Source organism: Kogia breviceps, chromosome 1 (genome assembly GCF_026419965.1).
Source record: "Kogia breviceps isolate mKogBre1 chromosome 1, mKogBre1 haplotype 1, whole genome shotgun sequence".
Lineage (NCBI taxonomy): Eukaryota > Metazoa > Chordata > Mammalia > Artiodactyla > Physeteridae > Kogia > Kogia breviceps.
The window spans coordinates 187,398,323-187,640,467 of record NC_081310.1 but is presented as its reverse complement, the minus strand read 5'-3'; the positions used below and the strand labels follow the sequence as shown (position 1 = coordinate 187,640,467).

Genomic DNA, 242,145 nt, shown 5'->3' with positions numbered 1-242,145 from the left:
TAGAGCCCGTGCTCCACAGCAAGAGAAGCCACCGCAATAAGAAGCCTGTGCACCGCAACGAAGAGCAGCCCCTGCTCGCCGCAGCTAGAGAAAGCCTGCGCACAGCAACGAAGACCCAATGCAGCCAAATATAAATAAATAAAATAAATAAATTTATGTAAAAAATAGAGTGATATAAAAAACAAAACCAGAAAATGGGGTGTTATGTATTCTAAAAAACTCATGGTATATTCATATAGTAACTGTGAAGCCATCTAAAAATAAGATTTTCAAGAACATTTAATGAGATTATAATATAAAAAAGTAGAATAAATCTATTATTATATCCATGAAAAGAAAACAGACTAGAATGTATTACAAAAACATACTAGTGTGTGGTGGAATCACAGGAGACTTTTCATTCATTCTTTACACTCTTCTGTATTTTTCAAACGTTCTACAATAAGCATGTATTATTTTTATTTTAAATCAGAAAAGACTATGTTTTCAAGGTTTGTAATAATATGAGGAAATGTAATTTGTTATAATGTTAAATTTGAAGAGCAAAAATACAAATTTTAGAGAGCTCAACTGTGTTAAAATTTTGTTTTGAAAAGGTGGAGGGAAATATACGCAAATGTTAGCAGAGGTTGTCTTGGAATATTTTCTTTAATATGCAAGTATTATTTTAATTTTGTAGGAGAAAACATTTTATTCAAAAATGTATCATGGCAGTGTATTATATCATTCAGGTTTCTCCACAGAAACAGTACCAACAGGATGGATTTATTTGTTTGTTTGTTTATAAGGAATTGAGCCTCACGGTTATGGAGGATGGTGAGTCCCAAATCTTCAGTGTGGGCATTTTCATTTATGGCAGGCATTGTGCTGAGCATTTGACATGTATTACTTCATGTCATCCTCATTATCACTGTTAGTAATATAGTCTGCCATTTATTCCCATATTCCAGGGAGGGAAAGTGAGGCACAGAGAGGTCAAGTAACTCTGCCAAGGCCACAGGGTCAGTGAGCAAGGGAATCAGGAGAGCAGACTGGGCCGACTTCTCCATTAGACATAAGGGCACATTGCATGAGGTCCATGATATTTTTAGGGGCCCACACATTGTTTTAATTTTCGTTTATTTTATTTTTAAAATTTATTTATTTGGCCATGCCGGCAGCTTGCAGGATTGAACCCAGGTCCTTGGCTGTGAAAGCATGGAGTCCTAACCACTGGACTGCCAGGGAATTCCCAATTTTTTATTTTTAAATCGAGAGAGGGGCTTCCCCGGTGGCGCAGTGCTTGAGAGTCTGCCTGCCGATGCAGGGGACGCGGGTTCGTGCCCCGGTCCGGGAAGATCCCACATGCCGCGGAGCGGCTGGGCCCGTGAGCCATGGCCGCTGAGCCTGCGCGTCCAGAGCCTGCGCTCCGCGATGGGAGAGGCCACAACAGTGAGAGGCCCGCATACCGCAAAAAAAAAAAAAAATCGAGAGAAAAAAATGAACATAATGATAGTAAATATATAATGAATTTAGTCTGGATTTGATTCATTCTTATTCCAACATAGTCCTAAAATATGATTTTAAATATTTTTTATGGAAGGAAAGGCCCACAAAGGCAGGAGTGCCTCCAGACCCCCTAACTCTAGGCCCCTGCGCTTAAACTATTTATGGCTCACCTCCTCTCTGAACCCTAGTTAACCCACTTTAAGCCTGGATGTCTGTGTGGACTCAGACAAGTCACCCTTTCTGTGCCGCCGCTTCCTCCTCTGTAAAATGGGAATCATAGCTAGTGCAGACTCGTCTACAGCTGTGAGGATGCCCTGAGTGTACGTGCACAACACACAACACCTTCGCTACGTGCCTGACGCTCAGTGAGGGCTCCGTAATGATTAGCCACACCTGACATCATTTCTCGTTGCAGCTCAGGGTCTGGAGTGTCCACACCCCGCGGGGGCTTCTCTGAGAGGCCAGCTGGCTGACAGCCTTGGCAGAGCAACACCTCCTCAGGCCCACCAGGAATTCCACGGCATCTCCACAGCAGCCTTGGGAGAGATGCTGATGAGTTCTTCCACCAACCAGGGGAAGGCCACGCTTATAAAAGCTTCCAGGCCTCGGCGATAATTTCTCCCCTTCCCACACCTGTCCCTGCTCCCCTGGGCCCTTTCCCATCTTAGCTCTGTTTCTGCAGGAAGCAGGACAGAAAGGACTTGGTTTGATGCAAGTGGAGAGAGAGCACAGACTCGGAACTCTCAGGAACTGGCTTTGCAGCCCAGCTCTGCCAAAACAAGTTTGGACAAGTCACTCAACCTCTCAGCCTCAGCCAGATAACAGGAACAGACAATTAAAGTAGGAATAATACTTGTGACCATTATTAGTAGTAGAAGTGTAAGGGCTTTGGGGTCAGAGTCCTTTGGGTCAAATCATGGTTTCTACCTCTTGACGGTACCTGACTTCACTCCAAGTCTAAGTTTCTCATTTGTGAAATGGAGAACAATAATAGTACTCACCTCGGGCTTCCCTGGTGGCGCAGTGGTTGAGAGTCCGCCTGCCGATGCAGGGGACACGGGTTCGTGCCCCGGTCCGGGAAGATCCCACATGCTGCGGAGCAGCTGGGCCCGTGAGCCATGGCCGCTGAGCCTGCGCGTCCGGAGCCTGTGCTCCGCAACGGGAGGGGCCACAACAGTGAGAGGCCCGCATACCGCAAAAACAAACAAAAAAAACACACACAAAAAAATAATAGTACTCACCTCAAAGGGTTATTGGGAGGATTAAACGAGATAATTAGATCTAAAGCTCTCTGCAGCAAGGGCACACAGTAAGTGCTCTATAAAGGTCAGCAACTGTCACTTTAATTATGATTGTGCCTCTTCATGAGCCCTATAACATATAGTCCAGATTCCCAACTGCACACAGTAGGTGTTAATGGGTAGCTGTGGAATGAATAGATGAATAAATGGATGGATGAATGAACAGACTCGCCATCACTTTTGCTCTGGGACTGTTCTTCTTGCCTAATCCCCTCTGACCTAAATGCAATAGAAATTTTAGCAGCTTCAAGACTTTCAATCTTCTTGTTTTTTCTTGACTGGATGAGGCAGTTTAAAATAAGTCTGCAGGGCTTCCCTGGTGACGCGGTGGTTGACAGTCCGCCTGCCGATGCAGGGGACGTGTGTTCGTGCCCCGGTCCGGGAGGATCCCGCATGCCGCGGAGCGGCTGGCCTGTGAGCCATGGCCGCTGAGCCTGCATGTCCGGAGCCTGTGCTCCGCAACGGGAGAGGCCACAGCAGTGAGAGGCCCGCGTATTGCAAAAAAAATAAATAAAAATATAAATAAATAAATAAATAAAATATGTCTGCAACTCTGATACTCCCTTCAGAAGGTGGATCTTAATTCCTCTCCTTGATTATGAACTGAACTTAGTGGCTTGCTGCTAACAAATAGAATAAAGTAGAAGTGACAGTGTGCAACTTTTTAGACCAGATCATAAAAATCATGGAGGCTTCATCTTGGTCTCCCTCTTGGATCACTTGCTCTGGGGGAAGACAGCTGTCATGTCATAAGCGTGCTCAAGCAGCTCTGTGGAGGGGTACATGTGATAAGGAACTGAGGCCTCTTGCCAACAGCCATGTGAGTGAGTCATCACAGAAGCAGATACCCTGGCCCCAGTCGGGCCTTCAGATGATGCAGCCCCAGTCAAAGATTTGACTGCAAGGACCACCCATCTGAACCTCTTCCAATTTCCTGACCCAGAAAAACCATGAGATAATAAGTCCTGGGTTTTTAAAATATATATATATTTATTTATTTATTTGGCTGCATCGGGACTTAGTTGCAGCACACGGGATCTTCATTGTGGCGTGCTGGTTCTTTAGTCATGGTGTGTGAACTCTTAGTTGCGGCATGAGGGATCTAGTTCCCTGACCAGGGATCAAACCTGGGCCCCCTGCATTGGGAGCACAGAGTCTTAGCCACTGGACCACCAGGGAAGTCCCAATAAATGTCATTTTAAGTGGCTATGTTTGAGGATAATTTGTTACAAAGCAACAGATGATAATATACTTTGGATGAATATTCTTGATAAAAGTTTGAAACAAAGGCTTTTCTAATAATACTTGGCTCATGGAGACTTCTGACTGTTCATTCTACTTAGTGTTTTAACACTATTCAGAAAGCCCGAACCCACACTTTTCTCGTGACATTACTATTACTAGATGGTGCCTGTTAACTAATTAAGGACCCTTCCCTGCCTGGGATCTCAAGTGGGCTGCATCCTGACATCTGCTGTACACCAGCCCTCAGTGGGATTGGCACCACTGGATCCCTGGCTGGGAAGGAAGAGTCAGACTCAGTGATAAACAGGCTTCTGTCCTGTCAGTAGCTCATATTTGGAAGCATCATGTTATCAGTTTCAGGAGGGTCCATTGCAGAGAGACTATTTCCTTACTGACAGCTCCCATGCTGCTTTAACAGCAGCTAATCCTTTCACCTTATTTGGAGACAACTTCAGAATCCCTTCCCTGGCTAGCCAAGTCTCAGCACTTGCTGGAGAGAACTGTCAGAGGCCTTTGCATCTGGGAAGTCTCTGCCTAATGTGGAAAAGATCCTGGGAAGAGTGTCTGTGACTGATCAGGTTGAGAGCTCAGGGCTGATAAAGACAAGCCAGCTCTTCTTATCTCACAATGAGGATGTTAGCAGTAGAGCTGTCCTGAGGGCATGGTCAGTGTGGCTGTGGCAGTCAAGTTCAACAGTCTTTTACTGAACAACTGCTATGTGCCACTCACTGTAGACAAGACCAGGATGCAAAGGTGAGTAGACGAGGTCCTTGCCCTCAAAGAATTCATGGTCTAGTTGGGAAGACAGGCAAACCAGTGAATAATTTCAACTCAGAGCAGTAAGCAGAGGTTGATCTACATACCAGGTGACCTGGGAGCAGGAGAGAACAAGGAAGGGTTCACTCCTTGGAAATGGAGAGGTCAGGACAGATTCAAGGAATACCAAGGAAGTATGATCAGCCATGAGCCAAGTAGAGGGGAGAAAATCTTATGTTAAGGACTTTAAAGGCTAGGGCAAGGATTCCTCTGACTTCTTGGTCTTAACTTCTGAGGGCTGGCAGGATTTAATTTATCCCCTTCCAATCTCTCTTAGAGTCTAACTGGATCATTAACCATGAAACCAAACTTGAAATTTAAAGGAAGATCTCCTAAAAAGAGGTAAAAGTAAACTTACACCTGGATTTTAGCAAGGATCCTGAGACAAGGGTTGAGTGCAGAATTCTTATCAAATCTGGAGTCTGTTTACTTTGACCATCTGCATTGCCCTCATGCTTGGACTGTTACAGTAGCCACCTAACTCATCTCCCCATTTCTACTCCCTATCCTAAGTCCAGGCCCTCATGGCAGCTACAGTGATCCTTGAAAATTTTCAGGGAATTTTTCAGGGGGCACGGGTTCAATCCCTGGTCAGGGAACTAAGACCCCACAATCCCACAAGCCTCATGGCGAAGCAAAAAAAAAAAAAAAAAACTGTAAAAAGAATAAATAAAAAATTTAAAAAATTTTCAGGTTGGATAATGTCTCTTCTCTGTTTAAAACCCTTGGAAGCCCTTCTATTATGCTCTGGATAAAATCTACCCGCCTTTCTTTGCTCCACCAGGCCCATGTGTCTGCCTCCTGCCCACCTCTCCAATCTCCTCTCCTGCCCTCCCCTATCTGCTCACCCTGCCGCATGCACTGGCCTTCTGTTGCCCAAATATACCAAGCTCTTTCACACTCAGAGCCATCCACTCGCTCGAAACATGTTTATCAAGCACCTTCTATGTGCCAGACATTGTCTTTGGCACTGAAGATACAGCAGGGAACAAAATGCTCACAAATCCTTGCCCTGGGGAAACTTACGTTTTAATGAGCGGACACAGATTGTAAGCAAGACACATCAATAAACACAGTATGTTGGATGAGAATCAGGACTAAGGGAAAAGAAAGAAAGCTGAGGGAGGGTATCAGAGGTGCTGAGGAGTGGATTTGCAATTTTCAACAGGGTAGCCAGGGATGGTCTCAACGAGAAGGTGACATGTGAGACTTGAAGGTGGTGAGGGAACAGGCCAGGCGGACACGTGGGGGCAGAGTATTCTCAGAAGAGGCAGTATTCGGTGCAAAGGCCCTGAGATTGGGGCGTGTCCGGTATGTTCAAGGAACAATGAGGTGGCCAGAGGGGCTGGAAGAGAGTTAGAGATGAGATTCAAGAAGTAACAGGAATCTTAATGAGGTGAGTCTGACAGGCTGGCACAAGAACTTTGGTGTCTGTAGAAACCTCTACCTGGAACATTCCATCCTGGCTCTTCACGTGCTGCCTCTTTCCCATCTTTCAGAACTCAGACTTTCCTTGATCACCCTCATCCCTCACTGTCACAACACTGTCTTTTCTTCATAGAAAGTACCAAAATATGCAATTGTTTGATCTAATTACCCATACTTCTCTGTTTACTATAGCACAAACTCCACTGAGGGCAAAAGTCCTATCTGCCCTATTGACCATTGCAAACCCAGGGCTTAGCAGACTGTCCAGCACTCAGTAAGTGTTCAATAAATCATTTGTTGAATGAAAGAAATAGGGAGATTCTGTCATTATTATTCCTAGTTTGAACCCTATGGAGTATGAAGAAATACATTTTGACATTGGAGGAACGTCCCCAGGAAACTTGTGGGCATTGGCCTGGAGGTCGAAAAGCTTTCAGAGAGAGAGAGAGAGAGAGAGAGAGAGACTGAGAAAAGAAAAACCAAAAACATGCCACATGTATGGACTTGGAAATTAGAATGGCCTTGAACTTCTGAATAATAAATTACATAGAAGCTAGAAAGCAAAGGAACAAAGCCTTCAAAACACTAAGTGAAAAATGTTAAGATAGAATTCTATGCCTAGCCAATCTATCAATCAGATGTGAGGTAGAATAAACATAATTGCAGATACACAAACTCAAAAATTTTACCTCTCATGCACTTTTTCTCAGAAAGTGATTGATGATGTACTCCACCCATATGAGAGGAAAACACAAGACAAAGACGAGTATCCAGGAGACAGTGGCTCCAACCCAGGCCAAGAGCGAGGGAAACTCCCAAGTTGATGGCAAAAGGCAGACAGCATGACAGCTGTGCAGACAGCTCAAGCTAGATGGGTATAGGAAGGCAGAGGGCTCCCAAGTTGAGGTCTCCTGAAAAATAGGGAAACTCACACATCATCCACTCCATGCAACCAAGATTGCCTGCGTCATTTACAGGACCCAGTGCAAAATGAAACTAAAGAGGCAAGGCCTCTGGCTTGAAACTTATTAAGAATTTCAAGATGGTAAAAGCAGGGCATTAAAAAAACTGGGTGGGGGACTTCTCTGATGGTTCAGTGGGTAAGAGTCTACGCTCCCAGTGCAGGGGGCCCAATTTCCCTCTCTGGTTGAGGAATTAGATCCTGCATGCTGCAACTAAGACCCGGCACAGACAAAGTAAATAAATAAATAAAAATTTAAAACAGAAACAAAAACTGCGTGGGCTCTTCTGAAAATGGGGCCCTGTGGAACTGCATGGGTCATACGCCCAGGAAGTCGGCCTTGCATGTGACCATGTGGAAAACTATAGCAGGGGACTTCCCTGGTGGGCGCAGTGGTTAAGACTCTGTGCTTTCAATGCAAAGGGCCCGGGTTTGATCCCTGGCCAGGGAAGTAGATCCTACATGCATGCTGCAACCAAGTGTTCACATACTGCAACTAAGGAGCCAGTGCGCCGCAACTAAGGAGCCAGTGCGCCGCAAGTAAGGAGCCTGCCTGACACAACTAAGACCCAGCGCAACCAAATAAATATTTAAAAAAGAAAGAAAGAAAACTATAGCAATAGCCATCCCCATCTGCAAGCTAAGAGAAACAAACTCTAGTTGACTTATGGAGAAAGGGAATTTATTCAAAGAATATCAGGTGGTCCATAAAATCCCAATAGGGTTAGAGAACACTCATCATAGCTACCCTACTAGAGGAAACTCCTTAAAGCAGGCTGTAAACTGGGACAATGAAGGTGATGCCACCACTGTCCCCAAGTACTAGGCACTGCAGGTTGCAGATCTGATACTGCTGGGTCCCTGGGGATGGTTCAATGTCATTGTCTCGCACTGCTGCCCTGCTGCAACTTCTTCTACCCAAAAAAAGGTTTCTTGTATTTTCTGCTTCTCCAGTCATTAGTATCTATTCAAAGTCAGAAATGCGTGCATTATGGGACTTCCCTGGTGGTCCAGTGGTCAAGATGCAGCTCTTCCTCTTTAGGGGGCATGGGTTCCGTCCCTGGTCAGGGAAGCTCCGCATGCTGTGTGGTGTGGCCAAAAAAGAAAAGAAAAGAAAAAAACAAGAAAAAGAAAAATGTGCATCTGATGGGTGGAGCCCAAGCCAAGCGGCCATTCCCTAAGCTGCAAGAGGCTGTGAAAGTAAGCATCTAGAATCTTGCACTTCTATGAAGGAAGTTCTACTTCCCACAAGCCTCCTAAGGGGGGAATTCCCCAAATACAGGAAGGGTTTAAATCTGGGCAGCCAGGAAGAATGACAAATATCTGCTATCGAAGTATAGGAAGAATTCCTACTACATAGACTAAAACAAAACAAAACAACACAAAAACTAAGCAAATGAAACCAAATATAAGACAAGTAGAAATACAGATTAAAAATAAAATAAGAAATGTTCAGAAGGGAAACTTGATAGTACACTATCTGGCTCATCAGGGTTCTACATTTGCATATTCTGAATAACGTCAAAACTGAACATGGATTTAACCCCCCACATTTCATATGTATCACCTGGTGAAGATGCAAAGCAGAGAGTCAGGGTACTTGATGATTTAAGGATGCTGAAAAAATCATCTGCCGTAATGGGAAGTTAAGAGATAATGTCTAAAATAGATACATAAAAAATTAGAAGTAAAATCATATGTAGAAATATGGACATCAATGCCCAAAGAAGCTGCTAAAACAGCAGCTGGGGAATAAGACTAGAAAGTGAGGAGAGGTCAGGTAGGGGAACTGCATTTTTCTTGTTGTTTGTTTTTGTTATAAGCCTGTTTGTACTTGTTTTGGTCAGGCTATATCATGTTACGCTGCAGTAACAGATAAATCCGGAAACTCTCAGTGGCTTAACCAAATAACAGTTTTTTGTGGGTTTTTTTCCGCCTCATTCATACAGAATCCAGTGTGGGTTGGGCAGCCTTCTTTAGTCTTGTTTTCCCATCATCTGATCATTGCAAAAGGAAGAAAAAACTGGACTGTGAGGTGGCACATTTTCCTGGAGATGTGGCTTATATGGCTTGCACCCACATTCCACTGCACAGACCTCAGTCACTTGGGCCCAGCATAAATAACTCTAAGAGAGTTGGGAAATGTGATCTTCTCAGGAAGATACATAGCATTGTCTTAACCACAATACCATTTACATTTAAAAAAAATAAATTTATTTATTTATTTTTGGCGGAGTTGGGTCTTTGCTGCTGTGCGTGGGCTTCCTCTAGTTGTGGCAAGTGGGGGCTTCTCATTGCAGAGCATGGGCTCTAGGCACATGGGATTCAGCAGTTGTGGCATGCGGGCTCTAGAGCGCAGGCTCAGTAGTCGTGGCTCGCGGGCTCAGTAGTTGTAGTTTGCGGGCTCTGGAGTGCAGGCTCAGTAGTTGTGGCACACGGGCTTAGTTGCTCCGCGGCATGTGGGATCTTCCCAGACCAGGGCTTGAACCCGTGTCCCCTGCATTGGCAGACGGATTCTTAACCACTGTGCCATGAGGGAATTCCCCCCATTTACATTTTTAAAAATTCATAGACTTTATTATTTAGAGCAGTTTTAGGTTGACAGAAAAATTGGACAGAAAGTATGGAGAGTTTTCACATATCCCATTTCACCTTACCACACATAACAATTTCCTCTATTTTTAACATCTTGCATTGGTGTGGAACATTTATTACAATTGATGACCCAATATTGATACATTACTATTAACTAAAGTCCATAGTTTACATAGGGTTCACTCTTTGTTAAACAATTCTTTGGATTTTAAGAAATGCATAATATCATGTATCCACGATTATAGTATCATATAGAAGAGTATTACTGCCTTAAGTATCCCCTGTGCTCTGCCTATTCATCCCCTCCAACACCCATGCCCCCTGAACCCCTGATCTTTTTACTGTCTCTATAGTTTTGCTTTTTCCAGAATGTTATAGAGTTGGAATCATACAGTAATCAGCCTTTTCAGAATGGCGTCTTTCAGTTAGCAATATGTGTTTTAAGTGTCCTCCATGTCTTTTCATGGCTTGAGAGCTCATTTCCTTTTAGCACTGAATAATATTCCATTGTCTGGATGTATCACTGTATGTTTATCCATCCAGTCTACTGAAGAACACCTTGGCTGCTTCTAATTTTTGGCAATTATAAATAAAGCTGCTATAAATATTCATGTGCTGGGTTTTGCACGGACATAAATTTTTCAACTCCTTTGGGCGAATACAAATATATTTGTGGGGATGCAATTGCTGAATCTTACAGTAAGACTATGTTTAGCTTTGTTAAAAAAAAAAAAAAAAAAAACTACCAAACTGTCTTCCAAAGTGGCTGTACCATTTTGAATTCCCGCCAGTAATGAATGGGACTTCCTGTTGTCCCACATCCTTGCTAGAATTTGGTGTTATCAGTGTTTTGGATTTTAGCCATTTTAATAGATGAACAGTATGGTTGTATCACATTGTGGTTTGTTTTAAAAATAAATTTATTTATTTATTTTTGGCTGTGTTGGTCTTTGTTGCTGTTCATGGACTTTCTCTAGTTGAGGTGAGTAGGGGCTACTCTTCGTTGTGGTGTGCAGGCTTCTCATTTCTCATTGCGATGGCTTCTCTTGTTGCAGAGCACAGGCTCTAGACATGCGGGTTTCAGTAGTTGTGGCACGCGGGCTCAGTAGTTGTGGCGCACAGGCTTAGTTGCTCCACAGCATGTGGGATCTTCCCCAACCAGTGTTCGAAGCCGTGCCCCCTTCACTGGCAGGCCAATTCTTAACCACCGTGCCACTGGGGAAATCCCAACAAGGGTGAATCTTGAGGACATTACGCTGAATAAAATAAGCCAGTCAAAGAAAGATAAATACTGTATGATTCTTATATGAGGTACCCAGAGTAGTCAAATTCATAGAAACAGAAAGTAGAGTAGTAGTTGCCAGGGACTGGGGGGTGGGGGAAATGGGAAGTGTTGTTTAATGAGTATAGAGTTTTGGTTTTGCAAGATTAAAAAGTTCTAGAGCTCTGTTGCCCAACAATGTGAATATACTAGACACTACTGAACTATACACTTAAAAATGATTAAGAGGGGGCTTCGCTGGTGGCACAGTGGTTGAGAGTCCACCTGCCCATGCAGGGGATGTGGGTTCGTGACCCGGTCCGGGAACATCCTACATGCTGCGGAGCAGCTGGGCCCGTAAGCCATGGACGCTGGGCCTGCGCGTCCGGAGCCTGTGCTCCGCAACGCGGGAGAGGCCACGACAGTGAGAGGCCCGTGTACTGCAAAAAAAAAAAGAAAAAAAAAGAAAAATAATTAAGAGGATACAACACGCGGGGTCTTCATTACGGCATGTGGGTTCTTTTTATTCTTTTTTTTTTTTTAGTTGTGGCATCTGGGATTTAATTCCCTGACCAGGGATGGAACCCAGGCCCCCTGCATTGGGAGTGCGGGGTCTTAACCACTGGACCACCAGGGAAGTCCTAAGAAGATACATTTTATGTTACGTGTTTTTCACTACAATTTTTAAAAAGTTAATGATCTTTCCTTATTAGACTGGAGGGATGAACAAGAAGGCTTTACAGGTCCACGAGACCCTGCTAGAAGTCTAGCTGTAAGCGTATACTTAAACATGCAATAGTATTACTATTTAAATTTTAAATCTTTTAAGTGTTTTAAAGAGGCTCTTTGTAAAAGAAATGATTATTTTGCAGTGAGAGTGGGCAAATCTAATTTATCAGACTTGAAAATTCAAGATTTTTTTCTTGACTTCTCTTAAGGGCATCAAAAGTATATAGCACTGGGGGCTTCCCTGGTGGCGCAGTGATTCAGAATCTGCCTGCCAATGCAGGGGACACGGTTAGAGCCCTGGTTCGGGAAGATGCCACATGCCACGGAGCAGCTAAGCTTGTGCACCACAACTACTGAGAATGCACTCTAGAGCTGGTGAGCCACAACTACTGAACCTGCAGTGCTGCAACTACTGAAGCCCACGCACCTAGAGCCCATGCTCTGCAACAAGAGAAGTCACTGAAGCCTGCACACCACAACGAAGTGTAGCCCTCACTCGCCACAGCTAGAGAACGCCCGTGTGCAGTAACGAAGACCCAATGCAGCCAAAAATAAATAAAATAAAATAAAATTTTTTTAAAAGTATGAATTTCCAATTGTTTCTTTAAAAAAAAAGTATATAGTATTGGACTTCCCTGGTGGTGCAGTGGTTAAGACTCTGAGCTTCCAATGCAGGGGGCCTGGTCAGGGAACTAGATCCCACATGCATGCCGCAACTAAGGAGCTGGTGAGCTGCAACTAAGGAGCTGGTGAGCCACAACTAAGGAGCCCGCCTGCCGCAACTAAGGAGTACACATGCCACAACTAAGGACCGAAACTAAGACCCTGTGTGACCAAATAAATAAATAAATAAAATATATATTTTAAAGTATATAGCATTTCCTGGGATTAAAAAAGTCTGGTTTTCTGAGCCCAAACAAAATGTACCTATTCAACTACCAATTACTGTGTAAGTAAAAAATTAGAACCAGCCATATTATCTGAACAATTTAGTTTGTTTTCGATCTTAAAGGCATTATCAATTATACACCAAAGTGTTTCCCTATTTGCTTTGCCAGCCAGGAAGCTCAGAACAAGATTTGTAGTACATCTCTAAGATCTGCATGGAACAATAGACATTATGTGTTAAGGCAACTTTGTGTTCTCATTTGCCTCTTAATTCATCTGATATATTCCCTCCCCTAATTTTTGCTTAGTCCCAGCTTCATCGCTTACTTTATTTATTTATTTATTTATTTTATTATTTTGGGCTGCACTGGGTCTTTGTTGCTGCGTGTGAGTTTTCTCTAGTTGCAGTGAGCAAGGGCTGCTCTTCATTGCAGTGCGCGGGCTTCGCATTGCCGTGGCTTCTCTTGCTGTGGAGCACCGGCTCTAGAGTGTGGGGGCTTCAGTAGACGCAGTGCGTGGTCTCAGTAGTTGTGGCTCGTGGGCTCTAGAGCACAGGCTCAGTAGTTGTGACGCACGGGCTTAGTTGCTCCGTGGCATGTGGGATCTTCCCGGACCAGGGCTTGAACCCGTGCCCCCTGCATTGGCAGGTGGATTCTTAACCACTGCACCACCATGGAAGCCCTATTTTTCTTTTTAATCTTTTACACAGCTTGCATTTAGTCAATCCTCTTGGGAACAGGGTGGATTATTTAAATAAATAAAACACAAATGAATAACATGAATGAGCACCTTACAGATATGGTCTTCTATTGTCATGAATTTCTAAACATCATCAAATCCATTACTTCCAAAGTCAAATAAAATTCCAGGGCCAAGTGAAATTCATCTTGTGAGGCAGAAGGAAGCAGCGAAACACTAGAGGTGGACTCTTCAACTAATATATTTCATATCTCTTTGTAAACAGGAAACACACAGCTCTAACAGCCAAGCAGCTGATGAGGGGAGGATGTGGGGAGGAAGGCTGCGACCATGAATGAACTAGCTCCAGGGGCAGTTATTGTTCACTGCAGTCCTGATTGAACCTTCTAAGAAAGAGGTAGGAAGTTAAAACTATGCAGTGAGGAAACTCTTAAACACACAGATGTATCATAAATCAAGATGACACTAATGACTTCTGTTAGTTGTAATCTGCTTTAGGCTGTTTCTCCAGCAGTGGGAATGAGGGACTTTGAGCTACCCTCACTCTCTCTTCTTGTTTTCTTTCCTAAGAGCCACACAGAATTGAATGAAATTAAGTGCTGCATCACTTAAGCTTCCTGGTTGCAAGCCACAGAAACTGACTCTACCTTAAGCAAAACCAAAATTCATTAGAAGGCTGTTATGGACTGTGTGTTTATGTTCCTCCCAAATTCACATGTTGAAGCCCTATCCCCTGATGTGGTAGTATTTGGAGATGGGCCTTTGGGAGGTAATTAGGATAGGATGAGTCATGAGGGTGGGCCCCTCACAATGACATTAGTGCCCTTGTAAGAGGAGGCACCAGAGGGCTAGCTCTCTCTCCCCTCACCCTTAGCACACACAAAACAGAGGTCATGGGAGCACACAGTGAGATGGAGCCTACCTACAAACCAAGAGGAGAGGTGTCAGAATGAACCTGTCTTGATAGCACCTTGATGTTGGATTTTCCAGCCTCCAGAACGGTGAGAAAATAAATCTTAGTATTTAAGCCATCCAATCTATGATATTTTGTAATGGCAGCCTGAGTTGACTAAGACAAAGAATATGGGGATTCACAGAATCAAGAGGAAGCTTAGAAAACCAGCAGGAATAAAGGGACCTCCAAGGCCTGGCAGTCATGTTTGTACAATTCCTGTAGCAGAAGACACTCTTCCCATAGACCAGGAATTAGCAAACTGTGACCTACCAGCCAATTCTAGCCTACCACATGTTTTTACAAATAAAGTTTTATTGGAACTACCTCTTTCTTACAACAGTGCTGGTTTCTTCCATCAGGGCTGCAGAGAACAACTGCCCCCAGAATGCATATCACTTTACGTGTTGTCTATGGCCCTCTTTGCCCTGTAACAGCAGAGTTAAGTAGCTGTGACAGAGATCATATGGCTCACAAAGACTAAAATACTTACAGAAAAAGCTTGCTGACCCCTTCCCTACACTAAGATAGAATAGCATGAAATGGTGCCCCGCTGGAGTTGTGCAGTGCGCTGGTAGCCTTGTCTGAGGAAGGCTGGGCAGCAGAAACCATAGCTAAGGCTATGCTACTCATGTTCAAGTGCTGTCTCTGTGATGAATCTCGGGTTCCCAACCCCTTTTCCATTCTCTTTGTCTTTGGAGAGTCCACTGGCTGAGCTTATGTAACAGGCCCATCCCTAAGGGACAGAGGGTGGAAGGATCTGGCCCTCTCAGCTCCATTTATAAGTGAGAGTAAGGGTGTCAGGAATAGCCCGTCCTGTAAGACTCCAAGTAAGTCCCAACAGAGGGGGCTTGGTGTATTAATAGGAGGAAGGTGGGAGTTGGATGTCCTTTGGCCAAAAGTCTGCGGATGTCCTTATGAATAATTACAAATATCCCCATCATTGTCATATGACCCTCAAGGTACACCTGGTTCGTTCATTCATTGTCTTGTCCCATATCCAGACCCGGGCCACTTTTTTTTTTTTTTTCACTATTATCTCGTGGCCCCCTTAGTCCAGGCCAACACTATCTCTTACTTGCATTATTGCAACAGATGCCTGACTTACCTGTCTGCTTCCAGCCTTGCTTACTGCAATCTGTTCTCCACACAGCTGTCAGAGTATTCTTCCTGCTGTTGGTCAGTTGGTTGGTGGGTGGGATGATTCTTTAAAACTCAGGGACTTCCCTGGAGGTCCAGTGGTTAAGCCTCCGTGCTTCCATTGCTGGGGGCACGAGTTCGATCCCTGGTCGGGGAAGTAAGATCCCATATGCTGTACAGCGTGGCCAAAACAACAACAACGACAACAACAAAAACATCCCAAAACCCCAAAGTCAGATCATGCTACACCTCTGCTCACTCTGTCCAAATGGGTCCAAGGTGGCAGACAAGTCGACTTCCGCTAGACCTTGAGCCTCAGTATACGCTCACTGTAACACATCAGCAAGCTGAATGACAGTTCCAAGACCGACAATAGGATCAAAATGTGGGCGTGGCCCAATTCCTGGGAATCCCCGTGCCTACCTGAAATAGCTGGAATACTCCTCCCACTCATTCGCCTACGAAATTACCCACCTGTATGAAAACTGACAACCCCCATACCCTGGTGCCTTTCTCACCTTCTGAGATGGCCCACATTCTGTCTGTGGAGTATGTTTCTCTCTAAATAAATCCACTTCTTACCGTCACTTTTTCTCTCACTGAATTCTTCCTGCGATGAGACATCGAGAACCTGAGCTTCATTAAGTCCTGAGACCAGGTGTGTGATCTCAGCTGGAAGACTATGGGTTTTGGCTGGGTTCGAGTCCTGGCCACATGGGTTCAAATCCCAATCAGGGTTTTGGCTGGGTTCGAGTCCTGGCCGCATGGGTTCAAGTCCCAACCTAAGGTACAAGGTTTCAGCTCCATCCCTCGAGTCCTTCAGTCTCTGCTCAAATGTCTTCTCAACAGAGAGTACTTCCTTGACCACCCTGTGACTCTCTCTCTCCCTCAAGCTGCTTTATCTTTTGTCATAGCGTTTCTCACCGCCAAACACGTTCTATATGTCTATTGACTTGTTCCTTATCTGTACCTCATCGTGTCGAGTCAACTCTGTGAGGGCTGCAGTATCACCGTGAGCTCTGCCTGAAGCTGGATAGGCACTGGATGGATAACGTGAAATGAAAGAATCCTGACCCAGGTCACTGCTTCACTGAAGTTCCTGGGAAGCTCAGGACCCTGGAGCCCCCTATCGTGTGAAAATGAACCTCTTTCCCCACCCCTGGAATGTTGATCCTGAATTCCCTCACTTCACACCCAAGGAATCTCCAGAGTACAAATCTAAAAGCTGATGGCATTGACTTATTAAACCCCAAAATGCCTCAAGAGCAGGGAAAGGGTATTAGTTGCACAGCAAGGAGGCAAGATTTTCTTTTTCTTGTCCCCATTACCCTACTCTGTGTTTCTTCATAGCACTTGCCACTATTTGAAATGGAGCCGAAGCCCCATCTAGCCACTTGACTATTCCTGTATTTTATATCTGTTCTTTCTGAAACCTTCTCCTTCTTCTGATTTTCCTTTGAGGACGCCACCCTTCCCCTATTCCCAGTCCATATGACTTGATTGGCATAACTCTCACCCCAGCTCCGGGAATGGGCACGTTGACCAGGCCTACACTTGTCAGTCTACTTTACCCCTCTGGTCACAGTGACAGCTTTGAACATGACCCCATTCAGACAAAAGAGAATTGGGACCAATTCAAGTCAATGGGACTGCCAAGGAAATGGAACATCATCCTCCGGCTGGTTTTAAGAGAGAATAGGATGTAATACTGGAGCTGCTGGTGAAATTGCCACAACGTAGGAGGACCATTCCTATATAAAGTTCCACAATAAAGAGATATAGCGAGACTAATCTTGATACTTTTGAACTGCTGGATCCAGCCATACCTGAAGCTAGTAGACTTGTCAGATACAAGTGGCCTAAGCCAGTTTGAGTAGGATTTTCTGTTACTTGCCACCAAGGGGTCTTTACTTTTTTATTCACTCTTCCCTCCCAACTAACTGTTCATTCATTTCCTCTAACTCCTCTTCTGTTAGTAGGAGCTGTATCGCTAGGTCAGACATTAAACCCTGAAATAGGATGCAAAAGTACTTCCTGCTCAAAGCCAAAACAATTGCATCAAGAGGAGGAAAGGTCAGTCCATTTTCCCCATGTTTCTAAACATTTGGATGTTGTCAACATGAAGACAGAACTTCTAGCTTTTGATCTGCTAATATTGGAGCTCTGTTAAGGCCAAGGAGACTAATTCTCATGCTCTCCTTAGAACTGTAAACTTCTCCTCTGACTGAAGCCTTACAAATGTGCAGAATTGGGAGAGAAGGACCCTGAAGACATTTGCTGAGATATTTGCACAACTTGCCCTTTATCTATTAAAATGATGTCATTGTTTTTAGAACATTTTGAGCTATTTTTCATTCATAATGTTAAAAGAATGCAGTTAGACACATATATAGACTGTAACTTCATTACTTTAAAAAATATTTAACCGTAATCAGTTTTTAAATTCAAGTAATAAATGTCTTAGGAAAATAAAACATTACAGGAATATATAAAGGAGGATATGTAAATTTCCCCATGAGCTGACTGTCTAGAGATGACCACGATTGACAGTTTGGTGGATATTCTAGTATGTACTAAAACATAAAGTTCTTAGACACAAATGGATTATACCATACATATTGTTTGTGACGTTTTTTTCTTTCATATATCATCGACAAGTCACCACGTCTTTATACAGAGCTATCACAATCTCTTAAAAGGTTGTGTCATATTTCATTGCGTGTGGGGTTATATATGTTATTTGAGTTGCCATCGTATAGAATAGCTTTGACTGTATAGAAAGTCCATAATTTATTTTTCCATTTTCTTTTTAATGGACATTTGGATTCTTTCTAAAGTGTGGCTTATAAACAACAGAAATTTATTTCTTCAAGTTTTGAAGGCTGGGAAGTCCAAGAGCAAGATGCTGGTAGATTTGGTATCTGGTGAGAGCATGCTTCCTAGTTTATATACTCCCATCTTTGTGCTGTCCTCACATGTTGGAAGGGACAAGGAAGCTCTCTGGGGTCTCTTTTATAAGGGCACTAATCCCATTCTTGAAGGCTCTACACCCATGACTTAATTATTTCCCAAAGGCCCCACCTCCAAATCCCGTCACATTGGGGATTAGATTTCAACATACGAATTTAGGGGGGACACAAACATTCCGTCTGTGGAAGTAGGATTGCACTTTTTTTTTTTTTTCTTGATTAGTCAGTATTAGGGAATGAACGGCAATGAGCCATTTGCTTTCACTTACTTTCATTGTATCAGCCAGAAACCAAACTCAAATTGGCTTGGCAAAAAATGGAGTAAACAGTGAGGGAAATGGCTTCAGGCATGGCTGGATTCAGGGCTCAAATGATGACATTGGAGCTCATTTTCTGTTTCTCACTGGGTTGGCCTTATTCTATTCTAGGCCATGGCCCCCTGTAGCTCCAGGCTCTCTCCTTTTAGTGGCAAGGTGGTTGCAGCAGCTCCAGAGCTCATATCCTCTCAGATTCAAGTTCTGCACTCAAAAAACAAGTTTGTTTCCCAATAGTCTGAGTCAAAGTCCTGATAGACACTCTTATTGGACCTCTCATTGACCCAATCACAGTGGCCCAAGGAATGGGCTCGGGTGATTCACTTGGGCCTGGGGTGGTCAAGTTCTCCACGCCTGGGGGAGATAGAACCACTCCCCACCCCACCCCACCCCACCCCCGAAGGGACTGAGAATGGGGGAAAGGCAGAGGCCCTAATGAAAATCTGGGAGTGCTGAATGGTTGCTGGGGAGATCAAACCTTCCTCCACTTCTGCTGGTCACTGCTGACTCCACTGTCACTCTGGGGTAAATTCATTCTCCATACTGCCGCCAGAAAGACGTTCTCTAAAAAGAACAAATCTGAGCCTGTTTAAAACTCTTCAGTGGTCCTTCCTTGCCCCCAGGGTAAACTCCATCCTCCTTAACAAGGCCTCCAAGAATGTGGCTGGCCTCTCCTACCACACCAGCTAGATTTCTCCCTAGTATCCCCTCACACCCCTACATCCTAGCATTCCTCAGTAAAGTCATGCTGAATTGCTTAGTTGTCTGAATACACCCTGTCCTCTCTCCCACTTCTTGGCCTTTGAATAATAGTTCTGGTGATTTATAGAGAATTTACGAAGTGCCAGGCAATGTGTACTTTACACCCCATTTGAGTACTCACAATAACCCTATGAAAGGCAGTAGAATGTGCAAGGTAGAAACACACTCCAGAGACAGTCAGCTGAAGTTCAGTTTCAGGTTCATGTATTAATCATGTTTTTATTTTCTGTATTTATGATGCTTTGACATTTTAGGGCCTTGCTAATCCTGGAGAGACTGCCCCTCCCAGGGCTAGCTAATTCCTAGAGATAGTAAACAACTTGCCTAAAAACCCCGCCTTTGGGCTTCCCTGGTGGCGCAGTGGTTGAGAATCCGCCTGCCGATGCAGGAGACACGGGTTCGTGCCCTGGTCCGGGAAGATCCCACATGCCGCGGAGCACCTAAGCCCGTGAGCCATGGCCGCTAGGCCTGCGCGTCCGGAGCCTGTGCTCCGCAACGTGAGAGGCCACAACAGTGAGAGGCCCGCATACCAAAAAAAAAAAAAAAAAAAAAAAAAAAAAAAAAAAAAAAAAAACCCCGCCTTTCACATGCAAACCAATCAATCCAAAACCAAACACCTGACTACATCCTTTATCAACTCTCACAGCCGAGTCAATATTGTCCCAGCTGTCAATCACCCCAGGGCTGGATACCAGGTAACTAGGGATCACCCCATAGCCTGGAGCCTGCTGAAATTATTCAAACTAGCCAATCCTGATTTACCTTGCCTCTCTCCTTCCTTCCCATGAAAACCACAATAAAAACTTCTGCCCATGCTTTTATTTCCGTCTTACTGACCCTGTTGCTTTCCCACACAGCCCTGTGTAGCTGTCATGCCCCACTCCCCTTGAGAATTGTAATACATTCTTCTTTCAAAGGCAGTTCTCTCCATGTCTGTCATCTTACCATACCTGATTAAAATAAAATCTTAGGTACATTTCACAACAGCTCAGCCTCTTACCAGGTGTGTGACCTTGGGCTCAATCTCTCTCTGCCTTGAATTCTCTTTATCTAAAATAGGGATAATAATGTCTACTTAGGGACTTCCCTGGGGGCACAGTGATTAAGGATCTGCCTGCCAATGCAGGGGACAGAGGTTCGAGCCCTGGTCCAGGAAGATCCCACACACCGCGGAGCAGCTAAGCCCATGAGCCACAACTACTGAGCCTGCATGCCCCAACTACTGAAGCCTGAGCGCCTAGAGCCTGTGCTCCACAAGAGAAGCCACCACAATGAGAAGCTCCCGCACCACAATGAAGGGTAGCCACCGCTCGCTGCAGACCCAGCGCAGGCAAAAATAAATAAATTGTTTTAAATGCCTACTTAAAAGATGTAGGGAAAAATTGTGAAAGACTTTGAAATGGGGGGAAAAAGAGAGAGAAAGAAAGTAGAAAAAACATTAGAGGGATTAACTCACACATCAAGGTTCTTGGCACGTTCCATTATCTTTTTAAAAAAATTTATTATTTATTTTTGGCTGCACTGGGTCTTCGTTGCTGCGCGTGGGCTTCCTCTAGTTGCAGCGAGTGGGGGCTACTCTTCGTTGCTGTGAGCAGGCTTCTCATTGTGGTGGCTTCTCTTGTTGCAGAGCATGGGCTCTAGGCCTGCGGTCTTCAGTAGTTGTGGCACATGGGCTCAGCAGTTGTGGTTCACGGGCTCTAGAGCGCAGGCTCAGTAGTTGTGGTGCACAGACTTAGTTGCTCTGCGGCATGTGGGATCTTCCCGGACCAGGTCTCGAACCCGTGTCCCCTGCATTGGCAGGCGGATTCTTAAGCACTGTGCCACCAGGGGAGGCCACATTCCATTGTCTTTGAGTTATTTTACAACTCTGTAATTGTAGCAAACTGATAGTAATGCAATAATTATTGCTAGTAGAAATGCAAATTGTGTCTGGTGAAGTGAAATTTTGTCCAGAGGATATTGACCAGTTTTGTCAGTTTGTATCTGTTTGTAAAGTCATTTCAGCATTCCTTTTCTGACTATAAATGTAATACTTTGAATTTTGCTTTTAATCATTTGTAACCTCTTAGTGGTTCCCTCATTGTGTAATGAGTTCAATAAAGTCTCAGTCAGAGACTTCCCTGGTGGTCCAGTGGTTAAGAATCCGCCTTCCAATGCTGCGGACACGGGTTTGATCCCTGGTCAGGGAACTAAGATCCCACCTGCCGTGGGGCAACTACTGAGCCCACCCTCTCTGGAGCCCACGCCACAAGAGAGAAGCCCATGTGCTGCAACAAAAGATCCCACGTGCTGCAACTAAGACCCATGGCAGGCAAATAAAGAAATACATAAACATTAGAAATAAACTCTTGGTCAATGTTCATTTGTGTCTGTATAAGAGTCATGATTTTATCTTTTTTTTTTTGCGGTACGCGGGCCTCTCACTGTTGCGGCCTCTCCCGTTGCGGAGCACAGGCTCCGGACGCGCCGGCTCAGCGGCTCAGCGCCCAGCTGCTCCGCGGCACGTGGGATCCTCCCGGACCGGGGCACGAACCCGCGTATCCTACATCGGCAGGCGGACTCGCAACCACTGCGCCACCAGGGAAGCCCGATTTTAGCTATTTTGACAATGAGCCTTGAAGGTTCCACTGAGATATCCAAAAGATCCACCTGACAGAGCCAGGTAAACTGCCTTTACCAAAGTACCTCGCGAGTGGTTTAAGTACAGCCACGTCTTTTCTTGGCTCTCAGAGGTAGATCCCAACTAGCAATAGAACTTTAACTTTGCTAAGTCTCTGTTTCTATATATTCTTTCTACTAAGTTTGTTTTGTTTTTCATTTTGGTTTGTTCACAGTCAATAAATTATTCCCCTTTAGTGGCAGCAACAATTGGGATTTTGATTTTTATGGTCAGCACGTTTACTGATCTCTGTGAAAGGGTTAATGAATTATAGAAATCTATTCTCTGGAGAAAGAGGCAGAGAATCTGGCTTGTTAGTCTTTTTGTTTGTTTATTTGAGCTCAAATCAATTAAGATTTTGACCAGTCAGTTTCATGTATTTTTGAGTTTATTCTTGATCCTTGGCAAAATTGTAGATCTAAAGCTCTGTAAGTTTGTATATGTGTAATACTGAAAGGCCCTTATCTCTTGTTGTGTAAGTGTGTAAAGTTTTCATATCTGTAGAGGATCTTAATAAGTTAGATTATGAAGACTCAAAGAAAAGGAGCTCTTCTGAATCTCTTACAGAGATTAAAAAAAAAGATTATAAATATTCTTAAAATTTGAATAAAATGAGGAAATTGAATTTCTAATACTTAAATTGTGTGATAAGTAAAAAAAATTATCTTATGGAAACTCAGAAGTGTTTTAAAAACTCAAATGTACTTAATTAAGATAAATCTTTGGCAAATAAGGCTAGCTTAATAATTTTTCTTTGGGAATTCCCTGGTGGAGCACTGGTTGGGAGTCCACCTGCCAATGCAGGGGACACGGGTTCGAGCCCTGGTCTGGGAGGATCCCACATGCCGCGGAGCCGCAACTAGGCCTGTGTGCCACAACTACTGAGCCTGTGCTCTGGAGCCCGCAAGCCACAACTACTAAGCTCACGTGCTGCATCTACTGAAGCCCACACGCCTAGAGCCCATGCTCCACAATAAGAGAAGCCACCACAGTGAGAAGCCCACGCACCACAGCAAAGAGTGGCCCTCACTCGCCGTACCTAGAGAAAGCCCATGTACAGCAATGAAGACCCAACGCAGACAAAAATAAATAAATTTATTTTAAAAATAAATAAATAATTTTGCTTAATAAAAACAGCTATGTCTGATTTATCAGGGTGACTATAATACGAGTATACATTTTATTCTACTTGGGTTTATTTACCCTGAACTTATTCAGGTTAATTGATCAAGCTAGCTAAAGTTACTCCTGTGTAACATTTACAAAATGAAGAAAGGTAAATTTGTATTCAACTGGATTGAATCATTATTCTGACAAATCTTATTTTAACAGCGATCATGTCTTATAGTATGTTAGCTAATCCAAGATCTTCAGATGACTGAAAACCTTGCACTGATATTAAATTGAGTTATTTAATGAATAATCATTGACACCTAAATAATTTCTAAGATAGAACACTGAAACATTGTTAACTAAGCATGATTTTAAGTATATATATTCTGCATATATGCTATATAAAGGCTATCTTCTGGGTTACGTTCCTGAGCATTTTTAAAACGTGTAAAAGAGATACCTGTGACTGTAGAAAGTTGCACTGTAAGCTCTGCTTGTCCGCTGCAATACTTGCGTAAGGCGGACAGGTTTTCCTTAACTTACCCCACACCCTATTGTTATCTGTGACATAGAAGTTAGTTACTTTGGTGAAAAGTAAAACTTTGGTTAAAAGTTAAAATTCTATGAGTGGTTGAGATGACACTAAGAGCAGCGGTAACAGAGAACTATAACATGTATGTGAGCAGGTGTTCTCAGGCTTTTTGGGGGGAGCCTCTTGATCTCTTACATTCTTCAGATTTATTGAGGACTCCAAACAGCTTTTGTTTATGCAAATTTAAAAAATATATAGATTTTATTTTTTATATATAAATTTTAAAATTTTGTTTATGCAAATTTTAACTTAATATTTACCATATTGGAATTTGAGGCTGAGAAAAATTTTTAACAAATCTTAAAATGTTATATATTGATTCATTTGAAGGTAAAAATGATGTACTCGGGACTTCCCTGGTGGCGCAGTGGTTAAGAATCCACTTGCCAATGCAGGGGACACGGGTTTGATCCCTGGTCCCGGAAGATAGCATGTGCGGTGGAGCAGCTAAGCCCGTGTGCCACAACTACTGAGCCTGCGCTCCAGAGCCCAGGATCTGCAACTACTCGGTGTGCTGCAGCTGCTGAAGCCCACGCGCCTAGAGCCTGTGCTCTGCAACAAGAAAAGCCACTGCAATGAGAAGCCCCCACTTGCAACTAGAGAAAGCCCGCACGTAGCAACGAAGACCCAACGCAGCCAAAAAAAAGAAAAGAAAAAAGGTATACTCATTGCTTGTTAACATAAATATCATTTTAGCATTAATATGAAAATTGTTCTGGCCTTGTGGGTCCACCGACACTTTGCTAAGGTAAAGTGTTTGATTCAGAATATAAAAGAGCATTTTTATATATATAAATAAATTTTACTTGCTTTGGTTTGTGACACCTGAGTCTGAAAAGAAACTATGAAATATGTTAAAATTATAGCAGTTTGCTCAATCTTGACAGGCTTGCTTCCTTGGTTTACTGATAAGTGCTTTCACCTGCTTATGAAAGGTTATTCATTTCTTTCCGTATAATTGCCTAGATAGCAAACTTTCCATGTCTTAATAAGTTTCTGTGATTTATTCTGATTTTATTGTATCGACTTTTTAAGGGGGAAAAAAGAACCACAATTCCTCACTTACGAAAAAGCGAATCTTCTTTACCATTCTTGTTACTATGTTTTGGTTTTTGTTTGTTTGTTTTTTTGTGGTACGCGGGTCTCTCACTGTTGCGGCCTCTCCCATTGCGGAGCACAGGCTCCGGACGCGCAGGCTCAGCGGCCATGGCTCACGGGCCCAGCCGCTCCGCGGCATGTGGGATCTTTCCGGACCGGGGCACGAACCCGTATGCCCTGCATCGGCAGGCGGACTCTCAACCACTGCGCCACCAGGGAAGCCCTATGTTTATTTTTAAATGCTTTATTAGCACAATGATAGGCACTCATGATCCTCTCTTAATTGAATGTCCAAATTGTCACTGATAACTTTTTTGAATTTTTGCCTTCCCAGACTGGATCCTAAGTATTGAAAAAAAGTAAAATAAAATTTCAAGATATTAGCTACGTCTAAAACGATCTTTGAGCTTTCCCATAGGATCTTTGGAAAATCACAAAGATTTGTTCTTTCACTTTATTTTTTATTTATTCTGAGACAAATATTTATTTATTTATTTAGGTTGTGTTGAGTCTTAGTTGGGGCTCGAGGGCTCCTTAGTTGCGACTTGCTGACTCCTTAGTTGTGGCATGCATGTGGGATCTAGTTCCTTGACCAGGGATTGAACCCAGGCCCCCAGCATTGGGAGCTCAGAGTCCTAACTGCGGCACCACCAGGGAGGTTCCGTTCTTTCACTTTATAAAACAAGATGCTAGAAATAATTAGATTTGCTTGAAGAGTTGCATGGAAAGAGCCGTCAAATCAGAAGAAATGCTCAGCTTTCTCTAGGTTAAATATATCTAGGCAAAATGTTATTTATACAAATATTTAAAATTGTATCCTTTATGAGAAGTCCCTGGAACAATCAATGTGTTTGCTCTCCATAGTATGTTTTTTTTTTTTTTTTTCCATAGTATGTTTTTTGTTTTTACCCTCATGGAAAGTACTGTTATGAACCAGTTCTCTTAAGAACGAGAACAATTATGAAATAGCTTTGTTGAGTTTTCCTACTTTCATCAGAGTCCTTTGCCTGATATTGGCAATAATAGTATAGTGTATCAGTCATGAGCTCAGATATTATTTAAAATGTTTACTCTCTGCTACAATACTTGGGTAAGGCTTCCTTCTTTTCTCTTTTCTTTTTTTTTTGGTGGCATCGTGTGGCATGAGAGACCAGGGATCGAACCAGACCCCTGGCAGTGAGAGCGCCAAGTCCTAACCACTGGACCGCCAGTGAATTCCCAAGGCTTCTTTCTTTAATTTGAATCTAGCATGGTCTAGGCCAGTGGAATGCACATCAGACTTACAGAATAGAGATCTGTAGACATCTACAGATATTCCCGGTACAAAAAAATGTCTCAGGATTATTATATGTTATCTCTCAAGGTTTTTACCTCTCTACAAATTATGTTTATCCATTTTTATGAATCAGATGTAACATTGACTGACTTCTTTGAAAATAGGCTTAATCATTATCTTTAGAGATAGTTTGCCTAAAGTTTACTCTTTTCCGAATGTTTGATTATCTTTGTTTTACATGCCAGAAACAACGAAATTTCCTTGTCAGTTTTATGATTCTTATTATGCACTCTCATCAGACCTTTCACATTGGAAAATTATCAGTAATCAATTAACCATATCCATTTTGGTCACTGCCATCTATGATATCTCTGAGGCTTGCCTGAAGACCCTGCTATAAGCCACAGACCAGAGTTTGTGTTCTCAACAAAAAAGGACAGTTTCAGAGCTTCACAGAAAAGGACTGTACCAGATACTTCAAGCTATTGACACTCAAAGCTGAGCTGACCCGGCTCAGACAACTTTTAGGCTCTGCCAGTGGATTGAGTCAGGATTTCCAGGATGCTGTAGTCAAGCAGAAGGCTTCCTAAGACACTACCTCAAGAGTCAGCAGAACTAGAATTAATTACATAGGACTGAATCAACTGACAAGGGAAAGTTTATTGCAGTTATTTGTTTGGAATATTGTTGATGCTGTTTTAATGTTCTATTTTGCAGATTTACAAGGAAGCTCTTTGTCTTTCCTCTTAAGCCATCTGTAACCCATAACAATTTAGTAGATTCTGCTTTTGTAAGTGGAACTAAACATTCACTGACCTTGCAGAATTTCGAAACTCTTAATGTACCCCTACATTTCATGGCAAGAATTATTTGCATACTTTTAATAAGAATATTCCCTCCTTCTTGCCGGGATAAATCGATTGTGCACCAATGCCTGGAGTGTCATATTTGAGAATGATGCTCCGCAAATCAGGTATAACAAGACATTTTAGGGAATAAAATTTGACACTGAACTGAACTTGGGTCTGCTTGCCCATGGGCAGCAAAGCCAATCTAGTGACTGTGTTGTGGTGAAAGAACATACAGCATTTATTGATGGGACAGGCAAGGAGAATGGGCAGCTCATGCCCAAAAGACCAAACTGCCCAAAGACTTTCAGGGAAGGAATTTTAAAGGCAAAATTAGGGGTGAGGGTTGCAGGGTGTGTGATCAGCTCATGGACTTTTTTCTGATTGGTTGGTGGTGAGGTAGCAGGGTGATGTTTCAGGAATCTGAATCATCAACCTTCTGGTTCCAATCAGTCTGAGGTCTACATGCTTGTGGTCAGCATTTAGTCACCATCCTCCACCTCCGTGGGGGTCTTAGTTTCTGCAGAACAACTCAAAGGTATGTGTCAGATTGTTATGTATCTCCCTTGAGGAGGAACTGGGACTCTGTTTTATCACTGAACTATTGTTTAAGGGATTATTACTTTTCTTGCTGGACTGCTTTTCTTTTGTTTCTGCCTCCCATCACTTCTCTAATTAGTAACTGCTTGAGTCTGCTCTTTGGAAGGCCTAGGAGACTACAGTCTTTTTTCTACAAACAAGAAACAGTGGACATGGAGGGCCTTCTGTACCTGGGAGGGCCCTGCAGAGTCCTGCTTCTTTTCAATCCCCCCTTTTCTTTGATACTCCTCAATCCTGAGGAGAACAAGGGCTGGACAAGAAAGGGAATAAAGTTTTGGGTAGAGAGGTTAATCATAAACTCTGCTGGGTAACTTGGTTTTAGGGGACTTGCTTTCAAATTTGGCTGTATTTACAGAATTAATCGCTACAAAGCTCTCCAAGACAACTGGTCTGGCACCTGGTTTACAGATACTAAGGAATGATATTTGGGATATTTGGGAGACCTCAAACAGAGGAATTCACCCAGATTTATAGGTACAACAGATAAGAGAAATATGGTGGAAAAAGTTTCTTGGGCTGGGTTTCTTAACCTGTGAATAACAAATAATAGAGCCTTTAAAAATTCCAAGTGGAGATCCCTTATAAAAATTTCCAGACAAAAGTTAATTTGTAATTGTTTAAAACTGTATGGCTGAAATTAAGGAAACACTCCCATTTACTATTGCAACAAAAAGAAAAAAATATCTAGGAATAAACCTACATAAGGAGGCAAAAACCTGTATACAGAAAACTATAAGACACTGATGAAAGAAATTAATGATGATACAAACAGATGGAGAGATATACCATGTTCTTGGATTGGAAGAATCAACATTGTGAAAATGACTATACTACCCAAAGCAATTTACAGATTCAACGCAATCCCTATCAAACTACCAGTGGCATTTTTCAGAGAACTAGAATAAAAAAATTCACAATTTGTATGGAAACACAAAAGACCCCAAATAGCCAAAGCAATCTTGAGAAAGAAAAACAGAACTGGAGGAATCAGGCTCCTGGACTTCAGACTATACTACAAAGCTACAGTAATCAAGTCAGTATGGTACTGGCACAAAAACAGAAATATAGATCAATGGAACAGGATAGAAAGCCCAGAGATAAACCCATGCACATATAGTCACCCACACACATATGGTCACCTTATCTTTGATAAAGGAGGCAAGAATATACAATGGAGAAAAGACAGCCTCTCCAATAAGTGGTGCTGGGAAAACTGGACAGCTACGTGTAAAAGAATGAAATTAGAACCCTCCCTAACACCATACACAAAAATAAACTCAAAATGGATTAAAGACCTAAATGTAAGGCCAGACACTATAAAACTCTTAGAGGAAAACATAGGCAGAACTCTCTATGACATAAATCTCAGCAAGATCCTTTTTGACCCACCTCCTAGAGAAATGGAAATAAAAACAAAAATAAACAAATGGGACCTAATGAGACTTAAAAGCTTTTGCACAGCAAAGGAAAACATAAACAAGACAAAAAGACAGCCCTCAGAATGGGAGAAAATATTTGCAAATGAAGCTACTGACAAAGTATTAATCTCCAAAATATACAAGCAGCTCATACAGCTCAATATCAAAAAAACAAATAACTCAATCCAAAAATGGGCAGAAGACCTAAATAGACATTTCTCCAAAGAAGATATACAGATTGCCAACAAACACATGAAAGGATGCTCAACATCACTTACCATTAGGGAAATGCAAATCAAAACTACAATCAGGTATCACTTCACACAGGTCAGAATGGCCATCATCAAAAAATCTACAAACAATAAATGATGGAGAGGATGTGGAGAAAAGGGGACCCTCTTGCACTGTTGGTGGGAATGTAAATTGATACAACCACTATGGAGGTTCCTTAAAAAACTAAAAATAGAACTACCATACAACCCAGCAATCCCACTACTGGGCATATACCCTGAGAGAACCATAATTCAAAAAGAGTCATGGGGGTTCCCTGGTGGCGCAGTGGTTGAGAATCCGCCTGCCGATGCAGGAGACACGGGTTCGTGCCCCGGTCCAGGAAGATCCCACATGCCGCGGAGCAGCTGGGCCCGTGGGCCATGGCCGCTGAGCCTGTGCGTCCGGAGCCTGTGCTCCGCAATGGGAGAGGCCACAGCAGTGAGAGGCCCGCGTACGGCAAAAAAAAAAAAAAGAGTCATGTACCACAATGTTCATTGCAGCTCTATTTACAACAGCCAAGACACGGAAGCAATCTAAGTGTCCATCATCAGATGAATGGCTAAAGAACATATGGCACATATATATAATGGAATATTATGCAGCCATAAAAAGAAACGAAATTGAGTTATTTGTAGTGAGGTGGATGGACTTAGAGTCTGTCATACAGAGTGAAGTAAGTCAGAAAGAGAAAAACAAATACCGTATGCTAACACATATATATGGAATCTAAAAAAAAAAAAAAAAAGGTTCTGAAGAACCTAGGGGCAGGATAGGTATAAAGACGCAAACGTAGAGAATGGACTTGAGGACACGGGGAGGGGGAAGGGTAAGCTGGAACGAAGTGAGAGAGTGGCATGGACATATATACAGTACCAAATGTAAAGTAGATAGCTAGTGGGAAGCAGCCGCATAGCACAGGGAGATCAGCTTGGTGCTTTGTGTCCACCTAGAGGGATGGGATAGGGAGGGTGGGAGGGAGACGCAAGAGGGAGGAGATATGGGGACATATGTATAGGTATAGCTGATTCACTTCGTGATACAGCAGAAAATAACCCATCATTGTAAAGCAATTATACTCCAATAAAGATGTTAAAAAATAAAATAAAATAAAGAACTGCTAATAATTTAAAAAAAAACTGTATGGCTTTAAATTTTGCAAAGCAAATTTACCAGACTTGTATGACAAATTAATACTTTCACTGCACTTGTGTAAACAATTAGTACAAATCTAATGAGACCAGCTTTATTTTGTGATCAAGAATAATTTTTCTTTGAGATTATTATGACCATAAGGGGTTTGGGGAGACCACACAGATGAATTGGAAAGACGCTGAAATTTATTGGGTGTCCTGACTGGCTGTCAGTGAAAGGTTATCTCTCCCTCTCATTATCTTTGAACTACTTTATAGCTCTGTAAGTTATAGAAAACTGACAGTAATGTGAATGATTCTTGTCTATAGAAATGCAGTTGTCTCCAGTGGAATGCAATTTATTATTTATTCTCTAGTGGATATTGACCAACTTTGCCAGTTTTGTAACTATTTATAAATTAATTTCATTGTTCCTTATCTCACTATAATTGTGGGGTACTTTGATTTCTCCTTTGAACTAGTCATAACGTCTTTCTGGTTCCCTCATTACTTAACAGATTCCATAAAATCTTTGCTACGGGTTTATTTCATATCCATATGAGTCAAATTTTTATTTTTTTTCAAAATTATCATGAGTTAGTATATGTAAGATGCTTCGAACAGTGCCTGGCACCCAGTACAGGCTTAGTAAATGTCAGCTTTTGTAAGTAAAGGATTCAGATTATCCCCAGTTTTACAGATGAGGAGAATGAGGTACAGAGAAGGCAGGCACATTTGCTTAAATGGCACAGCTTGTCAGAGGACGAAGAGAACTAGAAGTCCAATCTGTCTGTCTTCAAAGCCTCTGTCTTCTTGTCCACACCCCACCACACCCTTCTCTTACCCATAGTCCTCTCTGGCTGGGCTTTGCTAACTCCCACTCATTCTTCAGGTTTCATAGTTGGAGTCTCTCTGGATCCTTCTGGGCTAGATTTAGCAGCACCACCTCGAACCTTGTATCTCCCCCCATCAAGCTCCTATCGTAAATATGTTGCAACCATCAATCTCTTCATCTAAAAGATGAGCCCCCATAATGACCAGGGACCAAGACTTTCCATCACCATCCAGCACAGGGCCTGGCATGCAGCAAGGGCCAGAAGTGAGGTGTCATGTAGGTGTGGCATTTTCGTCACCTAGGATGGAGAGCAGGGATGCTTTCTGGAACTGCCTGGAACCCCTCTGCATCTCTGTTCTCTGCCAGCCCCACACTCCTTGGGCTCCTGGCCGCTCTAGGGAGTAGCAGGCCCACCCAAAGAGGATGCCCAGAGCCACTGGCTCTCATGACTTGAGTTTCCGGTTTTCGTTTTTGTGTTTTTCCTAATCAAATTCTAGAAATCCCGGTTTAAAAATAACCAAGAAACGCAATCTTCTCCACCAAGCCGTCTGGCAAAAACAAATCCTCAGCAAAGACCAATGTGCAGTCTCTCTTCACACTTACTCATTTTCAGACGCCAACTCAGCGATTTGGGTGGGGAGGAAAAGGGGAGGCAGGACTCCTTGGGGCCGAAGGACAAGGGCCCAGGAGCAGGGCACAAGCTGGGCTGGATGCGTTGCAGGCACACGCCCTTGTGGGCAGACAGCTGCTTGAAACTGCTGTGAAGTCCGGTTTTCCTTGGAGTCTCAGCCTGCTGGTCCCCAGCCCTGGTTCGGGCAGGAGATCAAAGCAGCGCTGGAAAACGGTCTCTGTTAGTGATCCAGAATTCATTCTCCTTCCCTAGGGAGACATCAGCTTCTGCTGGAGCCTGCCTTTCCCCATCATGACTTAGGGAACAGGCTGGTGATAAGAGGGAGTTGCGTTTATACTCACACTGACCACCGACTTCCAGCTCCCTCCTCTTTTCTCCATGGTCTACTTATTGACCTGTCATCTTTCTTAATGCCTGTTTTTGTGGGAGAGAAAAAAAAAAGTGTGATGGAAGAGAGGAAATTTAGGACCAGGGAAGGCCTGGAAAACTGTCAAATTTCATATTTCCTCCTTATTTGAATCAGCATTTACGTCCCTCAATGGGGTTTTCCTGCACATGCTTGTATAACTCCCTTTTAAAACAATTTTTGCTGTTTTTTCCTTTCCCTGCCCCTGGGTGAGTTATTCCAACGACTACTTTCCACCTCAAAAGAAAAGTCGTGGACAGGAAAAAAGTGGTCGTGTGGTCTGTTGGCTACAACAAAAGTGGAGCCAGGAGACTTTGGTTCTATTCTGAGCCTTTTTGGGAACACAGCGAAGGAGAGGGACAAGAGCCCTGCCCTCTTACGGGAGTTCCCGGGACCCAGTGCCAACAGGAGGAAGTTGCTGCCTCCAGATCCAAAGGGGACCAGGAACTAGCATTTATGAAACACCTGCCCAATGCCAGCCTTCTACTGACTGGCTCAATGGATCCTCAACACTTGTGAGACAGGGTTTTTGACTCCTGTGTTACAGTTGGGGAAACCGAGGCTGAGAGAGATTGAGTGGATTGCCCCAGGTAGCCCAGCTTGGCAGCGGCAGCCGACATCAGAGCCCGGTTCCGGTTCTCAGGTCTGAGCTGCTTCACTGTAAGGCGCGACCCTCAACCCGCAACCATGCTTCATTCGTTGATGTACTCAATTTATTGAGCGCCTGTTACGCGCCATCCTCTGTTCCTGTAGTGTAGTGAGCAAAACAGAGATCCCTTTCCTTTTTTTTTTTTTTTTGGCTGTGCCGCTTGGCTTGCCGGATCTTAATTATCGGACACCAGGGATGGAACCCTGGACTCTGACAGTGAGAGCACAAAGTCCTAACCCGTGACCCGGGACAGTCAGGAAACTCTCTCAAAGAACCCTTTCTTGGGACTTCCCTGGCGGTCTAGTGGTTAAGACTGGATGCTTCTACTGCACGGGGCACGGGTTCTATCCCTGGTCACAGTAATAAGATCCTGCATGCCACGCCAGGCCGAAAACAAAACAAAAGAAAAATCCCTTTCTTTACGGAGCTTATATTCTAGTCGGGGGTGGGTGGAGGAGAGAGGAAGAGAAAATAAAATAAAGAAGTAAATTATGAAACATGATAGGTGGTATATGCTAAGGACAAAAGAAAAATTAGAGCAGGCTAAGGGTTTTGGGAGGGCTGGAGACACCTAGGTAGGGTAATCAAGATAGGCCTCACAGAGGAGGGGACGTTTGAAGACTTAGGTGTGAGAGGGAATTCCCTGGCAGTCCAGTGGTTAGGACTCCGAGCTTGCACTGTGGAGGGGTGGAGGGGTGGGAGGGTGGGGGGACTGGGGTTGGATCCCTGGTTGCGGAATTCAGATCCCGGCAAGGCGCATAGCCCGGCCCCCCCCAAAAAAAAAAAAAAAAGAGAGAGAGAGAGAGATGTGAGAGTCAGAGAGAGGAGGCTGATGTTTCAGGGAAGATTATTACTGTCAGAGGGTACAGTCAGGTCAGTGCAAAGGCCCTCTAAGGCCACATTTGCCTAGCACATTCCAGGAGCAGCAAGGAAGACACAGTGAGTTTGAGATGTGTGACTTCTCTCCATACAGGGCCAAATAAATAACATCCAAAAGCATGACCGAAGAGGCCCATTTATAAGGAGCTTCCAAACAAACCGGCCAATTCCTGACTTTCCCCACTACCGCCTTCCTTTAGACCAGCTGTTTTGAACCCAAGGGCCTGTGAACTTGGATGGGAAAAAAAAGTACAACTTTTTTTTTTTTCCCCACTAACCTCTTACTTGAGTTTAACGCTTCCTTCAATTATGAGCCAGGCAACAAACCCCAGTAGACTTAGCAGGACCAGCAACTGACATCAATAGGAATCACAGATATTTTCATTTCACATAACAGGTGCTGTAAATTATCCCCAAATGTCTTTTACCCACTTCACTTTGAACTAGTAGTAGTTATAGAGCCTGCCACTCCGTCTCATGATTCATTGCATTAACAAGCACATATGTTACTATATCACAAATTCAAATTTAAAACATTTTTGATAATGGTATTTCATTATATTTAGTTTCCTTTGTAATCCTATGAATTTTATTGTTTGTATCTAAAAATCATTCTGAGCTTCCCTGGTGGCGCAGTGGTTGGGAGTCCGCCTGCCGATGCAGGGAACGCGGGTTTGTGCCCCGATCCGGGAAGATCCCACATGCCGCGGAGCGGCTGGGCCCGTGGGCCATGGCCGCTGAGCCTGCGCGTCCGGAGCCTGTGCTCCGCAACGGGAGAGGCCGCAGCGGTGAGAGAGCCGCGTACCGCAAATAAAATAAAATAAAATAAAATAAAATAAAATAAAATAAAAATCATTCTGAGAAAGGCTGCATCAGCTTCCCTAGACTGCTAAAGAGGTCCATGGCATAAAGGAGTTAAAACCTGTGATCTAAATTCAATATCCTTGACAAGACAGGAAGCAAAAAAATAAATAAGGCACTAAAATTTCTTGATCCATGACAGGAACCATGCCAGGAACTTGTTAGACATTACCTCGTTTAATCCTTAAAGTTGCAAGGTGGATATGACTATTATTCCCATTTTACAGATGAGGAACTTAAGGCTCAGAGAGGTTAAAGTCACCTAGCCAGTCAGTGGGAAATCAGATGTTCAAACTCAGAGCTATTTCTTTCTTTCTTTAAAAAATATTTATTTATTTATTTGGCTGCACCATGTCTTAGCTGCAGCACAAGGGATCTTCCCTGTGGCGTGCAGGATCTAGTTCCCTGACCAGGGATCAAACCCGGGCCCCCTGCATTGGGAGCGCAGAGTCTTAACCACTGGACCACCAGGGAAGTCCCCTCAGGGTTAGTTCTAAAGTCTTAATTTCATCAAAACAAACTGTATCATAAGTTGCAGCCTAAATGCCCATCTGAATCAGGACAGTGTCATAGCCAAGTGGCAGGGTGGTATTAGAGTCTGGATACTGGAACTAGTTGCCTGGGCTCACATTCAGCCTGTGCTGTTTGTTTACATGTGACTTTAGGTAAACTACTTCACCTCTCTGTGCCTTCATTTCTGTGTCTTTAACATAAGGCATAATGGTGATAACAATGCCACCAGCATGGACGTGTTGTGGTGTAGAAAGTGTATGATGCCTAGAACAGCACCCGGAATGTAAAAGGTGCTTGCTTTATTTTTCTTAAGGACTTATTTCTATTAAGAGCTTTGGCTCTAGAGAGAAACAGATTTGGTTTGAGTAGCAGCATAACTAGCTGTGTGGTCTTGGGCAACTCACTTAACCTCTCTGAGCTTCAGTTTCCTCATTGTGTAAGTGGGGATCACAATACTTGCCTAATAGGGTGGATATAAGGGTTAAATTATATAATGAATATAGGATATTTAGATATTTAGTGACTAGTACAAGCAACCTCTAATAGATATGTGCTCAGTATGTGCTAACATTAATTAATTAATTATTACTATTATCTATTTCTATTTCTTTTTAACCCCATCAATTTCCCTACTCCTTGCCCTTGTCTTTATTAAGCTTTCCCAGCCCTACTCCTTTACTCAAGGATTTCGTGGAATGTCTAATACAATTAATCGAACTATTAAAGTTAAATTCAGACTTTTATTACCCAAATGTTTATTGAGCTCTTACCATGTGCCAGACACTGTTCTGGGCACATGGATACATCACTGAACAAGAGTCAAACATCTCTGCCCACAGCAGCTAATGTTCTAGACTTTAGATACTCTGCCTCACACAAAGTTCCCTTTACTGATCTAGAGAGAATCAAATTAATATTTGACAATAATAACTTCATATCAATGTATTGGACAGAGGTCTATACTGCCTTTCTCTAGACAGATCCTGCCTAAGGTGAGCTCAGTAGCTCTCCAGCCCCATCCCTTACCACTGAGAACTGTTTTCTTCTCTAGACATGCAATGCCCATTCACAGTTCCGTGCTTTTTCACAAGCCTGTCTCTTTGCCTGGAATATCGTTTCCACCTGACAAACTCCTACTTGTTCCTTGGGGTCTGAGTCAAATGACCACTTCCAATAAATACTGTATGATATCACTTATATGTGGAATCTAAAAAATACAACAAGCCAGTGAATATAACAAAACAGAAGCAGACTCAGATATAGAGAACAAACTAGTGGTTACCAGTGGGGAGAGGGAAGGGGGGAGGGGCAATATAGGGGTAGGGGATTAAGAGGTACAAACTATTAGGTATAAAATAAGCTACTATAAAATAGTTAATATGTTATCATCACAATAAATGGAGTATAACCTTTAAAAATTGTGACTCACTATATTGTTTACCTGTAACTTATAAAAATTGTGACTCACTATATTGTTTACCTGTAACTTATATAATATTGTACATCAACTGTACTTCAATTAAAAAAAAAAAAATCTACCTTCTCCATGAAGCCTCTCTTGACTCCCAGGGCAGATGGCTACTCTACTTGAGCCCTCCAAGGGACATCTGCTTCTTTTACCTGATCAGCCTTAATTCCTTGGTTGCCCTTTTTTTTTTTTTTTTTTTTTTTTTTTTTTGTGGTATTTGGGCCTCTCACTGTTGTGGCCTCTCCCGTTGCGGAGCACAGGCTCCGGACGCGCAGGCTCAGCGGCCATGGCTCACGGGCCCAGCTGCTCCGTGGCATGTGGGATCCTCCCGGACTGGGGCGCGAACCCGTGTCCCCTGCATCGGCAGGCGGACTCTCAACCACTGCGCCACCCAGGGAAGCCCCCCTTAGTTGTCCTTTAGGGAACCATCCCCTCCTTGCTTTCAGCCCAGTGGGCTGATCTTAACCCCACCTCGCCTCGCATTCCAGGACTGAGCACGTGAATAGGCCTAGCCAATCAGAGTATTCCATTCTCGAGCCATAGTGATTGGGTCAGGGATGGACATGACCCAAGCCAGACCAATGAGATTCAAGCCTGGGACTGTTTAAGCCAGTTAGTTCAAGTTGGGTTTCTGTCCCTTGCAATCAAGAGTCCTGACTGGTACAAGCACCCCCTGAGTAGATTGTTTTCTGATCTCTCTGTTACCTTCTGTCTTTCTCCCTAGACTATGAAATAACCCAGGGCAAGGATAGGTTTTTATTCATGAGGTGATCCGGGGTCCAAGTCCCTTCAGACAAATGGCAGTTGACATAGTCCTGGGACAAGACTGTAAACAGATACTCTTGGTTGTTCCATGTGAACGTGAACGGCTTCTGGTCCTTCTTTCTGAGAGAGGTGGAAAAGAATGCATTTGCCAGATCAGTGACCCCATACCATGTATACGAGGCTGTGTTTATCAGCTCTAGCCAAGATACCACATCTGGCATAGCAGCTGCAATTGGTGCTACTCCTTGATGGAGTTGACAGTAGTCCACAGCATCTTCCAGGATCTGTCTGGGTTTGGTAGGGAACACATTGGTGATGTCACCCTTTATTGGTGATTAATCACCCTCCCCCTTTCATTGTCTTTCTCCAGTGCATTGGTAGCTTCCAGCAATAGCCATCCAATTCCAAAGTCTTTAAAACTCCCAAACACCTGATGGATTGCACCCATCAGTTCATTCTCTTTCTCTCATATCCCATTCCAGTTCACCACCAGTGAAAAGCCTTAAAACTGCCCCGTAATTGCATGCCAGAGGCTCCTGGCACTCTACAAACCACCGTTGACGGGGTCTTAACTGCCAAGCAACTGGCAGGTGATGCAGCTCTAAAGTCCCATTTTAGTTTGCTTCCAGTATCAACTGACGTAGGTTGAGTTCTCTGTGAAACAGATTCTGAATCTGAAATTTGCATGTAAGAACTTTAGAGGTGGGCTGCTCTCAGGAACTAAACCTTTGAGTAAGAGAATCAGAATTGGGGCAATCAGCGTCAGAATGCAGAGGGAGAAGCTGCATTCTGATGAAGTTGCTCTGAAGGTTTCAGACAGAACCATGAGGAGCTCTGGAGTTGAAATGGGTTTTCAGAGTTGTCCCGCTTTGAGGCAAGGAGGCTAAGGCATTTATATTCCTTCCTGGACCAGTCACTGGATGCAAGATGCCTTTAGGAAGAGGGCTTGATCTTGGGCAAGGCACCACTCTGTCTGAGAGTGCCTCAGTCCTGAAGTAGGGGATCTGGGCAAACACCACTGCATCCTCTACAAAGAGTTTGTCTTTTCCACGTTGATGTGCTGGCATTCCACGTACATTTTATTTTATTTTTTTGTTTGACTGTTAATAGACTTATTTTATTATTAATTTTTATTATTGTAGTAAGAACACTTAACATGAGATTTGCCTTCTTAATTTTTTTTTGTGTGTGTGTGGTACACGGGCCACTGCTGTGGCCTCTCCCGTTGCGGAGAACAGGCTCCGGACGTGCAGGCTCAGTGGCCACGGCTCACGGGCCCAGCCGCTCCGCGACATGTGGGATCTTCCCCGACCGGGGCACGAACCCGTGTCCCCTGCCTCGGCAGGCGGACTCTCAACCACTGTGTCACCAGGGAAGCCTGCCTTCTTAAATTTTAAATGCACAATGCAATGTCATTAACTGTAGGTGCAACGTTGTATAGCAGATCTCTAGAACTTATTCCTCTTTTATAACTGAAACTTTATACCTGTCAAGCAGCAACTCTCCATTTCTCCCTCCCCCCTTATTTTTATTTTTTTATTTGTTATTTATTTTTATTGAAGTATAGTTAATTTACAAGGTTGTGTTAGTTTCAAGTGTACAGCAAAGTGATTCAATTATATGTCTATATCTATACCTATTCTTTTTCAGATTCTCTTCCATTATAGGTTATTACAAGATATTGAGTATAGTTCCCTGTGCTATAGAGTAGGTCCTTGTTGTTTACCTATTTCAAATATAGTAGTGTATATATGTTAATCCCAAACTCCTAATTTGTCTCTCTCCACCATGTACATTTAAAATATTAGACTCTTATTAGTTTTAGATATTGCAAATATCTCCTTTCAGCCTGTCACCTGCCTGTTAACTGTCTCTCAGTGTCATTTGTTGAGCAGAATTCCTTAGTTACAATGTAACCCAATTAACAGATTTCTCTCCTTAAGGATTTGTCTCCATTGCCTAGGTCACAAAGATATCCTCCTATGTTCTGTTCATTTGTCGAATACATTTTTACCTTTCCTATTTAGGCATTTAATCCTTTCAGAGCCCATTTTGGGTTTTTGTTTTGTTTTGTTTTTTGTTTGTTTGTTTTTAGCCACACCGTGTGGCTTGCGGGATCTTAGTTCCCCAACCAGGGATTGAACCCAGGCCCACAGCAGTGAAAGTGCTGAGTCCTAACTACTGGACCTCCAGGGAATTCCCTCAGAGTCCACTTTGAATGTTGAGTATTATGTACGCATCTGATTTTCTTCCCTTTTCCTCTGTACAATGAACCAGCTTTCTCGATGTGTCTCGGACTCTCTGCTCTCTGGTTTCTGCTCTCACCACTGGCTCAAGATGTGACATTTGCAGAAAATCATTGACCTCTTGATATTTGTACTCTGTGGTTTAAAAAAAATTCCCATTCATCTTGCCCTCTATGAAGCCCTGGGCACCTCCCTCTCTTGCAGCTCTGTGTGTGCTCTTTCTAAACTTATTATTTATTCTTATTTATCTTCTCTTTCTTTGTCTCTTCTTCCTCTTTCATCCCTAGGGCTTCATTGCCTTAACTTCCTCTTGCAGCTCCCCAAAATTGATATAATTTAAGGCTCTATCCTGGTCTTTATTTTTAGCCCTTGTAATTCCATCTTCTTTGAGAACCTCATCCATTTTCAAGATTTTAATACCTCCAGGTGAGTGAGTCCCCTACTGGGAAATCCCGTCCTGACCTCTCTTGTGAAATGCCAGTGACAAATTTCAAACCGCAAGTTGGATAATTTTTAGTATGTCTGAATTCAAATTAATCTTAACTGTGAAAGTGATTTTATAGGATTTGCCTATATTTTATATGTTTCCAAATCCTCCAACATTCTGTCGCAGCATCTTCTATAAACTAGGTGTTCAACATATATTTATTCACTGGATGAGAGGATCTCATGTTTAACCATATTAAAAGTAAAACTTATTTTATTCATGGTTCAAAAGATCAGAGTCATAAAATTTCAGAGAAAACTTCAGCCTCGAGTCAGCTTATCTTCTTCCTTTGAAACAAGGGAGGTTGGTCACCTCCTGTCTTACAGTGTCCCTCTCACTGAGGGTGGGGAGGGAGGAACAAGGGCTGGCAGTGGCAGAGCCACAGTCACTGTGATGTCCTGGGAAGATCACAGTTTTGGAGTCAGAGAGACCTGCATTGAAATTCCATGTCCTCCATGGACATGGTTTCCTTATCTGTAAGAGTGGGTAAGAAGGCTCAGTCCAGATGGCCATTAGGAGAATAAAAGAAACAACACATGGAAAGGTCCTTGCACTCAACAGGTGCTAAACAGAATTGTGAGTTTCCTTTCCTCCTTCCTCCTTGCCTCCTTCTCCTGCATTTGGTTTCAAGCAGAAGACAGAAGTGTCTGAGCTCTCAGGATAAATGGTCCCTGTTAAGAGCGACCTGTTCCCAAAGGGGAAAGTCAGACTGAAAGTCTCACTGGTCCATAGAGCATCCCCATGCGTTTGTAAAGTGGGCTGAGGGAACTACATTTGTCTCCTCTTTACAAATTAAGAATTTGAAGTGTCAAGTACCATCCTGAGAGCATCAAATGAGCACTTTCAAGTTGACAACAGCTCAGAACTCAGACTCTCATGAAGGAGCTTACTGTTCACTTTTCAGATGGGCAATGAGTGAGAAAACATCAAATGGCCCATCCACCTGACGCTTTTATATGACCTGGGCAGCATATTCAAGATGGTGCAGGGATGAGATATGAAGTCTCCACAAGCATCCCCAGCTGGTCTCTGGACTCCTTCCAGACCACCTCCTTGTCTTTCCACCCTGCTGCTCCTTGTTCATAAACTTTCTTTGTTTTGGTTTCATGCTATGGTTCCTAACCTCCACCCACCTTTTTGCTAGATGGTTCTCTAGGCTTGACTCACTCTCCGGGCTCTCAGCAACCTCACCCATCCAAGCCATTGTTTTTGGTCTTTGTCCTTCCATCTCCCACCCTGCTTCTATGGGTAAGAAGCAGCCCATCTGTGGGGTCCACTGGAAGCACCCCACTCCTCACCAGGACCATACGGGTCATGATGGCCAGCCAGATTGAAGATGGCAAAGTCGTTTCTCCCCACCCCCATCTTTAAAAATCACTCAACAAGAAATGAAACAAAAATATTGTTTACAAAACCAGGAGATAACAGCTGCCCTTAATCACACTAGGTAAAGTAGAGAGAGGAAAGGCAAAACATCCCAGCTGGTTCTGACAATGGTGGACATCAGGACGCCCTCTGAGAAGCACCACGCTATATCTTTTTGCGGGCCTCTCACTGTTGTGGCCTCTCCCGTTGCGGAGCACAGGCTCCGGACGCACAGGCTCAGCGGCCATGGCTCACGGGCTTAGTTGCTCCGCGGCATGTGGGATCTTCCCGGACCAGGGCACGAACCCGTGTCTCCTGCATTGGCAGGCGGATTCTCAACCACTGCGCCACCAGGGAAGCCCCCCACGCTATATCTTAACGACAGAGGGTTAGTCTTATGCATCTGTTTATTCCCAGAGCTTAGCACAGGATTGGCCAAATCAAATCTCATGAAACACTTGTTGAATGAATTACATCATTTTATATATATCATATAAAGTGAAAGCACATGAAAGCATATTTTGCTCTAAAAAGAACTGTTAGAAGTGTTTACTACATGGCTCAGTGGAACTGCCATTACTTCTATTAGCCGGAGGGCCCTTCTAAACCCACACGCTGGGGCTTCCCTGGCAGTCCAGTGGTTAAGACTTTGCACTCCCAATGCAGGGAGCACAGGTTCGATCTCTGGTCAGGAAAGTAAGATCCTGCATACTGCACGGCGCAGTCAAAAAAAAATATGGTAAAAAAGAAAAAAAAATCCGGTAGAAACCCACACATTGAGGAAGAGAACTCTAAGAGATTCCCTTTTCCTGATGCTCAGCATTTCATTGCTTCAAATATTTTTTTCAAACTTTCTGCTCTTTCATCAGCTCAGTTTTAGTCTTTCATTATTTTAACATGAACTTGGTTCCTATGGAGGTCAGGACTTGATCATTACATTCAGCCCTTTGCAATGATTAGGAACCAGGTAACAGCCCTGACATTTAATATTTAATTGTTTTTGATCAGAATTAATTAGTCACAGATGCACACCAGATTCCCATTTAATTAAATACTCTTGGGAACGCGTTGTGGGTTCAGGGATTCTAACCACATCAAAAAGGAAATGTTCAAATTTAAAAGCTGGGCCCTGGAGACCCAGGCATCCATGGAAAGGAAATTCCAGATGTCTAGCAACCTCCTTCTTTCCTCAGAATCAAACCTCCTGCTTCCAGCCCCCTGGAATCTAAAAATCTTAGCATTTCTGCTGAGAACTTCAGGCTGCAGCCGTCTCCTCTCTTGTCTCTCTTGGATCATCGGTTTTACCCGCTATCCTGAATCATCCCCCTCCACACACAAACATGAGTAATTTCTCCCATACGAAAAACACGCTAGCAACTCCACCCCTTCTCAAGCTATTGCTCTTTTCCTTTGTCCCTCCTTGGAGAAAACTCCTTGAAAAGACAGGGTACACTTGCTGTCTCCAGTCCTCCTCCTCATCTCTCTCAAATCCACTGTCTTAAACTTTTGGTTCTGACCCCTCCAAGGAAACTGTCCTTGTCAATGTAACCAAAATAACCTCCTTGATGCTAAATCCAAAGGCCAGTTCTTCATCTTCATTTGACCCAGTTAATCATGTTCTTTTTCTTGAAACATTTTCTTCATTTGGTTTCCAGAAAACCATTCTTTTTGGTTTCCCTCCCAGCCATCGTTATTCCTTCTCATTCTTCTTTACTGATTCATCCTCAACTCCCCAGCCTCTAAATCTTACAGCGCCACAAAGCTCAGTCCTTGGTCTTCCTTTCTCTCTGTCAATACTCCTTCCTTAGGTGATCTTAGAGAAGTGTAAATATATGCATTGAACTCTCCATTTTTATCTCCAGCACAGACCTCTCCCCAGTTCACTCTGTATTTCCACCTGGACTTAGCCAGGTGCCTTAGAAATGCTCTATTGAAGAAGTGAAATCCCAGGGCAGAGAGTGAGAGAAAGGGAAAATGAGGCCAGGAGTTAAGGTAAGCAAACACAAGGGAGTGCATTATCAAGCTAGTCATATATTCATAAGAAAACACAACTAGTGGTGTCATCACATGGAAACAGCTCCAGAGAGGCCAGGGTGGGAGTCGGGGTGGAGGTGGGGAGACACCACAGCACATGGAGCTGCCTCTTAAGAAGGTAACGTTTATTTCTGGCTTGCAGAAGGAAGTCGAATTCATCTGTTGACTCCTTCTCATCTCTCATCTCTCATCTCTCAATGATAATAGTTTACCCCTGCACCTCAGGTTGTAGTCCCTGGCCTTTTGGGGCTTCTTGAGGATGCCTGCTCCCCCAGCCGTGGTTTAGAACTTAATCCCGGACTCAGAAGTGTTGGGAGGAACCATATCCACCATGGTTTTGTCGTTTGGGTCTGATGCCTGGAGCTTTTTCAGCTTCTGTTGCAGCAGGCATGGTGAAGGTGAACTGGAGCCTGGCCCTCACCCTGGGAGAGACTGAGACAGCCAGTGGTCTTAGCAGGAGACCATTAGTTGTGGTGACCAAGGCTCTTCTTTGAGTAAGCAGTCAAGGGGCCACGGGGAGGAGAAAGAGATGAGGAAATATGGGGCAGCACATAAACTGGGTCTACTAGGCAGCTCCAGACTTCATCTAGCCAAAATGGAATTTCTGATTCTGTTTCCCCATGCAAGCTTCTTTCTCTCAGTTTTTCCCATCTCAGTGTCAATTCCTGCCTTTCCGCTTGCTCACTCTGAAAATCTTAGAACCATCCTTAATGCCTCTTTCTTTTTCCCTCAAACCCTACACCCCATCTATCAGCAAATCCCATCAGCTCTAACTTCACAAAACATCCAGATGTCAACCTCTTCTCACTGCCTCCTTTTTCATCATTTTTGGATGATTGCAATATTCTTCTATCTGATTCTCTGCTTCTGCCTTGCCCCCAACATTCTATTCTCAACACAATGGTCAGAGTGGCCTTGTTAAACACAAGTGAGATGGTGTCACTCCTCTCCTCAAAACCCTCTAATGTCTTCCCACCTCACTCACAGTAAAACCAAAGTCTTTGCTGTGGCCTATAGAGTTCTATATCATCTGCTTCCACCACCCCTCTGACTTCACCTCCTGTTTGCACAGTCTGTTCCAGGCACACTGTGCCTCTAAAGGGTCAAGCAAGCTCTCACCCCAGGGCCTTTGCACTTACTACTCTCTGTGCCTACAAGACTCTCCCCTCGATTATCTTTGTGGTTTGCTTCCTCAGTCTTTCAGAGCCCTTAATGATGCCAAATCTTGACCTCTGTGCACTGGTACCAAATTGAACCTTGGAGACAGAGTTTTGGATGAAGTAGAAAATAGCTTTATTGTTTTGCCAGGGAAGGGGGGGCACAGCGGGCTCCTGACCAAAAAAACTGGGTCCCAGCCCGGCAGGGTTTTGAGAAGTTTTATAGCAATAGTTCAAGGCTGGGGTTGCTGACAAGATTAGGGTGTGTGCAGGGCCTGCACTCCTCTAATCTGGTCTCAGGTAGTCTTGATGTTTTTCCTTTAATCTTGCCTCAGGTGTTTTCTTGGCTGCTCCTCCCTTGATTAGCAACTGTTCAAATCTGCCCTTTGGAACTCAGGGAAGGTTGTGGAGGCTGAACAGAAAGTCTCCCATGCCCACAGTGTCCTGCTCGGTTTCATTAACACCTCTGTGATCCACTGCTTCTCAGCCAGAGAAGGCTCCATGGAGGAAGAAGAGGTTGAAGAATGGGAGAGATTAAGAAAACAGGAAGGAAGGCGTGACCTATTCAAGAGCTTGTTGGAAGGTCCAAAGTGATTGCAGGAATAATTTGGCCAAGAAGGAGACCTTACATGGAGACCTTATTACTGAACTCAGGTTCAGCTGCTTGCCACTCAAAAGCCAATACTCAAGAGATGAGTGTTGGTTGGAAAGGAAAAGTTGCTTTATTCAGGAGGCTGGCAACCTGGGGAGAAGGCAGACTTGTGTCGAAAACCCAACTCTGAAGATTCTGCTCAACCATGATAGTTTTTAAAGGGAGAATCATTCAGGGGAGGGTGTCAGAGTCTTCCTTATCTTCCACTGTGTGCAGACTTTCTTCTGATTGGTTGGTGGTAAGGTAACAGAGCAGTGTTCCAGGAATCTTATGCTCAGCCTGAAGTTACCATCTTCCACCTGGGTGGGGGCTTTAATTCTTGCAGCAGAATTCAAAGGTGTTGTTTATGTATATTCCTTCAGGAAGAACTAGGACCCTGCCCCATGGCTGCACTGTTGTTTCTTGACTGCTCCTCCTTTGTTTCTGCATTCCTTCCCTACCTTGATAATCAACTGAATCTGCCTTTTGGAACTCAAGGAAGGTCAAGGTGGCTGAATGAAACCTATTTCCTACAAATGAGAAATGGGGGACACTGAAAGGATTTGTACCCAGGAGGGCCCCACAGGGTCCTGCTCCATTTCAACCTCATGTGGGAGAGTAGTGAAAGAGTTGAAGGGGGAGTGGAACTGTTCTCAAGAGGCTTTGAATGCAAAGTTAAGGAGCTAGGTGTTTATCCTATAGGCAAGTGAGAATCAAGGTCAGTTCATTTAAGTTTCCACTGAAAAATTTATTCCAACCAGAACCTCTGAATCAGAATTTGTGCAGGTGGTCTAAACATGTCCATAAAGGAAGCAAGAGAAACCAGCATTGACAAAGGAGCAAAAAAGGCTTAGAAAAACATGTGTCCTTGAGAAGAATCTTCCAGGCCTGTTCAGGAAGTTGATGGGAGAAGGTAGTCTTCCCCAAAGCCACTGCTTGAGAGTTTATGTATCCCATGATGTGGTAACTGGGGGTTGGAAATGGGATTTCAAAACCAACCCAACAGGAAGAACAGGGAAAGGTTGGTGTTCTTTTTTGGTGCCCTCAGGTCAGCCCTACCTGGCTCACCCTCTTCTATCTCTCTTTTTTTTTTTTTTTTTTTAGCACTAATGAGCATGTTTCCTTTCTTTTTTTCTTTATATTTATTTATTTTTGGCTGCGTTGGGTCTTCATGGGCTTTCTCTAGTTGCAGAGAGTGGCAGCTACTCTTGGTTGTGGGTTTCTCGTTGCAGTGGCTTCTCTTGTTGCAGAGCACGAGCTCTAGGTACGCAGGCTTCAGTAGTTGTGGCGCACGGGCTTAGTTGCTCCACAGTATGTGGGATCTTCCCGGACCAGGGCTCAAACCCATGTGCCCTGCATTGACAGGCGGATTCTTAACCACTGCGCCACCAGGGAAGTCCCCTCTTCCATCTCTTGACAACCAGTGTTGTAAGGTCAAGGAGGTCAGTGAATGTGGGAGCCACCGCCCTCTGCTGGAGGGACTGGCCTCATCCCCAGACCTGTATTTGACTCCGGGTCAACAGTTTTCAACCTTATTTGAGAATCAGAAGAAAGCTATAGACACAAAGAAAAAAAGATATGCACTCCTACATAAAGATTTGCATAGTTTCAGGGATTCATGGAAAGACCCTCTGAAACACATCCATCAACCTCCCAGGTAAAGTTGTGACTTTAGATGCAGACAGACCGAAGTACAAATTCAGGGTGGAGAAACCCACCTCTCTGGCTATGAGACAGAAGAGAAATTAAGAGGCTACCCAGTCTATTTTCTGCCAAAAATGCCGTTTTTTCTCCTTGGATCCCATGTTTAGAAATATTTTCTCTACCAAAGAGATTGCATTGGCTAAGAAATCATTTTTGCATTCCCTAACTTTTTATTAACCCACAGAATAGACAAGTGATATCCAGTTACCCCATAATGGCTGTGTTCATATAATCCAGGTCAAAATCAAAGGTCACTTGACATTAAATTAGCCAGGGGAGCTCTGTAGTGGAAAAATGTCTGATTGATTTTGGTTGGCCCTTGAAATATTAATACTCAAGCTATGATGATTACATTTATACCAACTGTCACCCACTTAGTTCACATGCTTAAATCCAAACCAATTCAGTGATGCTATTTGCCTCAAATTCAGGCTTTCTCACACATCCATGTCAAATGCAGGTAATGGCAGAAAATGCACCTTCAGTTGCACCTTTTCAAGTGTTCCCTTTAAGGTCAATTCAAACATACGGTTAAAAAAAATATTGGCCACAAAGCTACAATTAAATCCACTCTGGTTGTTACTCTTAACTTGTGCTTCACACTGGGACCCTCTGGCACTAAAGACAGGACCATGTGAGAACATGGAACATCAGCTGAGTACAACTGAGTACCCGGCATGGATAGTGTTGGAGAGGTAAACATGAAAAAGACATCGTTCCTGCTCGTCCTTGCTTCCTTCATTCAAGAAATATTAAATGTTTCCAATGTACCAGACACTGCCAGGCACTAGGGATATAGTGATAATGAGACAAGTCAAGTTCTTGCTTCCATGGAACTTACTGTCTGGTGGGAGAAGCACGGTTGGGTGATGGAGGGGGAGAAGGAAGGAGTAAATAAATAGAGAAGATAATTGCAAATTGTGATATGCTCTAGGAAGGAAACAAAGGGGGTAGGTGGAGTTAGGTAGGGAATGGAGGCGGAGCAAGGACCTCTCATAGGTTTAGAGTCAGGGTCCAGGCAGGAAACACGTGGTCCACTCAAACTAGGAAATGGAGGAGAGTTTGTAAAGTTACTATTTACAAAGTGAGAGGAATGATGTAATACCCCAGAGTTAGTAACAGTGGGAGCCATTGCCAGCATTAGGCCCATTTTTTTTTTTTTTAGTATTTCTTCATTTAAAAAATAAATAAATAAATAAATAAATTTATTTATTTATTTATTTAGGGCTGTGTTGGGTCTTCATTGCTGCGCACGGGCTTTCTCTAGTTGCAGTGAGCGGGGGCTACTCTTCACTGCGGTGCGCGGGCTTCTCATTGCAGTGGTTTCTCTTGTTGTGGAGCACGGGCTCTAGGCGCGGGGGCTTCAGTAGTTGTGGCGCACGGGCTTAGTTGCTCCGCGGCATGTGGGATCTTCCTGGACCAGGGATCGAACCCATGTCCCCTGTCCTCATGCCTCTCCGGGGCCAACAGCGCGGTCACAGTCTCTGTCCTGCTGCAATGTGGCCTCATCTTTCAGCCTGGCCTGGCCTGCCTCTGATGCCCATTAAGCTGGATCTGAGCTACAAGGGGAAGAAGCAAATCCAAGAATCTGAAGAGAGCTGATGGGGAGGCCCATCTGAGGGGAGCTGCTGTGGGTATATCACTACCAGTTAGCGGCAGAGTAGCCTGGGATCCAGCTCTCACGATTTCCAATCTAGTGTGGCCTCTGCTAGTTTAGTTTCCTAGGGCTGCTGTAACAAAGAACCACAGACTGGGTAGCTCAGAACAGCAGGAATTTATTCTTCCTCAGTTCTGGGGGCTAGAAGCCCAAACTCAAAGTGTCGCAGGGTTGGTCTCTTCCTGGTGGCTCAGAGGGAGACTCTGTCCATGCCTCTCTCCTGGTTTCTGGGATTGCTGGCACCCCCTGGCACCCCTTGGTTTTCAAGCCACAGAACTCTGATCTCTGCCTCCATCATCTCATAGCCGTCTTCCTTCCGTATCTGCCTGTCTCTCTACATCTCTTCCTCTTCTTGTGAGGACACCAGTCATTTTGGATTTGGGGTTCCCCTCATTCCATTATGATCGGATCTGAACTAACAACATCTGCAATGATCCTGTTTGCAAATAAGGTCACATTCTGAGGTTCCGGGAAGGACATGAACGTGGTGGCGGACACTCTTCAACCCAGTATACCTGCTTCAAGGTAGCAAAGCATTAAGTTTGCAAAGTGTCTCTGTCATCTTCTCCTCTTTCAGGGACCCTTTCATTCCGTTCGAATCCCCCATTCCTGCTATTAAATATTCAGAACACATGATCTAGTGGCTTAATCACTTGAAAGAGCAAGGATTACCCCAATAAAATGCCACTACACACCTATCAGTTTGGCAACAATTTTAGAGTGTAATTTAAAAAAATCAACTCTTGGCAAGGATGTGGGGCAACAGGAGTGATTATACGCTGCTGGTGAGGACTTAAATTGGTACAGTCATTTTGGGCTGAAGTTGGCAGTATCTAATGACGCTGAAGATAAACAAACCCTATTGCCCTCCTTAGTTACATATCATATAGAAAAGTATGCCGATATGCACCAGGATATATGTACAAGGATGAGAAGCCTTGTTGGTAATAATACCCAGCTGGAAACACCCAAATACCCATGGAGAGTAGAAAAAATAAAGAAATTATGAGCCAAGACATGCAAGCAACCTAAATGTCCATCGACAGATTAATGGATAAAGAAAATGTGTTTTATACACACACACACACACACACACACACACACACACACACACACACACACACACACACAAAATGGAATATTACTCAGCCATAAAAAAGAATGAAATAATGCCATTTGCAGCAACATGTATGGACCTAGAGATTATCATACTAAATCAGACAGAGACGAATACCATATGATATTACTTATTTGTGGAATCTTAAAAAATGATACAAATAAAACTTATTTACAAAACAGAAAGAGACTCACAGACATGGAAGATGAACGTATGGTTACCAAAGGGGAAGGGGGGAGGGATAAATTGGGAAGTTGGGATTAACAGATACATACTTTTATATGTAAAATAGATAAACAACAAGACCTACTGTAGAGTAGAAGGAACTATATTCAGTGTCTTGTAATACCCTATATTGGAAAAGAATCTGAAAAAGAATATATATAAACATATATAGATATAGATATAAAACTGAATCACTTTGCTGTACACCTAAATCATTGTAAATCAACTATACTTCAATAAAAAAGAAACCAAAAACAAATCATGGATAGAATATAACAGAATACTATATAGCAATGAATCGAGAATGGACTATACATGCAAAAACATGGATGAATCGTAAGGCATAATAATGAGCAAAAGAAGTCAAATACCATAGAATACAGACTGTATGATTCTATTTATATAAAGTTCAAAACCACGTAAAATTAAACCATATTGTTGAAGGATGCATAATCAGATAACAACACTTAAAGAAAAGCAAGGAAATGAACAACATAGAAGTCAGAATAGTGGTTATGCTGGCAGGGAGGGAGGGGATATGATCTGGCAAAGGACACACCAGGGAGTGGGCTTCTGAAGCGCTAGTAGTGTTTATTTTACAATAATTTATGTGTCACGCTGTATTTATGTTTTTAGCACTTTTCTGTATGCTTGTTGTATTTCACACATATGCATGTTTTTAAAAACAACAGCAACAACAGCAAAGGACAGCCACCTGGGCTTTGGAAACAAACAAGGAAGCTACTTAGTAGCTGTTTGACTTTGGACACATTACTGAAGGGGCAAGATGATGAATCCAAAAATGTGAATCTCCCTTTAGGAAAGGAATTAAGTTTTTAATTGAAGGGAAGCTGAAAAAATAATACTGGAATCTAAAAGATCTTTATATATGCAGGTGCTGTGCTCTAAAATATTCTAATCTGTGTTGTTAATGAAGCTGGATTTACAACCTAGTAAACTAAACAAAGAGTTTATGTTTAGTTGGTTAACCAATCGAGGCTAAAATCTATTCTACTTAAGTGATAGTTTTTTTCACTTTTCTTCTCTCCAATGTAAAAAGATACTGGCTCTCTTACTGTGAAATTGCTTTATCACAAGACTCTGTGTTTACCCATTTGAAACGCAAACTTCTATCTTTGTGAAATTTGCTCCATACAATTGGGAGAAGTCCTAATGATGGTAATAATAGCTTACACAAAGGGTTCAAATTAGGAACAAAGCAATTCTTTAGGCAGTTAGTAGTTACTAAAGCATTTTGACATGACACTATCGTCCTTTGAAGACTTCCTTACTTTGTGATACAAGAAGATATTCCAGGGTCATCTTGAATTTTCCCTGCTTGAGCCCTGGAGTCTTAGCCAATTTTCCAGGGAGCCCTGGGTCCTTTAAGTAGAGAATGGTATTTAGAAGCCAAGATCTAGGTTTGCTTATTGCTGCTGGTGTGTCATTGCTTTTAGGCCCTCTCCACAGACAGGATTGGGAAACACACACACACACACACACACACACACACACACACACACATACTTTTATATGTATGTCTATTACATTAAATACCATGAGTTCATACTGATACCTTCAATTCCAATCCAACAGCAAAGAATTCTTTCAAGCTTTTTCCCTTTCCATGTTTGTAACTCCCTTCTCCTGCATTGAGAAATCTATTTTTAATCATTTTGAATGTAACTAAGTTTACAGTGAGTGTCTTGCTGGCTTTTTTTTTTTTAATTGCTGTTTAAAAAAATATTTTTCCCACTTGTATTGGTCTTTGTTCTCTAAGAACGATAAAAACTCCAGAGTTTTTATTTATTTATTCATTCAATCAACATATTTATCAAGCAAACACTATGTGTCAGATAATGTTCTAGGGGTGGGGCTACAGCAGTGAATAAAGCATCGTATTGGGAAAGGAACCATGGAAAGAGAGAATAATAGATACAAACTAGGAAAAAGCTGGGATCTGAACGCAGACAGCCTGGCTCCAGAATTCATGCTATACCATCTGCCTCTGATTGCTCTTGTAATTTGCTCTCTGCCTTCTACAAAAATTCACAACTCTCTTGAATCCAATAAAAATGCCTCTGTCAGTTCCTAAATCTACACAATGCGGAGCCCTGTGCATCTTCCACATTACTGAACATCTCTGAGACTCAGTTTCCAAATCTGCGAAAGTGAAGATCCTAATCTCAACTTGTTGTGAAGATAAATTAAAGTACATGAGATGCCTGGTGGTATCTGTGCCACATCATTGGTATTTAGTGAAGTTAATTTTCCTTCTCTTTTTCAATATAAATGTTACACTATAAAGTTCCCCCAGAACACAGACTTTTTTTTTTTTCCTCTCTCTAACTCAATTGATCAGTCAGTCATTTATGTATTCATTCTTACCTCCATTCGAAAAGCAGTTATTGAAAATCCAATATATACCAGGCTCTCTCCTGGTCATCAGGATATAGAAATGGCACAGCCCCCATTCTCAAGGAGCTCACAGTCACATCCAAGAGACACACAAACAATTACAATATAGTCTGATATGTAGTTCAGATGCGAGCTGGATGAAGGATGGTCATGTCATGGAAGAAGGCTTCCTGAAGGAAGGGGCTCTGTCATAGCAAGGACTAGAACAGTGGTTCTGCTGTTAAAGATGTCAAGAATAAATAAGTAGGGCTTCCCTGGTGGCGCAGCGGTTGAGAATCCGCCTGCCGACCTGCCGATGCAGGGGACACGGGTTCGTGCCCCGGTCCGGGAAGATCCCACAGGCCGCCGAGTGGCTGGGCCCGTGAGCCATGGCCGCTGAGCCTGCACGTCCGGAGCCTGTGCTCCGCAATGGGAGAGGCCACAGCAGTGAGAGGCCCGCGTACGGCAGAAAAAAAAAAAAAAAAAAAAGAATAAATAAGTATATGGGTGAATGAATTCAATTCAGTTCACATATTTCATAGAAGATCCTACTGTCCAAGGCCTTGTGATCTGAACTGGGAGTGTGCAGATGAAAAAGGGGCAGCTCAGGCCTTTAATGAGCTTCTAGTTTTACTGGCAGATACAAACATCTGTAAAGAGATGTTTCAATACGATGTAGAGAATCCTGTGGGGTAGGTGAGCTCCTGCTACAGTAAGAAGATGGAGGGAGGCTCCATGCTCTGTTAGTGGATGGATGAAGGGGGGCTCTAAGTTCTATTATTGTAGGTTTCCTAGAATGAATTGTTGCAGCTTGAATATAACCAGTAGATGAATAGGAGTCACTGACAGCTTCTAATCAGAGGAATAATAGAGTCAAATCTGTATTTGTTGGTAGGATGGAGGATGGAAACGGGAAGGGAAAACTAAAGGACACCAGCAAAGAGGCTGAATTATGAATAGGAAGCTTGATCTGGAGATACAATTTGGCACTGTTTGCAATTACTCAGGGAGAGTATGTAAAGAGGATCGATGGAACCCAGGGAACCAACACTCTTTAACTAGCTGCAGAGAAAAACAGCCCTGGATGGACCCCCCTAAGGAGAAGAGTCAGAAGAGGATAATTAGGAAAGACTGGTGTCCTGGGAGTCAAATGAATAAAGAGAAGGCGGAGACAAGGAGGATCAGGAAAGAGACAGCAGTTGTGTCCAATGCTGTACAGAGATCAAAACCCGTCCACTTTATTTGGCAATAGGTGACTTAAAAAAAAAAATTACTTATTTAGGCTGCGCCGGGTCTTAGTTGCGGCACGCGGGATCTTCCTTGCTGCATGAGGGATCTTTCCTTTTTAGTTGTTGCAGGAGAACTGTTAGTTGCGGCATGCATGTAGGATCTAGTTCCCCGGCCAGGGATCGAACCCCGCCCCCTGCAATGGAAGAGCGTCCTCTTACTCACTGGACCACCAGGGAAGTCCCCGCAATAGGTGACGTTTGCCAGAGCAATTTCTGTGTTAGTGGTGAAGGCGGGAGTTCCACTGCAATAAATGAGTGAATGAGGGAGGAGAAAAAGCCGAGATGAGTAAATGAATGAATAAATCCAGCGCTGTGCCCTCACTTGCCCTGGGAATTTCCAAGGCCAACGTCGGGAGTTGGTGTTGTGGAAGGACCTTCCAGACAGGGCTCTGGATGCCGCTTAGGAAACCTGTCTGCTTCGCAACCCTTAGGTAGGCGCGACTCCAAGGTCAGGGTCACCTCTGGCCTCCAGGCAACCCGTCACCTTGACGACCAACTGAAAAAAACCGGAAAGTACGGAAGCTGTCAGGTCATCTCGCGATATCTGGTGGGCCGTCGTTGGCCTTCCGGGCCTGGGAACTGAGGCGGCCTCGCGAGACTTGCCTGGTTGAGCGCGGAGCCCGATGGTCCGAAAAGCTGGAACTGCGGGAGGGGAACATGTCGGATTCTGAGCTCGGCAGGAAGTGGGACCGGTGCTTGGCGGATGCCGTCGTGAAGATAGGTAAGGGGTTCCTAGTCTCCGGCAGGCCCCACCCGGAGCCGATAAGTTGGCTCAAGGCTCCGCTGACCCGGAGGGCAGAGGAGAAGCCCCGTGAGAGGTCAGGCCGTTCGGCCTGTTCCAGCCCCTCAGGCCCGGGAGAGCTGCCCGGGCCCGGGCGGGAGGTCACTGCGGCAGCTGGGAACTCGGACTCCAGGAGCCTGGGCGGCTGCCCGAGGTGGGGGTCGGGTTGGCACGTGGCAGGAGAGTTGGGGAACTCTGCGGGTTGAAGCAGTATGCAGGGCGCAACCTTGGGCTGGAGGCTGGAAATTTTCCTCCCTCGTGTCACATCTCTCGCACGGGGCGTGCAGCTTGTCCTGGAGGCCACATTCCTCTTCTGCTGAATCAAAAGTGCCCTCTAAGAAGGTCATCGGGAGCATTTTATAGATAGTGTCAGGCTCTAACGTGAGTTGCTGTCATTCCCGACTTGTAACCTGGTTTATAGGCATCAGAGTAGTCTGGGGCCTGAAATCCGAGACATAGTGATGGTCATCTGGAATTAGAATTGCCTTGGAAAGTAAGATAGTGATTGGTAACTTTTCAGCCCTTAGTGTAACTCTGTGTAGCCCTTTAACATGTGCTCAGGGACGACACAAAAATTATGAAGTCACTGCATGGAGGGGAGAGGGAAAGAGGGAAACTCACTAAGTGCCAGACTCTGTGCTTGGTGTGCAATTTAATACATTATTTAATACAAGTCATGAAATTGAGAGTCAAGTGAAGGGATTTGCCCAGGGCCTAATCAATGGCAAAGTTGGGAATTTAACCCAGGTTTTCTGAAGCTTCAAGTACCATACTTTTCTTCGATACTAATTTTTATTATCTAATTTTGATATTTTTGTATGGAAATCTTAAAAAAGTATTTAAGAGGATTTAGGATTGTGCCCTTGAATGAAAATATTGGAAAAGAAATAAAATTGTAAGGTCCATGAGAGCAGAGATATTTTCTGGTTCATTCACTGCTGTATCCTCAGCTCCCAGAAGAGTGCTTAATAAAAAATGTTGAGAATGAGTCAGTAAATGAAGTAATTTATCACGGCTACCCCTTCATCCTCGAATTCACCACTTACTGGCTGTGTGATTTCGGGCAAGTTATCTAACCTCTCTGTGCCTGCTTACTCATTTGTAAATTGGCAATAATATTGCTATCTCACAGAGTTGTTCTGAGGTTTAAATGAGTGAGTTTATGTAGAGGTTTCCTTAACTGTGAAATGGGGATAAAGAGATAGATTTACCTAAAAGGATTATGAAGACTGAAGGACAGAAAAGTACACAAGATAGTTGCACAATGCCTGGCACTTACTATATATTCAGTAAATGGTGGTAGTAATAATTGTTGATATTGATACTGTGCCACCGATGATCACCTGAGGCAGTAAGTAGTGTGTGTCATTCATGAGTGGGACATTGGTGGGGCATACACAGGTGGAATAATTAAATGAAGCATGGTGATATATGATTACAGATAAAAACTAAAATAAGTTATTCAGACTTCTTGCTGTAGAAGTATTATTATAAAGTAAATGGAGTGGTGGGTTGGGGGAAATGGGCCTTTAGTAGAGCTTTGGATAATGGCTTGGACTTGGATAGTCAGGGAGAGTGGAAGAACTTGAGCAGAGGCTGGTTGAACTTTTTTTTTTTTTTTTTTTTTTTTTTTTTTTTTTTGCGGTACGCGGGCCTCTCACTGTTGTGGCCTCTCCCGTTGCGGAGCACAGGCTCCGGACGTGCAGGCCCAGCGGCCATGGCTCACGGGCCCAGCCTTTCCGCGGCCTGTGGATCCTCCCGGACCGGGGCACGAACCCGTGTCCTCTGCATCAGCAGGCGGACTCTCAACCACTGCGCCACCAGGGAAGCCCTGGTTGAACTTTTATGGAGGAGGAATTGAAGCACGGAGAGGTTAAGTGGCTAGGAGTGGAGGAGCTAGGGTTAGAACCCAGGCATTCTAATTTCAGCACCCCCCTACTCCCTAGACAAGGCTGGTTTGGGTGGAGTCAGAATTGTGAATTACCTTAGAGAGATTCTATTTTATCTTGAAGGCTTTTGAGTTGGCTTTGGCTTTTTCACATGCATTCTGCATATTCAACACCTCTGTCTTAAAAATCTGTTACTTTCTGCTCCCAGGGCTCAGTAAGTCGAGGCTAGTAGGGAATCATGAGATGGTTTTAAGTAACAAATATGTACTGAGCTATGGGCCAGTTAGTGGGCAGACAGGGAAACAGAAGGCATTTCAGTGCCCTCAACAGGGAACTTATGTGATGTAAATGGAATTTTGGTATGATTGTCCTGGCAGTGTTTTATATAGAACAAATCAGGAGTAGAGGAGGCTAACAGTACTGTGAAGGTGAAGTGATAAAAGTCTGAACTGTTAGACCAGAAAGGAATGGGTCTGTTTGAGAAACTTCAAATTTTTTCCTCCATTTATAAAAAGGAGGTAGTAATACCCACCTCCTGGGCCAGCGCAGTGCCAAGTACATAGTAGGAACTCAATAAATGCTATTTTCTTTATCTTCTCTCCAACTGGGTTAACTTTGCCTCGTTTCATTTCTTATAAAGATGACTCCAAGGTTAGAACTTGGTTAAGTGGTGATGTCATTGATCAGAATTTGGAGGTAAAGCAGGAGGGGTGCATGTGCACCTCATTATACTAAGTTACATTTAAGACTTAGTAACTGATCATGTGAGGTGGCAGGAGAGAGACTGTAGTGAGAAAAAAGCTCATAATTTTGATTGTTTATCTGCTTCCATGGTTAAATTTGTTTGAGAATGATAATGAGGTTGAGAAGAAGTTTTTAATTTTGAGGGAGAAGCTGAGTTCAGATTTTGAGGGGGTTGTCCCTAAAGTAATGGACATAAGAAAAAGGGCATATGAGAAATGAAGCATGGAAGTGTAATTTTGGGGGACTTTCATCTAAGAGGTATTTGAGACTATGGAATGAACACTTTTTTTTTTTTTGGGGGCTGCCTTAGGTCTTAGTTGCGGCATGCAGGATCTTTCGTTGTAGCACGTGGGCTTCTCTCTAGTTGTGTCGCGTGGGCTCTAGATTCTGCGGGCTTAGTTGCCCCGTGGCATGTGGGATCTTAGTTACCCGATCAGGGATTGAACCTGCATCCCTTGCATTGGAAGGCAGATTCTAAACCACTGGATCACCAGGGAAGTCCCTGGAATGAACAGTCTTCTGTAGTGAGTGTGTTAGTTCCTATTCTATAGGCAGTGAGGTTATAGAACTCTTTAAACATATTTGGCTGCTTGCTTTTCTAGTACTTCAAAATGGAGATGGAGACTCAGGAACGGCAGCCTGCCATAATAAGATAGAGGTTTTTTGTAGAAGATGTAGTCAGGGAAGAAGGGCCAAGGCAGGCTTTCAGCTGCATATTGATAATTTCATATTCTCTGGCTTCAGAGAGACTGAAGGGAGGTCAAGGTGAATGGACAGCTCCCTTGGTGAGCACTTCTCTGTTTGGCACCTTATAACTAAGTGTTTTCATTCTTTTCCCACCGATTTGCTGAAAAATGACTATTTTAATCGCTTGTGTTTAGCTTAGATATTGTACAGCTGAGTTAAAGAGCCCTCATAAGCATGTACTTTAGGCACAGGTTGTTTTAAAATTGTTCTTCAAGGATTTACTCTGAAGCTTGAGTAATGTTCTCATATGATTTTGTCCTATAGGAAGAGCTACATTTATTTATCAATACCACACCTCCTTTCCTATCATAGGGAAAGCAGTTTTATTTCCCCCATATTCTGGTTTTAAAATATCTATTTATTTGTGTATAATAGGAGTATGTGGGATAGAAGATTTCTAATATGGTTTGACCTGGTGTATTGAGCTCATTGACTCAAAGAAACAAAACAAAGCACACGCCTCCCTGTAATAGGCACAATAGGCCATTGTTTGTTAAACATGTTTCTCTCTTCTTTCACTTCTTGTTCCTTTCTTCCCCTCACATTTTTCCTTTCTCCCTAGTTCATCCATAAGGTTTGAGACTAATGTCTTTAAAAAAAAATAATAACATTGTTAGCATTTAAGAAGTTCCTAGGTGTCTTATTTATTCTCCATCACATCACTAATTTTTTTTAAATTTTTTTTTTTTTTCTTTTTTGCGGTACGCGGGCCTCTCACTGTTGTGGCCTCTCCCGTTGTGGAGCACAGGCTCTAGGCGTGTGGGCTTCAGTAGTTGTGGCTCACGGCCTCTAGAGCGCAGGCTCAGTAGTTGTGGCGTATGGGCTTAGTTGCTCTGTGGCATGTGGGATCTTCCTGGACCAGGGCTCGAACCTGTGTCCCCTGCACTGGCAGGCATTTTTTTGTTTTTTTTTTTAAACATCTTTATTGGAGTATAATTGCTTTACAATGGCGTGTTAGTTCCTGCTGTATCACAAAGTGAATCAGCTATACATATACATACATCCTCATATCTCCTCCGTCTTGCGTCTCCCTCCAGCCCTCCCTGTCCCACCCCTCTAGGTGGTGACAGAGCACCAAGCTGATCTCCCTGTGTTATGTGGCTGCTTCCCACTAGCTATCTATTTTACATTTGGTAGTGTATGTATGTCCATGCCACTCTCTCACTTCATTCCAGCTTACCCTTCCCCCTCCCTGTGTCCTCAAGTCCATTCTCTACATCTGCGTCTTTTTTTTTTTTTTTTTTTTTTTTCTCGGTACGCAGGCCTCTCGCTGCTGTGGCCTCTCACGTTGCGGAGCACAGGCTCCGGGCGCACAGGCTCAGCGGCCACGGCTCACGGGCCCAGCCGCTCCGTGGCATGTGGGATCCTCCCGCACCGGGGCACGAACCCATGTCCCCTGCATTGGCAGGCGGACTCTCAACCACTGCGCCACCAGGGACGCCCTACATCTGTGTCTTTATTCCTATCCTGCCCCGCGGTTCTTCAGAACCATTTTTTAAAAAAAATTCCATATATATGTGTTAGCATACGGTATTTGTTTTTCTCTTTCTGACTTACTTCACTCTGTGTGACAGTGTCTAGGTCCATTCACCTCACTACAAATAACTCAATTTTGTTTCTTTTTATGGCTGAGTAATATTCCATTGTATATATGTGCCACATCTTCTTTATCACTTAGGTTGCTTCCATGTCCTGGCTATTGTAAATAGTGCTGCAATGAACATTGTGGTACATGACTCTTTTTTTTTTTTTTTTTTTTTTTTTTGCGGTATGCGGGCCTCTCACTGTTGTGGCCTCTCCCGTTGCGGAGCACAGGCTCCGGACACGCAGGCCCAGCGGCCATGGCTCACGGGCTCAGTCGCTCCGCGGCATGTGGGATCTTCCCGGACCAGGGCACGAACCCGTGTCTCCCGCATCGGCAGGCGGATTCTCAACCACTGCGCCACCAGGGAAGCCCATGACTCTTTTTAAATTATGGTTTTCTCAGGGTAGATGGCAGGCAGATTTTGAACCACTCTGCCACTAGGGAAGCCCCACTAATTTTTCTTAATAGCTCCTATCACCATCTGGAATTTGCAATTTGTTTCTTTACTTGATTGTCCCTCCTCCCTAGAATGTAAACTTTGTGAGAACCAGAGACTGTTTTGTTCACTGTTGACCCCCAGCCCCTGGGATAGAGGAGGCATACAGTAACTATTGTTAAATGAATGATATGTGTTGCTGAGAATTTTGTAGACTCTTTTCTCAGCCCGTATCTGCTACTCAGTGTCTTTATTAACTGAATGGATTAGCATTTAAATTTTAAAAGTCCAAGTAGGGTACATTTCATGTGAATTTCTGCCAGTTCACACTTTGCTTATGTGTCCTTGTACTCTTGGAACTTTTACCAACTTTTAATTTCATCTGGGCATGTAAATTATTGTCGGTAATCTTAATAATAAAGTAGTATTAGAAATATTTGGGAGTAGTCAACCAAGAAACATAAACCAGAGCGCACTTTATTTAAACAAGTAGAGCATGATGTTGGTTTAAGTGGTACTGCCAAAGCCTTATTGCAGGAAATTAAAAAGGAGTGAAGAATATTACGTTTTATGAATAGCATGTTCCATTAGTTTATGTGACTGCGTCATTAATGGTTTTTGCTAATTTTTTGAGTTTATTTTTGTTTTATCAGATTTATTGAATGCTCTGGTTTTCTTTCCCACTCTGCCCAAGGGATGTGCCATTTATTGATATTTTCCTTGTACATACTGAGTAGTTAGTCTTGTGTGTACCCACATGAATAAGACACACATTCTTGCTAATGAGAATAGGAGGCATAGTATTGTGCTAACACAGGAGTCTTAATAGTTCTGGGACAGAGCTGATGCGCTCACCTTTGCTTGTCACTCGGACTGGATGGGAGGTTTTATCTATTTCCTGTTTCCCAGGGGAAATAAGATCCTAAAAGATGAGCAAATCAGAGTTTATGAGACTTATTGAGGTCCTTCTCTGCAATTTGAGAATATCTAAGCCCTGCGAGTGTAGGTCATAGAAGCATTGTCATTGCCCTTAGAGTGCTGTTACAACTCACTCTCGAATGCAGAAGGCCTGTGCTGGCAGGCTGTGACCTCATGACCAAGTTGATGTCTGTGTGCCAGAGGCTATGGCCCCAGATTTGCTGGAGGAAGCTTTGAGGAGAATCTCGTTCCAGTACTTTGTGGATTCATTTGGAGGCCTTGGGAATCCTTAATGTGAAAAAACTGTGAAATTGGCTATGTCCTTTCTCCCCCACATTTCACTCCCACTTTGAGACCAGAGTAAGGAATATCTAGTCTTTCTAAATTTTATTTTAATTAATTAATTTATTTTTGTCTGTGTTGGGTCTTAGTTGATGTGTGCGGGCTTTAGTTGCGGCGAGTGGGGGCTACTCTTCTTTGTGGTGCACAGGATTCTCATTGCAGTGGCTTCTCTTGTTGCAGAGCATGGGCTCTAGGTACATGGGCTTCAGTAGTTGCAGCAGGCGGGCTCAGTAGTTCTGGCTCGCAGGCTTTAGAGTGCAGGCTTAGTAGTTATGGCACACGGGCTTAGTTGTTTCGTGGTATGTGGAGTCTTCCTGGACCAGGGCTCGAACCTGTGTTCCCTGCATTGGCAGGCGGATTCTTAACCACTGTGCCACCAGGGAAGTCTCAGGAATATCTAGTCTTAATAATCCATGTATTGGCCAGAAAATCTAAAAGAGGGGAAAGAGATGTCATGGTTGGCAGAGGGGTTGACCAATGCCATGATACTTTCCTGAAAAAGGCTGTCCTTGCAAGCCAGGTGTATTAAGCATAAGGAAAAATGCAAGCCATGGACATTTATAAGCAGCCCCTAGAATGTATTCCATTTAATGGACTGTGGTAACATTCACATGCCTTTCCTTTTCTTTTGCCTGATTTTTTGCATTAGAAATAAGTGTACCAATAATTACCTCTCTGTGCCTCAGTTTCCTCAACTATAAAATGGTAATTGTTTACAAGTGATGATAAAATGAGATAATACCTGTACAGTGGTTAGTACATTACCTGTACTTGGTAAATACTAGCTGCAGGCATGTGAATGAAGGATAGCAATCATAAGTTAAAATAACACGTTTGCTCCTATCACGGCTATTGTGGGTGGTATGGAAGTCCGACAATTGGTATTCCAGTTTTATATACATAGTAGTAATAATTAATGTATACTTCTCTAAACAATTTAATACCAGGCATTGTGGAAATCTCGGGGGAGGGGTGCACAGCTGAATAGGCACTGGGCCTACCCTTGAGGGGATTACCTTCTTGAGGAATGTGAAAAGGAGGTGGAGACTTTGGAATTCCATCTTAGAGAATTCCATCTTAGGTGTTTAGTAGGTGGACCGGGTGGAGGTCTGCATTTCAGGTCTCAGAAACTGTCCAGGCATCATCCCAGAGGAAAGAGAGACTTTGGCTCCTTCAGGGAGTGATGATAATGGCTACCATTTATTGAGCACTTACTATGTGCCAGACATTGTGCTAAGCATGTTACATTATCTCATTTAATCCTCATATTCTTTTTTTTTTTTTTTTTTTTTTTTTTTTAATTTTTTTTTAAATTTTGTGCGGTACGCGGGCCTCTCACTGCTGTGGCCTCTCCTCAGGCTCCGGACGCGCAGGCTCAGCGGCCATGGCTCACGGGCCCAGCCGCTCTGCGGCACGCGGGATCCTCCCAGACCGGGGCACGAACCCGTGTCCCCTGCATCGGCAGGCAGACTCCCAACCACTGCGCCACCAGGGAAGCCCAATCCTCATATTCTTGAGGGGTATTTTCCCTCAATGATTTTTTTTAAAATTGTGATAAAATACAGATAACAAAATTTACCGTTTTATGGGGGGGATAAATTAGGAGTTTGAGATTAACATATACCCACTACTATATATAAAATAGATGAACAACAAGGACCTACTGTATAGCACAGGGAACTATATTCAATATCTTGTAATAACCTATAATAGAAAAGAACCTGAAAAAGTTATATATATATATATATATATATATACATATATATACATATATATATACACACACATACATATATATATATATACATACATATATATATAACTGAATTATCTTGCTGTATACCCAAAACTAACACAACATTGTAAATCAACTATATTTCAATAAAATTTTTTAAATTTTAATTTAAATTAAAACATTTTAAAATTGACCATCTTAACCATCTTTAGGTGTACCACTAAGTGGTATTAAATATGTTCACAGGGCTTCCCTGTGGTGCAGTGGTTGAGAGTCCACCTGCTGATGCAGGGCATACGGGTTCGTGCCCCAGTCCGGGAAGATCCCACATGCTGCGGAGCGGCTGGGCCCGTGAGCCGTGGCCGCTGAGGCTGTGCATCCGGAGCCTGTGCTCCACAACGGGAGAAGCCACAACAGTGAGAGGCCCGCGTACTGCAAAAAAAAAAAAAGTTCACAGTGCTGTACACTCATTACCATCGTCTATCTCCATAACTCTTCATCTTGTAAAACTGAAACTCTGTACCCAGTTAACAATAACTCCCTACTCCTGCCCATACCTCCCAGCCCCTGACAACCACCACTCTACTTTCTGTCTCTGTGATTTTGACTACTCTTAAGTACCTCATGTAAGTAGAATCATACAGTATTTGTCTTTTTGAGATTGGCTTATTTCACTTTGTATAATGTCTTCAAGGTTTACTCTATTTTTTTATTTATTTAGACTGTGTTGGGTCTTCCTTGCTGAGCACGGGCTTTCTCTAGTTGCAGCTGGTGGAGGCTACTCTTTGTTGCGGTGCACGGGCTTCTCATTGCAGTGGCTTCTCTTGTTGTGGAGCACGGGCTCTAGGCCTGTGGGCTTTAGTAGTTGTGGCTCGCAGGCTCTAGAGCGCAGGCTCAGTAGTTGTGGCACACGGGCTTAGTTGCTCTGCTCTGCTTAGATCATGTGGGATCTTCCCGGACCAGGGCTGTAACCCATGTCCCCTGCATTGGCAGGCAGATTCTTAACCCCTGTGCTACCAGGGAAGCCTGTTGTGGCTATACCATTTTACACAAGAGTCCCAGTTTCTTCACATCCTCACCAACATTTGTTCTTTTCTTTTAAAAAAATTTTTTTAATAGTAGCCATCCTAATCAATGTAAGGTAGTATCTCATTGTAGCTTTGATTTACATTTCTCTAATAATTAGTGATGTTCAGTGCATCTTTTCCTATACTTATTGGCCATTTGTATATCTTCTTTGGAGAAATGTCAGTTCAAGTCCTTTGTCCTTTTTTTTAATCATTTACTTTTGGCTGCATTGGGTGTTTGTTGCTGTACACAGGCTTCCTCTAGTTGTGGTGAGCGGGGGCTACTCGTCATTGGGGTGCACGTGCTTCTCATTGTGGTGGCTTCTCTTGTTGTGGAGCATGGGCTCTAGGCGTGTGGGCTTCAGTAGTTGTGGCATGCGGGCTCAGTAGTTGTGGCTCACAGGCTCTAGGGTATAGGCTCAGTAGTTGTGGCGTGTGGGCTTAGTTGCTCCGCGGCATGTGAGATCTTCCTGGACCAGCGTTCGAACCCGTGTCCCCTGCATTGGCAGGCAGATTCTTAACCACTGTGCCACCAGGGAAGCCCCCTTTGTCCATCTTTGAATTATTTTTGTTGTTGTTGCATTTAGCATTTCTCTATATATTCTTTTAAAAAATATTTATTTATTTATTTATTTATTTATTTATTTATTTATTTATTTTTGGTTGCGTTGGGTCTTTGTTGCTGTGCTGTGCATGGGTTTTCTCTAGTTGTGGCGAGTGGGGGCTACTCTTTGTTGGCATGCGCGGGCTTCTCATTGCAGTGGCTTCTCTTGTTGCGGTCACAGGCTTCTAGGTGCGCAGGCTTTGGTAGTTGCAGCACGCGGGCTCAGTAGTTGTGGCTCTCTGGCTCTAGAGCGCAGGCTTAGTAGTTGTGGCACATGGGCTTAGTTGCTCTGCAGCATGTGGGATCTTCCCAGACCAGGGCTTGAACCCGTGTCCCCTGCACTGGCAAGTGAACTCTTAACCACTGTGCCACAAGGGAAGTCCCATCTCTATATATTCTTGATATTAATCCTTTATCGGATCTGTGATTTGCAAAGAATTTCTCCCATGTATGTGGGATACCTTTTTGCTCTGCTGATATTATCTTTTGGTGCACAAAATTAAAAAATTTTTATGAAGTCCAGTTTGTCAATTTTTTCTTTTGTTGACTGTGCTTTTGGTGTGTGAGCAGCAAAAATCTTGTTTCTCATCTACTTTCATACTGACAGTACTTCTGAGGGCAGATGTGTGGGTTTTCCACACCAAGGTATTCTCTGACACCAGCTGGGTACTCCATTACACAATTCAATTCTGACAGTAACAGGATAGCACAGACCCTATGAGTTAAGGGCTTAGTCCCCTAAGACTCTCACTTCAGATGCCAATCAGAAGTCCAGATTGTTACCTACCCTTCTGACTGACTGGCTGTGAATCAGAGGTTCCCATGATTCCCTCTTAGGGTTCAATAATTTGTTAGAATGGCTCACAGAGCTCAGGAAAACAGTCTATTTAGTAGATTACCAGTTTATTACCAAGGATACTGAAGAATATGAATGAACAGCCAGATGAAGAGATACATTTGGTGAAGTCCTGAAGGGTTCCAAGCGCAGGAGCTTCTGTTTCTGCGGAGGTGGGATGCACCTCCCTCCTGGCATGTAGCCCTCCTGGCATGTAGATGTGTTCACCATCCTGGAAGCTCTCAGAACCCCATACTTTGGGGATTTTTCGGAAGCTTCATCATGAAGGCATGATTAATCATTAACTCAATCTCCAGCCCTTCTCCCCTTCTTGGAGGATGGGGGATGAGGCTGAAAATTCCAAGTATGACTTGGTCTTTCTGGTGATCAGTCCTTATCCTGAAGCTATGCAGGAGCCCATCAAGAGTCGCCTCATTAGAGTAAAAGACACGCCTATCACCCAAGAAGTTCTAAGGGATTTAAGAGTTCTCTGCCAGGAACTGGAGGCAGAGACTGATATATGTAGTTGTATGATTTCATATCCAAGAAATCATTGCCAAATCCAATGTGGTGATGTTTTTGCCCTGTTTTTCCTCTTAGAGTCTTACAGTCTTACAGGTTTTTGAGCTGTATTCAGTTAATTTTTGTATATGGTGCTAGATGAGGAGAGTCTGATTTCATGTTTTTTGCATGTGGATATCCAGTTTTCCCAGAACCATTTGTTGAAAAGACAGGCCTTTCCCCACTGAATGGTCTTGGCACCCTTGTCAAAAACCATTTGACCATATATGCAAGGGTTTGTTTCTGGGCTGTCTATTCCATTGGTCTATCTGTCTGTCTTTATGCCAGTACTACACTGTTGTGTTTTTTTTTGACCATGCCGTGTGGTTTGAGAGATCTTAGTTCCCTGACCAGGGCTTGAACCTGGACCCACGGCAGTGAAAGCTCTGAGTCCTAACCACTGGACCACCAGGGAATTCCCAGTACTACATTGTTTTGAAAACTGTAGCTTTGTAGTAAGTTTTGAAATCAGGAAGTGTGTCTCTTGGTTTGTTCTTTTTCAAGATTATTTTGGCTATTCAGGGTCCCTTGAGATTCCATATGAATTTTAGGATGGGTTTTCTATTTCTGCAGAAAATATCATGGGATTTTGATAGGGATTGAATCGAAGCTGTAGATCACTTTGGATAGTATTGACATCTGGTAGTAAATAATATTCTATGGTATGGATATACCACATTTTGTTTATCCATTTATCAGTTGATGGACATTTAGGTTGTTTACACTTTTTCGCTATTATGAATAATGCTTCTGTGACCAAGTATACCAGTTTTTATATGGACATATGTTTTCATTTCTCTTGGGTATGTTCCTAGGAGTGAGATTACTGGATTGTACGGCTCTTTGTGTAGCATTGAGAAAAACCATTAAATGTTAAGCTGAAGAGTGACGTGGTTGAATGTCTGATTTCAGAAAGATCCCTGAAGTATTATGAGAATGAATTGGAAAGGGCCAGAATGAGGGCAAGGGATGTATTAGTATATTATTGCAAAATCATGTCATAAGTGAAATGATCAGGTTAGAGGAACCCAGAACTAAGATGGGGCAGAAGGAGTGGAGTGGAGACAGATGTCATGGTGACAGTGCAGCAGTCATGTTTACAGAACTTGAAATGCAGGCTCACGAGAGCAGGAGTTGTCAGGGCGATGTCAAACCTACATAAATGGAGAGTGGAATTGCGGTTGACAAGTAGGAGAGGCAGGAGGGGAGCCCAAGTAACATTTTGCAGTTTATTAATTTCTCTTATGTCTTGAGATTTGTCACTGGTTATATGCAGCTCTGTCAACAGAGATGAAAGTTAATGCTTTGCCATACATTCATCTTCATGAAAAGAAAGGGTTTAGCCTTGTTCCTTCCTTGCTAAGAAAGTAGGACAGTAGATGATTTAGCAGCTGACCTACCTTAGAATTAACCAGCAGGTTTTGTGCATTCATCTGCTAATCAATTGTGTGTAGTTAAATTGATTGTTTAAGACCATTTTAATGTTAAAAAAATACTGTACTGGTTAACTCATCTATAACAAAGGAGGGAAGGATATACAATGGAGAAAAGACAGTCTTTTCAGTATGTGGTGCTGGGAAAACTGGACAGCTACATGTTAAAGAATGAAATTAGAACACTGTCTAACACTCAAAATGGATTAGAGACCTAAATGTAAGACAGGACACTATAAAACTCCTAGAGAAAAACATAGGAAGAACACTCTTTGACATAAATCACAGCAAGATCTTTTTTGATCCACCTCCTATAGTAATGGAAATAAAAATAAACACAAATTGGACCTAATGAAAATTAAAAGCTTTTGCAAAGCAAAGGAAACTACAAACAAGACGAAAAGGCAACCCTCAGAATGGGAGAAAATATTTGCAAACGAATCAATGGACAAAGGATTAATCTCCAAAATATATAAACAGCTCAGGCGGCTCAATATTAAAAAAACAAACAACCCAATCAAAAAATGGGCAGAAGACCTAAATAGACATTTCTCAAAGAAGACATATAGATGGCCAAGAAGCACATGAAAAGCTGCTCAACTGCTCAACATCACTAATTATTAGAGAAATGCAAATAAAAACTACGGTGAGGTATCACCTCATACCAGTTAGAATGGCCATCATCAGAAAATCTACAAACAACAAATGCTGGAGAGGGTGTGGAGAAAAGGGAATCCTCTTGTACTGTTGGTGGGAATGTAAATTGATACAGCCACTCTGGAGAACAGTATGGAGGTTCCTTAAAAAACTAAAAATAGGACTACCATATGACCCAGCAATCCCATTACTGGGCATATACCCAGAGAAAACCATAATTCAAAAGGACACATGCGAGACCTTCCGTGGTGGCGCAGTGTTTAAGAATCTGCCTGCCAATGCAGGGACATAGGTTCGATCCCTGGTCTGGGAAGATCCCACATGCCATGGAGCAACTAAGCCCATGCACCACAACTACTGAGCCTGCGCTCTAGAGCCTGTGAGCCACAACTACTGAGCCCACGTGCCACAACTACTGAAGCCCGCGTGCCTAGAGCCCGTGCTCTGCAACAAGAGAAACCACTGCAATGAGAAGCCCGCGCACCGCAACTAAGAGTAGCCCCTGCTCACTGCAACCAGAGAAAGCCCGTGTGCAGCAAGGAAGACCCAATGCAGCCAAAAATAAACAAATAAAACAAAGAAAAACACACATGCACCCCAGTGTTCATTGCAGCACTATTTACAATAGCCAGGTCATGGAAGCAACCTAAATGCCCATCGACAGACGAATGGATAAAGAAGATGTGGTACATATATACAGTGGAATATTACTCAGCCATAAAAAGGAATGAAATTGGGTCATTTGTAGAGACGTGGATGAGCCTAGAGACTGTCATACAGAGTGAAGTAAGTCAGAAAGAGAAAAACAAATATCGTATATTAACGCATATATGTGGAACCTAGAAAAATGGTACAGATGAAACGGTTTGCAGGGCAGAAATAGAGACACAGACGTAGAGAACAAACGTATGGACACGACGTGGGGAAAGTGGCGGGGGTGTGGTGGTGGTGGTGGTGGCATGAACTGGCAGGTTGGGATTGATATGTATACACTAATATGTATAAAATAGATAACTAGTAAGAACCTGCTGTATAAAAAATAAAGTAAAATTCAAAAAAAAATACTATACTGAAAGAGGCCATTGAATAGTCATGGAAAAAGAAAGCAAATTACTGTTTTTCTTTAAGTATCAGTTCATCTGATAAATGTGGGTTACCACAAAGTGTTGGTGGCTCACCAAAAAGTGCCTTTTGGTAGCCTGTGTTTGCAAACTGATACCTCTCCATTTCATGGAGTGATATCAATTAGGCTAAACTAAAATACTTCAAAGGTTTTTGGTTGTTTATAGGTTTGGGTTTCAAATTAGTACATGTTAATTGTTGAATTAGTAGCCGTATTTTGTTTGTTATATGTATTTATAAACAATGTTTGGGAGCAGAAATCCTTTTTGCATTTGCGGCAGCAATATGAATAATGGAACATTGTGATCTTCCTAGAGGAGAGTTTTCTGTTAGTATTGTAGAATAATGTAATTAGGCACTATATGGAACTTGAAAACATATTTAAATTTTTGTTTTGGCTGTGGTTTTATGCTTTCCTAAAATGTGGCCTGAAAGTTTATTAGTAAATATGCTGAATTACTTTTTCTGGCAAGTGCATTTCAGTGTTGAATCCAAAGGAAAATACAAATATTTACTTATAAAAGTCATTTGGTGTGGTAATATTGACCGACCCATTAGTGAAATGTTAGGGCATTGCTAGCTTGGATCCTGTTTATTTAAAGGCCAAGAGAGGGAAAGAGAGAGGAAGTTAACATTAATTGAATACCTGTTATGTGCCAAGGTATTTGGCACACTAATATATTATCCCTTTTTTACTCTCCTAGCAATTCAGTGAGGAAGTTTATATTTTCTCTTTTTCAGCAAGAAAAATAATGCTCAAAGATACTTGTAGAAACTGAGAAGTTCATGTGGATTTTTAAAATCCACATGAAAATGTAAACAATCCAGAACAAAGTGATTTTTTTTTTTTTTGCTGTGCCCTGAGGCATGTGGAATCTTAGTTCCCCAACCAGGGATGGAACCCTTGCCCCCTGCAGTGGAAGTGCAGAGTCTTAACCACTGAACTGCCAGGAAAGTCCCCAAAGCGATTTTTAAAAAGAAAAACAAAGTTGGAAGACTAACATTACCTGACTTCAAGACTTACTGTAAAGCTTCAGTAAACAAGACAGTGTGGTGTTGGAGAAGGGGTACACGTATAAATCGGTGAGATTGGCTAGTGTCTAGAAATAGACCCATAAATATATTGTCAATTCATTTTTGACAAAGATGCCAAAGCAGTTTAATGGGGAAAGGAAAATCTTTTCAAGAAATTGTGCTAGAATAACTGGGTATCCATAGAGAGAAAAAAATGAACCTCATTATCATACATAAAAATTAACTTGAAGAATCACAGACATGTAAAAGCTAAAACTAAATATTTCTAAAAGAAAGCATTGGAGAAAAATCTTTGTGACCTTGAGTTCAAAAAGATTCCTTAAAAAAAATATTTCTTAGATCACAGCAAAATCACAAAAAAACTGATATGCTGGATTTGATCAGAATTTAAAACTTGCTCTTTGAAAGACACCATTAAGAGAACAAAAAAAGGCAAGCCACAGAATGGGAGAGAATATTTGCAATACATATATCTGATAAAGGACTTGTTTCCAGAATAAAGAATTTTAAAATTTCATCATAAGAAGACAATCCATCTAAGAAAATTGGTAAAATGTTTGAAAAGATTCTTTGCAAAAGAAGTTATACTAATGGCAAATAAGAACATGAAAAGATGTTAACATAAATAGGCGTTGGGGAAATGCAAATTAAAATCATAATGAGATACCCCTATACACCCATTAAAATAGTTTAAAAGACTGACAACATTAAAGGTTTTCTAGGATGTGGAGCAACTGGAATTCTTGTACACTGTTGTTGGGAAAGTATAATGGCACAATCATTTTGTAAAACTGGTAGTTTGTTATAAAGTTAAACATACCATCTATTCATTCTACTCCTGGGTATTTATTTACTCAGGAGAAATGAAAACATGTTCACAAAAAGTCGTATATATGTGTCCTTGAAAGGAGTCCTTGATAACCATAAAGTGAGAAAAGCAAATTTTAGAACATCATGTGTGATAAATGATCCTACTTACATAAGTGGAATGATAAACAATAAACTTAATCCAAATTACTTCTTGGAATGATAATGATGCTTGGTGTGGAGGATCATTAACTTTGCTCTTTTTATGATGTAAGGAAATAAATTTGAGAACAATTTCTGTTCAAAAAATTATTTACTGAGTTCACTTGGTTCCTACAGTTGAGGACTATGAATAATCTTTAAATAAATATGTTAAGTCTGGTTTTGTGATTTAATAGGTTAGTTTAAATAAGCTTTTCACTAACTTTGAAATTACACTGGTACCTATAAATGAAGTTTCTCATTGATTGACAGGTTAATGGGATTTGCTCTTGGTGTGGACATGATGTCCCATTGTTGCTTTCCTTGTTTGGCCCCAGTTGAATAACTTCCATGAATACGTAGACTTACAGAACGATAGATTATTAGAGCTGGAAGGAACCTTAGGGATTCATTTGGTCTAGTGGTTTTTAAATATCTTCCAAAGTACCCTAGTGGTTGCCACTGGGGGAGGGGGGCTAGGTACAGAGCAGAAAGGGAAGGCCAAGCAAGTGGATTTCTAGTCAGGCTTCAGCCCAGTCCCCTCCCCCTGCCCGAACAGAGCAACTCCACTTTGATCTGTTGTATTTATATATTTTCTGCTTAAGATTTTATTTGGAAAAATAATTTGAATGTTTTAGGGGGGGAGAAAAGGCTGATAACAGTGCAGTGATTTCAACCCTTTCATTTAACAGATTGGAAAAATGATGTCTGGAGAATTTGAGATGTGTTTCCCAGGGTCTGTTCATATAGAGTGATTTGTTTGGAGCCTGTTTCTTTCTGTTCTGGATATTGGACAGATTTGTCCACGAGACTGCAGCTTTACAACTCCTCCTGGATTTACCCAGTCTCTGGGGTCCCACACACTTGGGGCACACATACACACACTCTCTGCATTCTCCTACCACTGACCAGTCAGTAACGTAGTTTGCATCTCAGTTTAAGATAACATTTCTATTGAATGTGTTTGCTTCCTGTTTCAGCTGGAGACCGTTTCTAACTGAGAAATGGCTATCTAGAGTCATATAACTTATATGTTACAACAAACAGGGGAGTTTATTTATCATGTTTTCAAAATGTGGTCTATAGAGCCTTAGAGTGTGTGGGGCCCACCTGGGGACAAGTACAGGGTTCAGGAGGGTAGGGCCTGGATGCTACTTTGACTCCTCAAATAGCAGCTTAGTTTTACCTTTTGAATGTACTGGGCTTTCACAGAAGATTTCTCTGGAAGAAAGGCTTTCTGCTTTGAAAGAAAGAAGAGGAAGAAAGAAGGGAATTGCGTCCAGCCTCTCACTGTGAGGGTGAGCGACCTGAGGGCCTGCAGTGTTAACCTCCTTCAGCTGGAAACGCAGCGTGTGGGACATTGAACGAAGAGTCGGCCTTGGAATTCCCTGGTGGTCTAGTGGTTGGGACTCTGCGCTTTGACTGCTGTGGCCCGGGTTCAGTCCCTGGTTGTGTACCATTTGGCATGGCGCAGCCAGAAAATAAAGCGTGGGCCTTGAGCCGAGTGAGCTTGGGACAGTCTTTGGCTTCTTTGAGCCTCAGTTTCCTCTTCTGTAAATTTGGGATGCTAATCCCTCCGTGGTTTTGATGAAGCCCAGGATTAGATAATAACCTAATGGTTGTGAAAGTATTTTATAAATTGTAAACCCCTAGACCAGGGGTGAAGTACCACCTCACCCCCAGGGACATTTGGCAATGTTTGGTGCCATGTATGGTTGCCATACTGGGGGAGTGGGGGTACTGACATCTGATGGGTCGTGGACAGGGGTGCCACTAAAACGACAGCACCCACGACAAAGGAGTACCAGCCCCAAGTGTCAGCAGTCAAGGTTGAGAAATCCTGCCCATGACAAATGTAACTAACTTCTCTAGACTTCTCATTCTTTATGACTCCCCTGCCACAGCCCTGCCAGACTACACTCACCCAACACAGGGTCGAATATTCTTACATATAGTACATCTGTACACACAGACTCTTTCGGCAACAAACATAATGGGAAATGAAGTGGAAAAAAAAAGAAAAAGGAACAAACAATAATTAGAATGACTTTAAAAAAAAAAATTTGGCCACACTGCACGGCTTCTGGGATCCTAGTTCCTTGACCAGAGATTGAACCCGCGCGCTCAGCATTGAAATCGCTGAGTCCTAACCACTGGACCGCCAGGGAATTCCCTAGAATGACTTTAAAGAAAGCATAGCTTATAATTTTTAGGTCTTTTCTTTTTTGACTAAATACATACTTGTAAAAAAAAAGAATTGTATTACTTAAAGTGAAAGTCCATTGGAATCTAGATAATGATTATTAACAATTTAACTTGTCTCTTTAAAAGAAGTGGAGAAAGTGAATTTGAAATGCTTTTTATTTATTTATTTTAAAAATTATTTATTTATTTTTGGCTGCATCGGGTCTTAGTTGGGGCCCTTGGGATCTTTCATTGCGGCACGAGGGCTTCTCTCTAGTTTTGTGGCACAGGCTCCGGAGCATGTGGGCTCTGTAGTTGCGGCACGTGGGCTCTCTAGTTGTGGCACGTAGGCTCTCTAGTTGTGGTGTGGGATTGCCCTGCGGCATGTGGGATCTTAGTTCCCTGACCAGGGATTGAACCCGCGTCTCCTGCAGTGGCAGACGTATTCTTAACCACTGGACCACCAGGGAAGTCCCTGAAATGCTTTTTAGAAAGCATGATAGGAACAAGAAATAAAGGATAAAGAGGTGTGCTCACTTCTACAGCACATATACTAAAAAAAACTGGAATGATACAGAGAAGGTTAGCATGGCCCCCGAGCAAGGATGACACACAAATTCATGAAGCATTCCATATTTTAAAAAGGGGGGGGTACCACTTAGAATAACATTTTAGAAGAATATGGGATATGAAAATATGGTCAATATTAATGGAAGATGGGGAGCCGTTTAGAAAAATGGTACAAGTGAGATGTGTCTGGGAGAGAGGGCAGATGGGGGAGCAGATGGCAGTTGGCCCAGGTGCTTGTTTAAAATAATAGAGACCCACGACCAAGTTGCTTCAATTGTGTATTTCTTCAGGTAGAATTTGATGAATAGTTAACGGTGTATACGGGAGGAATTGAAATCCATTGCTTTTACTTCCGTTTTCTTTATCCAACCTAAACCTGCATTAGAATGCTTAGGATAATTTGTAATTATTATAACACTCTGACATAATTGTTGACGGATTTGTAGACCTACTTTATTTTGACAAATGTTAGAAACAAATGTTTCGATTGTCAGAACCTGCACATATAAACTACTCAGAATTCCTTTTTGATAGATTTTAAATGATTAACTGAAGCAAATGATTTGAGCAACATAATTCACGTTTTCCCAGGGAGGTGGTCCTAGGAAAGCTGCTAGTTTCTTGGCATCATTTCAGGTGACTACATTGAAGTCCATGAGTTGTAGGAATTTTTTTTTTTAACCATTTCAGCATAAACCTGTATGTGAGCTTATAATATCCCCCTCTGATTAGAAGCAAAAATACAGCATATTACTGCTCTAATCTTATGTTGTCTTGACATTAGTATAAATGCTACTAATCTTACGTTTTCCCAGAAGAGGTTGGCTGTGACCATTGAAAAAATAACTTTTTTCCCCTTGTTCCAACTGCAACTTGAAGTTCATTTTTTTCAGCGCATAGTTTATCTTTTGGAAGACTTTTTTCTTCACTCAGTGTATGAAAACTAAATTTTTGGTTTCTTAATGTATGCAAGTCCAGTGATTTGGAGAGGTTTATTTATGGGGCTTTGTAGAGTACTTATGCCTTTAAGAGAGACTGTAGGCTTCCCTGGTGGCACAGTGATTAAGAATCCGCCTGCCAATGCAGGGGACACCGGTTCGAGCCCTGGTCCAGGAAGATCCCACATGCCGCGGAGCAACTAAGTCCGTGCGCCACGACTACTGAGCCTGCGCTCTAGAGCCCGCAGGCCACAATTATTGAAGCCCATGCACTTAGAGCCTGTGCTCCACAACAAGAGAAGCCACCGCAATGAGAAGCCTGCTCACCGCATCGAAGAGTAACCTCTGCTTGCTGCAACTAGAGAAAGCCTGCACACAGCAATGAAGACCCAATGCAGCCAAAAATAAAATAAATAAATAAATTTTTAAAAACAGAAAAAGAAAGAATGACTGTAGAATACTTCTGTAATAGAAAGTCAGCTGGGTGCTGTTTCCTAAATGTCATAGTCTTGGGCTCCAGATTTTTAAGAAGACATTTAAATTAAATTAATTATTTAATTAAAATTTTTTATTTTATTTATTTTTGGCTGTGCTGGGTCTTCGTTGCTGCGTGTGGACTTTCTCTAGTTGCGGCGAGCAGGGGCTACTCTTCATTGCGGTGCGTGGACTTCTCATTGGCGGTGGCTTCTCTAGTTGCGGGGCACAGGCTCCAGGTGCGTGGGCTTCAGTAGTTGTGGCTCGCAGGCTCAGTAGTTGTAGCGCACGGGCTCTAGAGCGCAGGCTCAGTAGTTGTGGCACACAGGCTTAGTCGTTCCGCGGCGTGTGGGATCTTCCCGGTCCAGGGCTTGAACCTGTGTCTCCTCCATTGGCAGGCGGACTCAACCATGGTGCCACCAGGGAAGCCTGAGAGCCAGATTTGAACAGAAAAGAAAAAGTTGCTTGCTCATGGAGGTCCCCGAAATTCAGGCAAGCCATTCCCACACTTTTGTGAATGCTGGTCTGGGATGTCACTATTTGCACCAACACTACCTTAATTGAAAAACTATTGGTGTATTTTTAAAATGTTTGACCCCCTTTTGCATCTCTGTATCTCTGTCTATGACTATATCTTTACCTAAGGATCCCTTATCTAAGAATCATCATAAAGTGTGGTCACTCCCACTCCTCAGAAATTCCTAATCCCTGGGTCAGAGTCGTGCTTTAACCTGTACTGCTTACCTTTAGTACCATCTCTCATTTCTGCTAGGCATGGAGCACACAAAGGCAGGGGGTCGGGGGAGTGTGGTGTTGAGGAGAGACCAAAGTATGTAGGGTCACATTTTTCAGTCAGACAGCAGAGAAGGGAGAATCAGAAGTCCGGACCTAGCTCCCACCTGGCCTACTGCAGGCGCTCTCTCCTAACTGGTGTCTGCATCTTGGACGGAGCCTTCTTCAAATCTGTCCTCATTGCTGTGAGTGGGCTGTGGTAAAGTACACATCTGATGTGTTGTTTCCCTGCTTAGTTTCTGCCACTGCTGCCCTACTGCTCGTAATAGAGGCCAAGATCCTTAGTTTGCCGTAAAAGACTGTCTTGCTTTATCTCCCACCGCACACTTGGTAATTTGGTGACCAGGAGCTCCTCGTTGTAGTCTATTTCTCTTGTCACCTTCTCTCCTGCTCCCTTCTCTAACCCTCCAGGATGATGTGGGTACCCTTCTCAGTGCCTCTATCCTCTAGCACATCCTGTTTCTGTCATTGTTCCTTGTATTTTGAGTTTCTAATTGTCAGTAGGCTCTAACACTAAATAATGAACTTACTGAGTATAGGACCTTCTTTCCTGGGGCCTAGCGTAGTGCTTGGCACACAGTGTGTGCTCAGCTTGTGTAATGAAGAAAATGCCCGCACATAGTGTTGGCTAGGATGCGTTTTGGAAGGTATTTCGTTTCCTTTGGTAAGTCAGGTTGATTATAATAACTTTGTACATCTGTGAGGAGGCCACACTGGTGGCAGGGTTAACATGGTGACCAAAGAGGAGGCCTCTGGGGTCAGACTGCCTGGGTTCAAGTCCCAGACATGTGACCTGAGGCAAGTTACTTAACCTTTCTGTGTCTCAGTTTCTTGGTCTATAAAATGGGGCTAATAAGAGAAGTTTATTGTGAAGATGTAATGAGGTAATTTAATCCTGAAGCATTAGTGCTTAGCAAATGCTCTTCACTTTATGTGATGTTATTTGGTGTTCATGGAAATATTGTAGATGTTGCATTTTTATAAATCAAGTTATATTTTAGGTTTGTTAAGGGAATTTGGTATTAAAAGGTTATTTGATGACTTTTAAATAGCACAAATGTTGTATTTATTTATTTATTTATTTATGGCTGCGTCGGGTCTCTGTTGCTGTGTGCGGGCTTTCTCTAGTTGCGGCGAGCGGGGGCTACTCTTCGTTGTGGTGCGCAGGCTTCTCATTGCGGTGGCCTCTCTTGTTGTGGAGCACGGGCTCTAGGTGTACAGGCTCAGTAGTTGTGGCTTGCAGGCTCTAGAGCGCAGGCTCAGTAGTTGTGCATGGGCTTAGTTGCTCTGCGGTATTGGGCTCTTCCTAGACCAGGGCTCGAACCTGTGTCCCCTGCATTGGGAGGCGGATTCTTAACCACTGTGCCACCAGGGAAGCCCCAGCACCAATGTTTTTATAATCATCCAGGTAGAAGTTCTCAGCATTTTCTTCCCCACTGCACCCCCCGCAAAACCCCAGATACACATACACACACTTAATCAGTTCTTAAGTCCTGTAAATTCTGCCAGCAAAATGTCTCTTCTTTTCCAAGTAATCCTACACACCTTACTTAGTCCGGTGAATCTTCCTAAAAAGCACAGCTTCAGTCATGTTATGCCTTTCTAAAAACTCTTCAGGGAAGCCCCTACCTCCTGAATTAAGTGCTGTGCAGACTGCTTGGTCCAGCTTCTGGTGCCTTCAGAGGCCCCCGTCCGTTTCTAGCCTTGTCTCCTGCTCTCAGGGACACACCTAGACTGCCCCCGCGCCCATTTCCCCGCACAAGCCCTGTTTCTCTGCGGCCACTGGGTGGGGCGTGCCACCCCCCTCCCCAACTCTGGCTGTTAAAAGTTTACCATTTGGGCTTCCCTGGTGGCGCAGTGGTTGAGAGTCCGCCTGCCGATGCAGGGGACGCGGGTTCGTGCCCCGGTCCGGGAAGATCCCACGTGCCGCGGAGCGGCTGGGCCCGTGAGCCATGGCCGCTGAGCCTGTGCGTCTGGAGTCTGCTCCGCAACGGGAGAGGCCACAACAGTGAGAAAAAAAAAAAAAGTTTACCATTTAAGACAACTCAAATGCCACTTGTTTCTTGAAGATTAAAAAAAAACAAAAACAAAAACTCTGCTAAATGTGTTCCCACCTTCCTGTCGACCAGCAGAACACTGTCCCTCTTCCGGCACCAAGGATCTGCTTTTGTTCAGTTTTCTGGATACCTGACTTGTTATTCCTTCTTGATCCCAAGCTCCCCAGGGAAGAGACTGTCCTATTTATTTCTGACCCTTGTTGAGCCCAGTACTCTTGCCCTTCAGTGCTCAGTAAATATTTGTTCTTGAAATGCTTTTTGTGGCAAAAGAAGGCAATTACAATTACTGTGTGTAATGCACTGTTTTTCCAAGCTTTTTACACATTTTATATTGATTCATCCTTGCCATTCCCCAGTCAGGGATAGGCAATATTAGTATTCCTATTTTTCTATACGAAGAAACTGACGCCTAGAGAAGGTATATAATTTGTCCAGGGACTGAGACATACCACTAGTAAGTAACCTAATCACTATTCTCAATCATGTTTAATCTATGTTACCCCCAAGTCCACATAACCCTATAACTGAAGTGTAACCACTGGGTAACATTTCCCACTTTTTGAAGAATAAACACTACATACCTTAGTGATGTGCTCCAAGAGGAAAGAAATTTATCCCCAGTGCCTTCTACTTAATAAATGCTAATAGCAAAGGATACCATAAACAAGACCAAAAGACAACCCTCAGAATGGGAGAAAATATTTGCAAATGAAGCAACTGACAAAGGATTAATATCCAAAATTTATAAGCAACTCTTGCAGCTCAATAACAAAAAAAAAACCCAATCCAAAAATGGGCGGAAGAACTAAATAGACATTTCTCCAAAGAAGATATACAGATTGCCAACAAACACAGGAAAGAATGCTCCACATCATTAATCATTAGAGAAGTGCAATTCAAAACTACAATGAGATATCATCTCACACCGGTCAGATTGGCCATCATCAAAAACTCTAGAAACAATAAATGCTGGAGAGGGTGTGGAGAAAAGGGAAGCCTCTTGCACTGCTGGTGGGAATGTAAATTGATACAGCCGCTATAGAGAACAGTATGGAGGTTCCTTAAAAAACTACAAATAGAACTACCATACGACCCCGCAATCCCACTACTGGGCATATACCCTGAGAAAACCATAATTCAAAAAGAGTCATGTACCAAAATGTTTATTGCAGCTCTATTTATGATAGCCAGGACATGGAAGCAACCTAAGTGTCCATCAACAGATGAATGGATAAAGAAGATGTGGCACATATATACAATGGAATATTACTCAGCCATAAAAAGAAATAAAACTGAGTTATTTGTAATGAGGTGGATAGACCTGGAGTCTGTCATACAGAGTGAAGTAAGTCAGAAGGAGAAAAACAAATACTGTATGCTAACACATATATATGGAATCTAAGAAAAAAATGTCATGAAGAGATTAGTGGTAGGACGGGAATAAAACACAGACCTACTAGAACATGGACTTGAGGATATGGGGAGGGGGAAGGGTAAGCTGTGACGATGTGAGAGAGTGGCAGGGACATATACACACTACCAAAAGTAAATTAGATAGCTAGTGGGAAGCTGCCACATAGCACAGGGAGATCAGCTCGGTGCTTTGTGACCACCTAGAGGGGTGGGATAGGGAGGGTGGGAGGGAGGGTGACGCAAGAGGGAAGAGATATGGGAACATATGTATATGTATAACTCATTCACTTTGTTGTAAAGGAGAAACTAACACACTATTGTAAAACAGTTATACCCAAATAAAGATGTTAAAAAAATGCTAATAAATATAGATCAAGTAAATGTATAAGGAAAAGAAACCATTGGTTCTTATTTCTCCATTGATTTTTCGTTTGAATCAGGAATAGGCAACAATGTAATAGCCATAATAATGTATACATAGGGTATAATGAATCCCTGATTCTTATATTTACTTTCACAAAGATGAGAATCCAGTTACTGATATTGATGAGGAGGGGCTGGAGGTATTGAGAGGAAAGGACTTGCTGGAAAATACCAGTTGAATACTGTTCAACTGTCCCTTTTGAACAGTTTGAATTCATTTTATCTCCAGCCAGTGCACAGAGGGAAGTACATCCCAGCTTGACTTGTTGACTGTTTCTCATTGATTCTAAGTCATTTCAGGGTTTTGTTATCACTCTTGATAAGTCAATATCTGTGGTTTCTGTTGTTTTCCTGAGGGATTGAAGAGTCACATAGTCATAAATTACCCATGCAGAGCACTACAGTCCAGAAAATCCAGAAAAACACTTTATGTCTTGTAACAGTAGTCTCCCTGCTGCTCTCCTAACCGCTCCCTGAGGTTTATCTCTGCGGATAGGGAAGAGCCAAGATTTTGGAGTCAGACAGCTTGGGTTTGAATTCCCCTTTTTAGTTGTGTGTACTTGGGTAAGTCAGTTAACCCCTTTACATTGTTTCCTCTTCTGTAAGACAAGACCATAGTACACCTCATAGGTGGTTCTGTAGATCAAATGAAATAATATATAGAAACGTTAGTACAGTGCCTGCCACTCTATAAATGTTAGTACCTCCAAATCGCCCTCCCCACCGTAAATGCAGCACATGGCATCTTTTATTGTGTTTATTGAAACGTAATAATTCTGCATTTTCAATGTCCCTTTAATAATCTTCAGAGCGTCTTCACATTTTCCTACATACTATGCCCACATGTGAATTAACTAACTATATTTTAGTAAAATGTGTACAGCCATGTTTCTTTTTTGCATTCTTGGAAAGTTGTACGACTGTCAGAATTCTGAAAGCTAGATTATGTGCTATATGCACTCATTTAAAAGGACCCTTTTTGTGAGTTTGGCTTCTCTGCAAGCAGAGCACACCAGTAATGACTTCCACATTTACCCTCCCTATCTCTACTGCTTTCTGCTGACTGCTTTACTTGTTCTGATCAGAATCCTGGTATTTGATGTCCACCCGAGAAATTCCTACAGATGTTTCAGCCTCTGTCTAGTCCAATAGGCAACAGGAAGGTTAAGGTCTTGTAAAATAGCTACCTTCTTAGTCTATTTCCTACATACCCTGCAGCAATGTTGACTTGTGAGAAGCTGATTAACACAGACCACATTTACCATCTCTGGGCCTTTGGTCTGGCACACTTTCTTGGTTAATTCACATGACTTGGCATTTACACATGGACACCTGGGACAATCTGTCTTTGCCGCAAAGGATTAAGTAACACAGTTTGGAGTTGACTTAAAACTATTTTTTTCCCCTCATAAATTGGGCCCTGAGCATCTTTCATAAATCAGGAATGTTTCTTGGAAATGTAATTCTCACCAAACTCAGTCCCAAGGGTACTTTTCTATAAAAGCACGTTCTTGTTTGTCTGTCACAACAAATGCATTTGATGATTGTAATAGTGTTGACAGAAACATGATTGAACAGGAAAGCACACCCATTCTAAATAGGCCAGTTTGATATTAATCCATGTTCAAAGCGTAAATATAGCTTTATTAAGACAAGACAGCTCTAGGAAAATCTTTATTATATTTTAAAGCAAAATGTTCTAGTTCAGCAGTGAGTCTGAAGGAATCCCCTATTTTTTAAAAAACATGTAGCAAAACCTGATGTATTTCTATAAACAGTTGCTAATGCCTATGAAATAAAGTCAACTATGCAAAGTGTGGGAAAAATAGATTCTGATTTTCAGCTGTGGTTCACCCACAGTGTGATCCTCCACAAGCCAGGGAGTTGTGTTTTAATAGAGGATTTAACTATTACCTTACAGTTTTGAGATCTTTTGAGTTTTTTTTTAGAAAGGTAGCAGAACTTACTGCTGTTTACTGAAGTCTGTGTCACACTGCAGATACCTTTACATTTTCCTAATACAGCAACCCTAGGAGATGGTTTTCACTCTACAGATGAGCACGTTGAGGGCGAGCGAGGTCAAAGCACTGACCTAAGGTCAGAGAGCTGGCTGGTGAGGATGGCCCAGTGGTCTGAACTGGGCCTGTCTCGTGACAGCATCAGTACTCTTGCCATCCCACTCAGTGGGAGAGTAAATCTCTCATTTTTTGGAAGCTGTATCTTTTCTTTCAGACATTTAAGAATAAAGTTGGGGCTTCCCTGGTGGCGCAGTGGTTGAGAGTCCGCCTGCCAATGCAGGGGACACGGGCTCGTGCCCCGGTCCGGGAAGATCCCACGTGCCGCGAAGCGGCTGGGCCCGTGAGCCATGGCCGCTGAGCCTGCGCGTCCGGAGCCTGTGCTCCGCAATGGGAGAGGCCACAACAGTGAGAGGCCCGCGTACTGCAAAAAAAAAAAAAAAAAAAAAAAAAAAGAATATTTGGCCCATGGCTCCTAGGATCTTGAAAACTTGCTTGTAATTCCTGTAGTTTCTCATATTCATAAACTGCCAGTTGAATATGGTGGTTAAGTTTTTGCTCATACATCTTGTTATATTATACAAATTGAAATGGAGTTGCTTTGCAATTTTAATTTTTAGATGCAGATAAAAATTTAGCATTGATAACTACACATTAGACTTACGAATTTAGGAGCTTTGTTTAAAATGTTAACTATAAGCTGGAGTGAGATCTTAATTGTATAATCAATTATTGATAAATAAAGTGGGTCTGTGGTCTTCTTTCCCCTATGATCAATCTTTCATAGAAATGTTTTCTAAGTGACTTTCTAAGGATTTTTTTATTTCTCTCCCCCAACAGTGAGTTATTCTTCCTCAGTTGAAAGTCCATTGGCAATTGCAACTTCTACAAAGTTGATTCCACAGGAACCTTTATTGCTCCAACTTGTTCTGCTTAGGGACTGATATCCAAAGTACACTTCTGGGACTTCGCTGGCGATCCAGTGGTTAAGACTCCACGGTTCCACTGCAGGGCACCCGGGTTTGATCCCCAGTCGGGGAACTAAGATCCTGCATGCCACCTGGCACAGCGCCCCCAAAAATTCAAAGTACATTTCTACCCCAGGACTGCAGTCAGATTATGTAGCCTGCTTCTTAATTCTTGCTGATTATGTTTGCTTTCTCAATAATTTCAGTGAAGTCAAGCTTTATGATATATGGCATGGTAAGAGCAAAGACTTTTCTAGAAGTTGCATTGATTAACTAGAAATGGTCCATATGTCACAGAGATGGCCATCAGCATAGTTCTGCCCACCCGCACACAGACTGTGGCTTAGGGCATACACTGGTATCCTGCTGTTGGTTGTTATTCTTTTAAATTTGTTATAAAATCCACTTGGGAATGTGATGAGGCAGTATTTTTTATGTAGTTAGTGGAGCAAGTTCTCTTGTTGTTTTGTTACTAAAATGGTATCAGATGAATTGTTAAGGAATTGCTCCTTTCTAAAACTGTGTGTTTATCTACTAGCTGGTTTTATGATGTCCTTTTGGGCACTAAGCATGCCCTAAAGTGCAGGGTTAGATTGATTCAGAGTAATTTCTTTTGGAAAGAATTTGTGCCAATTCTTTTTCCTCTCCAGAAGGAATGGTTTCAGAGCATGGGCTTCCTGCCTAATGTCAATTCCATAAGGCTTCTCTCTTATGGGGTGGGGTTTTCTTTTTGTTGTTTTTTTGGCTTTTTTGCCTCGCTCCCCACCCCGCCTGGTGGACTTTGCCATTAGGAAGATGTGTACCTACAGTCAGGCATTTCTTTACTTTAGAGTTATTTGTCATTCCAGACATCATGGGCCAAAAGAACAGGCTTAAAAGGGGAGGCAGAGTTATATAAATTTTATTCATAGTTAAATATTTGCTTCCAGGGAAGGTGAAAAATGCTTTGTACTTTTTCCTTTGGCTTTTTCTTCTAAGAGAACTTGTCATGCAACAACAAAAAAAAGTGGCCAAAGGCAGAGAAAACTCTTCTCTTTTCCATGTTGGTTTGTTTTCATTGTAAGACAAACCTTTCATGTTTTATTGTTATGAAGTTTAAACCTGGCCTAGAGGTGCCAGTCTTTAGTGGAAACAGCTGCAGAGTTGGTGTCCCCTAATCAGGTGGGACTTTCTTTGAAGCAACATGTTGCCTTTTAAAAGAAAATAGAGCATGTGAGAACTTGAACTTGTAAAACTCATCAGCAGTTACACCACTGTTTATCTCTTAAATAACCGAGGTAGCTAACTTAAAGTAACACGTTGGCATTTAAACATCATTTTCCATATTATTTTTTCTGAAGAGAACAGACTTGATATTTTTTGTCTTAAAAATATAGAAATGGAGAAGAAAAGTCTCATAGGAATTGAAGATGTAGCAGCCCAATTTAACTAAGACTGTAGAGTACACTCTATCTTTGGGCTAGTCTGAACTGTAATTTTGATCTCATATTTATACTTGCAGGTAAATGCCTTTAATTGGAGCAAAACTGGGCGGTCAGGCATATACCTGAACTTAAATGAAGTCTAGAGAGGGAAGATTTTCTGCTCTGTACTGGTTGATGTTGAAGCATTTCTCCTCTTTGTGGTTGAGTGATACTGGTAGCTGTGGGTTTAGCATCGTTCTTGGTCTACTGTTAGGAAAAGTTGAGCATCAGAGAGCTTTCTTTCCTTGGGGGAAAATAGGAGAGACAGACATGGAATCAGAGGGACAAGAAAAATGCTGAAATATTTTCCTTTTGGGCTTTTGATTTGTTTGCCAAAAAATTGCCTTCCAGATGGAGAAGACCAAAAGCTCTGATTGTAAGCCATTATGTTTTTACTGGCCTAACTCCCCATCCCATTGCCTGGTTTGAAACCTGTAGGCCAGTCCAAATTCTTTACCTCATTTTCTAGTACCAATTTACTGTCTTACTCATCTTCCAGCTGCAAGGGGGTGAGGCAAGTTGCTTTGAAATTGAACCCTGTGCCATTTTATAAACCAAGCAATAGCAGATTCTTGCTGAGGACTATCGATCGTGATAGTTGCCATTTCCCTGAAGTTCTTGAATCACACCTACCAGGTAGACTTGTGTCTGTGACACGTGCTGTAGGATTAGTCTGGGAATGAATCAGAACAAGCCCATCTGGCCTTGTGCAGACTTGTTACTACCCTGGTTGCCTAGCGTTCTGGGCTGTTGCATAGGAAGCACAGTTTGGTTTTTGGCTGTATCCTACTTCACTGGCAGTAGAAATCTTGACACTCCAATTTCCCTTGGGGGTAGTGATTGTTTAGGGGTTGAAGTTGTAGGGGAATCCAGTGTCAGGACATAGTGGGTATAGTGGCTTTGGAGTCTGACAGACTTGGGCCAAGTTCATTGCTCTTCCATTAACTGAGCATGTCCTTGAGCAAGTTATTTTCTGCATCTGGAAACTGGGGGGTAATACCATATCAGGGTGTTGTTTGGTTTAAAAGATAATTTTTTTTTTTTTTTTGGTAGAGTAGGGAGGGAATGTTGGGTACTCATGGGAAATACTGATGTTTGTTCCTTTTCCTTCTCTTTATATCAGCCTTGAATAGGTTAACTATTGTGGTCTGTAAACTGACGAGTTTTCCATCATTTTATTAAATTACATAGAAATTGGGATGACATGAGTGGTCTTCAAAAGTTGCATTTTAAAGTTGGGCACCAGTACCTAATGCGGGGTCTATTGGACAGTACAAAGTAATGATTTTTAATTAAAATTCATATTTGTATAGGATATAGTCATAGGAAGGAAACACACATCATGGCCACCTATAGATGGTAAGAGAAAATTATCAGAAATCATTCTGGATAATAGCATGAACACTTTCTTCAGGCCAGCATCAGCTGGATTGTTGCATAGGTGAAGCAAAAAAGGTGTGGATTAGCTTGTTTGCTCAAGATGAAGTTCTCTGTGTTTGGAGCAGAAAGGTCGGGTTTGCTGACTGAGGAGTACTTTGAATGTTCACACTGCAGTAGCCTAAATTCATGGTTAGACAGGAAAGAAGCTCTTGGAATTTCAACAGCACGTATTTGAAAACCATTAAGGCAAGTGAGAATTGGGACTTTTATGTAGTGCTTGTAAAGAGGTTGGTCAGGGTCTCTGTTGGACCGTGGAGCAGACACTTGGTAAAGAGCATAAGAATACTCTGAAAAGTCTGAAAACAATCTGTCAAGTCTGGGGAAAAAAAAATCAGATCTTAGCTGTCTTCCTTGGCATGTATAACGTACTTTTTTGATAATGGAAAAATAAGTTTATCTCAAAGTTTGGAACATGTATCTCTACAGTATGTGAGATGATTTTTTTTCCTAAAGTAGTACCACAGGTAAATGTTTTTATTTTAATGGTTCTACATTCATTTTAACATAACCTATGAAAAAATACAGGTAACACTCAAATTTATGATTATACCAATATTATTTAAGTTGAGGTTGAATTTATGTAATTAAATACATACATTGATGGTTTTTTCAAAGAAAATAAGTGTGCAGAAGTATGCATTAGCAAAAATTATGACTCTAGCAGTGACCAAGGTTTGAGAAATATTGGTCAAAATGGGAATTTAGCCTTTTTTTTGTTTTTTTTTTTAACCCCAAGCTTACGTTCCTATGAAGTTTGATTTAAAATTAGATATTAGAAAATTGTTTTTTTCTACCAGATCATTAAAACAGGCTTTTTGCATTTGTTCTTTTATTTTGAAAGATAGTGGTTAAAAATGCCCTATGAGTAAAATGAGGAGAGGGGATTAATCTTCACATGTGAGGAAGTGCTTTCCCTTTGTCTGGACTTGTGTTTGACTTGTGACAGCCTTTGGCAACTGTTCTGGATCACTCCTTTCCATCTTTTTCAAAAAGTAGCCATCACTCAAAGTGCTGAAATGACAAGGGGAGCTTCCTGCTGACATTGTTTACCTGATGTGCTGGCTGTGGCACCCCTGCGGAAGGTGGGTGGGAGAGCCCAAGGTGCTGGACGCTATTCGCAAGCAGTGCAGAGAGCCTCTACTCGGGAACTGTCTCCTGGTTTGTCCCCCACCCCTAAGACTTGTTTAGACCGAATGGTGAAGAAAGTTCGTATCCCCTATTGGGGCAAAGGGACCAAAGGCATAGATAAAGCCTCCGACAACGAGAAGGAAGGTGAGAAATGAGAAAATCATCTTTCTACCAAATTAAAACATTTGTTTTATAGGTGTTCACATTTATGAAATGTTTGTTTTGTTTTTGTCATTACTATTAAGATATTTAATATGTTTTTCCTCCCTCTTTGCAGGTACTGGTTTTGGATTAGGACTTGTTTTCTCACTTACCTTCTTTAAAAGTAAGTGTGACTCTTCCTACCTTTACAACATAATGTCCTAGTGTTTAGGTGTACATGGCAGGGACACTTCTGGAAGGCATGGCTGCATGGCTGCCAGTCCATCCATTTATGGGTTTAGGTAGGCCTCTGTAAAATGAGCTAGACAAAGACACTGGACTCAAAAGAGGTCAAAACGGGTTGGGCATCTCCACAATTCCCCCTGGGCATTGAGTCAGGGTCCCTGATACCTTCATTTTAAAAAGCCTGTACTTTATGCCATTGAGTCATTTGGCCAAATCTACACTCAGATAATTCTAATTAATTATAATTTTTTCTAAAGGAACTTAAAAACGAGAGTCCTGCTGGTAGTAAAAAGGTAGACCAGAAATACCCATGCTTTTTGGCCAAAAATTCTCCTAAGCAAAGGGCAGGAAATGTCCCTTTCATTTCGTGGAAGAACTTCTGCATTTTGGATATTGAATAGAAGCCAAAGGGGTCACTTTGACCTCTTTCCATGAAGAACTGGTGGGGAATACACAACTAGAGAATCATAATTAACACACAGTGCTGATGTGAAATAATCATGGCATTGGCTTAAGAAAACCTCATGACTTACTAGGATCAAAATATGTAAATATTGGTGAAATTCTATTTTAAAAAAAATAAATTTATTTACTTTATTTATATCTATTTTTGGCTGCATTGGGTCTTCGTTGCTGTGCGTGGGCTTTCTCTAGTTGCAGCGGGGGCGGCGGTCTGCTCTTCACTGAGGTGCGCGGGCTTCTCATTGCGGTGGCTTCTCTCGTCGTGGAGCACGGGCTCTAGGCGCGCGGGCTTCAGTAGTTGCAGCACGTGGGCTCAGCAGTTGTGGTGCACGGGCTTAGTTGCTCCAAGGCACGTGGGATCTTCCCGGACCAGGGCTCGAACCCACGTCCCCTGCATTGGCAGGCAGATTCTTAACCACTGCGCCACCAGGGAAGTTCCAGAAATTCTTACATATTTTAAAAATTCAAAGACCTTCCTGAAAGGTGGTTTTATTTCTAAGTTTAAGAGTTAGTTAAAATGAGCAAATGGTTAGAACTGACATAGAAAAGTTAAAAGGTTCAACTGTGTCTACTGTTTTCATATTGTACCACTTATTAATACCTCAAATCTAGCAGCACGGGTACTTAATAGAGCCCCTTTTCCCATTTTTTGGCTGGTGATTAAACGTTGACAGAAGTGTTTGGCATATTATAGTCAACAGTATGATGCATGTTGAGTATATATTGAACCCTAAGCAAATGTATTTAAGCTGGAGAAAAGCTTTATTTTCTCTTAATGGTTCCCTATTGGGATTTTCCTTTTCTGCTCACCAGGAAGAATGTGGCCATTAGCCTTTGGTTCTGGAATGGGGTTAGGAATGGCCTACTCCAACTGTCAGCATGATTTCCAGGCTCCATATCTTCTACATGGAAAATATGTCAAAGTATGTACAGAATCGATATTTCTCTTTCTTTCTCCTGAGTCCCCGAAGAATTCTTTAGAGTGCATATAATTGATAAATACACTGTCAAGTCACTGTGGCCCCATTGAGACCCTGAGCGCTCAGGGGCCTGCCCAGCGTTTATCATTAGGGTAGAGTAGATCCGTATTAAATATCTGATATCTGTAGGTAGCACTTTTGTTCGAGATCTCAGAGTGCCCTGTAAACATCTCACACACAATTCAAGCTAAACCTAAAGACTTCTGAACTCAGCCATGATTCTGCTTTCTACTGAAGAGGGCAGGTTCTTAACTGTGGGTCCCACATGATTCTGCCGAAGTCCTTGTCTGCAGATGGGTTTTTAGTGATGCAGACAGTATGAAAAAGTGTAACACATGCCTCAAGAGGAAGGAGGTAGCACGGTTCCTAAAGTTTTTGTGTGTAGCAGCCCTTGGACAGAGGTGGTATTTATTTTTGTATCCCCAGGGCCTGGAGCAAAGTAGGTGCTCAAATGTAAAATAAATGAATGAAATAAATTGTACATCTTATTAGATATGCTAATGGCCTCAGGCTTATTAAGGCATAACCTTTATAGCAACACAAGCTTCATGAAGAGCTTCACATTCTCTGGATGTGTAGAATCATCTACTTTCTTGGTTACCCTTGAGCTAGAATCACTGTGATCTGGGCAGCAGCAGGGGGCCAGTGGAAAGAGCACAGAAGCCAGGACACCCAGATGTGAGTCCTGGTCCATCACTTGCTTTCTATGTGCTCTTGAGTTTTTCCCTTCTGAGATTGTTTTCTGTCTGTAAAATGAGGGTAGTAATTTCTGCCTACAGGGTTGTTGTGAGGATTAAATGTGAAAATGTTTTTAAGCTATGAGGTGCTATATATATATATATATATATATATATATATATATATATATATATATACACATAGAAATGTTGGTTATTATAATTGAGGCCAACTAAGAAAGGGTGATTGACTCGTTCATTGTTCCACCATAATAACAAGTAGGGCAGAAAAGGAGGTACAAATGAGTGTCCCAGTTCTGGTCAAAAGTCGTAGCCACAAGGGTGACCAAAGCTAAAGTGACGGTATGCCACCACAGCTTGGTAGCCTCTATCTGAGGACATGCTCAGACGGTCCGCTGCCTACCGAGCAGCGTGTGCGGGCCTGGGGAGAGGACTGGGAGCAGGGGAGTTGGCCAGTGGGAAAGCCTGGCGGGCGCCTCACAGGCCCTCTGTAGTCACGACCCATCCCTGCGCCAGAACCAGGGTGAGGTAACCAGAGGGACGGCGCAAGTGAGCAGAGGCGCAGCTGCGTGGCATCAGCGCTGACGGCAGGCGCTTTCCACTGCTCCCGGGCGGCTCACTCTCCTGGCACCACGGCTGAAGTTAGAGGAGAGCATAACGGAGCAGGGAGAGGAGCTTCAGGTCTTTGAATTGTTTGAAATGTTTTCATTGTTCCAAACTGAGTTGTCATGGATAATGGCTCAGGGGTGATTATATGTGGATGTATTTAATGGCTGGGAGTTACTGTGGAAAATATTGTTACAGTATTTACAGCCTTGTGTGTACAGCTCCAAAATGGCCTTGTAACTTTATCTGAACTTGAGTCCGTGCCTTGATGTTGTCATCCTCCATTCTCTGAAAAGAGGAGCAAAATCCCAACTTGGGGCTTTTTCAGTGCAGTCATGTCATGGTAGTTGCTTGCTGAGCGCCTGCTATGGCCTGTGGACCATCCTAGGTGCTTCATCTTTACATTCTTTCTCTAGACCTCTCTCCTAGTAGACTTGTGAGAGAGGTTTTACTACCCTTCATTCAGCAGACGAGAAAGCCGCATTTTACTGAGGTTAAGAAACTTGCCGAAAGTTCCTGTCAGTAGTAGGCCATTTGTTCCCAGAGCCATGTTCTTTCCACTCACCTGGGATCCGTCCCTTTGATGGGTTTTAGGAATATAGTTATCCAGGTACTGACTGTTCAGCCCAGTTCCGTTCCTTTTCTATTTTCCCTCCTCAAAGATTGAGGAGCCGCTCTGAAGAAGCTGGGCTGGAAGGATACAGTCCTCTTGTGAGACAGATTTAAAGCAAACAGAGTGGTAAGGCTTGGGGCCCGTTGGTCCTCTGGGTCTGACCTGCAGCAGTAAGTTAGAGAGGGTTGTCAGAATGCTGTGTGCACCGTTCTAACCTGAGTGTCCTTACTTTACAGGAGCAGGAGCAGTGACTTACATCTGAGCACATCCCGGTGGGAGGGAGACAGAGATCATGTTTGTCCCTCAGGATACTGAGGTGCCCTGGAGTAAGCTGACACTCTTCTGTAACAATGTTATCAGTGATGCTTTAAACTCCAGCACACTATTTATGTATTTGAAACCAAGTCTGTTTCTTGTTTTGTATTTTCTCTCTGGAAATTGCAAGGAGGTGGTCTTAAAAGAAATAAATTAAACAAAAATAGGCAGCCCAGTGCATTGCCTGCGTTTCTTTGCCTTTGGTCTCCAAGCAGGAGGAAAAGTATATTTGGACTGCCAGCAGCTGTAACCGCCTGGTCCCAGTCTCTCTTTAGAGCCTTACTGGAACCACAGCCGTTGTGCATTCCTCCCCACTCACCCCTTAACGTGTAGTTTCAGAGCTGCTTCCACCTCATAAATCGGAGCTTGGAGAGTGCTGCTGCGTTGTCCGAAGAAGATGACAAATGCCTTGAGGATCCTCGCTTGCTCTGGCCGTTCTTTAAAACCCTGTGTTCTCATCATTGGACCTGGCTGGGCACGTCTCAGCTGTGTCTGCTGCGCTGAGGTCGGGTAGTGGGCTATCGTGGCAGGTACGGAACCTCGCTGTGTCTGTCAGTGGCTCACTCCATTGATATCATGATTCCCCACAGCTTCGAGGAGCTCGACACCGTCCGGGCCTCAGCACTGGGGGCTTTGTTTTGTCCTGAGGGCTGGGAGAGCTCGTGGCTCACACAGATGGCCGGAAGGCCATGTTTGGGGTTGATTTCATCTTCACATAGCAGCTGAAGTCTGAGGACAAAAGGGCCACCGCTCATGCCCCTCTGTGAGTTTATCCCTTTGGTTTCACTTGAACCAGGGAGGCTAGACACAAAAGTAGTATTGTAGCAATTTCTTCTAAAAATGTGCAGAATCTCAGAGCTCAGTCTTTCAGATCTTATTTCTCTCTCTTTATAATAAAATTAAGATGGGTGGAACTTGATCCCACTTGTCCCTTTAAATGTTGATTGAGCCTCTACCGTGAGCTGAGCACTGTTACAGGCAGCAGAGATAAATGGATGAGAGGCAAGACACAGGCCCCTTTAAGGAGCTTAGAGTCTGAAGCAAAGACAGACACACAAACTCTTTTTGACGCTGGACGAGGAGGAGTGTAGACAAAGTGCAGTGAGAGCCAAAGGAGAAGGAGCAACTAAGTCTCCTTAGGATGGCCTGGCAGAGGAGGAGAGAACATGGACTGAAAGTTGAAGTTGATTGGACCTTCCAGACAGACAGGAAGAGAGGGAAGGTAGCTTTTGCAAAGGCTCAGAATCATGGCAGTGTGTTTTATCTTTGGGGAACCACCAGTAGGTCAGCATAGCCAGAGTGTGCAGGGGCAGGAGAGGTGTGGAGGGATGGGGTGGGCATCAGGGTGGAGCTGGTGTCTGACCCCAGTTCGGGAACAGTGATTAGACAGTTCTTGCAAGTGTAGGTATACCTTCTCCCCTTTTCCTTCCTCGTCCTTCACCCCAGCCCCCTTCCCAGAAAGGTGTGCTAAACTCTGGACCAAAACAGGCAGCAGTGGCTCTCGGCCCTACAAACTGTCCAGGCTCCTCTGCTCTCTGGGCTTTTTCATTTCTTTGGATCAGTTGAAGCCCAAAGATGGGCCTGAGCCCAGGACCGGAAGTCATGGCCCTGGCCTGCCATAGCCATTCCGCTGCTTTTCACTCTGCCCTCTTCATTCCATGATCAAGACACTCATGTAATTAAAAGAAAAATAACCTTACAACCCGTTTCACCTCTTTACACTTTTCTCCATATTCGCTTTAAAAGTTACTATTTCCAGGCTTCCCTGGTGGCGCAGTGGTTGCGAGTCCGCCTGCCGATGCAGGGGACATGGGTTCGCGCCCCGGTCCGGGAAGATCCCACATGCCGCGGAGCGGCTGGGCCCGTGAGCCACGGCCGCTGAGCCTGCGCGTCCGGAGCCTGTGCTCCGCAACGGGAGAGGCCACAACAGTGAGAGGCCCGCGTACCGCCAAAAAAAAAAAAAAAAAAAGTTACTATTTCCTCCCAATTCTTCCATCTTTATTCGGGCAGAGAGGAGAATAACAGGTCCCCTCCCAAAAAAGACAAAAACAGAAAATACAGCATGCCCACTAATTCTCTAGATGTGTCAGTAGAATTTGGAGTGGAAATGGATACTGGAATCAGACTTCTCTATGTCATTCGTTGTTAGGTTTTAGGCATTTATTCGGATGGACCCCTTTGCCCGGCATCTTTGAAACACCACTTGTGTATTTTGAGAAACTGAGCTCTGTGAGGGAATAGTTCTGGGCAAAGGCCAGCCAAGGGAAGCAGTGGCTGTTTGCTTTAACTCCAGAGTACTTTGTATTCCCGCCTTGTAGCTCTTAGCAGAGACTGGCCCAAAGCACAATGCTCGATCTTGTCCCCTCTCCCTGCTCCTGTCTCAAATCACCTTTCAGAAAGTCCAAGTTTGTTGGCAAAGGCACACATTCTGTTCTACTTTAAGTTTCATCAGAAATTCAAGTCCTCTGGGGCCCTATTCCCTTGTGGGCCTGTGAAACTTTGCTTTTTGTCTGTACTTCTGGAACCAAATACAAGGAAATTCATGGGTTTGGGGAGAGAGTGATGGGAACCCAACTGGGCACAGGATACTGGGATAAAGCTGTGGCGCCCCAAAAGTGGCCTGCCCTGCCAACATATATAAATCCATACAGTCTGAACTTGACACTGTATAATTTGGCCCAGAACAATATGTATTTTGAACTCATTTAGGTGAATGACTTTGGCATTCTGAGAACCCACTGGGGGAGCCTTTATCAGGCTACATTTGCTTTGTGCAGAAGTATGCCTTTGTTCTGAGAAAGGGCCTCAGAACACACTCTGTTGAGCTGTCTCCTCGATTGTCATCCTCTCTCACCCATTTCCAAGGATCCACGGATGCAGTCTTGAAATTCTGCTTGCAGGAGATGCAGAAATTGGGAATGAAGGAAATATCTATGTACTTTTGCTTTTAGTTTTCCCAAACCTCACTGTTTACTTTTTTTAAAAATGTAACCAAGCCATAATTATATTTTACTTGTCATGGTTCAATCTGATTGTATTGTTGAAGGACTATTTTTGAACCTGTCCAAATAAATTCTGCAAAGTCTTTCCACAAGGATGTACTCCATGTGGCTGGAACAGCCTTCATCCCGAGTGGTGCTGAGACAAACGATCTCCTGTGGCATGCTTTATAATTACATAAATGCCAAGGGGTGGAAGGGGGAAAGTGGGAATTCTCAGTACCGACAGGAATGTTAAATTGAGAATCACAAGCTCATCTGGAAGTTATCACCACTCTTTTCTCTAAGTGTGCTGCAAGCACCACTTCCCCTCGGACACTAAAGTACGATGCTGGGGTAAACAGACCTGGCAGGAGCAGGGCAGACGTTCCCGTGTTTGCTGAGCAGTCTTGTGTGGAACATGGGTGAGAGTCAGGGTGACTGCTCCAGCAGTAAAGTGCCTCGGAGGGAGGGCACGGACAGGGAGCAGGGAACAAGGGAAGGGCAGGGCCTCCATGGGAAGAGCTTAGGGTTCCCAGCTGGACGACCTGGGTCCGAGTCCCTCCTCCACCACTTACTTGCCATGTGATGGTGGGAGTTCCTTAGTCTCTTCAAACTTCAGTTTCCTCATCCGTAAAGAGAGGAAAAGATGATTTCTACCTTACAGACATTGAGGGTCAAATATATATGCTAACACAAGTATTTAAAAAGCAGATGCTGCTATTTGAATCAGACTAGAGCACATGGTATTAATGGTAGGTAGTCAGGGGACCGTTCTAGAACAGGAAGAGGGCATAATCCTTGGGTTCAAGGAGTTGGCTCTTAGAGTCTAAGTTAGCAAGCTCTGAGGGAGAGAATGGGTGTCTCAAATGAGTTCCTGGTGATAAAAAGCCTAAAAGTTGTTGGAAAACACTATACTATGCATCTTCATGAATAAGCATCAGTGTCATTTGTTTTCACCCTACTCCATTGAGACATGCACGAGTAAAGCCTCCTGAAACTCCATCTGAGCTTTTCAAAGACCAGAGTTACTTACTCTGGTAAGTAACTTACCAAGTAACTTACATAGCCTCAGTGCTATGCCAAGCGGGGAAGGGGGGAAAAGGACACTGAAGAAACAGAACGGGAACCCGAGAGCTCCAGGGCAAGGACCGAGCATTTGCATTCAGGATAATTGGCTTCAATAGTGTGATTCTCACTTGAGTTCAGAGCCAGAAGATGTAAGTAGGGGAAGATGATGTCAAGAATTCTGGAGGAGTTCAGGAGTGGGCAGAAGATGAGCCTTTAATAGGGAAGAAACTGGGACTAGAAAAAGGAGGTCATTATCAACTGTCACTCATCTTTATTCCTGGTCTAGCCAGTTTGAGCCTGGCAGAACTTAATTTGATCACTTCAAATGAATATATAATAACAGTTTGTACTTATTAGGCACCTACTGTGTGCTAGTTACTATTCTAAGGCTTTGTGTATATCATGATACTTAATTTTTACAACAATTCTGTGAGAGAAGTACTATTATCTTCATTTTATAGATGAAGAAACAGATTTTGAAAGGATAAATTAACTTGCTCAAGGATAAACAGCTAAGAGGTGACACAGGCAGGATTTTTACCTGATTCCAGGACCCAGACACTTAACTGCTCTGCTATGCTGGTTTAAAGCTGTTTAAACTGGGAAGGATCATTCAAGTGGTTTAAGCCAGTGTAAACATGATTTGATACAAACCTGATGGAATTAGTTGAAATTAATCAGTTTCATTGAGTTTAAATTGATAAGAACAAGTTGATCCAATTTGAAATTAGCTATGTTTGTTAAAATAATTTCCTGTGTTTATTAGTTAGAAATATAATTGTCAATCAGAGCTTCAGGTCAGTATTACTGATGAGTTTTGCTAAATCCTTGCAAATGTAATAAAGCATCTTGACATTTTATTGACCTATGTATCTTAAAAACTATATACACTTTTCGGGGCTTCCTTCGTGGCACAGTGGTTAAGAATCCGCCTGCCATGGCAGGGGATGTGGGTTCGAGCCCTGGTCCAGGAAGATCCCACATGCCGCGGAGCAGCTAAGCCCGTGCGCCACACCTACTGAGCCTGCGCTCTAGGGCCCGCGAGCCACAGCTACTGAAGCCTGCGCGCCTAAAGCCCATGCTCTGGAACAAGAGAAGCCACTGCAATGAGAAGCCCGCACACTGCAAAGGAGAGTAGCTCCTGCTCCCCGCAACTAGAGAAAGCCCACGCAGCAACGAAGACCGAACACAGCCAAAAAAAAAAAAAAAAAAAAACTATATATACTTTTCAATTAGCTTTTTTCATTTTTTAAAATAAATTTTTTAATTTTTATTTTTGGATGTGTTGGGTCTTCGTTGCTGTGCGTGGGCCCTTTCTAGTTGTGTCGAGTGGGGGCTGCTCCTCAGCCTGGTGCGGGGGCCTCTCACTGGGGTGCCCTCTCCCGTTGCGGAGCACAGGCTCCAGGACCGCGGGCTTCGGTAGTTGTGGCTTGTGGGCCACAGGGTGCAGGCCCAGCAGCTGTGGTGCACGGTCTTAGCTGCTCCACGGCACATGGGATCTTCCCGGACCAGGGCTCGAACCCGTGTCCCCTGCATTGGCAGGCGGATTCCCAGCTACTGAGCCACCAGGGAAGCTCCCAATTAGTTTTTTTTTTTAAGACATAATTTATAGACAGTAAAATGCACCCCTATCACCAGGTAGAAAATGGAAACACTTTTTATAATGTATATTGGTAATATTCACTACCTTTATGTTTTACTTTTTTTTGTTTGTTTGTTTTTGTTTTTGTTTTGTGGTATGCGGGCCTCTCACTGTTGTGGCCTCTCCCGTTGAGGAGCACAGGCTCCGGACATGCAGGCTCAGCGGCCATGGCTCACGGGCCCAGCCACTCCGCGGCATGTGGGATCTTCCCAGACCGGGGCACGAACGCGTGTCTCCTGCATCGGCAGGCGGACTCTCAACCACTGCGCCACCAGGGAAGCCCTATGTTTTACGTTTAAGGGGTTAAATTTTTGGATAACTTTTGATTTTGATACAGAAAAGTTGTGAAAATAATACAAGGAATTCCTTTGTACCCTTTACCCATGTTTACCAGTTCACATTTTTTCTCATTTATTATTCTTGGTGTATGTATAGTATTTTTGAGCCATCTGAGAGAAGTTGGAGATATGCGCATTTACCCCTAAATACTTCAATGTATATTTTCTAAGAAAAAGGATATTCTCTTATATAACCACAGTGCAATTATCAAAATCAGGCAGTTTTAAAAAAATTTATTTATTTATTTATTTATGCCTGCGTTGGGTCTTTGTTGCGGTGCGCTGGCTTCTCATTGCGGTGGCTTCTCTTGTTGCAGAGCACAGGCTCTAGGCACGCAGGCTTCAGTAGTTGCGGCACGTGGGCTCAGTAGTTTTGGCTCACAGGCTTAGTTGCTCTGCGGCATGTGGGATCTTCCCGGATCAGGGATCGAACCCGTGTCCCCTGCACTGGCAGGCGGACTCTCAACCACTGTGCCACCAGGTAAGTCCCCAGATCTGGCGATTAACGTTGATAAAAATAGTATCTAATCCACAGTACATGTTCAGATTTTGTAAATTGTCAAAACAATATATTGTCTATCGATTTCCCCCAGTCTAGGATCCAATCCAAGATCATGCATTGTATTTAGTTGTCAAGTCTCTTTCTTTAATCCAGAACAGTTCATCAGCTTTTTTTCTTGATCTTGACATTTTTGAAGAGTGCAAGCCAGTTATTTTGTGGAATGTTTCTCAGTTTGGGTTTGTCTGATGCTTCCTCGTGATTAGATTCAGGTTTTGCAATTTTGGCACAGATGATGTGTCCTTTTCAGTACGTCATATCAGGAGGCACATGATGTCCATTTGTCTCAACATTAGTGATGTGAACTCTGGTCACTTAGTTAAAGTGGTGTTTGCCTGGTTTCTCCACTGTAAATTTATTATTTTTCTCTTTGTAATTTATAAATAAGTTGTGGGGAGATACTTTTGAGGCTGTAAATATCCTGTTCTTTATCAAACTATCATAGTTCTAGCATCCATTGATAATTGTCTAAATTCATTATTCCCTATTATTTGACATTCTATGAGGAAGAACTTTCCCTTTCCCCCCATTTATTTGATCATTAATTTATATCAGTGTGGACTTGTGGATTCTTGTTTTATTAAATTGTTTATAATCCATTACTGTCAATATTTATTACTCAAATTGTTCAGATTTGTCTAATAGGAGCTCTTTCAAGCTGTTGCCTGTATCCTTTGGCATATCTAGTCAGTTCTTTAAGCACAAGATATTCCAGGCTCTTCTTGTATTTGCTTTGCCCCAGCCTTGGAGTCAGCCATTTCTCCAAGGAGCCCTAATTCCTTTTAGTGGAGAATGGTAGTTAGAAACCAAGATCAGTAAGTGTGCTCATTGCTATTAGTGTGTCATTGCTTCTAGGCCTCTCAGCAGATGGAGCTAGGGAATAGGGGTGTGTGTGTGTGTCCTCGAGTTTGTACTGATTTTTTTAAATTATTATTTTTGGCTGCGTTGGGTCTTCATTCCTGTGCGCGGGCTTTCTCTAGTTGTGGCGAGTGGGGGCTACTCTTCGTTGTGGTGCATGGGCTTCTCGTTGTGGCTTCTCTTGCAGCAGAGCACGGGCTCTAGGTGTGCGGGCTTCAGTAGTTGTGGCTCGCGGGCTCTAGAGGGCAGACTCAGTAGTTGTGGCGCAAGGGCTTAGTTGCTCCACAGCATATGGGATCTTCCTGGACCAGGGATCGAACCCGTGTCCCCTGCATTGGCAGGCAAATTCTTAACCACCGTGCCACCAGGGAAGCCCTGTACTGATTTCTTAAGTCCAAAGCCTAGCGTTTAGTCTGGCCTTCCCCTCGTCCATAACTCCTTTACCTAACAATGTGAAACTTGGCACTAAGGTATTTAATTTCCAAAGAGCAGTATTTTATAAATTAGGTCTACTTGTGCATGAGTAGAAATATGCTGTGATTCTTTGAGAGGTAGTCCGTGTGTGTGTGTGTGTGTGTGTGTGTGTGTGTGTGTGGTCTCTGGCCTCTCTTAGTCTTTGTCTGCATGTCTTCCAGTGTCTGTCATTCCTTGCTTGTCTGTATCTTTGGATGTGATCAAGACCCATTTTTTATTATCATAATATTTATGGAATAGTTTTATCCTTACTATTTTTCAATTAGGAAGTTGAGTTTCTTATATATATATTTTTAAAATTAATCAATGTATTTGGTTTTGGCTGCGTTGGGTCTTCGTTGCTGTGCATGGATGGGCTTTCTCTAGTTGTGGCGAGCAGGGGCTACTCTTTGTTGTGGTGCGCGGGTTTCTCAACGTGGAGCACGGGCTCTGGGTGCACGGGCTTCAGTAGTTGTGGCATGCGGGCTCCGTAGTTTTGGCTCGCGGGCTGTAGAGCGCAGGCTTAGAAGTTGTGGCGCACGGGCTTAGTTGCTCCGTGGCATGTGGGATCTTCCTGGACCAGGGCTCAAACCCATGTCCTCTGCATTGGCAGGTGGATTCTTAACCACTGTGCCACCAGGGAAGTCCTAATGTTTCCTATATTTTTAAAACCTCTAAATTAACTTACTTTTTAAGTGGGTGGCCCTGACTGGTCATTTCTATGGGTCAGTGACTTTCAATTGGAAGAAAGGCTTCCCAAAATTCTTACCATAAAGCATCCTCTGTTCTCATCTGAGCTGCTTCCCTGGGTCACTCCGTAATCATGAGCAAGTCACTTGATCTCTCTGGGCCTCATTGTATGACAGTTGTAATGATCTCTTCCTGTCACACAGTACAAATGTGAGGTCAGGCATTCTGTTCTTGAGGAGAAAAGTGAAATAGCCAGCTACATAAGATTCTCTTATAATCAGTTATGTAACAAATTATGATCAAAAGAATCATCCCCCTTTAAGCTGGAGGTTTATCAATTGTGATATCCCATGACAGACTCTTTCACACCCCAGAAATAAAGAGAAGGCCCACCACTTTACTTCCTCTTTTCTCTATAGTGGACTTCATGGATAAAACCCAAGTTCTACTTGTTTTACCAGGAAAAGTCCTCTTGTCAAGGAATATCAAGGTAATTATAGATCTTTCCTTAATCTATGTAGATACCCTTCTTGAAGACCAGGAGATAGAACCACAGAAGGTGAGGCATAGAACATGTCAATTAGTGGCCACATCTAATGACACCTCTCCCTTGGGCCCAGAAAGCAGCCATAATACTTCTTTTTGGCCTGGACATGTGATCTGTAAAGTCTCAGTTTAGTTGAGGAAGGGGACCCTTGGGGGCTTGCTCTCACTTTGCCAGAATCTCTGCAGATCTTCCAGGGGCCTCCCAGCCTTCAGCCTCTCCCCCTCCTACCAGTTTTAACTCGGTTTAATGCGTGTTGTTTCCTGTTCAGACAATTTCGATGGTTCCCCGATAATGCCCCAAATATTGGTTCACATTTCTTAGCCTAGCATTGAAGGTCCTCTACCATGTAGCCCCTATCTCTACCTCCTACTGTATGCCCCTTACCCCATCCATGGAGTAAGATAGAGGCCAAGAGCAGGGGCTCTGGAGCCACACTTTTGGGGTTTGAATCCAATTCTGACACTCGTTGCTATGGGGCCTTGGAAGTTATTTGCTCTGTCCATGCCTCAGTCTCCTCATCTGTAAATGGGAGCAATGATGCTAATACCCACCTCAAAATGTTATTATGAGAACATATGAAAAGCCTTTTGAACAGTGCTTGGTGTATAGTAATGTTAGACTATATTATTACTATTGCCCCCTTTAAAGCTATTCTCCACACGGCAGCCAGTGTTAAAACATAAACTGGATTATGTCAGTCCTCTGCTCAAAGCCTTCATTCATCTCATTTGGCGAGAAAGCCGAAGTCAGTAGAATGGACTCTGAGACCCTGTGTGATCTGGCCCTCCTGGTGCCGGTCTGACCTTGACTCCTACCACCAGCTCCCTGTTCGTCTGCCCCAGTCCTTCTGTCCCTGCTGTGTCTGAACACATTGCACGTTCCCTCTCTTCTCCCGGGTGTCCACACAACTGCTCCCTCATCTCTTTCAAGTCTTTACTCAGTGTGTATCAGGGAGACCCTCCCAGACTGCTCTGGTTTTTGTAATCCTCCCCCCCACCCCACCCCACCCCCAACACACTTCTCTGCTTTCTCTCTTTGGCCTTTATCATGATCTCACAGTTTGTATCTTTACCAGCATATTTTGTTGGTTGTCTGTCTCCTCCCACTAAAATTTAAGCTCCCTGAGGGTAGATATTTTTTATTATTTTGGAGTTTTCTTTTTTACTGCCGTATCCTTAGTACCTGAATACAGCCTGGCACATAGTAGGCACTCGATAGTCATTGAGAAACTGAATGTTAGTCTGTTGGCCTCCATTTCAATCAAACTAGTTATCTATTCCTGAAACACATTTTCCTAGGAGTGAAAACTCATTCAAACAAATATGTTTATTTCACAAGCCAAAGGTATCCATTTTGGTGACTGCCTAGAGGAGCTGTGTTAAGAAGGATTCTGAGGCTACATCTGGGCCAATCCAGAAAGTGTGTGTTAGTGGTCTCTTCTGTGGTGCTCTGAAAGCCTGAGGGCCACATATTTGTCCAGCGCAAAACCCTTTTTCCGGGCCCTTTCTTTGTTAGTGTGGACTGCTTTCTCGACTTGTCCAAGTCTTGCTCATACTTCAGAGCCCTTGTTTAAATCCTCCTTCCAGCAAGCCTTTCCTAGGCATGCCAGCTCCTTGGGACTGCTGCCTTCTCTGAACCCCTATGGTCTCATGCCTGGGCAGCTTCCCTGCCAGTGAGCTTTTCCTTTGCTCCTCTACTTCCCCTTGTCAGTGTGTCTGCCCTTTTCCCTTATAGGGCGGGCCTTATGCCTTACTCTGTTTCCAGTTCCTGATGCTGTCCTGGACACTTAGTAAGTGGTCAAAAAAATAGGTTGTTTTAATCAAGACTTTTGAGGAGGTAGGCAACGAACTCCTTCCAATCAGCTTAAAATTGTAAGATACTGGAGAAGTTCAGAGAGTCCAGGGAAAGGTGAACATCAAGGGCAGAGGGGAGAACCAAGCCCCTCATCAGCTCCTCAGCAGCCAGAGTTCTCTAGAATTCTGCCCCTAATGTGATTCAGCTCCCTGGCACGGTCCCCATGCCCCTCCGTTTGGATTCCTCAGAGAGAGGACTTGATTGGCCCAGCCTCGGTCAGGTGTCACCCTGGGCCACAGGAGGACAGGTTCATGGAGAACGGACTTGGCTGCTGAGGTACCTTGTGTTGACTGGTGGCTGTGGTTGGAAGCCAGTTCCCTGGTAGAGGGGCTGGACAGACACCGAGGTGATATTCTTTTGTGCCTTCCAATTCTCCAGTAGCCATGTTCCTAACAGGAGGATTTTTCAAAGACTTTATCTGGTGCACAGGAACCTTAAGGAAAAAAAGCTGTTCTGTGGGATGTTAAAGACAGAAGGACCAACTCTTCAGGAGAGAGAAAAATTCTCCTACTCTCCGTGGATATACGTGGGCTGCTGGGAGCTAAGAAATGGAAGGAACAGCGGAGAAGGGACGTTATAAAAGAATTGACTTGCCTAACGCTGCCCACCACGCTGGCAGCCCTGTTCACCGTGTTGACCACAGCCGCAGGCGGAGGAATTCCAGGCACAAGGTCCTTTCCTGAGAGCCCAGCTCTGGTGCTGTCACTTGGAGGTGGGTGGGTTGTTACCGTGGGATCAGGCAGCCCCAGCTGAAGAAGCAGGAGGAGTGATGGCGGGAGGAAGCAGACAAACGAGCAAAGTGAGGGGTTGGGGATAGCCCCTGGCACCCTGTCCCTGGCATTTAGGTCACATTCCTGGTGACGTCGGTATGTTCATTCTGACAGATGAGGAAACAGCCATAACCACCACTGCCTCTCTGGAGTGGAGAAAGGACATTCCTTGGAGTCAGACCGACTTGAGTTTAAATTTCCACTCTGAAATTCCCCGAATTTAGATCTCATCTCTGACCTTCCTCTCTTCTCATCTCCCCCTTCTTAGCACTTGATCCCTCTTGATTTTTGCTCTCCCACCCTACCTACAAAGGGCATTTGACATTTTTCCAGGGGACAAGTTCCCCTTGGGGCCTCATTTCTGCTCTCCAGTCAGGGCCAACGCCGTACCTCCCACACCCTCAGTAGCCTTCAGGGGCAGACCCTATAGTGCATTGTCACCTCCTCCTGCTTTCTCTGAGCCCAAGATGGGGCCCAGAGGCTTCCTGAGCCCCCAGGGACAGAAGAAGGCAAGAGCCAGCCCAGGGGGTGGGCTCAAAGTTAGAAGATCTGATTCTGCTCCTGGATCTGCTGCTGACTCGCTGAGTGAACCTAGGCAAGTCCTATTCCTCCATGGCAAAGGACAAGACCACACGAGTAGCCGTCACTTCCTAAGGGCCGAGCTGGTGCCAGGCTCTGTGCTTCATGCACACGTCCCTCCGTGAATTCTCCCAGTAAGCGTGCACTTGGGCACTATTCAAACTCCTATTTCAGAGATGAGGAAACTGAGGCTCAGGACATGCATTACTTGAGTGAGGTGAGAGAGAGCTTTGTGCTAAAGCCTGGGTTTGATCCAGGGACTCTGACTCCCTGCCTTCTCTCTGCTACACACCTCCCTAAAATAGCTTTCATTTTCTGGAGCGCGTGCTGTTTTCCAGGAACCATGCCGAGCACTTTGCATCCATTTATCTCCTTGAATCCTGCCTCCTTCTCATCATAATCTTACCTTAAACGTTGCCTCCTTGAGATGTCTTCTGAGGCTTTCCCATCCCATCACTCACTCTGGCTTGCTTAGTTCCTCCGGGACACTTAGATGATGAGCAACCCATTCTCCTGCTTTACTCGTACATGCTCCACCTCCCTGTTGCAGAACTGAAGCTTCCTGAGGGCTGGGCCTTGTTGGTCCAGCCCATTGTTGTGTCCCTGACACCTCTGTGCCTGGCACACAGTCTGCACAAAAGTATTTGTTAAATAAATGAGAGGGACTTCCCTGGTGGTGCAGTGGTTAAGAATCCGCCTGCCAATGCAGGGGACACAGGTTCACTCCCTGGTCTGGGAAGATCCCACATGCCGTGGAGCAACTAAGCCCGTGAGCCCACGTGCCACAACTACTGAAGCCTGTGCACCTAGAGCCCGTGCTCTGCAACAAGAGAAGCCACCGCAATGAGAAGCCTGTGCACAGCAATGAAGACGGAGCACAGCCAAAAATAAATAAACAAATAAATAAGAGTTTATGTTAATAAATAAATAAATAAATGAGAGCCCTGGGAACAACCCTAGAGAGTATATGCTGTTACCAGCTGCACTTTACAAAGAAGGAAACTGAGGCCCAGACAGGAAACAACTGGCACAGAGTCAGTGGGTGATGGAGCACGGATTCAAACCCAAGCAGGAAGACTCCAGAACCTTCCATGATGAGTCCTCACGGCCCCTCCCACCTGCACATTTGGACATGTGGACTCTCTTGGTCTTTATCTTGCAGAAGAGGGAGGGACTGTGGTTGTCCCAGGCCCCAGTACCAACCTTCTGAGTCAGTGGGCCAGACTGGGAGGGAAGGCCTTTTTTTGTTTTCCCTCTTTCTCCGGGAGAGTGCAGAGGTTTGGACCCCTGTTGAGGCCAAGCTGACAGGATTAGAGGAAACAGCTGGCCCAAGCCCGTGCCCTGCGGGAGGGAGCTCACATTCCCAGGACTCAGGGAGGGAGCAGCTCCCCATAGCCCAGTCACATTCCAGGTCGGTCATTTTCCTGAGCCCAGATGTTTGCTAATGAGCTGGGGAGAGAGGCTTTCAGCCCTCTACCCCAGCTCTGGGCCCCACATTACCTCGGCCCCAAGAGGCTGGCCCAGGGCCAGCAGGCTCTGGCTTCAGGCCCGTGCCCAGGGCCAGCCAGGCCTGTTGGGGCAACTGGCGCACCGCTGCCAACCAGGTGCATCTCCGTGTGCTTGGAGAATCTGATGTGACAGGTTCTGCCTTTCCTGCTGGGGCCCCACCACCCTGGGTCCTGGTGGTGCAGCATCCTTGCTGCAGCCTGATGGAGGGACTCTGAGGCAGTCAAGAGGGTGTGGTGGGCAAAGGAGCATGGGCTTTGGAATTGACGGGTCTGGATTCAAGTCTGGACTTTGTCCATCACTAGTGGTGTGATCTTGGGCAGGTAACTAGGCTTCTGATGCCTTGATTTTTCTCATCTGTAAAATGGGAATAATGATAGGATTATGGTCAGGTTTCCATACAATAAAGCAGGCATAGTGCTTAGTAAAATGCCTGGCACAAAGTGATAGCTGTTGACAGTATTAACAAGTTACTTTCCAGACCCCTTGTTCACATGGTAGCCCTCCTGTAATTACCAGTCTTCACCAGACAGGTGTGACCCAATCCCAAACCCCATGTCCTTTATTAGGTGGTTGGGTGGCTGAACTGTCAAGGGCTTCTACTTCAGGCTGTCTGTATGATTTGACAAACTCATTAGGCTACCCAATTGGCTTCTTGCAGTGGGGTGGGTTCTTACAAAATGTAGACATCCAGTCCCCACCCCACCTGGGGTGCTCATTGAGAGTGGCAGTGGTGAGCACAGTGTTTCCTGAGTGCCTGCTGTGTACCAGGCAGTAAGGCTACACCTGGTGGGATGTGTTCTGCCAACAGACGGTAGCTGGCATCCCCTTTACTGTGTGACTTTAGGCCAGTTACTTAACCTCTCTCTTGGTCTTGGTACTTTCACTTATGAAATGGGGATAACAATACTGTTTATTTCACAGATTTATTGTGTGGGTGGAAAGTGCTTAGAATGGGACCAGGCACGTAGTATAGGAAGGTGCTCAATATGCCTGAGCTATTATGAGCATTATTATAGTTATACTCATGGAAACATTTATGGGGGATATTAATTACTTAATTCGGCCAAATATATTGTACCCCTTGTTTGCCAAGCCCTGGGGACACTGACACAGGTGATCCCTGCCCTCAAGGAGCCCACGGTCAAGTGGAGGAAAGAGATCTACTCAACTAGTCTAGAGGGAAATTACCATGAACAGAGGGTATGTATCCTGTGCTTCCAGGATCACACTGGAGAAGGGAGGGGTTTATGCTACTTGGGTCTTGGGAAGGCTTTCCAATCTGGTGCTTGAAGAATGCCTTTACCAGGAGATGAAAGGAGGGGAAGGGAACCCCAGGCAGAGGGAACAGCACAAGCAAGAGCTAGGAGGCACAGAGACGCAGCACTGGGTTTGGAGAGGCAGATAGGTCAGCGTACACCATGGAATTATCAGCAGGCCACTAGGAGCCACCGGGATGCTCAGCAACCTGTGACATTGGATGAGCAGGGCTGCTTCCATTTGGGGGCTTCCAGCCAGGCTGGGGTGAGATGCATGGACACCCACCACTGTGGTAGACCGCAAAATTCCGAAATCTTGTCTCAGGACCGGGCTACTACTTTCCAGGAGCAAAGCTATTTTCTCACTTCACTGGCACACCAAACAGAGAGGGCACGACCGAAACCCGCCCGAGTGCCCAAGTACAGGCTGATAAGCTGGGTACCCCTGTACCCAACAGCTTGAGGCTGGGACGCTGCGCTGGGTGCTCTGCTCTTCCCAGGAGTCAGAGAAGTGAGTCCAGTTTCCGACGTTCCAAATAGTCCTCCTCGGGACTCTCAGACCCTTCTCTGCACACTTAAACCAAGTGCCTGGCGCTGAGGCGAGGCCGGGCGGAGGTCGAGTGACACTAGGGAACTAAGAGCGCGGACCAGACCCGGGTCGCACGGCCGGGAGCGGATCGGTTGGGCGCACCGCAGGACTGAGGGAGGACAGTCTCCTGGTGCCGCGGCTCGGTGGACTGGGGCGCCACACCCTCGGAGCAAGACTGCAGCACCCGGTTCCCACAAAAAGGAACACTTCCATCTTTGTCACCCGGAGACCTGGCACGGCCCGATGGCCGGGCTGGGGGAATGTTGGAGAGAAGTCCGAGCGCAGAGAAATCCGGCGGAGGGCGCTTTAGAACGAGCCGGGGCGTCGGGCTCTCTGCCCTGCCCCTAGGGCGCCGACCAGGGCGGCCCCGGAAGCTCCGCCGCGCCGTCGGACCGCGCCGGAGCCTGGCCCGAGGCTCGAGGGCGACGGGGAGAAGGGGCCGGGGCCCCGGGCGGCTGAGGCGCCCCCTCCTGCGCGCGCGGAGGGAGCGGCCCAGCGCGCCCGCCCGCTCTTTCTTTTTCGCGTCCCTCCCTCCACTGCCCCCGCCCTCGCTCCCTATTTGGAGCGGAGACACCCCTGACGTCGGAGCCGCTCGGCTCGCCGCTCCCCCGCACCGCGCGCCCGCCCGGGGCCGCAGACAGCGCGCAGCGCAGCCCAGCCGAGCCTCGCGGGGCCGCCGCCAGCCCTGCCGGCCGACTCCCCGAGCCTCCCGGGGGCGCCGCGCCTGCCCCCCGCGGCCCGCAGACAGCTCCGCAGGAACCGGCGGGCGCGCCGCGCTTCCCACCGCCGCCGCGCGCGCGGTAAGTCCCGCCTGGGCCGGCACGCGGGCGCCTAGCTTCCAGAGGCTTCGGCCGCAGGCGCAGCGCCGCGCCCCCGGCCCTCCCGCCAGCCCAGGGCACCGTGCGGAGGCGCCGCCGCCGAGCCCGGGAGCGCGGGGTGCTCGGGGCGCTGGGGCTGGGGACGTGGGCGCGGCACGGGGTGGCCAGGGAGCACCCCTGCGCCCCGAGCCGGTCCCCCGACTCAACAGGGGTTTCCTTTTCTCGGTAGGAGTTCCGCGGCCAAGAGAGAAAGGGAGGGAGATGCACGGCCGAGAGAAAGCCAGGCGGGTCGAGGGCGGGTCGGGCCGCGCGGCCGCCGGGGCAGCGCCCGGAGCTCGGCCGCGGGGCTCGCGCGTCCCCGCTGCTCTGTCCGGGCCTCGCCGCGCCGCGAGCCTCTCCACTCCCGTACGTTTCTGCCTCCTTTTTGTCTCTCTCTGTGTTTCTGTCTCCCCATCTGCCTGTCTCCGTCTATTTCCGTTCCTCTCTTTCTCTGATTCTGGTCCCTTTCTGTTTCTCCGCTTCTGCCTGTTTTCCATTTCCCTGGGTTTGTGCCTCTGCTTTTATGTTTTCTCTCCGTCTCTCCGCCTGCCCCGCTGTGGGAGTCTCTCTCTGAGTTCCTGCGTGTTCCTGCGTCTTCCTGGTCCCCCGCCCTCAAATTCGGACAGCGCCCCCAGCCCGGGTCGGAGGCACGGGGCCCCCAGCGGGGCTCGTGAATAGTTTCCTAAACCTGGTAAAAGAAGCGAAACCCTCCCCCTACCTTCCGCCTGCCCCGGGGGACTGGCCTGGGTCATCCCCCTGGAATTGAGTCTGGGGCAGGGGAGCCAGCCTTTCCGGGGCTCAGTTTTCTTAAGAGTTCCACCCCCGCGAGGCGGCCTGGACAACTGGGCCGTGCTGCCGGCCACCTGCCCGCCCCGCTCCCTGGGCGGGGCGATTCTGATCTTTTACAAGCCGCAGTAAAGGGGGCAGCTGGCCGCCTTGGCGTGGCCAGGGGGTTGGCCGGCACCCGGGGAGAAGGGCACATTTTCAGGCTTTCCGAGGTCCTCGCCCAGCTGGAGGACACCAGCCTGTAACTACGGGAACCCCAGGAAAACAGAGGTCAGGGCCAGAGGCCAAAGGCTGGGCGCTGACGGGGGATGGGGGTGGGGAAGCAATTTGTCAACAAGGAGCCCCTCACCCTTTGTTACTGTGGAAACCACCAGCCTCCTGAAACTCCTCCAGTTGCTGGGGCCGCTTGGGTGTGGTTTGCCTTTGGTTGGGGCCAAAGAAAAGGCAAGGCTGGAACAGTTCGTCGGTGACCCCCCCATCCCCACCCTTGCGAGCTGGACCTCTTTCTCTTGGGCCTGTGTGCTAGAGGGTGGACCCAGGAGGATGTGCTGTGCATTAGCCGCATATATATTCATCCTTTTAGAGTGAAATTTCCAACTGAGTTTGCTCCTCCCCACCCCCACCCCCAAGGGTCGCAGACTGCGGGAGCGGGCAGGGATGCTGGTGAAGTCTGCAGTGGGACTTCTGCTGAGCAGATGTGTAGGCCGGCCCTGCAGCAGCTCATTAGCATCGATTTGTTTTGGAGACAGTTTTCGGTCAGGAGGGTCTGTGGGCAGGCGGGCCATGGTCTGGGCTGGGGGGCTGTAGCCAGGGAGGTGTAGCTGCTTGGCAGAGATGGGCAGGCCTTTGGGGCATGGGCTTGGCCCTTCGTGTCCGCCCCTGGACGGTTGGTTCATGCTCTGCCAGCGCTGACGGAAGGAAGGAAGCCACCCTGTGGTGACTGGGGTCATGGAATCACAGTGGCCTTAAGCAGCGCACTGGAGCCAGGCTCCTCTTGAGGGAATCTGCTAGGATGCACTTTCCCAGGCCGTGCTTCCCATTTCACAGGGGCAAATGGGAGGCCTGGGCTGGTGAAACGAGTGGTCAGTGGCCTCTAAGCACTGTACTGTCCTGCCTCCAGGCACACAGGGAGTCAGCGGATGAGCTTGGGCCTGAACTTGTCCTTGGACCCCAGAGTGGGCCTGCTGAGCTGATCAGGGCTGGGGTCTGACCCTGGCTCGCCCCTCCCTTCAGTTGCACCATTCAAGGAAGTCCCCTGCACTCGTTCCAAGACCTGCGGTGGTTGCCTCACTCCTGCTGGTCCCCAAGCCTAGGGCCACGGGCCGCAGATGCCACACCCTCTGCACCCAGCATCATGTACGCCCGGCAGCCAGGCCCAGCCTGTTTGTTCAAAGTTGCTGGTCTTTCTGGGACCCTTTCCCTTCAGTCAGTGGCCCAAGAATTAGAGTCTGAGTGGGATCTTCCTCTCCGCTCCCACCCTGGCAGCACAGACAGTTCATAAAACCCTCGCCCAGCCATCATCTTGTTTGAGTTTCCTCTAAATCCATTTTCTTCAAGGCAGATGCAACCCCAGGGTTTAGATATTCTCAGGACGCATTCAGGATCCAGTGGGAGGGAGGGGGAGGGGGAGGGGAGGGGGAAGGAGGGGAGGGCAAGGGGTGTGTGGGGGAGGGGGGGAGGGGGAGACGGGTGTAGGCAGAGTTCAGGGAGGGTGGGTAGCCCTGGGTGACTCAAAGCTAGCGCTTGTAGTGACCTCTGCCGAGGACATCCTGTGACAGGTGTGTCCTCTCCTGAAATTTCCATGCCCTCTTCAGTTTAATTCTCATAATTGTCCTAAGAGGCACCTACCCCCACTTTGCAGGTGAGAAAACTGAGGCACAGAAAAGTTAAGGGGGCTGAGCTAGGGTTTGAACTGGGGTCTGTCACAGTCCGTTGTGAATAGAGGAGACCCAGACCCAGCCCTTTGTGTGTGTCAGGGTGGGGCAGGGGAGGAGGAGAACAGGGAGAGGAAGGGACTGGGCGCATCTGGTGTGATAAGTTTGAAAAATAACTCACCACAAACCCCACATGCTTTCTGTGTGAATCCAGATGTCACCAGAGCCCACAGGTAGAAACTTCCATCTGAATCCGCTGGGGCCTTAGGTGGGAAGGATTTCCAGAGGAGGTTACGGAAAGCAGAAGTTAAAGCTGGGGAGAGGCTTGCCTTCTTCTGACCATTTGCTGGCCCTGCCCTCCAGCTGCTCCCACACCAGGCTGGTTGCTGGGAACTGAAGGCCTGGTGCGTGTTTGTGTGTGTGTGTGTGTGTGTGTGTGTGTGTGTGTGTGTGTGTGTTTGGGGGTGAGTGGACTGTTGTACCAAGAAAATTCTGTTGCACTGGCCTTAAGGACCCTGAATGTTCAGATTCATCCCAAAGAGGAAACGGGGAGGGTGATTATTCACTTGTTTTACTAAATCGACTCCTTCCTGTGCAATGGGTGCTCTACAGTGGGTACAGACGGGCCAGAGGTCTTCCTTGAAATCTAGGCCCCTCTGGTGAATTTCAGGTTTTTTTTTGGAGGTGGGGCGGCGGTACGCGGGCCTCTCACTGTCGTGGCCTCTCCCATTGAGGAGCACAGGCTCCGGACACGCAGGCTCAGCGGCCATGGCTCACGGGCCCAGCCGCTCCGCGGCATGTGGGATCTTCCCGGACTGGGGCACGAACCCGTGTCCCCTGCATCGGCAGGCGGGCTCTCAACCACTGCGCCACCAGGGAAGCCCTGAATTTCAGGTTTGATTCCAGGCACTAGGTCTAGGCAGTGGGGTGGGTGACCCCTGTCTGCATTGCTGTTACGGGGGACCTGTCCCTGGGGAGTTGGGGGGTTCTTGACCTGGCTGGTCCTCAGAATCATGTGGGAGTGGATACAGATGCCTGGGTTGCATCCCACAACCCAGAGTGTGGGGTCGGGATATCTAGGGCTGGGGCTCGGGCTTCTGAGTTGTTGGCAAGCATCTCAGGGAAGATGCTAGGTTCTGGTAGGCGTGAAACGTAGAGAGGACCCCACAGGCCCGACCCTGAAGCCTACGTTCTTGCTGCCCCACCCCCGTCCTTCCCCAGGAATCTGCCAGGGCAGGTGTCCTGTGTCTGCTCACTGCCCTCGTCCCCTGCGTGGGAGACATGGGCCGTCACTTCCTTGCTCTGTGCCTCAGTTTCCACGGGGCTGGAGTGGATCAGCTGTGTCCCCTCCCCTCCCCCAGGGGCCTTCTTTCTGTGTTGTTGGCAGCCTCAGATGTGTCAGGTGTCGGCACAAGGCCTCTGAGGATCCGGAGGGCTTGGATTGGGGAGTGGACGGTGGGGTGACAGGAAGGTACCCACCCTGGGCTGAGGGTGCCCTGATTGTGGCCCCCCCCCACAACTCGGAGGAAGGGCGGCGCCGTACCTTCCCCAAGGCTCCAGGGAGCCAGGGGTGGGCCACGGCCGCATGCTCCTCTGCAGGGGAGTCCAGGCTGGGATTTGAACTCTGCCCCATGGGGCGCCCATGCGTCTAACCCTGGCTGTGGCTGAGCCCCGGAGTGCTGACAGGGTAAGAGACGCAGCTGCTGGGGCGGGAAGCCCCGGCCTCTGCTTGCTCCGGATCATTCCCCGTCAACCTTGTCTTCCTCTTCTGTGAAGCTCTTGGTGGTTACCCTGCTGCTGTCCAGTTCAAATCTCAGCTTTAGTGAATGCTAACTGTGTCAGCTTGAGCAAATCTCTTAACCTCCCTGTGCCTCGCTTTCTTCATCTATAAAATGGGGGAAATACCGTATCTGTCTCCTAGGGTTGTTATAAGGACCGAATAGTGAATATACATAAAAGCCTTAGAACGGTACCTGGCCCACAGTTAGGAGCATCTCTTATTTCTAGGAGGCTGGGAGGGGTGTGCTGGGCTGATACCCATAAACCCCCTTTCCTGGCCTTGCCCGTGCAGTTCCCGGGTAACTAATTGTACTCCTGAGTTCAATCCAGAATTGAGAATCTCTCCTCCCCCGGCCCCTCCAGCTGTCTGACTTCCCCACACTGAACAGCTGCTTCCTCTTCACCCACCTCCCTCGACCTCCCTTCCAGGCTCTGAGCTCCCCAGGCCCCCACCCTCGCCGCCCTCTCCGCCCTCCTAGAAGGTGCCTGGTAAACCAGTGTCAAACTGCAGGGAACCGCCTGGCCTGGGGAAGGGCACCGCTTGGCCTGACTTGCTGGGGGCCTCAGGACAACTCTGCAAAGCAAGAGGATCGGCTTGGGGGATGCCCTTCCCGCCCTGGCATTCTGGGACTCCCGTGACTTGTCGTGTGACCTTCAGGGCGGGAGGAAGGGATGAGAATCTGGGTGAGGCTCTCAAATCTCAAGAAGGAAGGTCCGACTGCTGGATCAAAAAAAAAAAAAAAAAAAAATCAGCTGAGCTGCTGCCTGAAAAAACAAAACACAAGCCAACAAAAAATAAAACCTGCTAGCATAGAGCCGAGTCCAGTGTGAAGGGGGGGCAGCAGGGTTTCTTGGGGGCTGGGTGGGAGGGTGTGTGTGGGAGACTGGCCCCGCGTCCCCCCTGGCTCCTGCTCCAGCCTCCAGCTTTGGCTCTGATGCCAGCCCAGGCCTCCCCACCATCCCCCCGGGGGGAAGGGAGCTGGCCTGAGGTGGGTCCCCCCGGGGTGCTGGGTGCTTTCATCGCATCCTCCGAGTCATTTTCAAGGACAGGGCTCTGCTCCCCGTTTTAGGGCTGAGGTCGGTGGGTGCAGAGAGGTGGACTGTACTTCCAGAAGTCACGCAGCTCCTAGATGGGAGGCCTGGGACTTGAACTTAGGAGGCTCCCGGGGCCGTGCTTCGGCTGGAGCTCAGGGCTGCTGGCCTGGGGAGGCTGAGTGCAGACTGGCTCCTCCTCTGAGGTTCCGGCCAGGGCATGAGATGCCGGGCCTGCTGGGTTGGGTTATAGCACCCGCTCTGTGGGCCCGGCTGACCTTTAGCTGTGCCCTAGAGAGGGGGGTAGATAAGGGAGGTGGCCTTCTGCCTCAGTTTATCTCATTTCCCCGCAGCATCTGCTATAACCTGACGTGTGATAACCAGTCCTCTCACCCTCCAGGCCAGTGACTCCCCTGAAACACTCACCGGTGTCCCGTCTCCCACTACACCTTGTTATTAACCTCAGCCCCCATCTCAACTCCGTTCCCCCTTAGCCTGGTCCGGGCCCATAGCGTCAGTCCTAACCTCTCCTAATCCAAACCCCAAACCAGCCCCAGCGCTCATCTCCAGGCTGCTTTCATTACAACCTCAGGCTCCTTTCTCGATCCTAAGGAAAGCTAACATCACCCCCTGCCCCACCTGACCTGGCCTTCCTGAGGAATCCTGATGGAGTCAGGCATAGGACAAAAGTCCCCGGACCTCTCTGCGGTCTCTGGGGGCCGGCCTCGCCTGGGGATGCCCAGGGAGCTCTGGCCTTAGGTGGGTCTCCGCTGGTGTGCTGCAGTGGTCGGACCCTGGTGCAGAGGCTAATTCCCCAGGGACAGAAAAGGACCTGGTGGGGTGAGAAGGCCTCCTGGATGCTAAGGGTGTTGAAAACTTAGGTTGCCAGTTAGGAACAAGTCCATTCTATTTCCTTAGGATGTGGTTGTACTGAAAACATGGGCTCTGCTGTCCACCTTGTGAGTGAGACCGGAAGTGTGTGGGTGAGAGCCTGGGTCATGACACAGACTCTCTTGGATGGGGCAGACGGTCTGGACTCACCTCGCACTGCTCTCCCTGCTTCACCCCTCCCCACTGGGCCAGGAGGGAGCAGGGGTCAGCCAGGCATTGAGATCCAGTGGGGTGGGACTTGTCTCTGCTTCCGGAGACCTCCTGCAGGGAGAAGGGGCGGGACCTGAGCAGAGCTTGCTGGATGGAGAGAGCGCCGCAGAGGCGGTCACAGCTCCTCAGGCCGGCCTGGGCCTCCCTGCAAGCCCAGCTGAGTCAGCCTGCGCAGTTAGCCTGCAGGAGCGCGCAAGACCCCCCAACACCTCTCACTTCCCGGCTTTTTACCAAACACCTGCCACTTCAGCAGTAGGTGGGCTGAGGGTAGCGTTGTTCTGAATGGGATTTCCAGCCCTGAGCCAGCCTGACTAGTACTGGGTGTCTGTGGGACCAGGGGGACCATACTTGGCCCTTGCTCCCAATTCGGCCCCACCCAGGCCCCTCTGGGGACTGTCCCAAGACACAGAATCCCAGTCTGACCGAGCTGGACCACTTCTTAAGCCTGGCCTGCATATCAGAACCACCCTGGAAGCTCGTAAAAAAAATGCACAATACCACCCCACCCTAAAACTTTCACTTAACTAGTCCTCAGGGAATTCTGACGCTCTACCAGGTTTGGAAACCACCAGTGCAGGGCACCCCACTCATTTCACAGGTGGGGACACAGGCCACAGTATCCAGGGTCCCACAGCGTGTGTGGATTCCAGACTCCCAGTCCAGTGCCTTTTCCCCAGTGTCCTGCCCCCAGAGGACCCCTTTGTGAGCATTGCCCGCATTTCTGAATCTCTGTGAAGCCTCCCTCCACAATTCTTGCAGTGTTCACTGTGGCTCTCCAGCTGCTTAGTCCCCTCCCCCCACTCCTCCCAGCCGTACTTTAGCCCTAGAGGGTGTGCGGGGCCCCGGGGGCGGGGCGGTGGGCAGGTGGGCAGGGAAGAACGTCCCTCAGTGCCCACAGCTGCCTGCGTCTGCTCGAAACCTACAGAAGATGAAGTTGGGGAACATTGGGAAAATCCCCTTTGAGTCAATGCTTGCGACACACACTCTGCCCTGCACCTCCATCTCCTGGCAGGTTCTGGTATTGCCTTATTAGTGCCTGGCTCCCTCCAGTTCACAGAGCGTCAAGCCCTTGGCTTGGATTGCCTCGCCTCTTTGTTTGACTCAGGGGTGAGGTTGGAGCTGGAGATAGTGATGTGTGTGTAGACTCAGGGCTCGGGGCTCTGATGGGGCATCCAAACGAGAAGTACAGTCTAGTTTGGGGTTAGTTTGTTCACCTGAGGGCCACCCATCCCAGGTGGCACAAGAATTCACAGTGACATGAAGATGCTTAGCTTTGCTGACAATCGTGGCAGCATGTCCAGGAGACCTGCTAGCTGGCCAGCCCCTCAAGGACCCGCAACATCACAGTGAGGAGGGAGCTAATGATGGTTCAGTACTCAACAGGGTGCTTGGAAACTGAGTGTCTGGCTTAGTACTTGCAATAATCATTGCCACACACAGCATCACCATCCTCCTTTAGATGAAGCAAGTGAGGCACAGAGATAAAAAGTAACTTGCTCACAGCTACAAAGTAAGTTATTAAGATAACTAAACATATGGAATGTGTATTATCTGCTAGTCTCTCTGCTCAGGGCTCTTCATGAAATACCTTGTTTAATCTCCATGATACCCATCTGATGCTCGTACTATTAGCAGCCCCAGTGTTGAGGTTCACACAGGAGAAATAACTTGTCCAAGATTGTGCTTGGCTAGTAAGTGGTAGAGGTAGGATTTAAACCCAGACAGTCAGGTGTCAGAGCCCACGCTGTAACACCACTGCCCCCCTGCCCTCTGCCCAGCCTCCTGGACCCTGCTGGCCTCACCTGCAGTCTGTACTCAGTTCAAGGGCTCCAAAGGTCGCGGGCACGATGCTTCGGGTCCTGGTGGGGGCTGTCCTCCCCGCCATGCTGCTGGCTGCTCCACCGCCTATCAACAAGCTGGCCCTGTTCCCGGATAAGAGCGCCTGGTGCGAGGCCAAGAACATCACCCAGATCGTGGGCCACAGCGGCTGTGAGGCCAAGTCCATCCAGAACAGGTGGGATCCCGGGGTGGTGGGTGGAAGGGGTGAGGACACGGGCCCAGGAGGGAGGGAGAGGACAGGGCTGCCCATTCTTGCCTCCACCGTGGTGACACGGACGCGGTGGGCTCTCCTCCCACAGGGCGTGCCTGGGACAGTGCTTCAGCTACAGCGTTCCCAATACCTTCCCGCAGTCTACAGAGTCCCTGGTGCACTGCGACTCCTGCATGCCGGCCCAGTCCATGTGGGAGATCGTGAGTACTGCTGCCCGCTCCTGCCCAGCTTCCGCCCAGAGCCGGCACCGGCCTGGGCCACAAATGCTTAGTGTGGCCCCACTGTGTGCAGGGTTCGAGCCTTGTGCTGGAGATACAGTAGACATGGTCCCTGCCACGTGATGGCTCACAAGTCCGACACCAGCATGTACAGGACAAGAGCTCTTTCTGAAGTCAGTCACATGCTGAAATCCTTTCGGTGGCTTCCCATTGATACAGGACGAGACCAAAATCTTTGCCAGGCCCCATAAGGCCTGCCCACAAGGCATGGTCTGGCTCACCAGTCTTTCTAGCTTCATCTTGCCTCTCTCACCTTCTTCACTAGCTTGACCCTGACACCAATCCTACCTCCTTTCAGTCTCTCTTAACCTACTCTGCTTACGACCACCATGGGACCTTTGCACATGCTCTTTTCCCTGTTGGGCATACCTTTCTCCTCCTCCCCCCATAGTTAAATTCTAGTCATTCCTCTGCGCTTGGCTCAGGCATCATTTTCTCAGAACCCCCTTTCCTGCTCCCCCAGGCACTGTGTACCTCTGCTTTGAGCATCTGTCACACACACAGTTTTTCATCTGCATTTGGGTGATTTTGACAAGTCTGTTTCCTCTGCTAGACTCTTGAGTTCCTTGAAGGACCACGCCTGTCCTTGTGTCCCCAGAGCTGGCATGGAGAAGGTGCTCTGTGGAAGGAGGGAGGGAGAGACAAGGAGGAAGGAAAGGAAAGGCAGCTAGTGGTGCGACAACAGGGGAAGAGTGAACGCTAACGGGGCGAGCCTTGGCTGGGCAGGGTGGGGGGGGTATTGGGAGGGGCTCGTTGAGGAAGTGATGTCTGGGCTCGGGTCCAAAGGTTGAGTAGAAGTTAAGTGGGCAAAGTCTAGGGCGGGGGTGGGGGTGGGGTGGGGGTGGGGGGGACGGGTGGGGCAAGGTCAGGGGTGGAGAGAGAGGTCCGCCGGGGGTCACTCTCAAGGTCTTGGGTGGCCTGAGTCAGGAGTCGGTTTTTCTTCGAGAGCAGTGGGGACCCTGGTGGGGGGGCGGGATTTCAGGCAGGGGCGGACCACCTGGGTCCCCTCAAGGTGCCCTCTGGCTACTGTGGGGATGGGCAGGAAAGAGGCAGGACGTGAGGAAACAGGTCAGGTGGCTCCTGCAGGGACTCACCCCCTCCCCCTGGATGGGCCCAGGTGTCCCAGGTGGGCTCAGGCTTCTGGGGTCTCTGGGAGTCTTGGTCCCATGAGGAGTCTTACCCTGGGGGCCTTCCTGCCTGCCCCAGGCCTTTGGAAACCTCTCTCCCCGTCTCTCCTGCCCTCCGCAGGTGACCTTGGAGTGCCCTGGCCATGAGGAGGTGCCCAGGGTGGACAAGCTGGTGGAAAAGATCCTGCACTGCAGCTGCCAGGCATGCGGCAAGGAGCCCAGTCACGAGGGGCTGAGCGTCTACGTGCAGGGCGAGGACGCGCAGGGCTCCCAGCCCGGCCTCCACTCCCACCCGCACCCTGGCGGGCAGACCCCCGAGCCCGAGGATCCCCCTGGGGCCCCCCACGCAGAGGAGGAGGGGGCTGAGGACTGAGGCCCCCGACTCTTCCTCCCCTCTCGTTCCCTGTGGAATGTGGGGTCTCACCCTCCCGGGGAAGAGTTGGGGGAGAGGCTGAAGCCCCCCTTTGGCACTGGATGGACTTGGATTCAGACTTGGACTTGGAATGCTTCCCGGTTGCCACGGAGATCTGAAGGGGGTGGGACTGGCGCCAAGCTGCACAATTTAATATATTCACGAGTTGGGGGGAAGAAGCAGAGGTCTTCAGGGTTCTTTTTCGGAGGGGGGTTCTCTTCTTTTCTGCCTCCTAGACATGTGCCCTAGGGAGGGGGGATAGTTGGCTAAGCTGCTGAGTTGGGGTGAGGCCGTCCAAGACGCGCCGAGGCCCACACGGCCCCTCGGTGGGGCAGGGCCCTGGGGGTGCAGATGGCGGCGCTGGGCCCTGAGCTGAGGTTGGGCGCCTTGCCAGTGGCAGCCCTGAGGCAGGGCTGGCAGAAACAGGACGCCCCGGCCCCACCGGCTTCCCCAAACGCCTCGCACCCCTGTCCCCAGGGCAGCTTCTCCCCGGTGGCACTGCGGTGGCCCTCCCTCAATGGCGTGGTTGGGAGTCAGGTCTGGGCAGGACCCTGCTGCCTCAGGGCCCTGGAGCTGGGAGCCAGGCTCCCTGCCTGCCTTGGCTTTCCGGGGGTGTGGGGTGGGGGTGGGGAGGAAGGCAGGGGAGGAGGAGCCTTGCTGGGCCAGGGGGAGGGGATGACGCCCTCGACCGGAGAGCATCCTTCCCTCCTCGCCCTCTCCCAGATCTTAGTGCCTCTCCCTGCCCCCCAGGTTCTAGGCCTCTCAAAGCTGATGGAGCCAGCCTCACCCTCTTGGGAAGCTCTTTCTGAATATCGGATGCTGGGGAGGCCTCTCCCTTCCCCAGAGGTTCCCAGGAGGGACCTGGGTGGGATGGAGTCTGGATGAGCCTCAAGGAACGAGGAAGAGGAGGGGCGAGGGCTCGAGGGGCGGCTGTGTTCACTGTGGCTCTCCAGCTGCCTAGTCCCCTCCCCCCACTCCTCCCAGCCGCACTTTAGCCCTAGAGGGGGTGCGGGGCCCCGGGGGTGGGGCGCGGCGCTGGGCAGGCGGGCAGGGAAGAACGCCCCTCAGTACCCACAGCTGCCTGCGTCTGCTCTTCTGTCCCAGGGCTGCTGCCAGCCCCACCAGCCCCCTGCCTGGGGGTACCCCGGCCCTCACGGCTATTCCGACAAGAGCTTCTGGAGCTTGTAACCAGTAGGATGGACCCCGAGTTTTCTCATGAATAAATTCGTTCAACACCTGTGTTCGCTTCCTCACAGGGCAGGCCTGCTGACTCAGGGCTCCCCAAGGGGCGGGAGTCAGGCTGCATGCACGTGGAGCCCTGAGCGCCCCTCCCCACATCCTGGTGGTCCTCACTTTCCCGCCATGACGTGCCCCACCGGCTCCTGGCTCCCCACCTCCCGCGTCCTTGGCTCTCTGTTTCTGGCCTCGCATATATGTTGGCTGGGCCTCCAGAACCCCTTTTCTGTCTTTGACCTTTGATCCCTTAGGCCCATGACACCTCTTCACCCTCACAGTGACCCTGCATCAGCCCTTCCCTGCACCCCAGCTGGCAGGGGAAATAGACAAAAACTAATGGTTACAAACTGATATAGGAGGTGGGGTGCTGTACTAAGTACTTCATATCAATTAACTCGCTGAATCCTCACCACCACCCTGCGATGCAAATACTGCCCTCGTTTTACAGAGGAGGCATCTGAAGTACAGAGGGATGAAGTAATTTGCCCAGGGTTGAGAAATGTCTCCAGTAGGACTTGAACCCAGGCAGTCTGGCTGAGCCAGTCTTCTCGGTATAACCTTAGTAACTGCCATTTGCTGACCACCTACTATGTGCCGGGCTGGGTGCTTGACAACTCTGGAGTCCCTTCCCCTTCACGATGACCCTATGGGTTTGAGATCATCATCTGCATGCAGCTGAGCTTGGGGCCCCCCAGATTCTCCATTGAGACAGGGCTGGTGGGATGGCTGAGAGCTATGACTCTCTTCCTTGCACACATTGCTGTGACCACCAATACCAGGCAGTTTATATATATTGTTTCTAATCCACGGAGCATCTTCGTTTTGCAAATGTGAGCTGAGGCCATTGTGCCCTGGGAGTGATTCCCCCAGGCTGGGAGGCAGCGGCGCGCGCTTATTCCAGTCTAGCGCCCTCTAATGATAACAGTTGTGTACTACACACGATTTCCTCCAGGTACCAAGCCTTCCCTTCATGGCGGCTCTGTACTGTTGTGTAGGTTGTGTACTTCCCAGCTACAGAATGGCGCTTCTTGCGGTCGTGCAGGACACAACTATCCAGGGTGGTCCTGTGTCCTTTGATGTGGGATTGGGTTGGAGAAAAGTATATCTCTCCTGCACGCAGACCTCGGTGAACTCTCAGGCAGGGATAAGCCCTGGCCATATTAACAGTCATTCTATACAGCTGGAGGTGGGGACTGACTGGAGGGCACAGAGAAAGTACTCAGAGACTAGGTCCAAATGAAGGACTTCCTGGGGTGGTGTCCTTGGTACTAGGCCTCTGAGACCTGAGCATCAACTTGGCAGGATGAGTCTTGGTCAGGAGCTGCCTTCATCCTCTGTATGGAACAAGGTGAGGTATAAATGGATAGATATGTAAAGAAATTTAATAAGAGCTGGTTGAAAAGGAGGCAGGCAGGTGGGTTGGCACGGCTGGTGGCAGGCCTGGAGTGCTAGCCAGAGTTCAGACTTCATTCTCATCGCAGTAAGAGCCCTGGAGGTGTCTGCACAGAACGGTTTCATCGAGACGAAAAGGAGTCTTGTGGGAAGAGGAGGGGGAGGCTGGAGACTGCAGTAGTCTAAGGAGGAGGTGATGGAGGCCAGAATTGGGTGGGGGCGGGGTAGGCCTAGGGAGGCAGGGCCATGGTAAAGAGGCGGGGCCACACAGAAGAGGCGCTGCTGATTGGATGTGGGAGCAGCGAGTGGGAGGAGCCAGATCTGCGAGAACAGAGAAGCATCTCTAGGTGTGCCAGTTTGCCAACGGGAGTGAGATATAGATTAGTGACGGCCAATTTTTCTCTTCTTCAACCTCAAACTGAACCACCAAGACAGCCCAGAAGAAAAATTGAAGGTCCCCCTCCGCCATTCTCCCCAATCCCCGCAAGGGTGGAGGGATTGAAAATCTTTACAAGGGATAAACACTGACGCAGCACTGTCCACGCTGGCCCCTCTCCTGATGGGCGGATAATTAGTATCGGCTTCCCCTCCTTGTTTGCCTATATAGAGCCAATAACTCCAATCTAGTTTTCCTCCCATGCTCTGAGCCTCTGGGAAAATCCTGTCTGCCTGGGTTCAAATCGTGGCAGGGCTACTTCCTAGCTGTGTGATCTTGAGCAAGTCACTTAAGATCTCTGAGGCTCAGTTTTCCCGTTAGTAGGTTGGGGAATAATGATCGCACCACCTCATTCCCAGGGTCGTGGGAATGAATCAATGTACATGTAGAGCTTGGAACAGTGCCTGGCATATAATAGAACCTCAATGAATGTCAGCCATTATAATAATAATTATTGAGAGTAAATGATTGGCCCACAACTGCTGGTGGTTGGGCTGATAGTTTTCTTCATTCATTCACTGAACATATATTTATGGCAACCTAATATGTGCTGAGGATACAACAGTGAACAAAGCAGACAAATCCCTGCCCTCAGTTAACCAGTTGGTTAATGTCTCCTGCGAGAGCAGCTCTGAGCAGTCCTCACAACCTCCCTGGACCTTGGTTTCTCCATCTCTGTCATGAGCAGCTCTTCTTGGTCCCCTATATACTGACAGGCATGGAGATCTGGGACAGAGGACTTCCTAAGACTCAGCTGTCCCATTGTGGCACAAGCCTTCTCCTCTAGGGAGGGAGCACCCTGTGGCTAGAAGTAATAAAGAAAACACTGAGCATCTTTGAAGGTCCCTCCCTACCCTGAAATGTTAAGGACATCCAAGACAGTATCATTCCATGACTGAAATGACAAATTCAGGTGCGTACGCAGAACTTCTGAGAAGTTCTTAAATTCAAGATAATAACTGTGGCCACAAGGTGGCACCCCCACCCAGGCCCAGTCTTGAAAAATTATTATTTTTTAAAATTTAATTTTATTTATTATTTTATACAGCAGGTTCTCATTAGTTATCCATTTTATACATGTTAGTGTATACATGTCAATCCCAATCTCCCAATTCATCACACCACCTCCCCCCCGCCACTTTCCCCCCTTGGTGTCCATATGTTTGTTCTCTGTATCTGTGTCTCTATTTCTGCCCTGCAAACCGGTTCATCTGTACCATTTTTCTAGGTTCCACATATATGCGTTAATATACGATATTTGTTTTTCTCTTTCTGACTTACTTCACTCTGTATGACAGTCTCTAGATCCATCCACGCCTCTACAAATGACCCAATTTCGTTCCTTTTTATGGCTGAGTAATATTCCATTGTATATATGTTCCAGAACTTCTTTATCCATTCGTCTGTCAATGGGCATTTAGGTTGCTTCCATGTCCTGGCTATTGTAAATAGTGCTGCAATTAACGTTGGGGTGCATGTGTCTTTTTGCTCTTTTTTTTTTTTTTTTTTTTTTTTTTTTCGGTATGCGGGCCTCTCACTGTTGTGGCCTCTCCCGTTGTGGAGCACAGGCTCCGGACGCGCAGGCCTAGCGGCCATGGCTCACGGGCTTAGTTGCTCCGCGGCATGTGGGATCTTCCCGGACCAGGGCACGAACCCGTGTCTCCTGCATCGGCAGGCGGATTCTCAACCACTGCGCCACCAGGGAAGCCCTGTCTTTTTGAATTATGTTTTTTTCTGGGTATATGCCCAGGAGTGGGATTGCTGGGTCATATAATTCTATTTTTAATTTTTTAAGGAACCTCCATACTGTTCCCCATAGTGGCTGTATCAATTTACATTCCCACCAACAGTGTAAGAGGGTTCTCTTTTCTCCACACCCTCTCCAGCATTTGTTGTTTGTAGATTTTCTGATGATGCCCATTCTAACTGGTGTGAGGTGATACATCATTGTAGTTTTGATTTGCATTTCTCTAATAATTAGTGATGTTGAGCAGCTTTTCATGTGCTTCTTGGCCATCTGTATGTCTTCTTTGGAGAAATGTCTATTTAGGTGTTCTGCCCAATTTTAGATTAGGTTGTTTGTTTTTTTAATATTGAGCTTCATGAGCTATATATATTTTGGAGATTAATCCTTTGTCCGTTGATTCATTTGCAAATAGTTTCTCCCATTCTGAGGGTTGTCTTTTCATCTTGTTTGTAGTTTCCTTTGCTGTGCAAAAGCTTTAAAGTTTCATTAGGTCCCATTTGTTTATTTTTGTTTTTATTTCCATTACTCTAGGAGGTGGATCAAAAAAGATCTTGCTGTGATTTATGTCAAAGAGTGTTCTACCTATGTTTTCCTCTAAGAGTTTTATAGTGTCTGGTCTTACATTTAGGTCTCTAATCCATTTTGAGTTTATTTTTGTGTATGGTGTTAGGGAGTGTTCTAATTTCATTCTTTTACATGTAGCTATCCAGTTTTCCCAGCACCACTCATTGAAGAGACTGTCTTTTCTCCATTGGATATCCTTGCTTCCTTTGTCATAGATTAGGTGACCATAGGTGCGTGGGTTTATCTCTGGGCTTTCTATCCTGTTCCATTGATCTATATTTCTGTTTTTGTGCCAATACCATATTGTCTTGATTACTGTAGCTTTGTAGTATAGTCTGAAGTCCGGGAGCCTGATTCCTCCAGCTCTGTTTTTTTCCCCTCAAGACCGCTTTGGCTATTTGGGGTCTTTTGTGTCTCCATACAATTTTTTTTTCTTTCTTTCTTTCTTTTTTTAATGGTACGCGGGCCTCTCACTGCTGTGGCCTCTCCTGTTGCGGAGCACAGGCTCTGGACGCGCAGGCTCAGCGGCCATGGCTCATGGGCCCAGCCGCTCTGCAGCATGTGGGATCTTCCCAGACCGGGGCACGAACCCGTGTCCCCTGCATCAGCAGGCAGACTCTCAACCACTGCGCCACCAGGGAAGCCCTCCATACAATTTTTAAGATTTTTTTGTTCTTGTTCTGTAAAAAATGCCATTGGTAATTTGATAGGGATTGCATTGAATCTGTAGATTGCTTGGGTAGTAGAGTCATTTTCACAATACTGATTCTTCCAATCCAAGAACATGGTATATCTCTCCACCTGTTTGTATCATCTTTAATTTCTTTCATCAGTGTCTTATAGTTCTCTGCATACAGGTCTTTTGTCTCCCTAGTTAGGTTTATTCCTAGGTGTTTTATTCTTTTAGTTGCAATGGTAAATGGGAGTGTTTGGTGTTGATTATAGCAAAGCACAGCTCATAATATAACAAGCATCTGTTAATCTATCAAAAAGAATCAACAAATGCTAACATTTTTGGTCACGTTTTCTTTAGTTTTTTTTTGGCCATGACGCGAGGCTTGCTGGGATCTTGGATCTCTGACCACGGATCGAACCCAGCCCCAGAAGTGAAAGTGCCAAGTCCTAACCACTGGACCACCAGGGAATTTCCTAGATTTAAAAAAATTATTCTATTCTATTTTATTATTGAAGTGTAGTTGATTTACAATGCTGTGCCAATCTCTTCTGTACAGCAAAGTGATTCAGTTATACACATATAGGTGTTCTTTTTTTTTTTTTTTGGTGGTACACGGGCCTCTCACTGCTGTGGCCTCTCCCGTTGCGGAGCGCAGGCTCCGGACGCGCAGGCTCAGCGGCCATGGCTCACGGGCCCAGCCGCTCCGCGGCATGTGGGATCCTCCCGGACCGGGGCACGAACCCGTGTCCCCTGCATCGGCAGGCGGACTCTCAACCACTGCGCCACCAGGGAAGCCCCAGGTGTTCTTTTTAATATATTCTTTTCCATTATGGTTTATCACAGGATATTGAATATAGTTCCCTGTGCTATACAGTAGGACCTTGTTGTTTATCCATTCTAAATGTAATAGTTTGCATCTACCAACCCCAAACTCCCAGTCCATCCCTCTCCCTCCCCCTAGTTTTTTGTGTTTTAAATAAAGGAATCAAACTGAAAGAGCTAAAGCAGAGGGACTAATATTCTATTTCACTATATACTTTTAATTTTCACAAAGCTAAAATTTATCAGCCACCTCATCTGCACAAAATGGTTTAAATACTCATCCCATGTATATCTCCACTACCCCAGTTTCATAGCAGCAGAGAGATGAAGAGGCTTTGCCAAGGTCACAGAGCAAGTAGCAGAATCAGGATTATGAACCCAGGTCACTGGGCTCCAAAGTGTGTTTCACACAGCACTTCTCAGTTCTGCTGTTGCTCACATCAAAAATCCCTGGGCTGGGGGCTTCCCTGGTGGCGCAGTGGTTGAGAGCCCGCCTGCTGATGCAGGGGACACGGGTTCGTGTCCCGGTCCGGGAGAATCCCACATGCTGCGGAGCGGCTGGGCCCGTGAGCCATGGCTGCTGAGCCTGTGCGTCCGAGGCCTGTGCTCTGCAACGGGAGAGGCCACAGCAGTGAGAGGCCCGTGTACCGCAAAAAAAAAAAAAAAAAAAAAAAAAAAAAATCCCTGGGCTGAAGGAGTTACTGAAGAGCTGAATGCATTCCCGTTGTACAGATGGGAACATTGAGGCCAATAGCCAGCATTGACACAGCACTGGAAAATTTACAGGTGACACCAACACCCCTGTAAGTGGGTGCTGTACAGTTCTGCTAATTATTGCAGAGGAGAAAACAGTGGCCCAAGGAGATGGAGTCGCCAACCCTAAGTCCACAGAGCTGGTTAGCAGTGGAGCTGGGATCCCAAGTCTGGGCTTTCTGGTTCTCCGCCCAGTGCTTGGTATCCTGTTCCTTGAGGCACGACAGAAACTGTCACAGTGGTGCAGGTGGCGTTGGGAGGGAGAACAGTCCTCCTCCCGCTGCACAGACCCATGTGCAGGCGAGGCTGGGATTCTGGGCGCCAAACAGTGGTTTGGGGGGAGCATGGGGGTGTGCGGGGTCTTGAAGATTCTCTGCCTTGGGCATCATTGGGCAGAGACCCGAGTTTCAGTTCCACTTGATCACTAGCTGCTGGCGACCTTGAGTGAGGCCCTTGGCCTCTCTGAGCCCCGGGTTAACACCTACCTCTTAGCATTATTGTATTGGTAGGAATAGTATAATAAAGTTCCTGGAACACAGCAAGAACCTTAAACATGGGAGGTATTATTTTCCTGCTTCTGTGGAGGGGAAAAGACCCTGTTCTACCCTAGATTCCCTTTACATTCCTCTCCATTTCCTCTTTTTCTGTAGCAATGATCACTCTATGACTACTTTAAACGTTTATTATGCTGATTATTGTATGTCTCCGTCCAATAGACTGTAAATTCAATGAAGTTGGATCTTTGTTTTGGTTACTGTTGTGTCCAGATTGGGCAAAACAGCGCCTGACGCCTCGTAGGTGCTCAGTATAAATGTTTGTGGAATCCACGATATCAAACCGTGACATGTCAGGTAGAGACCCTTCTTAGTTCTGGTTGGGGGTGGGTGGAAACCACAGCAGCGTGGCACAGGGTGTGCCCCGCCCCACCCCTCTACCTGCAGTGACTGCACCCCACCTGGCCAGAGGATTCCCCAATCTGTTGTCACTCTCGGGTAGACTGGGAGTGCCAACACCTCGGGGTCTTCATCCTTAGTACCTGGGGCTGTAGGGGGGCAGGATGGCTTCTGCTCGGAAGGACTGTAAAGAGGAGGTAGCCGTCTGTTTAAAGGTTTGAAGGAAGGATTATATAGGCTATGGCATATTATAGACAATGTATATGTACGTATGTGTAGTATTATATACGTGTACATATATGTCAAGCGATCTGCCCAATACCTCCTACCAGGGCTCTCCCTGGTAGCGGGTAGGCAGCCCCGCAATGGGGAGCAGTCCTGGGTGAAGGCGGGCCACAGCCCCCTCCTCTGGGTTCCTCCTGCGCCCCGTGTGGGTGGGGAGGGGCATGCGGGGGGTGGAGGCTGCTAGAGCTGGGAGGCGACCTGGCGCAGCCGGAGCGCTCGGATCATCCCTCTGCAGGCCTGGGGGTACCAGGAACCCCGCCCGCCTGCGAGTCCCGGGCTCGGCTCTCCCCGCCCACCGCGGGGCTGGGCGCAGGCTCCGCGGCGCGGGGACCGCGCGCTCCTGGAAGCAGCCACCGCTCTTCGGTGCGCGCCGGCCCCTAGCGGAGTCTCCCGGTCCCCGGGCGCCTGCCCGGCCCGCGACCGCTTCTTCCTCTCCTGGCCCCGCGGCTCCTGCCGCAGTCGCCGGCGGCGGGGCAGCGCTCAGCGCCCCAGGTGCCGAGCGCGGGAGGGAGCGCGGCCGGCGACCCGCGGCCGGGCGGGGAGGGGCGGAGGCGCGTCCGCTGCTCCTTCTCTCCCCGCGGACCGGCGCGGCGTCCTCCCTTCTCGCCGCGGGGACCGCGTCCGCCCGAGCCCGGGGTGCCTCTGCGCTGGCTCTGAGACCTGCCTTCCCCGCCGGGGCTTTGCTCTGGCCCTTGGACCCCCACACCCTGCGACCCCCAGCACCGCGGCTCCCCACCTGGCGCAGCCCCGCTACGCCCACCTGCCGCGGGGCGGCCTGGATAGAGCCCGTTCGCCCTGGGCTCCCACCTCCCCGGGTCCCGGCCCTCGACCCATCTTACCGCCCGCCCCCTCTAGGGGCTCTGCTCCCCCTCGGCCAAACGCCCAGAGTCACCGTCCCTGACCTCCTGCCTTTCGGCCCGCTCCTTCTGCAGGACTCTCCTCATCAGGTGCACCCCCCCCCCAGACTTCTTACCCGTTTGCTCCAGGTGTCCCTACGTCACACCCGAGGACGCCCAAAGACCCCCTCTCCCTCCTCCTCGGGTTGCTGCCCCTTGACCCGGAGCCCCACTCATATCTTCCCACCTGCGGCGCCGGGGGGGGGGGGTGTCTGTTCTCACCGGCTACGCCCACCCAGCCTCTGCTCCTGCAGTTCCCTCTCCCCGTCTTCCCGCCCGCCCTACCTCGTCCCCCGGATCCCTTTCGGGCCTCACGTCCTCGCCCTCCGCCCTCATGGTCCCAGAGCAGGGCCCCGCCAACAACAGCACCCCGGACTGGGAGTCGGGGCCGCCATCGGAGCCGGGGGGCAGCGGCTGGGTGGCGGCCGCGCTGTGTGTGGTCATCACGCTGACGGCGGCGGCCAACTCGCTGCTCATCGCGCTTATCTGCACGCAGCCCACGCTGCGCAACACGTCCAACTTCTTCCTGGTGTCGCTCTTCACGTCGGACCTGATGGTGGGGCTGGTGGTGATGCCGCCGGCCATGCTGAATGCGTTGTACGGGCGCTGGGTGCTGGCGCGGGGCCTCTGCCTGCTCTGGGCCGCCTTCGACGTGATGTGCTGCAGCGCCTCCATCCTCAACCTCTGCCTGATCAGCCTGGACCGCTACCTGCTCATCCTCTCGCCGCTGCGCTACAAGCTGCGCATGACGCCCCCGCGCGCTCTGGCGCTGGTCCTGAGCGCCTGGAGCCTGGCCGCGCTCGCCTCCTTCCTGCCCCTGCTGCTGGGCTGGCACGAGTTGGGCCGCGCGCGGGCGCCCGCCCCGGGCCAGTGCCGCCTGCTGGCCAGCCTGCCCTTCGTCCTGGTGGCGTCGGGCCTCACCTTCTTCCTGCCCTCGGGCGCCATCTGCTTCACCTACTGCAGGATCCTGCTGGCCGCCCGCAAGCAGGCCGTGCAGGTGGCCTCCCTCACCACCGGCATGGCCGTCCAGGCCTCGGAGACGCTGCAGGTACCCGGGGCGCGCAGGGAGACCCGGGCTCGTGGGATGGAGAAGAATGAGCAGCCCTTGGGCGCGCGCTAGGCACCTGCCATGTAATATACAATTGCTGACGACCTCCAACTGGTCCTGCCCAGTCCCACCTTTCTCCTGAACTCCAGACTCTATGTCCACCTGTCCACAGGACGCTCCAGGATGTGGGGCAGTCTTCTCGAAGGTAACATGTGCAACAGGGAATTCAGGGGGTCCCAGCTCTCCCCACCCGCTCGTCCCCCCGTCGTCCCCATCGTGGCAAATGGCACCATCATGGCATCGCACGCCAGAAACTTAGGAGTGATTTCTCTCCCTCATGCTCATGGGATTCATTTGCAAGGCCTGTTGGTGCTGCCTCTAAACATGTGTCATCTCCAATGCCACCTTCCTGATCCAAGCCACCATTGCGTCTTACCTGGGAGCCTTTGATAGAGTCTCCTTCTGGCTCTCCCTGCCTCCATGCCAGACCCACTCCTATCCATTTTCTGCACAAACAAAACCAGAAGCGTGATCACCTCCCTCCCTTGCTTCAAACCCGTCAGTGGCTCTCCACTGCTCTCGAGATAAAGGGGGGACCTGTGTCAAGATCTGGCCTCGGGATCCGATCCTGAAAACCTCTCCAGCTGCACCTCTTCCCCTCCCCGCCCCTTTCTCTGCGGCAGTCCTGTGGCCCTTCTGACACTCCTGATAGGCACCAGACTGATTCTGTGCCCAGCTCTTTGCACTGGCTGTGCCCTCTGCCTGGAATGTTCTTCCCCTGGGGCCGCCCTTGCCTGACTGAGACTCTTCTTCAGCTCACAGGTCACCCCTTCCCAGAGGCCCTCCCTGACCACACTGTCTGCAGACCTCTCTGCCCCCCCCACCCTTTCATTCTGGATCCCGAGGCCCAGTTTATTTGTTGCTTTGTTCGTTGTCTGTCTCCCCCACTGGAGTGTAGGCTCCCACGAGGGCTGGGTGTATCTGAGTGGGGTTTCATCTCCACTGTGCATAGTAGGTGCCCACTGATTACCTGTGAATGGGGTCGGTGCTCTTTGCTCAAGGTCTGCGGTGCCTAGAGTGGAGTGGGTCACACGGTGCCCGAGTCCTATTGTTCATGCCAAGGGATGGGACTTTACACTGACCAGGCCTGAGCCCTAGAGAATTAAGTCACAGGCTCCCAAGAAGATCCCACATGGGCTCTCCAGTGTCATCTTGGTGTAGCCTCAGGTGGAGGAGGTGCCTACAGGATGGGAGGTACCTTGGTGGGGGGGTCACTGGATAGATGGGGGCTGAGAGGCTAACACCCTGGTCGGCAGTGCCCCCACCCCAGAGAGGCTTACCCGTGTCATCCCAGCAGTGAGGCCCATCAAGTAGGAGGACAGGGTCTTGGGTGGACAGGAGGAGGTCCTGGCTGCGGTCCTGCCCCTTCCCCCATCTGTACTCACTGGAGAACGTTCTTGAGTCTCAGCAGGTGGCTGTGACCCTGACTTGGTTCTGCGGCTGTAGGGCAGCTGCCCTGGGCACTCCATCCTCTCTCCCTGGGTTCTTGTAAAGGAGCGTTTCCCAGACTTCAGGCGTTTGAGAACTGCCTTGTGGTATCTGCCTTGCTACCCCTCCACCCCCCCTCACACCCTCCTCAAGCCTCTGCATCCGTATGTACTTAGCATTTCCTTGGAGTTATCTCATTTATCTTTTTACTCCCATGAATTTATTTAGAAAGAAAACTTCTTTCCTCTTCCGGAGATGGGCAGTCAGTATCCTCGCTGTAAATAGAAGGTGATCACAAACACCACCTCACTGAGTCTGCAGAAGCACCAGCAGCGTTACCAAAGTCCAGCCTGGATGGCTGGAGATGCCGAGCCTGAGGCCTGCTTTCTCTTCGTTAGATGTTGGAGGGATGTTAAAGGCACAGTACCGTTGACACGAGGCTTTCTCTTGACGTAACCAGAAGAGCTGGGAGGGAACTGTAAAGGCCTATGTTCCCACTCTGTGACTCAGTTAGTTTATGGGGTGTCCATTTACCACCCAAGGCTATCTCCAGTTCTCACACTCTGGGGAGCTCTGCCCCAGTGACTAAGGAGGTGAGAAGTTGGATGGCCTTGGTCTGGATTCTCGGTTCCAACAGTGTCTGTGATGCATAGATTCTCTTTCCATGAAGCTAACTGGCCAGGATTGTACCTGAGACTGTGGCCTCAGCACCTGGGCAGGTGTCCTCCAAGTGCTAACAGCCGCAGCCCCACAGCCTTTGAGCGCACTCCACCTGCCAGGCGCTGAGCTAAGCGAATCCCCCAAACACCCAACGGGGCAAGTAATCATCATCCTTGTTTGACATCTGGGGAAACCGAGGGGAGGTGACTTGCCCAGGGTTGCACAGCTGGTTGGTGAGGTTCAGGCTCAGGTCTGGCTGATGCCAACGCCTGGATCTGAGCGTTGTGCTGCCTGTGGGCAGTGACACGCTCTTAAAACATTGACCTCAGGGACGCCACCCGGCGCGAGACCCTCCACGCCACCGGCTGCGCCTTCTCCGTCTCCTCTACTGGGTCCTCTGGCTCCACCACCCTCTGAGGCATCCCCCGGCCTCAGTCCTCTGACCTCCTTGCTCTTTTCCCACATTCGTTCAGTGAGCTGGTCTTGTGCCATGACCAGAAGTACCACCTACACACGGGTGACTTCCAGCCTGGGCCACTTACTTACCACTGACCGCAACAGAACTCCGGATTTTCCAGGCTCCAGACATAGTCCCTCCCTTGTGTTCCTCATATCGACTAACTGATATGAGTTGCTCAGGCCAGGAACCTTGGAGGCAGCCTGGATGCCTCTCTTTTTCTCACACTGCACACCCAGTGTGCTTTCTGCTTTCAAAACACTTCGCATGTCTCGGTTGCCTCCCTTGGCCCCCTGGGCTTCTGATGCCTGGGTTATTGCAGCGATCACCCACTGGCTTCCTGAGCCCATCCTTGCTCCCTTTTGATCTTACACAGCAGCCACAGCGATCCTTTTAAAATGCAGGTCCTGGGAATTCCCTGGCTGTCCAGTGGTTAGGACTTGGCACTTTCAACGCAAGCTGTGAGGCATGGCCAAAAGGAAAAAAAAAAAAAAGCAGGCCCTGTTATGTCATTCCTCTGCTCCTTCTCTGGCCTCCTTTCCTTCCACCACCCTCCACACTCCTTCTCTTTCAGCTCCCCTGGCCCCCTTGTTATTCCTTGAGCATACCAAGCACACTTCTGCCTCAGGACCTTTGCACCTGCTGCTCCCTGTGCCTGAAGTGCCATCTCCTCACATCTACTCATGCTTCTCCCCCTAACTTCCATCACTTTCTTCTGGCCTCTGCTCGACTGTCTTCCCTAATCACTTCGTCAAGAGTCGTAACAGCCATACTTGTCCAGATCCCGTCCAGTCCTAATTTCCTAAGTTCTTCTCAGCAACAAATACCACCGCCTGACATATTATATACTTTCCCATTTACTGTTTGACTATTTATTTCCTCCTACTAGAATGTAAGTTCTATGAGGGTGAGGACTTGTCTCGATTGCTATATTCCCAGCACCTAAAACAGTGCCTGGCGTGTCACGAGTGGTCAGTGCACAGTGAGGAGAGAAACAAAATGAACAGCAGTGCTTCACAGAGCCGGGGATTCAATCCCAACTCACATTTCTCCCTTTTCTCCCACTTTTAGAAGCAGTTCTTGTAGCTGATGAATCCTGCACTTTTTAGTACATTGATTCAGCTCCTTGGCACTGTGTTGAGTACCTCCCTTGTGCTGTGGTTGCAGGGATGAGAGGGTCTGAGAAGATCCTGCCCTGTTGGAATCTACTTTCTAGCTGGAGAGAGAGACACTGATCACAAAGCCCTATGATGATGAGGTTCTGGAGCTTATAAGATGGGTGCCTCCGCCAGGAAACATTCAGGATCTATGACTCCCTGTGCATACGTTTGCAAACTGAAGCAAGGAAGTCACGAAACCAAAGTCTGGGAGGAGTCTTCACGGGTCCTTTAGCTGGCAGAATGACCCGCAGCCTCTCAAGCCAGAAATGGGTTTGTGCAAATCCTTCCTACTTTCTGGAAAGCCTTTTTTTTTTTTTGCAGTTTGCGGGCCTCTCACTGTTGTGGCCTCCCCCATTGTGGAGCACAGGCTCCGGACGCGCAGGCGCAGCGGCCACGGCTCACGGGCCCAGCCGCTCCGCGGCATGTGGGATCTTCCCGGACCGGGGCACGAACCGGCGTCCCCTGCATCGGCAGGCGGACTCTCAACCACTGCGCCACCAGGGAAGCCCTCTCTTTATTTGAATGAGACAGTGTCAGACTCTACTATTGCCCTTGCTTCCAAACCCACTCAGATCCTAAGCAAGCCTTCTGCAGGGCAATTTTCCTTGTTGCCTGGAGAATTGCCTGCATTGGGGGAATTTGCTTCTGGGATGCCGCCTCTACTCTGGCCTCCTGGATTGTGACCCACTTCCCTCACCCAAGCTGGCCTGCCCCAGAGTCCGGCAGCATCCAGCCTGGGGACGGAGGCACTCTCAGTGCCTGGACCTAAAGGAACTGATGAGAATGAACAGAACTGGGGGGTGTGTTAGGCCCCTTTCCTCCTCTTCCCAGCCCCACCGAACCCTTAGCTCCTTCTCCGATCCAGCCTCTAGCTTCCCCACAGAGGGAAGGGGGCTGGGCACCCGTCCCTGAAGTCCTGGCTCTTCTGGGGTTTCGGACAAGGGAGCTGAGCTGGCTGGAGCATCTTTCTATGCCTCTATCCACCACATCTGCCTATTGATGTGAATGGCCTTTTGAAAAGCCACTGGTTTGGCTCAGCGGTTTCGGTCAGGTCTTCCCAGCCCCAGGGGCTGTGAGAAAGAGCTCTGCTTAGAGGTCAGGCGGGGTATATGGGCTGGGGTTGGAGAGGGGGGTGTGAGAGGCGGTGCCAGAGTGAGATGCCGCCAGGGCAGGAGTGTGTGTGTGTGTGTGTGTGTGTGTGTGTGTGTGTGTGAAAGGTGGGTGCCCATGTGGGGATGGTACACATCCTTGGGGGATTCCAGAGGGACCCGTGTGGGTGCTCAGCCTGATGGGAAATGGCAGCAGGTGGCTCAGCTGGGAGTTCCTGCATCTTAGTCTCTTTCTCCCTCTGCCAGGATTCCTGTGTCTCTGTGGTCAAGACCCTTTCCCTCTCCTCTTCCTCTCCACCTCATCTTTGCCCCTTCTCTATCCCCCCTCCCTCCGTTCCAGCTCACCCCTCTTCCTTCCTTCTGCACCCCATGCCTTCCTCCTCTCCCTCAATTTCTCCTCCTTGTTCTCCTAGCCCAGCTTTTTCAGCTTCCATCACCCAGCTATGCATCATTCGGTCCTAGTGATCCATCTTGCCTTGCATCTCTGCTTCCTCCTCCTCAGAGGAGGAGGCTGTGATCACAGAAATATCTTGGAGGGGGAGGAGGGGGCAGAGTGGGAGAGGCTGGCAGAGGAGCAGAGCCGAGCATGACAGCCGTGGCTGCTGCTCAGAACGAGGTTGCCTGGTGCAGCTGGGGCACAGGAGCTTGTGCGTCTGTCTGAGCACGGGTTCAGACCCTGCCTCTTTCCCGTCGCAGCTGGATGACTTTGGATGAGTCACTCACCTCCCTCTGTCTCGGGGTGATGCTATTTATCATTTGAGGCTGTTTGAAGAATCACCTGGCACATAGTAGGTGCTTGACAAATGTTAATTCCTATCCTTTCCTCTTGATGGTAAAAATGCACGGTTCTGGGGAGCTCACCCCTTTGAGACTTTCTGGGGGGAAAAATCACCCTCGCTGCCATCAGCAGCCTCATCACCGTGTGAAGCAGCTGAGGTGAACACAAATAACAATAAACAGCAACAAGGATCACTAACAATCACACGGCACTTACTCTGTGCCAGGCACTGTTCAAGTAACTTTCTATTATCTTATTTAATCCTGACTACAATCCTACGAGGTAGATGCCATTGTAATTGCCATTTTACAGATGAGCAAGCTGAGGCATAGAGAGGTAAAGTACCTTGCTTAAGGCCACTCAGCTAGTTAGTAACAGAGCCATGATTTAAACCAGGCAGTCTGGCTCCAGGGTCTATCCTACCTCACGCTATGATTAGGTGATCGTACAAATTTGAAATTACACGAGGGAAAACGTAAGTACACTTTAAAATGAAAATTCATCAATAACGATAAAATAAAAGACCTCTCAGACCCCATCCAATCCCCTCCCACTCCTAGGTCTCTCAATGTCTTTCCGGTTCTTTTTCTGTGTGTTTCCATATTTGTGTATGTACCTCAAGAAACTTAGTGCTTTGCTTTGTGTACTTTTTTAAACAAAGGGAATCATGCTGTATCTCTTGTTTGTACGACTTGCCGTTATCATTTGATAATGTGTCGTGGAGATCCTTCCATTTGATCAATTCATTCTTTTAAACATCCGTGTTGCATTCTATAGTGGTAATGTACCGGGGTTTATTTAACCACTCTCCTTTTGATGGACTTTTGGGCTGTTTCCACGTTTTTTCCTATCACGAATGGTGCTGTGGTACATACCAATTCTTGTCCAAGCCAAGGGTAGAGACACAGGTACAGGTTTTTATGGACATAAGGACCTGTAAGCGGACTTGCCTCCTGGAAGGGCACTGCCAAATTGTCCTCCAGTAGCTGCCCTCTGACAGTGACAAATGCCACAGATATGTATGAGGGACACGCAAACAACAGAACGTGCCATGGGGCCATGAGGTGGCTACAGGGCAGAGAGAAGTGGGAAGGGGGAGGCTGGCATCAGTCAGAACCCAGAGTGTGGCCTGGCGGTTGCCACTGGCTTCTGCTCCCTGAGGGCCTCTCAGTGACAGTGGTGGGGTTTTACTTGGGGGTGCCATCCTCCAAAAGGGAAACAGCCTGGTGAAGTGCAGTTTCTGGAGCCAGAGATGACTTTGACTCCCTAACTCAGCACTTGTCTGCTGTGTGACTCCTGGAAAGTTATTTTGCCTCTCTGAACCTCCTCTGCAAGATGGAGATGATAATACCTTCCTCCCATAAACACTCAGTGGTAGAATGAACATCAACCGCTGATGCGTAGTAAGTGCTCAGTAAGTGGAGATGATCATTTGGGGTCACTGGTGCTTTTGTTTGAGGCTTTGTACTGGCACAATGTGACCTTGGGAAGGTTCCCCCACCATCTCTGAGCCTCAATTCCTTCTCTCTTCCCTCTTGCTTGTGTTCTTGGGTCAACTCTTTGGGGAGAAGAGCAGAAAGAGAAATACAGGTTTGTTCCTAGGAAGACTAGAGAGGGACTCTCAGATCATGGTTAGCTCCTCTGGATCACCCTCCCCTGATGACTGCCCCCAAATGTCTCCCTGAGTGCCTTGGTACCCTAGTGCCCTAGAGCTCTAGCAAGATCACAGCTGTCTTTTGCCCCCTCCCCAGGTCTTCAGGGGCCAGGGGGTACCCGTGTGGCTAGGGCTTTCTGGAGACGGTGTCTCCCTCTTCCCCATATGTCTGTCCCCACTGGTGGCAGCAATTCAAAGTCACGGCAGATCCTAGGAGATTCTTTTGGGGAAGCAGGGGCCTCTCCCTCCAGGTTGAACAGGTTGAGCCACGGGAGCCATATAGAGTTCACTCTGGAGAAGAGAAAACGAGAAGGAGAGAGAAAAGCAGATCCTCTTTTTCTTCCTTGCTATAGCATAGCGGGTCAGAGCATTTGTCCTGACATCTGTGCTGCTTTGGAAAGCTCAAGCTGCTGGCAGAAAAACAGGGCTCCTGAGGGTGCTAAAAACTCCCCCAGCCTCCTACTCATACTGCTGAATCGACATCAGGGCTGCTATGTATTTACACTTACTCTATGTCGGGCACTGAGCATGCACGTATATCCACAGGTTGAAAGCAACTCCGTAAGGTGAGTATTTTCTCCCACTTTGCAGATGTGGAAACAGAGACTGTCAAGATCACAGGGCGAGTAAGTGCCTGAGGCATGATTTGAAGCCAGATCACTTGTCTTAAAACAAGCTCTTACCTCTGCACAATGCTGCCCCACCAAGACAGAGGGGAGAAATCAAGGGCCTCTTTTAGGCTGCTCTGGGTGTCTTTGATATTTGTCTAACCAGATTTCACTTGGAGAAACACATCGAAGGGTGGGAGTTGCAGTGTGCCTGTCTCCCCTCCCCTGCCCATTGCCATTCCGGATCCTATAGAAAGATACTGCAGGCATGCAGCTGGGTTTTCAGCACCATGGACAGTAACCAAGTCTGGCCACCCTGAGGGGGCCGGGAGAGAAAAAGGGCTGGGAGGAGAATGGGGTATAGGGGGTTCGGCTTTGGTGCTCGCAGGGCTGACACCACTGGGCTTTGCCTCCTCCACCCCGTTTTCATCTGTGAAGGTTGCCTGGGAATCTGGTTCCCTTCCTGCCTCCTTCTCTTTCATCTTCCCATACCCAAGCTATCTTTGGTTGCCGCAAGAGCTAAGCTGGGCTCTCGTGCAGTTTAGAAAATGTTGGGGGGAAATCTCTGGCTTTCAAAGCCCAGGTATATTCCCAGGCAGCCCACATACCGCTTCATAATTCAATAAATTGTGCGCACCTCTGCATACCGGTATTTACTTAAAAAGTGTCAATATAGGTGGATCTTGCCTTGTGGAAAGCTGATGTATGAAAATCCAAATTGATTACAATACATGGTTCAGAGGAGGGTTTCACATTCCAGCTTTCGTGGACCCCTAGGGGTTTCATGGATGGACTTCACAGTGTTCTCTGAACCCTCTGGACAGGAGGGAACTTTTTTCTGTGTGTGTGTGTGTGTGTGTGTGTGTGTATTTATAAAATTTTATAAGCTTTTTGTTTTCTGAGGAGTGGTTTTGTAGATTTCATTAGCATCTCAATGGACTCACAAAGTTGAAAAACTTAAGAAAACCTCTGGGCTAATGGGTCATCTGGGATCAGAGAGCCTTTTTAATGTTTTGGGACGCCTGCGCTCCCATTTGTAAAGTCACATTCTAACCCCTCATGCGGTGTTCCCCATGGAGCAGCTCCTACTTTTTTCCTCCTCCTCTCCCCCAGTTCCCGCTCACGGAGTCCACGTGTGGGAATGGAGATGTCTGTCAGTCCACAGTGAAATCTGTGTGTAAAATGCCAAGATTGCCCGCATCCCTAGTAATTTATACAGATTTAATTGTACACATTTGTTTGGGGCACATATTTTCAAAAATGCACTTTATTTTGTGGAGTACGAGGGCAGTGGTGCAGACAAAACCATCGCTCCAAAATACGAAGAGAATCCAGAGGCAAAGAGATTGCCAAGCCCTGGACAGCAACTGTCCTCTTTTGTCAAGTACGGTTCAATTGCAGCTAATTCCCGTAGTGCCAAAGTGCAGTACAGGACAACACTGCCCCGAACACAAATCCAACAGTTCAGAAGACCCACACGCCTTGCAAACGACAGCATTTGACACTGGCCAACACACATGACCAGGAGCCCCAGCACCTAGGAAATCTCACTGTACTTCCTAGAGCTCCTTGTGAAGTGCTGGGTCAGGGTCTTAGCTCGGTGCAGGACCGGGACCAAGGCTCCGTCTATTCCTGGAATCAGGGCTCAGTCTGGTGCTAAAATTGGGCTCAGTCTGGTCCGGGGTTGAGGCTCAGTTTGAGATCTTGTTTATGTAGGGCTCAACCTATGATAGGGAATCAGGGGTTCAGGGCCATGAGTAGGGCTTATCTTATTGCTGATGTCAGGGCTCAGTCTGAAGCCAAGGTCAAGGTTCAGTCGGGAGTCAGGGTCAGGCCTCACTCTAGGACTACTGTTGGAGCTCATTCAAGGGTCAGGGCTCAGTTTAATACTGGTACTAGGGCTCAGTCTACAATGAGGAGTACGGCTCAGTCTGTGGCTGGGAATAGGGTCAGACTGGGGTTCATTGTTCACTAAATCACGTGGCTTTCCTTTCCGCAGGTGCCCAGGACCCCATGCCCCGGGGTGGAGTCAGCTGACAGCAGGCGTCTAGCCACCAAGCACAGCAGGAAGGCCTTGAAGGCCAGCCTGACACTGGGCATCCTGCTGGGCATGTTCTTTGTGACCTGGTTGCCCTTCTTTGTGGTCAACATAGCCCAGGTAATGCTACCACAGGGACAGGTAAGTCCACGCCTTGCTGGGGAGGCCCTGAGCCCCACCCCTGCCCAGACCCAGGGAGGGAGGAGGGCGGGCTGCGTCTACATGTGTTTATGTGTCTGTCCCAGCCATGCTGGGTGGGGGTGGCCTGCGTCCCGACTCCAGGACCGGGCGTGACGTGCCCCATCCCTCCAGGCCGTGTGCGACTGCATCTCCCCGGGGCTCTTTGATGTCCTCACATGGCTGGGCTACTGCAACAGCACCATGAACCCCATCATCTACCCGCTCTTCATGCGGGACTTCAAGCGGGCCCTGGGCAGGTTCCTGCCGTGTCCCCCCCGCCCCCGGGAGCACCAGCCCAGCCTTGCCTCGCCCTCCATGCGTACCTCTCACAGCGGCCCGCGGCCGGGCCTGAGCCTGCAGCACGTGCTGCCACTGCCCCTGCTGCCGAACTTGGACTCGGACTCGGACTTGGACCCGGGCTCGGGGGGCTCCTCAGGCCTGCAACTCACGGCCCAGCTGCTGCTGCCTGGAGAGGCCACCCGGGACCCCCCAGCCGCCTGCCAGGACCGCTCCCGTGGTCAGCTTCTTCAACATTGATCCTGCAGAGCCTGAGCTGCAGCTGCATCCGCTTGGTACCCCGAGGAACTGACGCAGGCTTGGAGAGCTGGACCGGATGGGACCAAGTCCCTGAGGCCTTGGACCAGCTCTTGGCTAAAACCAGGGGGCTACAGGTCTCCCGGGAGCCCGCTGAGCTCCAGGGGGCTGCACGGAGCCAGCTCCCCGCATCCGCTGCAGGCCTCCCACCCGGAGGGCTAGTTGCTGGCTCGGTACAGTTTTCTCCAGGATGCCCCACTATTGAGTGTAACTCGTGGAGGTGCGTAGAGCAAGGCTGGGGGTAGCTCCAGGGAGTGGGGTAAGGACCTCTTGGTCCAGATTAGGATGAAGACAGCCATCTCCTTTGCGCGTTCTATCAGACCGCGTGGGAGGGACACCTGTGTCTGCAGAGGCGGCTTGGCGCTGGGCCAAAGGCCTCGCCCCTCAAAGCGCGGCCCAGGGGCCACCGCATCAGCTCCCGGGAGCCTGTTAAAAATGCACGCCTCTGCCCCACCCCGACCTGCTCGTCACCAGGTGGATGCCGCGCACATTATGGTTTGAGATGTGCCGGTTCGGGCGATCTTTAACCCTGAGAATGGTTTGCTAGACAGCTTTCGGAGCAGTCAGGTTCTCAGGATACATCCGCCTGCGCACAAAGCATCCGAGCCTGGGAGTCAGGCGGGCATAAATTTGAACCTCTGCTTCACCACTTACCAGTCCTTGTACAAGTTACTTAACCTCTCTGAGCCCACGATTCCACATGCAAAATGGGAGTAATGATGCCTGCTTCCTAGGGTGTCTTGAGCGTTCGGATAGTGCACACAGAACGCCCAGCCCTCGGCAGGTGGTCGATTGGTGGTCCCTGCGGTTATAGCTCCTGGCCATCCAGCCCCCGGCCTCTGGCTGAGGGCCAGGAAGGGCCATGCATTCCCACTGTTCTTCCACCTTCCTCCTCCTCTTCAGCCCCGGCCCAGATCCCACTGCTTGACTCTGGTTCCCCAACTCCTGGCTCTGGGCGCTGGGTAGGGCCCCACCCCAGCTCCCAGGCGGCTGCACTGCGTCTCCTGGAGTGAAAGGGATAGCTGGTGGTTTCTGCTCGGTGCCAGGAACGGTGTTCCTCTACCCTGGACTTCCTTGGGCCTAGAAGGGAACCAGCTGATGGCGACAGAACAAGCCCTTGCCCACCTCCTGGCCTTCCCTGGGATCAGTGAGGGAAGTGGGGGTCGTGGCCACTGGGGCAGCAGAGCTGTCGAGCTGTCCCTGGTGTGGGCTGGTGCCCTCGGGCAGCCACGTGGACCCTGGCACAGGGGCCTGCTTTTTTCTGAGGGGGGAACTCTTGGTTCCCAAAGTTTACCTGCTTTAGGTTTCTTTTTAGTCTGAGGTTTTTCTTAGCCTGCTTCCCACCTCCAAGTTCCATCAACCCAAACTCCCAGGGGCCTCCACTGGCGGCTGGAGCTCTCCTCGGTGCTGAGTAGACTCAATTCTGGCCGTGCCGCCGGCTGTAGAGGGGCCATGGTGCTTATTGGGCTCCCCCTCTACCCCCAGGCCTGCCCCAGAGGACTCTCAATACATACTAGCTGAGGCGGTGACCGTGGTGTGAACTGAATTCGCTTGAGGGGCCACTGGGGCTGGAGAAGCAGTTGGTGAAGTGGGAAGAGACTCTGGGTGCAGGTGTCCTGGGTTCTGGTCCAGACTCTGCCCTGAATGTGCTTTGGGACCTCAGCAATGTCATTTCCTCTCTCGGGGCCTCAGTTTTCCATGGGTGACATGAGCTGTTTGGATTAACAGCAGTAGGAGTTCTGGAAATATTTGTTGAAAGGACAAACAAACACACATGCCCCCTGAGGACCAATGTGGCTCCAACACTCCAATTCCCCTGCCTCTCCCCACTCCTTGCTGCCTCCCCTGAGCTTGTCAATATTTTCTCTGCCTGGGCCTTGGTTTCCCCATCTGCACGATGCGGGGGGTGGGGGGATTATCTCTGGCCCGCTCATTCAGAGACAGTGGGAGGACGAAAGGGGATGGTTCCAGGGATGCAGATACAGGGGCCAAGAGCTTGGGCTCTAGAGGCCGACTGACTGAAGTTCGAGACTGACCGGCTGTGTGATCTTGGGCAGCTTACCTAACCTCTCTGGGTCTGCAAGTGAAAATGAAGATAATAACAGTACCTACCTCATAGGGTTTGTTGTGAGGGTCAAGTGAGACAATCCATGTAAGCACCCTGTACACAGTAAATACCTAATAAATGGTAGCTGTTATTATTATTTATTATTAGAATCATCACACCTCTGTTTCTGCTATAGGAAATCCTTTCCCCATCTAATTCATTCTCGTCACAGGCCCAGTCCCAGTCCACACTGCCTGCGGATCCAGCATTTTTTCACCACGTTCTGTAACATTTTTTCACCACGTTCTGTAACAATTATATCCAGGGCCACCACGTGGCATAACTTTGGGGGGCGCCCTTCACATCACGTCTTTCCGATGCTTCCCCTGTAGTTGTGCGGTGCACAGCCTGTGCAGCTGCCTGTGGCAGATCTCATCGGATCTCCCAAGAGCAGAGAGAATAAGCTGCCTGCCCCACTTGTACCTGCTCTGTAGGTGTGGCAGTGGTGCCTGTGGGCTGGCAGGCAGCCCTGGAGGATGGGTCGGCAGACACCAGGCTTTTGAGGCTGGGGAGTGTGGCTGGGTGGGAGCCTCAGGCTCCACAGAGCTCCTGAGTCACCTGGTGGGCAACCAGACCTTACATCCCTGACCCGAAGCACAGGAGGCCCCCGGCTGGTCTAGTCCTGGGGCTCTATACTGTGCTTGGCTGACTCTGCAGAGCTCTAGCCTTCCCTCCTTGGGGAGGGGACGGTGTCTTCTTACAATCCCCCTCCTTCCAGTACCAATGTCTTCAATTTAGGAAAGACAGTGGTAGAAATTCTGCATCTCCAGAGCTCACGTGAGGGACCCGGTGGAGTGGGGTAAGAGAGCACTGCATATAGAAATCTGGGAGAATGACTCTTCCGGGGTCAGTCCAGCTCTGGGCAGGACCCCTGTGTCTCGCTGGCACAGTCGGGGCAGCCCAGTGGGTTGGGACCCACGCCATGGCTGCAGACAGGGGGGCTCTCAGCAAGGCTGGCAGCAGCAGGAAGAGAGGCCCCTTCAGACTGGTCCAGTCCCACTGGCACTTGGGCTTGGCTGGGGTCAGGAGATGTGGCTGCTTTGGGGGTGTCTCCCCAAGGGGATGTGGGACCTTGGGTTTGCCCATCCTGGTTGGTGGTCTTATCTGATGAGGAGGGGGCTGCTGCCTGGCGAGGCTCCTCTTGGGGCGGGCTGCCTGGGGCCAGCAAGAGCCCCTTCTCGTCCCAGCTTGGCTTGGTGTGGATGCCCACGGCCTTCAGAATGACGTCCATCTGCCTGGCGTAGTCCAAGTGGCCGCTGACCTGCAGGAGGACAGTGAGTGAGGACCACGGGTGGCAGGCAGAGCCCAGCCCTCCCCAGGGCTCCTGGGCCTCTCCCTCAGCGTCTCCACCAAACAATCACCAACGCCGTGACTCCAGCCCTCAATGATTCTCAAGTCCAGAGTGGGTGGGAAGCCTCTGAGTTCAAGGCTGCTCTAAAATTTATTAAATAAAGACGAAGGAAGCTTCTCTACAGGATCTGGGTCCTCTGGGGGAAGGAAAGATCCTCCTCATACAGTTGGAGTGGAAGTTCCCATTCTCTGCCTGCAGCTTTGGGTTACAGTGGAAGGGCTCTGTGGATCACCAGCCGTGGGACCTTGGACGAGCCCCTGTATGCCTCTAACCTCCATTTGCCTCAGCGGTAAAATGGGGACAGTAAGAGTAGTTACATCAGAGGGTTGCCGTGAGGATTCCTCCAGGAAAAAGCCCCCAAATCTAAAATAGAACTATGGCTAGAAAGATTGCCAGGTACTTTGTACGACTCACTCTCCCCCTTTCCCTTAGTCATAAGAACTCCCGTTTATAGCTGGGTACAATCTCCAGCCTCCCTTGTTGCTAAGTGTACTACGGTGATGAGTTCTGGCCAATGAGATGAAGCAGCAGTGTTATGTGGCGCTCCTTGGAATTCTCTTTAAAAGGGGAAGTGCTTCGCTTTTCCCCCTATTTCCTCTTTCTTGCTGGCTGGAATTCAGACAGGATGGCCAGAGCTGTGGTAGCCACCATGAGCCATGGGTTGGCTCGCTAAGGACGGCAGAGTAGCAAGAGAGGGAATTTTGGCCCCTGAAGGCTACGGAGCCACCAGCCCTGAACTGCCTCTTCTGGCCTTTGCCTACGGTGATGCTTATGCATCACCTCTTGTGTGTTTAAGCCACTTCATCTGGGCCTTTGTTATGGATGGAATCTTCACTAAGCCAAGGGTCAAGAACTCAGAAGTGCCCACCCCCTTCTTGAGAGAAGAGAGACTCCCCTATTTTTGTGTGACTGAAAAATAGGGGTGTGATTGGAGTGCCCGATACCTAACTGTGAAAATGGACAACGGTCGACACGCAGTAGGTCCTGAATACATTGTAGGAAGTGAGTTTATTGAATATACTCCTTTGACAGGTACTGGCTGCTAATTGGAGATGACGAAATTGAGGCAGAGAGGTAAAGTGACCTGCCCAAGGTCACCCAGGTGTCAGAGCTGGGGTCTGAATCCAGGCCTGTTCACATCATAGAAAATCAGGTGTGTGGTGGGGAAGACTTTGAAAATCATTTTCATTTTACAGATGAGAAAAGAGAAACCCAGAGAGGGGTGGTGGTTTGCTTAACGACACACAGCACGTGAAAAGTACAGCCGTGTGCTGTGCTTGAGATGCTGAGAGCGGAGCCTGCTTCGCTCAAATCTCCTCCCTGAGATGGAGGCTTGCGCTCTCCCCAGCCAGCCTAGGGTGCCTGCTTTAGTGCCAAAGGCAAGCACAAGACAGAACAGTCGGGGCTTCCCTGGTGGCGCAGTGGTTGAGAGTCCGCCTGCCGATGCAGGGGACACGGGTTCGTGCCCCGGTCCGGGAAGATCCCACATGCCGCGGAGCGGCTGGGCCCGTGAGCCGTGGCCGCTGAGCCTGCGCGTCCGGAGCCTGTGCTCCGCAACGGGAGAGGCCTCAGCAGTGAGAGGCCCGCGTACCGCAACAAACAAACAAACAAACAAACAAACAAAAAACAGTCCTTCAAGGCCGAAGAGGAAGGTTTTTGTCTAAAAAGGAGACAGGAAAGCACTGGGGAGGCTTGTGCTGGGGAGCTTAGGAAGCAACACAAAGGCTCGGCTGGTAACACCTGCATTTCCATTCGAATCACAAATCACACTGGGTTATTCCAATGACTTTGCAAGAACACAAAAGACAATTCCCTGTACAGTTTTGTTATTTTCTCATAACCTGCTTACTTCTTGTTCTTTTCTTTACAACCACTTTTAAAGAGTGTTCAGTGAAAACACACACATGTATATACACAGAAGAGGCTTTTCAGATCCCTGGGTTCAGGGTGGAGGTCAAGGTAGGGCAGCATCTTTCCATAGCGGGCGGACATTAGTGGCTGCATGGTGCTAGAAAGAACCTAAGTTTGGAATCAGAGACATGGGGGTTCCAGACTTGGCTCTATCTCTTTCTAGTAACTGGGTGAGTCTGTACAATGTCCTGAAACCCAGCTTACCCATCTGTAAAATGAAGATCATGATACCTCATACCTTGAATGTCTGCTATGAGAGTTCCAAGGGCCTGGGACTTTGTGGGAACTATTCTGTTCCATATATGACCCCAAACACTTTTATAGGGACATTACACAATTAGGGTTAGTGATACCCATCGCATGGGGTTGGTGGGAAGAAATAATACAAACCACAAGGCACAGCACCTGGTACACAGTAGGTGCTCCATAAATATGAGTTCCTTTTAATATAATTTTCTTGGAAGGAGGGATAGAAGGTAGGGAGTGAGCTAGGCAGATCCATTTGGGAACGCAAAATGGCTGCTGAAGCTCTAGCCATCACATCTGAATTCGGGCCAGCAGAAACCTAGACCCACAGGGACAAACAAGGATGGCCTCCCTATACCTTTTTAATGTTGGTGAAGGGCTGGTACTAGGGCTGGGTGGAGGCAGGCAGGACAGGAAGTGAGGGAGGTGTTTATGGCTACTGGCTACAGCTGATTCCAGATGGAAATTCCACTGTGCACCTGCCCTAGAATGCACAGCTCTGGACCTTCTTGGCTACAAGTTGGTCCAGGTCTCAGCCAACCCTAGTCCCTGATCTGCCATTCTGCAAAGACCCAGAGGCAGAACTGGCTGGCAGAGTTCCAATTTTACAGGTAGCCAGAGGGATGGGAGAGCAGGAGTGAGGTGGATGGGAAAAGAATCCCTTCTGAGCAGTGGAACATTCTGGCGTGGCTGATGTTGGATAAAGATTTCAGCCCAAGACCATCTCCCTGGCTGTCTAGATTGAAATCTGCCACCTGTCTGGATATGCTGGATGTTCCTGGTGCTGAGAAGCCTCCCTGACCTCCCCACGCTGGTTACGGACCCTTTCTGGGCCCCCCCTGCAAGAGCACTCACTACACACCATCGTCTTCATCTGCTTGCATCTGTCTGTGTTCTGATAGACCGTGTGAGCTGAGGAAGTGCACACCTCTAACTCACCTCTACGCCCCACATACAGCCCTGCACACTGTGGGTGCTCAGCGTAACCAGATCCGCACAGGATGAATGGGCCTCAGCGCTTCTGGTTCCCTGCCCTGCCAGACACCTGGACTTGCCCAAGCCAAAGCTGCTGCCACCTGTCGCTGCCTGGTCAACAATTTCCAAGCCTATCAGGCCCCCTGGGATTCCTTTACCTCTTAGGCCTCAGTTTCCTCCTCTGCAAAATGGGGCTAATAAAGATGCGTACACCATACACCATGTGGGCTGGTTGTGAGGATTCAACGAGATAATACACGTCACAGGCTTATTGGCCTAGAGTTGGAGGTCACTGACTGGAAGCCACAGAGATGCGTGAATGCAGTGTGAATGCACTGGTTAGGAGCCCAGGCTCTGAGGTAGGTTCCCTAGTTCATCTGGCTCTGCCACTCACATGCAGTGTCCCTTCCTGCGGCCTCAGTTTCTATACCTGTACAATGGGGTTATTATCCCTACTTCATGGGACAGCTATGGGGATCAAGTGACATAAGGTCTGTAAACCATGCAGAGCTGCGTCTGGCACGCTGGCTATTGTTGTTATTATTGTTATTATTACTGAATGTCTATTGTGTGCTAAGCTCTAGAAGCCAGCTGGCGTGTTTTTGGGACACCAAGACTCCAGAGACCCAGGGCTGGGTCTCTGCCCCCACAAGAAACCTCATGACGTGGCCCCCGGGGTGGCAGAAACCCCCACCCGCTGCAACCCAGTCCCCACACAGGAGAGCCTGAAAGGCGGGCAGGCCTTTGTTTGCTCCGTTCACCAGAAATGCCCTCTGCCTGTGACAGGGCCTGCTCCTGGCTCACTCCTGCTCCGGCTTGTCCTGAGATCAGGAGCCACCGCAGACCACGTTTGCGTCCGGTGGCTGATGCTGGGATGGTGCCCAGAGGGCTCTGCCCACGTCAGCCCAGCAGGGAGAAGGAAATCCTCCTGTAGACGGTCCTGTAGGTTTCTGCTCTGAGCACAGGGCAGCCAGTGCTTCGCAACAGCAGTCATGAGGACTCTTTTTGCCAGCAACCTCTCTTCCAGCAAGAATTTTCAAGGAAGAGAGGAGGGCAGCACAAAGGCAATGCTAATTATGTCTAATTACCCAGAAGAGGAGAGCACTGCTTTTTGTGATGTGCTCCTAATGCGATAAAGAGCTACTGTTAGGCAGGAGCTGGGAAGATGCCATGAAGGCAGTCTGAGTGGGGAGAGGAGGCTCTGAAGCTGTGGTCCCAGAGGCAGAACTGAAGGTGGACACAGGGGCAGGAGACGCAGGAACCAGCATTAAATGACGGCCTACTGTGCACCAACCATCTCGCATGTGCCCTGGAAGATAGGTGATATCTCTTGTTTCTAGGATGAGGAAACCGAGGCACAGAGAGGTTCAGTCACCGGCCTAAGGTCACACAGCCAGTATACCAGTAGCAGAGCCCGGATTCTAAGCCAGGCCTCTCTGGCACCAAAGGCTGTGCTCTTCCCGCTGTATCCCATTCAGGGGCTTCCCAGGGCAGAAACTATCTTTCAGGGGCTTTGTAGCATTTAAAGGAAATTTTCATTTGAAAGAAACGTTCAGCCATTCCTTTTCACATTTGATTCTTGTGGCAGAGGAAGACCCCTGGAGTGGTGAGGCATCAAGTCACTTCTCCCCTTCACCCCATCAGGGTACAGGGACCCTCAAACAGGACAGAGACCCCTGGACATGGGCCAGGAGGCATCACTGAGTCCTGCTGTTTCCTGGTCTTGTTACCCAGCTTTCCTCACTCCCACAGGGAGGTGTACAGCACAGGCTCTGGACCTGGTTTCAGAAACCAGATCTATGACTCTCTGGCTACACTGAATCTATTCTCTCAAGCCTCAGTTTTCCAGTCTGTGACTTGGGGATGCCCAGTACCTACTGTACGGGACTGCTGTGGGGTTGACATCACGTGAAGCACGTCTATCAGGGATAAAGATGACCTAAAGAGATGGCTCTAGGGGTTGAAGTTCATGTCTGTCCTGGGAAGACTGCCTCTTGAATTAGGAGTGATAAGTTTCATGGGTGGATGAGTCTAGAAACTCTTCTTATTCTTGGACCAATACCAGCCCCAAAACCTGCTGGTCAGGAAGGCACGGGACTGCTTCACTCGTGTTGTCTGGTGGGTCAGGACTTGTGAGCTAGGGCCCTGGGAGTTTGGGGGAGTGAAGATATAAGCCAGGACAAGTTGGCCCCTGTGACATGGTGGCAGGCTGGGTGGGAGGCCCAGGGGACCTCGGGGCAAGGTGATGGCCCACGAGCTTCAGTGGCAGCAGCGCCTGATAATGTTCTGGTTTTAAGTTTTTGTGCTAGAATCCCCCTGTGCCCTCTTCAACCCTCAGTCAAGTTTCAATAAGCACGCAACTCAGCATTAGCTGTGCTGGTGGGGGTGGGTCAGGGTGCCCGGCTTCCCCTACCACGAGGTGCAGTGTGTGCGTGTGTGTGTGTGTGTGCGCGTGTGTGCGTGTGTGTCGTTGGGCCAGGCTGCTGTTGAAGCTGAAGGGAGAAGCCAGGGTCCTCCGGGGTGCCCCTGCCCAAGGGGGTTTTCAGATGCCCAGGGAGGGGCCTGGACTGTCTGCTTTCAGGCAGGATGGTGCGGCTGGCTCAAATTACTTATGTGGTACCTGGGGAAATTGGGTTACGCTCAGGAAATGCTTGGTACTTGAAAAATGGCAGCCGACAATGTAATAATTGGAAAACAAAGTTCCTGTCCTCGCGAACCTTGCAACACGGGAATTTTCACTGGCTGAGTTTGCTTGGGGACATAACTGCAGGTCATTATTCTCACCCTCCTGGCAGCTGGCACCTCCCCCACCGGTTCTCACATCTACCCAACCGGGGGGCAATGCCGATTGGCTTCCGTCCTGCTGGGCTCGAGTCCTGCTCAGCCATGTTCCTGCTCTGTGACCCTGGGCAAGTCCCTTAGCCTCTCAAAGCCTCAGTGTCCTCATCTGTACAGTGGGGATACGGATACTGCAAAAGGTTGAGGGCAGAGCTGGGCAGCAAGTGAGTGTCCACACATGCAGCTATTATTAACTCCCTATGACAGACATGTGGTGGGGGTGGACGAGGTTCCTTCAAGCCCCAAAGATGGTTCTAGAAACTCAAATTAGGTTTGTGTAGCTGCTGGGGTGGGCTCCCTCGCATTCCATTCCCAGCCAGATCTTCTTTTCATTGTCTGCCCTGCCTAGTCTGAGATGTGTAAGAATCCTTGGGGCGTATGTTTAAAATGCAGACTTTCAGGCTCCACTTCCTAGAGACCGATTTAGGAGGTCTGGGCAGTGGGGCTCTGGGATCTGCATTTTAAATAAACTCTCCAGATGCTTCCAAGGTGGGGGACCTTGGAACACACTTGCCCTGCTCTGTATTCCACGGTTTCACAGCCTGGAAATTGGGTGTTTCTGCTCTGGTCCAGCCTGAATGCGTCCACTTGTGTCCTCTGGTGGTTTTGGTTACTTCCAGGGGAAACAGACTGTTCTGACTAGTAATCTCGGCTGGGGGAGGGAGTGAGGTAGTGGGAGGAGGAGTGGGGGGAGGGCAGTGATACAGGTGCAAGAGCATGGGCTCTGGAGGTTCAAATCCAGGCTATTAGTTGCTAGTTGTGTGATGGAAACGTTTCTAAGTCTCAGTTTCCTAATCTGTGAAATGGGGATAACAGTGCCCGCCCCCGAGGCCTGGGGACAATGCCCCAGCACAAGGATGGTGCCCGTGAGCAGGAGTTACCTCTTCCCAAGTGAATTCTCGTGATCTCCCTCCTCTGGGGTGGACTGAGCCCGGGCCAGTGTCCCTGGGACCTGGGTTGCTGGGCTGGAGTGGCGAAGTGCCCACCCCTCCAGCCCCAGGAGGGACAGGTGATACTCACCATGGAGGACAGGTCCACGTTCTCCACCCTCTTGTCCTGCAGCAGCACGGGCTGTAGGCCGGCCACTCGGAGCTTCACGGAGGATGTGCGGTACACAAAGCTCAAGAGCCAGTCCCCACTGTGGGCAGAGAGGACGGAGTGAGAAGGGGCGGACGTCAGCCTCAGGAGGGCCCTGCCTGGCCCCGGGGGAGCCTGGTGGGACGGGAGCTTCTGTGGGAAACCGGGGGCCCCGCTGCACCCATGTATGATGGTGGGAGCTGCGGCCACTGGCATTTCGGGAGCATTGCCCAGGGCGTGGCAGCTCCAGGGAGGCTGCTTTGTTTCCTGCTGGGCCCCCAGAGCAGAGAACAGCGAGCGCTGGCCTGGGGGGCAATAGACGAATATCTGTTGAGTGAGGGAATGAGGAAGCTGGATGAAATTCTCCACAGTCTGCATGTGGCTGGGTGAGCTGCTCTCAGCTGGGGAGGGTTTCCAATTCCCAGGGTGGGGGATGGAGGCTGGTCCAGGGCTCCCTGGGAGACCAAAGAAAGGCAGCAGGGCGTCTGCCTGGGGGAGAGGACCACAGGGAGCTGGGGCCACCGTGCTCCGTGGCTTGGAACTCTGGGTCTGGGGCCCCCCATCTGTCTTTGAGCTGGAGGGACCAGCTGTGCCTTCTGAGACAGGCCTGGCCCAGCCTGCAGCTCTCCCTGCCCTCAGCCACCTAGGAGAAGAGCGTGGCCCCCCGAGGCAGGTCACAGCCCTGGAACACTCCTCCACTCTCATGGCTGCTGTGAACACCATGCCCTGCCCCCTGCCCCCCATCCAGACATAAACCCTGCACTCTGGCAAGAAGATAACCCCGGACCCTCTGTGGCCTGATTCTTCAGGTACCGCGGGGTCCACGAGACAGCCTTGCCCTTCGAACCCCTGCGCCCTGTCCGGGGTGAAGCTGGGCCCCTCCCTTAGCAAGTCCAGGCACGTGGACGCCTCTGTTCCCCCTCTGCCTGCAGGACTGAGACCCCGCTTAGCACATTGGGCGTCTTTTGTTTCGACCGAGTCCGACTCCGGTTGCAGGGCCATTTGAGCCCATCGTTTTTGTGCGCTTGTTTGAAAGAAGGGCCCTCCTTCCCCGCCGTGTGCGTGTGCGGGGAATGGGCTGAGAGTCAGGAGTCCCCAGCCTGCCTGCGTGACCCTGTGTGCCCACAGGCGAGGCCCCAAAGCTGTCTGGGACCCAGGGTGTTGTGGGCTCTCCAGGCCTGACCCTCTGGGATCTCTGGCCACATGGGTGCCTATGTGGTTACCAGCCTGGAAGCCTCTAGAAGGCGGGGGTCCAGAGTTGAGGGGCTCTCAACAGACCTTCCTGCTGTGCCCCACCCTGAGCTCATCAGCCTGTGACTTCTTCTCTGAATCCTCCACCAGGTCCCTCGAGCAGAAGCCAGCAAAGCCATGTCCTAGGCCTCCCTTCCCCCCATGGCCAACTTACCACAGAATCCTGCAGATTTGTACTACCTGCCCCTACTCCCCACTCCCCCAAAACCCATCCCTTCTGCTCCAGCCCTGAGATCAGGCAACTCCCCGCCCAGCCCCCCACGGACAAATGGAACGGCCTCCTCCTCGCTCCTGGCCTCACCTCTCTCGAGCCACTGGGGTCTTCCTTCAGCTCTCATCCGACCATGGCCCTCTCCTCTCAGAAGCCAACCTTGACTCTCCACTACCCACAGGCCTTCTCTTCTGGAAAATTCCCTAACTGCCAGAGAGCAACGTTTGCACGTCCCAAAGGTTATCCTAATACCGAAGGCCCGAGAAACACTGTCCCTCAGAATGACGGCTAAGGGGAGAAGAAAGGAGACTGGCTCAAGTTGTTTTATTAACTAATCGTGAGGCTTACATGCATCCAATACGGGGTGTGAGGGAGGCCCCTATATGGTTCTGACACAGAAAGCAAAGGAGCAAAGTCAGCACTGTTCTTTCCCAATGATCTGTCTTAATCATGACAACACTCTACTTACAATGTTACATGCACTTATTCATACACATGTAGGGGCAGGACAGGAACATGTGTTAGAAGGTTCCACATCCTCGAAACTGTGCTAAGCAAACCACAGGGCCTTTGCTGGCATTCCAGACCCTCTGCACCCAGCATCTGCCTCTTTTGCCTGGGGTGGGCCACGAGCCCACCCTCGGGACCACACAGAGCCAGTCCCACCCTGTCAGTTACCAGCTGTGTGACCTTGGGCAAGTGGCTTGACCCCTCTGAGCCTCAGTCTCCTCGCTGTAACTTGCCTTCCGGGGCGGGCAGGAGCGTGCACAGAGATGGCACACCGCGTGTCCAGCGCTCGTCCACGTGAGCGCTCAGGAGGCACTGGGCACGATGATACCTCCCACTCTGGGCCTCCGTGGGCAGTGTGGCCTCTCTCCTGCTCGGTCTACTCTTCCAGGCTCTGATGGGCTCCTATCCATCTTCTCAAAATTCAGCTTGCATGTCACCTCTCCAGGGAGGGCCCCTGAGCCCTTCCACCTGATAGCATTAATCCTTTGTCCCTCATGTGACTAGTGTATGCTCCTTTTGTGACCTTTGCTACATGTCCTCCGTGTGTCCGCTCCTGGGTCTTTTCTTCTTCTGGGCAGAGAGCTTGTTGAGGGCAGGACTGTGCCTTAGTGCTGCATCCTGTAACCTGAGCAGAATCAGGAACTCCCTTGGGGGTGGGGGGTGGGTGTGCCCAGCAAGTCAGGCGCCAATGGCCCCCCAGGCCAGGCGGATGCATCCAGCTGGACCGTGATTCACACCGCATGACCTGTTGAAGGGTGTGCCGTGGCTGCTCACAGGCCTGGGACCACTTGTGGGCAGGGATCCTCCCCACTCCTTCAACCATTATCCCCACCCCACACGGCACTGGAGCAGAGACCACACAGGGAGACCACACAGGGGGGCTCAGAACAAAACCCTCTCATTGCAGAGATCCCAGCTATCAGGGAGACAGTGTCACCCGAGTTCACATCCTGGCTCTGTTGTGTGACCTTGGTGACGCACTTGACCCTCTCGGAGCTTCAGTTTCCTCACAGTATAATAGGGAGCCGCACCACTCGCCCGGTTGGCTTCCAGGGGGTTCGTGAAAGCCCAAGCAAGTTAATAAACCTGCAGAGAGCTTTATTAATGTACTTTATAAATTTATCAACGTATATAGTCTGGTAGTGTTGGCCTGAGGCTCTCCCCACCCCCTCATTCCACTGTCAGTCTTTAAGTAGGTTTACGGCAACTGAAACACCTTTGGGGGCCAAGAATATGAATTCCTGGTCGGTGCTTAATTTAATCAAGGAATTACAGTTATTGTTTTGGTCTGTGCATTCCTTCCCTCTTCTCTTCTTCCTCCTCCTCTCCCCCTTCTCCTTTTTCTCTCTGGAGAGATGCTCAGGATCTCACAAAATAATGGAAAACCAAACTTATTAGCCTCAGGTTCTCAACAGAACAGATGGGTTTAATAAGATTTTGCTGCTTTCATATTGCACACATGCAACTTTAATTCTTTCCCTTTGCTGTTTGTGAAAGCATCAAAAAAATCATGTGCTGTGAATATGCCCAGTAATAATAATTATAACCGCTATTGCTTATTGGGCACCTATAAAGTGCCAGCCTTCATCCTATATAATCTCATTTAATCTCGCCAGAACCCCTGTGCAGGAGGGACTGTTATTCCCATCTTATAGGTAGGAATACTGAGCTTCAGATTTGTTCGTCCAAAGCCACCCGAGCGGTAAATGGTGGAGCCAAGATTTTAACTGAGGACTGTCTGACATCAGTGTTGTGGCCATTCCTTCTCTTTTCTTGTTTTTAGTTAATTAAGTAATTTATTTTTAAAGATTTTTATTGGAGCAGAGTTGACTTACAATTTGTGTTAGTTTCTGCTGTACGGAAAAGTGAATCAGTTACACATATACATATATCTACTCTTTTTTAGATTCTTCTCCCATACAGGCCATTACAGAGTATTGAGTAGAGTTCCCTGTGCTATACAGTAGGTCCTTATTAGTTATCTATTTTATCTAGAGTCAATCCCAATCTCCCAATTTATCCCTCCCCCCACCGCTTACCCGCTGGTAACTGTAAGTTTATTTTCTACATCTGTAACTCTATTTCTGTTTTGTATATAAATTCATTTGTACCCCTTTTTTAGATTCCACATATAAGCAATATCTTCATTCAGTATGACAATCTCTAGGTCCATCTATGTTGCTGCAAATGGCATTACTTCATTCTTTTTAATGGCTGAGTAATACTCCATTGTACATATGTACCACATCTTCTTTATCCATTCTTCTGTTGATGGATATTTAGGTTGCTTCCATGTCCTGGCTATTGTAAATAGTGCTGCTATGGACATTAGAATGCTCTTTTCTTCTTCTTCTTCTTATTTTTTTAATTTTATTTTTATTTATTTATTTATTTTTGCGGTACGCGGGCCTCTCACTGCTGTGGCCTCTCCCGTTGCGGAGCACAGGCTCCAGACGCCCAGGCTCAGCGGCCATGGCTCACGGGCCCAGCCGCTCCGCGGCACGTGGGATCCTCCCGGACCGGGGCACGAACCCGTGTCCCCTGCATTGGCAGGCGGACTCTCAACCACTGCGCCACCTGGGAAGCCCTCTTTTCTTAGTTTTTAAACTGTCCTTACTTAAAAAATTAAAGTCTTTTTTATTAGTAAATAAATATACACACACATATATAACTGAATCACTTTGCTGTACACCTGAAGCTAACACAACGTTGTAAATCAACTACATATCAATTTTTAAAAAGTCTCTTTTAAGCCCTACCTCCAATTCCTGTCCACTCTTTAGGGGTGACCACTGTTATTAGTTTCTCATGGTCCCTCTGGACCTGCCTGTCCATTTTCAGACATACAGATACATATAAGCACACGTAGAAACGTCTTCCTTCGTAAATGGGATCATAGTACGTACTGTCGCACTTGCTTTTTTTCCCCTTAACCGTTCCCCTCTCTTTTTTTTTTTTTTGCGGTATGCGGGCCTCTCACTGTTGTGGCCTCTCCCGTTGCGGAGCACAGGCTCCGGACGCGCAGGCCCAGCGGCCATGGCTCACGGGCTTAGTTGCTCCGCGGCATGTGGGATCTTCCCGGACCAGGGCACGAACCTGTGTCTCCTGCATCGGCAGGCGGATTCTCAACCACTGTGCCACCAGGGAAGCCCAACCGTTCCCCTCTTTGCGGTCATTCAGGTTGTTTTAAATTTTTAATTATAAATGAAGCTGCAAGGATCTCCTTTGTGCATCCATCTCTGTGCATGTATCTAGTACAGCAGGATCACAGAAGTCAGAATCTGTGGGATCAGAAGACTGGCACATTAAAAATTTGGATAGGGCTTCCCTGGTGGCGCAGTGGTTGGGAGTCCGCCTGCCGATGCAGAGGACACGGGTTCGTGCCCCGGTCTGGGAGGATCCCACATGCCGCGGAGCGGCTGGGCCCGTGAGCCATGGCCGCTGGGCCTGCGCGTCCGGAGCCTGTGCTCCGCAACGGGAGAGGCCACAACAGTGAGAGGCCCGCGTACAGCAAAAAAAAAAAAAAAAAAAAAAAGAAAAAAAATATTTGGATAGATATTGCCAATTATCCTCCACTGAATTCAACTGCCACCAACAGTGTATGACAGTGCCCATTTCTCTACATCTTCACCAGCACTGAATGTTATTCATGTTTCAGATGTTCGATAATCTGACGGATGATAAATAGCATTTTACTGATTTTAGTTTGCATTTATTTCATTAATAATGAAGTTGGGTATATTTTCAAAAGTTTATTGACTGTATTTACTCCAAGTTTATGTGTAGATATCCTTTGGCCATTTTCTTTCTTTTTATTTTTTTATTTTTTAGGCTGCACCATGAGGCACGTGGGATCATAATTCCCTGACCCGGGTTCGAACCAGCGCCCCCTGCATCGGGAACATGGAATCTTAACCACTGGACCGCCAGTGAAGTCCCTGGCCATTTTCTAATTTTTGTTATTTATTTACTTTTGGCTGTGCCAGGTCTTCGTTGCAGCATGTGGAATCTTGAGTTGTGGCAAGCAGACTTCTTAGTTGCAGCATGCATGTGGGATCTAGCTCCCCGACCAGGGATTGAACCCGGGCCCCCTTCATTGGGAGCTCGGGAGTCCTAACCGCTTGACCACCAGGGAAGTCCCTCTGGCCATTTTTCTTATTAGATTTTTTTTTCTTATTGATTTGCATGAGCTCTTTGTCTTTGCTTCTTTGTTCTTTCTACCATATCCTGATTCTAAGAACTCAGCTTAGAATATGAGTGATAAAGCCATGCTGATTGGCTGAACTCCCATGTCCCGGTTAATGCCCTCTATCCATGGCTAAAGACCATCTTTATCGTTAGCTCTGAACTAGACATGGGCTAAATTATCAAAACGATAGAGACTTTCCAAATCTCTTCTATTCAGTTGCAGGTTCTACTTGGGAGGGTTGGGCTTAGATCAAAATTAAAGTTAACTGGCCTTGTGACTTAACTTATCTGGGCCTCAGTTTCCTCACTTGTAAGATGGGATTAATAATACAAACCCCTTAGGGTTTGGGGCATGATTAATGGAGAAAATGACAACAGAGACAGGATCTGGCAGGTGCTAAGAGTCTAATACTTGTCATATCCACTCCCCCATCAATGCATTATTGCATTTTTCACGGTTGTTTTTGAATAATTGTCTGTTTCCATGTGTCTTCTCTGCTAGACATGAACCCCTCTTGTCTTGTTCATCTTCGCAGTCCCACGTCCAGCAGGAGGTCTTGGGCGTGTATGTTGGATGATTCTGAGTTACCCTTAACCTCAGGCTGGAGCCTCTCCCTTCTCCCACCCTGACATATATTCCTTAGAATCAGGAACCCAGCACTTTCCTCCTTCTCTAGGCTTTGCCTTTCAAATGATCTCACCCGTCCTTCTGGCTTCAGCTGAAGCTGATGTCGCACTGGCTCCAGTTCTCATCTCTCTCAGTTCCAGGGCTACATCTCCAGCCGCCCTGCTGGACGCTTCATGTTCATAGCCCCGTGAGTCAGCTGCTTCCCCAAGTCTCACCTCCTGTCGCTCAACGAGTGTGCACCACACTTGGGGAAAAGCCTTTGGTTTCAGAGCTCCTGGATTTTGGTGTCGCAGACAAGCTTCCGTATGGCTGCCCGGAGCTGCCTGTTTCCTGCCTGTTTGCGCTGCTGAGTGCGAGGTTGCACGGGGCTAGGTGGGGGCTTGCTCCTGTTGAGGTTCCAGCTGGTGCCCGGCACGAGGTGGGCGCTTTGATGCTGCTGCCGATAAACGGTAACACCATCTGTCACTTGCGGAGCAGGCACCCACCGTGGGCAACTCTGTAAATTGCTGGACTATCATCGCAACCTGGGAGGAGGAGTCACTACTATCATCCCCCCCTTCACTGATGGAGAAACTGGGGCCAACGTGAAGACTCAGGTCTGTGCGATTCCAAATCCTTATTCTCGTGTTTACGCTGTCACCTCCCTCCTTTGCCTCATTTGGAGGCTGAAGGGCCCGGACAACTTCTCAGGCCAATCTCCTGAGTTCTCTGCGGTGGCCTTCATCTTCTCTTCTTCCCCAGAGTCGAGGGCACGGCTCTGGCTGAAACCTCTCGAGTCCTTCTCAAAGCCAAGCCTAGGGATGCCTCCTTTCCAGCCCCACAGCTATTAGTCTTCACAGCCCCCCCTCTCTTGCAGGAGGGTCTGTCGTGGGGTGTGGGTGCTGGCTCCCCCATGGCTGTCATCCCTGCCCCAAGACACCGCTCTGGAAGCTCAGCCTGGACACTCCCCACTCCCTTCCTGCGCTGCCAGATAACCCACACACGAGCTCCTCAGTCGGCATTCAAAGACCCCCCCATTTAGGGCCCAATCTTTGCTTTTCAGTCTCACCCCACTCACCCTCTTCCCCCAGATCACGGTGACCAGCCTGGCCTCCCGTGTCATCCTGTAAGCTGGTCTCAGGCCCAACATGGGGAAATCTTTCTTAGGATCTGTCCCTGTTGTCCATCATCCTACGGGGATGGATGCTGCCCAGGTCAGAACACCTGGCCCGGGCCTTGCTTCTAGCAGGGCTGGTGTCCTCCCGGTCCCTGGGATCCTCCAGGACAAGGGCCTGGCCTCCAACATCTGTGTCCTGGGCACAGGGCCTGGGCACACTGGGTGCTCAGTGAGTACTGTCACCTCCTCCCAGGCACAAGGTTGGGACAGACCTGCAGTAGCCATTGATGATCCTTCCAGATGCCACCTTCCGGAAAGACTCCCAGTGCTTGGCTTCTCCTTCCACGGGCGCGCCCAGCAGGACAACGTCCTCGATGATCCCTTGGCAATCTGGAGAGAGACCCCGGAAAGGACGGTCGGCACCCCTGGCCACAGCGGGTCCTGAGAGCGACTCTCCAATAGTGGTGGAGGAAATGGATGTCCCGTACACGCGCACACACATGCATAGGCACACCCCCACTCATGCAGACACGCACACCTACGCTCAGGCACCTGCGCACACACATTCGTGCACACGAGCACACACATGCCCACACAGTACGGCGGCTTCCATTTACTGAGTTCCAGGCCCTCCAGTGCCCGATCTTTTCCTGCAAAGCATCAACAAGCCCATTTCAGAGTTAAGGAAAACCAAAGACATTTTCAAGATCACATGGCCGGTACGTGGCACGGCCCAAATTGGGACCCACGTCTGTTTCCACCCTCCATGAAGCTCACAACTGGCCGCGGACTCAGACGGGGTGTCTCCCTTTAGGAGGGACTGATGGGCCCTAGCGCATTGCGCGTGCCAGGCAGTAGACACCACAGCCTTCCTCTGCGATAGGTTCTCGGGGGTCTGTACAGCCTGTCGGGAAGGTGGGAGTGGAGAGGAGAGGGGGGCTCAGGATCCCGGGACACGGAGTACACGCAGCAGCTGAACTGACCCAGTGGGTCAGGGTATTTCAGGCCAGGGCTCCTCTGAGTGCAGCTCGTGGATGAGGGCTGGCCCGTGGACTGTCTGTCTTGCAAGTACAGATCAGCAAAGCAGCGTTTCTTTGATCTCCTCGCAGACTGGAAACCAACAGCTCACACATGGGAGTGCAGACCGCACTTTGAGAAGCACTGCTCTAGACCCGTGGGGCTGCACGTGCACCTACACCCCCAGTCACCCCCTGACCCGGCTCTATTTTTCTTCTTGTCACACCTCACTTGTTTATATCTGTCTCCTCCTCCAGTATCTGCGTTCAGCTCGGAGGGCGGGGCTCCAGCTGCCTTGGTCACAGCTGTACAGGACAGTGCCTGGTCTATACTTGGGGCTCAGTAAAGGTGTGAATGAATGAGTAAATACACTGCCATCCCCTGGGACAGCCAGGATATGTGCTTTGCAGTTGCAAAGCCCTGGGTTCAAATCCTGGCTCAGCGACTTCTGAGCCAAGTCACTTAACTTCTCTGTCCCTACAGGTGGCTATGGTACTGCCTTGGTGGTCTTTATGGGGATGAAATCATGGTGGGGAAAACCGCAGCGTAGTGAACACACAGTGGGAGTCAGTGTCTCCCCGCCCCGCCCCCCGTCCCGTGCCCCTGCCTCTCCGCAGGTTCTGAGCCCACCCCCCACCCCCACCCCCAGTTTGGAGAGCACATGACCCGTGTCATTCCTGGGGAGTGGGCCCCGGAGCGACAGCTCAGCCAGTCCTACCACTCTCTCTTGCTGAGGGACACAGGACAGGTGGCTTCCTCTCTCTGGGCTCCGGTTTCTAACCAGAGTGCGTCTAACTGTTTTCCATTTGGGCTGTTGTGTCAGAGTTTGTCTGAGTAAAGCGTTCCAGGCTAACAGGAGTTTGAGAACCCCTGTGCTCCTCTGGCCGTGACTTATAAGATTCCAGGGCACAGAATTCTGATTTCACTCCTCTGCTTCCAGGGATAGGATAATCTGGCAGAAGGATGGAAAACTTCAGGAAGCCGGTAGTTTGTGTTGAATTGCAAGGATGACTCAGATACTGTTTGATGTAAGGGCTATTTCAGGTGCTTATGCTGTTGGCAAGGCTGTAGCTTTGATTCTGACCCCTTCTCTCGGCAGACGAGGACACACGGAGTCTCAGAGGGGATGGGGCATGCCCACGGTCACACAGGTGGTGAGAATACAGCTGGGCCCAGAACCCAGCACGGGGAGCTGTCGGGGCCTGGGGCAATTCTCTCTGCTGTTTACGGTAACAACGCAAAGCACAGCGATCGATCGCAGGTGGGTTATCATTGCTCCCACGGTGCCAAAACGGCTGTGGGCCCAGGGTCAACGACTGAGCTTAGCAGCTCTCTCTGGACGCCGGCCACTCAGGGCACCTGCCCTGTCCCCCAGAATCTCTCCATCTGCGGAGCTGGGACAGCTTTGCAGCCCTGGGTGCTGACGCCTGGAGAGCTGGGACCTCCTTGTGGCCAGCAGGGGAACTGCAGCATTCCCTATCAGGTTACCCTGAGCAACTGTCAGGACCCTGTGACTAGCGATCGAACAGGTGTTATGAAAAGCAAACAAAGGTAGTTATCTTTTGCTGAGCTGAGACTAGTAGCTGAATCTCACAAAACAGTCCAGAGCACAGTCAAATCAAGTCAGGGTAGGCGGCGAGCTGGAAACACATTTACCTATCTCTGAAGCCTGGCTTTTAAACTGCCTTTCTAGACCTCTTCCCCTTTATCCTCAGACTGCTGCCACAGTCAGATGTGCCTGTCTTATGTTTTAAAAGATGATTTGCTCTCTAGGAGGTTGCATACCTAGCGATAAGCCATGTGGCAGGCTCTTGGTAATGCACAGGTGTTAGCTTAAAGAAAGTTGATGAGAATCGTTTTAGACCCACCCAAGGGAGAGTCCTGCACTGTTCCTGGAATGAGACGGTCCAGGAGGGGAAAGCTGGCTGCCGAAGTAGATGCTGGAGAAAAAATGTCAACATTCACTGTTTGGTCCCAAACCTTATAATACCAGAAGATTTCAGCCTTCCAGGTAAAATACAGAAAATCCTCAGTCAGGTACCACTTTTAGTGTCAAGCAGTCCCCTTTCATGGGCACAGATGATCCGTCACATCATGACATGAGTTCAGTGCAGAATACCCCCGCTTTTCAAGACCAACAGAAGAAACTGGCATTTAACATTTTAATAATAACGAACATAAGATGACCTCACTGTCTTTTTCCTGCAGGGACCACGAATGTTTGCTGAAACATGTTGGGGTTTATTCCTATATTGCTACCACCAACTTTTCTTCTTGTGAATTTTTAAGGTGTTAAGCTATAGTTCCATAGTTTTATAAATAGTCAGGGATCCAAGGTGCATCAGTCACCTTCAAGTTCAGGACTCAAGTTCAGGTTCAACTTTTGGGCTTGGATTGCTCATTTTTTAAACAGTCTTGTGTATGTTATTAATATAATACTTTTACTGTTGAAGCTGGAGGCCTTTCATTCTTATGCCTTTGGCATTAAGGAGGCTCCATCCCTGAGACAATTAAAAAAGAAAAGGTTTATTAGTCCGGTCTTTATTCCTCCACTTTCAGTCATTTTTGTCACTCACGTATGGTGAGAAACATTACCTTCCCACACTGTCTTTGCTTTTACCTCTTATTTCCATTCCTTTTTTTTTTTTTTGGCCACACCCCGTGGCTTGTGGGATCTTAGTTCTTGACCAGGGATTGAACCTGGGACCACGGCAGTGAAAGCGCCGAGTCCTAACCACTGGACTGCCAGGGAAGTCCCTCTTTTTTTTTTTTTTTTTTTTTTTGCAGTACGCGGGCCTCTCACTGCTGTGGCCTCTCCCGCTGCGGAGCACAGGCTCCGGAAGCGCAGGCTCAGCGGCCATGGCTCACGGGCCCAGCCGCTCCGCGGCACGTGGGATCCTCCCGGACCGGGGCACGAACCCGTGTCCCCTGCATCGGCAGGCGGATTCTCAACCACTGCGCCACCAGGGAAGCCCCCTCTTTTTTTATTCTTAATACAGGACCCAAAGAGATCCCTTTAAAATTTGAGTCATAGGCATGAGGTACCTTTTGGGGGTGAAGGAAATGTTCTACAACTCGGTTGTGGTGAGGGTTTGTACAACTCTGCACATTCGCTAAAAATCACTGAATTGTACACTTAAAATGGGGGGACTGTGTAATATGTAAATGACACTGCAGGAAAGTCAGATCATTTCACTCCTGTGCTCAAAACTCTCCTGTGGGATCCATCTCTCATGGAGTCAGAGTCAAAGTCATTGCAACAGCCCTCGAAGCCCTGCGTGACCTTCCCCACGCTTTCCCCTTGCTCACTGTCTTCCAGCCACACTGGCCGTGCTGTTCCAGAACATGCCAGGCCTTTCCCTTGCTAATCTCTCCTCCTGATGCGCTTCCCTCCAACACCCACAAGCCTCACCCCCCCGACCTGCTCCTTCACCTCTTTGTTGAACTGCCAACCTCCAAAGGGAGGAAGATGCAACCTCCCACCCCTACCAGGTGCCCCATCTCCCTTCTCTGATTTATTTTTCTCCATAGCACTTGAGACCATCTGACTTACTACCTATTTTACTTTTACAATCTGTCCTATGATCTGTCTCCTACTACACATGAGCTACTCAAGGGTTGAGATTGTTCTTTTTTGTGTTCCCCAGGGGACCCCCAGTGCCTAGAACAGCAACTGGCACAGATGCTCTGCTCAGAATTTGTGCGATGAATGAAAGCTATAGCTGCGGGACTCAGCAACCCTTCATGTTGAGAATACACGCAAAAAGTTTATTTTTTAAAATTTAAAAATTTTCCTCCTGGTATAACTTCGAATTCTGAGAGGCTCTAGTTGAGGATCTCTGTAGACTGGATAGAAGCAAATGAAGAGTGCTGACTTGGCTGAAAGTAAATGGAAGAGTATTTAACCAGGCTTCTCAGCTCTTCCGTTGCTGGTTTCCAGAGCTCTGCTCCAGGGGAACAGATGCTACTGTGACTGACTGCAGTCTGCAGTGGGCAAGAATAATGACCGGTCCTTCCAAAGCTGACTCTGCCTCAGTCTCCTCTGCTGGCTTCCGACAATGTGACCCAGAGGCTCATGGTGACCCTCCCAAGAAGCATCCGACATCACCTGTATTAACAAAAATCCCTTGGGCTTGGCCTACATAATAAGAAGGCTCAGGGTCTCCAGACCCTTCAGATCATTCATGGTACAGCTCAGGGTGCCCCATCCCTGGGGGCAAAGATCCAGAGCAACTTCGAGGGCCTAAGAAACTGCACAATTGCAAACTGCTGCCGGCCAATTAAACGTCTCCTGTCTCACACAGCAGGTGTCATGATTCTAAGACTGTATCAGACGCTGTTGCAACTCACAGAATTCCTGGATTCAGGTAGTTTTCGGTCATTACATAGTTTTTCCACCAGGAGATGCTGAAAGCGTGAAGACTGCTATATGCAGGGCTGTGAAGTGTTTGCCATTAGAAAGGGCTCAGGTTCAAAAAGGCTGGGAATCACCAGTCCAGGGGAAGCGGCTTGACCTTTGGCACAGGAGAAATCTGTGTTCAAATCTTGCTTTTACGTGAACTGAAGTCAGTTATCTAATAACTTGGAGCCTCAGCTTCCTCATCTTTAAAATGGAGATAATATACTAATACTGATTTCCCAGGGCTGGTGTGAGGTTATATGTCCAGGGCGGTGTCGGGCACATGGCTTGGTCAGTGGTGTCCACTGTTATTCCCGTGCAGATGATCAATTTGGCGACTGGGGAGAAATGGGGGGCATGAGGCGCCGTCTTTGGAGACGGCTCAGCCATTACAGTCACCGTGCCTGTTTCTGGCCAGCCGCTAATTGCAGGCACTATTTTAGCAGTTAGCTGGGGGCAGTGGTGATGCCAGGCATCTGGGAGCAGTGGACAGTAGCATCGGTCTCCTTCAGAGCGCAGCCTCTAGAGAGAAGCAGCTGAAGAGCTGTAAACAATGGTTAAACACGTCCTCATTTACTTTAATTTTTTTTTTTTTTTTTTTTGGCCGAGCCACATGGCTTGAGGGGTCTTAGTTCCTCGACCAGGGATTGAACCCACACCCTCGGCAATGAAAGCTCGGAGTCCTAACCACTGGACCGCCAGGGAATTCCCAAAATTAAAAAAAAAAAATTGTGGTGAAATACACCTAACGTAAGATTTTCCATCTTAACCATTTTTCCGTGGACAGTTCAGTGGCATTAAGTCTAGTCACATGGTTGTGTAACCATCCTCCCTTGCTTTTTTTTTTTTTTGCGGTATGTGGGCCTCTCACTGCTGTGGTCTCTCCCGTTGCGGAGCACAGGCTCCGGACGCGCAGGCCCAGCGGCCATGGCTCACGGGCTTAGTTGCTCCGCGGCATGTGGGATCTTCCCGGACCAGGGCACGAACCCGTGTCTCCTGCATCGGCAGGCGGATTCTCAACCACTGCGCCACCAGGGAAGCCCCTCCCTTGCTTTTATCACTCAGAATCTAGATAAATCAATTTCTGTCTTGTCAGCTGCTCTTATCACTCCTTCAGCAGTTCACGCCAGATTCCTGATATGACACTTTTACCACCTGGCACTCCTGGAGGTCTGGAGATAAGTCTTAGCTTTTCAAAAGAAAACCCAAGAGTTGAGAATAGGCAGTACTTCACAACAGCAAGTGTCCCTTTACACTAGAGCCTTGGCCTCGAAAATCATATATAAACTGAGTTTTTGTTAAACCAAACATTCTTAAAATGTACCCAGTAGGGCCAGCTCTTTCAAAGCGTCCCACGGAGAATCCTTTTGTACAATGAAGGAGGACGAACTGTCACTGGGAACAACCAGTCCCAGCTTCCCCTCTGTCATTTTGTCCTTTCCATACGGTGGGCTTTCGGAAAGTGAGGCAGGCCCAGGCAGCGCTTTCCAGGCCTTTCCAAACGCCCTCCTCTGGAGTTGCACAGAAATCTCATCAAACGGCCAGAAAGGCAACATCACGAACTCCCACAGGCCTATCACACTGTCAATAATGAGATTCTCCTGGGCTGCAAAGACCAAAGTTTGAGAAGCAAAAAAGAAGGATTTTCTCCCTCCTGGCAGGGGGTCATGTGTGCAGTGAGTGATAAGGTGGGAAATGAAGGAGGAAATTATCTCCTAACTGAGAGTCCAGAAAACAGACCTTGAAGTAAATGATATGAACTACATCTAACACAAACGAAATCCACTCCAAAAATACACATATGCGCGCGTGATAAACACACAGACGTGGCCAAAGGGAGAGGGAGAGGGCAGGAGCCAGGCATAAAGGGAGATGAAGGGAGGCTTTGACTGTCCCCCACCCCTCGACCCCCCAGTGGAATGAGGTTCACACTGGAAAGAATCGTTTAAGGGAGCCCGTTTGAATATATTATAAGGATTTGGGATGAATTCTTTATGGAAGGAGTAAGCCTTCATCTCTCCCTTTTGATTTCCATCTCTTTCATTTGGCGAAGTGGTAAGGCTGTTACTAGCATCCTGGGACCCCCAAAATTAATCTGCATGCCTGACCTCTCTTCGTTCTCCACCACCCTCCTCTGGAGGTGGTGGGGGAGTGGTGGGCTAAAGCCGGGTCTGTCTGAGGACCAAGCAACTGATAGATGCAATTCCACAGAAGGGAAAGAAATCCCATCAAATGCGATGTCTGCTATCATGGAGATGAAAGAGCCAGTTGACTGAATGACAGTCTGTTCTGCATTTCAGCTGGTATCTTGTGACAGCCCAGAAATAGTTTTCAGCTAAGTGGGAGGTGAGGAATTCAAGGGTCAGGATTTTTTTTTTTTTTTTTTTTTTTGTGGTACGCGGGCCTCTCACTGTTGTGGCCTCTCCCGCCGCGGAGCACAGGCTCCGGACGCGCAGGCTCAGCGGCCACGGCTCACGGGCCCACCCGCTCTGCGGCATGTGGGATCTTCCCGGACCGGGGCACGAACCCGTGTCCCCTGCATCGGCAGGTCGGCAGGCGGATTCTCAACCACTGCGCCACCAGGGAAGCCCAGGATGTTTAAATGTATCTGAGCTTAGTGACAAACTCTTTTGCCTTGGCTTTGTCCTTCAAACATCATGGACAGTAATGTTGGTCTAACTTCTTAGGGGCTGGAATGAAATTGGAGAGAGAGATCTTGCTGCAAAGTTGTTTTTCTTTTAAACAAAGTTCTGCTATTGTTTCTTACTCCCCCTCCTTCTTTTCTTTATCTTCATCATCACCATCATCACAGCTTACCTCGGGATAGGCTATGTGCTTTATACATATATTATTTCATCTACTTCTCATAATGATCCTAGGAGTTAAGCAGTACTACTCCCATTTTATGACGGGAAAAGCTTGCCTCAGAGACACTAAGTAACTTGCCCAAGGTCACACAGTAAGTGGCAGAGTGGAATTCAGTTATTCCTACATTTTCTTTCCTACTCTCCTGTCCTACTTCCCTTTGCTATGAAACCCAATCTTGACTTAGAACATATGTCTTTTGATAACTGTGACATCTTCTAAAATTGTACATTAAAAACAGAACAACACACCCTGGCAAGATGAACAGTTCCAATTTGGCTGAGTCAAGAGATGCACTAGCAGGCTAGACTTTGCTAGAAGATTAATATCCTGATATGGGCACCATACCGAAGGCACATGACCTTCTGCTTTGGTAATCTCGGGAACATCTGCCAAACCAAGTGGGCGAAAAGATAATGCAAAGAAAAAGAAAAAGGGGTCCACATGAAAGATGACACACTTTCTATTTTTTGATGGCGAGTTATGGCAATCTGCCTACATCCTAACACCCAAACTCAATTCCCCATCAGAAAGGTTAAACTGACTAAGACGCGACATAACTTGGAAATACAGCTGCTGGTAAACTGTAGGCTGTGAGCCAGTATAAAACGAGCAATTTCATTATATATAGGCATATACATAAATAAGATGTCATATACGTTCTATCAGCTATTGTTGTGTAACAAATCATCCCCAAACTCAGCGGCTTAAAGTACCCATTTGTTATTTCTCATGATCCTACCAGTGGGCTAGGCAGTTCTGCTGAGATTATCCAGGCATGCTTGATCCCACTGGGCTCACTCATGTGTCTACAGCCAGCTGGTGGGTAGGCTGGGGGCTGGCTAAGATAACTTGGCTTTGCCCCATGTAATCTGCCAGCCGCCAGTGGGCTAGCCTTGCCTTGTTCTTAAGACAATGGCAAGGTTCTAGGAGGGTGGAATCCATGTGCAAGGCCTTCTGAAGCCTAGCCTTGAAACTGACATGATGTCATTTCCTCTACCTTTTTTAGTGAATGCAAGTCACAAGGCCAGCCCAGATTCAAGAATGGGCTGAAGAAACTGACTCCACTTGATGGGAAGAGATTCGGGGTCATATTGAAAAGGATGTGGATACAGGGAGAGGTGGAGAAGTAGGGCCATTTTTTGCAATCAGTCTACCACAGATATACACGATATATCTGAAACACTGCAAAGTACTGATAGGTCTTGTGCAATAAGCAACGGGTTAAAAAAATCCCTGATGATACCAGTACTAGATGAATGTTTCTTTGAATTCTCACTTAGTGAAAAGGGGAAGGAGAGGGAAGAACACTGGGTGGGAATGATGCCAGGGTGCTGGGGTGGCCCAGCCAGGCTGTTTCCAAGTGGCTGTTTCCAGGGATGTGGTTTGGGGACCCTGAGTGAAGGCAGGATCCACCTAGAGAACTGGAAAAGTAGGCCAAGGCAGAATCCTTTAGGCAAGATCAAGGTGGGGTGTTCAAGTACTGATCTCGATCAAGTTCAAGATCAAGCACAAACACCAGATTCAGAGGGCCAGAGGTCACAGCCACAGAGCAGGGTCTGGAGGCTCTTATTCAATTATGATAAAGGCAGCTAGTGTTTACCAGCATGGCCCTGGATTCTGGGAACAGTGCTATTCTTTCTGTGTTATCACAGTAATATACATTGTTTTTTGAAGTAGATCTTTGAGTAGGTATTGCAGCAAGGGTCTCTTAAAGGTAAACTTGCTCAGTCTTTGAAAATACCTTTTGGCTTCCATTTTGAATGATAGTTTAGCTGGATATAGAATTTTAGATGGACAGTTCTTTTTCTTTCTTTTCTGGCTTCTATTGTTTTGAGAAGTCTCATCAGTCTAGTTGAGCTTTCTTTGTAAGTAATCATTTAAAAAATCATTTTAAAGTAATCATTTAAATAATTTCTCTTTATCTTTGGAGTTCTGCAATTTCACTATGATGTGCGTAGGTGTAAAATATTTATCCTTCTCAAGACTCATGTTCCTTGAACCTCAGGAATCAAGTCTGGAAAACTCTCAGTCAATAAACTGTATCTCTCTCTTAATCTCTTATTCTTGGAGTTGGTATTAGGCAAATGTTGAACTTAACTTCTCTTTCCTATCTTCTATCTCTTTATCTCTCTGTGATGCATTGTAATTTCTTCAAATCAATCTTCCAGTTCATTATTTCTCTCTTTAGATTTGTCTAATCTGTTGTTTAATTCATCCACCAAGGTTTTAATTTCAATGACTGTATTTTCATTTCTAAAAGTTCCATTTGATTTATTTAAAAATCTCCCTGTTCTTTTTTCAATGTCTTACTCTTTCCATTTATTTTTCAATGTTTTAATTTATATCTTTAATAATTGTAAACCTGCCTATTTTTTGAGGGGGAAGCTCTTTCAGGCTGTTCTTTTAGACTGAGCATCTAATCCTGATGTTTGTTTGTTTGTGACTTTCCCACATGGTGTTTTCCCCCCCACCCATGTGTTTTTTAAGTCTGGAATACGAGCTCATCTTTAAATCTGCTCTTACATGGGAATCTGTGTAGTTTGGATTGAGGACCTATTTTTCCCCGGACTAGTCTGGTGTCAATTTTTTGACTTAGGGAACTCCTGGATCATGCAGGTGGTACAAATGTGAACCCTAAACCCGAGTGAGGCATGGCCCTGGGTCTCTGAATTCCCCAAGGAGATATATTTTTTCCCCCCAGTCAGGGCAACATGCTTATTACTCTGGTTTTCTGCTCCCACCTTGTTCCTCACCTCTAGTGATTTCCTTTACTTCTTGGGAGCCCAGCTAAGCATTTAAAGAGGTATTTGCTGTAGTTCATCTAGCATTTCTGGAGTATTTGTAGCGAGAGAATTTTCAGGCTGATTAGTTCACACCGTTGCCACTCCAGAAATTGCTAATAGCTGTAATATTTCTTCACTGTATGTTAGTCATCTCTTCTTTAAAAGGAAAAGGATAGGTCTCAGGCTCAGGGTCTTTGGCAGGTGACAACATCATGCTAGATCTTAATAGCATTGTTTTCTTTTTAATGTTTTCATTTTTTAATGATTCTTTTCATGTATGATAATACTCGGTTTCCAGCGGAGGTAATGGTTCCTTACAAAATAAATACATTTAGGTAAAGATTATGAATTGATATAAAAATATTAAATTGGAACACCCATGCTAAACAGAAATAACACAAATCATGGTCCTGTAGGAAAATGCCTGTGGTCGGGGACCTGGCTGTGAACCCACAGTGGTTACCATCATTCCGCTAGCGGTGACAACCTGCTGTCCACAGCATTGCTTAGAGTTTAGCAAGTCTGAGTCCACTTAACTTTTTTTTTTTTTTTGCGGTACGCGGGCCTCTCACTGTTGTGGCCTCTCCCGCCGCGGAGCACAGGCTCCGGACGCGCAGGCTCAGCGGCCATGGCTCACGGGCCCACCTGCTCCGCGGCATGTGGGATCCTCCTGGACCGGGGCACGAACCCGCGTCCCCTGCATCGGCAGGCGGACTCTCAACCACTGCGCCACCAGGGAAGCCCCACTTAACTTTTGATGTTCTCTGGGCTACAGTGTCAGGTTCGCTTTCTGACAGCAGTTATTTTAAAAGGTGGTCATGTTTCAACTGGGTAATTTACTTAATGTGACTGGATCCAGGTACAAAATAAGATTTCCCCATGGTTGCTTCCTCTTACCCCCTCCCAAGCTTTACAACTCTATTCTGGTTCTGAAACAGATGGCACAGTGACTGCTGGTAAGGAGGGCAGAGATCACCGATAAGGCTGCTGGTAGTAATGTCTTTCTCACAAACTCCGCCATCTCCTTGCATGAATAGCTCTGCCAAACCGTGAAGCCCTGGATCGCTAAGCGGCTCAGGTCTGGCAGCACCCTGCATCTTTGAATGCCCCCGTGAGCACGAGTGTGTGTCCACGGACCTCCTTAGCCTGAGTCTAGGTCCCCAGATGGGTAATGGGAGATGTCCATTGCTCTTCCTATTCTCTGCCAATGACTTTCTCCACTGAGGTCTGTCACATGGCAGGGCCCCCCAGTGATGTCTGGGATGCTGTGGAATTCTCAGAAACAACCCCATCTCAGTTCCCTTCCATCTTAAAAAAAAAAAAAAGTGCCACAGGACCGTGATCTTGTGTAGTTTTGGTCATTTAAAAAGAAGATGACAGGGCTTCCCTGGTGGCGCAGTGGTTGAGAGTCTGCCTGCCGATGCAGGGGACACGGGTTCGTGCCCCGGTCCGGGAAGATCCCACATGCCATGGAGCCGCTGGGCCCGTGAGTCATGGCCGCTGAGCCTGCGCGTCGGGAGCCTGTGCTCCGCAACGGGAGAGGCCACAACAGTGAGAGGCTCGTGTACCGCCAAAAAAAAAAAAAAAAAAGAGGGTAGATCTCATGCTAAGTACTCTTACCACAGCAAGTAAAATTTAAAAATAAATAAATAAATAAATAAAAAGAAGATGACATCACTAATGGGATCTGATTTTTCTTTCTTTTCTTATAAGAAATTCTTCTTCAGATCATTTCTTCCTGATTTTCATCTGGGGATAAAAAAGTTCATTGAAATAACAGCACACTTTGGGCAGCTGTTGCCAGAAAGGTCCAGCCATACTTAGGCGGGCAGAACTTCTGCTCTGATAACGTGTGAGCAGGGGTCTGATGGGCCCTGCACTGCCTGGGCTGGGCCAGACCACGCCTCTCCATTTCCTCATCTGGAAACTGGCCCAAGAATTGCTAACTTGCAGGGCTGCTGGGAAGGGTCCATGGGACGAGGTCTGGAACCACCTGTGACAGCTGGTACTTGGTAAATATTAGTTCCTCCTCCTTTTTTTCTTTTTTTTTTTTTCTTTTTTTTGGCCATGATATGCAGCTTGTGGGATCTTAGTTCCCGTACCAGCGATCGTACCCAGGTCCCTGGCAGTGAAAGTGCCGAATCCTAACCACTGGACCGCCAGGGAACTCCCCTACCCCACACTTTGCCTCTTTGATGCCTAATAAATGCAAACAAGGAGAATGTAGCTGGGTGACATGGAAATTTCTCAGAAAGCGGAGCAGCTGCTCAGTTCTTCACAAGCCCTCAGTGGAAGGCAGCTCCCCAGCGAGCTCTTGCTGGAAACCCACTCCATGCTGGCTGGGCTTGTGAAGTGCAAGCCCCAAGAGTGACCACAAGGTGGTGCTGTGGCAACCACAAATGCTCCAGGTGCCTCCCGGGCCTGGCACTCCTCCAGGACCTTTCTGGAGGGCCACCTGCCAAGGGGTGGGCTGACCACAGCCTAAAGCACCCGTTGCTCCCCGGGATCCCTGAGAGGAGCCCGCTCCAGACCTGACTCTGCCTTTTTTTTTTTTTTTTTCCCCTGGCCCTGCTTTTTACTAGCTGTGCAGCCTGGACAAGCTGGGCAATGAAAGCGACAGGTCCACGGTCCCCATGGGGCAGTGGAGAGAGCCCTGCTGGGGGAGTCAGGCAGGCCTAGGGCCTACCCAGGTTGGCTGTGACCATCAGAGAGACACTTCATGGGAAGGGCCTGGCAGGAAGGGCACTCAATCAACTGGCTTCATTCGGTGCAGTTCAACAAATCCTCTTAAGGGGCATCGAACCGGGGGCTGGAGATCCTGGCCTCAGGAAGCAGAATGAGAGAGAAGAGAGGCCTCTGGGACCAGCAGATGGGCGGGTTTGCGCAGCTGCAGGCAGGATGGCTGGGGATGGAGTGGGGAGCATGCTCAGAAGGGAGTCCCTCCCCACCCGAATTCTCAGCAGGCGGGGATGGGGTCTGGCTGATCTCTGTCCCCTCTGTGCCCTGCACAGGTCCTGGCACATGGCAGGCCCTCAGAAGATGTCTGCTGATTGATGGATAAATACATCAAGAGAAAGTGCTGATATGAAAGACTCAAGTCAGAGCCTGCGTCCGCTCAACAGTCGAGCCCTGGAATTCTGGACCCTGTTCATCTCTCCCACCTTATTTCTCCCAACTTCCCAGCAGCAACCTTGGCTCAGGTCACCTGCCCTCCACAGACCGTTCACTTCCTCTCTCTGGATCTTTGCTGTTGCCAGTCTCCGGCTCTAAGGCCTCTTGTCTCCCTCACGGCCTCTCAAGGCTTATCTGTTCCTCAAGAGCTGCCACCTCCTCCCTGAAGCTTTCCCTGCCACCTGGAAGAGAAGGCTCTCTCTTCTGAACTGCTCAATGTCTAGGCCCTTGCAGTGAAGCATGTGGTACTGTTATCTACCTTTTTAAGGGCTGGATTCCATTCTCTTACCTAGATTACAGGCAATTTGAGGGTAGCAAGCTTATCATAAGAGGCAGCAGAAAAGAAGGGTCAATAGGAAGTGGTTTAGAGTCAGACACATCGGGGTTAGGATCCCAGATTTGCTCATTACTGGCTGTGTGCCTTTGGACAAGTCACAAAACCTCCCTGGGCGTCTGATTCCTCATTCGTAAAAATGGAAAATGTAACACCTGCATCCAGGTGTAGTAATGCTCACGCCTCCCAAGGTGACTGGGAGGAAGATCAAGATGGATTCTGTTCCTACCTGGCACACAGTAGGTGCTCAATAAACATCAGCTCCCTTCCCCCCCCTCCCTATCTTGGAACGATGGCTTCTCATTTTGAAGATGAGCAGCTGTTCTCCGTCAAACTTCTGCAGAGAAATGTGGCAGGAAGAACGAAAACCTTGCTCTCTAAGCTGTGAACCAGGTTCGGCAAGTCCCCTGAAGCCCCATCCAGCAATTGCTCAATTACAAAATGTAAAATTACCCAAATGGGACTCCAACTTGGGACTTGTTGCCTATTTAACATTCTTCCAAGTACCCAGGTGCTCAAAGCTGAAGACATCATTATCTCCCGTCTGAGTTTCTGCAGACGCCCCTGCTACCACCCTCCTGACAATTAGGCAGCACCTTGGAAAGGTCATTCCCAGCCATGGCGTCATCCTCATGGTTCCGGGTTTGTAACCTTTCTAGCTAGCCAAAGGCAGAGCTGTTTGAAGCTCTAATGGCTAATTAAGCCTGAACCTGGGCACTTAGCTCCTAGAAGGAGAGGGTGCAACACTCAGAGTGAGTCAGGTTGAAATGGAAGGTCTTGTTACCCCTGGAGCTGGCATCTCCACAACCCCTTGCAGAAGTGAGAAACAGGCAGTCAATGCTTTCTGCTTTTGCTTTGATTGCTAGGAAATGAGTAGCTAAAGTCACAGCTCAGTTATAGCAACTGGGTAATAACAAGAGAGTATGTAATGAGAGTAACAGGGACAAAGATAGTGGTTACTGAACACCTACTACTTGCCAGCCATTCTGTTAAATGCATTACATATATTATCCCACTTAATCTTTTCAATCAAGCTCTGAAGAAGGTATTACTAGACCCATTTCACAGGCAAGGAGACTGAGGCACAGTGACTGGGTACATGTGCTCAGCTAGTAAGTGGCAGAGCTGGGATTCAGGTCCAGGTCTGGCTGCAGGGTCCACTCATGCCTCCTGTTCACATCTGTGTTTTTTTGGTCCTGATGTTTTATATTTATCCTTATTTCCTGAGAAGTTCTGCAAATCCAGGAGATGGGCTTTGCGTAAATAAAGAAATGGATGTCTGAGTAAATGAGTGAACCAAAGATGTTCAATAAACGGTAGTTATTGAGTCCAGAGCAAGCCCCAAAGGCCTCAGTGTCCCATTTTACTCATCAACCTGAAGCTCAGAGGTGAAGTGATTTGCCTAAGGGCACCTAGACAGTAACTAGCAGGGGCTGGATTTGAACTCTGGTCACAGTCCCTTGCATCCTGAAGACATAAGGAGAAGTAATCGAATGGAGCCAGCTTACAGATGGGGGAGGGACGGGGGAGCCAGGACTGACGTAATGAATGGGCTCCGGTGCCCAGAGAGCAGCAGGCCCTGCAGGCTTTCATTGGATGAGTGAAAACATGCACAGGCGAGCTGGCTTGTCTCATGATGTCTTGCCAACTGCATGGACAGGGCCACCAGGCAGAGACAACATGAAATGTCACTTATTAATTCCCTTCACATCTTTTGGGAATGAAGGGGAGAATCGATGCATAAATAGCTGAAGCAGAACGGATTTCTCAGTTCATGTGGCCATTTCCTGGCTCAGCTACCATGAGTCAGTCTGAATTGAGCTCTCTTTCCAACTACTCAATTTTTTTTTTTTTTTTTTTTGTGGTACGCGGGCCTCTCACTGTCGTGGCCTCTCCCGTTGTGGAGCACAGGCTCTGGATGCGCAGGCTCAGCGGCCACGGCTCACGGGCCCAGCCGCTCTGCGGCATGTGGGATCCTCCCGGACCGGGGCACGAACCCGCGTCCCCTGCGTCGGCAGGCGGACTCTCAACCACTGCGCCACCAGGGAAGCCCCAACTACTCAATTTTTGAGAACTTTGAAAGTAAATACATAGAAAGATGGACAATCCACTTATCTGGAGCCTAGAGCCTCTTGGTGAGTACTGGATTGCGGCTGTTCTTGGATTCAGGCACTGCCCACAACTCTTGCCACCTGCTAGGGCCAAAACTACTCTTGGTCAGAGGATCAGTCACTCCCAAAGCAAATTCATCTTGTCGGCTGGCAGATGGACCATTGTCGGAAGTGGACTCTTCATCTCTGGGAATTCTGGCTATGTCCATTTCCTGCCCCAAAGCATCATGTTTGGCAGGTGCACGTTTTGTCCTGGTTCTGGGTGGGCAGGAGTCCTACACGGGCCGTGAGCATGCTGGCTCATCATGCCTGCCGGGAAGTTGGAGAGCGGAGTGGCCTCGGGTCACTAGGAGGCTTGGGCGACACGCCGATCAGCTGGCCGGGGTCTCGGAGTTGGTGGGCTCCACTGTGATGAGGCAGCTTGAGCCCTCCACCACCCAAAGGCCTCAGCACCGTTCTCTGCAGGCAGCACTCACAGCAAACTTCATGGGTTTCACATCCCTCGTTAATGCATCAACTACTGACATGTCCTGGGTTCCTCGTATGTGCCGAGCCTAGGCCAGGAGCTGGTGATACAGAGGTGAGTACGACAGACAATGCCTGACCCAGAGCTGTGAGTGAGTGTGGAGACAGACAGCTGAGTAAGGGTGAGGGAGGGTGCAGGGAGGTGGCTGCACGAAGAAGAGGGACCCAGATTTAGGGTCCGGGCACTGGCCGCAATTCCCAGCTCTGCCACCTCCAGCTCTGCCACCTCCCAGCTCTGACTCTGGGCAAATCCCTTTGACTCTGAGTCTCAGTGTCCTTGTCCGCTCTCTGTAAAATGTGATGAATCAAATGCCTGCTCCATGAGGATGCAGTGAGGATCAGAGTTAATAAAACTGTCACCGCCAGGCATCAGCACAGACATCCCATCTGTGGCGACCGACACCAAAACCAAAACCAAGCCCACACCTGACCCTCTGAGATAAAGCAAGAATTAACAGGGGCACCTTGTCCAGTGCGAGTTCCCAAATGAAGGAGCATTTCGCGTAAGTTGCTGACTCCCTAATGAGAATTCTGTCCCCAGTGTTTGGAACGCTGATGTCTGAAGATTCTGGGTGTCCCTGCGGCTTCATGAGAAAGAATAACATTAGGAGAAATGCCTGCTTTTCCATCAAGAACAAACTGATGAAAACTTGGAAACCCTGGTGATTGTGAGCGTGTGTTTTCCTTTAAGAACCTGCTGTGGGCGTGTGTGCGTGCGTGTGTGCAATTTGGCAAACCAGACCTTCCAAAGTCTAATTAGTTTACACCTTTTTGCAAAAACTACTTTTCTTTCCTAAATGCTCCCAAGTCTGAGTCTTCCTTCCACAGGGAGTATGGAGGAGGGAACTTGCGAGCCACATTTTGAAGGATGTGTCTGAACTGGCTCCATGCCTGGGGTCAGGGGAGGGGAGAGCATTCTGGATAGCGAGAACAAGTGTAAAGGCACGAGAACATGTGTAAAGGCAAGGGATGCCTGGACCTTAGCAGACAGGCGTCACCCTGAACCCCCTTTTCTCATTCTTGGGGAGAGAAGAGCTCTGGGTGTGGCTGAAGGAAGGGCAGTTGATGGAAATCTCAGGACCTGCAACCAAAAAATCCTCATGGACCCACTTGGGCACATTGCTTTGCTTCACACTGAGCCTTAGCTGTAAAATGGAGATAATTATCCTGACCTTGGGTTACTGTTAAGAATCAGAGAACATGTCATGAAAAAGGCATGGCTCAGCCACTGTGGACTCAAATTCCAGTTTCATCACTATTAATTTTGTAAGCATGAGCTAATTACTTCCCCTCTGTAAACAAGCCTCAGTTTGCTCATCTGTGAAATGGGGCTAATTAAAACCTCACAGGGTTATTGGGAAGATTAAATAAAATAAGGCATGCAAAGTGTTTAGCCGTGCCTGGTACATAGTAAGTGCCCAATAATTGTTAGCTGTTGAGATGATGATGATTAGAATGAATCAATCATGGAAGCAGGTAGGCGGGGTCTCAGTAAAGCCCCGCTGAACCTGGGTCTATTTCTGCATGGAGAAGATTCCTCAGCCCCACAAAGCATTGAAATACTCATCCAGAAGGCAAGGGATTCCCACTGCGAGTCCGTCCTTCCCACCGCCCACGTCTGAGTATGTATGGGGCAAGACTGCTCTGAGAATCCGATTAACTGATGGAGGAAGCTTGGCAGATGCGTCCAGCCCCCGAGGTGCCCCTGCAAACCCAAACCACCTACCTGGGCTGTGGGAGGAGCACAGCAGGCCTGGAAGCCTTGCTGAGCATCTGACTGTGTCCTGGGGGGCTGGCTTCTTGTGACTCTATTTTCTAAGCCAAGTACTTACGGGCTTTAAGTGGTAGAGACAGATGTCTCCACCTAAGGGCAGGAGGTTCACATTAAGGGTGTCAGCCCCAACCAGGCAGCTACCCTAGAACTTGGTATGGAAGTACAGTAAGGCTCCCTTTACTGAGCACCTACTACACGCCAAGTGCTTTTCAGATGACTGACATCCATCACTGCCCACCCCCACAGTCAATCTGCAAGACCCCAACTCATGTCTCAGGGAGGGCAGATTATTTAACAGACTGGACTGTCAGCTCCATGAGGACGGGGGCTGCACTGGCTAGTTTGTCGTCATCTCCCCAAAGCACAGCATGTTGCCTGGCACACGGTAGGTGCCTCATGAATATGAGTTAATGCAGTGAATTTGATTGTGACTAGTTCTCCGTTGGGGAGGTCTGATCTGAGACACTGCTTTGAGTGAAAACATCCAGCCAGAAGGGCTCAAAATAACAATATGAATAGGAGCTCTGGAGTCAGAGAAAGGTATCAAAATCTTAGTTCTAGGGCAAGCTACTCCACCTTTCTCTAAATCTCACTGTTCTCATGTGAAAAACAGGGCAGGATTATTTATCTTATGGGGTCGTTGTGAGTGTTGACAAGAAGGTACATAAATCCGTGAGCAAGAACCAGGCAAAGAGCTGGGCCTTCGTAAGTGGCAGCCGTTGCTACTACTATTGCTATGACAGTCACTCCCATTTGTGGGCAGCTCTACCTTTTCAAGGCATTTTCACCAGGTCATCTCCTTTGATTCTCTGGGCCCTGGGCATGGTCTGGAGCCAGTCACCATCAACACAGCTCAGAGCTGTGTCTGCCTGGAGCCTGCTCCCAGCCAGACTGGACCCAGCTCTGGTCCTCTGGTGGGTAACGTGCTGGGGAATCTTTGCTGCTTCTGTCTGGGTGGGGGCCCCTTGGCTGAGCTCCTGGGCTCCTGGGTACCATCAATTGCTGGGGCTCTCACCCAAGCATCCTCTGCCACACTCTGGCTTTCCATCAAGGTGTACGTCTATCCTGCAAGCTGTGAGGCAAGGCGGAGGAAGAGAGAAAAGTCCCTATTTTGTAGATAAAGAACCTGAGGCTTCAGTTGAAAATTAATTACAGAGGCCACAATCCAAGTAAGGTGTTCTGGCTGGAGCACATGGTGGGAATACATTCACTGGCCCTTCATGGATGTTAGAAATGTCTACGTGCCTTGCTCTGGCCAATGAAACATGAGTGAAAGTGATGTGTTACTTCCAGGTGAAAGTGTTTTAAGAGCCAGTGTGTAACTCGCCACAATCTCTGTCTCCTACTGAAGGAGGCTCCATTGGCTTGGATCTCTGAGTGACTACAAAGATCAGAACCCCCTGCCCACCCACAGTGGACAGATGGCACAAGTGAGAAATGAACCTTTGCTGTGTTACACTGCTAAGATTTGGGAGATGTTTGTTACTGCAGCATAACCTCACCTATACTGACTGATACAATGTGAATGTTTATAACGTTAGACAATTCACTTATAGAGCACTCTCTGTTGGCTTTATCCCAGGTACAGGAGGCACAGAGGTTGGTCAGACACAATCCCTGCCCTCAAGGGGCTTGTAGTCTAGACACCCATTTGTAAGGAAGCTGCCCACACTGAACTTGAGGGAGGGGCAGGCCTGGGTGAGGAACACCTTGTGAATGGTTGCATATCCCCTAAGCAGTAACCCCCTGCTGTTACAAAAAGGAAATGAAGCTGTGAGATAGTTAATGCTACAGGCAGCTTTTCTTGGGGGAGGGGAAAAAAGGATGGGCTGCAGCTAGGAGGGGGCAGGGGGTGGGGCTAGGCTAGCTGAAGGATTCTGTACTCTGGGTGACTCTGGGATTTATTGCTACATTTCATTACTTGGTCTCAAGGGAACCCAGAAAACAATTAGTAGATTCAACTGCATTAGAGTAATTCCTCTTTTACATTCCCCTAACTCAGATAATGACAGCTTTCCTGCAATTAGGAGAGGGTCTCCTTAGCCAGCAGATTAATTGGGTGTTAAACAAGCAGGGCTGCCTGAAACCAGACAGCTGAGCTGGAATGAATTAGATGTGAAACAGCAGCTCCGGGCAAAGGGTGAATAATTCATTCACAACCACAGACAGCCAGCTGGAGACTTGAAGGTGCCCCATCCGCGTAACACAAGGCCAGGACTTGGGAGGGGGTTGTCTAGGAAGAGGGGGGAAGGCGGGTGTAGGAACAGAAAGGAACAGAAACTGTGGGCCCCCACTCTGGTGGGAGGCTGATTTTCCCTCAACAAGGTCCAGGGTCAAGGTCACCTATGTGTGCGTGGTGCTCTAATCCTACGTGCCAGCTCCCCGCCCTTTTTCTTCTGGCCGCCCGTGCATGGCTTGTGGGATCTTAGTTCTCAACCAGGGATCGAACCCAGGTGCTTGGCAGTGAAAGCGTGGAGTCCTAACCACTGGACCATCAGGGAATTCCAAGCCAGCTCCCTTTTATAAAGCTTAAGACAGATTTTAGCATAATATAAATGCTCAGCAAGAATTACCAGGCTCTTATATGCCAGCATTTATATTTACTATTGCATTTAATCCTTACAACCTTGATGGCAGTACTATTATAATCCCCTGTGTTTCACACGAGTCTCCTGGAGTTCAGAGGGGGTAGGTGAACCTAGCAGTGCGTGTGGGATTCAAACCAGATGCCCTGGCTCCACAGCCCACATATTTGCAGCACCTGAGCTGGCATCTTCTTGGTGGGGACGAGGTGTGTGGCCCCGTCGCCTAATGACGCAAAGGCCTGCATCTGTGCCATCCCTCCAGCTGTGTCTGGCCCCCCGTCTGTTGATGGGTGGGGACCGGTGGTTAAGTGGTAAAGGCCTGAAGGCCAGAGGCTCCCTGGATGGCTGGCAAGAGGGCACGGGGGATGACAGAGAAAGAGGACACAGGAAGATGAGGGCCACACTCACTACGCAGGAATGTGAGCCTACTTTTATGAGTGTGTGTATGTGTCCATGTTTTTATTCGTTTTACTTTGTGGTCTGGGTGGCCTTGGGCCCAGGCCCCCCAGGGGGCCGTCAGGGAGGCCACGCACAAGCGCCCAGCTCTCCGGGTTCAGGACCCCTCAGTTCCCCTCTGCAGGTGGGTGTGTTTTGTTTCCAACTTCCCATTTCTATAAGCCACCAGGAGTCACCTTACATAATCTCCGGAAAGGAAGAGAGAAACTGGGGAGATAAACGGCCCTGAGGCCTGGGGCCTCTCAGTTCACCTGGAGGAGCTGAGAGGGCCGGCAGGGCCGACAGGGTTAAACAGCGTACCTGTGCCCCATGGCACGGGGAGCCTTCCTCTGCCCCAGGGAGAAAGTGGGCCCCAGCTCCCCCCATGTGAGAGCAGCTGCTGTTTACATTTGGAATAAGCCTCAGCCAACTAAGGGGCAGACCCCTTCTTGGAGTGTTCTTGACCAAGGTCAAGGCAAAGGGTTACCAGGGTCCTTTATTACCTCCCGTCCAGACACAGGGTGGGATGGGATGTTATTAAGTAGGGGAAACGATCAGGCTGATCAAGAATAAAGACTCTTGTTCAGAGTCTTCTGGCCGTGACTTCCTCCTTCGGAAGGTGACCGGATGGGGAGAAAACCAGCTGCACTTTTGGCCGCTGGGCTTCTATTCAGATTCCTACCAAATTCTTGTTATTTGGGAAGCTTCCCATCCATTCAGCAGAGGCCCTTGGGGTAGGCTGAGTTGCTGCCGTGTGTGTGTGTGTGTGTGTGTGTGTGTGTGTGTGTGTGTGTGTGTGTGTGTGTGTGTGTGTGTGTGTGTGTGTGTGTGTGTGCGCGCGCGCGCGCGCACACGTGCACATGTGAGAAAGAGAACGTGTGCACGGGGGTGGGAGGGGGGTCAACTGCAAGCTGCCCAGCACTGACCACCGCCTGCCCCCAGCGCCTCCCTCGGCAGGACTATGCTCAGCTGTTCACTCGTCGCACAATTCAGAGGCCGAGCATCTAACCAGTCGGTTCCAACACCTTAACCCGACATTCAAGACCTGTGCCAGGCTCCTGTCCTAACCATTTCCCACATTCCACCTTGGTCCCCTCTCACAGGCTGCAGAAAAACTAGACTCAACGTCTTCAGACACTCTGAGAGCCCTTCCTCTTCCCTGCCGGCCGGACCCTCTGGAATTCCCCTCCCTCTAGATCCTCTGGAGGAGCGCCACCCACGTTCAAGGTCTGGGTCCTCTGCAAGGTATAGCACAGTTGTTAGGAGTGAGGGCCCTGGAGCCAGACACCCTGGGATCGAATCCCGGCTCTGGCTCTTAGAATCCGCCTGGCTTTCCCTCGCAGCCTCATTCAGTTTCTCATCCCGGAAGCAGGGAGAATAACAACCTCCCAGGGGGTTGCCGGGAGACGGAGATCCTGCATAGTGCACGGCCCGGCACATGGGGAGTCTGCACCAGGCTCTTGAGCCTGTCAGCCCAAAGTCAAGTCCACCCACCTTCCCGAGCTCTCAGAATGTGCCGTGTGCCAGAGAGATGGTGGGGCGCTGGCAGATCCCGCCTACCTGGAATTCACCATCTAATGTGTGCGCCAGAAAGTAGACACAAAATGACAAGCGCCTCTATCTACACGACACTCACCATAGCTCCCCGTGCACAGTAGGTCCTCAGGTTAGAGGAAGAAGCATTTACTGAGTGAACCCAAATTGCGGCAGGTACTTTCACATTCATCGTCTCATTTTAACCTCTTGAAGAGCCTTTGAGGTAAGTGTACCAAGCCCCACGTTCAGATGAGGAAGCTGAGGCTCAGAGAGGTTAAGTGACTTGCCCAAGGTGCCACAGCTCGTCGGTGATGAAGCTGGGACCCAGATCCAGGTCTGCCTGATACCAAAGCCCCAGTTCTCAGTGGTGGGCTATGAAGAGTCAGGGGAGGGAGCAGTGGCCAGGAGAGAGGTGGGAAGGAAGCTGCTTTGAGAACCACCCCGCCAAAGGCTGAGGGCAGGAACATCTCCCTCCCATCAGTTTCCAGCCTCACTTGCGGGAGGCAGCTGATGGGCGACCTCAATTCCAATGGCTGTGTCCAAATGATCAATGGTAATTAATTCAATTCGTTCAGGAGGGGAATTGGAGACTAGGCTTGTATTAACGATCTGAAGTTAACATGTAATTTACGCTAACTGGAGCCAAACACATGCCTTTCTCCTCTAGACCATGTCATCCAGGTAATGAGGAGCCTGGCAGATGGGTCTGCTGCACGGATTGGGGGAAGGATGACCAGGAAATGAGCAAAACGATGACGGCACAGAGGATGACAGCTTTCCAGGGGCCACCCTGGGGGCAACAGCTTTAGAGAGCAGGGGGCGAGTGCAGCCACCCCCAACACCAGCAGAGATACTTCAGCCTAAAAGCCGCTAGAGGATGTGTTGACCAGGACCCAGCTCTGGGCCGGCTGCCTGACCTCCGTGCTCTCTGGCCTTTGACACTGCCCAGAGGTGACAAGAACCTCCTGTTGCAAATGGAGAGGCCGACGTCCAGGGAGGCTGAGTCCTTACCCAACCCAGCCTCCCCAGCTGAGTAGAGGTAGGGCTCAGCCCCAGGTCTCAGCTGCCTGCGAGGCCCACGCCCTCCTTTATCCCCTGAGTCAGTCTGGATCACCGTGTAGCAAACACTTGCTCCCCTCCTCTTCCGCTGTGGATGGAAGGAGGAGTATAGGGGGCAGGGGGGACGGCCCCACCCCACCGACCTAGGGCTTGGCTGTCACTTGCTTTGACCAACAAAATGGGCGTTAAAGACTGCCGGAAATTCTTTGCTGCTCCCCCCCATCCAGAGAAGGAATTCTCTCTGCTGCTGCTGTGCTACACCAGGAGAGAGGTTAGCCCGGGTCCCACGCACGGTGGACCACCCCAAGGGCCCTGAGCTCTGCACCTCACCCCCCTAACCCCTTGCTATGGCAGCCCCTGGTGACAGATCTGCCCCAAACCGGCATTCAGTCCTGGAGGCCTCACCGACCCGAGACCAGGGTAGAGGCCCTCCAGCTTTCCGCTGCATCAACACCGCAAGTATGTGTTCAGGTGGCATGACACACTCCCAAAGGTGTCTGTAGTGGGTTGAATGGCGGCCCCCTCAAAAGGTGTGTCCACTCAGAACCTGTGAGTGAGACCTTACTTGGAAAAGGTGTCTTTGCAGATGTGATTAAATCACACAAATGTAATTAGTGAGGGATCCTGAGGTGAGGTCATCCTGCACTTGAGCGGACCCTAAAGCCACCGACACTGTCCTTAGGCGAGAAGAGATGACACAAAGGAGAAGGTGATGTGAAGACGAGGCAGGATGGAATGTCACGTCTGCAAGCCTAGGGCTGCCGGCCACCACCAGAAGCCGGAAGAGGCGAGGCTCTCTGCTAGAGCCTTCAGAGGGAATGCGGCCCTGCCAACACCCCGATGTCGGACTCCTCCTCTCCCCTCCCACTCAGGAACCCGCATCAGTACGCAAAGGCCGTTTTTATAAGACTGTCTCACACCCGCTGTAATTTACATACAGAAGAAACAAACAATTTTCCAAATGACTATTTTTTCTTTTTCAAGCTGTTTTAAACTCTAAGCTCTGGGAACCCAGTCACAAGACTCACCACCTCTAGTGCAGAACCTCTGGCCTGGGGGGATGGACTCTGGAAGTGTTTTCACCTGTGACAATGGGCCAGCCTTACCTTTCTCCTGAGCCATCTCTTGCAGACAGAAGTAGATGACTCTGGCTCCCAGGCTGAAGCCAATCAAGGTGACAGGCCGCTGGCCCTGGGGGAGAAAGGACACAGGTGTTGGGGGCATGGTGCACAGCCAGTTCTAGAAAAACATCAGCCCCGATGACGGTGGCCTTGCACACTTCTCAGCACCTGCCTCCCGCGTAATGAATCACGCCAGTGCTATTCCCGGCCCCAGGCTCCGATGTCTCCATCAGGAGAGTCTGGGCCCTCATTTATGCAGGAGGGCACCTGCTCAGGAACCGGCTTCTTCCCAGGTTGACAGGCGGCATCTGGCTGGGTTAATTCCCTGGTTTTATCTCAAACCATTACCCAGTGGCCGTCGCTCCTTCCCCATCTACCTGTGGCAAATGACTGCAGTGAAGCGGGGCCCTTCTGGAGCCGAGAGAGGAGGCGGGAGGTACCCCGGGTGTGATGGGGAAAAAGGCAAAGAGTCACACGGAGGGGACACAACTGTTCTGTTCCTAGATAGGAAGTGGGGACATGAAATATTGGCCTTATGCTATAAGAGGAGGTTGTAAGTTAGATGCGAAGAGGAATTTTCTGACTCAAGAACTTGTAGGAAAGGCAACTTGAAAAAGAAAGTCATGAGAGGTATTTGGGTACAGCTTCTACATGGAGGGAGAGGGCAGGAGCAGACGAGTTCCAAAGGTCCAGCTGGTCTCAGTATTCCATTCCTTTCCCTTGCTTTTGGGCCGGTATATGTACCCACCCTCCCCCCCACCTCCATTTACTGCCATGGAAGACCCTCCATTAAACGGTATTCCAATTCTGCAGGAACTCTGTGGCAAAGGCTACCAGTCATCACCCTACACCCGTTCTCCCTCTGTCCTTGGTAAGAGAACTCCTGAGTTTTTCTGGGCCCACAGTTACCCGGCCAAAAATGAAGTTTCTCCAACTGCCCTGTAGCCAGGGATAGCTGCAGGGCTGAGTCCTGGCCAAGGGATGTGAAAGGCCTTTCCTGCCTCGGACTGTCTGGAATGTGGATGGAACCCTAACTGTTCTACGTGGTATTTGGGCCACTGGAGATCTGCTCAGAGGGTAGCTCTATACTTCTGGAAAGGAAGAGCTGGCCTTGTCCACACCTGCAGAGACCTGTCAGTCAGTTCTCACCTGACTGCTTGCTAGAGATGCACAGCCTGTAATTATTACTGGTCCATCCTAGGACAATTTTTACTTTGTTTTTTGGCCACGCTGCGCTGCTTGCGGGACCTTAGTTTCCCGACCAGGGATCGAACCCGTGCCCCCTGCAGTGGAAGCGTGGGGTCTTAACCACTGGACCGCCAGGGAAGTCCCCCTAGGGTGCTTGTATGACTTGAACCGGAGGAGCAATGACGACCACCCCCCCAGCCCCCGAAAGCCACCGGGCTACCCCCACGTGGGCTTGTCTTAGGTATGACGTCTGTGCACAAGCCGGCCCCCATGCTTCCCTGCTTCCCTGCCCCCTGCCCGCTCCCCCCACTCCCCGCCCCAGCTATTCCCAGGTACCTGCTGCCGGGAGAGCAGAATGTGGGCCAGGTGCTTGCCAACCTCTGCTGATCGATGGAGACACACACCCCAGGGGTTGTCGATGACATTGGCAACACTGAGGAGTGAGGCTGGCCAGGTCAGGGCAGCCACAAGGCCTGGGGAGGAGGGATATCAGTGATGAAGGCCATGGTGGCAGGGGCGGGGTGGGGGGGGTCCTTCTAGGGAAGTGGTTGGCTGGCTAATGGATGCCTGAGTGAATGCATCCAGAGTCTCTAACTTGGAATCTGTAAGTTTTCCATGTGTGGTCAAACTGCTAAGTAGTACAGGAGAAAACTGAAGCTCACGCATTTCTGATACATGGCCTAGATCCCTTATGTTTAAGTATCTGCCATGTGTGAGATTCCAGAGATGGTCCCAACTTGTCACTCTACCCTGTATCCTCCCACTTGGCCTCATAACTCTGCAGTGTCCCCTGCTCCTGCCCTGCCCATCCACTCTAGGCTCAATCATGTGACTTGCTTTGGCCAATGAGATGTTACTGGATGTGAGGCCTGAGATGGACTTTGGCCTCCAGTGCACTCCTATTGTGGGTGTGGGCTAGCCTTCGATCCCAGGACGGGGAGGAGAGACAAATGGAGCAGAGCCGAGTTGCCCTGCTTGTCCCAGGCAAGGCTGGCCTAGACCAGTGGACAGTCAGCTGACCCACAGATGCATGAGCAGGCCCAGCAAAGATCAGCCAAATGAAGCCTCAACACATCTGAGCTACTGTGATAAATGGTTGTTATTTTAAGTCACTGGGTTATGGGGTTGTTTGTTACGCAGCAATTGCTAACTGACGCACTATGTGATAATGTGATGGGCTGTTTATCTGCCTCCTCCCTATGAAGACCATAAACTTTGCCTCTCTGTGTTGGAGACCAGCACTGTGCCTGGCTCACTGGGGGCCTCAGGCATGCAAAGGTACAGAACCAGTGTGGCTTGGGAGTGGTGGGAATGCTGCTGGTGGGGGAGAGGGGAGGCTTACCAGACAACACTGTGTATTTTAGGGCCTCCTGGGCCACCATGTTGGCAAGACCACTGAGGATGGTCTCCAGGGCGTTGCCAAGCTCCATCAGGTACTTGGCCTCCCAAGCCAGACAGTACTGCTCGCGGCTGTGGGCCAGGGCAGCCCATGGGGCGCTGAAGGTGCCTGGGGAGAGCACAGGTAGGTGGGGTCTCTCCTGTGATAGAGGAGGCCCCCCACCCTTTCCCAGACAGTCGGCGACAGGGGCCCACTCACCCTTGCGGGGAGACAAGAGGCCCACCCCCGCCACTGAACGGCAGCTGATAGCAGAGCAGACACGCTCCCAGACAGAGCACAGGGCCATGCTGTGAGACAGCAGGCTGGGGTTCAAGACCCAGCTCCTGCATTCATTAGTAGCTGGGCACCCTGGGTCACTATCCCACGCTAAGCCTCACTTTGCTTAGCTGTCAAGTCGGGAGACTAGTATTTATCTCTTTTCAAAGAGTAGTTGTAAGAATTAAGTATTCCAACTGCTGTGCATGTAAAGTGTTATTTTCTCTCACTGTGCAGTAATTCTGGCATCGAGGATGCAAAGAGCACACAAGAGGAACACACGGGGCCACGAGCAGCTGGCTCCCTGAACCGGCTGCATCTCATTCAACAAACACTGCCTGGGAGATAGTCTGCGAATCTGGAGCAGAGGTGTTTGGGCCCAGCTCTGCCATGAGCTTGCTGGCTCACCCGAATTTTCTGAGCCTCAATTTTCGCACTTAGGGACTGGAAATGGAAGGATGATGACAGTACCGACCACGCGACCAACGTCAAGCAGGAAAATGTAACGACTGTCTGCCTCCCTCTCTCCCTCCCTCCTGGTCCTCCCGGTCCTCCCTCTGCCTTGAGGATGTTGTCACCTCTCCAGCAGGACTCTCAGGCCCCCTGTGACCTGGCCCCTGCCCCCTTCACAGCCTCATCATCCATCAGGTTACCCTCTAGAAACACATGCTTTTGATTTTGTTCGTTCATTCGTTCATTCATTCATTCATACCACAAACCTTAACTGAGTACCTAGACTAGGCCAGGCCAGGAGCTTGACCCTGAGGATACAGACGCCCATCATCGCAGGAAAGATTTAGTGAGCAAGTACTAAGTGCTGGGCAGCTCTGCACTGAGGGCTTTCCCATGGACTCTCTGATTTACCGCAACACAGCCTCTGAAATGGGAGAACCACTGATCACAATGAGCCCCATCTTACAGCTGAGGAGACCGAGCCATCTGGATAAAGAGCTCTCAGCCTGGGGAGGGAGAGGGCCATGCAAACATCATGCAGGCACTCATTTCTGGGCTGTGGGAGCACCGAGGGGCCCCGTGCATTTCTGCCCGTGGTCCGAGTGACCTGCCACCCTTACTTGTCTCAGAGCTTCCAGCTGACTCGCCTTATCCCCAGGGAAGCTTCCCGGCCCTTTTGACAAGGGGGATCTAATGCATCTTGCACTTTTTTGTCCTGAGTTCTCCTCACAGTCCGCAATTATCCATTTATTTTTGTGTCATCTGTTTAGTGCACATCTGTCCGGCAGTCTGTCTGCTCGGGGTGTGTGCGTGTGTGTGTGTGTGTGTGGTTGGTAGGCTGTGACGCTGGCCCAGGCTCGGCCTTGGTGTGTGTGTGTGTGTGTGTGTGTGTGTGTGTGTGGTTGGTAGGCTGTGACGCTGGCCCAGGCTCGGCCTCGGGGTGTGTGTGTGTGTGTGTGTGTGTGTGTGTGTGTGTGTGTGGTTGGTAGGCTGTGACGCTGGCCCAGGCTCGGCCTTGGGGGGTGTGTGTGTGTGTGTGTGTGGTTGGTAGGCTGTGACGCTGGCCCAGGCTCGGCCTCGTGTGTGTGTGTGTGTGTGGTTGGTAGGCTGTGACGCTGGCCCAGGCTCGGCCTCGTGTGTGTGTGTGTGTGTGTGGTTGGTAGGCTGTGACGCTGGCCCAGTCTCGGCCTCGGGGTGTGTGTGTGTGTGTGTGGTTGGTAGGCTGTGACGCTGGCCCAGTCTCGGCCTCGGGGTGTGTGTGTGTGTGTGTGGTTGGTAGGCTGTGACGCTGGCCCAGGCTCGGCCTTGGGGTGTGTGTGTGTGTGTGTGTGTGTGTGTGTGTGTGTGTGTATGGTTGGTAGGCTGTGACGCTGGCCCAGGCTTGGCCTCGTGTGTGTGTGTGTGTGTGTGTGTGTGTGTGTGTGTGTGTGTGGTTGGTAGGCTGTGACGCTGGCCCAGGCTCGGCCTCGGGGTGTGTGTGTGTGTGTGTGTGTGTGTGTGTGTGTGTGTGTGTGTGGTTGGTAGGCTGTGACGCTGGCCCTGGCTCGGCAGCTTTCTGGTTGCAAGACTCTTTCTGAGCCTCGGTTTCTACACCTGTTAAAATGGAATGATGGCATCTGCCTCACAGGTGTTGTGGGGATCCTGTGAGAGGCTGCACGAAAAGCATTATGTAAACTGGAAAGTGCAGTGCTGCATTGTATCACCCTGTGGCCAAGAACACGGGCTATGGAGCCAGACAGAATGGGGGTGAGTCGTGCCCCAGTTCCTGACTAGCGAGGCGACCCTGGGCAGCCCTTATCAGCCTCGGTTTCCTCATCTGTAAAATGGGGGTGATAATGATGCCCACCTCCGTGGCTTGAGGTGAGGGACTAAGTGAGCCAATGCATGCAAAATGCCTGGCTTAGTGGTGAGCTACAAAGCCATAATCATGATTACAAACAATCCTATTTAATAAAGGGGTGGACCCAAGAAAGCCCATTTATTCCCATCACACACAGAAGCAAGTCTGTGATGACACGAGACTTCTTTCCTGACCATCAAGGAGGCAGGACGAGGTGACTCATTTCCCTCCCGAACTTCATTCACCTAGCTTGGTTACATTTCTTGTAACCACCGCCTCTGCCTAGGGAGCATATTGCACGATAACGCCCCCCCACAACTCCCCCCCCCCCAGCAAATGAACTTGATTTTGCCCTGGGGCCAACCCAGCAAGGGGGTGGGTAAAACCACCATAAGGACTTTGCTTTCCATACTGGTCAGAACTGCAAATTCCTTCACTTAGACTCTTGCTCCTTCCTTCCTGTCTCAGTCTTTCTGTAGCATGGATGGTATCATGAAACAAATGAAGAGAAACCCGCGAACTCTGGGTCAGGAGACCTAGGTTCGAATCCTGCATGTGCCACTTGTCTGCCATGTGATCCCTCTAGGTTTCCTCTTCGTCCAGATCAGGACAAGAACAGCCCTCACCTCAGAGCGTGGATGTGAGGGTCACTCGAGGTAACGAACATCAAGCTCTTAGTGTGTGGGTGAAACGCCTGACTCATGGTGCTAAGCGCTCAGTCACTGTTCGAGAGTCCCCCGTTTGCGGACTGGCCCCAGTGCACACAGACCAGTAAGACTCTGGCGCCCAGTAATGCCTCTAAACAGAGCCTGGGCGTTTTCTCACTTGCTTCCTCCTGTGCTGTTCAGAAGAGCTGTGGCTTCTGCCCTCGTATCCCAGCAATTTGGGAACCCAGGAGGCTCTGAGCTTGTGTATTCGGTCAGGACGCTCCAGACTCCCTGGCCCACCCCGCTCTCTCTCTGATTGACGACCTGCTCGCTGAGCCTCACACCGGGCACTTGCAAAAGTGAGCCAGCAGTAAGCGGACCATGGCCTTACTCCTCAGTGCCGCCCTGGTCAGAATCCCCCCAAAACACACACGCTCAAATTAGAGCAGTAAAGGGAAATAACGTTTGTGGAATGTCACTAAAAACCAGGTGCTGGGCTGGCCTGGTGGCGCAGTGGTTGAGAGTCCGCCTGCCGATGCAGGGGACACAGGTTCGTGCCCCGGTCCGGGAGGATCCCACGTGCTGCGGAGTGGCTGGGCCCGTGAGCCACGGCTGCTGAGCCTGCGCGTCCGGAGCCTGTGCTCCGCAACGGGAGAGGCCACAACAGTGAGAGGCCCGCGTACCGCAAAAAAAAACCCCACAAAAACAACCCCCCCCCAAAAAAAAAGGTGCTTCCCACACGTTATCTTGTTTAATTTAATCTTTGTAAGTGCCCTGAAAGGCAGGGATAATTTGTTCTACTTTACAAATGAAGCAGCCAAGGCACAGAGAGGTGAAGTAAATTGCCTGAGGTCACACAGCCAAGATGTACTGATTTCTCATTTATGTGTTGAAACTCCTTTGCTATCTTCCACTTGCTGTGAGGATAAATTCAAACTCCTCGTCACAGCTCACATGCTCCTGTGTGATCCGGCCTCACCCACACTCCTGTCTTCTAGCTCCTTGCTCAAGCCATCCTGTGCTTCTCTTGCACCACTAGGCCTTTCTACATGCTGCCCTTTTGCTTGGTATTCACTTCTTTCTCCTTCCTTCTCTGGCTACTTCCCAGCCAGTGCTTAGCCTAAATGTCACTTCCTCCAGTAACTTTTCCCTCACTCCCCAGAAGCACTCTGTGCTTCCCCTATTGTGCCAGCCAAAAAGCTTCCCTGTCCTTACTTGCTCAATGATCTGTCTTCTGCCTTGGACCATATGTTCCATGGGAGCAGAGGCCACGACTGTGCTGCTCACCACTGAATTCCTAGGGCCTGGCTCAGTGTCTGGCACATGCTCTATAAACTCGGTGGAAAGGATGGATTGATGGGTGGGTAGGTGGGTGGTTAAATGGGTGAATGGATGGACAGAAAATGGATAGATGGGTAGATGGATGGATGAACAGGTGATGGATGGATGGATGGGAAGACAGATGTGGGATAAAGTCATCTCACCTCTCCGAGTCTCAGCTTCCTCCTCTGAAAAATAGGTCCCCCCTACCCGCCCTCCCAAAGACATACACAGGCAGGAGCCTAGGCCAGGGTCTGGCCCACAGCAACAGACCCAGCTCAGCCAACATCCACCCCCTTCTGCATCCTTTTCTGCCCCTGGTCCTCACGGTATTTGCCAGATGCCAGCCATCCCGTGATGGCGATGGTGATGTGGAGCTGCCTGCCTTCCGTCAGAGGCAGAAATGAGAACTCTTCAATGGCCCCGACACGCTTCTTCATCTTGTATCCTAAAGACCCAGATACAAAAGTGAGAATGGGGGTCACTGGGGACCCTGGGGACTGTTAGAGTGGCTCTGTGTACTCGCACACTCACAGTGACTGCCAACCGTGTGCCCTGTCCCTTGACAAACGTCTCATTTTTGAACTCGTTAAGGTCGGTGCCATTGTCGTCCTGACTACAGATAAAGGTAACAGGTTTCCAAAGGCTGGCTAGCCCCCAGCTGCCAGAGCTGGGGGTGAAACTCAGAGCCCAAGTTCATAACCGCCGCTCTGGCCTGATTCAGTGGGTACTACATCTTTTTCCCGCCCACGAACTTCAGGAGTGTAACACACTCCTCTCAGTGAAAGTGGTTTTCTAAGAAGTCTACACCAGGTGCAGTTTCTCAAACTCGGCCTTCTCCCGAGCCATGCCAAGCCATCCACCCAGTTCTCTGTGAAGTTTGCTGTAAGTTCTGGCAGCGCTAGGACTCAGAGTGAGAAAAGCCACGTCCTCTTCCTCCGTCTCCCAGGGAGCCCTCACTGGCGAGAATCTGGGCCACCTCTCCTTCGGAACCTTACCTGTCAGGCCAGCTCCAGCTGCACCGAACAGCGAGGTCATGACAGCTATGCCGGCCGCCGAGCCCAGAGCCGCTGCCCCGGCACTGCCAATGATCGTCGCAGCCCCGGCAGCAACAAGAGGGGCAGCCAGACCCCCAGTCACGCCTGCGAGGAAAGCGGCCGTGGTGGGTAGAGGTGGGAGAGAGGACCTGCTGCGTTCTCCCTCCGCCGGCCTCCCACCGCCTCTGGTGGACGATACCAGTGAACACACCTACTATGTGCATGCGGGGGAGGGGTGGGCTCCCAGCTGATCCCCCTGCACTCCCCACTCTTGCTCCCAGCCTGGCATCACCCCTCACTCCGTGCCACCCTGGCCAGTGCCACCATCCCATCTTACCAATCACTGTCCCGCCTCCCAGCGTCGCCAGGCCAATCAGGAGATAGCGCTTCCACTTCCTCCGGTTCTCTTTCTTCTTCCGGGATGCCTCGGCCATTCTGGGGGTGGGGAGGAAGAGGTTGTTCTCTAGGACTGGCTGTGTCTGGGATCCCTTGACACCTCCCCGCCTCACCAACCCCCAAAGTGGGATCAGTGCTGGGTGCTCTGTCGTGCAGAGCGAGGTACAAAGGTTACCTTGGACCCATCGATGGTTTTAAAAAGCTGAAAACATTCTAAAACCCAGCTGGGGAATCCCAATACGTGGGATGTGCTACTTACCCAACGGATCCATCCTAACAGGGTTGCAATTTGAATAATGAAAAGACAAGAAAATAATAATAATAATGGCAAAAGAAGCACAAAAATATCTTTATACAGATGGACCCAGAATGAGTACCAGAGAGAGTCACAGACATCATCACCTCACCCCTTCGTTCCCCTCCCACCACTCTGCCAGCTGAGCCCACCTCCCTCTGGAAGGAATTTGGAAACCAATTTCCTTCAGATTTATCTTTTCAAAGATGGGTTAGAGGAATGTCTCTACTGGAGATCTTGGCCTTGGGGCACTAGCTAGAACCCTTCGGACTTGAAATTTGAAAATGACAAAATGTAGCAAAAGGGAAGCATTTATTTATTTATTTATTATTATTATTTTTAACATCTTTGAGTATAACTGTTTTACAATGGTGTGTTAGTTTCTGCTTTACGACAAAGTGAATCAGTTATACGTATACATATGTTCCCATAACTCTTCCCTCTTGCATCACCCTCCCTCCCACCCTCCCTTTCCCACCCCTCTAGGTGGTCACAAAGCACCGAGCTGATCTCCCTGTGCCATGCGGCAGCTTCCCACTAGCTATCTAATTTACATTTTGTCGTGTATATATGTCCATGCCACTCTCTCACTTCGTCACAGCTTACCCTTCCCCCTCCCCATATCCTCAAGTCCATGCTCTAGTAGGTCTGTGTTTTATTCCCTTCCTACCACTAATCTCTTCATGACATTATTTTTTCTTAGATTCCATATATATGTGTTAGCATATGGTATTTGTTTTTCTCCTTCTGACTTACTTCACTCTGTATGACAGACTCCAGGTCTATCCACCTCGTTACAAATAACTCAGTTTCATTTCTTTTTATGGCTGAGTAACATTCCATTGTATATATGTGCCACATCTTCTTTATCCATTCATCTGCTGATGGACACTTAGGTTGCTTCCATGTCCTGGCTATTGTAAATAGAGCTGCAATGAACATTTTGGTACATGATTCTTTTTGAATTATGGTTTTCTCAGGGTATATGCCCAGTAGTGGGATTGCGGGGTCGTATGGTAGTTCTGTTTTTAGTTTTTTAAGGAACCTCCATACTGTTCTCCATAGTGGCTGTATCAATTTACATTCCCACCAGCAGTGCAAGAGTGTTCCCTTTTCTCCATACCCTCTCCAGCATTTATTGTTCCTAGAGTTTTTGATGATGGCCATTCTGACCGGTGTGAGATGATATCTCATTGTAGTTTTGATTTGCATTTCTCTAATGATTAATAATGTTGAGCATTCTTTCATGTGTTTGTTGGCAATCTGTATATCTTCTTTGGAGAAATGTCTATTTAGTTCTTCTGCCCATTTTTGGATTGGGTTGTTTGTTTTTTGTTATTGAGCTGCATGAGTTGCTTATAAATTTTGGATATTAATCCTTTGTCAGTTGCTTCATTTGCAAATATTTTCTCCCATTCTGAGGGTTGTCTTTTGGTCTGGTTTATGGTACCCTTTGCTGTGCAAAAGCTTTTAAGTTTCATTAGGTCCCATTTGATTATTTTTGTTTTCATTTCCATTTCTCTAGGAGGTGGGTCAAAAAGGATCTTGCTGTGATTGATGTCATAGAGTGTTCTGCCTAGGTTTTCCTCTAAGAGTTTGATAGTGTCTGGCCTTACATTTAGGTCTTTAACCCATTTTGAGTTTATTTTTGTGTAAGGTGTTAGGGAGTGTTCTAATTTCATTCTCTTGCATGTAGCTGTCCAGTTTTCCCAGCACCACTTATTGAAGAAGCTGTCTTTTCTCCATTGTATATTCTTGCCTCCTTTACCAAAAATAAGGTGACCATATGTGCGTGGGTTTATCTCTGGGCTTTCTATCCTGTTCCATTGATCTGTATTTCTGTTTTTGTGCCAGTACCATACTGTCTTGATTACTGTAGCTTTGTAGTATAGACTGAAGTCAGGGAGCCTGATTCCTCCAGCTCCATTTTTTGTTCTCAAGATTGCTTTGGCTATTCAGGGTCTTTTGTGTTTCCATACAAATTGTGAAATTTTTTGTTCTAGTTCTGTAAAAAATACCAGTGGTAATTTGATAGGGATTGCATTGAATCTGTAGATTGCTTTGGGTAGTAGAGTCATTTTCACAATGTTGATTCTTCCAATCCAAGAACATGGTATATTTCTCCACCTATTTGTATCATCTTTAATTTCTTTCATCAGTGTCTTATAGTTTTCTGCATACGAGTCTTTTGTCTCCTTAGGTAGCTTTATTCCTAGATATTTTATTCTTTTTGTTGCAGTGCTAAATGGGAGTGTTTTCTTAATTTCACTCTCAGATTTTTCATCATTAGTGTATAAGAATGTCAGAGATTTCTGTGCATTAATTTTGTATCCTGCTACTTTACCAAATTCATTGATTAGCTCTAGTAGTTTTCTGGTAGCATCCTTAGGATACTCTATGTATCATATCATGTCATCTGCAAACAGTGACAGCTTTACTTCTTCTTTTCCTATTTGGATTCCTTTCATTTCTTTTTTTTCTCTGATTGCTGTGGCTAGAACTTCCAAAACTATGTTGAATAAGAGTGGTGAGAGTGGGCAACCTTGTCTTGTTCATGATCTTAGAGAAAATGGTTTCAGTTTTTCACCATTGAGAACGATGCTGGCTGTGGGTTTGTCATATATGGCCTTTATTATATTGAGCAAAGTTCCCTCTATGCCTACTTTCTGCAGGGTTTTTATCATAAACGGGTGTTGAATTTTGTCAAAAGCTTTCTCTGCATCTATTGAGATGATCATATGGTTTTTCCTCCTTCAGTTTGTTGATATGGTTTATCATGTTGATTGATTTGCGTATATTGAAGAATCCTTGCATTCTTGGAATAAACCCCACTTGATCATGGTGTATGATCCTTTTAATGTGCTGTTGGATTCTGTTTGCTAGTATTTTGTTGAGGATTTTTGCATCTATGTTCATCAGTGATATTGGCCTGTAGTTTTCTTTCTTTGTGATGTCTTTGTCTGGTTTTGGTATCAGGGTGATGGTGGCCTCATAGAATGAGTTTGGGAGTGTTCCTCCTTCTGCTATCTTTTGGAAGAGTTTGAGAAGGGTAGGTGTTAGCTCTTCTCTAAATGTTTGATAGAATTCGCCTGTGAAGCCATCTGGTCCTGGGCTTTTGTTTGTTGGAAGATTTTTAATCACAGTTTCAATTTCAGTGCTTGTGATTGGTCTGTTCATATTTTCTATTTCTTCCTGGTTCAGTCTCGGCAGGTTGTGCATTTCTAAGAATTTGTCCATTTCTTCCAGGTTGTCCATTTTATTGCCATACAGTTGCCTGTAGTAATCTCTCATGATCCTTTGTATTTCTGCAGTGTCAGTTGTTACATCTCCTTTTTCATTTCTAATTCTATTGATTTGAGTCTTCTCCCTTTTTTTCTTGATGAGTGTGGCTAATGGTTTATCAATTTTATTTATCTTCTCAAAGAACCAGCTTTTACTTTTATTGATCTTTGCTATTGTTTCCTTCATTTCTTTTTCATTTATTTCCGATCTGAACTTTATGATTTCTTTCCTTCTACTAAATTTGGGTTTTTTTGTTCTTCTTTCTCTAATTGCTTTAGGTGCAAAGTTAGGTTGTTTATTCGAGATGTTTCCTGTTTCTTAAGGTAGGATTGTATTGCTATAAACTTCCCTCTTAGAACTGCTTTTGCTGCATCCCTTAGGTTAAAAGGGAAGCATTTAGAGTAAACTGGGGTCAGGTGAATCCTGAGAATGGCCCAGGAGAGTCACTAAACCCAACTTTCCTGTCTAACATCTGGCCCCCGGTGCTTTGGGGCAATAAGGAGAAGGGTGGGGGACAAGGGTGGGGCAGTGCGGTCACTACCAGGGGGAACTCTGAACTGAACTTGGAGTTTGGACAACAACTCAATGTATAGAGCGATGGCAGATGACGATGATGATAAAAGAAGGGTTAATGTTTATTGAGGACTTCCAACATGCCTGCCACTGTGCTTTGCACTTCGAATGGTTTATCTTATCCCAGAAGCAGTTTTATGACTGTCTGCATATCACAGACGAGGCCACGGATAAGAGTACCCTCCTCCCGAGCGGCTGTGAGGACCAGCAAAAACAATGTCTGTCAAGCGCAGAGCCTGACAGTTGGCCCTGCGAGTGGGGACCGAAACAGTGGCTGTTGCCATGAAACTCCATCTCCCTGAAACTCAGTTCCCCCTTTTGTAAAAATGGGGATAGTAACATCTTCCTCATAAGGCTGTTGGTTGGTAAAGCTTAAATTAATTCCTCCTTCATCCCTTCGATCAACACACTTTTATGGAGAACGGACAGCAGGCTGGAATTTTTGTGTGTCGGCGAGCAGAACAACGCAGTCAAGTACTCAACCGGAACTGTTTCCTTCCCATCTCTTGCCTCCTGAACCATACGGGATAGAGAGAAATAGTTCATCCTCCGGTCAGTGAAAAGAAGTTGGATTTGAGATGGGCTTTCGGAGACCCGCTATGCTTTTTGGTTGTCTGCCTGCTCACCTCAACCAACTTTCCCCTAAGCCCCTCCTGGGGGTACAGCACAGCACTTCTCGGTTGCTTCACTACTGAGCGGAAACCAATTCTCCATTTTCACAGGTGCTGGTTTTTCATGATTGAAATTCACGCCCTCAGATGGGCGGGAACAGGCCGAACCACATGCTTTTAGCAAAGCGGAAGGCAAGATGGCGAAGAAGGGCATGGGTTCTAGTGTCAGGTTTCAAATCCTGTAAACTAGGCTTGAATTCTCCCTCTGCTGTGGTGGCGCCTGACAATCCTCCAGGTCTTCAGTTACCCCTCCTGCACTGGTCCTGCCTATGGAACAATTACACATCTCTGCCCTGTTGAGCTGAGTGGTTCCATGACCTGTTTTAGCTAGTAGCTGGAAGGGATATGAGTCACTTCTAGCAAAATCTTTATGAGTCAGTGCAGCGCCTGGTAAGTCTCCTTTTGCTCTGCCCCGAGACCAGCAACACTCCCAATAGAGGTCACCCTGTCAACTGGGACCCAGAACCAAGAAAGTGTGGACTAAAGCCACAGCCAGCTTGCAAGAAACGCACTTTTGTTGCTGTAAGCCATCGAGATGTGGAGGTCATTTGTTACCGCAGCAAAACCTAGGCTATCCTGCTGGACAGAGCCACTTACTAATCTTGGGACTGTGTACAAATTACTTGTCCTGAGTTTCCTCATCCATGAAGTGGGAATGATAATAGCACTGAATTCCCAGGGGTATTAGGAGGGCTAAACCTGCGGTGACTGGCATACTGTAATCGTTCAATACGTTTACTGCTATCATCATTCCTTCTATGGTTATGATAATTTCCTCCACAGGCTGGAGATATACTTTGGCCCTTAATAGCTAGTACCAATAGGGGCAAACAGGAAGGCTGGAAATTATTTGCTTTCAGCAGAGTTCGAGGCCTGAGGAGAAATTCCAGCTGCTGAGGGCGTACAAGAGGAACACACAGGGGCTACAAGCAGCTGGCTCCGTGAACCAGCAGCATCTTGTTCAACAAACGCTGCCTGGGGAATAGTCTGCAAATTTGGGGTGAGGTCTTTGAGCCCAGCTCTGCCATGATCTCACTGGCCCCCCTGATTTTTCTGAGCCTCAATTTTCTCACTTAGGGACTGAAAATGGGAGGGAGATGAGAGCACCACCACGTGACCAGTGTCAAGCAGAAAAGTACAATCACAACTGTCTGCCTCCCTCTCTCTCTCCCTCCCTCCCGGTCCTCCCTCTGCCTTGAGGATAGAGTCACCTCTCCAGCAGGCCTCTCAGGCTCCCTGTGACCTGGCCCCTGCCTTATTCACAGCCTCATCGTTCATCAGGTCCTAACTTACACTCTACCCTCCAGAAACACTGAACTGCCTGCAGGCACACTGCCCACGCCTCAGTCCTGTGTTCCTGCTGGCCCTCGGCTGCCAAGGACCTTCTCACCTTCCTTCGTCTGGCTAAACATTACTCATCGTTCCAGAGTCACCTCCTCGCCTGCCTGAGCCTCAGCGTTGCCTACATGCTCCGACTCCAGGCCTCCCTAACCCTCTGTACTGTATTAGCCTGGAATTCTAGACCACTGATTTTCAAAGGGTGGGCTTTGGATCAACTGCATCAGAATCCCCAGAGGGTAGCTGTTAAAAGCACTACTTCCTGGGTGAGGAAACCACCTGTAACAAGCTCTCCAATTATCTCAAGTTTGAGAATCGCAGGGCTGAACCTTCGGGACACAGATAAAGCCTTTCTTGCGTTCCACCCTCAGCAGCTGGCCCTGGGATTGGCACCTGGATGGGGCTCAGAAGACGTGTTTTGAAAAGAACCTACTCATCCCAGCAAGAATTGGACGTGAACGTCTTCCTGCAGTGATCTATTCTCCCACTCACTGTCCATTTCCAAGAAAACCAGAGGGCACATACATTTTGGCTAAATAAAATATTTAGCCAGAGTGTAGGCCAATCACCATCAAGAATGAAATTTCTGGGATAGTAGAACAAATCTAGGATGTTACAACATTTTCATGATTAGTACAGAGTTATTATTAAGAACATAGTCAAATTCTGGAGTGGGCGCCCTTGACATTTCTTAGCACAGTCTGCTTCTAGATTGTTCCTGCAGTGACACCTGCACATCTGGGATACTAGACAGTCATCACTTTTAGCTGACTTTATGGAGGGGGAAACTCATAGCCTAAAGGGAATAAAATAACTAAAGAGTAAATATCGTTCTTGAAGCTGTTTTATTTCAATGTATAAATGCTAGTATATCAGATCGATTTTATAAAGATTGATGATATACTCTAATCTCTAGTACTCTGCTTTGTATTATTATTATTATTTAAACAAATTTTTTTTGGCTGTGTTGGGTCTTTTGCTGCACGTGGGCTTTCTCTAGTTGTGGTGAGCGGGGGCTACTCTTCGTTGCGGTGTGCGGGCTTCTCATTGCGGTGGCTTCTCTTGTTGGGGAGCACAGGCTCTAGGCGTGCGGGCTTCAGTAGCTGTGGCACGTGGGCTCATTACTTGTGGCTCGCGGGCTCTAGAGCACAGGCTCAGTAGTTGTGGCGCACGGGCTTAGTTGATCTGCAGCATGTGGGATCTTCCTGGACCAGGGCTGCGAACCCGTGTCCCCTGCATTGGCAGGCAGATTCTTAACCACTGCGCCACCAGGGAAGTCCCTGCTTTGTATTATTATTTGAATGTTTATAAACCCTTGCTGAATCAAAAAGAATATAATATTTTCCCTAAAAGTTATTTAGCTAAGGCACTCTCTCTTAATGTACACCTGAACTGCCAATCGATTTCCTTATTTAAGTACTTGAACGCTCTTAGTAACTGTTCTGTACATAAAACAAATAGCTTTCCCATTAATCATTAATTATCACAGCATTTCACTCCTGCAATAACTTCAGTTGTCTGAATTTCAACCTCTAAAGCACAAGAGGAGAGGCTGGCTCTGAGTTACATCTATGATGCTTCCTATATTGGGAAGTGAGAATTCAGAGCACGACACTAAATCCAAATGAAGCCCTCTTCCTATTACTGACTTTGCCTGCTGGCTAGGCACCATGGCAATCTATGTCATCATATAGCCTCTGGCCACACTCATGACGTGGGATGTCAGAAGTGACCCTGAGCTGACATTCCATGTCAGCTTCCCGAAGACAGAGGCTGAAGCCAAAATGCAGATTTGGGCCAAATCCCAGGCTGAAGTCACAGATACCTTGTAAAGAGCAAAGACACCCACACTGCTTATCTCATGGGTCCACAAAGAAATTTCCCTCACTGCCACCTTATCTCCCATGAGAGGGTGTTCCTTACCTTTACTGCCCTCACCACCATCCTTTTCTTTTTTTTATATCACTTCTCCAGTAGATAGAGAGGGAGTGCTTATCTCTGGGGATTCTAGAGACACATTCCTAGTAAAAGCTCAGAAAGCCCCATAAAAGAATTATCTTCACTTCCTTCATCAGAATTACGGATGAAACCTCGGCTTCTCAACCGTGCCTTGAGGGATGCAGTAAGCGCTGTTCAGACTGGATAAGGAGGTTGAATCAGATGGCGCCACTGACCAGCTGGGTGGCCTTGGGTGAGTTAAGTCACCCTTCTGACGTTCTGTTCCTTCATCTGCAAAAGCCTCAGGGGATTGTAATGAGAACCCAATGAGATGGTATCTTGTACCTGCATCTAGAGAGCACTCAATAAAGGTTAGATGTTGACCATGTTATTATGATGGGATCAGTATCAACCTCCAGCACCACATTTGCTCACATTTACTATGTGTCAGGTGCTGTTCCAAGCTTTTGATATGTATTAATTAATTTAACCCTCTCGACAGCCCTATGATGGAGATACTACCACTATCCCAGTGCTAGAGATGAAGAAACTGAGGCACAGAGAAGTGAAGTCACCGAACAAGTAGGGGAAGCTTGGATGGCCTCAGGGCTCAGATGGGGACCCAAGAACAGAAAGGTGGTACATCACACCCTGAACTCCAGTTGCAAAGGATCGCCTTGGGGTGCTGAGTGAGAAGCTCACCTTGCAGAAACACAAAACCTTAGAGTTAAAAGAAACCTACATACAACTCGATACTCTACTTGTACAGGTGAAAAAACTGGTGCTGGTGCCTGGAGAGGGAAAGCAACATGCCCAGGGCCACACCGGGACTTAGCAGCAGAATCAAACAGAGAACCAGGTCCCTTGGCTGACCAGTCCCTATGCTTTCCCTGCATCTCAGACCCTTCCAGAGACCATAGATAGAATCTGAGAGGTTGCCAAAGTCTCTAAAATTGAGTTAAAAAAGGACACCTGTGGAGTATCTTCCTGAGGAAATGGCCCACGCAGTAATAACAGCCATTGCTGTTAACGGTACTATAGCAAATGTTGATATTTAACAACTAGTAACTCTGTGCAAGTCCTGCTCGAAGCGCTTTATGTGTACAAACTCATTTGAGCCCCACAAGAACCCTATGAAGAGGGTGCTATTATTATCCCCATTTGAAGCTGGGGAAACCGAGGCCCAGAGAAGTTAAATAACTTGCCCAGGATCACATGGCTGGTAAGTGGCAGAGCTGGCCTCTGTTTTACACATTCCCTGACCTGGCATTACTGGTATTATCAGAACAGACCCTCTGGGTAATGTGTTTCTTTCTGACAATAGATTTCCAAACAACACTTAGAGTTTCCTTGACTTCAAGGCATGCTTGAGGGATCCAGGTGTTGGCCCGGATCCAGGTGTTTCTTTATTGACACAGCTCCGGGAGTCAAAACAAGTCTATTTTCAGGTTATTTCAACAGACCAAGTTTCCTCCGTTCTCAAGGAAACAACCCTCTCCCTTTGCCCTACAAACCCTGGCGGGAGGGCAGCTCCAGTTCTGAACTTGGCTTCAAAGCTAAATTCTCAGCTGGGCTGAACTGGCATAGCCTGGCTGCTCAAAGAAAGTCTTCATGGCCGAACAAAACCCAAGGCTGGGAGACGAGCCTGGTGCAAGGAGCCCGCGATTAAGCTGCGACTGGGATTGATTTATTACCCTGGGATTCGATCCTGTGTAAGGTGTTCTGCAAAGAGCTGAGCTCTGGCCAAGTTACCAGGAACATTTCCCTCGACACACACCTGACCACACACAGATAGCAAAGCCTCTCCACAGCTGGCAGGTATGGGGGCATGTGGGGGAAAGGAAGGACTCATACTTACTGAGCCCTTGCTACATGCCAGCCCTGGCCACACACTTGATAATACAATTGCATTTGTTTTCCACAAATGCTATTCTTATTCCTATTTTACAGATAAGAATATTATGGTTTAGAGAACGGGGGTGGGGGGGCACCCGCCCAAGGTCAAAAAGCAAATAGGTGTCAGAGGTGGGATTTGAACCCAGGCCGCTCTGGCCCACGGACAAGGTGTCACAAGAACTGAGGGGGAGTGGGGTGTTGGGGCCACAGAACGTTAATGTCACAAACTCATGGCCCTGAGCATTCATCCATTCAGTCCCCCCTTCCTACAAATGAGGATGGAGGCCCAGAGAGGGGAAGTGACTTGATAAGGCCACACAGCGAGTCAGGGCTGCACTGGGACTCTCTGTCCAGGGCTCTTCCCACCTCGGTGCACCATCTCTTAATGGGGGGAGGGGACACACAGGATGCTGTTATCTGAAGAGTGGAAGTCCTTGATTCCTGACAGGGTGGCCAGGGTCGCAGGGCACACTCACTCAGATTCCTCCTCTTTGGTTTCCTTCAGGCTCTCGAGGAACGTCTCTTCGAGGAGATCCAGCTCCTCCAAGGGCACTTGGAGGAGGGAGGTCACGTGGCAAATGAGGACTCGGGCCCGAGCATCATAGCACCCTGGAAAGAGAGAAAGAGCACGGGGTCAGTTCAGCTTCTAAGCACAGAGATGTTAACAGCGGCGCAACGGATGAAACCCAAACCCCAGATACATCCAAAGTGCACAGTCCCGAGAACCAGTCAGCTGAACAAGAAAACAGCTTCTGGGGCAGAACAGTGTGCAACTATTACCCATGTGGATCAGAAGAAAGGTGGCATTTTTCACCAAATTAGCAAAGATCAAATTTTCACATCCCAAAGCTGTTAAGGACGTGATATCACGATCAGAAGCAAATCCAACTGCATCATGACCTACAAGGCCCCTGGCCAACTCCACGACCTCACCTTCTAGAATGTTCCTGCTGTGGAGCCTTTGCACTTGTGTTGTTTCCACCACCGGGAAGGCTCATTCCCCAGATCTTCTTGTGAGGTTCCTCCTCCTCATTCAAGTCTCTGTTCAGACGCCTCCTGCCCAGAGAGGGCTTCCTGACCCCCGGCCCCCATGACTCTAACCCTTTACCCTGCATTCTGTTCCACACAGAGCTTGCCCTGCTCTGACATCATATCCGTTTACTTTTGTTTGTCTCTCCCCGTGAAGTATAAACTTTATAAGTATAAGCTCTACACTGCTTTATCACCAGTCCTTAGGAGAGCGCTCAGCACGAGAATAAACGTTCAATTAATGACATGACAGACCTGGGTATGGATACTATTTGTGCGTCTAACCCTGGGCAAAGCTCATCCTCACTCAGGTGGAAGTGGATATAGTAAGTCATCTCACAAAGTTTTGAGGAGAGGACTCTGGGTCCATGACGGGTCCTTAATGAACGATGCAGAACTGGCCTCCTCTGCTTGGTTCTGCAATGCTGCATGGTAATTTTATACTAAGGTCGTAGTAGCTACGATGACCTCAGCTTCTGCAAAATAAACCAGTTCCTTCCTCAAACTAGGGTCCTTAGAGCGAGCTGTGGTCTGGAAGCACTTGCCCAGCTGCCCTCGGCCGCCTCCCTGGATGATGACTTGTCTGTATGTCGGGAAATAGACACCACAGGCCATGTCTCGGGGTTATTGATCAGCTAAAGTTCCACGAATAAAGGAGCTCCCTGCTCCCTCCTAGGATCACAGGCTATTGCACGTAGGCCGTAATCAACCCGTGGCAATTAACGAGCCTTGGCCATAGTGATTAACTGATGGCAGTTATTATCAGCCACTAATTCATACTCCATTGGTCAAGGCTGCCGTGATTCAGTTTCTGGAATATAGACTGCCAGGTGCACAGGTGATTAAAACCTCCCAAGGTATTCTCGGGCACGGGACTCTGGAATGTCAGCCTCGTGTAAGGGTAATTTCAAGGACCTTGACAGCCAGGCTGCTGGACTTGGAGCTGAGGTTCTATTTAAGGTAGGTGGTGAGTGGTGGAGGAGGGGCAGGAGTCCTGGGCTACCCAGGACAACTTGCCAGGTAGCCAACTCACTCCTCAAGGGCCAATCCATCCTGTCTCAATAAAAAGCCCAACTTGGGGTTCAGGCCAAAAGCCTGGGCATCGTTCTTGATTTTTCTTGTTGCCCCTACTCAGACATCCAATCTACTGGCTCATGTTGACAGCTGCACCTCCAAAATGTACCTTGAGTCTGACCACGGCTCCCCATCTCTGCTGCACGGCCACTGTGACTGCCATCGCTCTTCAAGGACCAGCCATTGCCCTGGTTCCTCCTGCCCCACACTCCTCTATGTGCCACACAGCAGCTTGAAGGATGAAGTCGTAAGTCTGACTGGGGTTCTCTTCCCCAACTTAAAACTCCCCAATGCACTTAGAATAAAATCCACATTTCTTCCCATGGTCTGCAAGACTGTACATTTTCTAACCCTTCCTGCCACTCTCTACCACCTCACTTTCTACTGGTCCCTGTTTCCACTAGTATTGTCCCACCAAGAAGCCAAGCTCATTCCTGCCCCAGGGCCTTTGCACTTGTTCTAACTAGCAAGCTCCTGATCTGAGAAGGTCTGGGTGCATTCACGCCTGGAGGAAGTGGTGTAATCAAGATGACTGCTCCTCCTGCTACCTCTGCAGGGAAGGAAACCAGCATCCACAGTGTTCCTAACAAATGCTGGGCACCACTCAAGAAGCTTGCATTCCTGATTGCTAATCTTCCCAGTGGTCCTGGGAAGCTGGTATTATGATGCCTCATTTTGCAGAAGAGGGAAGAACGGGTGCAGAAAGACTAAGAAACTTCCTAAATCAGGGGTCCCCAACCCCCGGTCCACAGACCACAGACGGGTACCGGTCCGCGGCCTGCTAGGAACCGGGCCGCACAGCAGGAGGTGAGCGGTGCGTGAGGGGCAAAGCTTCGTCGGCTGCTCCCGTCGCTCCCCGTCGTTAGCATTACCGCCTGAACCATCTCCCCCACCCGAGTCCGTGGAAAAACTGTCTTCCACGAAACCGGTCCCTGGGGCCAAAAAGGTTGGGGACCGCTGTTCTAAATCACACAGCTGGGGGAGCCGTGCAATTTGGCTTAAAACCCAGGATGCCAAAGTTTCTGTTCATTTCACTGTGGCTGCCTTTTAAAGGCAAATCTACTTGAGGGAATTCCCTGGAGGTCCAGTGGTTAGGACTCCGAGCTCTCATTGGGGACGGCCCAGGTTCGATCACTGGTCGGGGAACTAAAATCCCACAAGCTAAGCGGTGCAGCCAAAACAAACAAACAAACAAAAATAGAATAAGGCAAATCTACTCAAGTGAGTTTTGGGATTCCAGGTCAATCCCATGTGGTCAGCTGCGAATCCTACCTTCTGGGTGCATGGGATACGTGGGGCACACCCACAATCCCAGGCATAGCCCTAGGCCATGGGCCAAAGGTGCACACACAGGACCCATCACTCGGCAGCCTGCTCTTTGGAAAATCTTGGTGGGGGGCGGACTCAGGGATCTTGGCTCTGCCCGCAGGGGGCAGGAGTATGCCAGTCTCCAACTGCTGGGCAGCCCCAGCACCCACCCAGACTCCACCCTTGGAGCCCAACTGGTCCTTCTGGCCTAGGAAAAAGGGCAAGGGACATGTCCAAAGTCACCCAGTATGTTTGGACAGACCCGGGGGCAGAACAAACACTTCTGGGCTCCTTTTCTCACCAGCATCTCAACAGAGAAGTGGATGCACTTTGCACTTCACCATCCAACACTGTGCTGTGCATTAAAGGATGAACAGCACCCCTGGAGCTTGACACTAAATGCCAGGTGCACCCCAGGCGCTGTGATAACCACCACCACCTGCCCTACATTTCCAAATGCACCTCCTCAGGGAGCAGTACCACCGCCATTGTTCTCAGTACGGATCTGAGTTCGTGGGCCAGAATGACCTGCCTGCGGTTGAGCTTGCCTCTCCTTGGAGAGCAGAGAATCCCAGACCTTTGGGAAGGGATCACGGCCAATCCCTTCCCTTTGGGGACTGCCCTCCAGACCAAAGGAAAGGAATTCAGAGGCAGAAACTTCAGCCTTTCTTGCGACACAGACTGGGGTTTGAATTTTCATCTGACTACCTACTAGCTGAATGGCTTCAGGCAAGTTTCTTGACCTCTCTGAGCCTCAGTTTCCTCATCTGTACAATGGGGCCAAGAATACCCTTTGAATCTGGCATTTGTTGAGATACAGTGAGAAGATGCACGTGATGAGACCGGCCAGCACCTGGGATGCAGTAAGTGATCAAGAAAGGGTGGCGGCCAATAGTACTCCTTTTCTGGTAAATTGTCAAATTTCCTCTATCCTTAGATGCTAAGAAGCCAGGGCTGCTGGGGTGAGGCTGTGAGCTGCTGCTGCTGTGTCAGCACAGGGAACCTTCGTCTCGCCTTTCCCTGCAGTCCGAGGACACTCTCAGGCCATATTCATTCAACTGATTACCCAGCCTACTGCACTGCCATCCCTCAATGGACCAACTTTTTTTTTTTTTGGCTGTGCTGCGTGCCTTGTGGGATCTTAGTTCCCGGACCAGGGACTGAACCCGGGACCTGGCAGTGGAAGCGCCGAGTCCTAACCACTGAACGAGGGAATTGCCCCAACTTTTGTAATTGTACATGTTATGTAACATTTATACCCAATTTCACCCTCAATGAAGTTCTTTTTCATATAAAGGAAACAACACCTTACTCTAGTCCCACGCTCCTCCCCCCATCCCCCCACTGGGCACCGGGCTGACTTACAAGTCTGCCCAGCGTCTTCACTGTGGTGGGCAGAGTGTGGCTGGAGGCACGGGACTTTTTTTCTTTTCTTTTTAAATTTAATTAATTAATTTATTTTGGGCTGCATTGGGTCTTCGCTGCTGTACATGGCTTTCTCTAGTTGTGGTGAGCGGGGGCTACTCTTTGTTGCAATGTGCATACTTCTCATTGTGGTGGCTTCTCTTGCTTCGGAGCACAGGCTCTAGGTGTGCGGGCTTCAGTAGTTGTGGCACGTGGGCTCAGTAGTTGTGGCACATGGGCTCAGTAGTTGTGGCTCGCGGGCTCTAGGGCACAGGCTCAGTAGTTGTAGTGCAAGGCTTTAGTTGCTCTGCGGCATGTGGGATCTTCCTGGACCAGGGCTCAAACCCGTGTCCCCTGCAATGGCAGTCGGATTCTTAACCACTGCGCCACCAGGGAAGTCCCAAGGGACAGGACTTCTAAGATGCACCCTGTCTCAGGGCAGGACTTGAACTCAGATGGTTTCGGGTACGACTCCTGCCTTTTCTCTTCACGGCTCATTTTGGGGGGACAGTTAAGGGCATTCAACATGGCAACAAGCTTACTTCAAGGCCAGTGGTCATGGGAGAAAAGGGGGCCCATCTGAGGCCCTCCTCCAGCTCCACCCTCTCAGCTGCTGGCAAGATTGGCCGCTCCTCTGGCCTCTATCACATGGGGTGCCCACTCTTCATTCTGGCCTCATCAAATCCCCTTAAAGTCAGCTGTAAGGATGAGGATTTTATCATTTTATCTCCATGTAGGAAGCAGAACAGCAGTTAAGCATGGACTCTGGAACCACACTGCCTGGGTTCGAATCCTTGCTGTGTGACCTCGGGCAGGTGATTTCACTTTCTGGGCCGCAGCTGCCTCTTTTGTAAAATGAGGGACAGGAATAGCATCTACCTCCCAGGGCTGTTGAGGGGTTTAAACGAATTGTAAAGCATTTTTCTCAGGGCCCGCACACAGCAGGTACTCAATGAGCATCGGCCCTGGTTAGAACTACTCCCAGCACCTAGCAGACGGCCTGGCACACACAGTGGGGGCTCCGTTCTTATTTGCTGAATGGATGAACCAGCCAGTTTCAATACTGATAGCAAGCTTTACGAATCCCGAGGATCGTGATGAAGAACTTAGCCACCAGCCGACAACGCGTTCCACCACGACCAACGACCAACCTCTCCAACCTTTCTGATTCACTGGGGAGGCAGGGTTTGCAACTCAGTAATAAAGACCAGGTCAGAAGGCAGAGCCAAGTTTGCGGTGAAGGTTCTTATATCTCATGCGGCTGCATGTCGTCGGGTTCCACGGCCTGGGGTCAATGTTATCTTTGGATTCAGAGTACAGAGGGCAAGAACCATGCTTCAGCTTAAGTCTCCTGTGCACGTTCACCACGAGACTCGCTGCCTTAAATGGAATTTGAAACTTACTTTGAAATGCCACCTCAGGTTACTTAACCTCCTGAGCCTAATTTCCTATCAGTGGGGAGAACAGTGTCTACTCTAGCAGTTGATTTGAGGATTCTATACGATGCAAGAATTCACCATCTGTGTACAGGACCTAGGAGGGCAACTAGGTAACTTATAAAGATTACCAACTACAAATAAACCAGCCCCACCTGAGGCGGCCAAATGTTGGGTCCTGAATCCATGGTTCTCAACCAGGGATGTTTTTGCCCCCCGAGGATATCTGGCAAAGTACGGAGACATTTCTGGTTATCACAACTCCGGAAGTGCTACTGGCATCTAGTGAGGAGAGGCCAGGGATTCGGCTAGATCTCGTACACGGCACAGGGTGGTCCCACAACAAAGAACTATCCAGTCCCAAATGTCAAGAGTGCCACAGTTGTGAAACCCAGTCTAGAGTTGGCTCAGATTTAGTTTAACCTTCAACATATTAAAGGCTTATTTTTTCCAGTTGTGTGGGCAAGAAGCTTCATGGGTTGTTACTGGGTGAGAAGAAGAAAATGATTAGCATGCATAAAAAATTCCACCCAGCTCCCAAGATGGTATCCTTTTGTGACTAAGATCCCAATATTGTCAGTAAGGGTCAACCTTCCAGGAAGTTCAGAGACGTGCGGCTTTTTGTGTTGATTTCTTGGACTAATTCCGTGATGGATCACCCTGTCTCACACCCAGAGAGAAATGCAGTAGCACAGAGAACCTTCTTCTGTGCTGTGTGTCCTGCCCCATCAGTCTCTGTAGAAAAAAGATGTTTCAACCCTCAAGTTCAGACAAACCACCTTGCTAGTATCTAAGCTTGTGCTCTAAGGAAAGGACATCCATCCTTCTTTCTATCCATCCAATCTTCTATCCATTTATCCATCCGTCCCTCCATCCCTTCATCCATCCATCCATCCACCCAACAAGTACTAAATGCCCACCACGTGTCCATCAGTGTTGCAGACACTGGGATATGATGGTGAACAAGCCAGACGAGGGCCCTACTCTCATGGAGCTTATGGGAAAGGCCTTGAACAACTGGCCCAACTATGACACTGACCTTCTCCTTACAAGACCCTTGACTGTGTTCTTAGGACCAAAGACAGTTTTGTTTTGCTCTGAAGTAGCATCTGGCTCTTGCCTCTCATTTGTATTTGAAATGGAAGTTCAGAGAAGCTAAGTGACTTGATCAAGGTCACACAATGAGAGTCTGAGAGACAGGATGAGAGGCCAGGTTTTCTGGTTCCCGGGGCTTTCCCATTTCACCACCACCACCACCACCATGCCCCAGGGGCACTCATGGCCTGCTTCCTGCACGCCAGCTCTGTTCTGAGCACTTTACCTGGGTTATTTCATTCAATCCTCACCGCTGCCCTATAAGGTAAAAAGTACTGTTTGTTCCCATTTAACACCTGAGAAAACTGAGGTACAGAGACATTCAGGACCTTGCCAAAGTAGAGCTTGAATCTTAACACCAGGCAGCCTGATCCGCAGATGCACCCAGTTCTTGGTCCCTGGTTCTTCATTAATAAGGACAGAGTTGGACATGACAACTGTAGCCACTCCCACTCCGGGCCTCCTTTTCTCATCTACAGGCAGACCTCGTTTTACTGCTCTTTGCCTTGATTGTGCTTCGCAGATATTGCGTTGTTTTTTTTTTTTTTAAACAAATTGAAGGTCTGTGGCAACCCTGCATCCAGCAAGTCTATCAGCGCCATTTTTCCAACAGCATTTTAAAATTAAGGTATGTCCATTGTTTATTTATTTATTTATTTTATTTATTTATTTTTTGTGGTACACGGGCCTCTCACTGTTGTGGCCTCTCCCGTTGCAGAGCGCAGGCTCAGTGGCCATGGCTCACGGGCCCAGCTGCTCCGCAGCATGTGGGATCCTCCCGGACCGGGGCACGAACCTGCGTCCCCTGCATCGGCAGGCGGATTCTCAACCACTGCGCCACCAGGGAAGCCCCATTGTTTTTTTAGACACAGCATTACTGTACACTTACTAGACTACAGTATAGTATAAATATAACTTTTATATGCACTGAGAAACCAAAAATATTCGCGTGACTTGCTTTACTGTGGTGGTGTGGAACGGAACCCGCGATATCTCCGAGGTCTGCCTGTGTCTGATGAGAGGGTCGTCTAGATGGTTTGAGGGGCCACCTACCTCTGACCTCTGGGGAAATTTTGAGCCCTAGCACCCACTCCCATTGGGGTCCCGGTATGCCAGTGAAGCTGCTCCTGTTTGTAGATGCCGGCATCTGGTGGGGCTTTGAGATAAACCAAAGGCACCCCTCAGGTGTTGTCAGAGACTGGTATTCTTTCGATATGAGGTATTACTACATTCCCGTCGGGATGCTGCCACATTCCTCAACCCCCGTGGGTAAAATCTACTAAGGTTTTTGTTAATAGCACTTGTTTTAGAATGTCCAGCTCTGCCACTTACCAGCTTAGGCCAGTTACTTCACCTCTCTGGGCCTCAGTTTGCTCGTCTGGAAAGTGGGAGTGTCTACATGAAAGGCTGGCTATGAGGATGTTGTGAAACAATGCTTGACAAGGGTCGGGTACCATGACCAGCATTAACAGGGGCTTCATAAGTGGGGTTATTCTCAAGAGACATTTTTAAGGCAATGCCAGTTTAGAGGCTGCCTACGAGAACACCCCTGGGAGGGAATCAAGTGCCAGGTGATGACATTAGACAGGCTGTTTCAAACCCACTCCAATTATTCCGTGAGAGGCAGGCCAAGGTCACCCACAGCAAAGGGGGTAAGTGAAAGTGTCCTGGGTGCTTCCGGGAGCTCAGGAGGGCTTGTGATTGGCAGGCGGGGGCAGGAAGCAGGCTAGGATGAACGTGGCTCGCCGGGTGAGGAAAGGGAGAGAGTGAGGCCGAAGCTGCTGGGGCAGCTTCTTCTCCCCCGTGACAAGGCCGTGGGGCAGAGTGCTGGCCCTGGAGGCCGGACGCCTGGTTCTGACCACCAGGCCACCTCTGCCTCTGTGTGCTTCTGGGAAAGCCCCTTCCCCTCTCTGGCCTCATCCTCTCCACCTGGAAATATGGGCGTCTCATCCAAGATGACCTTGACCCGCAAAATGGGAACGACGACCTCCAGCACCCCTCAGGGGGCCGAGAGGGCTCCGTGCCTGTACAGCCCTTGGCAGCAGGCTGGGCACCCAGCAAGCGCCCAAGAACTGGTGCTTTGCTGTTACCGTGATTATCACGTGAGCGTGCCGATGGGCTGCCTTGCTCTCCAGCAACCTGAGCCTCAGACCTCCGCGCAAACCCTCCCCTCACTCCAACAGCGTCCAGGACGATCGGCTATTGTTATTCTTCCCTTACTTCTGTTTGGGAAGAAAACAAGTGATATACCTGAGGATTTTCAGACTCACTGCACCACATCCTCACACCACAACTCAGCCGCGCGGCCTCACCGGCCAAAGAGAAGTGTTACTTCAGGTCGTGCCCGCCTGAAAAGCAGGGACTGGGCCAGATCACCCTTGGGCTCCCATTTGGCTCTGAGATATGGAGTGAAAGCATCTGTGCGGCTAGACTAGGGTCGAAAACACACACTGGGGTTTGAGCCTTAGAGCTGCACTTCTCAGACTATAAACTCCACGGGAGCAGCCTGGGATCTCGTGTGGGTGGAGAGCCCGCTAGGCTCCGGCCCCCGTGACCCTCCTCTGAGTGCTCTTTCCAGCCAGTGCTCCTGCACACGCTGTCTCTGCTCTTGACATTCTGTTCTTCCTCCTCTTCTTACCCCTCCAGTCCCCACAGGCCAGGGTTCCGGCGGGCAGTGGGCGGGACTTCCCTTACTACACGGTGTAGAGGTGGTTGGGATTTCATTTTCAATTCCGTGCTCCTTCTCCCTGTTTGCCAGCAGAACAGACCTCAGAGGGCAGGAGCCAGACTCCGGAGCTACTCAGAAGGTGGAACCACAGGGCACTGTGCGGAATCAACAAAACCGCTAAGAAGCACCGCCCGGCGCTTGGCGTGAATGGAGAGCTTCCGGCTCCCCAGCTCTACTGGCTGCCCTTTCCCTTCTTGCACCAAAAAGGCCACTGGGGATGGGACCGCGGGGGCAACACCTACCACTGGCTTCACTGGCTGAGGTGCAGATACGTGCCCCACAACTTATGAAATCAACTCACCATCCTTGAGTGAGAAGCTCAGAAGGTCCTGAGGGAAGAGTAACAGGAATTAGCGATAGGTTGATATGTAACCAGCCTGCTCATCTGACAAATGCTTATTGACCCTTAATAAGTGGGAGAACAAGGCAGACAAAATACCTCGGCCCTACATTCGAGGGGTGAGCCGGACAAACAAGTAAGCGGATAACTGAATAAATGCGTGAGAATTTCAGGGAGTCAGATGAAGGAGGGGAAGGGCAGTTTAAAGTCTGCTCTCTTGACCCGCCGATAGCCTGTGTCAAGCTTCCGCCTGCTTCAAATGCACACAGAGCAGGTGAGTGACATGCCCAAGGGCACACAGCAAAGCTGCTGCTTCCAAAAGGAGGCACCACAGCTTAGCAGTCAGGAGCGCGGGCTCTGGAGTAAGACTGCCAAGGTTCAAATCAGCTGTGTGACCTTGAACAAGTTACCTAACGTCTCTGTGCCTCCATTTATCATCCTACCTACCTAACAAAATTGCTTTGAGAATTAAATGAGTTCATATTAGTAAGGTATTAGCATATAATAAGTACTGTTTAAGTAACAAATCGATAGTAAATATTCAATAGTGATAATTTATATGATGATGATCGTCATCATCAGATGAAATTATGATGCAACATTTAATCTTTCAATTCCCCCCACGCCGCTAGAAGCGATATTCAGGCTGACTCGGAGAGGAAATTATCTGTTCTACTTTTCCTGGCAGCCGCCACCTGGGCGGTGGGTGTACCTGAGTGATCACCAGTGGGTCGTCCTTCAGGATGGGGTCCTTCGATAAAATCTGAGCAAACGTGTCTGCTCCTTCGCCTCCCAGGCCGCTGGCAAAAGCAGTCATGGTTGGCAAGACAGCTTCGGACAAGTCCAGCCACTTCACCAGGCCGGCCACAAAGTCCGTGCAGAAGGATCTGAAAAGACAGACACAGCTGAGATCCTGGACCGTACGTCTCACGACATGAGGTGTGTGCAGGGATGTGAAGACCTGGCACTTACAAAAAACCACGGCGACCGTGGCCCATGGAATACGGAAGAGAGCCAAAACCTGATTTCAGGTGTGTGGACTTGAGCTTCTTCCTCCACCAAAGCTTTGACCACAGGGCTGATAAACCACAGGAACGGGTGGAACGAGCAGTTACTGACCATACGCCCTGAGGCCGGCCTGCCCTGGGGGCTGTGGAATCAAAAATGAGAAAGATGGGCCTTGGATGAGAAGCTCACAGCGGGGTGAAGACTTGGATGGAACTAACTGATCCAGTGCCGTGGGATATGCTGGGACAGAGGCAGGAATCAAGCCCCGATGAGTCCAGAGAGTCCAGAGAGGGAGCCCCAAATCCACCTGTGAGGTGAGAGGCAGTGACCAGAAAAGGTCCCCACACATGGAGATTGGCTGCTGTTGGAAATGGCCATGGACATGCTTTCTGGAGACACACTGGCTGCTGTAGAAGTGGATAAAGTGCAGAGAAGTCTGTCCTCCGGCCGTGCCCACCACCACCATGGGGACTCTGTCCACAGCAGTCATTTGAGTTGAGTCCCATGGGGGTCCCTGGGTGGGGGATGGAGAGAAGGGACCCCAGGAGCTGCAGGAAACACATGGCATCTTGGGGACCCCAGAAGAGTCCACATCAGGCTTTGATTCCAAGTCACCACTGGGATGCGGAAAAGGGGATCAGATCAGAGTGGATTAGACCAGTGCAGAGAAAAGGCTTCCCAGAGGCAAGCAGAGCTCCCTGGTAGAGAGGGTGACCTCAGGAAGCTCCCCGCTTGCACCACCCGGCTCCGGTTCCCGTGGATCCCAGGCAGCCCACCCAACCCATTTTTTAGAGCTGCTGCTGCCAAAGCCCAAGTAGAGAGGGAGAGATCTCCGCAGGCCGGGCCTGTGACAGGAGCAGTGCAGGACTCGGGTTCCAATCCTGGCCCTACCAGTGTTTTGGTCCAGGTCCCCAGGAAGCAGCTTTGAAATGATTATTGGGGATTCCGTTGGGGTCTGTGAATGGGCAGGGAGGATGCAGGACTGGGCAGGGAGATCCAGTCTCAACAGAAGCCTCAGCTGACCCTTTGGGGAGATCCGAAGATGGGGTGACCCTTGAGAACTGCCCCCAGTGGGGCAACAGGGCTGGGCCTTTATACCCTTATTTCAGACAGTCATCGGACAAAGGCTGCCCCAGGAAGGCGGCAGAACCTTGGGTGAAGTGGCTCTCTTCAGCTGAGGCAGGACCAGGCTGTGCTAGAAAGCCCTCTCAGTAGCTGGGGGAAAGTCCTTCACTCCTTTTTTTTTTTTTTTTTGGCCATGCCATGGGGCATGAGGGATCTTAGTTCCCTGACCAGGGATCAAACCTGCGCCCACTGCCGTGGGAAGCATGGAGTCTTAAACACTGGCCTGCCAGGGAAGTCCCAGGAAAATCCGTCACTCCTGAAGGACATCTGAGCGAGTAACTCGACTGCTCTGTGCCTCAGTTTCCTTATCTGCAAATGGGTCTAAGAAACCAACTTCATAAAATTGTTTGAGGATTAAATGAGATGATACATATAAAGCACCCCGAGCAGGGCTTGGCGTGCAGTAGATACTCAACTAACGTTAGTTCATCACTATTTTATTTACAAGGTGACCAAGAGAGGCAGTGGAGGAGAGGGTTGAGTCGGGCTCTAATGTCTGAGCCCTCGGGGGAGTCCTGGCTCCCTCGGTGACTGGCTTCATGCCCTACCTCACCTCTCTTAATTTTACTCTCCTCTGTTGTAAAATGAGGATGATAATAGGGCCTGCTTCACAGATTGGCTGGAAAGATTAAATGACATGATAATAGCGCCTGGCACACGATAACCCTCGATATATGTTAGCTACCGCTGTAACAGTTATTGTAACTTACCCCGCTACAATTACTGGGATTACCCTGGATGATGTGTGAGTGTACACGCGGGGAGGGATGACTAAGTGAATTGAGCATAACTTCGGGGTAAACATATACGTAGCGCCGAGGGCAGCAGCACGGCCTGGCCCTGTGTCCACGAAGGAAGTCCTAGATGTAGAGAAGCATCTCATAACAAGAGTGAAGGGGTAAAGAGCACAAACTCCAGTTCAAATCCCAGCTCTGCCACAAGCTGTGTGATCTTGGACGAGTTACTTAGCCTCTCTGTGCCTCTGTTTCTTTATCTGTAAAACAGTGGCGATAACGATGAAACCTATTTCATAGGGTTGTTGAAAGCTTAGTTAACATTTGTCATGTGCTTAGAGCAAAACTTGGCACATATAAAGCCCCATATAGGTGTTTCTTTAAACGAACAAATGAATTGATAAATACATATGTAAAGTGCCAGTACGGCAATCTATTAAATAAGGAATAGCATTGTAGAATGGCAGGGCCTTGGTAAATGCTTCTAACGTGACTGGTGATCTAGTTGAAGCACAAAAAAATCAATAGCAATAATGATAATAAATGGTGATCACAGAGCAACTATCTGTCAGTCCCTGTACTTAGTGCTTCATACACACAGACTCATTCACTTCTCATTACAGCCCCATGAGGGAGGGAGGTACTATTTTTACCCCCATTCTAGAGATAAAGACACCCAGAACCAGAAAGGTGTTTTCTTGTTAGTTTTGTTTTTTTTGGCTGTGCCACATGGCTTGTGGGATCTTAGGTCACTCAGCAGTGAAATCGCGGAGTTCTAACCACTGGACTGCCAGGGAATTCCCCAGAGAGGTTAAGTGACAGCTCCAGGGTCCAGGGTTCTCTCTGACTCCACAGGCCATGCTTAACCACTGCAGAGATCGTCCCTCTCTGGCAATCACATTCCTTGGCACCCACCGAGTGCCGGGCACCGGCTAGGCTGGTGCATCCGTCTCCCCTCTCATCCTTGCCATGTCTTGAGACGGAGCCCCTGGGCTGTGGAGGTTAAACACCATATCAAGGGTCTCCTGGCTGGGAAAGGGCAAAGCCTCATCTGGAATCCAGGCTCCCGACTCCTAGTCCAAAGCTCCTCCCATTCACTAGGGGCTGGAAAACTACACCAGGGGGCTGCAGCCCCCCCTTTTTTTTGAAACTAAGTTTTATTGGAACACAGCATGCCCATTCCTTTACATGCTGTCTCCCGGCTGCTTTTAGCCTACATGCAACAGCAAAGCTGGGTGACTGCAACAGAGACCACAGGGTTTGCAAGCCTAAAATATCTAGACCTTCACGGACAGAGCTTACTGACCCCTGCTCTACACCATTAATATCTCCACGTTTAATAAACAGAGTTCATTGTAAGGAACAGTGTCTGTGATGCTTACAGCGTGGAAGAGAGATAAATATTTTAAAGGCTTGCTTTTATGCCCCATGTGGACATAAACTAACACACAATGTTTTCTAAAGATTACTGAAACCAACAGCATATCTGGGATTTAAAACCCAGACTGAGGTTGATTTTAAAATGTGTTTGGGGCCTTAAGAAGACTGAGATCAACCAAGTGGAAAGAGGTGGCATAGTGCATTGTAACTTTCAGGAAGGAAATTGCCCCCAAGGCAGATGCTTCCGGCTCAGCCACATGTGCTTAAGACATACTTGGATTTTGTGGGGGACACAGAACAATAACTTCTCCACGTGCCCTCCCAGGCGGTGCCCAGCACAGGCCTGGCACACAGTTCAGGTTCACAAATATTTGTTTATGTGAACAAAGTATGCAAAACTTTTCCCCCGCCTATCTACCAGCTTATCAGGTAGGGATTTATCAGACCTGAGAAGCTTCTGGAAAGATGGAGCTTCCCATGTATGGCACAGGTATGGGCTAGAGCAGGGAGAGAGTTGGAACCTTGCAGGAGATGGGACTCTGGCTTGCTTGGGAACAGAACATCCAACGAGATATATTCTAACCTCTAGATAGAGAACGTGGTTTCATTATTAACAATGAGAACATCCAACGTTTGTTTGGCAGTAGCTCTGTGCCAGGCTCAACAGGGGCCATCAACACGTTCCTTCCTCAGGACCACCCTCTCTGATGGATGGCCGTTTCTCAGCAGCAGTGATTCCCCAGCCCCTTCTTCCTGGCCAGTACAAGCTCCCTCCCGTGACAGAGACACAGAATGTCAAGTGCCTTTCTTTTTTCCCTGCCTCCCTTGCAGGTGAGGCGAAGGCATTTGTCTAGACCTACCTAATGACACAAAAGGGGAAGCCTTCTCAGGGTATCCCGGGAAAGAGTTCCTCCCTGATGAGAGACTTGAAGAGAATCCCTGTCCTCCTCTTCCTTGCCTTGGGTCTTGTTCTGTGATGGTGTGATGTATGGCACTGCAGCAGCCATTTTATGGTCAGGAGGGGGAGGCTAAGAGAACTGCAGAAAAGCCAACCCAAAGGCTTCTTGAGGTGCTGTACCAATGCTGGAACTCTCTTCCTTTTGATTTCTTGTTAAGTGAGAAAAACATCTCTTTTAGTACAGTGTACTGTTACTTGCAGCCCAAAGTACCCTGACTGGTAAGGGTAAGTTCCAGGATTGTCTTCATTTTACAGATGAGGAAATTGAACAAATAAAGTAAGTCACAGATTCAGCAAGCACGGCCATTTATTGAGCACCTACTGTGGGCCAAAACACAATGCTATGTGCTTTAACTATATTATGTCATTTGATTCTTGTAATCACTCAGCAGGTGGGTATCACTAGCCCTATTCTACAGATGAAGACCCTGATGCATAGGGAAGTTAAATAAACTGCCTAAGGCCACATGTAACTGGAAAGTGGCAGGGGTAGGACTTGAACCCAGATCTAAGTCCAAATCCCATGGAATGTCTCTTGTGCTAAGAAAGTCAGTATTTATCCATCCCTTCTTTTCACAGACCTTCACCAAGGGTATGTGTTACACCAAGCTGTGTGCCAGGCACTGGGAACTCAGAGATGAACGAGGCAGCTCCTGCCCTCCAGGGAAGAGTTACAGTGCAGCATGGTGGCTGTGGTGACAGGTCACTGGACAGACAGGTGGAGAAGCTTCCTGTCTGGGGGTGGTGAGGAGGGTCTGGGAAGGCTTCCTGGAAGTGACCCCCAAGGAGATGAAAACGCTCAAGGTTCGGGCCAGTGCGAGGGACAAAGAAGAAAAGCAAAACAAACAAAAACCCAGCTAAGACCCAAGGCACGGGCAAGTTTACTTGTGGGGACCATGGCTGGGGTTGGGGGCTGCGGTTCTTGAAAACACTGCAGATGCAAAGACTTCTTGCCGTCTCCTGCCCCCAACCCATCGCTCCCCGTCTCAGGAATGACACCTCTGTCCTGCCAGGCCCCCCTCTCCATCTGGACCTTTGGGGCCAAAGTTAGCTCCTCCCTCTGCCCCATCCGCAGCACCCAAACCGTCCCCAAGTCAACTGCACTGTCCCTGAGAAAAACTGCCTCACCTGTGTCCCCCCATCTCTGGGTCACTGTCCTGGTTTCTCCAAACAACTCCCTCCTCTGGTCTCCAAACTCTCTCCCCGCAAAATCCTTGAAGGCCTTGAAGGCCAAGCCCAAGCTCTTAGCCACTCTACTATTCCGACTCCAAATACTGAGTGTCACTGAACCTGATATGCATCGTGGCACTTAGCCCACTTGTCCACTGTTAAAATCACTCATTTGGGTGCCCCCCCCCACCAGATTGTGAGCACCAGGAGGGCAGAAGCCAGGCCTTGCTTTTCTTTGTTTTCTCCACAGGGCCTTGTACTACACTCAGCACATAGTAGGTGCTCACTGAATGTAGCTATCTTATCCCCCTATTAGGGTGTGTCCTACTCGAGGGCAGGGATAACATTGGCCTTGTTTGTCTTACTCATGTCCACTTTCCATGTATTTCAAACAGTGCCTGGTGAAATGCTTGTAGGCGCTCCTTAAATGCTTGGTGAAGGTATAAATAAGTGGGTACTGAATGAGGGATGCCGTAGCCCCCTGCCACGCTGTGAGCTCCTTGAAGGCAAGGACAATGGCTTTCTCCTCTTTGTAGTGTCCAGTAACACCTGGCAGGCTGCTTGGATGCCAAGAATCATCTCCCTGAGGAAGCATGACCGTCCCTCTGTGAGATAAAAGCACTCACCTTTGCTCAGGTTCTGGAAAGAGCTGGGACAGGGAGATGCCACAGAGGGCGGCATAGGCAAAACGATTGGGCTCGGTCAGCTCCCGGCCTGTGGGCAGATGCGGCTCCCCTTCCACACCCGGCTCGGCCACCTGGGGCAGCCTCCGGCCCGACCTGTCCCCCGTGGCCATTTCCAGCCCTGCAGGGAGAAATCCCAGTGAAAAATGCTTTCAGCAGGTAGGCAAAGCTTCCTTAAATGGGACACAAAAACTACCACATCATACAAGAAAAGGTGGATAAATTAGCCCTCATTCAAATTAGAAACTTCTACTCATCATCTTTAAGAGACTGGGGCTGGGGGAGATATTTTCAATGTGTATATAACAAAGGATTTGTATCCATAGTGTAAAAACAACTCCTACAAGTCCCTAAGGAAAAGAAACAAGGCAAATTTAAGATGGGCAAAAGACCTGAATAGGTACTTCACAAAAGATATTCAATGGTCCATAAGCACACGCAGAGGTGTTCAACATCTCTGGGCATCAGAGAAACAGAAATTAAAACCCCAATGAGACATGGTTTTTTTTTTACTTTTAGCCATCAGAATGGCTAAAAGTAAAAGACTGACAATACCAAGTGCTGATGAAGATAAGGGTCAAATAGAACTTCCAGACACTGCTGGTGGGAGTGTAAATTGGTACAACCATGTGAAAAATGGTTTGACTTTATCCACTAAATTTAAACATGTGTCTTCCCTACACCCCAGCAACTCCACTCCTGAGAAATGAAGGTTTATGTCTCCCAAAAGACATGAATGCTCATAGAAGCTTCACTCATAATAGTCCCAAATGAAACAACCCACACATTCACCCACAGCAGAATGGACAACCTATGCAGATTTATACCAGGGAATATTACACAGCAATGAAAAGAATGAAGTTTGGCTCACCACAACATGAGTGAATCTCAATGGTAAAAGCAGATGGTCATTCACCAGAGAATATATACTGTAGGATTACATTTATATGAACTTGAAGAATAGGTCAAACCAATCTATAGTGAGAAGAGTCAGAAGAGAGGTTGCCAGTGGGACGGAACATTGGCTTAGAAGGGGGACAGCAAGGCTTCTGGGTGATGGAAGTGTTCTATATCTTGACCCAGGTGGTCATTACATGGGCATAAATATATTTTAAAAATTCACTGAGCTGTACACTTAAGATTTGTGTACTCTATGTATGTTATACTTCAGTGAAAGGAAGGAAGGGAGGGAGCAAGGTCTCCTTCCCCTTCCTCTGTCCCTCCCTTTATTCTCTTTCCTTCCCAGGGGCAGAAGGGGAAGAAGGGAAGGGATGGGTGGGGAGGACTGGGGAAAGGACAAACCAAGCCAAGTCAGGCATCCAAGGGCCCTGGGAGCGGGTACTGGGAAGGGTACCAGCTGTGACCATAGGGCACTGTGGATAAGAATGCAGGCTCCGGACCAGACAGACAGTGTGTGAATCTAAGTGCCTCCAACTCATAGATGTGGGACCTGGGGCAACTCAACCTCTCTGCACCGAGATTCCTTTGCCTAAAAATGGACTATAACAGTACATGTCTGGAAGAGCTGTGTACGCAATAAATGACACGGCCATGAAGAAATAAATGCATAAAAGAATCAACAAACAAATAAGCTGCTCAGCACAGTGCCTGGCACACAGCAAAGGTGTATAAATAACAGTAAGAGGCAACATTATTGAGCCACTGCTGGATGCCAGGCCCTGGGGCTACAGTTTTTAACATGCACGGTCCCAGCCAACTCTACGAGCCAGGTACTATTGATACCATAGCATCCAGTTTTCAAACCGGGCGGGGGAACAGGCTCAGAGAAGAACTGGGCCTAGGTCACATGCCAGTAAATGGCAGACCAGAGCCCAAAGCCAGAGCTCTTGGCCACCATCTCTGTTTCGAACACTTGTCTTATCGCCAAGAGATTTCTAGTCTAATACCCATAACTCCACACTGACTTTGGCCCACAAATTCATTCTCATCCAGTTGAGCAATAAAATCTTTTGTTCTCAAAGTATCACCTCCATGGAGGGATTATTTAAAAATTTGTCCACAACTAATATTGCACCAGTTTTTCAAAATAACTCTGAGGTAGTTAAAAGCCACAAACCAACATCTGGACAGCACATAACAGCTTACAGAGCACTTTAAATCCATTTAATTCTTACAACTACCATGTAAGGTTAAGTAGGACGTGAAGCGTTATGATTCTCTCCTTTGACTATAAGTTTCAGAGAGGCCAAGTGATTTCCCCAGAGTTACACAGGAAGTATGTGATGAAAGTCAAACCAGACGTTGGTTCTAAACCCCATGTTCTCTCCTCTACACCTGCACAGGGATTCTCCTTCCCTTTTTTCAGATGGAGAAATTGAGGCCCAGAGAGGTTAAGACCATGCCCAATGTCACCCAGCAAGACTGGCCTCCAATGGTTGCTCCAGGAACCCACGTTGGAGATCTGTTTGTAAGCAGATTTCCCTGGCTCAGATAGTCAGTGCAGACCATGTCGGTGGACAAAGAGGACAGCTACAAGCCAAGAACTAAGGACATCACCGGGGGCAGCACCTGGCCTTGATGTCAGCAGGCTTAGCAATTTCCACTACCTTTAAACAACTGCATGTGCCACTCGGCAGCTGGGGTAATTGTCCGTATTGCCCAGAAGAACCCAAGATGGTATTTTATTGGGCTGGTATTTGGGGAGCCCCATGTTAGTTCTCAGCTCAAGAAGAAACAGCCTTCTAATCAGAGAAGCATGAGCTGGCCTGTCTCTAACCACAGGGGAGAGGGGGTTGTGCTGAGTGCAAGAAGAGCTCAGCTCAGGCCAAATTCATTCATTCATTCATTCAACAAAATACTCTCCTGATGCCCTATAATCCATTCTCTACACAGTAGCCTGAGTGGCCTTGTTGTCCTATATACCAATCATGTCACTCGTCTGCTTAAAGGCCTCCCATCACCCCAGGATGAATACCAATCCTCTCACGATAGTCTACAGAGTCCTGATCTGGCCCCTGCCCACCTCTAACCTCCAGCTCATGCCCCCCACACCCGCCTTGTTCACTACACTGTAGCCACGCTGGCTGTCTTTCTGCTCCTCAAATAGCTGGTCCTCCTCTGGGCCTATGCACCTGCCATTCCCCCCAGCCTGGGACACTTTACATTTGACCTTCACATCATTCTGGCCTTAGCCTGAATGTCACCTCCTCTGAGAGGCCTTCCCTGATTCCCCAGGCCAAGCTACTCTGCCTCTCTATCCTAGCGCCCTGTTCTGTTTCTATAAGACTTACTCCTGTCTTAAATAATATATTTTAAAATTATATTGTTTACTTGTGGAAACAAGTAGAACATAAACTTCTCGAGGCAGCCCCTGGTTGTTTTTTCACTGCTGTAACCCTGGCTTTCCGAACAGGCCCTGGAGGGGCCTGTTGCAGGCATTCAATAACTACTTGCTGGATGAATGAAGAGGGCCTTGAGGCAAATCAGGGGACAAAACTGACAAATTTCCTGCTCTCAAGGGGCTTACGTTCTGGTGGGAGACAGGCAATAATACACCAGTACATCATGATCATAATCATTTGAGTACTTGCCCACGATCACATAGCTATTAAGTGGTGGAACTGAGATTCGCACTCAGAGGATCTGGATGTAACAGTCCACTAAATAAGTAAGTAATAAGTAAGTCAGTAAATAAATAAATATATAAGGACATGGAAGCAACCTAAGTGTCCATCAACAGATGAATGGATAAAGAAGATGTGGCACATATAGACAATGGAATGTTACTCAGCCATAAAAAGAAATGAAACTGAGTTATTTGTAATGAGGTGGATAGACCTGGAGTCTGTCATACAGAGCGAAGTAAGTCAGAAGGAGAAAAACAAATACCGTATGCTAACACATATATATGGAATCTAAGAAAAAAAAATGTCATGAAGAGATTAGTGGTAGGACGGGAATAAAACACAGACCTACTAGAGCATGGACTTGAGGATATGGGGAGGGGGAAGGGTAAGCTGTGACGAAGTGAGAGAGTGGCAGGGACATATACACACTACCAAATGTAAATTAGATAGCTAGTGGGAAACTGCCGCATAGCACAGGGAGATCACCTCTGTGCTTTGTGACCACCTAGAGGGGTGGGAAAGGGAGGGTGGGAGGGAGGGTGACGCAAGAGGGAAGAGATATGGGAACATATGTGTATGTATAACTGATTCACTTTGTTGTAAAGGAGAAACTAACACACTATTGTAAAACAGTTATACTCCAATAAAGATGTTAAAAAAATACATATATAAACATTCAGTTGGGCAGTGAACAGTTAGGAGAGGGGGATATGCAGCGACCAGGACGGCGGTGATGACAACAGTATCGGATGAAAGGTGCCATTCCAGCAGAGGCCTGCAGGAAGTAAGGGGGACAGCCCTGCAGATGGATGGGACAGGGTGTTCCAGTAGAAGAAACAAGACAGTGGTAGAGCTAGATAGACAAGTAAACAGACAATGATAACCCAGTGGGATAAAGGCTGTGATGGAGAAAACACAGATAGAGGGATACAAAGAGGGGAACCCAGAATCGGCTTCCCAGAGAAGGTGACATCAGACAGGGGTGGGGTCAGTGGGAAGAGAATGTTCTCGGCAGAGGGGATAGCATCTGTCAAGTGCCAGAGGGAGAAGAGAGAGGATGCTTCTGAAGAACCAAAAGGATGCTCAGTGTAGCCAGGGCTTGGAAAATGGGTGGGTATAGAGGTTGGGAGGGAAGAAATGAGGTTGGAGGGGAAGCTGTCAGGGGCTACATCCTGCAGGACCAAGTGCTCCCAGCTAAGGAGTCCAACTTAACCTCAAAGGCAATGGCCATGCGGGGAGCTGAGTGGGAGTACACGGGACCCCTTGGTATGACTTCTGCAACTGCCTGTGAATCTATAATTATTTTAAAAGGAAAGGTGGGATGTCACTATGAAATATGACATGGGTCCACAGGGTGTGGGATCTGGAGGAGGCCTGTGGGAAAGAGGGACAGGTTAGCCCGGGGCTCAGGGCTAACCCTGCTACCAACCACTCTTCTGGGCCTCTGCCCCCGCAGGTTTGCAGGCAGCTACCATCCACTGGGCACAGCCCTGGCACTGTGCATGGACTGTCGGTTCTAAGTCCTCGTACCCGGAGCCGTGGGTGCTGCACCGGCTCCTTGGTTAGCCTGGCAGTAGAGGGCAGGCACCGGATCTACTCCGTATCAGTACTCTGCGTGCCCAACCTCTTACCTGCCACCGGCTGGGCGCTCAGAAATTGCCTGTGACACGAACGAATGAACCAGTGTTCAGGCTTAAGCAAGAGCTGGATTTTCCTGGTTATTCCCTCCAGAAAGGCACCCCTATTCTTACCCTCCCATCACGCATCAGATGAGGAAGGGAGAATGGAACAAGGGCCAAGCATCTGGAATTACCCAGGGATGTCCCAGAGCCCAGCAGGAGAAGAGAGAAGATGCTTCTGAAGAGCCAGAAAGATGTTCAGGGACCACCTCAGACTTCAAATAACCTGAGCTGCATCCTAATGCGCCATTTGCCATGTTCGAGGAACCAGAATAGTTTCTGCCTCTCAAGCTTCTGTAGGGTTTTCAATCAATTAGTAGTGATAACACCCTTCCCCTGGATGTTATCTTCTTATGAGGCATGAGAATGTATATACTATGCCTACAAACCAGGAGATTCAAGCCACAAGTCCACCAATATTAAAAAGAGAAGAAAAATGTGGAGAAGAACAGCCTCTATAGTGATCTCTGAAAGGTGAGATACCAGAGACTTTTCTGGATTTCCCCAATATTCTGTCACAGATATGTATTGCTTTTCAACGCTGAAGACAGTTATTTTGTTTGTATCTCCATCTGTACAGAGGGGACTGCTGGACTTACATTGGAATGGTGAGGGTGACTGTCTCTAAGCTGGGAGTGGGGTGGGGCGGTGGTTGTCCAATTCTGGATGATTTTAATTTTTTCTTTATATGTTCAAGTTTTATGAATTTTCAATAATGACTGTGTATTGATTACAAGATCGGAACAAATAGACACGATTTTAAATTATAATATGGTGTACTGGTGCCGGTTCATACTGGCATCTCTTCCCAGCTCTGTGTTCAGTGATGCCGGGAGCCTGAAATGGGCCACAGAGGGAGTATTTCCACCACAGAAATGGAAAGTACTACAAACGAAGGGATTCTATCTTCCAGGGAGGTGGTTAACAGTACACCACTGGATATACAGTACGATTCCAGTTATGTTTTATTTTATTTTTTATTTCTATTTTTGGCTGTGTTGGGTCTTCATTGCTGCGTGAGGGCTTTCTCTAGTTGTGGTGCGTGGGCTTCTCATTGCGGTGGCTTCTCTTGCTGTGGAGCACAGGCTCTAGGCCCATGGGCTTCAGTAGTTGTGGCACGTGGGCTCAGTAGTTGTGGCTCGCAGGCTCTAGAGAGCAGGCTCAGTAGTTGTGGCGCACGGGCTTAGTTGCTCCGCGGCGTGTGGGATCTTCCCAGACCAGGGCTCGAACCCGTGTCCCCTGCATTGGCAGACGGATTCTTAACCACTGCGCCACCAGGGAAGCCCTCCAGTTATGTTTTTAAAAAATGTTTCACAGAGCAAAAAGATCACAAGGCAGTACATCAAAATGTTAATGATCCTTGTCTCTTGGTGGTGGGGCTGTGGGCCTAGAAGTCATCGATTTTTATTCTTTCTATTTTTCTGCATTTTTAACATTTTCTGTCGTGAGCTTATTAGAGCCTTTATAATAAAAACATTTTTTTAAAAGAATTAAAAACAGTTGTGTTCTTGATCTCTAGAAGGGGAGTGCTTAGTCTCAGAAAGCCCCGGCCCCATGTGGTCCAGCCAAGCCAGTGGGGCCGAGGGCACAGTTAAGTCCCATTCCGTCTTGTCATCAACAAGATGGACAAGGGCAATTCTCAGCCATCCGCGACGGTGGGATGGAGGAGTCCAGGGTTCCAACTCCATGGACTGTCCAGGCGGAAGGGATGGGCCCCAAACTCTTCCAGCGGAGGGAGTGTGGAGGCAGCCGTGTGTGGGGTGCCACCTAAACTGTGTATGCTGGTCCTCAGAGGCCTCCCCGCCTTGTTCTGATTAGGGATCAGGATCCAGTCTGTAGTTGAACTGATATTCTCAAATATGTCTGAGAATCTGGACTGATTCTGAGAGCGCCAGCTGGGGTCCTGGGGTGAGAAAAAGACCCCGCTGGTCAGGGCTAGCAGTGTCTGTGTGCCTGGGGCCACCTAATGTGCACAGGGCCAGTCCAGCAGCACCCTGGGCTCAGGACATCCCTAATGGATGGAGTAAGTCCCAACTCCCTGGGGTCTCCTGGGGGGGGGTCTTGTCTCTGCCCAGGTGCCATGAAGACACCAAGGAACCCTGAGAAAGGTCTTCACCTGACCCAGGAGAGCCCCAACTCTCAGAGAAACAACATGTACATGGTGAGGACCCCAGGGAGGACACTGGTCGACGGCTAGGCTGCGAGGCCCAGAGGTGGGACGGAAGCGGTTAGTCTGGAGTGGGACCACGTTTTGATGCACCACGATCATGATTTTTATCTCACCAGTCACGGTATCTGTCACCAAAGAAAACACGGACTGGGTTATTTCTGTCAGTGGTGGAGGTAGACGGTCATTCCCAAACATCTGGCCTGGGTTCTGCAGGCACCCACAGGAGGTGCTCAACCCACATTTCTTGACAGACACCGTAAACGATGCAGTGGGATTTCTGCTTGGAGCAAGAAAAAATTCCAAAGTCAGCACCAAGGAGAAAATCAAATGTGGTCAGTATCATCCTTGAAAATCCTTTAAATCATCCGTAAAACTCCGGGACTTGGGTCTTTAGAAGATCTCATGCAAGAACGAACTTCTTTTGATTTTCTTACACGTGAGTCAGCTGTGGCTTTTTTTTTTCTTTTTCAACTTGGAGCAGTCAGTAAAGGCCAAGGTCAAATTTGATGTGTGTGTGTGTGTGTGTGTGTGTGTGTGTGTGTGTGTGTGTGTGTGTGTGTGTGTGTGTTGGAGAGGGAAGGGGAGCCCAGTGGGGCTTGGGGGTAATGTTATTTTTCTCTCTCTCTTTCTCTTTTTCTGAGTTAACTGGCCACAGCTGCATTTTTTTAATGAGTCTGCAGTACAGTGATATAATCATTACCAGAGAGATAGTTACAGTGTCACAGGAAGGCCAAGGACTAAGAGCCAAGGAGAAGGAAAAGCATCTGGCTGAAGAAATCCTTTATAACAAATACAGCTACAGCACTGTTCTTAAGCCAGAAACTCTGAAGATTGTAGTCCAAAGTTAACACACACACACACACACACACACACACACACACACACACACACACACACACACACACAGCAAGACAACCTTGACATGGTCCTAGAAGTGGAGATTCTATGCAGGCCCAATTTACTCCCCACTCTCAGCATTTTAGGAGACAAACCCATTCGTTCTATACCTCTATCTGGAAGTTAAACTGGAGGTCGGTGGTCACTGCAGCATCTCAGGAGGTCTCCATGGCAACAGTTCCAACACAGAAGAACCCAGAGGGTTTTGGACAATCCCACTACAGACCAGAAGAAAAAAAAGGGATGTTGGCATAGAGGGCAAGTTCCCATCCCAACCTCACTTCAGCAGCCTGGAGGAAGGGTGGGGTGCTGGCGCAGGGAGGGTAACAGCATGCTATCGGGGTGGATGCCCAGGCCACCTTTACCATCGCGCCCTTCCTCCCTGACTCCCATCCTCGTACAACCTGCCATCATCTCTCTGGCAGGAGCGTCCTCACCAGTCTCCCGCCTCTTTCTGCCCTCACCCCTCGCTATCCACCCCACAGCATCCAGAAAGTTCCACCTCAAACGAGAATCAGATCATGTGTCTTCCCTGCTCCAAACCTCAGTGACTCCCTTCTCACCCACAGTCACCACCAAGGCACCCGGGCCATATGTAGCGCACCCTTCTCCCCCCTCCCCTCCACTCATTCTGCTGCAGACACACCACCCTCCTTGCTGCTCCTGGATCCCGCCATGCATGCTCCCACCTCAAGGCCTCTGCACTGGCTGTTGCCTCTGCTGGAAAGGCTCTTCCCCCGATAACCCCACGGCCAACTCCCTTATCTCCTTCCAGTCTTTGCTCAAATCTCACAGCTCAGGGAAGCCACGCTGCCCCCACCCTCTCATCCCAGTCGCTTTTAACTGGCTCCTCTGCTTGGTCCAGAGCACGCATCACTGCCTGACATACTATATCCTTGCCTTGGTTATGTTTATCGCTTATTGTTTATCTCTCCCTTTGCCCAGGTGGAAGCATAGCAGGCACTCATAAACATTTGCTGAACGAAGTGGGGTTTCCACTAGGGCTAATTAAAAAACAATTCAAGAGGGAAGTCTTCCTGGGAAGAAAGGGGGAGAAATGGCAAAATCTCTAATGGTTCATTTGACATACCGGTTTTCAAAGTGCTCCACAGGGCTCCAGGGACCTCTCTTACTCTTATGGGCAAGAGGAGACACAGTACGGAGCCATCCATGCCCACCTCCAAATTGCAACAGTGAATGACCCAGCAATGCCACTTCCGGCTACACACCCAAAAGCCCTGAAAGCAGGGTCTCAAAAAGATATTTGTATACCCATATTCATAGCGGCATTATTCATAATAGCTAAAAGGTGGAGGCAACCCAGTGTCAATCCATGGATGACTGGATAAACAAAATGTTATATACATACAATGGAACATTATTCAGCCTTAAAAAAGGAAGGAAGGGGCTTCCCTGGTGGCGCAGTGGTTGAGAGTCCGCCTGCAGATGCAGGGGACACGGGTTCGTGCCTCAGGCCAGGAGGATCCCACATGCCGCGGAGCGGCTGGTCCCGTGAGCCATGGCAGCTGGGCCTGCACGTCCGGAGCCTGTGCTCCGCAACCAGAGAGGCCGCAATGGTGAGAGGCCTGCGTACTGCAAAAAAAAAAAAAAAAAAAGAAGGAAATTCTAACACACTGCAACATGGCTGAACCTTGAGGTCATTACGCTAAGTGAAATCAAGCAGTCCCAGAAAGACAAATACTGTATGACTCCACTTATATGAAGTACTCAAGAGTAAGCAACATCATAGAGACAGAAAGTAAAGTGGGGGCTGACAGGGGCTGGGGCAGGGGGAATGGGGAGTTGTTGTTTAGTGGGTACAGAGTTTCAGATTTGCACGTTGAAATGGTCTGGAGATCGACTGCAAAGCAATGTGAGTATACCTAACACTTCTGAACTGCACACTTCAAAATGGTTAAGATGGCAAATTTTGTTATGTCTATTTCATCACCGTTAAAAAAATTTTTAATTAAAAAAATCGTACCAGTCAATACTTGGTCAATGTTAGTAAATGCCACCCCTTTCCACGCATCATCTCATTTCCTCCCAGTAATCCTACTAGGTAGGTGCTATTATCTCTGTTTTACAGATGGAGAAAGAGGCCCTGAGAAATGAATGTCAAGGTCACTGGATAAGTGATGTGGGATTTAAACTTGTACCTGGGTCTTAGCCCAAGGGCAGCCATCTTAACTACGATGCTACACTGCTCCTCTTTGGTCTAGTTTATACATTGAGGTGGCCCCAAAGATTTCAAACACAATTTGAAAACCTCCGAATTAGAATCTCACTAGCTCCATCTGTCCATAGGTTAACACCCTGAACCCAGCAGGACCCCGTGGGGCTTTCCTGCGACACACCCCTTCCCCCATGTCCTCTGCCTGCCTCTTTTTTATGGAAAAGCGGTAGTCTCCCAGGCCTCCCTTGAGTCACAAAAACCTGGCTCAAGAATTAATGATTGAAAGGATTGTGTAGTGACAAATGGAGCAGTTGTGTCAGGAGAACTGGTAATAATTTAAACAGTAAATCAGCCATACGGCAGTCACAGAATCTTTAGTTCCTGTCTGAAATACCTAGGTAACAGTATCTGATGCACATTTCCTGAGTTGTTTTACAGATGCTAAAACCCTCACCAAATGGAAGAAGTTAACTACTTGATGACCATGAGCATGTAGCCCCCCAGACCCACTGGAGTCTGAGGATTGATAACGTTAACACCTGTGACACCCCATTACCTCACCATCAACCAATCAGAGAATTGTGCATGAGCTGATAACACACCCTGTGACTCCCCTTCCTCATCCTGCCTTCAAAAATCCTTCTCTGTAAATTGATGCAGCCACTATGGAAAACAGTATGGAGGTTCCTTAAAAAACTAAAAATAGGACTCTCCGGTGGTCCAGTGGTTAAGACTACACATTCCCACTGTAGGGGGTGTGGGTTTGATCCCTGGTCAGGGAACTAAGATCCCACATGCTGCATGGTGTGGCCAAAAAAAAAAACCCACCTAAAAACAGAGTAGCCATATGATCCAGCAAACTCATTCATGGGCATATATCTGGAGAAAACTATAATTAAAAAAGACACATGCACCCCGATGTTCATAGCAGCATTATTTACAATAGCCAAGACATAGAAGCAACCTAAATGTCCATCAGCAGATGAATGGATAAAGAAGATGTGATATATCTACACAATGGAATACTACTCAGCCATAACAAATGAAATAATGCCATTTGCAGCAACATGGATAGCGTAGAGATGATCATACTAAGTAAGTCAGACAGAGAAAGCCAAATACCACATGGTATCACTTATACATGGAATCTAAAATATGATTAAAATGAACTTATTTATGACACAGAAACAGACTCACAGACACAGAAAGCAAACTTAAGGTAACCAAAGGGGAATGGGCACGGGAGAGGGATAAATTAGGTGTTTGGGATTAGCAGATACGAACTACTATATATAAAATAGATAAACAACAAGGTACTACTATAACAGGGAAATACATTCAATATCCTGTAATAAACCATAATGGAAAAGAATATGAAAAAGTATATGTATATATTTTTATGTATAACTGAATCATTTTGCTATACATCAGAAACTAACAACATTGTAAATCAACTATATATCAAAAAAAAAAAAAAAAGTTTCCCTGAAACCCAACGGATAGTTTGGGTTTTTCTGAGCATTGACTTCCCCAGACTCGTTGTCTGGAGCCTTACAATAAACGCTGAGCTTTCTTTCACCACAACCCAGTGTCAATAGATTGGCTTTATTACGTGTGTGTGAGCGGAGCTGAGCTTTGTTCAGTAACAACCCTACTTTTCAACTTTTTCTTCCGCTTCCTTTCTTCCAGCCAGCCTTGCCCCAAACTGAACCATCTGCTGCTTCCAGCCTATGCTGGGTTTCTCATCTAGGGCCTCACCCTCATGCTGTTTTTTTCTCGCTGTGGGTCCCCATGTCCAAACGGTGCCCTTCTTCAAAAGCATCCTGATCCCATTTCAGCCTCACAACAACCTTACAAGGAAGAGACTAACACTGCCCCCATCTTACAGATGAGAAAACTGAGGCTCACAGAGGTGAGGGCCACACAGCTGGCAAATGGCAGGACCAGGTAGGACATACCCTCCACAGGCATGTGTGACTTCAAACCCAAGTTCTTCTCCACTTTAGTAAAGGGTCTCAGGAGCTGCCACGAGGCTTCCTGGATTTGCCCAGCCTGCCACCTCTGAAGCCACCCGCCACCTCCCACCACGCTTTCTCTGGGCTGCCTCACCTCCTCTCAGGTATAACGGCTAGTTGCCCCTGTGCCTGTCTCCCCGACAAGGAGGCTCAGGGTGGGAGTGGATGCCACTCAGGACATCTGTGCTTCCCCGCCTCCCCAGCAGAGTTCCCTCCTTATTCATCCAGGTCTAAGACAGCAGGTGCCACCACTGCCCGCTCCCACCGGACCCTGCGTGCCTTCTCTTTATCAAATTTGCTACCACCTGACAATGGGTTACAGGTTTATTTGTTTGTGGTCTGTCACCCCCATTAGAGAAAGCTCCTTGAGGGCAGTGGCTTTTTTGGCACGTTCCCCGATGGCTCCTAGAACAGTGCCTGGCAGGGTAAGTGAAAGGATGAATGAACGAACACCTACCCCCCAAACTAAGAAGTGACTTCAGCGGTTTTTTTTTCTTTTTGATGAAGGACAATCTGGTTTTATACAAAGCAAGGTCCCCATGTTTGCTCAAGAGCTACTCCCAAAGGTAGACTTCATTACTGAGCACCTCTGAGCAAACTCAAAGTCATCAGGGTTACAGTTGCAAGGTGTGTGTGGGGGGTGGGGTGGGGTGTGGGGGGGGTGACAGGGTACAGGCTGAAATTAATCCCAGCAATATACAGCGTATAATTCCACCTTGAGCTAAACCTCCCACATACCTGGGGATGTCCTGTGGCCTGAGGAACTTGGAATGCAAGTCTAGGTTGGGCTCAGATCTGATGGATGAGGAGGTGTTAACCTGGGAATAGGGAGATGAGGGAGGAGGAACGGGTCTAGAAGAGCACGTGCAAAGGCCCTGAGGCTGGAGGGAGCAGCGTGCCTGAGCACAGAGGGCTGCTGATAAAGTGATCAGAGGTGCAGCTGGAGGAGGAGGCCAGGTGTAGGTGGGGCCCAGACTGCAGGGCCTTATGGGCCGTGTTAAGGTTTTTGTTCTTTATGCTAAGAAAGTGGGAAGCCACAGAAGGATTTTGAGCAGATGGTGGTACCAAAGATGGGTCTGGCTGCCAAGTGGAGGGCGGCTGAGTGGCAAGTGGATAATATCCTCTCCCCAGTCCCCTTCTGCCCGTTGTAACACATGGCAGTGAGGCCTGTCTCACCTGTAGCCCCAGTTTAAAACGTGTGGCAATGTTTACAAAACCTTCAGGTCATAAAGGACAGAGTGATGATAAACGCCTAATGACATTTTTCAGGTCCCACATGTGTGGGCCCAGGAGCCTGATCCAGCCACTTGTAGCCTGGTGGTACCAGTGCAGGGAGAGCTGGTTTCAGGCTCATGAGAAATTCTCCAGGCTCTGACCCTGAGGTACCTCCCCGTCATCCCAACCAGGCCAACACTTGTCTTGTTGACCGCTTGTACCTCCAGCGTCTAAACAGTGCTCATGCTGGTACATGCTGAGCTATGGCAACCTGTGCAGTCAACTGTGCCCATGCAACCACTCCTATAGGCCTTGGGCTTAAAAACGGAAAAGGCTCCCAGAGTGGCACCTCTACACAGGGCTGTTTGTGGCTTTGGCCTCTTTCATCCCCATGACAACCTTGGGGACAGGTATTTTACAGATGAGGAAACTGAGGCACAGGTCACTTAGCTTGTTCACGATGACTCAGGAAGCTGCAAAGTTAGCCTCATCTGTCTGATGCAGTACGTGTGATGGCAAGGGTTCTAAAAATTGAAACGCTGACAGGGACATAAGCATTCTATTTCCCAAGAGAGCCGAGCAGGGAGCCTTAAGCTCCTCACCTTGAACTCAGCCACCCTCCCTCTGCCTCATGTATTTCTTTACTGAGAGCACTCACAGGTTATCAACAGGGTCACTAGGGTGTCTCAATAAATACTACCCCCTTGCTTATGCCTGATTTGGCAAGGCCTCTGATATGGGCCACACTCTGGACCCTGCTTTACCATCTCTGAAGCATTTTGGCGTAGCATCACCAATGCTATGAAGTATTATGACCCCCGTTCTATGATAAGAAAACAGGCTCAGAGAGGTAGAATGACATATCCAAGATCACACAGCTAGGTTTCCAGGCTCTGAGGTCAGTTTAGGGCTTCCTTTTGGCCCACTCTCTACCCACCTAGGCCCTCTCCCCCAAATCCCTGGGCGGTGGGTCGGGGGACCTCAGGCTGACAGAGCATCTCAAACCAGGCCCAGGAGGGCTGGAGGCTCAGAGGGCTTGAGGCTGTGAGGTTTGATCTCTCTCCGCCTTCTTCTCAGACTTCGAGGTAGAGAAGATTCCAACGGTCCCTCCTCTGGCCCAGCTCTTCCCTGCCTCCCTCTCAGGGTGAAGGGCCGTGTTTTATTCCACCCTCTGGAATGTACCCCACCCCCCCAGGGCACCACTTGCCTTGTTGACTGCTGTTTCCTCAGTGCCTAAACAGTGCACGCACTGGCACACGGCAGGTGTTCAATAAATATTTGCTGAATGCCCCCAAAGCTTAGAGGGCTTCACGTTTCTGCCCTGAAATGAACACCGAGTTAGGGAAAAGAGAACTAACTGTTGACTCCTACTCCATGTTAGGCAGTAGTGTCTAGACCAAGGCCCCATCTAGCCCAGCTGTGGTGCCAACTCCCTGGGCCAGGCCGAGCAGGGCAGAGAGGGGGCCCTGTGCTGGCCTCCTCTGTGCCAGGCACTGGGTCAGGCTGTGGAGTCGGGGAACCCAGGTTCTTATCATGAGCTCCTTCCCAGCGGGTGGTCTTGGGGAAATGCCCTCCTCTCTCTGAGCCTCAGCTTACCCAGATGTAAAATCCACTCCAAAGTTAGTAGCAGTAATTCATCCTCCTCTAACAGCAAGGGTCAGGATGAGGCGACCTGGGCTCCCTGTGACACTGGGGCCGGGGCTCTTCTGCAGAGGTTATTCCCAACCACCCCCTCCCCCTCCCCCGCCCCCCGGGGAATTCTCAGTTTAGGTGTCTCCTGTGAGCTCAGAGGTCTGGAGGCGCAAGGAGAGGGGGGTGAGGGAGGTGAGGGGCGCTGGAGGGGCCGCGTGAGCCAAGTGGAAGTCCAGTGACCCGGGTGACCTTGGGCAAGTCCCTTCCCCTCCCTGGCCCGGACCAACGTCCTCATTTATCAAGGGAGGCAGGGGACGCCTGGGTGCTGCGCCCGGCCTCAGTTTCCCCATCCGCTGCTGCCCGGGCGTGTGGTTCCTACGTGCACTTCCGGCTCGGAAAGAAAACAAGCAACCACCCGGAGGCCTTGACTCCGGGGAGGTCGGCGCGGAGGGCGGAGCGGGGGCAAAGAGTCCGCGGGCCGAGCCAGCCGGGGCGGGGGCTCCCCGCGCGGAGCCGGCGTGGTGGCGGCGGGGAGCGGGCCTCTTACCTGGAGGTGGCGGCGAAGGCGACGGCGAAGGCGGCCCGGCTGCCCCGGCCCCGCCCCTCCTTCCCTTCCTCCCTCCCTCCCCCCGCGCGGGTCCCGACTGGTCCTGCCGCCGCGCCGCCCGCCCCGTGCGCGCCTGGTCCTTCCGGGCTCCGGGATAGGGGCTCCGAAATGCGTGAGCCAAGCCGCCCCGCCGCCACCCTTACAGAGGGTGCCGGCTTCAGGAAGTGACGGGTCAACCCGGCACGAAACTCGGTTTGTGGGTCTGTTCGCCTTCGGGGAAGCCACACGGCCGCGGGGTTCGGCTCTGCGGAAACTGCTTGCCAGGGGCTCGGTCGTCAAAAGTAAATAAGGTGCGATCAAAGAACCAGGCACAGAAACAGTCTTCCCGCATGTGTATACAGCACACTTGGAAGTTTACTGAGTGATGAGATATCCATGCTCTCCCTGAGTTTTCTTTCAGTTTCTTTAACGCCAAGTTTGGTCTGGTCTCAGGGCCTTTACGTTTGAGGTTCCCGTGCCTGGCCCTGTGGCCCCAGCTCTCCACTCTGGTGTCCACTCAGGGTGGCATCTGTGAGTCTTCCCTGACCACCCGGCACGTTCAATCAGATAACAAATACTTCCTGAGCACCTACTATGTGCCAGGTACTGTTCTAAGTGCTGGGGAATCCCACTCCAGGCTCCCAGTCCTGTTCTGTGTCAATCGCAGTACTTCTCACTCTGTGAAATTGTTTGGTTTATCTTCTTGCTGGCAGTTTACTGCCTGCCATCCCCACTAGAATTTAAAAGCCTGGAGAGTCCTCTGCTGTGTGCCCAGCCCCAGGGACTGTGCCTGGCACTTGATAGGTGCTCAGAATCATATAATGAATGCATGAATGGATCTCATTCCTCTAGCAATCCTGTGAATCTCATCACACCTGTTCTACACGAAAGGAAACTAAGGCTCAGGTCGAGGCTGTGCAGAAGCCACAGAACTAATGATGAGTGCCAGAGCTGGAGTGTGAATCGTTGTGGCCACAAGGTTGTTCTCCAGGTGAAGACAGCCCAGTACCGTAAACAGAAAAGGCACTGGCCAGGGTCAGAGACCAGCTTCCAATGCAAAATCTGTGACTCACGCTTCTTGTGGAATGCTCTAGGCCTCTGTCTCCTAGTCTCCCCACTGGCCACTCAGGACCAAGAACAGCAGCTCTTCCTACCTACAGGGTCATTGTGAGGGTCAAATGGGTTAATAGCGTGCACGCTTCAGGGGCATAGGGGGTATAGCTGAGCACGTGGGCCTTGTCAATTGCAGTATTAATAACCACATGGAAGTGGATGCCAGCAGAAAACCTCCAGCCCTCCCTCCTTCACTCAGTGTCTGGTGGCCCCTTCCAGCCAGATTGGCTTTGTGGGACCAGGCACCACTTTGCACAACAGCCTTGCCCCGTCTCTAGTTCGAGAGAGATCCTGTGTTAAACACTCTTGACTCCAGACTTTGGATCTGTTACAGCCCTGCCCAGTGCCCATCCCTCACCCCAGTCCTTGGCACTGAACAGCACACAGGAGCTAATCCAGAATCAAGGCTGCAGGAAGGAAAGGTGGAGAAAGTATATTTACCCCTCTGGTGTATGCCTTTGAGATTTTTTTTTTTTTTTTTTGCGGTACACAGGCCTCTCACTGCTGTGGCCTCTCCCGTTGCGGAGCACAGGCTCCGGATGCGCAGGCTCAGCGGCCATGGCCCACGGGCCCAGTCGCTCCACGGCATGTGGAATTCTCCAGGACCAGAGCACAAACCCGTGTCCCCTGCATCGGCAGACAGACTCCCAACCACTGTGCCACCAGGGAAGCCCTCCTCCTCTGTAAAATGAGGATAATTATGACCCCTTCAAGTGCTGTCATGAGGATGAAATAAGGACATGCAGGTAAAGTGCTTTGAATGGTGTCTGGCACACAGGACATGCTCAATAAAAATTAGCTGCTGTCACTCTTGGTAAAAGATACTTCTGCTAAGAGGTCTTCTATCAGCTCCTCCGGAAGGAATGGTTAGGGGTTTGTGCTGGAAGGAAAAGCCTTTTCATCACCATTAACTAATTCAACCAGAATTTACTGAGTAGCTGGTGAGGTTATAGGCATTGCAGATACAGCAAGGAAAGAACCAAAGTGTTTCCAGCAAAGTCACGGAGCTTACAGTCTAGTTTGTGAGGGAGGGGAGGTGGACAATAACCAAACAGATAGATAATCCATCAGTGTAAGTCTTATAAAGACAAAGTAAAGCAAGGTGAGGGGAACCTGGGGGAGACAGTGCAGTGGTCAGGGAGGCTTGCTGGTATCTGGCATAGACAGAGCATCCCAGGTGTTACTGACCAGGGTTCTTGGCCTCATTCATCAATAGAAATCAATAAGAGGCCAGACAAGAAATTCAGGCAAGGCTTTATGGGGGTCCCTGCTGTAACGGGGGGAGCAAGAACAAGCAACAGTTTCCTTTGCTTGATCCCTGAGGGGGGGGACAAGCTGGTTCCTTTCGTGGGGTAAAGGTAGGGGCGGGTTCAGGGGTCAGGCCAGACGGGTGGCTTAGGGGGTCTGCCCTCCCCTTTGGTGGTGGTGTGTGCAGGGGGCATGCGCAGGACTCTGCCTTTGCTCCCGGCTCTTCAGAAGTGGTGGTTGGGCTTTTTGTATCTTGTTGTCCAGAATTTGCCCCACCTGCACATGCATGCAGTTATTTTTAGTCCCTTATAGTTTCTTGGTATTTTGTTCCTTGAGGAGACGTTTGTCCAGGTGCAAGCACTGCAGCAAAGGGTCCCAGGTCCCAGGTCCCAGCCTGTCTCACAGGCAGCCAGCAACTGCAAAGCTGTGGAGAGGAGGAAGGTGGTTGACACTTCCAAGGAAAAGGCTGGAGTGGAGAGAGCTGGGGGAGAGGAATAGATGAACTTAGAGAGGCAATGAGGGCCGTGTCACTGTGAGCTTTATAAAAAGGCTGATGCTTGGGCCTAGGGTTGCGAGGCTTTAGCAAATGAAAATACAGGATACCCAGTGACACTGGAATTTCAAACATATAAGAAATAAATACTTTTTTAGTACAAGTATGTCCCACTATTTCCCAGGACATGCTTATACTAAAAAGTTATTCATTGGATATCTGAAATTTCAATGTAACTGGATGTCCTCTGTTTTATCTGGCAACCGTACTTGGGCCCCACCCCTAGAGATTCTGATTCTGTTGGTCTGGGGTCAGGCCAGGCCTAGTTACCGTTCACAAGCTCACCAGGTATTTCTAACGTGTGCCCAGGAGCCACTGATGTAAGGCCTTGTTTATGGATTTTATTCTGTATGAAATGGAGAATTGTATAGGGTTTGGGGCAGCCATGTGACATATTTTCACCTTTTCAAAGGATCCCACTGGCTCCTGGTGGTGGGCTAATGCATAAGGGTGGGCACGGGTGACTGCTTCGGAAGCTGTTTCAACGGTCCAGGTCGGGGAAGGGGCCTGTATTTGTTGAGTGCCTACTATGGGCTCGGCACAATAAAAGTATATCATGGAGGCATAGGTTCCTGGGTCCTGCCCTACACCAACCCAGTTTAGAATTTCTCAGGGGTGTGGAAGCCTAGAAGTTTATATTTTTAACAAGTTCCCCTGGTGATTCTGGTGTTCAGTCAGGTTTAGAACAACCAGTTGATTGGATTTGATTCTCCCAGAAATTACAGAAATAACCATAAATATTGTTCAGGGACCATTATCCTTGTGGCTGGTTCTTCATGTCCCATACATACTTTATATCATTTAATCCTATGCAGTTTGTGCTGTTATTAGCCCCACTTCACAGAGGAAAGAACTGAGGCTCAGCGGGGTTAAGTAACTTGGGCAGGGTCACCAAGCTACAAGAGGGCAGAGCCAGGATTTAATCCCGGATCTGGTTGATTCTGCTATCCTGCCATCCCATAGGCTCAAACATCAGTACAGGTTCAAAGATACTTAGATGAGTTTTGGATGATGGCTCCCTGAAAGAAGGAGGCTCCTTTGCTATGCTCCATTGATGTCTGTCCTTCCAGGATGTGAGTAGGGGCTGACCTGGCATGAGTCTGTGTTGAAAAGTACTGAATTCTGGGGGTGACGTCACTGAAAGCAATCCCACATCGCTTCCCATAGAATATCCTTATGACGCTGTTGTGCTGAACTTGAGACTGAATGACACAGAAGATCGTTTATGGCCACTTCTTACCTAATGACACTCAAATAAAAAGGGCTACCATGGGGAGGGACTAGACACAACCACAGAGGAAGGTCAGGGTGGAGGGCGCTGTGGATGGTTTCTGCTTACTATGGATATTGTTACATTGCTGAGCAGTTTCTTGTTTGTTCTAAGGTGTCTGACGCAAAGAACTAAACATCTTTCTGTTAATGGGACTATCAACTAGAATTGGCCAATCTAAGTGGCAGCCATTCAGGGTCAAAGATGCTTGGGTTAGTATTTTCCCCCATTGTTCTTGTCTGTTAGGTAATAATTTGTAGTCTTCTGCCTTATCTCTTACACAGAAGTTTGAGTGATGACCCTCTACCTGCTTCTCATCTAAGAATGCTTTGCACTTACCCCTGATCTGATCTGCACTGATATGGATCTCAGTGCATGAGACCCATATCACTGGTGGTACACAAGATATCTTCAGCTGGTACATGAACTTGCATTAAATCACCTTGAATGATGCATGAGAAAGTTATTCCCTTGAATCCTTATTCTATTGAGAACACAGTTTGATGCTATCGAATCTTTTTTTTTTTTTTTGTGGTGGTACAATTTTTATTTGTTTCTGATAAACTAATAATCAAGGCCGTTAATTAAACTCATATTTAAACCATTTTTCTTTGTGACTTACAGGTTCACAAACACACAAAAAGTATATATCTTTCTTTTTTTAAAAACAACTTTATTGAGATATCTTTGACATAAAATTATATATATTTGAGGTATAAAATTTGCATTTTTGATAGTATATGTATACCTTGTAAAAGATCATCCCAGTCAAGCTAAATAACTTACTCCATCACGTGTACGTAGTTACCATTTGTGTGTGTGTGTGTGTGTGTGTGTGTGCGCGCGCACACGCGCGCGCGCACGTGTGTTGAGAAGATTTGCTTTAAGATCTAGCCTCTTAGCAAATTTCAAGTATACAATATAGTATTGTTACCTATGGTCACCATGCTGTATATTAGATTTCCAGAACTCATAGTCATTCATCTTGCATAACTGAGACTTTGTACCCTTTGACCAACGTCCTCATATCTCCCTTCTTCCTCCACCCAAACCCTGACAACTACCATTCTACGCTCTGCCTCTATGAGTTTGACTATTTTAGATTACACACATAAGTGAGATCATACAGTATTTGTCTTTCTGTGTCTGGCGTATTTCACTGAGCACAAGGTCCTCCACGTTCATCCATGTTGTTGCAAGTGAGGCAATTTCCTTTTGTTTTTTAAGGCTGAATAGTATGCCATTGTACTCCTATAACATTTGCTAATCTTCCTTTTTAACGAAGGGAGAATGGGCCTCAGCTCAGAGTCTTCGACTCTCCAAAATATTGAGTTAGGATTTAAACATCCTGTTATTTATTTATTTAATAACCTTTTTGTTTTGGAAGAGTATTGGATTGACAGAAAAGTTCCAAAGACAGTACAGAATTCTTACCTAAGAATCATATAATGCTTCACCTTGTTTCCCCAATGTTAACATCTTATATAACCATGGTACATGTTTCAAGACTGAGAAACCAATGTTGTAATAGGGAAGAACAAGTCTGACTCTGTATTGGATCTTTTTCTTTTACTTTAAGCTTTGTATTCTATTGCTTTTGCTACAAGTTAAGAATGGTGCCTGGGGCTTCCCTGGGGGTGCAGTGGTTGAGAGTCCGCCTGCCGATGTAGGGGACACGGGTTCGTGCCCCGGTCCGGGAAGATCCCACATGCCGCTGAGCGGCTGGGCCTGTGAGCCATGGCCACTGAGACTGCGCATCCGGAGCCTGTGCTTTGCAACGGGACACGCCACAACAGTGAGAGGCCTGCGTACAGCAAAAAAAAAAAAAAAAAAAAAAAAAAGAATGTTGCCTATAGCTTGAAATACACAGGATAGCCCATTCTGGAGGCTCTGACCTTTAAAGGTCTAACACTTTTCCATTCATACAGAGATAAAAAGTTGCAGAGCAGAGAAAAACATTTGCCTTGTTGGAGGTTTACAGAAACATGGTGATCTATGTGGACAGCTGCAAGAATAAAGGATTCTGACACCAAGAAGTTTGCAGCAACCAGCCACACCCCATCCCCTTTTAGTATAAAAGAAGCCTGAATTCTACCTCTGGTAAATGGTTCTTTGGGACACGAGTCCACCATCTTCTC

The 242,145-nt window shown here is 48.0% G+C and overlaps 4 protein-coding genes and 1 non-coding gene across 15 annotated transcripts; 4 read left to right on the top strand and 1 right to left on the bottom strand.

The window, feature by feature from the left end:
• The first annotated feature begins 54,449 nt into the window (after nucleotides 1-54,449).
• MICOS10 (mitochondrial contact site and cristae organizing system subunit 10) lies at nucleotides 54,450-91,476 on the top strand. 4 transcript variants are annotated; one of them, XM_067016168.1, is made up of 6 exons: nucleotides 54,504-54,592; nucleotides 75,935-76,028; nucleotides 87,104-87,379; nucleotides 87,513-87,560; nucleotides 88,898-89,007; nucleotides 91,218-91,476. In XM_067016168.1, exons 3-6 carry the CDS (start codon nucleotides 87,301-87,303, stop codon nucleotides 91,230-91,232), a joined length of 252 nt encoding a protein of 83 aa, XP_066872269.1. In that variant the 5' UTR covers nucleotides 54,504-54,592; nucleotides 75,935-76,028; nucleotides 87,104-87,300; the 3' UTR covers nucleotides 91,233-91,476. The 4 variants fall into 4 exon arrangements, with proteins under 4 accessions (XP_066872275.1, XP_066872270.1, XP_066872273.1 ...); XM_067016169.1 differs by lacking the exon at nucleotides 75,935-76,028 and having other exon boundaries at nucleotides 54,467-54,592; nucleotides 87,101-87,379; XM_067016172.1 differs by lacking the exon at nucleotides 75,935-76,028 and having other exon boundaries at nucleotides 54,475-54,592.
• LOC131746772 (U6 spliceosomal RNA) lies at nucleotides 74,084-74,194 on the top strand. The gene has a single exon (XR_009332649.1). It is a non-coding gene; the product is annotated as a U6 spliceosomal RNA (small nuclear RNA).
• A 6,166-nt stretch (nucleotides 91,477-97,642) lies between the features above and the next one.
• On the top strand, nucleotides 97,643-119,522 carry NBL1 (NBL1, DAN family BMP antagonist). Of its 7 annotated transcripts, XM_067016145.1 has the most exons (6): nucleotides 107,720-107,789; nucleotides 108,037-108,212; nucleotides 116,197-116,432; nucleotides 116,557-116,668; nucleotides 117,300-117,419; nucleotides 117,995-119,522. In XM_067016145.1, exons 2-6 carry the CDS (start codon nucleotides 108,069-108,071, stop codon nucleotides 118,244-118,246), a joined length of 864 nt encoding a protein of 287 aa, XP_066872246.1. In that variant the 5' UTR covers nucleotides 107,720-107,789; nucleotides 108,037-108,068; the 3' UTR covers nucleotides 118,247-119,522. The 7 variants fall into 7 exon arrangements, with proteins under 7 accessions (XP_066872253.1, XP_066872256.1, XP_066872246.1 ...); XM_067016147.1 differs by lacking the exon at nucleotides 107,720-107,789 and having other exon boundaries at nucleotides 108,158-108,212; nucleotides 116,238-116,432; XM_067016158.1 differs by lacking the exons at nucleotides 107,720-107,789; nucleotides 108,037-108,212; nucleotides 117,300-117,419 and adding exons at nucleotides 109,289-109,412; nucleotides 113,356-113,362 and having other exon boundaries at nucleotides 116,244-116,432.
• An 8,162-nt stretch (nucleotides 119,523-127,684) lies between these two features.
• HTR6 (5-hydroxytryptamine receptor 6) lies at nucleotides 127,685-174,570 on the top strand. Of its 2 annotated transcripts, none has more exons than XM_067016144.1 (3): nucleotides 127,685-129,033; nucleotides 138,947-139,126; nucleotides 172,227-174,570. In XM_067016144.1, the coding sequence occupies exons 1-3, from the start codon at nucleotides 128,320-128,322 to the stop codon at nucleotides 172,263-172,265; spliced, it is 933 nt and encodes a 310-aa protein (XP_066872245.1). In that variant the 5' UTR covers nucleotides 127,685-128,319; the 3' UTR covers nucleotides 172,266-174,570. The 2 variants fall into 2 exon arrangements, with proteins under 2 accessions (XP_066872245.1, XP_058939655.1); XM_059083672.2 differs by lacking the exon at nucleotides 172,227-174,570 and adding an exon at nucleotides 139,298-141,970 and having other exon boundaries at nucleotides 138,947-139,105.
• On the bottom strand, nucleotides 141,949-235,854 carry TMCO4 (transmembrane and coiled-coil domains 4). The gene is made up of 16 exons (XM_067016143.1): nucleotides 235,785-235,854; nucleotides 234,813-234,926; nucleotides 228,272-228,417; nucleotides 219,810-220,142; nucleotides 213,521-213,695; nucleotides 212,770-212,797; nucleotides 202,871-203,003; nucleotides 192,343-192,440; nucleotides 191,967-192,110; nucleotides 191,297-191,416; nucleotides 186,397-186,561; nucleotides 185,391-185,527; nucleotides 183,852-183,936; nucleotides 158,421-158,538; nucleotides 150,208-150,325; nucleotides 141,949-143,127 (listed from the first exon to the last, which is right to left on the bottom strand). Exons 4-16 carry the CDS (start codon nucleotides 219,977-219,979, stop codon nucleotides 142,714-142,716), a joined length of 1,905 nt encoding a protein of 634 aa, XP_066872244.1. The 5' UTR covers nucleotides 219,980-220,142; nucleotides 228,272-228,417; nucleotides 234,813-234,926; nucleotides 235,785-235,854; the 3' UTR covers nucleotides 141,949-142,713.
• Nucleotides 235,855-242,145: the final 6,291 nt, after the last annotated feature.

Excerpts from the sequence above, each read along its gene's own strand:
- HTR6 (XM_059083672.2), top strand. The coding sequence starts at position 128,320 with ATGGTCCCAGAGCAGGGCCCCGCCAACAACAGCACCCCGGACTGGGAG. Across the intron at positions 129,034-138,946 it reads AGGCCTCGGAGACGCTGCAG|GTGCCCAGGACCCCATGCCC; the intron begins GTACCCGGGGCG and ends TCCTTTCCGCAG. Across the intron at positions 139,106-139,297 it reads TTGTGGTCAACATAGCCCAG|GCCGTGTGCGACTGCATCTC; the intron begins GTAATGCTACCA and ends CCATCCCTCCAG.
- NBL1 (XM_067016145.1), top strand. The coding sequence starts at position 108,069 with ATGCACGGCCGAGAGAAAGCCAGGCGGGTCGAGGGCGGGTCGGGCCGC. Across the intron at positions 108,213-116,196 it reads CCGCGAGCCTCTCCACTCCC|CCTCCTGGACCCTGCTGGCC; the intron begins GTACGTTTCTGC and ends CCCTCTGCCCAG. Across the intron at positions 116,669-117,299 it reads CCCAGTCCATGTGGGAGATC|ACTCTTGAGTTCCTTGAAGG; the intron begins GTGAGTACTGCT and ends TTCCTCTGCTAG.
- MICOS10 (XM_067016169.1), top strand. The coding sequence starts at position 87,301 with ATGGTGAAGAAAGTTCGTATCCCCTATTGGGGCAAAGGGACCAAAGGC. Across the intron at positions 87,380-87,512 it reads CTCCGACAACGAGAAGGAAG|GTACTGGTTTTGGATTAGGA; the intron begins GTGAGAAATGAG and ends CCCTCTTTGCAG. Across the intron at positions 87,561-88,897 it reads CTCACTTACCTTCTTTAAAA|GAAGAATGTGGCCATTAGCC; the intron begins GTAAGTGTGACT and ends TCTGCTCACCAG.
- TMCO4 (XM_067016143.1), bottom strand. The coding sequence starts at position 219,979 with ATGGCCACGGGGGACAGGTCGGGCCGGAGGCTGCCCCAGGTGGCCGAG. Across the intron at positions 183,937-185,390 it reads TTCTGCTCTCCCGGCAGCAG|GGCCAGCGGCCTGTCACCTT; the intron begins GTACCTGGGAAT and ends TTTCTCCCCCAG. Across the intron at positions 158,539-183,851 it reads AGAGATGGCTCAGGAGAAAG|ATTGCCAAGGGATCATCGAG; the intron begins GTAAGGCTGGCC and ends GTCTCTCTCCAG.